Source organism: Salvelinus fontinalis, chromosome 19 (genome assembly GCF_029448725.1).
Source record: "Salvelinus fontinalis isolate EN_2023a chromosome 19, ASM2944872v1, whole genome shotgun sequence".
Classification (NCBI taxonomy): domain Eukaryota; kingdom Metazoa; phylum Chordata; class Actinopteri; order Salmoniformes; family Salmonidae; genus Salvelinus; species Salvelinus fontinalis.
Window position 1 is genome coordinate 7,152,071 of NC_074683.1, and position 263,650 is coordinate 7,415,720.

General features: G+C 43.2%; 5 protein-coding genes, 1 long non-coding RNA gene and 1 other non-coding gene across 15 annotated transcripts; 1 reads left to right on the forward strand and 6 right to left on the reverse strand.

Moving 5' to 3' along the window:
* Window positions 1-18,379: 18,379 nt before the first annotated feature.
* LOC129816272 (cell division cycle-associated protein 7-like) lies at window positions 18,380-22,472 on the reverse strand. Its single transcript, XM_055870550.1, has 10 exons — window positions 22,279-22,472; window positions 21,350-21,493; window positions 21,127-21,237; window positions 20,782-21,006; window positions 20,614-20,688; window positions 20,309-20,479; window positions 20,009-20,143; window positions 19,740-19,889; window positions 19,491-19,627; window positions 18,380-19,388 (listed from the first exon to the last, which is right to left on the reverse strand). The coding sequence occupies exons 1-10, from the start codon at window positions 22,297-22,299 to the stop codon at window positions 19,358-19,360; spliced, it is 1,200 nt and encodes a 399-aa protein (XP_055726525.1). The 5' UTR covers window positions 22,300-22,472; the 3' UTR covers window positions 18,380-19,357.
* A 68-nt stretch (window positions 22,473-22,540) lies between these two features.
* LOC129816271 (mitogen-activated protein kinase kinase kinase 20-like) lies at window positions 22,541-69,325 on the reverse strand. 2 transcript variants are annotated; one of them, XM_055870548.1, is made up of 20 exons: window positions 68,936-69,325; window positions 59,756-59,961; window positions 59,145-59,232; window positions 55,309-55,410; window positions 54,869-54,934; window positions 54,671-54,699; window positions 54,418-54,555; window positions 51,536-51,622; window positions 51,054-51,128; window positions 44,416-44,522; window positions 33,245-33,380; window positions 28,274-28,318; window positions 28,122-28,152; window positions 27,870-28,009; window positions 27,673-27,735; window positions 27,494-27,586; window positions 25,268-25,384; window positions 24,918-24,992; window positions 24,064-24,217; window positions 22,541-23,925 (listed from the first exon to the last, which is right to left on the reverse strand). In XM_055870548.1, the coding sequence occupies exons 2-20, from the start codon at window positions 59,912-59,914 to the stop codon at window positions 23,204-23,206; spliced, it is 2,427 nt and encodes an 808-aa protein (XP_055726523.1). In that variant the 5' UTR covers window positions 59,915-59,961; window positions 68,936-69,325; the 3' UTR covers window positions 22,541-23,203. The 2 variants fall into 2 exon arrangements, with proteins under 2 accessions (XP_055726523.1, XP_055726524.1); XM_055870549.1 differs by lacking the exons at window positions 22,541-23,925; window positions 24,064-24,217; window positions 24,918-24,992; ... (4 more) ...; window positions 28,122-28,152; window positions 28,274-28,318 and adding an exon at window positions 30,308-32,137.
* Window positions 69,326-69,430: 105 nt separating this feature from the next.
* On the reverse strand, window positions 69,431-128,393 carry rapgef4a (Rap guanine nucleotide exchange factor 4a). 5 transcript variants are annotated; one of them, XM_055870543.1, is made up of 31 exons: window positions 128,254-128,393; window positions 124,983-125,125; window positions 124,800-124,888; window positions 122,127-122,273; window positions 89,471-89,546; window positions 88,893-88,957; window positions 85,743-85,793; window positions 85,544-85,650; window positions 83,450-83,571; window positions 82,717-82,900; window positions 82,418-82,502; window positions 81,945-82,005; window positions 81,625-81,701; window positions 81,287-81,433; window positions 79,509-79,630; window positions 78,429-78,514; window positions 77,911-77,989; window positions 77,496-77,646; window positions 77,145-77,233; window positions 77,020-77,050; window positions 76,838-76,916; window positions 76,461-76,607; window positions 74,765-74,862; window positions 74,323-74,448; window positions 73,919-74,097; window positions 71,854-71,944; window positions 71,625-71,675; window positions 71,314-71,401; window positions 70,719-70,783; window positions 70,453-70,507; window positions 69,431-70,355 (listed from the first exon to the last, which is right to left on the reverse strand). In XM_055870543.1, exons 1-31 carry the CDS (start codon window positions 128,334-128,336, stop codon window positions 70,228-70,230), a joined length of 3,102 nt encoding a protein of 1,033 aa, XP_055726518.1. In that variant the 5' UTR covers window positions 128,337-128,393; the 3' UTR covers window positions 69,431-70,227. The 5 variants fall into 5 exon arrangements, with proteins under 5 accessions (XP_055726518.1, XP_055726519.1, XP_055726521.1 ...); XM_055870544.1 differs by lacking the exon at window positions 85,743-85,793; XM_055870546.1 differs by lacking the exons at window positions 122,127-122,273; window positions 124,800-124,888; window positions 124,983-125,125; window positions 128,254-128,393 and adding exons at window positions 107,474-107,555; window positions 107,762-108,002.
* On the reverse strand, window positions 103,571-103,625 carry LOC129817067 (U7 small nuclear RNA). Its single transcript, XR_008753654.1, has one exon. It is a non-coding gene; the product is annotated as a U7 small nuclear RNA (small nuclear RNA).
* A 10,905-nt stretch (window positions 128,394-139,298) lies between the features above and the next one.
* ppp1r9ala (protein phosphatase 1 regulatory subunit 9A-like A) lies at window positions 139,299-178,632 on the forward strand. Of its 2 annotated transcripts, XM_055870552.1 has the most exons (20): window positions 139,299-139,491; window positions 140,030-142,000; window positions 165,285-165,417; window positions 165,595-165,715; window positions 166,126-166,230; window positions 166,538-166,670; window positions 167,322-167,480; window positions 167,590-167,643; window positions 167,858-168,087; window positions 169,557-169,653; window positions 171,908-172,052; window positions 172,756-172,901; window positions 173,096-173,426; window positions 173,605-173,656; window positions 173,741-173,812; window positions 173,968-174,169; window positions 175,179-175,223; window positions 175,725-175,841; window positions 176,560-176,748; window positions 177,181-178,632. In XM_055870552.1, the coding sequence occupies exons 2-20, from the start codon at window positions 140,186-140,188 to the stop codon at window positions 177,337-177,339; spliced, it is 4,305 nt and encodes a 1,434-aa protein (XP_055726527.1). In that variant the 5' UTR covers window positions 139,299-139,491; window positions 140,030-140,185; the 3' UTR covers window positions 177,340-178,632. The 2 variants fall into 2 exon arrangements, with proteins under 2 accessions (XP_055726527.1, XP_055726528.1); XM_055870553.1 differs by lacking the exon at window positions 175,179-175,223.
* On the reverse strand, window positions 178,626-185,446 carry LOC129816274 (uncharacterized). Its single transcript, XR_008753535.1, has 3 exons — window positions 183,011-185,446; window positions 182,523-182,646; window positions 178,626-181,834 (listed from the first exon to the last, which is right to left on the reverse strand). It is a non-coding gene; the product is annotated as an uncharacterized LOC129816274 (long non-coding RNA).
* A 5,509-nt stretch (window positions 185,447-190,955) lies between these two features.
* Window positions 190,956-223,340, reverse strand: LOC129816275 (integrin alpha-6-like). 3 transcript variants are annotated; one of them, XM_055870556.1, is made up of 26 exons: window positions 223,046-223,340; window positions 207,082-207,209; window positions 206,866-206,945; window positions 206,450-206,711; window positions 205,543-205,674; window positions 205,370-205,486; window positions 204,831-205,044; window positions 202,826-203,019; window positions 202,646-202,740; window positions 202,412-202,539; window positions 202,216-202,305; window positions 202,034-202,095; window positions 201,740-201,909; window positions 201,504-201,647; window positions 201,252-201,367; window positions 200,974-201,133; window positions 200,799-200,885; window positions 200,628-200,707; window positions 195,622-195,699; window positions 194,311-194,413; window positions 194,043-194,219; window positions 193,807-193,914; window positions 193,615-193,731; window positions 193,410-193,508; window positions 193,149-193,274; window positions 190,956-192,322 (listed from the first exon to the last, which is right to left on the reverse strand). In XM_055870556.1, exons 1-26 carry the CDS (start codon window positions 223,225-223,227, stop codon window positions 192,158-192,160), a joined length of 3,414 nt encoding a protein of 1,137 aa, XP_055726531.1. In that variant the 5' UTR covers window positions 223,228-223,340; the 3' UTR covers window positions 190,956-192,157. The 3 variants fall into 3 exon arrangements, with proteins under 3 accessions (XP_055726531.1, XP_055726529.1, XP_055726530.1); XM_055870555.1 differs by lacking the exon at window positions 205,370-205,486 and adding an exon at window positions 192,847-192,981 and having other exon boundaries at window positions 192,234-192,322; XM_055870554.1 differs by lacking the exon at window positions 205,370-205,486.
* Between the last annotated feature and the right edge of the window lie 40,310 nt (window positions 223,341-263,650).

Below are 263,650 nucleotides of genomic sequence, written 5' to 3' on the forward strand. Positions count from 1 at the left end.
CAGAAATGATGCTCTCTGAATTAAATCCACGTCTGAAAATGTGTGTATCTTGTGTGTAACTTTACAAATATTCATGAAATATGAAACCGTTCCTTCTTTATAAATTATTCCATTAAGTGTAATGTTAAATGGTTTACAAATAATCAGTAATTACTTAATTTCAGTTTTCGTGAAATGTATGAATCTTGATGTGCAACTGGGGAATTATAAAAAATGTATGATTTTAAAAGAATAACAAGACTAAAGATGTATTTCCAGTTTAATTGTTTTTGTGTAATTGTGTTTATTGAGTTTATTGTTAAAGTTAGACATCCAAGGTAAAATGCTGTGCCTCATGACATATTTAGCAGATGGCTATGTTACTTGAAAAGATAACGTGTTTCATACTGCTTTAGATTCTGAGTAGGTGTCCTTACAGCGTTAACCATTTAGTGGTCACCCGCTCCCCTGCGTACAGCATGTCTAGAAAGCTTAAGTGATTATCCCGAATTGGCAATAGTTTGCTGGGGACGAAGGGGACCTCTGTTGAACACTTAGTGGTGAGTCTGTGTGTGGTAGTCGTCTCTCATGGGGACAATATGTCAGCCCACAAGAGGAGGTGTTTATTTTGTCATGTTTCTTCTGTGGATTTCTCAGCACATTCAGGTCAGAACCCAGACATGGCGGACTCACAGATATTCCATGAGAAAATATTGGATACCCTAATTTAATTATGGTAGCATCCATCTGAAATATGTTTTTGTTAATTGTGATGATTTCCCTCGGTATTTCCTTTCAAATCCAGGACAATGTGTACAATTATTGGTTTGTTTTTCATCATCATTCAGAATGCAGTTAAAAAACCATGCCCATTTTTTAATGCTTCACTGTAACTGGACACAGTCAAATGACCAGGTCAACATTTCAAACAAACAGTTCACGTTTATTTAGCCAATTGCCAAGAATGATAGACAGATGGTGGTTATGGAAGCTACAACAATCAATGCATCATGTGCAGATTAGTGTATATTATAAATGCAGGATGAACAGACCCTTTCTAAAGAGGTTTTCGGGTTTTGCTGATGTTACTCAACCCATCGTGGTCATTTATGTTAATTAAGGCAATTAGTTACATAATTTAGGGCTCTATTTTAACAAACCTAACGCAATGGTAGATCTAATTGCTGGCGGTAGTGCTATAGATCAGGAGGTGTGTCAGAAATAGTTTGGCTATTTTCATAGCCAGAATTATGAGCGCAATACTGTAGCTGGCGATGGCGTGAAAAGGCTGGGTGTTAATGAATAAACAAGTTGTAGGTGTAAGGAAGGCTTGGCCACTCACTGGACAATCAAGACTTTCCATGGATTAATACTGCATGCATTTGTCTCAAGTTCTGTAGATTATTGACAGTCTTTGCGTTGTCATCAACTCCAATTCGGCTGGAGGCACATAATATCCTAGTCCATTGTGGATTGATACTACAGTTTATTAAATAGCATAGGCTACAGTAACGAGTGATAGCAATATACCAAAAAACATCTAGTGTTTGCTCAATACACTGCGTGTACAAAACATTAGGAACACTAATATCGAGTTGCACCCCCTTTTGCTCTCAGAACAGCATCAATTCGACGAGGCATGGACTCTACAAGGTGTCAAAAGTGTTCCACAGGGATGCAGACCCACGGTGACTCCAAAGCTTCCCAGAATTGTGTCAAGTTGACTGGATGTTCTTTGGGTGGTAGACCATTCTTGATACACACAGGAAACTGTTGAGCGTGGAAAACCCAACAGCGTTGCAGTTCTTGACACACTCAAACCGGCACGCCTGGCACCTACTACCATACCCTGTTCAAAGCACTTACATCTTTTGTCTAGCCCATTCACCCACTGAATAGCACACATACACAGCCCATGTCTCAATTGTCTCAAGGCTTAAAAATCCTTCTTTAACCTGTCTCCTCCCCTTTATCTACACTGATTAAAGTGAATTTAACAGGTGACATCAATAAGAGATCATAGCTTTCACCTGGAATCACCTGGTCAGTCTGTGTCATGGAAAAAGCAATTGTTCCTAATGTTTTGTACACTCAATATATGTTTGGGGTGTTGACAGTCAACATTATTGTAAGGCCGGCTAGAGATGGCAGGCGATGGAAATAAGGATGAATGGATTTCGGTCCAGACGAATGGAAAAGAAGCAAACTTGTTGTGGGACTTATATTATAGTTTTGATAATAACCCACCGTATCTGGTAGGAATACATTTTTTTGAAAGAGAGGGATGTGCCTGACTTGTGGAACTCGTTCAAAACATCCAAAATGATGAAAAAAGCAATGGGCAAAGTCAAATTAGGGAAGGTCACGAGAAGTGGGTTAGTTCTGACTTCTTGTGTTTCTGAGGATCAGAAAATAATATGTGTTGGATATCAAACAAGTTGATGGGATATGATGTATCATGCTTTGAGCTACAGAGCAGGGCACCTGTCAAATGACTCATTTCTGGAGTATCGGAGGATGTTGACATTGCTTTATTGAAGAAAATTCCAGGAGTGGTCAGTGCATGTAGAATGAATCGTATGTTTAATGGCAGGAAAACTTTGTCTGTTCAAGTGTTTTTTGATGTGGAGTCTCTCCCTACTCAAGTGCAGCTGGGAAATGTGTACTATCCTGTTTGAGCTTCGTAAATAGGCATTTACAATGTTATTTCTGTAAAATGTTTGGACATGTAAGTAGTGTCTGCAGACGAGAGATGCCGGGATGTGGGATGTGTGGGAAAGACCACTATGCAGGAGATTTTAAAGGTCTAGCAGAAGAGAATGGACGAGGAGCAAAATGTTGCAACTGTGGTGGTGAGCATGAAGCGCAATCCTTGGAGTGCCCGAGTCGGGTGAAAGAGACTGAGGTTGCTCAAATTAGGGCAGTTGAGAGAGTCTTGTCAAAAGGGTGGAAAGAGTGAGTATCTTTGGAGGTCCAGTGGAAATGAAGAATGGTGTGCCTACATTGGAGCCTTCACCACAGCCTGATAATCAACAGCAGGACCCCAAAATCATGTGAAGAAAGTGTGAAGAAAGTGGACTTCGTAATTTGTAGCAATGGTATAAAAAAAAGCAGAACTGCACAAGTTGAAAGGAAGTTGAGAAAATCGATATTGTTTGTGCAGTTGAACTTTTTCTGGGATGAAAAGATTTTACATCTGAAGAGCTAGATGGAATGGAGTACTGTCTAGTGTGGTCCCATCCTCTCAGGCCCCAGAGCCTGAGTAGGGTATTTTTATTTACTTATTTTTCTTTAGTATTGAGTTCGGTAGGAGAATTTTGAAATGTGGAGCTGTGATTGACCACACACCCCAGCAGAGTAGGTGGCGGCATGCACCTTAAACACGTGTTTGCGGATCGCCATTATATCATAGAAGAAGAAGAAGAAGAAGAAGACCATTGTTGTAATTGGCTTCAACGAGTATAGGCCTTTGCGCATCGCACTTCTCCTCAAATAAAAAATACTAGTCTCCCGTAAATTGTATTGTATGTGTGCATGTTCTCAATGAGCAGGATATAGCCTAGGCCTACCGTTGTTATGGTGTTTTTAGGACTGAAACATTTGGAATATGTTTGGAGGAACGCATCTTTGGTAACTGGACAGGAGGCGATATTTGGAAATGAAGATGCATACAAGCCAAACGGAGTATGCACTGCAGGTAGGCCTATGTGAATTGTGAATAATGCAAAACCATGAAGGCAAAATCCACACGAGTAGACCATTTAGAAACCTATGGATAGGCTACTTGGCTACTGTATGGTCAGGATAAGAAAGACAACAGACGCATTGCAGTTGAACCAGCATTCGTTATAGTAAGTAGGGTGATTTTTTAAATCAAACGAAATAGAAAACAAGTAATTGTTTCAGGAAAAGAAGTGTTCCTTAATACGAGTGTCACTGGATTCTCATCTCTAATTCCACGATGGGCATATAGATGGGTGGGTTTTTACGCACATCCAAAATAATAACAGCTGGCTGAAATAGTGTACAATAGCCTACATACACGGAGTCTAATATGTTATGTTTCGTATTGTACCAATTTGTTGTGGCTAACGCTAATGTTAGCTAGTTGGCTAACATGATCGAGGGGTTAGGTTAAGGTTAGGAATTAGGCTAAAGGGTAAAGGTTAGGGGAAGGGTTGGCTAACATTCTAAGTCAGGGATGGGAAACTTGCGGCCCATGGAATAAATAAATAAATAAATAATAATAATAATAATAATAATTATAAATTGGTTACGGTAGTCCAAAAAAAATTAACAATAATAATAGATTGGTTAGTCTAGCGGCCAGCTATCTAAACTTGTAGTAAGCATGGTCGAATTATCGACTGGGGTGGGGCCCATTGATCATCAGTTATGATATTAAAAACGGCAAACATTTGCCTCCACCCTTCGGCAATATGTGTAAAACTACATGAAATTAGCTGTAAAACTGCACATTATTCTCTCCGTGCCATGGCAAAATGAGTACAATTGCATGAAATTAGTTATACAATTGCTAAATGTTCTCTCTAGATTTGCAGGAAATTAACTTTAAAATGTTCAATTTGTCGTCACGAGAGGGACGTCTAAAATGTTTTGCTCATAACACATCATACAAATCGTAATTCGTAACATATCATACGAAATGGATGATGGACATCTACAAATTAATACACACCATAACAATCGTAACATATTATATTAATTTGAGTGTCCCGGATTTTCTTTTACTATGTTAGGTCTACCCCTGCTACTATAAAGCCAGCTTCAGTTAGGGGGGGGGGGGGGGGGGGGGGGGGGGTGAGTGAAGGGTTGAGAAGGAGGAGGGGGGCTCTGGTATAATCGCACCTCGCTTCAAAACTTTACCAAACACACCTCATCACAGTGAAGTGTGGGGAGCCGGGAGGGGGGGGCGCAGGTCAGTGGAGCTGTGAATAGGCCTCATCAGCGAGGGTGAGGGATCAGATCCTCATATTAGTTACACTGGAGTCACCCTCAGCGACCCAAGGAAAATAAGCCGCTAAATGCAATTATTTGCAATCAGCAAAATGTGGGATTCATTATAAAGGATTTTGTACCCTGACATAATTTGCTATTGTTCGTGTAAAAAAGCCACACAAAAGAACAGTTTTAAGTGCCATTGTGCAGAGCAGGGCCTCTGTTTAAGACAAATCAAATCAAATCAAATGTCTATGAAATGCTTGTGTTCCTTGCTCCAACAGTGCAGTAATATCTAACAATTCACAACAATACACACACGTCTAAAAGTAAAATAATGGAATTAAGAAACATTGCAGCTTTGAATGTGTGATTAAACTTTCAAATTGTGAGCTGGAATTGATTCTTATTATGCACTGACCCTTGCTGAGAGAGAAAATTGCATGCTTTTTGTGCACCTTTTCTACTGAGCTGATTTGTTAATACAGAGTACCAGTCAAAAGTTTGGACAGACCCACTCATTCAAGAGTTTTTCTTTATTTTTACTACTTTCTACATTGTAGAATAATAGTGACGACATCAAAACTATGAAATAACACACATGGAATCATGTAGTAACCAAAAAAAGTGTTAAACAAATAAAAATATATTTTATATTCTTCAAAAAGCCACCGTTTATCTTGACAGCTTTGCACACTCTTGGCATTCTCTCAACCAGTTTCACCTGGAATGCTTTTCCAACAGTCTTGAAGGAGTTCCCACATATGCTGAGCAGTTGTTGGCTGCTTTTCCTTCACTCTTCGGTCCAACTCATCCCAAACCATCTCAATTAGGTTGAGGTCAGGTGATTGTGGAGGCCAGGTCATCTGATGCAGCACTCCATCACACAGCCTGGAGGTGTGTTTGCTCATTGTCCAGTTGAAAAACAAATGATAGTCCCACTAAGCGCAAATCAGATGGGATGGTGTATCGCTGCAGAATGCTGTGGTAGCCATGCTGGTTAAGTTTGCCTTGAATTCTAAATAAATCACAGACAGTGTCACCAGCAAAGCACCATCACGCCTTCTCCTCCATGCTTCACGGTGGGAACCACACATGCAGAGATCATCCGTTCACCTACTCTGCGTCTCACAAAGACATAGACTCATCAGACCAAAGGACAGATTTCCGGTCTAATGTCCATTGCTCGTGTTTCTTGGCCCAAGCAAGTCTCTTCTTATTATTGGTGTCCTTTAGTAGTGGTTTCTTTGCAGCAATTCGACCACGAAGGCCTGATTCACGTAGTCTCCTCTGAACAGTTGATGTTGAGATGTGTCTGTTACTTGAACTCTGTGAAGCATTTATTTGGGCTGCAATCTCTAAGGCTGGTAACTCTAATGAACTTATCCTCTGCAGCAGAGGTCACTCTGAGGCCAGTTTCATCATAGCGCTTGATGGTTTTTGCGACTGCACTTGAAGAATCTTTCAAAGATCTTGAAATGTTCCGCATTGACTGACCTTCATGTCTTAAAGTAATGATGGACTGTTGTTTCTCTTTGCTTATTTGAGCTTGCCATAATATGGACTTGGTCTTTTACCAAATAGGGCTATCTTCGTATACCTTGTAAAGGTAGAAGAAAAGCCCTGGAATGAGTAGGTGTTTCCAAATTTTTGACAAATACTGTAAGCTTTTGAAATATTGTACTGTACCAGCTCATGAATATTTAAATGTTTTGCATTTTATGGTTACATTGTAATCCTTTGATAGCTGTAGACTATTTGCATATTTCATCTTTGGTGTTGAGGATAACAACAGTGACCTACAAATGATATATGTCTGGCAGGAAGAAGAACTCTGGGTAGGCTTAAAGCTGCAGCTGATACTCTTATTATGATGAGATATACTTTAGACTTCCAAATATAACCCGGATTCTAAGCCAATTAGCCACCTGAGATGTTTGTCTGTGCATCTGTGTTTGTCTTAGTTTCGTTTGTTGACAGGAAATATATGGAGCCCAAACTCTTCAGCATGCTGCTATCTGTTTTGGTCTGGTTGTGCTAGTTAGTAATGCCAAGGAAATATCAGTCTAATTAGCAATTCCCTCACGTTGCTATACGTTGTTTCGCTCTGCATATTTCTGCCTTCCAGATAGTAATGCAATTAGGCACAGCATTTTTTTCTCACTACTGAATTGCTTAAGTAGATGTAATTAGGGAGTACATGCAGTGATGAGGGGAACAGAACTTAAAGAATATAGCCATACATTTCTATAATGTAGAATCCCCACATTAGAAAATAGACATATTTTCATGAATTCTTTCATCCTGGAACAGGTAGTTTAATGCATAATGTTATGGACACCATGCTTATGTTGATTTGTAGAAGAAGTATCTATTTTTTAAATGGTCAACGGAGTTTTTCACCCGCTATGCTAAGGCTTGAGCGATTCTGAGTTAATGTGGGAGAACTCGGTTGTCTGTAGTCTACTTAAACCGGTAATTCCCATGGTTGAGTCAACAACACGACTTGTCACAAAAGGCACCACAGCACATATGGTACACCATTTCTAAGTGGTTGGTTAAGCCGAAGATGAGTCATTTTGAGAGAGCACGGACTGCATTGTTTTCTATTGTTTCATTAACATTGTGTTGTAAGCTAATCTCAGCACCCTGAACCAAATCATCTACTCGATGTTAAGGCTAGAGACTAGTTGGGACCAAAACACACCAGTTATTGTATGAAGTATTTTTGTGTTTTGTATAAGTGGGAATACTCAATGAGAAAAAAACAGGTCTCCTCTCGCATCCCATAGCACAGTGAACTCTGTGGCATGCAGCGAGAGTTTATTAACTTGTGTTGTCATGTGCATGCATCTCTGTGAAACCTGCGAGCAGCAGGATGCGTTAGTTACCATCGCCCCTATAAGATCCGTTACAATGGAAATAAATAATTAATGAGGGGGCAAATTAGTGTGATTAGCAGGCATTTTGGGTCCTTTGGTAAAGCTGAGGACTAATTCGGTGAAGGGCAGGAAGCTCTGTCATCTGTCAGCCCTAAACAGATTAGCATCTATTATGAATGAGGGACGAGCATCCTGGTGAAACCAAGTGTGTCCTAGTAGAGACAAACTTAAGAACTCCTGCAAACCTCACCTCCTACTAACTTCATTTCCCCACTTCCCACCTCCCTCAGCCAGCTCCACACACGTTGGTGTGTCCCGCAGGGTTACTGTGTGCAGGTAGGAGCGTGCTGCTACTGGAATTCCCAGCCCCTCTGTCCATCATTCTGACAGCTGTGGAAATACATTCTCCATGTAGTATTTATAAGCATCCGCTGTGTTCAACAGCACTTTAAGCACAAAAGGAACCGATAATTCAAACTGCCCTTGGGGCAACTATGCAAGTATCCTATTTAAGAGTTTTGCCGACGGATTCTCAAGCATTTAAAATATTAGAGAAGGTGTTGATGTTTTGTAGTTCGTTTTTATTCCACAGGATGTTGACAGATGTAAAGGCCTGGTATTTCTTCTAGAGGTCGTTTTTTTGATCAAGTGTGTTAGTTTTGGTGAGAAGTAGACAGACAACTTTCTGAGCTGTGCGATGTCATATTTATTTTTTTCTGATGAGAGCCCAATACAATGAGGGCCAATTAGAAGCCGGTGTCGTGGCAGTGGCGGGTGGCGTGTGTGAGGTGCTGGGGACAAGCGAGGGCCCCAGTGTCAGGAGGACACGGGTGGGCGGGATATGCCTGTCAGGAGTGCATTGGGAAAGATAACAATAAATGGCTAATAATGACACTTAATGAGCTTGATTAAGTTGATTTGTTATGGAAAAAAACTAAGTAGCAAAGGGTGGATGTAGGCGATGTAATGAGAGATTCATTTTAATAGATAGCAAATTCTGTAGGGCTTTGAAACACAATGGGACTGGAGGGGAAATTAGTGTAAGGTACAAAGGGATGCTAAATTAATTCTTACCAGACATATTTGAGATAATTACAAAAAAATGAAAACCATATCTCATTTAACCGAGCGCACATTGACTGTGTTACGCTTTCAGGTGTTATTTTTCAACATATTGCATTTCATAGTATGTCCATGGGTTGATGATTTTGAACGCACATATTTTTCTTGACAGAACAAGTGAAGGTTCCCATATGAATATATCATTCTGTTATTATGGATGTGCTGATGACTGTCAGGTAATTATCTCACCCACACACAGTTGTGAAGGCTGTAGGATTCCTTTCATTCCATCTGATAATTGACTATGAGTGGGTGGGAAATGTTATATACAGTTCATATAAGCTCACTTTCCCTTACACAATACCGGTGGATATTATTACAGACTCTACCAATTCCTGAATGACTCTGTAAACAAAATGCAATAGCATAAAAAGTTTTTCACCGCTGTTGAATATACCTCTCCCAATTTTCCTTTGAAAGCGACAGAAAGTCAGATGAAGGGAAGTTTAATTAAGTAAGAACCTGTTGAGGAAAATTTCCAATCATGGTTTTCAGAATGAGTGCATTCACCGTATTCTTCTCCAGGCGATATCCTCTCTCTTTATCCAAGTTTGCGCTGGAGTTCTCTAGAGGGACCCCAGTTAATTGAATACATTAAAGGAGAGCGCCAGGGGCTTTATTTATTTTCTACTTTTCTTAGACTTGTCTAAATGAGACCAACTACTGCTGTTTGGTCCCTTCAAGAAGTCTAAAGGGTCTCTACACTGGGAGAGGTAGGTAGCAGTGGCTAGAGCACAGGCTCCGCGGAATCCAGTCTTATTTATTCATGTTAGACCCCCGAGAAAGACTTATCTCAAGCGTTTGGCAATCACTCAAAGATAGTAAGGCCATTGTCAAATGTCCCATAAAGCTGCTGTACGAAGTGGCATGAGGTGTTGAAGCATCCATTAGGCCTTTTAATTTCTCTGCTTGACCCGCTCTACCTTGAAATTGCAAAGTAAGTGTGTGGAACTTCTGTCCCGAATACACGGAGGGGAATTGTTCTCCTCTTCCTCTTTTTATGTTGATCGATATTGTTGATAGTATTCCCCTCTCTAGGATAAGGGTGAGAACCATCCATCTCCCCCCTGGCCTGGTTGGCCTGGCTGACCTCAATGGTTTCAGACAAACCTCAACAGAACACAGACTCGGTCTTCAGTATCATCTGGTGAGCCATTCTATCCCATTTTTGTCAACGTTTAACCCTTTTCAGTTTGGTAACACTTTCCCTGCTTTACTATAATGAATAGATAGAGCTATACTCACACGGTATATGTTGAGATGGGGATGTATGAAACACCCAAACTCGGAGCAAGGCCCTTCCTTCTCCCCAGAGGACACCAGACTAGACACCATGACTTTGGTCATTAGTCATCATGCTCCTCACCAGCATCATCACATTCATCACAGGGGCGCAGAAAACGGACTCGCAACGTGCATGTGCACATTAATAACGCCACACACAATTCATCTTACAGAAGCAAAATTAATTTCCTTCCTATTGCGTAATTCTTCATTTTTGTCACTAGTCTACAACCCCCCCCCCCCCCTTTTTTTGTGTGATTTTGCCCAATATTCTGTGCTCCTACCTCAGAAAATCATTATCCTTGAGGTATGACTTATAAGCAAATCAAACCTTTTTTGCTACCAAGTAAGTAAACTAAGCTTATAGGCATAAACTTAAGTGAAATATTCCTCTTTGCTGTTGAAAGAGGTCTTTGAACATCAGTCGACCTGGCCATAATTCCTCTCTGAATGTGTAATTTGAGGATTGAGTTTCCTTTTAATAAAGAGACTAAAGCGAAGATTTAAAATGAACATGGTGATTAAGAGCAAATGTGCCGGGCATTTATATAGCAGGACTGGAAGATAATTCATGAAGATTCATGCTTTAGACCCAAATTAAAATTTGCACAAAATGTGCTTGATGAAGGCAGCATTTAATCACCTTACTGACAGGAGTAACTGCTTTCATTTAACCTTGACTGAAGATCATGAATTCTACCACGTCTAATTGGATACATCATTTAACAGAATGAACAGAGCAAATTGTCCCCAATTCAAAAGGCTTTGATTGACAGACAGTGGCAGTAAGGCCTGCTACAATTAAAGCTGATCTGTATTCACTGCCCCCGTCAACCAGCTCCATAAGTGATGTGACTCTGTTTGATCATCGCTGTAGAGAAACTTTTTTGAACCTCACCTTGTTTTGAAAAGGGAAGGTTGGGAGGGGAAACCCATTGGGTGCCAGCGATTCCTCCCACCTCTGTCCCAACAGCAGTTACCCTCCTTATTCCTGACAGGGACAGGACAAAAGACAACACCAGAAGTCTCACACCATTATGTTTATTATCACCATCTGCAGCTTAATTGAAACGTTTCGAAATCAGGAAAATGACAATGCCATCTTTCCGAGACATTGGAAGTAATGACTTTGTCTCATAGCCCTCTGCAGACAATTGCCCCAATGATGAGAAAACTGTGTTAAGTGGCAGACAGTGAAATGTGATGCAGACACTTAATTGTTTTTTGCCTTTCTTGACTCTGGAGAGAACAAATGTAATCTGTGAGCCAGACATTTCCTCAGCGACGAAGCCTAACCAGCCAAAGCATGTTTGGTTAAGCAACCAAGCTCAAGGGTTAAATTTCAGATTTTGCAATTACAGGGTTCATTTTTTATGTAATGCATTATTTAAATGATCATAGCTTTGGGATGTTTCTGGGATCATGCTTCCAGGATATTATATTAGGGAGCTTAAACAGTCAATATGTGAATCAGTGACATAGGCTACTGGCTAATGGATGTATAACCATGTCAATTTAATTATTCATTTATTTAGACATTTGTGTTGGAGAAAGCCCCTTGGTATGGTGCCAAACCCTATGTTTTTGCTGCAGCATGTGGTACAAAACAAATGGATGTGTGACGGTGAATCTCCCTTTACGGGGGCTTTTTGTTAAGAGCCCTGATGCTTGGTCTGAAAGTTTAACATGCATCTCTTGTGGTACTGTTTCAGAAACATAACAGACAGATGTTTTTAGAAAACCGCTTTGAAAGCGATGATTATTGAGTTTTCTAAATGTTAAAACACCGCGTCAGAATTGTCTTTTACACAGAGCCAAATGCAGTGGCGTAAAGTACTTAAGTAAAAATACTTTAAAGTACTACTTAAGTAGTTTTTTGGGGTATCTGTACTTTACTTTACTATTTATATTTGTGACAACATTTACTTTTACTCCACTACATTCCTAAAGAAAATAATGTACTTTTTACTCCATACATTTTGCCTGACACCGAAAAGTATTCGTTACATTTTGAATGTTTAGCAGGACCGGACAATGATCTAATTCATGTTCTTACTGTATCAAGAGAACATCCCTGGTCGTCCCTACTGCCTCTGATCTGGCAGACTCACTAAACACAAATACTTTGTTTGTAAATTATGGCTGGGTGTTGAACTGTGCCCCTGGCTATCCGTAAATTAAAAAAACAAGAGAATTGTGTCATCTGGTTTGCTTAATATAAGACATTTTAAATTATTTATATTTGTACTTTTGATACTTAAGTACATTTAAAACCAAATACTTCTAGACTTTTACTCAAGTAGTATTTTACTAGGTGACTTTTACTTGAGTAATTTTCTTTTAAGGCATCTTTACTTTTACTCAAGTATGAAAATGGGGTACTTTTTCCACCACTGGCCAAATGTGGGCGAATGTAATGGCTGAAAACCCTACATACGGAAAAGAGTTTTCGAGAGCTTGGTTACAACATGTTATATGGACACCAAATCTCTCACGCTGGTTCATGGGAACAATCCTTGGATGTTTACTGTGGGAGGATGACACAGAGGTTTGTTAGGCCAGCTGGTTCAGAACAATACTGACATTTAGGAACAAATGAAAGACATGTTAAAGGAAATGCACATTAAGGGAACCAAATCATATCCAGCCGAGTGTTGTTCATTCTGTTTCACAACAATAATATAAACCATCTGTGCTGCTTTTAAATGGTGAGAATGATCTTTAGATTATAGAGTGGTCTCTGGTGCTAATTGTCTAAGAGCTCTTTTATTTCTCTCCCATTAATTCTACTTTAGAGTGACTACCTCAAACGTTTTCACTCTTTCTTTTGTCAACTGATAGCTTCGTGGCAATATTGCTTGAAAGTCAGCTAACAACCATGACAGAAACATTATTTCAGCACGTGCGGTAAAACAGATGTCATATGATGTTCTTGGGGACGGCAGTTCTAAAGCTCATTTGAAAAGCAGAAACTTTGGAAGCTGTATTGCCCCTGCAGAAGTGCTCCAACCATACGCCCGACACAGCCAATACTCTCTATTTGCTCATCTTACCACCCCCACTATTCTCTCCAGTGTCATGTTCGTCAGGGAAAATGCATCCATTTTCCTGTATTATACCATTATTCCAGGTCAAGTATCAGATCCAGGACTAATAAGACTTGTATGTCCAGCTGTTGGACTTGCTGGTCAATCTACAAGGTCACAATGGACCTATCTAAAAGTCACTCTCTAACACCCTCTCTCCTTTCTTCTCCCCTGTAAACCAGTATAGTCAACCGCCATGGGTTAATAGAGAGAGTGGGTATTACAGGGCAGAGAAGCATGCAGGTGCTTTCATGATTGATCTATATTGTTGGGTTTAAGACTATAATATTAAACAAATGGTCCATTGAAAAGGAGAAGATGCCATGAGAATGGTTGAAATCCTTGCCCGGGGAAAAGGAACAGCTAGATGTCAAATAGATGTTGAGTAAACCAAGAGAACTCATGAGAAACTTGACTTTGTTTGTCTTTTCAGCTCGGCGCACCCACAACCTTGAATGAATGACGGTTCATACATGATTCATTCATTTATGGTCTGCTTTACTTCAGGCAAGACAAGATCCAGCAAGCACATAATGTTCTGAGAACCATATGTTTCTTAGAGCTTGGTGAGAGCGTGGTTGTCCTGGTTATTTTGAATACAACCTTCCCACAACTTTCTGGGAATGGTGCAAGATAGTTGCTTGGCTTTGGAACATTCTCAGCACATTTAAGGAGCTTGACAAAAAAAATATGTTTTCTTGGTATTTCATTACTTAAACAGAACGTTTCCTAAAAGTTCAAACATGGCCACATTTATTTTCAATTTTGGATCCTTAGAACGTTCTCCAACTGGTTTGACATTGGGAATGTTCTCAAATAGTTCAGAGAACGTTAAGAAACGAGGTTCTTCTGTGGGAATTTCAGTAGTTCAGCAAAACGTTTCCTACAGGTGTCCTCGTTGTTGTATTTAAAGTCATGTTCTCAAAATGCGTTCTGTCCTCTATCTTGTTAAGTATGTTCAGGTGGGATCTTGTGCTTGTGTCCTGTGCAATGGGGTCTGTTTAGATAGACTAAAATGAACAGCTTTGTATGTGTAAAAAAACATGGCACGTTGGCTGCATCCTGGTGGCGAAGAAGACTAATTCAATGGCTTGAGAACAAAATATTATAGGTTCAAATCTCACTAATGCCGGGTCACAATAAAAAATTGTTTTTGCATGAATAACCCACAATAAGCTAGCATTGTTATTAAAAGTCTTGAGACATTCAGTGAAAGTTTAAAGAAAGTTATTCAAAAACCTCCAAATAACCTATAGGCTAATTTCCGTTCTACATTTACATTTTAGTAATTTGGCAGACGCTTTTATCTAGAGCAACTTACAGTAGGGAGGGCATACATTTTCAAACAGGATTTCTTTGAGACATATCATTTCTACAGTTTAATTTAAATGGTTCCTTTGACTAGCTAGAGTAAATAATGCTTTGTTTTTCAGACATGTTTTCCTAATGCGAAGACATTGATGAAATGCAGTGCAGCAACGCAGAAATACAAAATGCCTCTGAGGTTCTGTATTTTGCATGTGTTTGTGATTTGTTTAGACTGTGAGTTGGATTTAATCTGTATCGTGGAAGATCCGCGTTAAAGCATGATTGAAATTTAAAGGAAATGTTCCCGTGTTTGTGGAGACTGCATTCAGAGTAAACACTATATGTCAACTCAATTGGAAATTACCTTTACATTTAAAAGGATGTAGTACTTCAGCAATACGGATTGAATCCAGCCTTAGAGTGGATTTTCACATAACTCGGATAGCCGCTCTAGCTTAGCCCTCATGTGGGTGCCCGCATGCTAGCAAGCAGGCTAGGGAGTTCTAGGTATCAACAGCCAATGCAGTACGGTCTGGAAGCTATAGTGAGCTTCGATTGGTCAATTGAGTTGCGATATCGTAGAGTATTTACATAAAGTTGAGCTTCCCCAACTTTGGTCCCGCCCTGTTCACGCTCCCATCGCCAGAAGGTCCCCCACACCCTTCCCTTCTATTGAAAATGAATGGGGCTCCATTGTTTCATCGCCCCTATTGTGTTATGTGAAAATGCACTGTTAGTCAGTGTATCCATTGCATTGTTGTCTGTGCCTAATACTGCTGTCCATTTGCCTGTGCTCTGGATTCATGACTAGCAATGAATTGTGTTGTAGGCTCTAGAGGAGAGAGTTAATGAAGTAAAAATTAATGAAGCACATGAGTACCACAAACTCATGGCTGTAAGCTCCTCTTCATATTATATGATCTCAATAAAATCAATCAAATGTACCAGTTCTCACTTAAGGTAAGATTAGATTTACACATTACGGCCCTGCACTCCCCCGCATCATAATTAGCCCCTCCCTCTGCCAGGTCATAGTGGCAGGCTGGACTCCCATTATCTCCCTATTGCTCCTCAAGAATTTAATGGGAACACTGACAATGTCATCACCCTCTCGGGCCATGGCTATAGCCCATTTGTCTATATGAAGCCCTCACCAGGATGACAGACAGTGAGGGACAAACACCCCAGACAAGTCATTCTCCTCCTCAGCTCTACTCCTCTGTGTATTGAGGGTATAAGCTATAGCAACTAAACGGTTGTCTAAATGAATCCGTATGGAATACACTTTGCTATGTACATGGCCGACAAAACATGGATTGGCGACACCTCTGTGAAAGTGTTGCTTTCATTGACTAAAGACAAATGAATCTGTAATTTGCCTGTACTTGCAGGTAAATCATTACCACAAACTCAATGGTAAGATGCTTGTTTCTCCACCAACTCTGTGGAAGAGTCACTGAAAGTTGAAGCTGTCTGAAGATGTCAGGCTGTCTACAGAGTTGCCTGCATTAGAGCTCCCCCTTTAGGAAGTGAAGGAAACAATGTATTGGGTAACTTCCATCAGATGAGGTGAATAGATAGAATCAAACAGTCAAAACCTGGTGATGGTGTGAGAGGCCATGCTATGTCTGTCTAAACTGCAACAAAAAGCAGGTATGTATGATTAAGAATGTGGAGCAATGACATCCAAGGATCATTTGCGTTACATGTGAGATCACAGATAGAGCTGCTAGGGTTGCTTTGGTGAGGGTCAAAGGTGAGTGGAGTATATAGTAATATAGCCTAGCTGTGAGATGAACAACCTTGTCACTCATCAGAAATTCCCTTTTAGATGTATCACATATAACAGACATATCCAAATGACACTCTTCGTGATATTGAACATTTGCTTTAAATGCTCCATGGGTAAACAACAAGTTAGCTTTAAGGAAGCAGAAATAACACAATTGTTTAGCTGCCTGATGTGTTTTTCCCCCTCTGTGAAGAATTGTCTATTTATAATGTCATCTTATCACGCTCCCTTTGAAGGCGGCAGCGAATGCACTTATGCCTTCCTTTGTTAGGGTGTGTTTGCAATTTCCCCCGAGATGGAGCAGGCAGCTTTTTTCTTTGATCATTTCCCTGACACCTGGACCAAAAGGCTATTTCTATCAGCGCACATTCTGGAGCCGGAGGTAAGAAACACGTCATAAGCCTCCAGACACCCGGAGTCATTCGCTGCTGTGCCTCAACAGCAGCAAACTCTCGCTCCACTTTACAGGACACGGTGGTCAGGAATATTATTGTCTAGAAACTTCTGCCTGCAAAAGAAATCACAGAAAGAGTACTGAGGATATCTTAATGGCCCCCTTAATGTACTCTTCTGGCTTTATTTTTGTGCTTGTGTGACCCAGGCCTTACTGTTGCTCCTAACATAGAACGACATGCCAATCTAGTTATTAGGCACAGAGCTGAAAAAGGGTGTTTATTGCGGAGGCCTGACAGATGTATTGTACATTGTAATTAATCTGTTGATTTTGACCTACAGATCCCATTGCGATAATGCCTCGTGTGTTCCATTTCGTCAGCTGTTCTTCCTCTGACTACACAACAATCACTAGAAACCTACAGGACACTAGGAAATTAACAGCAATTCCGCAACCCTGCAGCCATAATGAAAATATCTATCAATCAAACGGAAGAAAAAAAACAGCATGCGAAATCATTGTATGTAATCTGAAAAGCTGCGTGATGATTCTCTATGAAGTTACTTCCAGCACCACTGCTCACAGTTCAACCACCACATATCACTATCGCTATTAATGTAACAAGGTTGTCATCATTACCGCTCTGATTCCTCCAGCCCAAGCAGAACAAGGCATAGTGGGCTGAGGGCCCATCTGTGTGCTGTCTCCAGGTCCAGTGATGTAGTGCTGGGGGCTGGACAGACAGGCCCAGGGAAGGGCTGTGGCTCTGTGTTGCTCAGTGTTGCATGGCACTCAGTGCACTTCAACCCCCATTTCCCTCCTTACAGGTACCCAACAGCCCGCCACCGTGCGCTACTCATTTACTGCTACACTGGTTTTCATAATTAGCGCCGCAAGGCCTCATTAAATCCGCTCTAATGAATAAATATTGTATTTCATAGCCTGATTACCAGATCAGCTCGATGCTTGAGCGTCGTAAACAATTATTTCCCTAAATATTCATCACCCCCAAAGTGGATGATCATTGGTATTTAATACCAGTATTTTCAAGTGCATCTTTATTATGCTAATAGATTTTGAAAAATTTGTTTCTGAGGGAGAAAAATATTTCTACACATATTTTACACATTTGGCGTGATGGAAATGTTTTGTGGACCTAAGAACATCGTCACTGTATACTGAATGGCTTTGTGGAGAATAGTGAAGAATTAAAGCACTCTGTTCCTTTCTTTGCTCATCTTCAGATAAAAAACAGCTACTTTTCTTATATGCCATCCAGACAAAATTGGGGGCTTGATCAGCTTGTTTGAAAAGGTCTCCAAACGTTTTCTACAGCCTCACTGCACGCCAAAGCCATTTTCTACTGCATAGGACTAGCAATATGACAGAACGCAATGGACTACCTACTACAAACTGTTGTGACCAAAGATCTTTCTTTAAACCCAGCTGGGCAAGCTGGCAACTTTTCCAACAAGAGAACAAAGCAGTGCACTCTGAATTAGAGTAGCAACTCTTGTAATAAGAGAGAAAGTCTCCTACCAAACTAGCAAAAACGCTCAAGTGTGGACTGTAATTTCAAAAGGTGTCAGTGTTAATGAGAGCATGTTCACAGGAAATGGTGCAGGTCAAATGAAGTACATTCTCAAAGGCTTAATAGCAACGAACCACCCAAGATTTACCTCACAACATTTCCCGTGTAGTACCACACACTGAACAGAAAGTACCGGCAATAACTTCATTGCCACTCGAGTGACACCTGAGAACATTACCATTTGCACTGTAAAACATTGTTGGGAAATGAAAGGAGAGAAAAAGACCAGAGCAACAAAGTGCTATAATAGGACAAATGATTTACAGGTATGAGATTCCCATTACGGACTGCTAATTGTTTCCACACCATTAGTGACAGTTATCTAATGAAGGATTTAACCAGGCGCTGTAGTACATCAGTTTGTCTCTGCTCAGGAGGAAATAGCCCCCACTAGCTGGGCCCTTTCCACCCTCACCACCTCAGGGGTACAATGGTAGGCTACCGAGCAGAGTCAAGTAACCACGTGACATTGGGAAGAGAGAACATACTCGAACAGCTAAGTTAGCCTGAAATCCAGACCGCTTTAGCGCTAACATTCCACTCCTTGTACTCCGTGTCATATGCCAAACATTGTGGAATGTTAGCACAAACAGACAGACACTCCCAGGCTAGCTGAGACTTATTAAAAACAGAAAATGAACCTTATTGAAGTTTAAAGCTAATTTTCTTATACAAAAAAAATGGACGACTCAAGTACAATTAACAGAGGACAACCAATTTCTACATATAGTTTTTCTTCAAACTTGCAGGTGAAAAGTGTGAATGTCACAGGCAAACATCACAGTATAAACATATCACTCACGTAATTGACAGTAAAACTGTACACATTTAAAACAATGTAAACATTTTCAGAATCAGGAGCAATAGAAAAATCTACTGTTTTGCATTATGGAATATAAAAGCCACATCACATGACAACATCGTCAGTCAGGTTCAGAATCCGGTTACATTCTCCACGGTTTACAGGCTCTCTTCCATTTCCTTCTTCAGACTGCAGAGAGACAGACATTTTTAATTCCCAACACAGTAGCAGTCAAAGTACTAATACGACTGCAAGACAAAGGTTTTAGTTCATAAGTAGAAAGAGACTTACCTCTTGAGATAAGAATGGACGTTGTCGTAGCCGTGGTATTTAGCCAGGTAGACCAGGACTCCAGTGGCACAGCGACCCTCTCTGGCTCTACAGAAGCTGCAGTTGCAGATCCCTCTGCACGACGGACACTTCCACTCCTGCAAGAGATCAGGGCGATGTCAACCAAGGCTGCATTCTCTTGACAAAAACACTCAAATAATCAGATGGACTGTCTGTTGATGGCTGGGATAAGAAGAGTGCAGCACTTACAGGATCCAGCAGGGCATCGCGGACCTCCTCCCCATAGCGGTTACGGAGACACGGGCCACAGAATTGACCCCTCACCCCCACACACTCTGGGTTACGGCAGTTGGTCTTGGTGTCGACCGTTTTCTGGCGGCACTGATGGCAAGTGGACCCCTACAGCGAGAACATTAGAGGGGTGAATTTGGTGAACGTGGCTGTGTGAACGTGACTTAACAGAAATCAAACTTTGAAGACGGGCGTTTGAGAACCACTGTAGGAGAACGGGAACTTACAGTGGATCTGTCGTAGACCTTCTCCCGGACGGTGTCTGCGATCAGATCCAGCTCCGTCTGGGAGATGTCCTCCACAGGCCGCACCACATGAGGAAAGGCCAGCACCCCGTTGGAGCTGCGCCGACGGGTCTCCTTCTGTAAACACACAGATATATCAACCAAACGGACAATTCCCGGAGTTCGGTATTCACCATTTCCGAAAGGACAGATCAGGAAACGGTGGGGGGAAGAAGGGAAGAAAAAAAAAAAACGCTTTACTTGGCGTTACCAAACGAACGCTGAGGTGTGTGCGTCACTCACCTCCTCGTAGTAGCAGCTCCTGCGCACCAGGCTGAACTTGTCCTCCTCTTCCTCCTCTGATGGGGGGCCGTCCACCATGGAGCAGGAGCGAGTGTGGGGCCTAGAGGTACGCTCAGGGTTCCTCCTGCGGGGTCCAGGGGCTCCCAGAGACCGGCGTGGGGTGCGACAGGGCTACAGAGGAAACAAAAACGCATTAACTACAGTCCAAAAAATGCAAAAGGTGGCAGCATATTTCATCACTACTAAAATCTTTCTTGAATACATGTTTTATAGGACAGCCATATCCTCCATCTAGTCTCACTCACCGCATTCATCATGGGCAGGGATGTTCTTCTAGGGAAGCCAGGTATTTTGTTGAGTTCTGCCATCAGCTTTGCAAGCTAAACAAAATAAACGGAAATAACATAATTAGCACTCAAATGTCCCTCGGCAAGCTACAGCCACAACGCCTTCTCTGAATGATTCTGTCGTACCATGGCTTTGTTCTCCCTGATGTTAAGCGCTCTCTTGTCCATGAAGTTCTCTCCCTCCTCAGTGGTCTGTTTGGGAGCGACTTTGGCCTGTGTAGGGGGCTCTGCTGCAATCGTCTTCTTCTGGCTGGCCCTCCTGTTGGGGAATTTCATGGCCACTTTCAGAGTCTGGGACCGGCGGCCCCTCTTCCGCGGCATCACTGACTCCTCAGAGTCAGAGTCCACTCTCTGAAGTACACAGCACATTTGTCTGAGCACACATTCTGAAATGTTTTTTTTTTTTTTTGTGTATAGTAGCCACCATTGCGTAGTAACATTAAGCTCGTAATATCAATACAAAAAACACACCATTTCACTGCTGAAGGCATTCTCAAACCCACTGAGAGACTCTTCCTCCGAGCTGGCCTCAAACACCTTGGCTCTCTCCGCCACCTTCTTAGCTTCCCTGAAGCTACTCTTCTGTGGAAAGTGAGAGCATAACCTTCAGTTTCATCAACAAATAACTCATTCGATGAGTGAATATGGTCAAACACTGATTGTAAACGGGGTGAAATGTGGCAATTTGCCTTACCGTGTTAGCAAAGCCACCGTCAGAGCCAAAGCTGTCACAACTGTCATCTGATGAAGAAGAGGATGTCTCCATGGGCACCAGGGGTACATTACGGAAACTCCGCAAACCCATCCTGGTGGAGGGAGGCTGGGGGGCCTGCTGACGCTGGAGAGACAAGATGAATGAGTCAGGAAAAATTGAATGGATCGACTAGAAGCTCAGACCATAGATACGTGAACAATGTGAGTACTAGTAGTTTTAGAAACTGCCTGCACACTGCCGCCCTTCTGGACAAGGAGAGAAGCAGCATTACCTATGGTGATAGAGATGTGACTGCAAGATTCAACAATGGAAGCTAGCATTGTTAAGCCATATCAAGGCTACATTGACACAAATGTATATTTTACAAGGTCATTGAAGCTAGTTAGTTAACGTTATGTGGCTATACAAAGGAGTGTGATAAGCCAAGTAAGATTTACTTTGGTGGCCAAAACCGACATTTTAAATGGCAAAACTTTTGCCAGGATAAAATCTAAATCTGTGTAGCCAAAACTATGTGGTGTAACTACTGTTAGATAGTAGAAATTGAAATTGTTATAAACATCCAAACTGGCTAGATTCAAATGACAACTACACGGTAACTAGGTAACGTTAAACCTTAGGATACTGGATTTGAAGCAAAGCAATGATTGCATTGCAACTCCAATAAGACCTAGGCAGTCTGTAGCAACTTTTGCATAAAGTAGCTAAGGCAACAGGTTTACTAAAATGTGAGAAAGAAAATAAGAGCCTAACGTTACGTTTACCACAGCAGAATGTTTGCCATCTAAAGTTTGCTACTTAGCATTACATTCCCTGCATCTATAAAATCATATAAGTAAATTACCCTGTTATTGTTTGATATATTAAGATAAATATATTTATATTATACTCTAAGAAACATTCATTACCTTTGAGCCAGATGGACGCATTTTGTTTTCTTTTTAAGTTTTCTGCAAAGAATTTCACGCAAAACTCGAGTACAAGTTGCTGCAGTCCTTTTACGAATAGAGAAACCCCACCAATTCGTACTAGCAGATGCTGGCTGAGAAATTTCCCGCGCCAGGAAAGTGTCCTGAAAGCTGTATAAACTTTTGTTTCAAAAGACGGTCTAAAAGAAAAATAGAACCCACAAATATACATCACATAAAATTTGAAAAGATCTTTAGAAAATACCGCTGGTGGACACTTTTATTTTTGTGCACATTTCTTAAAACATTTTGTCATATACGGATCCACCAACATCTAACCTTTCAAGTACTAAGCCGTGGCGCGAAATCACAAGGTCTACATTTGCCTAAAGGGGCGGGTTTATAGAAAAACTCCCGCGTCCTTTCCATCAGGTGTTGTCGTCGCGTCCTTGTTTAATGAAATAATACTTTGAACTTTCATGTATGTTTATGTTTTTTTTACCCAACATATAGTTATAGACTATTAAAAAAATCTATTCCATTTATGTATCCATAGGTAGATTAACTTTGTAATATTGTAGTAAAATAATTATCTAGCTATACAGTATATCTCATATATAAAAAGATTAGGACAATGTAGGCTATACAATTTACAATAGGTTTATGTACAATAGTTCACAATATACAACTACAAATGATATGTAGGCTTAAATGCTAAATCCCAAAAATATTTCAGTGCATACAGTACAGTTCAGAAATCAGCCCTAAAGACTGAATTGTATGCATTCCCTTAAACACAATTCTCCCTAGCTCAAATAACACCTAGAAAGATCCCCCCCAGAGAGAAAATGTATATATAGAAGTAGTGCGAAGGTTAATGTTCAAAGGAAACCTGATGTCCAGTCTGTTAAGAAATGTTAACACTTCAAACAGCAAATGATTCTCTGCTTCGTCCACTACGGCCACCTCTACACCCTCTCCTCTGTCTTCCTCTGGCCTGTTTATTGTCCTGTCGAGGTAACCTTTTCTGGCGCTCCACTTTGATCCATCCCCCCTCACTGACTTTAGCCCCCTCTTGCTCTGTACTAGGGTTTTCCACCACCGCCAATATGCCCGGTATCACCCTGGCCCGGTTCTGACCAGCTACACTGTAATTATTGGTCTGAGGCCTCCCCATTTGCTGTGAGGTTCTGCTTGACTTATTCTGTGTGAAGTTGCCCCTTGTATGGGACCATGTGTCTCTGTTGTGGCCCCTTGTTGCACTCAATGAGTTGTCAATGTAGCTTCTGTGCCTGTGGTAACCTTGCACTTCCCCGGCACTGAGCAGGCGTTCGCGCTCCAAGGCACTCTCTGAGGTGGTGCTAGAGGGGCTGCTGCCCTTTGACCCCAGGTAGAGGGGGGAGAGCATGGCGGACAGGCCGGCGGTGGGGGACGAGCTGCGGGAGCACCAGGGAGAGAGGGGGCTGTTGGGAGACCTCCGCACTGCTGCAGCGTAGGAAGAGGCCTGATCTCCATATGCAGACAGGAACTGAGACAGGGTGCGGGTTTCTGAGCCTCCGGTGGGGTTCTGGGCACCACGCTGCTGTGCTGCTGACTGGCTCTTCAGCTGCCTCTGTCTCAGGTTGTACAACCATCTGGGATCCACATCTGGAAGCAGAAAGAACATCCACTGGTAGGGTTGGCTACATAGATGTGTGCATACATTTTGTGCATTCTGTATTTAAGACAGCTCTAAATTGATCATTTGTCAATAAAATCTGCATCCAAAACACCATAAAAAGTGACCTTTTGAGTTCGATCTGCTTCTGGGGTTTCCTTCAATGTTTAACTGAGCTGTTTCTATCAGCAACTCCACAGTCTTGATCTTATCTTGTCCACCGGTGGGGTTCCACCTCACTGCATGGCTATGTCTCGTACACCTGGGTGATCTCACATCGTTCTAGTATAGGGACACAACAATCACTGTAGGGAATTTTAAACATTGAACACATCTAGCTACAGTGTATTACATTTTTAAAGGCACACCACACAGTACATATGAAGCCATGACAAAATGTGTAGAATTGCAGAAATGTTGTTTTAAAACTGGAAAATGTTCTCTCAGCCTCATGGCAAATGCGTAGAATAGTATGAGATTAGCTATAAAGCTGCACATTTGTCTCTCTGCCCCATGGCAAAATGTGTAGAATTGCAGGAAATTAGCTTTAAAACGTCAAACTGTTCTCTCAACCTCATTGCAAAATGTGTAAAATAGCATGAGAGAAGCTTTAAAACTGCAAAAGTTTTATGTATTTGTATTATTTATTAAAATGTTTATTGAATATTGAAACATACAATCTACCTGCAGTGAAGCCACTCAACATTTACATTACATTCAGTCATGTAACAGACTCCCACCCAGAGTGACACACAGGAGCAACCAGGGTCAACGCCCTGGCCAAGGGCACGTCGACAGGTCTCACAACGGGTACCCGAACCAGGAACCTATCGGCCACCGGCCCAAACTCCCAACCACCAGGCCACCAACCCTCCAAGATCCCCCCACAGTTCCCAGAGAGTTCCCTCTTCCCCTTTTGTGGACCCCCTGGAGGTAGGTTCCCTGGGGCCCTGTTCCTATAGCAGTGTTTTGACTGACTCACCTCATAATTTACAATGCAGTCAACAACCTCGTTCTTCCATAGTCCAACTACCCATTTGTCCATCACAAATGGAGGCTGCAAGGAAATAGTTTGATGTTGGTTATTAATCGTCATACACGTTAACTACTTCAATACGGCATCTTCAACACGGCAATGACATCCATTTAAGGAATGATTAAACTTATCTGAAGATACAGAAAGGGATTTTTTGTGTCATAACATTTAGCAAAAAGGTACACTCTTTCAATGATCCTAAAAAACCTTTAACAAATAAATGTAATGGACAAGGGACTGTTTTAAGTCCTGATGCCCTTTCAGGGCATTGCCTGGAGTAATGCTTATGATCACACCTTGGTCATCTTCAGGACATCCACATCCTGTCTGTTGGCATTAAAGGTCACATCCTTGATGTACGTTATTGCAACTTCATCTCCGTCAAGTTCAATGTACATTTTCCATTTGCAGTCCTAAAAATGACAGATTGTAGGTCTTAAAAAACATGAAATAACTGCTGTCAGTTGAGAACCTAACTGCATTTTTTCCTAAACCAACAGCACAGCCTAGAGGTAGTTCCTTGGAATTGAACATTTCCGGAACGTAACATGAATTTCTATGAATAAATCATGATCAAACGTAACAGAAGCACACGTTATGTTGTACATTTAGATTTGAATCCTGCTTTCACTTAGTATCCACTGTGAGTTGCCTTCAATTGAGACAAATGTATAATTTTGTTTGGCGATTGATTGCTTTCCCCGCACTCTTTTTGACGTGTTCTCAGAATCACAGAAAGGATAGCATGTCTCTTGAATGATCATAGCATGAAGGATGACATAAGTGGTAAATGAGAATGTGAACAACATATCAATCTTTGCAGAGACATTTGTTTTACTTCAGGGGTAAATATAAGTTGCTATGGTGGATAGCTTTCCTGTAGGGGATATGGTTTGCAGTATCTTAACATCTGGTGCTATTGTTGGTGAAATACACATTTGAGTAATGCTAATGTTATTCCAGTTAGGTGAAAATAAACTTGGTATTTCGATCAATGTTGCACAAGGCACATAGGGATCAAATCCTCACTAGGCAATACAAATCTGAACAAACCCCATACTCCTGCTGAATATTGCATGCTGACAAAGCAGTAATGATTTTGCCATCCCCAAAAGCCAGCCATGAAGCCACAGGTCACTGCTTAACCACACACGGTTCACGGTGTGAGCCAATCTATTGTGTGGAGGATCACAGAAGAAGACATCAAAGAAGTGCCACTAACACACTCATCTGAGGAGTCTCAGCCCACTCCTACACTGTCCCCAGGGGCTGGACCGGGGCTCAAAGGGGGAGCTAGCGTGAGGAAGGCTCAGGCTCCAAGACACACCAGGCAGCGGCCCCGTGTCGGCCCTGGCCAGTCGCACCAGGGCCCCCAGGTCCACTTGTTGGTCTAATCACTCCAGCAGAAACAATGTCTGGTAATGATGCCCAAGACCGGAGTACGTCTGGTCTAATGGCAACTCATACATAATTCAGCACCTTTCTCTTGGCTGCGCGGTGATATCCTCATTAGTGGGGGACCCTCCGTGGTTGTCAGATGGTGGCCACACAATCGCAGGCCCTCATTTTGTCTTTGAGAAGTGCAGCTGCTTCCATGACACCGCCAGCAAAGAGAGGCGGGAAAAACGCAGTGCGGGTTTGTTTTATTTAGTGCAAAAAACCTTCCAGTTTGTAAAAACAAGGCTGACATGGAACCTGACACCAGGCAGGGGGAAAATAATTAGCTCTCATTTTCTCAGCCTCCTGTTTCCTTCTCCCTGCTGTGTTTTCTACACACTAAACCACCACATGTCAGAAGAAATGGGAGGCAATTAGCAGGCTCGTTTCAGCCCCGCCGAACGCACTGAAAGGGGACTATTTATGATGGGACAATGAACAGCTGAAAGATTAAATAACATTTGCCTTTCTAAAAAGAAAACGACTTCTGACTAAATTGGCTATTTTTGATTAAATTCAAACAGCAAGTGGAGAAGCAGCCTTTCTCCACTGTTGGAGACCCTAACAAAGGACGGTGAGCAAGTGGGGGTGGATGGGATGTATGGCTTTAGATTAAATATTTATTCATCTGTTTCTCTTGCAAGGATATGTCTTGAAGGCAAAGCATGCTCAGTGGTCAGTGTTTGCTTGAGTTTGATGGGGACCATAATATGCATCTTTACCTAGAGAAATAGCATCTTGAAGGAGCATTTCCATCTTGACATACCAGTTTTAAATCTTATCTGACAACACTAGTTGTAGCGGTATTGTTAGAGAGGGGTAAAGATAAAGGTATTAACCCAGGTATTAACCCTGCCAAAATTTAAAAGAGTAAGATAGATTTTTTTTGAAATACTGCTAGTTAGCTATTCCTATATGCATTTGAACCAGACCAGAGCTGAGACTAAAGTTGACAAAAGTTTAGTCAAATACATTTGAAAATATTTTACAAAATGATTGTATTTGGATGAAAATACATACGGATTCCCTCCAAGACATCTTGGTTATTTGTCATAGAATGTTTTCAGTGTCCATTGAAAACCTACCGAGTGACCTGTTCCTGCTTTCCAGTGGTACCCAAACACCAGCTCCAGATTAACGATCTTCCTCCTCTCCTCCTCCTCCTCTGCCCACTCATCCTGTGGAACAGAGATTTTCAGGCTAACATATTGCAACAGTAAACAATGCCAACCATTATATAACAAAGAGAAAGGACATGCAGTACCTTCATTAGTGGAGGGAAGTGGAAGAGCACCATGTAATCATTGGTCAGCTTCTCAATTTCACTCTGTTGGAGAAAGCAAGTTATACATAGACTTAAACATGTGTATGAGCATATAGCTCAATTTAAATAAGTATACCATTTGGACACATTGTTAAATGACTGGCTAGTTCACGTTAGTTTGAAAGGTAGTATGGTACCTTGAGGTGCATGATGTGACCTTTGGACTTGACCCCCAGGTCTCGCATGTCCGTTTCCGTGAGCAGCAGTAGCCTCTTGCCTGTAATGTGGTTTTCCTTAAACAGGTCACCATACAGCTGCATGCCACTTGCACCCTCCCCTGAGAACATGGAAAACAAATGCAAACGAAAGCACATCACATACACGCCAAACTGAAGGGTTCATTCATTTGACCATACCTACAGTTTGATAAATCTATAAGGTGAACATACCTGCCCCAAATATCTGCTGCATCCAAAAGTACTGTGGGGATGGAATTGGAAAAGCATTAATATTGAAATGGAGCTGCTCATATGGAGCCATGATGGTTATTAATGGCTAATTAGACAAAGGAAGTGGTCGATTGATATTTGTTGATACTGACCACATGTTCCTCTGTCCAGGAATGAATGTGAAGGTTGGAAAGGAGCTGCGTGGAAAAAAGACAAAACTGAAATAGTACCAGGGAATACTGCTCTAGTGGTCATATAATACAAATGTGTACAGCTCAAAGAAAGACATGTACTGCCTATTCTTGATGTTTGGAGTCTAACACAAATCTTGCATTTAGCATTCATGTGTGCAAGTACAAAATCAGTGCATTTACATACAGTATACATGACAAAATACAAAATACAAAATACCTCATTCCAAAACAAGTTTACCATGCATTATAACAATGATTTCTGTAGCTATTGTGGTTTGCAATCAAGATGATTGCGTCCTAATGGTCGAACTCAAACCAAAATGTGTCCAATGTCCATCTGACTCGTCTTCATGATGCATTTCAATGATAAATCATTTACTGTTCATTAAGTGTAATCGAGCAGAAAGTAGCCAGCTAAAATAAAGATGTCATCATTATGATCATGAGGCTGCTGTGTGGGGATAAAAACAATGCAGCGGGGGATAGATGACAAAATGAATGACTAATCTGAGCATTCAATATTTGCTTCCCATGGCATCTGATAACAGCCCAGAGACTGAGCTGAATGGCAATCTCAACAGATCACATTCAAAGAGGGCCATTTCAGAATCAGCGCGATACATTTCTTTGCAGCCTCCTAAACTCCCTCACCCCCAGCTGCATTTTCCGTCTACTCCAGTGGTATGGTTCGGAAGTAAACACATTCAAAAACCCTCCCTTGCCCTACTGCCAAAGTTCCATTACAGATATTGCCTAATTAAAGTGACATAATATCACATTTCGTGCAGCCATATTGTATTTCACAAATGACTTGCATCGTTTATTAAAATCCAAAGCATATTGTTGACAAAGGGAAACAGATCTTAATTGATGAGAGGAGGGGAAAGCAGGGAAGTCAGCAGAAATTGCTCAGCCATTGGAATTCCTTTGACAGGGAAGAGGAGTTCAGTAGTTCACACCACTCTGCCCCCATGTGGAATGGGAGTATACTGTAGCAAGTTGATTGTCCTATAGAGGTGGAAAGCATTGGAAACCTATTGGCTAGTACGCTAGTGGCTACACCACAAATTCAAATACAATACGATTTTCAATCCACTTGTCACTTGTTCACTTAACTGCAATAGTAAAGGGCTTACATGTGTTACATATATATATATATATATATATATATATATATATATATATATATATATATATATATACTGTATGTTACAGGAGAAGGTCAATTTGGGAAATATATACGTTCCCCGTAACAAATTTGAAACAGTATGTATTATAATTCAGAAATGTTTACAAGTTGTTCACTGTTTTCACAAAAACAGACTGACACACATTTTCTGTTTTGACTGACAACATTTACTTTACATGAACTATATGCATTTTTCTTCAGTCATAGGCTACCTGGTGCAATTAGACCGTTAATTTTTTCTATTACAGTATATGTTCACTTTGTAAGCAGGCATTGTCAGCAAGTGTAACATATACAATACAAATGGGTGTGCTGCACCAAGTATGAGTATTGCCCTGTACTTCTTGTTAATTAGCTAATGATAGAAATTCTTCCATTGATTATATGTGTGTTTGAATCGTTGAGGACTACAGTGAACATGGGTCTAATGCAAATCAATTAATGTAATACGAGAATGATTTCAGGTCTTACATGAAAAAAAAAAAAAAAAAAAAAACTTTTCATCTGAAGTTATATTTCTAATACCAGTCACATTTTCTTAATCTTCTCCTGGCATAAATCTTTTCACTCTTATTTCTTTGGCCACTTTTGGAATTTTCTGGTTGACAAACCTTTGATTTGTGACATTATTGTAACATTATTGAATTAGTGTTTGGCCACTCTTGTGTCAGCGAAATGTCACTTCATCAAAGCTTCGCCTCCTCAATGCAACTTGCTCACATGGCTCTTTCCGAATTCAAGGTAAACAAAACTGGGAAAACCAAGAGGAAATTTGAGAAAACAGGAAGAGTGAAGAACCAAAGCAGGAAGTTCAATGTTTAATGAGAAAATGTTTATTGAGAAACAAGGAACAGTAGAGAAGTTTTGCAGCAAAATGCGTTCACATCAAAAAGTGATCGGTCTGATAGAGTTATGGCACGCCATTAAAGAGACACTATTGGACTAATCCAAGTGATTTGACTAATCCAAGGAATTTGACTAATCCAAGGAATTTGACTAATCCAAGGTGATGTAGTTTGCATAGATCATATTGCAACTCTGGGCATTAGATGTCTAGAAAAAACCTTACAAAGTGGTTGACTTTCACACAAGGTAGTGTATCGGTTGGTTATAGTCTGTTAATGGATGTGTTTCAGACTAGGTTTAATAACTACACAACAGTATATAAAAAACATACATCAACTACGTAGAAAGAAGTCCAAGCTGCAGGGCCTAGGCGCAAGCTCTTGGGAGTCAAACAGAAAGATCCTTCATGTTGGCTATGTTTAGAAGAGAAGAGCTCCTAGCAGAATTGACAGGGCATTTAGTGATGACACTCGTTAGGTGAGCTTTAATAGGCTCACTTTGGGGGTTGTTAAACACACGTTGGCCTGTGGTCAAAACTGTTGGTGCAGATGAAAACATATTTAGCTGGTAGATCATCTTCAGCTTAGAGAAGCCTTCTAAACAGTATTTCACATCCTCTCTCCAATGAAATACTGTTTTTTACTTAATATATCATTTGATTTAATGAAATGATTCCAGCACACGGTAGTGCTTTTACCACTGAATGAAGTGAATGAAGGTCGTATACAGTAGTCCTGTCAAGGTGTGGAAGTCTAAGGTCTATGGCACACCTCATAAACATGTTGATTATATGTATCTGTAACATGCTTCTTTCAACAAAGCACATGAACCAAGACTTTACTGGGGCCCTCATAGATAGACACAAACACCTACAGTGCACTTTACACCACTAAGCCATAGTATGGGGGACTGAAATCCAAAGATTCCTGACAGTGTATGCAGAAAAAGGCACAGGAAACTTTCTCTCTCTCCCCTGCTGACACCAGTCTGGGTCAGCTGAGGGAAACATGTTCTTTCTCATCCTGGTGAGATACTTAATCACAGAAACTACGCTCCACCACATACAGAACAAATTGGCCACTCTTAATGTCAGCAAAATGTCACTTCATCATAAAAGCTTTGCCTCCTCCTTGCAACTTGCTCACATGGCTCTTTCTTCACAGCATGGCACTATACATCCAGTACATTAGGCATAAATGACATCCGTAAGGGCCACGTAGGCGAAAGGTTTCTAATACATTATGTTCATACAGCGTTTGAAAAAGAATGTATGCAAAAGAAAATGGTTCGTTACAAAAACTATTAGTAATGAATTATCTAATGTAGCTTGTGTCCATAACACCAGTGATGTGAGAAGGAATATGCATGGGAGCTTGCCGCATGACCACAGTTTTGACACAGGTTAAAAGGATTGATTGACAGATGCTACTGAGTGGCCCATACATAGCTGGACCAATCAGTTCGCTCTAGTCACTGTCGTCTGACCAGTTGAAGTTTGACGTCCCCAAGGCCATGTTGATTTTGCGGCCCTCTCTGACACTGCTGGACTTGGAAGAGTTCTGCTTGGCCTGCATGTTGACCTGCATGCCAGAGTGCAGGACGGGGCCCCCCATGTCCAAGGCAAACATGTCCCCAAAGCCCTTCATCATGGCCTGCAGACTCATCCCCTCCACCTCCCCGTTACTGGAGGATGTGATCTGACACGTCATCTCCGAACTGTTCGACTCCTCCGTCTTAGACTCATAGAACGACTCAGCGCTAATCTGAGCCGCCACAGGTAGGAACAGCTGAGAGGGAAAGATGGGGGAGGATAGGAAGGGCAGAAGAGGGAGTAAAAGAAGACGGGAAAGAAAAGGAGGGAAGGAAATTAGAGCACATACACCAAGAGGAATGATGAAATGTGAAATCCTTTTTTACCCAATATAAAAGGTGATTGTCAAAAACTAGAAGAGTAGAGTTCAGCGATACAGTCAATTGGGTTATCAGAGAAGGTTGGACTGAAATGATTGGTCTACAGGACAGATTAAGGTAGAAGAAAGGGAGAAAACAAAGAATAAAGAGGTATTGACCTTCCTGACAATTGGAGAGCTAGCATGGTTATCTCTCAGGATGACGGTACTGATTCTTACACACTACAGTGCATGTATCAATTTCAAGTCATGTCAAATTGATACCCAGGCAAAGAACTGTTAAGACAATACCAATGCATGGCTGTAGCATGCAATTACACAGCACAACGGACGTTTGGAAACCAAATGCAACCAAAAACTAGAAAGGTAATTTTCAGGTTAGATGTGTTAAATCAAATTCAATCAAATCAGGCAAAAGCAATTACAGAAACCTGTGGCCAAGGCCTAGCGGGGCGTCGCTTTGGAAGCAGCAGAAGGAAAGGGTAGTACAGGCACATACACACAAGCAGCAAAGACTCCTATTTCATCCCATATCAGCGTGACAACATTGGCATTACCAGCGTTGCAATTACACTGACCTCTAATTATGACTGATCGCCAATAGGAGCTCAGTAACAGTCACACACAGAGTAGCACGATGAGCTAATACCTCTACTCAACTCAAACGCCCATCAGTGAGACTCAGTGAACCAGAGCCTTAGATTTCCCCTCCATTCCATTGCATTTAATTCCGTTCCCCTTCATTCCAGACAGACCCAGGGTCTGAAGCAACGTGAATTCTTTGCTTCTCCTTGTGACAATGTGGACAGGACGTGGACTGTGACACATGGTGAAGATGGTGCTAAGTGACCAACACGGTGAAGGTGGTGCTAAGCTGGGGTGCTGTTCATGTTCAGTGGCTAGACACAGTGTGTGGTGGTTGTGGTTGTACCGAGGGTGTTGGTGGAGTGGTGTGCAGTGGGTATAGGCTACTGAGGAACTTACCGGGGTGTTGGACTGCTCAATGAGCTTGCGCTCCCACATCTTCAGGCGACGTTCTCTCTCCTTCAGTTCCTGCTCTTTGCTGCTCAGATCCCGCTCCAACTTCTTCAGTCTCTCCAGTGTGGCCTCAATCTCACAGCTACAGTACAGACAGCATAGAGATGTGTTTAGAATCAAGCATTATCCACCTCATCACATCCAACTCAGCAACTTACAATAGCGGTGTCAAACCATTGACTTGAGACACTTGTGCTAAACTCAAATTACAACTCATATCTCTCATTGACATCAATGCATTATACACAAAAGTTTGGAGTTATGAATGTATTTCTCAAGTTTGGATTCTGCCTTTTTAGAGATAGCCCACGGCCTCAGACGGTAGAGGAACACTTATAGTCCAGTGTCTTTGCTAATTGGGTTCAGCCACTGAGAGTGGTCAGGTCTGCTTTGCCCAGCAGGTGGGGCTGTGTGGCGCACCAACGGGTAGCCATGCTGTCAGGAGCCAAGACCATCTGCTCCCACAGTAACTATTTATAAACAGGCAATGCCAGGCATGTGAAGCAGACAGGAACTGTCGCCCCTCCCTGCACCCTCCCACTCCTCCTGTCCCTCCTCCCGTCTCTACCTCAAAGACTTTCCACTCATGCTCGAAACTTTCCTCGTGATTGATTCTCTTGCTTGTCACTTTCCTGACCAACACTCTTGGTATTTCTCATCCTCCAACCCTGCTCTTCCCTGATGGAAAAACCCCATGAATTTCACACGTGATCACATGTATTTCACATGTAATAGAATGAGATCATAAGTGATCTTTTGTGAATTTAATGTAATAACGTGACAACATGTAAAACCAACATGGGATAACAAACTACGCATGTAAAAACATAATCTCGTGAAATGAAATGTGACACCATGAAACTACAACTTTTATTACATGTGAAAGTCCAAATTCCAAATGTTAAGGTTTTCTGTTTACACCTGAATCACTATGATAACCATAATCGTTTTTCTTGAGTGTATTATACAAAGCTAAGATTTACTTTGAAGTCCAAAGTGTAGAAATGGAGGTGAAATCAGTCATTGACACAGATATGGTAGCGTAGCAGGAAGATTGGAATGCTGTGAACCAAGAGGTTGTGGGGGCATGTTGAATAATGAATTACTGTATAAATATACAGACATCATCTACAGTGCATTCGGAAAGTATTCAGACCTCTTGACTTACAGTCTTATTCGAAAATGGACACACAAAAAAAGGTTTTTAGAAAAACAGAAATAACTTAATTATATAACTATTCAGACCTTTTGCTATGAGACTCGAAATTGAGCTCAGTTGCATCCTGTTTCCATTGATCATCCTTGAGATGTTTCTACAACTTGATTGGAGTCCACCTGTGGTAAATTCAATTGATTGGACATGATATGGAAAGGCACACACCTGTCTATATAAAGTCTCACAGTTGACAGTGCATGTAAGACCAAAATGAGCCATGAGGTCAAAGGAAATGTCCGTAGATCTCAGAGACAGGATTGTGTTGAGGCACAGATCTGGGGAAGGGCACCAAAACATTTCTGCAGCATTGAAGGGCCTTGGTCACTCTGACAGAGCTCCAGAGTTCCTCTGTGGAGATGGGAGAATCATCCAGAAGGACAACAATCTCTAGAGCACACCACCAATCAGGCCTTTATGGTAGAGTGGCCAGACAGAAGCCACTCCTCAGTAAAAGGCACATGGCAGCCTGCTTAGATTTTGCCAAAAAAGCACCTAAAGGCCTCAGACCATGAAAAACAAGATTCTCTGGTCTGATGAAATCAAGATTGAACTATTTGGCCTGAATGCCAAGCGTCACGTCTGGAGGAAATCTGGCATCATCTCTACGGTGAAGCATGGTGGTGTGGGGATGTTTAACAGCGGCAGGGACTGGGAGACTAGTCAGGATCGAGGGAAAGATGAACGGAGCAAAGTACAGAGAGATTCTTGATGAAAACCTGCTCCAGAGCACTCAGGACCACAGACTGGGGGCAAAGGTTCACCTTCCCACAGGACAACGACCCTAAGCACACAGTCAAGACAACGCAGGAGTGGCTTCTGTCCTTAAGTGAATGTCCTTGAGTGGCCCAGCCAGAGCCCGGACTTGAACCCAATCGAACATCTCTGGAGAGACCTGAAAATAGCTGTGCAGCGACGCTCCCCATCCAACCTGACAGAGCTTGAGAGGATCTGCAGAGAAGAATGGGAGAAACTCCCCAAATACAGGTGTGCCAAGCTTGTAGCGTCATACCCAAGTAGAGTCGAGGCTGTAATCGCTGTCAAAGGTACTTCAACAAAGTACTGAGAAAAGGGTCTGAATATTTATATAAAGGTGATATTTCCATTTTTTTTATTTCTAAAAACCTGTTTTGCTTTGTCATTATGGGTTATGTGTGTAGATTCATGAGAAAAAACAATTGAATCAATTTTAGAGAAACAAAATGTGGAAAATGTCAAGGGGTCTGAATACTTTTCGAATGCACTGTATGTCAATGTCAAATTTGTAAGTTGAAAACACTGTGGGTATTCCGGGGACATCCTAACAACTCACTTTTGTTTGCAGGGCATCATGTGAAAATGTGAATCCACATGTGAAGTGTCCCAAAACCACATGGTTTCACATGATTTCATATGTGAAAGGTTATGTGATCACGTGAAAATCCACATGTGAAACTTAATGTGAGATATCCTCACATGTGAAGTGTTCCAGAACCACATGGGTTCATGTGACTTCAACTGTGAAAGGTTATGTGATCACTTATGAAAATCCACATGTGAAACTCCATGTGAAATACACTACATGACCAAAAGTATGTGGACACCTGCTCGTCAAACATCTCATTCCAAAATCATGGGCATTAATATGGAGTTGGTCCCCCCTTTGCTGCTCCAAATGCTCTCCACTCTTCAGGGAAGGCTTTCCACTAGATGTTGGAACATTGCTGCGGGGACTTGCTTCCATTCATCCACAAGAGTATTAGTGAGGTCGGACACTGATGTTGGCGATTAGGCCTTGCTCGCAGTCGGCGTTCCAATTCATCCCAAGGGTTTCCGATGGAGTTGAGGTCAGGGCTCTGTGCAGGCCTGTCAAGTTCTTCCACACTGATCTCGACAAACCATTTCTGTATCAACCTTGCTTTGTGCATGGGGGCATTGTCATGCTGAAACAGGAAAGGGCCTCCCCCAAACTGTTGCCACAAAGTCGGAAGCACAGAATCATCTAGAATGTCATTGTATGCTGTAACGTTAAGATTTCCCTTCACTGGAACTAAGAGACCTAGTCTGAACTATGAAAAACAGCCCCAGACCATTATTCCTCCTCCACCAAACTTTACAGTTGGCACTATGCATTTGGGCAGGTAGCGTTCTCCTGGCATCCGTCAAACACAGATTTGTCCGTCGGACATCCAGATGGTGAAGCGTGATTCATCACTCCAGAGAACGTGTTTCCACTGCTCCAGAGTCCAATGGCGGCGAGGTTCACACCATTCCAGCCAACGCTTGGCATTGCGCATGGTCATCTTAGGCTTGGGTGCGGATGCTCGGACATGGAAACCCATTTCATGAAGCTCCCGACTACATTTTACATTTTAGTCATTTAGCAGACGCTCTTATCCAGAGCGACTTACAGAGTGCATACATTTTATTACATTTTACATACTGAGACAAGGATATCCCTACCGGCCAAACCCTCCCTAACCCGGACGACGCTATGCCAATTGTGCGTCGCCCCACGGACCTCCCGGTTACGGCCGGCTGCGACAGAGCCTGGGCGCGAAACCAGAGACTCTGGTGTCGCAGCTAGCACTGCGATGCAGTGCCCTAGACCACTGCGCCACCCGGGAGGCCGACTAAACAGTTCTTGTGCTGAAGTTGATTCCAGGGGCAGTTCGGAACTCGGTCGTGAGTGTTGCAACCGAGGACAGAAAATGTTTACGTGCTACACGGTTCAGCACTCGGTGGTCCCATTCTGTGAGCTTGTGGCCTACCACTTCGCGGCTGAGCCATTGGCTGCTCCTAGGCATTTCCACTTCACAATAACAGCACTTTCAGTTGACCAAAGCAGCAGGGGAGAAATTTGACAAACTGACTTGTTGGAAAGGTGGCATCCAATGAAGGTGCCACGTTGAAAGTCACTGAGCTCTTCAGTAATGACATTTTACTGCCAATATTTGTCTATGGAGATTGCATGGCTGTGTGCTCAATTTTATACACCTGTCAGCAATGGGTGTGGCTGAAATAGCCAAATCCACTAATTTGAAGGGATGCCCACACATTTTTGTATATATAGTGTATCATCACATGTGAAGTGCTCCAAAAATTGTGCAAAACGTGAAATCATGTGTGGGGTTAAATCAAGGGTTATACTATTTTTTAAATACCTCTCACATTTCCTACCCCAGCAATCTAAGTTGCCCTTTCTTTCCCTCCCCAACTAATTCCCCCTGTCTGCTCTTCCTCTCTGAGCCAGACAGCTGCCAGAGAAACAGAGAAAATAGTATTTTCATGCTGCCCTGGACTATGTCCAAACTGTCTTAGTAGACTGCAACAAGACTGCCCTCTGAGCCATCATTACAGAACTGTGAGCAGCTTTCGACTGTCACATTTACACAAATGAGTGCATTGATAGCCTAATGAGACAGAAAGACACTGTTCACTGGACTAACAGTCTGTTAAGAGAGAGGAAACATACTGTGCCACTATGCCAGATCTAATATAGCCGACAACAGGGGCTATGTAAACAGGGTTGGAAAATAACACCCGCCACCCGCCAAATGCAGGTAGATTTTGTAATTGGCGGGTAAGAATGTCTGTTTCACCAGCCACGTTGGCAGTTGGTCACACACAAAGGCTGTCACAGAGAGCATTTGGGAACAGTTATTTTTTTTATCCAAACGCCACCTGTAGAAGTTGGATGAATTGACAAGAAAGGCTACTAAAGTGTGACTTTGTCCTCGTGTTTCTTGGCCAGTTATATCGTTTTGTATACACTCTAGGTTGTTTTTCAATGTTAGTTTGAGTTTGTTGCACCTGTCTGCTGCTATGAAGACATCACAGTCTGGGATTTTTGTCATCACAGACAAGCGAGTGCCCAAGTTACCACGGTAACAGTCCGTCCCTTAAAGGGGCAGCTGAACATTTTTGTCTCACCTAATGATTGTGCTTGATTGAGCATGGATCACTCCTAAAAACTTTTATTCATGAACTTTACAGACTATTCAGGCCGTTACATCAATATGAAAAAGAGGAGGATGTCATTGGCTTAAGTTGATTGGACAAAATCATTTTTGGTATCTTTTAGTTGTCACTGTATTAGACTAAGCATATGTGATTTGATGTTACATTTTTGAAGTTGAAATTCTGCTGGAATACTGGAGGCAGCTCCTGTTTTCGTTGCGACTTGTCGTAACTCTCTGTGGTTCTAAATCAGTAGTTGTTTAGTCGTCCGAAAATGTCAGAAACATTAACTTGCTTGACCATGCTGTAGGTCATGTATCTGTTTGTTACATGCAATACGCTTTGTGGACTTCACCGGACAGATGCTGCTCTCCGGTTTCTGATGAAACAAATGCTGCCTCCACTATTCCAGTTGAATTTATTCTCTAACACTGTCTTCTTATTGTCTCGGCCTCAGGTCTATATATCACGGAGAAGCATTTTTAAAACAATATTGGCTCTGTACTTGAAATAATACAATGACTATGAGGTGTCTGTCAGCTTTAATTTGAGGGTATTTTCATCCATATCAGGTGAACCGTTTAGATATTACACCACTTTTTGCAGTGGTGGAAAAAGTTGCCAATTGTCATACTTGAGTAAAAGTAAAGATACCTTAATAGAAAATGACAAAAAAAGTGACAGTCACCCAATAAAATACTACTTGAGTAAAAGTCTAAAAGTACATGGTTTGAAATATACTTAAGTATCAAAAAGTAAATGTAATTGCTCAAATATACTTAAGTAAGAAAAGTAAAAAAAGAAAAGTTTTTTTACATTTATGGATAGCCAGGGGCATTCTCCAACACTCAGCCATCACTTACAAATGAAGCATGTGTTTAGTGAGTCTGCCAGATCAGGGGCAGTAAGGATGACCAGGGATGTTTTCTTGATAAGTGTGTGAATTGGACCATTTTCCTGCCCTGCAGTATTCAAAATGTAACGAGTACTTTGGGTGTCAGGGAAAATGTATGGAGTAAAACGTACATTATTTTATTTAGGAATGTAGTGAAGTAAAAGTAGTCAAAAACATAAACAGTAAAATACGGATACCCCAAGAAACTACTTACATAAGACTTTCAGGTATTTTTACTTACGTACTTTACTGACTTTTTGTACATAGTTCCCCTATTTTAGGGGACCAAAAGTATAGGTACAAATTCAGTTATAGTGGCAAGAAAAAGTATGTGAACCATTTGTAATTACCTGGATTTCTGCATAAATTAGTCATCAAATTTGATCTGATCTTCATCTTAGTCACAACAATAGACAAACACAGTGTGCTTAAACTAATAACACAGAAATTATTATATTTTTCTTGTCTATTTTGAATACATCATTTAAACATTCACAGTGAGTCCAATCAATGTGACGAGATTGGAGATGTTGGTTAGAGCTGCCCTGCCCTATAAAAAACACTCACAAAATTTGAGTTTGCTATTCACAAGAAGCATTGCCTGGTGTGAACCATGCCTTTAACAAAAGAGATCTCAGAAGAGATCTCAGAAGATCTAAGATTAAGAATTGTTGAGTTGAATAAAGCTGGAAAGGGTAACAAAAGTATCTCTAAAAGCTGAGATGTTCATCAGTCCACGGTAAGACAAATTGTCTATAAATGGAGAAAGTTCAGCACTGTTGCTACTCTCCCTAGGAGTGGCTGTCCTGCAATGACTGCAACAGCACAGTGCAGAATGCTCAATGAGGTTAAGAAGAATCCTAGAGTGTCAGTCAGCTAAAGACTTACAGAAATCTCTGGAACATGCTAACATCTCTGTTGATGAGTCTACAACACGTAGAACACTAAACAAGAATGGTGTTCATGGGAGGACACCACGGAAGAAGCCACTGCTGTCCAAAAAAAACATTGCTGCACGTCTGAAGTTTGCAAAAAAGCACCTGGATGTTCCACAGCGCTTCTGGCAAAATATTTTGTGGACAGATTAAACTAAAGTTGAGTTGTTTGGAAGGAACATACACTGTGTGGAGAAAAAAAGGCACAGCACACCAACATCAAAACCTCATCCCAACTGTAAAGTATGGTGGAGGTAGCATCATGGTTTGGGGCTGCTTTGCTGCCTCGGGGCCTGGACAGTTTGCTATCATCGACGGAAAAATGAATTCCCAAGTTTATCAAGACATTTCGAAGGAGAATGTAAGGCTATCTGTCCGCCAATTGAAGCTCAACAGAAGTTGGATGATGCAACAGGACAACGACCCAAAACACAGAAGTAAATCAACAACAGAATGGCTTCAACAGAATAAAATACACCTTCTGGAGTGGACCAGTCAGTCCTGACCTCAAACCGATTTAAAATGCTGTGGCATGAGCTCAAGAGAGTGGTTCACACCAGACATCCTAAGAATATTGCTGAACTGAAACAGTTTTGTGAAGAGGAATGGTCCAAAATTCCTCCTGACCGTTGTGCAGGTCTGATCCGCAACTACAGAAAATGTTTGGTTGAAGTTATTGCTGCCAAAGGAGGGTCAACCAGTTATTAAATCCAAGGGTTCACATACTTTTTCCACCCTACACTGTGACTGTTTATATGGTGTGTTCAATAAAGACATAAAAAAGTATAATTGTTTGAGTGTTATTAGTTTAAGCAGACTGTGTTTGTCTGTTGCTGTGACTTTCAGTTGAAGTTGGAAGTTTACATACACTTAGGTTGGAGTCACTAAAACTCGTTTTTCAACCACTCCACACATTTCTTGTTAACAAACTATAGTTTTGGCAAGTTGGTTAGGACATCTACTTTGTGCATGGCACAAGTCATTTTTCCAACAATTGTTTACAGACAGATTATTTAACTTATCATTCACTGTATCACAATTCCAGTGGGTCCGAAGTTTACATACACTAAGTTGACTGTGCCTTTAAACAGCTTGGAAAATTCCAGAAAATGATGTCATGGCTTTAGAAGCTTCTGATAGGCTAATTGACATAATTTTTGTCAATTGGAGGTGTACCTGAGGATGTATTTCAAGGCCTATCTTCAAACAGTGCCTCTTTGTTTGACATCATGGGAAAATCAAAAGAAATCAGCCAAGACCTCAGAAAAAATATTGTAGACCTCCACAAGTCTGGTTCGTCCTTGGGAGCAATTTCCAAACGCCTGAAGGTACCACGTTCATCTGTACAAACAATAGTTTGCAAGTAGAAACACAAAGATTGTACTTTTTGGAGAAATGTCCTCTGGTCTGATGAAACAAAAGTAGAACTGTTCAGCCATAATGACCATCGTTATGTTTGGAGGAAAAAGGGGAGGCTTGCAACCCGAAGAACACCATCCCAACCGTGAAACACGGGGCTGGCAGCATCATGTTGTGGGGGTGCTTTGCTGCAGGAGGGACTGGTGCACTTCACAAAATAGATAGCATCATGAGGTATGAAAATTATGTGGATATATTGAAGCAACATCTCAAGACATCAGTCCGGAAGTTAAAGCTTGGTCGCAAATGGGTCTTCCAAATGGACAATGACCCCAAGCATACTGCCAAAGTTGTGGCAAAATGGCTTAAGGACAACAAAGTCAAGCTATTGGAGTGGCCATCACAAAGCCTGACCTCAATCCTATAGAAAACTTGTGGGCAGAACTGAAAAGGCATGTGCGAGCAAGGAGGCCTACAAACCTGACTCAGTTACACCAGCTCTGTCAGGAGGAATGGGCAAAAATTCACCCAACTTATTGTGGGAAGCTTGTAGAAGGCTACCTGAAACGTTTGACCCAAGTTAAACAATTTAACGGCAATGCTACCAAATACTAATTGAGTGTATGTAAACTTCTGACCCACTGGGTATGTGATGAAATAAATAAAAGCTGAAATAATTAACTTGCTACTATTATTCTGACATTTCACATTCTTAAAATAAAGTGGTGATCCTAACTGACCTAAGACAGGGAATCTTTACTAAGATTAAATGTCAAGAATTGTGAAAAACTGAGTTTAAATGTATTTGGCAAAGGTGTATTTAAACTTCCGACTTCAATTGTAGATGAAGATCAGATCAAGGTTTATGACCAATTTATGCAGAAATCCAGGTAATTCCAAAGGGTTCACATACTTTTTTTGCCACTGTATATGTGTATTAAAGTAGTCAAAAGTTTAGTATTTGGTCCCATATGCCTAGCATGCAATGATTACATCAAGCTTGTGACTCTACAAATTTGTTGGATGCATTTCTGTTTGTTTTGGTTGTGTTTTAGATAATTTTTTTGCCCAATAGAAATTAATGGTAAATAATGTATCGTGTCATTTTGGAGTCACTTTTAGTCTAAATAAGCATAGAATATGTTTCTAAACACTTCTACATCAATGTGGATGCTACCATGATTATGGATAGTCCTGAATGAATCGTGAATAATGATAAGTGAGAAAGTTACAGACGCACAGATATCATACACACCCCCCCCCCCTCCCCCCAAATGATAAGCTCCCCTGTAATGGTGAGAGGTTAGTATGTCTTGGGGGTATGATATTTGTGTGTCTGTAACTTTCTCACTCATCATTATTTACGATTTATTCAGGACTATCCGTAATCATGGTAGCATCCACATTAATGTCAAACTTTCTCACATAGCCATTGAGCCTTCAGTGGGACAGTGGCATATTACCTCGTAGTAGAAGCATGGATAAATACACAGCTGCTGGCCCTGGCAGACTATTACACAATAGCCAGGAGATCTGTCTGTCTGTAACCCAAACTGTGGTGGTCCAACCCAACCAGCACATAGCATCTGTCTGCACAGGGACTCCCTCCTGACCAGGGTGATGAGAAACCATAGCGCAATGCACCTGCAACACCCGTTTGCCTCTAAAGCACTACTCCACTCTTCTCCTGTTTCTTCACAATGATGATAGACAGCCTTGGAAGCTAGCTACCACCGTGCTTGATGTGCAACACATCCCTCTTTCTATCACACATGTTCTTATCGACTCTTGGTCTTGAGCGGCTCACCTGCAGGTGCATGCTTGGACATGACTTTATGAAGCGTTGTCAGTGTAGAAAAGCCCAAAGAGATAGTAAGCAGTAGCAGCTGACACCCAGGCTGTGCTGAACATGACTAATCCTCCAGCTGCTCGTGCAGGCCAATTAAACACTTGGTCTTGAAAAAGACATTGATTATTTTATAGACCTTATGGGTATAGAGAGGAAGAATATACAGATGGGGGATTCTTTAGATATTTGATGCCTTTATGTTATCGGTGCAATTATAAATATCTATATGCACACTGCAAAGTCCCTTCAGGCGTTTAGCGGCCCACAAAAGCAGCACTTGCGCATACACTGAGTGTAAAAAACAGTAGCAACACCTGCTCTTTCCATTACATAGACTGACCAGGTGAATTCAGGTGAAAGTGTTGATCCCTTATTGATGTCGCTTATTAAATCCACTTCAATCAGTGTAGATGAAGGGAAGGGGCAGGTTAAAGAAGGATTTTCAAACCTTGAGACATGGATCGTGTATGTGTGCCATTCAGAGGGTGAATGGGCAAGTCAAAAGATTTAAGTGTTTTTGAACGGGGTATGGTAGTAGGTGCCAGGTGTACCAGTTTGAGTGTGTCAAGAACTGCAACGCTGCTGGGTTTTTCACGCTCAACAGTTTCCCGTGTGTATCAGGAACGGTCTACCACTCAAAGGACATCCAGACAACATGACACAACTGTGGGAAGCATTGAAGTCAGCATGGGTCAGCATCCCTTTGGAACGCTTTCGACAACTTGTAGAGTCCATGCCCAGACGAATTGAGGCTGTTCTGAGGGCAAAAGTGAGTGTAACTCATTATTAGGAAGGTATTCCTAATGTTTTGTTCACTCAGTGTAGATAGGCGTATTTGAAACACGTCTGGCATCTCCTTAGGCTCTAGCAGTGTGTTGGTCTAGAAGAGATAGGAGGACGCAGTCTGATACAGTATGATCTCAGTACCTCCATTCAGCCTTGTTGTGTAGGAAGGAGTTGCACTGCTCGGGAAGCTTGCTGTCATTGGACATGGACTCCAGGGTTGTAAGGATATGTTTGAACATTGGTCTTTCCTGCATGGAAACAAAAGCAAAAACATAGTGTGATATTCATAAGCAGACATGTAGGATATCTATTCATGACAATTCGACTGGTCTCTTGACCGTATGTGACATAAAATGAATCGTTAGTATTATCCATTGTAGTACGGACTTGTGTGCCGAGTCTGTTGTGCACAGTGGATATGTGTGGGTGTGTAGCTATGCGTGAGCATAGAATTACCTACACTACCGTTCAAAAGTTTGGGGTCACTTAGAAATGTCATTGTTTTTGAAAGAAAAGCAAATTTTTTGTCCATTAAAATATAATCAAATAGATCAGAAATATAGTGTAGACATTGTTAATGTTGTAAAGGACTATTGTAGCTGGAAACGGACCATTTAAAAAAAATGGAATATCTACATAGGCATACAGAGGCCCATTATCAGCAATCATCACTCCTGTGTGCCAATGGCACGTTGTGTTAGCTAATCCAAGTTTATCATTTTTAAAGACTAATTGATCATTAGAAAACCCTTTTGCAATTATGCTAGCACAGCTGAAAACTGTTGTTCTGATTAAAGAAGCAATAAAACTGGCCTTCTTTAGACTAGTTGAGTATCTGGAGCATTAGCATTTGTGGGTTCGATTACAGGCTCAAAATGGCCAGAAACAAAGAACTTTATTCTGAAACTCGTCAGTCTATTCTTAATCGGAGAAATTAAGGCTATTCCATGCGAGAAATGCAGCTGCTCCTGCAGCTCTGAAAGACAGACACGCAACCACAGAAGCTGCTGAGCGCAATAATGTTGCCATCAGAATGAGTATGTAATCACACGCTGTAACTGCCCTAGTCGAGATGTGAAATGTTACCTTTTGTAACATTTGAATCATCTTCAGCCGTTATGACAGCAAGCAAGCAACACCAAGGTGGCTTAGCAGTTCAGACGTATTTTTCCGTGTTGTCGTGTCGTGTCCTGTATATATATATATTTACACCTTTTCTTCACATATCTTTTATTTATTTTATTATCCAAGAACTCAACTACAAAAGCTTTCCTGCAAAAGCTTTCCTGCAACCCGCTTCACCAATTACAATAAGTACTATTTACCTCAATCTGAAAATCCATCGTGGAAGATAGCCAGGGGCTAATTCAGAAGCTAGCCTGAAAGCTAATCCAGAAGCCACTCCGATAGCTAGCCAGAAGCTAATCTGTAGCTGCCCCGAAATTAGCCGGTTTGCTGGCTAGCGTTGGTGTTTCAGCTGCCCACGTTTTGCGGTCATCAGCTATTCCTCTAGCTCGATAATCTACCGGCACTTTTGTGCAACGCGACTCGGACCGGAGCATTCCGGGACTTTTTTTCTCTCAGTTTCCCCGGATTCCAACCGCAGCCTCTGGACACTTGCACCTTGATTTCGCAGCTAGCTAGCTGCATACCGTGTGACTATTGGCTTACGTCGACCCCGGAGCTAACTCAAATCATGCTGGAGCTAGCCAGCTGAGGAGTTCCATCACCATCCGGACCCGCTTCTTTGTTGCTGCTGCAGATACGGAACCCCACCGGGCCTTCACGACTGACTGCCGACGTTATCTGCCCGAGGGATTTATCCAACCGGCACCTCCGTCCCGGCGTTACCTGAACGCTCATCTGAGGCCCGCTAATCGTTAGCTGTCTTATCGGCTGCTATCTGAACAAAACCCCACTACACGGAACCTACCGACGGAAACGCACGAGGTATCTACAAACAGACCTCCATCCTATGCTGCTACCGATAGCCATATACCCGGCCAGCTGTCTGGATCGCCACGACCCCAACCAACCTCTACTCACTGGACCCTTATTTATCACTCGATTAAGCTTGCCTCTCCTTAATGTAAATATGCCTTGTCCATTGCTGTTCTGGTTAGTGTTTATTGGCTTATTTCACTGTAGAGATTCTAGCCCTGCTCTCTATACCATATCCAACCCTGCAGTTCCACCACCCACATATGCGATGACATCACCTGGTTTCAATGATGTTTCTAGAGACAAGATCTCTCTCATCATCACTCAATACCTAGGTTTACCTCCACTGTATTCACATCCTACCATACCTTTGTCTGTACATTATTCCTTTAAACTATTTTATCGCCCCCAGAAACTTCCTTTTACTCTCTGCTCTGGTAGCTCTAGGCGACCAATTCTCATAGCTTTTAGCCGTACCATTATCCTACTTCTCCTCTGTTCCTCTGGTGATGTAGAGGTGAATCCAGGCCCTGCAGTACCTGGCTCCACTCCTATTCCCCAGGCGCTCTCTTTTGATGACTTCTGTAACCGTAATAGCCTTGGCTTCATGCATGTTAACATTAGGAGCCTCCTCCCTAAGTTTGTTTTGTTCACTGCTTTAGCACACTCTACCAACCCGGATGTTTTAGCCGTGTCTGAATCCTGGCTTAGAAAGACCACCAAAAATTCAGACATTTTTATCCCCAATTACAATATTTTCAGACAAGATAGAACGGCCAAAGGGGGCGGTGTTGCAATCTACTGCAAAGACTGCCTGCAGAGTTCTGTTATACTATCCAGATCTGTTCCCAAACAATTTGAACTTCTACTTTTAAAAATCCACCTCTCTAAAAACAAGTCTCTCACCGTTGCCGCCTGCTATAGACCACCCTCTGCCCCCAGCTGTGCTCTGGACACTATATGTGAACTGATTGCCCCCCATCTATCTTCAGAGCTCGTGCTGCTAGGCGACCTAAATTTGAACATGCTCAACACCCCAGCCACCCTACAATCTAAGCTTGATGCCCTCAATCTCACACAAATTATTAATGAACCTACCAGGTACCACCCCAATTCCGTAAACACGGGTACCCTCATAGATATCATCCTAACAAACTTGCCCTCCAAATACACCTCTGCTGTTTTTAACCAAGATCTCAGCGATCACTGCCTCATTGCCTGCATCCGTAATGGGTCAGCGGTCAAACGACCTCCACTCATCACTGTCAAACGCTCCCTGAAACACTTCAGCGAGCAGGCCTTCCTAATTGACCTGGCCGGGGTATCCTGGAAGGATATTGATCTCATCCCGTCAGTAGAGGATGCCTGGTCATTTTTTAAAAATGCCTTCCTCACCATCTTGAATAAGCATGCCCCATTCAAGAAATTTAGAACCAGGAACAGATATAGCCCTTGGTTCTCTCCTGACCTGACTGCCCTTAACCAACAGAAAAACATCCTATGGCGTTCTGCATTAGCATCGAACAGCCCCCGTGATATGCAACTTTTCAGGGAAGCCAGAAACCAATATACACAGGCAGTTAGAACAGCCAAGGCTAGCTTTTTCAAGCAGAAATTTGCTTCCTGCAACACAAATTCAAAAAAGTTCTGGGACACCGTAAAGTCCATGGAGAATAAGAACACCTCCTCCCAGCTTCCAACCGCCCTGAAGATAGGAAACACTGTCACCACCGACAAATCCACTATAATTGAGAATTTCAATAAGTATTTTTCTACGGCTGGCCATGCTTTCCACCTGGCTACCCCTACCCGGGACAACAGCACTGCCCTCCCCTCTGCTACTCGCCCAAGCCTTCCCCATTTCTCTTTCTCCCAAATACAGTCAGCTGATGTTCTTAATGAGCTGCAAAATCTGGACCCTTACAAATCAGCCGGGCTAGATAATCTGGACCCTTTCTTTCTAAAACTATCTGCTGAAATTGTTGCCACCCCTATTACTAGCCTCTTCAACCTCTCTTTCGTGTCGTCTGAGATCCCCAAAGATTGGAAAGCAGCTGCGGTTATCCCCCTCTTCAAAGGGGGGGACACCCTTGACCCTAACTGCTACAGACCTATATCTATCCTACCCTGCCTTTCTAAGGTCTTCGAAAGCCAAGTCAACAAACAGATTACCGACCATTTCGAATCACACCACACCTTCTCCGCTATGCAATCTGGTTTCAGAGCTGGTCATGGGTGCACCTCAGCCACGCTCAAGGTCATAAACGATATCGTAACCGCCATCGATAGGAAACAATACTGTGCAGCCGTATTCATTGACCTGGCCAAGGCTTTTGACTCTGTCAATCACCACATCCTCATTGGCAGACTCGACAGCCTTGGTTTCTCTAATGATTGCCTCGCCTGGTTCACCAACTACTTCTCTGATAGAGTTCAGTGTGTCAAATCGGAGGGTCTGTTGTCCGGGCCTCTGGCAGTCTCTATGGGGGTGCCACAGGGTTCAATTCTTGGACCGACTCTCTTCTCTGTTTACATCAATGATGTCGCTCTTGCTGCTGGTGATTCTCTGATCCACCTCTACGCAGACGACACTATTCTGTATACTTCTGGCCCTTCTTTTGACACTGTGTTAACAACCCTCCAGGCGAGCTTCAATGCCATACAACTCTCCTTCCGTGGCCTCCAACTGCTCTTAAATACAAGTAAAACCAAATGCATGCTCTTCAACCGATCGCTGCCTGCTCCTGCCCGCCTGTCCAACATCACTACTTTGGACGGCTCTGACTTAGAATATGTGGACAACTACAAATACCTAGGTGTCTGGTTAGACTGTAAACTCTCCTTCCAGACCCACATCAAACATCTCCAATCCAAAGTCAAATCTAGAATTGGCTTCCTATTCCGCAACAAAGCATCCTTTACTCATGCTGCCAAACATACCCTTGTAAAACTGACCATCCTACCAATCCTCGACTTCGGTGATGTCATTTACAAAATAGCCTCCAAAACCCTACTCAATAAATTGGATGCAGTCTATCACAGTGCCATCCGTTTTGTCACCAAAGCCCCATATACTACCCACCACTGCGACCTGTACACTCTCGTTGGCTGGCCCTCGCTTCATACTCGTCGCCAAACCCATTGGTTCCAGGTCATCTACAAGACCCTGCTAGGTAAAGTCCCCCCTTATCTCAGCTCGCTGGTCACCATAGCAGCACCTACCCGTAGCACGCGCTCCAGCAGGTATATCTCTCTAGTCACCCCCAAAACCAATTCTTCCTTTGGACGCCTCTCCTTCCAGTTCTCTGCTGCCAATGACTGGAACGAACTACAAAAATCTCTGAAACTGGAAACACCTATCTCCTTCACTAGCTTTAAGCACCAGCTGTCAGAGCAGCTCATAGATTACTGCACCTGTACATAACCCATCTACAATTTAGCCCAAACAACTACCTCTTTACCTACTGTATTTATTTATTAATTTATTTTGCTCCTTTGCACCCCATTATTTCTGTCTCTACTTTGCACTTTCTTCCAATGCAAACCAACCATTCCAGTGTTTTTTTTAGTTTTTATTTTACTTGCTGTGTTGTACTCACTTCGCCTCCATGGCCTTTTTATATTTTTATTTATTTATACATATATCTGTTTGCCTTCACCTCCCTTATCTCACCTCACTTGCTCACATTGTATATAGACTTATTTTTTTATCTTTTTCACTGTATTATTGACTATATGTTTGTTTTTACTCCATGTGTAACTATGTGTTGTTGTATGTGTCGAACTGCTTTGCTTTATCTTGGCCAGGTCGCAATTGTAAATGAGAACGTGTTCTCAATTTGCCTACCTGGTTAAATAAAGGTTAAATAAAATAAAAATAAAAATTGCTAAGAAACTGAAGATCTCGTACAACGCTGTGTACTACTACCTTCTAGGCAGAGTTGCAAAGAAAAAGCCATATCTCAGACTGGCCAATAAAAATAAAATATTAAGATGGGCAAAAGAACACAGACACTGGACAGAGGAACTCTGCCTAAAAGGCCAGCATCTCGGAGTCGCCTCTTCGTTGTTGACGTTGAGACTGGTGTTTTGCGGGTACTATTTTATGAAGCTGCCAGTTGAAGACTTGTGAGGCGTCTGTTCCTTAAACTAGACACTCTAATGTCCTCTTGCTCAGTTGTGCACTGGGGCCTCCCACTTCTTTCTATTCTGGTTAGAGCCAGTTTGCGCTGTTCTGTGAAGGGAGTAGTACACAGCGCTGTACGAGATCTTCAGTTTCTTAGCAATTTCTCGCATGGAATAGCCTTAATTTCTCTGATTAAGAATAGACTGACGAGTTTCAGAATAAAGTTCTTTGTTTCTGGCCATTTTGAGCCTGTAATCAAACCCACAAATGCTGATGCTCCAGATACTCAACTAGTTTAAAGAAGGCCAGTTTTATTGCTTCTTTAATCAGAACAACAGTTTTCAGCTGTGCTAACATAATTGCAAAAGGGTTTTCTAATGATCAATTAGCCTTTTAAAATGATAAACTTGGATTAGCTAACACAACGTGCCATTGGAACACAGGAGTGATGGTTGCTGATAATGGGCCTCTGTATGCCTATGTAGATATTCCATAAAAAATCTGCCGTTTCCAGATACAATAGTCATTTACAAATTAACAATGTCTACACTGTATTTCTGATCAATTTGGTGTTATTTTAATGGACAAAAAATTTGCTATTCTTTAAAAAACAAGGACATTTCTAAGTGACCCCAAACCTTTGAACGGTAGTGTGTGTCATTTAAAAGGATCTGTGTGTGTGAGGATGTTGGTGTGTGTGAGGATGTCGTACCTTTGGCTCAGTCACCCAACACTTCCTCATCAGCTCAGCGAAACTAGTTGGGCAGCTACTGGGAATGGTTAATCTCTGGAACAGACAGACAGGATCACAGTCACACACACACTCACTGTTCCCGTTTCCCTGAAATGATTGCAGTAATTTCAGCTTTCAGTTCTGAGGTCGGGATATTGGTAGAGCATTCATGTCAGGAGGCCGGTCAAATACACTGATGACTCATGTGACTGGAGACTGTGAATGCAGACATTGTACGAGTGGGATCAATTGGCTTCGGCCCATATGACGATCTCCCTACTAGCTATGCTGGTGTGTGATGACTGAAATGATTCCTGTACAGATGCACTGGCTCATTACGAAAGACTGTCAGGTATGTGTCTCTTCACAAAATCTATTAGCATACATAAAAGAAGCTGCAGCTGTTCCTAGAAGACTGCATAACGAGTAAAAGGGACAAAACAAGCGTAGCTGTACAGTACCTCACTCTTCTCCACCACCAGCCAGGCCACTTGTAAGCCCTCCAGGCCTTTAAAGGGAATCTCCCGGGTGAGCATCTCCCACAGAACCTGACACAGGGAGAGACGTCGTGGTCAGTCAATGAGCATAATGCATCTAGCCCACAGACTGCATGGTCTGCTCAGGGTCTTCCACTGAACTGAGACACAATACAGACTAAGACTTTACATTTTCGATACCATATTAGGAGAACGGAAACCTTGCATGATATAAAATGGAGGGCTTGTTTGAAAATGCTAATTATACCCATCACTCATTTTATTATACCATCACATCATTTATAAGACGAGTAAATATCATTGTTCACTATGTAAGTAAATCCTTGTGTAAGTGAAAGCCAGGTGATTGTGATAGAGCAGTGTGTTGACCCAGACGCTTTCCTGGCCTGAACCCAGGTCCTGCTCTGTTTGTACACTGACTGTTTATGACACTCAGGAGTCAAGCCCTTGGCTGGCTGGGTGACACAGAACGCGCCTCATATGCTCTGTCACTCCACACTTCACACCTTCTCCGTCACCACGCAGGAATGTGGCCAAGCAGTCATACACACAGGCTGGCAGATACGGTGCCTTCACAAAGCATTCTGACTTTTTCCACATTTTGCTGTGTTACAGCCTGAATTTAGAATGTATTAAATTGAGATTTTGTGTCATTGATCTACACACAACACCCCATAATATCAGATGGAATTTTGTTTGGAATTTTAGAAATGTATAAAAAATTTAAAGCTGAAATATCTTGAGCCACTAAGTATTCAACCCCTTTGTTGTGGCAAGCCTAAATAAGTTCAGGGGTAAAAATGTGCTTAACAAATCTTATAAGTTCATGGACTCATTCCATGTTTAATAAAAGTGTTTAACATGATTTTTGAATGACTACGTCATCTCTGTACCCCACACATACAACTATCTGTAAGGTCACTTAATCGAGTAGTGAATTTCAAGCACAGATTCCACCACTAAGACCAGGGAGGTTTTCCAGGGCCTCACAAAGAAGGGCACCGATATCAGACGCTGAATATCCCTTTGAGCATGGTGAAATTATTCATTAGGCTTTGGATGGTGTATCAGTACACCCAGTCACTACAAAGTTACAGGCGTCCTTCCTAACTCAGTTGCCGGAGAGGAAGGACACTGTTCAGGGATTGCACCATGAGGCCAATGGTGATATTAAGACAGTTACAGCATCCAATGGTTGTGATATGAGAAAACTGAGGATGGATCAACAACATTGTAGTTACTCCACAATACTGACCTAAATGACAGAGTGAAAAGAAGGAAGCCTGTACAGAATAAAAATATTTCAAAACATGCATCCTGTTTGCAACAATCCACTTAAAATGTGGCAAAGAAATTAACTTTTTGTCTTGAACACTAAGTGTTATGTTTGGGGTAAATCCAATCCAACAATAGTCATTTACAACATTAACAATGTCTACACTATATCACTGAGTACCACTCCCCATATTTTCAAGCATAGTGGTAACCGCGTCATGTTATGGGTATGCTTGTCATCGGCAAGGACTACTGCGTTTTTTTGTGATAAAAAGAAACGGAATACAGCTAAAAGAACAGGCAAAATCCTAGAGGAAAATCTGGTTCAGTCTGCTTTCTACCAGACACTGGGACACGAATTCACCTTTCAGCAAAATCTAAACTGGAGTTGCTTACCAAGATGACATTGATTGGTCTTGAGCGGCCTAGTTACAGTTTTGACTGAAAACGTCTTGAAAATCTATGGCAAGACTTCAAAATGGCTGTCTAGCAATGATCCACAATCAACTTGACAGAACCTGAAGAATTTTTAAAAGAATAATGGGCAAATATTGTGCCATCCAGGTGTGCAAATCTCTTAGATACTTACCCCAAAAGACTCACAGCTGTAATCACCGCCAAATGTGCTTCTACAAAGTATTGACTCAGAGATGTAAATAAGATATTTCTGTATTTCACATGCCAACATTTCTAAAAACATGCCTTCACTTTGTCATTATGGGGTATTTGTGTAGATGGGTGAGAAAACAATGATAAGTTAGGGGATATGAATACTTTCTGTACACACACACGCGCACAGCCATGCGTAGTAACACACACACAAACACCCACACACACACACACTAACATATGCCAAGGCTTCACACTCTCGCTCTACTCAGGGGTGACAGATTACATTTTCTGATGATGATAAGAATGAGGCAGAAAACATATGGAATCGCTGTTAGTACATCTACAAAGGTCAATAATGCCACTCACGTCTACTTTTCAAGTGGATGTAATGCAGGCATGAAAATGTCATCTCTGAAAAGTCTGTTCTTTCAAGTGCTAGGTATTGTTTGATTGACAGTTTACACTCTCGACCATGAAGTTGCAACAGTGACATTACAGCTATTTCTTTCCCAAGCTGGTTCAGTCCCTAAATCTCCTCTGATGGTTTCTGTAGTTAAATTACAGTATACTATTGTAAATAAAATTCCACCTATAAGTCGATACATATGGACATCACATGCAGATTGTCTTGCAGAATCAGTTTGAGAATAAAAATAGCCCAGTCTAAGTAACTATGGACTCCCGAGTGGTGTAGCCATCTAAGGCACTGCATCTCGGTGCGACACTACAGTCCCTGGTTCGAATCCAGGGTGTATCACATCTGGCCATGATTGGGAGTCCCATTGAGCGGCGCACAATTGGCCCAGCATCATCCGGGTTTGGCTGGGGTAGGCTGTCATCGTAAATAAGAATTTGTTCTTAACTGACTTGCCTAGTTAAATAAAGGTTACACAAGTATTGTACTGACTATCCAACAGCTGATCTGTGGTCAGTGTGTGTCCTATGTGTTGGTCACTTACCACACCGTAGGAGTAGGTGTCACAGGTCTCAGACACGGGCAGGCTCTGGATGACTTCCGGGGCCATCCAGGGGAACGTGCCTACCAGGGACATGTGTGTGGTGTGGGAGTGGAACCGGGATGCCCCAAAATCACAGATCTAAACAGGGGGGGAAACAGGTGGTCCTGGGATTTAGCAAGGGTTGGGGATCAAACCGTTTTGGGTGAAGCCAGTATGCAAACGTCAGATCCCTTGCATGTGCAAACAAATGTACCTTAAGAACTTTGTCTGCCGTCACAACCACTGCAATAGAAAACATATTTTTCAGGTCAGGAGAATGTGTATTTTTAGTTCTTCTAATTCAGCTTATGTAATATTTGCCTCTGGCTATAGACATAATCAGTTTGACCAGATATCTTTTGTACAGACTGAAACAGACACAGAGATCATGCAGATGGATCTGAAACCTTACCATTCCTGGACTTCAGATCCCTGTGGATAACCTTGACCGGGGCCTCTGAGTGTAAATAGTGCATGCCTAATGGAGAAATAAAGCACATTTCATCTGACTGAGATCAATGTGCAACCAGCAGAGGTAAACAAGGCTGTGTTCGTCTGTGCTCTCCTCCATGCCTCCCTTTCAATTCTCATTTCTTATGCAAACTAAGGACATAGATTAATCACATTTAGGCCTACATGTTTTGACTTCACTTGTTCTCAATGAGACTGAATTCTATAACAAATATGCCTAGAATAACAATGAGTTGGAATAGACCATAAGCGGACAAATCTGAAATATATTCTATTGCTAAGTTGGTAATGAGCTAAAACAAATGTGGAATCTCAGTGGGTGGTTTAGTTAAGTAGCATTGCCTGGTTTAAAGTAGATCCTACAATGAATCGTGACTGTACCTTTGGCAATCTCCATGGCCCAAGTCATGACCTGTCCCAGGTCCATCTCCTCACTCTCCGCACTGGACAGATAGTCATACAGGGACCCTCCACCGGCATATTCTGTGGGAAACACATACAGTACTAAGACTCCCAAATCTACACTTACATTGCACTGCACCCTTAGAGAAAAGGGTTCCAAAAGGGTTCTTCGGCTGTCCCCATAGGAGAACCCTGTTTGGTTCCAGGTAGAACCATTTTGGTTTACATGTAGAACCCTCTGTAGAAAGAGTGGAACCCAAAAGAGTTCTACCTGAAACCAAAAGGGTTCTACCTCCAACCAAAAAGGGTTCTTCAAAGGGTTATCCTATGGGGACAGCCAAAGAATCCTTCAAGGTTCTAGATAGCACCTTTTTTTCTAAGAGTGTGCAATATCAAATATATCTGTATAATTTAAACCGTATCTCGTTCAGAAATCATGAGTTAATAAAATATGTAAGACTATATGTCCTCTATTTGTGAATAGACCGTTTGGTTTATACAGTAGTTATTAAGAGAGAGCAGTTGAAGTCCCGTTTACAGTCCTGTCCTCTGTTCTGTCATTGACCTGTCAGAAGAGATGAGCTCATTAATCACAATGCATTGAGGAAACACTACTAACCCAGCTTAGCACCCTGAGTGTCCCTGTTACTCTGTTCCTTCACCACATACTCTTTAACATTTAACTGTGGTGGGCTAAGTCAGGGTCACACAGAGTGTTTCTTGGTAGTCTTAAACAAATCTATTTTAAAACAAAAGTATACACCTCATACACATGGTTATGGGCTTAAAAACAAGAAGACACCTGTACCATGTCAGATATAGACTTAAAACGTATTACATTTTGAGATTGCATCCCGATATTACACTTTACATACATCACAGAAGACTAAAATATAACAAAACCATTCAGCTTTAAAAAAAATAAATAATAATGTTGATTAATTATGAAACTCTGAAAAATATAACTAAAATTCCGGTCACACTTTGGACATTCGACTGCTGGAAAGGGGAACTACTCTATCAACCTCACTCAAACTCACTGTTCAAACACCTGCGGCCTACGCTCTTGTGCACAGTTCTCCTGTCATTGTGATTCCAGCTGTAACTCTCCATATCCAAATGAAGTCAAGGTGTATGGCCACACAAAGTCCCCATATATCGTAAATTATTACAGACAGGTACATGGCACTGTTAATACCATCCCTGTAAAACAATGTTGATATAATGTTCAAGAAGGATCATGGGAAATCATATTACTCAAATGAAATAGTTTCCCCAGACCAGTAGTGAAGGGAAACACACTAACAATAGAAGCATTATGTGGACTTGAATGCTTTGCTACTCAATGCAACACCTCCTTCAAAAAAAGCCTGCCAATAAACATTGTTAAATCACTGAGACACTTCAGTACCGGGGAGACAGAGAGACAGACACACAGCGTTCCATTCGCTCCACAAACTATAAAGTGGCCTGACAAAGACAGATGGCTAAAACTGATGTTATCTGATATCAGCTAGACTAGAGGGAGTCGGATGGTCGCCGACCAAAACGTCTACGTCACCTCATAAAATAGTGCAAACAAGAATCAACCTTGAGGGAAGGAACCAGGCCTATACTTGTCATTAATAATATTAATTGACCTGACCATATTATGCCCTATTATTAATCCAGGAAGGATGTAGGTTATTGAACTAGTCATTTACAGTGTGCGTTTTAGAAGCGAGCACCAGGACTTCCTACAGATATTTTTTTTTAAATGGTTGTGTCCGATGAAGGCTGTAACTACAAAAAACAGTTCTGTGAAAATGGTTAATTGTTATGGTATTGCATGATTAGGTCCGCCTACTGGAAAACAAATACTGAGCTATCTCAATATAATATCTCTTAGATAGGCTCACTTTTTAATGATTTGGCTCTGTACTTTGTACTTTTTTACAAGACTGGCAAATTCCATAGATAAAGCATCTTCCTGAACTGCTTTCATCATACAACGTTTTACTATCAGTCACAGTTTAGCCTCTCAAAGTGAGTATGAAGCATGAGTTAACTGAAAGGAATGATATAACCTGCTATGACATTAAAAAGTGAGCTTTTCTCTAGTAAATGTAGGTAGTTATTGACAAACTCTTTGCCACGTGGGTCAGCAGAGACAAATGTCTTCACCTGAAAGATATTTAAGCAATAAGGCCCAAGGGGTGTGGTATATGGCCAATATACCAAGGCTAAGGGCTGTTGTTAGGCACGACGCAAAGCGGCCATATACCACAAACCCTCGAGGTGCCTTATTGGTATTACAAACTGGTGACCAACATAATTAGAGCAGGAAAAACAAATGTTTTGTCATACCCGTGGTATACAGTCTGATATACCATGGCCTTCAGCCAATCAGAATTCAGGGTTCAAACCACCCAGTTTATAATGTTTGTTAGATAGCTGAGACAACCGTCCCTGATATATGAGCAGCCAGGGGACATTTATAACAGAGCTGATGAATGTGGAAATGGCATGGTCAGAATGGTCATTAACATTGTTTCCTTTATCTCTTGCTAATTAGATTCTGCTTTGATAAATATAGACAGCAGCTCCTTGACAACCAGCCAACCCCTTCTCTCGCACTCACATAACACTGGCCGGAGGAGGGAAATGTCAAGTCTGAGAACTCTGTGAAAGATTTCAACATTACTGCCTTGTAACCGACTATAACAGTACCGGGCTAATATATGACTGTATTTTAAGACATAAACAGAGGGAAGCAAGCAGAAACATCAAAGGAGCATCTTTTTCCATCTAGCAACGTCTCCTGATTACAAAGATATGAGGGTATTTTCCAATTCCTCAATCCATGAAGTAGCACACAACATTTATGCAATGGGATTTAGGTTTTTCCCAACTAGGACAGGAAGTTTCCATACAACCGCCTTCCATGATCTATGAAAGTAGAGCAGGAGCCGGCAGAGTAAGCGTGGGAGTGTGGGTGGGTAGAATGGGAAGGAATACATGTCATAGTTAAATGTCATTTGTCTAAATCATCCTAAAAGCTGTGGTCGAACACTTCCAAAATGACCTGATTGCTTAGGTCACTGTTAAGCTAGACCGTGAGAGGAGATCACAAGCAAAAGGACAAAGACTTAAGCTTGCCCAAACAAGGAGTTATAGGGAACAAAGATAGAATCAAGTCTGAAGCATACCAGAATGCACCATAAAATGAGAGTGTAGAGCATACTTAAAACCCCCTAAGGAAGAGATTAGGGAGGAAATAGAGTAAGTAAACTCCTAGTAGTAAAAGAAGGTAGAAAACTAAAGTCAATAGTAAATAAATATCTAGAGTGAGCAGTGAGCAGTGAGCAGTGAGCAGTGAACAGTAAGCAGTGAGCAGTGAGCACTGTCCTATTCCTATCAACAGCAGTGTTATTCACCACTCACTGGCTGAGAGAAGTTCATAGCTAACATCCTAATCATGGGAGCGTTCAGTCTGCCAATGACTGCCATGTGATAAGAACTTCAGAATCTGAGCAGGGAGAGGACTGTCACATGGCATGAACTTCAGAAACATTCAACAGGAACAAAAAGCCAGCAACATGTTATCTTACTGAACCCTAAAGTCATCTACCAATACTGTTAATATAGACCACAGCACCATTCAGTTCTAAGCAAACAAAATAGCTGTGAAACAAGCATGAACAGATGGGGATTCCTGGTTTTCCATTAACACGACGGATGTAAACGTGGTCTGAAGCTGCTGTGGAGATAATAGCTGTGGTTACTATTGGATGACAAACTAACAAACTAACACGATAAGGGTTGCATGGACTTACCAGTGACGATTCCATAGTTGGGTGCTTCAAGGATCGCCCCATAGAACTGAATGATGTTGCGATGGCTGAGTACACTGAGGATTTCAGCCTGAACAGAAAACACGGGAAACAAAAGATGCAGACGGAATAACAGCGTGGCAAATGTTGTTGCAAAACGGGACTGTGTTGCATTTCCATCCAAAATGAATTGGCTTGACTATGCATTATGTTAAGCTGCTGAAGATCAATGGATATCAGTGAACTATTTCTTGAAGTAAAGACTTGAAGTTATGCACACCCCGCCATAGGCCTGGAGATCAAATAGAATATGCATGAATAGGTATATCAGATGTGTTTTTTGTCTTAAGACAATGAGGCCATCACTTACACGAAATCTCCAGACTAAGAAACACTTGCTTTAATTGGTCTTAATATGATCTCTCATTTGGCAATAATCTTTCTTTAAAGCATACAGTATGTGCCAATTCTGTGCACAAAGCGAGGAGGAGCATAATGACTATGACTGATGGGTCCCAAAAGTCACCACAACCCACTAAATGGGAGCAATTAAAATGATTGCTACACCGACAATTAAAAAGTATATGAAAAGCCTCTGCAATTACGACTCCTACCTCATTTTCGATCTTGAGTAGCTTTTTCACCGCCACTTCTTTGTCCTGAGAGATCCACCTGGCTCGGTACACGCTCCCGAAGCTGCCGCCGCCGCAGTTCTCGTAGAAGTGGATGTCATCAAACTTGATTTTCACGAAGGAGGCACTAAGAGACGACATCTCATAATGACACTCAGACCCAACTCGACGTCTGTCTGTCTGCCTGTCTGGAGGACCACAGGGAAGGAGACAGTGGAGGAGGAAGAAGATGAAGCACAGTTCACTAAAACGCTTTTTCTTCGAGAACCAATGCTCAAATCTGTCTCAGGTTTGTTCCCCAAAAAAGACCCCTGATTCCTCAAGTAAAAGTCTTGCACCGGTGGTACACTAAAAGAACAGCTGTACACTAGAGCACACCATTAGAGAGTGTGTGACTGGATGTGCTGCTAACAGTACCCCAGGGAGGCCTCTGTACCATTGGCTATGCCTGCCCGGAGTGGCACCGTGATATCTCTAATCTCAGTGATTTACGGGACATTCAACGTGCCTGCGTGCCCCAGACCGACGTCACACCGTCACCACTACCAGTAAGCACTGAATGAGTGGCCCAGGATCCTCTGTCAGCTTGAATAAGGACTATGGCATCCCTGGCATGCATTCTCCCTCTGCTGTGATCACTTTGCACAAAATACACGCGGCCAAAGCCACAGACTATTCCAGAACAGTCTAGAGTGGTCTGTACATGTAAGGCTAGTGAGTTAGACACAGCAGAGCTCATAAAGGGATCGCACCCTCTAGTTTCCCATGAATCACTGCAAACTTGGAACGACACACTATCACTACACACTTGTTTGAAAAAACAAACTCAAAGAAGGTGCTACACCTCTAATTCTATTTTCAAAGAACAGTGACTATGTTTTCCTAATGTATATCAATTGCAATGTTTAGGGAGAGGGAACACCTGACCAAAGCATCAAACTTGTGCCCACAGACAATGAGCACCTTTTGTTTTCACATAACCTAAATGCATCCTGTAAAGAAATAATCCCTACATTACAGGAAATTGTAGCTCGGCTATTGTTCATAAGTTACCCATTTACTGCTCAGCAATTATGGCTTTTAAGAGGCTCTTACTTGGACCTGAATCAGGATTGCTATCCAACCCAGCAGAAAATGCCTCCATTGTCACAGAGGGGAGTCAGTGCTCTCTGTTAATGTATGGCTATTCATGCTATACTTAGCCTCACACCAATCTTCCCAGTACATGAGCAGCTCTGACATTGTCTGTTGCCACTCAAGACGCCAGGGTTGCTGGATGTTATTGGAGCACACACTCTACTTTAGGGCTCGTTTCTGCCTGCCCTCACTGGAAAGTAAACACTCCACTGCAGACATTGAAATAATGGACCAATACCCATGTGGAAATATACTCTGCAGATAGTAAAAATGTATTTGAAATAATCAAATGTATTGAATTACCTCATCTGCTTTACCCATCTATATCGTCCCTGTGATGGATGTCATTACTGTAAATATTGATATAGGTTTAACTCAGCTACATCAACAAACACTGTAAGTGTCCCATCAGGAATTCCTAACTTCAGCTCCAGAGAAGCTGCAGTGTTTAAACTCTACCATTTTGATTACGTACAAAATCAAAATGACTCCAGGGATGTAGAGTCAATAATTCAGCCAGGGAAAAACAGCACTAAGGATGAAACAAAACTTGATCAGCTGATGTTCAGGACAGTGATACTACACTGAATAGGCTACCGTGTATCAACTACATTGTATTGTGGACAAAATGTTGAATGGTCAAGATTGTCCTCTTTACTCTCCTCAAACCTAAGATAATGCATTTGATTCAATGATTCAAGAAAAATGTAATATGCAATTTGTGGCATAAACCGCTATAATTACTAATATTACTAGCTCATACTAGTATAGATACTGGTGCATCCAAGAGGACAGAACTTGTTACAACTACTTTGCTCTGTTTGGAGAGATCACCATATCAAGGAAAACAATGGGTGAGCTAGTGTATGGGAAGGGACCATTGCTCATTGGTGTTTATGCTGCCTCACGCACCACACCCAAAATATGTATAAGCTACCCACTGAGCAAAAACTGGTTGAAACGTTGTTTCAAGAAGAAAATGTCATGTGATGATGTTGAAACAACGTGGAACATTTATTGGATTTGCAAAAAGTCATCAACGTCAGGGAATTGTAACTTTTTTCAATGACATGGCAACATGTTTTATTGATTTCATGTTGAATTCACGTTAGTTGACGACTCAACCAAATGTAAATCAAAACTAGTTGTTGAAATGAAGTCTGTGCCCAGTGCGTAGTGCAAGGCTGGGATTCATTCCAACCTGCCATAGCAATGTTTACGCAGTGTCTTTACAATACTCATCCTGTCCCCACACACTTCTAATTCTGAAAGCTAAAGCATACCTGTGAGGGGAGTCGCTCTGGTAGTAGCTGTAGGTTTTTATACAGTACCCAAGACCAGTTTGAGTAAATTTGACCATGGGTGTCATGGCTGTCGACAAAAGAGGACCAAGGTGCAGCGTGGTAAGCGTACATTTTCTTTTAATAGTAGATGTCGCCAACAAAACAATAAACAATAGCAAAACAAACTGTGAAGCTTAAGGCAATGTGCCATCAAACAAAGTTAACTTCCCACAAAGACAGGTGGGAAAAAAGGCTACCTAAGTTTAGTTCCCAATCAGATACAACGACAGACAGCTGTCCCTGATTGAGAACCATACCCGGACAAAACATAGAAATAGAAAATCATAGAAACACAAAACATAGAATGCCCACCCCAACTCACGCCCTGACCAAACCAAAATAGAGACAGGGTCAGTCATGGTCTGGGGCGGTGTGTCACAGTATCACCGGACTGAGCTTGTTGTCATTGCAGGCAAACTCAACGCTGTGCGTTACAGGGAAGACATTCTCCTCCCTCATGTGGTACCCTTCCTGCAGGCTCATCCTAACATGACCCTCCAGCATGACAATGCCACCAGCCATACTGCTCGTTCTGTGCATGATTTCCTGCAAGATAGGAATGTCAGTGTTCTGCCATGGCCAGCGAAGAGCCCGGATCTCAATCCCATTGAGCACATCTGGGACCTGTTGGATCGGAGGGTGAGGGCTAGGGCCATTCCCCCAAGAAATGTCTGGGAACTTGCAAGTGCCTTGGTGGAAGAGTGGGGTAACATCTCACAGCAAGAACTGGAAAATCTGGTGCAGTCCATGAGGAGGAGATGCACTGTAGTACTTAATGCAGCTGGTGGCCACACCAGATACTGACTGTTACTTTTGATTTTGACCCCCCCTTTGTTCATGGACACATTATTCCATTTCTGTTAGTCACATGTCTGTGGAACTTGTTCAGTTTATGTCTCAGTTGTTGAATCTTGTTATGTTCATACAAATATTTACACATGTTAAGTTTGCTGAAAATAAACGCAGTTGACAGTGAGAGGACGTTTCTTTTTTTGCTAAGTTTATAAGGGTTACCTGGAGAAAATCGGACCTCTCTGAAAGGAAAATGGATGACCCTCCCTTCAGCATATTTGAACTAAATACTCCCTAAAAGCTTGGGGAAAAAAGTGACTCTCCCTATGCCCAAAATAAAAATGAAAAGATAAAGTGAATAGCAGATAACATGCCTACCGTTTACCAGAGACTTAGATATGCAGTTTTGGAAATTGTTCTTCGTCCTGCAAGCAGTACACCATTTTGATAGGGCACAGGGCTGCGAGATAGAAGGTTGTTGGATCGCAGACCACCATGGACAAGAGTAGGGGCGGAAAGATCACCTTTATAGTAAAAACATTGCTGAATCTATCATCGTATTTACGTGTCCATGAAAAAAGTGTCTTTTATAAACATTTCCTACAATTCTATAGAATTTTACATGGAGACCTTAGTATAATCTTTTTTATTACCACATACATTACAGCCTGAGAATGGACAGAGAAATAGGCTGTGTTCATCTTATCATATTTATCTAATGTCAAATCAGTGTGTTTTCTTTGCAAGGAAACTGTCCCTGTTTGCAAATAATTAAATCTGAGGCAACATTATGAATATGAGTATGGTACCCAGGTATTTCACAACTTCTTTCTAGCATAAAGCATCGTGGACCAAAGCGCTGTTATGGTTCACTTTCTATATTCAGATCCACTTTATTTTCTTCAAAATCTAACCCTTTCCTGCAGTCGAATGACCAAAGCACCCTCTAGTGGCTGAATGGGTGGAATGTTATTAATATGTTTAATAATTTCATGATACAAATAATAAAAAAATCAACGCTGAAAATCCGGTGTTTCTATATCAAACGGTTTTGTTATATTTCAGTCCGGGGCCCGCAGCGCCGGTCTCCAGTCCGGAGCCCGCAACGAGGGTGCCCAGTCCGGAGTCTCCAGCGACGTTCTCCAGTCCGGAGTCTCCAGCAACGTTCTCCAGCCCGGAGTCTCCAGCGACGTTCTCCAGTCCGGAGCCTCCAGCGATGGTCTCCAGTCCGGAGTCTCCAGCGACGGTCTCCAGTCCGGAGTCTCCAGCGACGTTCTCCAGTCCGGAGCCTCCAGCGATGGTCTCCAGTCCGGAGCCTCCAGCGACGGTCCCCAGTCCAGGGCCCGCAACAAGGGTGCCCAGTCCGGAGCCTCCAGCGACGGTCCCCAGTCCGGGGCCCGCATCAAGGGTGCCCAGTCCGGGGCCCGCAACGAGGGTGCCCAGTCCGGGGCCCGCAACGAGGGTGCCCAGTCCGGGGCCAGCTACAAGGGTCCCCAGTCCGGGGCCCACAACGAGGGTGCCCAGTCCGGGGCCCGCAACGAGGGTGCCCAGTCCAGAGTCTCCAGCGACGGTCTCCAGTCTGGAGCCTCCAGCGACAGTCTCCAGTCCGGAGCCTCCAGCGACGGTCTCCAGTCCAGGGCCAGCAATGAGGGTGCCCAGTCCGGGGTCCGCAACGAGGGTGCAGAGTCCGGGGCCCGCAACGAGGGTGCCCAGTCCGGAGTCTCCAGCGACGGTCTCCAGTCCGGAGCTTCCAGCGACGGTCTCCAGTCCGGAGCCTCCAGTGACGGTGCCCAGTCCGGGTCCCGCAACGAGGGTGCCCAGTCCGGGGCCCGCAACGAGGGTGCCCAGTCCGGGGCCCGCAACGAGGGTGCCCAGTCCGGGGCCAGCTGCGAGGGTCCCCAGTCCGGGGCCCGCAACGAGGGTGCCCAGTCTGGGGCCCGCAACGAGCTTGCCCAGCCTGGAGTCTCCAGCAACGGTCTCCAGTCCGGAGTCTCCAGCAACGGTCTCCAGTCCGGAATCTCCAGCGACGATGCCCAGTCCGGGGCCCGCAACGAGGGTGCTCAGTCCAGGGCCCGCAACGAGGGTGCCCAATCCGGGGCCCGCAGCGAGGGTGGCCAGTCCGAGGCCAACTACGAGGGTCCCCAGTCCGGGGCCTGCAACGGGAGTCCCCAGTTCAGGGTCAGCGACGAGGGTCCCCGCACCAGAGGTGCCACCAAAGTGGGGTGAGCCAGAGGTGGAGCGGGGTCTGCGTCCCGCACCTGAGCCGCCACCGCGGATGGATGCCCACCCAGACCCTCCCCTATAGGTTCAGGTTTTGCTTTTGGGGGGGTACTGTCACGCCCTGACCTTAGAGAGCCTTTTTATGTCTCTATTTGGTTTGGTCAGGTTGTGATTTGGGGTGGGCATTCTATGTTTTGTTTTGTATGTTTCTTTATTTCTATGTTTTGGCCGGGTATGGTTCTCAATCAGGGACAGCTGTCTATCGTTGTCTCTGATTGGGAACCATACTTAGGTAGCCCTTTTCCATCCTTTCAGTGTGGGAAGTTAACTTTGTTAGAGGCTTCTTAGCCCTGTTAAGCTTCACGGTCGTTTTGTATTGTTTATTGTTTTGTTGGCGACATTCAAATAAAAATGAATATGTACGCTCACAACGCTGCACCTTGGTCTTCTTCCAGCATCGGCCGTGACACTGATGTAGAGAAACAGACACCTCACGTGTCCTCAACTGGCAGCTTCATTAAATAGTACCCGCAAAACACCAGTCTCATCTCGGAGTCGCCTCTTTGCTGTTGATGTTGAGACTGGTCTTTTGCGGGTACCATTTAATGAAGCTGCCAGTTGAGGACTTGTGAGGCGTCTGTTTCTCAAACTAGTCAAACTTGTCCTCTTGCTCAGTTGTGCACCGGGGCCTCCCACTCCTCTTTCTATTCTGGTTATAGACAGTTTGCGCTGTTCTGTGAAGGGAGTAGTACACAGCGTTGTACGGGATCTTCAATTTCTTGGCAATTTCTCATCTTCATTTCTCAGAACAAGAATAGACAGACAAGTTTCAGAAGAAAGTTCTTTGTTTCTGGCCATTTTGAGCCTGTAATCGAACCCACAAATGCGGATGCTCCAGATACTCAACTAGTCTAAAGAAGGCCAGTTTTATTGCTTCTTTAATCAGAACAACCATTTTCAGCTGTGCTAACATAATTGCAAAAGGGTTTTCTAATGATCAATTAGCCTTTTAAAATGATAAACTCGGATTAGCTAACACAATGTGCCATTGGAACACAGGAGTGATGGTTGCTGATAATGGGCCTGTGTATGCCTATTTAGATATTCCATTAAAAATCTGTTTCCAGCTACAAAAGTAATTTACAACATTAACAATGTCTACACTGTATTTCTGATCAATTTGATGTTACTTTAATTATAAGGGCACAAGGCGAGACCCAAATGCAGACACAGAAGACTGGTTGAGCTCCGATATTTATTATGTCAAAATGGGTAGGCAAAAGGCAGGTCGTGTTCAGGCGAGAGTTCATAAACCAGGTCAGACTCCAAACGGTACAAGACGATAGGCAGGCTCAAGGTCAGGGGCAGGCAGTGGTCAGGCAGGCGGGCTCAGAGTCAGGACAGGCAAGGGTCAAAACCAGGAGGGCGAGAAATGAGAGACAGGGAAAGCAGGAGCTGAGAAACAAAACCGCTGGTTGACTTAACAAACAAGACAAATTGCCATAGAGAGACAGGAAACACAGGGATAACTACACCGGGGAAAATAAGCGACACCTGCAGGGGGTGGAGACAATCACAAGGACAGGTGAAACAGATCAGGGTGTGACAGTACCCCCCCCCAAAAAACAAGGACATTTCTAAGTGACCCCAACCTTTTGAACGGTAGTGTATATAATGTGTAATATTGGGATGCAAACTCAAAAATGTAATACATTTCAACTTTATATCTGACATGGTACTGATGTGTTTTTTTAAGCCCATAAACATGTGTGTAAGGTGTATACTTTTGTTTCAAAGTATATTTGTTTAAGACTACCAAGAGTGTGACTCTGATTTAGCCTACTGCAGTAAATTAAGCTAACAAGGGATAGGCCTATTGTAATGAGTATGATCAGAGACAGACTGCTGGTTTCAAGCGCAGGGTGCAGCAGGTGTTTATTTAGTAAATGACCATAGGAGGAGGCAGGGTCCAGGGGCAGGCAGAAGGTCATACACAGGGAATCCAAAAAGGTAACAGTACAGGCAGGGAAAAAGGATAATAACGTAGTCCGGGAGATCAGGCAAGAGGAAGATAACAGGAAATCTGATAGGCAAAAGTACAGGCAAGGAAGTGAGGATGGCCAAAAACTACGATACACGGGAGGACTAAAATGGAAATAAACAGAGCTCCGAATAGAATGTGTACAAAAACAAACAATACCTCACAATGATGGGGTGCAATGAACTGAACTAAATAGTGTGTGTAAATGACATACAGGTGTGTGAACTGGTGATCAGAATTCAGGTGATTGGGATCTGGAGAGTGAGCTGCGTTCAGGGGATCTATGTGTTTGAGAGTGTGAGCTGGAAAGTGGGCTGGAGAGTGAGCTGCGTTTAGGGGATCTATGTGTTTGAGAGTGTGAGCTGGAAAGTGGGCTGGAAAGTGAGCTGCGTTCAGGGGATCTATGTGTTTGAGAGTGTGAGTTGGATGCAGACGTTACACCTATGCTTTTTGCCATTTTCTTTAATATAAGGAAGGCCTATGGCATACCTTCTCATTCCTCTCAATTCGAGTCCCTTCACTGACACGAAGATAGGCTATTTAAAGAGTGCATTGTGGGTGGAGGAATTGGTCGAACAATCGATGGATAGCAGCCTATAGCCATATTCTGTCTGTCAAGCAGGTAGGCTAATCTCTTATCTTAAATCGGAAGAAATATGCTGCAACATAAACCCCTCTTGTTGTTGGTAAAGTAAAATTAAAACGAATATGGTTTAAATAAATGATGCCTACTCGAATTTGCCTAATTTCAGCACCATGAGCTGTCCATTTCAGATTGATTGTGCAGCGGCTGCCACTTCAAGTTTCAGCACCAAGTTAATTGAATCTGGCTTATTGTGAGGTCAATAACTCTAATAAATACATAATGGGAAAGTGTTCTGCGGCGCATAAGACTCCAGAAGCAAGTACATTTTCTTAGAAATATGACTTGGCTCTGAGCTCCTCCAAGCATTTCGTATAGCCTATAGGCTATGGATCATTTGATTGAGACCACACTAAATAGCCTATAGGCGCTTGATATTGTGTACCCAGCGGAGAATCAGAGATGAGGGGTGGTATCAGACACACATCGATATAGCCTAATAAGCAACTAATTCTAGAACACTGATAAATATAGAAATGTAATCAATTACAAATTAAATGACCCTACCATGGACTAGAGTTAAAAAATACTAAAAGGTTCCCCTGACTGAAATTGAAAAAGCATGACCCTCCCCCATTTTCTGTCAGGTCCCCATTATGTACATTTAGAACCATCCCTAATGTGTGACTAGTCAAATCTGGGTTTGATTGAATTGAGCCCTTAATTGTGTCAAATATAATTTAGCAAGATAAAGACACTTCAGCAGCTAAGGATTAACATAAGGTTTTTGAGGCAAGACAGCTAATTTCCTCGATGACACCCAAGTTGCGCATAACTAAGCACTTTTACGCACGAGACCAAGCGTTTGCCAAAAACAGACAACTGTAAAATAAAGATACAAATCATAGGATTTAGGTTATTGGTCTGGTATATGATGTTTACATCACGCATTAATGATTATCACAGCTTTCAAAAAATTATGTAATTGAAAACATCTCATGGCGCGTAGGCTAGGCTACACTGAAACATAATACGATATTACCTACCTTTGACTTTTCCAACAAATAAAACCGGCAATCACAGTCTCACAGATCCAATGGGTGGCGTAACTTCTGTAGGTAAACATATAACCAAAGACAGTACTGTAAAGACCCCACTTTCGGAACCCGAGCGTGACGTCTATGATTTCCCCATACTGTGAATTATAGAGTTTCCCAACTTCCTTGACCCGGGCTACCAAACGCTGTAACACAGAGAGAAGATATCAACATATTTCGAGTACTTTCACACAAATTCTGGTGACAACAGCTCCACTCCATGGACAAAATCTGTACACCCCAAACGATATTAGCACTACACAGTTGTAGCAGCTTTGTTATAACAACCAAAACCTGCAGTCTTAGGGAGTTTAATTAGTTTTCCTATCATCAAAAGACTACTATGACAGCATGAAACGGCATTTGAAATATTTTTCAGGCTACTCTAAATATATCATCAGCTCATAATTAGTTGTTATAAAAAATAATCAATTGACAATCAAATGGACAGCATCTGTCAGCAGATACATCTAATTCGTTTTTAATATTTACAGAATAAACATGGAAAAAAATCTTGCAGACAATAGTTACCTCACAGATTTTTATAGAGGAATGTGCTCACATATATCCAGCCCAACATCTCAAATCATTTCATGCTGAGGTCATAATAAACAGAGGAATACATTGTACAACGTGTAATAAAAAGCCACAAACTAAAATATGTATAAATATAATCTGATTTACAAAAAAGATATGAAACCACAACTGAATATTAGGATTTACAATGTATGAGGTCAGGGAGTGAAATAAGAGCCAATGTTTCCATTCTGAAAAGTTTCCTAACTAACATCAACCCGACATAGATTTGTGCAACAATCTAATGGATGATTATTTCCAAAAGATCCTTCGCTTTATACATTGTGTCCTTTTCATGGGGCAGGTGACTTCAAAGTATCAAATTGACCTTCAGGGACATAAGAATGAGATGAATTTGAAAATGCTGTGAAATTTAAACCAGGCTGTTGCCCATTGTTTACAAAAAATTGAACAATACACCTAAGGAAACAAAGAAGCTGAAATTATACTGACATTTGAAATACAGTTGAAGGTGGAGCTGATGAACTCTGTAGCATCTAAAATGATACTTGACTATACATGTAATAATGTTAAGTTCCATGTAGCAGAGTGGGTATGTGTGTGTACTGGTATAACATACTGTATAAAGCAAGCTTCTTTTTGGCAGTAGAGCAGCAGCATGTGACATGTGTCTGTCCAGTGTCCGTCCAGTGTCCAGGGAGGATTCAGGTTCTGCGAGGCTCCAGTCTATGGGAGAGATGAGACAGTGTTCTCTGGTTGTCAATAACAGTCAGCTGGCGCACGTAGCTCCGCACGTCCGGGTGGTTCTTACTGGTCTGAGACGGCTCTGCACCTGAGAAAGGACGAGGAAACCCCACGTTTATTAAAACCACGTCTTGTTGGAAGCCAGTCAAGTGAAGACTACACAGAAGAACCGTATGTTGACTTACTGAATGGTAGACTTCTGCAGTATCTCACAATCCTCACTGTATTAGCGATCATTCGCTGGAAGAATAAAAACAGCACAACTACATGTTATCATTGTGAATTTACACAAATAGAGAGTCACACACTATATGTAAGCAACCAGTAATTTATCGGGTAAAACACCAACGTTTTGGCATCACTGTGCCTTCTTCAGGGTACCATTAAGACTGTAGACTTCCAATATAAAATAATATCATGTACAAATCTATATCATCTTGGAGGGCCTTACCATTTTCTCAAAATTGACCAAACTGTCAATGAACGTCTTGTTTCCATCATGAGTGAATGTCATGTCTGAAAAGATAATTGCAATATGATTACACACATAGAGAGAGCATATTTAGCCTGGCAGGTAGGAGCATTGGGCCAGTAACCGAAAGGTTGCTGGATCGAATCCCAGAGCGGACAAGGTAAAAATCTGTTGTTCTGCCCCTGAGCAAGGCAGTTAACCCACTGTTCCCTGGGTGCCGTGGATGTCGATTAAGGCAGCCCTCCGCAACTCTCTGATTCAGAGGGGTTGGGTTAAATGTAGAATACACATTTCAGTTGAATGTATTCAGTTGTACAACTGACTAGATATCCGCCTTTCCCAATTCCCAGGAGTGGAATTGACCAGAGCAAACAATATAGAAGCTACTTTAGTTACACTGTGTCGCAGGTCGACACTCCAAAACAAGAGGTCAAAAGTCGACGATAATAACTTCTTCACACAAGAGGCAGTGAGGATAAGCCTCTCAATAGTCAATCAATGGGTGAGATAATGGGTAAACAACATGGAGGGTCATGAAGGCAGTGGAGAGAGAGCTGTGTTGTGTTGCACTGACCTTTGATCAGCAGCGGCATGAAGGGAATGATGGGTGGGTCCAGCTTGGCCACAGTGAGCCGGTACGCCCGATGGTTCCTGGACGGGTCCTGTGGAAACACTCACACTGTTCTGAGATCTGCCATAACCATGTTAAGAGGGCCCAGTCACAGCCAAGGGTGGTGCTGCTCAATCCATACATTGCTTGATGACAAATGACCATGCAAGTTTCAATTCAATATTTGAATAAAGAGAAGCTATAGAAAGCAAGGCTAGAGACTATGTGAGTGGATGAATAGTTGATACGGGGCTAAACTGGTTCATGCTACTCACCATTAAGCTTTCAAATTCGCTGTAAAATTTCTTGAATTTGCTGGGTAGTTTCTGTCAACACAAATAACAGGGAAGGTTAACAGACAGTTGAAATCCCCATATTCTTGGGCAGGTGCTAAACACAGGCGAGTGTTGTTGGACAGACAGATAGACAGTGAGGGACAGACGGACGGACAGACCGACCGACACAGTGACAGACAGACAGACACACAGACAGACAGACACCCACCTCCCAGGTCTGACTCAGTCTGCTCACGGCTGGGTTGCTCATGCCCATAATGATAGCAAAGAAGGAGTTGAGGTTCTTATACTCCTTACAGCTGTCACAGAGAGAAAATAGTCCAATGATTAATCAGGATCAGGTCACATGTTACATGTGACTAATGTAAGTCATCATAGGGGTCTGGAGAGGAAACGCATGATACACGTACATTCAGCCATTTACACATTTGTTCATCTTGACATATAGACCTTCCTTTTAGGGATGGATTGGGAGGGTTGCCGGACTGTACCCTACAGCTAAGTGTGTGTGTGTGTGTGAGTGTGTTATTTCAGCTCCACTGTACACGTTTGGTTGCTTTCCCATCAGCGTCGGGTCAATGTGAAATTCTACCTGCTACACAAAGCGTGTTGTTTTGAGAGTGGAGAGGGGCAGAGGGAAGAGCATCTTTACTCTATGATCCCCAACTGTACTGTACCATATTCATCCATTATGAGGAAGTAGAATAGCTTTGGTCCATTTTTCGCAAGTACTCCTTAAATTGTCGCTAGTGGCTGTACTAAATTACCCTCTAATTGCACTAGTTGCTTTTGTTTACATTGTGAACATAGTCAGTGAGTACATTTACATGCACACTAATAAGTCGATATTAAACTGATTATGGCAATATGGCGAGTACGGCATTAGTCATGTAAACACCTTACTCTGCTTATCTTAATCGGCGTACGGTGATAATCAAAGTAAGCATACGCCGATTAAAACAACTGGTTTTCTGAGAAATCTTTAGAATTATTTAGGACATACAGTATGAAGGCCTTAATCCGAGTTACAGCGGTGTATTAGATCTGCGACTGTCAGCGGTGTATTAGATCTGCGACTGTCAGCGGTGTATTAGATCTGCGACTGTCAGCGGTGTATTAGATCTGCGACTGTCAGCGGTGTATTAGATCTGCGACTGTCAGCGGTGTATTAGATCTGCGACTGTCAGCGGTGTATTAGATCTGCGACTGTCAGCGGTGTATTAGATCTGCGACTGTCAGCGGTGTATTAGATCTGCGACTGTCAGCGGTGTATTAGATCTGCGACTGTCAGCGGTGTATTAGATCTGCGACTGTCAGCGGTGTATTAGATCTGCGACTGTCAGCGGTGTATTAGATCTGCGACTGTCAGCGGTGTATTAGATCTGCGACTGTCAGCGGTGTATTAGATCTGCGACTGTCAGCGGTGTATTAGATCTGCGACTGTCAGCGGTGTATTAGATCTGCGACTGTCAGCGGTGTATTAGATCTGCGACTGTCAGCGGTGTATTAGATCTGCGACTGTCAGCGGTGTATTAGATCTGCGACTGTCGTCACACTAGCAGCGCATGTTTCCTTCTTCTGCGAGAGTGAAGTGAGTCCGGGAAAAACAAAAAGTATGCATCTTTAAAAAAAATCCCGTAGAACTTTTATGTGTTCGAAATCCCCAAAATAACACGGTGGCTGTGGTAGAACGCGTAATAGAACATTTATTTTGATTTGCAATTTTCTGCATTTATCAAAGTCCCATCAGGTAGCCTGATTTCAGATGTGTCCATGTAAACAGGATTATTAGGGACATCGTTCTTCTTGCAAAGCATGTAAACATTTAAATCAAACTATTATAATTAACTGACTATTCACAATAACATATTATTGTGTGCATGTAACTGTACTCAGTGTAGCTAGCTAGAAAGCTAGCTAAGAGTTTATGCTAGCTAGTAGCTTCTTAGTAAAATGACCAGTGATGTATAGTCAAGGCCATATGCAAACAAAATCAACTTTAAGACATAATGAACGTGCACATGAGCCATCAAGAATTGAAACTCAACCATTCTTGAGCTTGGACGCTGCCATTGGACGTGACGCAACGCAAGCACAACAAGGGCAATAGAGCAGCTTTCATTTATTTTCAAAGGAATAATTTCCTCAATGGCTGACGCCCTCGATGGCTGTAGAGTAGCACGGCCACGTGTGTGTATGTGTGTGTGCAAACGTGCGCGTGTGCATGAGAGAGAGGGCGACAGGACGACTGGGACAAGGCAAGGGCCACTTACTGGGCAGCGATCTTGAGGAACTTCTTGAGCATCTGAACGCGCTTGCTGAGCTGAGCACACAGACAGATCTCTGTGATCACCCACAGCTGGATCTCATTGAACCTCCTGAGGAACAGGTCCATGTTGGCCGTGGTCTTCTTGAAGTTCTGCCTTCCAAACGTATGGTAGATCAGCTCATGCTGTAGAACAGGGCAAGAGAGAAGGTCAATTACTGTGTCCTGGATCGTTTCTATAATAATGTATCAATATATTGGTCGAAGAGTTCATCGCTAGGAGCCCCAAATGGCTCCCTATTCCCCATAGGGCTCTGGTTGAAAATAGTGCACTATATAGGGAATAGGGTGCCATTTAGGACGCAGCCGTAGAATCAAGTAATTCCTCATTCCCTCAGTGGTCTGACACACCTCATGTACACAGTGGAAGAGTTCCCAGTCGTAGACAGTCATCTGGTAGGCCAGGTCTTTCGAGCTCATTAACTCAAAGCTGCCCATGGAGCCAGTGGAGGGCCCTTCCTGCTCTGGCAAGGGTGTCTGAAATATAGAGCACACTTAATATACAGTATCATTTACATTTGTCTGTATATCATCCTTCATCATACAATTAACACTCATGTGAAATACAGGACCGTTTTGATGGGTGCAATGGCAGTTTTACAACTATAACAAGTCGAAATGCAACAGTAGCCTTGGGCCAGTGAACATATGTCTGTTGATTTAAAACAAAATATTACATGAGCGAAATACATGAGAAGTAACAGCTGCAAGAGATGTCCAGCTTGTAGGGGAACCTCTGGGAATCAGTCGGGTCAGTCTGAATGCGTTTTTGTTCTGAGGGGCATTTACACACCAATGAATCCAGTTGATCCCTGGGGCAGACAAACAGACGGCCGTTGACGCTGAGTGTGGAGAAGACTGAAATATCGTTGGGCTTCAGCACCACTTTATCTGAAGGAAAACAACAAACAAGAGATGGCTAAGACATGAGACCAAGAGCTCCTGTAAATGTGTACATATTTTTAAAAAATTAAGTGACTGAATTATTATTATTTTTTATCAGCTGTTTTGTTTTTGATAACATTGAGTCTTTGTCCCATATATCTGGTAGTTTTAAACCACACATTTGCAGATTGACAGGCAGGTCATCTCTTTTTGGCTTTGCTACTGTAGCTAGCAAGTTAGCTGGCTAATGTTTTTGTTGATTTTTGTTGTTGAATGATTCATCTGGACACAGCTACCAGCTTTTTTGTTTCACCTGGCTGCTGGTTCCTGATCTTTTGAAAACATCATTTGAGGAGTCGTCGAAGCTTGAGAAGAATGGGAGATGCAGTAGAGGAATGTAGTGCTGAGGGTTCGTAGGGAGGACGACTGGCTACTACTCTGAACTGTGTGTGGTGAGCTTCCTGGTGCCCAGAGCTACTGAGGCTACGCAGAGTGAAGGAGGAAAGGTCCAGTGGCTTCACAACTCAAGCTTGTTCCCAGAGTAGCCCTCAACAAGATCGTCACCAGACTCTTCATCAACCATCACTTTGACCAACTTCCTCTGATCACGCCATGAACTGTCCCGCTCTATCTATGGCCTCTATTGGTCGACCTAGCTAGATTTGTCTAGGCTACTCATGATGATGTATTGCTTGTTTGTTTTTTACTTTTGAAGTGCTTTGAGATTGCTTTCTGTTATGAAAAGTGCCATAGAAGTTTAATAAATTAGTATTATTATTATTATCAAATCAAAACATAAGCATATTATTATGCTGTGTTCAAAAGTCACATAACAAGGGTAAGGTGCTAAAGATGCCCCTCAGTTTTTGACTTATCCCTAATCCCAGGAGTAGATACGGTTACACTGCTACAGAGTTTAACTGGCTACGGTTGCCATGGAGCTTTGCTGTTTCCTCTGATTTAACCCCCAGTCGACCTTGAACTTCATCATCAAAGAAAGTGGTCAAGAAGACTCTGAAGAGGCTGCATTATGTTTGCATTAGAACTGGCAATCATGCATTGAATATGACAGAATGGGGCATCCATACTCCTCTGAATCCTCAGCAGAGAATTGTGCCCAGATTCTTAGCAGCGAAACAAATGCCAGTAAATAACTAGATTAATGGGCAATGTGATTAGGGTCTCAGAGACCAAGGAGCAGCTGGGCATCTGGCTTGATTTACTACTTGGTACGGGGAAAGAGCAGATCAAACATGGGCCAGAGAGAGAGGTGGATAAGTACGCTCTGGCAGAGACACTGGAACATCCATACAGCAAGTACCAGCCAATGGCAGCAACAAGCGGGTGTAGAATCTTATGAGTTGAAGAAAGAACAGCAATATTGCCCAAAGCTTTTCTCTATGCAGCTCTCCTGCAGGCCACGGTACCATCTTGAGCATATACCGGGTAATTGAAACAGAGTAATCCAGCATCAAAAGCCAATCATTTCCCAGTAAATCAGCCCCTGATTAATGAGCAGCACAGCATCTGCAAATATCTATGCGTGGAAAAACTGTGCGGCGTCCACCGTCGTTTGATTAGCATGTGGCTGTGGCCCTTCTCACCTCCGGCCGAACTGAGGTTGACCAGGAGGAGGTCCTCTGCTGACCCCAGCTTGTCGGCCACTGCGCTGATGACCTCTCTGACTGAGGCAGCCACGGTGACCCGGATGGTGGTGTAGGTGTGGTCGCTGCAGTACACTTTGAACAGGACTGCATGGGGACAGAGCACAGAGCACAATGCAGGGTCATTAACATGAAGGAATGGGGGATGGGAAGACAAACTAGAGTCCAGGCCATTGTAGATCTTGAAAACACTGTGTGTCACTGCTGGCTGCAAGGCCAAAAGGCTCATACTACTACACTGTGCTTTTCTATAGATTTATAGCTCTCTTCCACCTCATATCCTGCATGATTTCACACACACACTACGCCACACTTACTCTCATCATTACTCTTGATGGCCTGTCGTTTCTGCAGCTTCTCATCCCCCATGCTGAACTGCCGTAACAGGACTTTGTGCTGAAACAGTACAGACAGAAATGTACGTATAGCACGGGTTGACAATGAAAACAAAAGCACAGAATACAACTAGAGTGCTCGGGGTCACAGCTGGGTCACATACCTTTTGTGGAGAGGATCTGGCATCGTCAGAGCTGAAAAGGGTAAAGAAAGTGAGATTACACCATGCTTAAGCCCGGGACACTAAAGACAAGTGCACGCAGTAACAATGCATTTACACACACTTACCTGTTTTTAACTAGCTTCTCTAACTCTGGGAGTTGATCTTTCAGAGCAGGAATCTTACTGGCATCATCAGATACAGACACAAAGAACTCCTGCAACACATGACACACTCACAATGAGGAGAGGTTCAAAATGAGCCCAAACTCATTTGGATTATCAGATGACAATCACTAATACTCTACAATTCACAGCAAGTAGTATCTTTAATTTTTTAAACAAGCTGAATTCAGTATATGAGAAAAGAGTGAAGAAGACAAGCCCCAAATGGCACCCTATTCCCTTTGGGCTAGGTCTCTGGTCAAAAGTAGTTCACGACATAGGGAATAGAGTGCCATTTGAGATGCATACACTGACCTCTAGGAAGGCTAGTGAGGCGTCCTCCTCCTGAAGGTGATCTCCATGTACTGAGGCCCACTGCAGCACCAGCCTGATCACCCTCCTCTTGTTGTTCAAGGTGTAGTCCAGACGCTCCTGCTCTGAGCCCTGGGACGCCTCAGCGTGGTAGGTGCAGTGACGTTAAGGACAGAAACACATAGGAGCTACAGCTTGACTCCCATTTAGTCCAGGGTTGATTCAGGATCAGTTTAGCCATTTAAGTCACATTTAATATGACTATTTGGACATGGGGGACCTGATCCTAGATCCTGATTTGGATCCTACTCTTGGATGCCTAATACATACAAAATACATAAGGGATATTGATACACATTAGTAGAAATCCACAAAAACATATACGCTCACTTGCTATTTCCAGTGACTGAAAGGATATTGGGCCATGAGCACCGGGCACAGCTGGCTGTTAGGGATGAATACGCAGTGCATGAGCACAAAGTCGTCCAGAGCTGGGTCTGTGCAGAGAGAGAGAGAGAGAGCCAGAGCGAGAGAGAATGAGGCACCTGTGATGTCAGATGAAACGATGCCAGGCCAGCATGCTGACAGTATTATAGGCCTGATCACACATGGCTCTGTCACCGTGGACGGCTGGGGCATGAAAGCAGCCAGGAGAGTCCACACAACCAAGCGTAATTAGATAAGCACTGTGATGCGCTGCTAATTATAGACATGAACAAACAGGTCAGCAGCAGCAGCACAGAGGATGAATGCTCTCTCTCTGAGGGTACAGAGAAGACAATCTAAACACGACAGCCACAACGAACACAACACATCCATCTACATTAGTCAATATCACATAGGGTTGAAATAATGGTAATTTGGTCCCTACACTGAAATACAACGGTACACAGTGGCCAGAGATGTTATTGGAGGGGCAAAGTGCACTACCCGTACCTGATTCGTTGAGGTGAGAGTCCAGTCGCATCATTTCCAGGAAATGCTCCAGAATCTTCTCTGGTGCCCCTGACATCACGGTGTATCTGGAATGGCAGTGTCAATCAATCACCTAATAAATTAAACAAGGCAGGTTCCTGCTAGTTCTTACTACTGTTCCTATTCCATCCACACTTCACTGAACTGTGTGATCTGAATACCTCCCTGTGATTACTACATTAGATAATAATCCAAACTACAGTCAAAAGAGGTCCAGACCCTTGTTTAAGGGGCTGGCTGTGTGAGAGATGGTGTGGAAGCCTCTCCATAGGTAAACAGAAGGAGAGACCACCACTTGACCTTAAGAATCAACACAGTACACAGCCAGGCTTGTTGTGATTGGTTAGTTAAGGGGAGACAGAAAACAAGGTGTGTGTTCCCCAAATGGCACCCTATTCCTCCATAGGGCCCTTGTAAAAAACAAAATAGTGCACTATATAGGGAATAGGGTGGAATTTGGGACAGAATGTGTGCCAGGCACTCCATGGGGGAAGGAGAGGTGCTTGACACCCTCACACTCTTCATATGTGACTGGCACTGTAGTTGATTAGAGGCCAACCCTGGCAGAGTGATTGTAACCCGCGCGGCCTGCCTTCTCCCCGGGAGCACATCTCTCAGTCATTACCATTAATGTGTCTCTCTCCATTACTGCAGCCGCGGTCACTGGCAGCAACCTCCATTAAGTCTAGCTACTAGATAACACACGTCTGCAGCCTCGCAGTCACAGCCTTGGCTTACCCTAGAACTGATGCCCAGTCTCTAGCTCCACACCCTTTAGCAGAGAGTAACTCACAAACTCACCCACTTCTTCCACTCACAAATCCTTTTCAAGAGAGTATCTCACACACTAACCACACTCCCCTAACTGTGCCTGCAAGAAAGTTTCTCCTCCTCTTTTCTGAAGAGAGTGAGGTTAGTGTATCTTACACACCTACAGTTCCCTTTAACTTCCTATATGAATCTACCTCTATTTAACAGGGCTGCTAGAGTAAGTGGTTTAGGTGAAAAGGTGATTCAGATAGAGTTAGCTCAGTAGGCTACTTGTAGTGGGAGGGGGTGGTGGTGGTGCCGTGGGTGGAGGTCTGGATGCTGCTGGAGCTCTTCTCCAGGACCAGAACATCCTGATCATGTTCCTTCAGACGCACCGTGTTGGCCTCCACGTCCTGGACACACACACACACAGGCACAAATTCTTCATTACATCATCAGAAATATGACCCGTTTCAAGAAGCTTGCTGCTCCTAGACGATTCCACTTCACAATAACAGCACTTACCGGGGCAGCTCTAGCAGGGCAGAAATTTGACAAATTGACTTGTTGGAAAGGTGGCATCCTATGACGGTGCTATGTTGAAAGTCACTGAGTTCTTCAGTAAGGCCATTCTACTGCCAATGTTTGTCTATGGGGATTGCATGGCTGTGTGCTTGATTTTTAACACCTGTCAGCAACAGGTGTGGCTGAAATAGCTTAATCCACTAATTTGAAGGGGCGTCCATATACTTTTGTAGATGTATGTATGTATGTATGTACGTACGTACGTATGTATGTATATACACACATTGGACAGTTTATTAGGTACACCACCCTGTTTATTAGGGACACCACCCAGACAGTCATCGAGGCATTCAGTTATTGTTCGATTAAACGTTATAATGGGCAAAACGAGTGACCTAAGCGACTTTGATCGTGGTGTGATCGTCAGTGCCATGCGCGCCGGTTCCAGTATCTCAGAAACGGCCAGCCTCCGCACTACAGGGTTTCCCGAGAATGGTGTGACAAACCAAATAAATCCAGGCGGCGGCGAAAACAGCTCATTGTTGAGTGGTCGAAGGAGAATGTCAAGCTAACAGGCGGGCCACAAACAGGCAAATAACTGTGGACTACAACAGTGGTGTGCAGAAGGGCATCTCGCAACGCTATTCTGGAGGCAAAGAAGGGGTCCGACCTGGTACTAGATGGGTGTACCTAATAAACTGGTGTGTATATACAGTGTTTATATATACTGTATATTATAATAATATATCGGTAATATAGTACAAGCAAATCCTGCAGAATAGGCCTACAGTACACGCATCATGCAGCCAAAATAATATGGGGTGGTAGTTGATATATTTATCTGACTTAAATATGAGCCCTGGCCTGAGGCCAGACTACATCATCTCATCAGGACTATGGTACTGTACGCCTGGTGGATTAGTATGCTAGTACTGACAGAGAGACGGAGGTCAGCGGTTTGACTGAGGTATCATCCCAAATGGCACCCTATTTCCTATGTAGTGCGCTACTTTTGACCAGGGCCCATAGGGCTCTGTTCAAAAGTTTGGCACTATATAGGGAATAGGGTGCCATTTGGGACGCAGCCCCGTGTCTGGCCTAGCAGCCCATCAGGCCAGAGCCAACAGGAGATTTACAGAGGATTGAGTGAGCCTAATACAGAGAGCCTGCCTCTGTGGATCACACAGATGACCATCATCCATCCATCCGCTTTTCAATAGACACAATCAAGACCCTGATGTCCTATCAAAGTCTGATGCAGGCTGTACGTGGACCAGGCTAACAATAGGCAGTGGAGGGAGAACGTAGAGAGACAAGAGGCTAAGAGCTGATAGTTTGGCCTTAGGGTTTATACTGTACCTTTTCTACAGACATCTGTCGACATTGAACCACAAAGTTGAAAGTAGAATATCCTTGAATGTAGGCATCATTCTGCAGTGCTGAACCTCAACCAATAGAGGGAGACTATACCATTGAAAAAGGATAGTGGGACTTCACTGAGCAGAGGTGGAGGAGGGCCATGTTAACTTCCCCAGATAACTCACTCTGAGAATCCGGTTGAAGTCCTCCTTGTCCACACGTAGGAAGTGGCAGTTATCCTCTCGTAGAACAATGGAGGCGGCACGGGGGGCATCGTTGACCAGAGCAAGCTTCCCAAAGTCGTCTCCCTCATGCAGCGTGCAAACAACCCCCTTTGTGAAACAAGCCAAACAAGGAATGTATGTGTGAAGCAGGGAAAAAGAGGTGAGTGAGAGCATGTACAGCATATTTTATATCTCTTACACACTCATATATTCTATAATAAGCTATGGGGATGAGCTGTACTGGTCAAATGGGGATCAATTGTATGAGATGAAAAATTCAAATCATATAAAAAATGTACCTTTCCATAAATGACAACGTTTACGGAGCCCTTTAGAATGATGTACCATGATGTGCCTTCCTCCCCTTGATTGAACACTGAACAAGTGAAAGATTACAACAACAAAAATGAAATGTAAAGAGGTTATAAAGAGGTTTTCCACCAAAACATTTAAAAGAATTCCACTGAAATAGACAAAAACAAAGGATTTAGTATATAATCTGGGATTTTCTTTCTGCCTCCATGTAGATAATGCATTTATAAAATGATGTCTTGCGTGCCACGTTGATTAAGTTAAATCGATTGAGCTCCGGTCATGGAGACAGTGTTATACTACTTACACACTGTTCCTGCTTTGGCATGGGACTCAAAGATCAGGACACCGGCTAGTTCTTTCTTTACCTGTAGAAGCAGAGGAAAAACAGATAGGTTAGAGGTGACGTCATATAGGCCACGGGTAGGCAACTAGATTCAGCCGTGGTCCGATTTATGCCGATGGTCGGGGGGCCGGAGCATTATTATAATAATTTGTACACTGCAAATTGACCACAAGTAAACAAAAAAATGTATTGTATTTTAAAATAACAATAATTTCACACCTCATTACATTGAGACACGATCACATATTTCTTACTTTTTATTTGTAGGAATCCTTGGGAACAGATTTACTGAATACATTTAATTTTTGCTGAATTCCTGGTGATTTTCTTTACTGGGGACCAAAATAAAATAAAAACAAAAACATCCAAAACCTGTTGCTGACACCTGATATAGGCCTACAATGGGTTATTATTGTAACCAAATCTGTACTCACAGTGGTGGATAGGTGCGATAAAGCCTTTATATGAAGCAGCTCCTCATAAATGATCTCCAAATCATCCGCTGCCCTCTGTTCTGGACTGGGAAAGGGGAAATATGCACCAATTAAAAAATTATTTGACCTTGACTACAATTTAATTGATTCGCTTTGAACAGGATTTTAGCATCAGCTTTGCTATCATCAGCTTTGCACTTAGCTTACATATCTTATATATCTTTCCTAACCCTGCCAAACCTGCAGATACTGTATATCTATCATACCAGCAGGTGGCGATCTCTGTGATTGGTCCTTACTGTTTCCTCAGGATCATGCGCATGTGGGCATCAGGGCCGACCTGGGAGAGGAGGAGGAGGGTATCCTGCAGCTCCTCATCGCTCTCCCTGGTCTCCTCCTCGGTGGGCAGGGGAGCGTCTTCCTGTTCATCCTCCAGGAAACGGTAGAAAAGATACTTGTCCTGGAAGGTCAGCTCCTGGTCCACTGCAGCACAATATCAACACAGATCACACAGATTTAGAGGTGTAGAAATGGAGCCTCTTTTACATGCACGCACACACAGGCACACACACAGGTCGTTCCACCAATTCGGTGCCTTTTGAGAAGTATAACTTGGTGGGAGGAAAAAACGTTTGTTTTCATCTAATTTTAACATTCTGTCAACTTCATAAAAAAACATGTTGTTTTCTCAAGAGGTGAAATTTAAAAAATACTATAGTAAATGCCTATTAAGTGCCAAATAAAGTTTAAACAGGTTTGACGATGTCTTCTTAAATCAGCCATAAATCCCCTTGAGACAGAAGGAATGGAAGCTTGTCGTGTGTAACAGAGAGTGGCAATTGAATGCAAGCTTCACAAAACATTTTTAATTGTTGACCTTAAAATGGGGGAAAGACATAAATGAATCACTAATCACATGATATCAATGATCATCTTCAGAGAATTTGTCTTTGTCAAAGCAACAGAATAACTAGGGCTTAACAATGATGGTGGGTATCCTTAGCTACTGTCTACTGTACTGTTGTGGCTCACCGTGGTTGAGAACACCTTCCTCTAATAGCACCTGCCACATGCCCACTGCTTGAATACGAGAGTAAACAGAGGAGCTCTGCTGCATCTGCCAGTCCACCAGCTCTGTTCCCACACAGCATTGCCTGCAGGAGATACACATATCACATCAGGAAATAAATACATGAATCCTACTACACTGTCTGCAATGCTCGTCGGATGTGGCAGGGCTTGCAAACTATTACGGACTACAAAGGGAAGCACAGCCGCGAGCTGCTCAGTGACACCAGATGAGCTAAATTACTTCTATGTGAGATTTGAGGCAAGAAAAACTGAAGCATGCATGAGAGCACCAGCTGTTCCGGACGACTGTGTGATTATGCTCCCCGTAGCCGATGTGAGTGTGACCTTTAAACAGGTCAACATTCATAAGAACGTAGTGCCAGACAGATTACCAGGATGTGTACTCCGAGCATGCGCTGTCCAACTGGCAAGTGTCTTCACTAACATTTTCAACCTGTTCCTTTTTCAAGCAGACCACCATAGTCCCTAGAATGACTCCAACACCATCATTAAGTTTGCCGACGACACAACAAGGCCTGATCACCGACAACGATGAGACAGCCTATAGGTAGGAGGTCAGAGACCTGGCAGTGTAGTGCCAGGATAACAACCTCTCCCTCAACGTAATCAAAACCACGAAGATGATCGTGGACTACAGGAAAAGGAGGGCCGAGCATGCCCCCATTCTTATTGATGGGGCTGTATTGGAGCCAGTTGAGAGCTTCAAGTTCCTTGGTGTCCACATCACCATCGAACTATCATGGTCCAAACACACCAAGACAGTCGTGAAGAGGGCACGACAATGCCTATTCCACCTCGGGAGACTGAAAAGATTTGGAATGGATCTTCAGACCATCAAAAAGTTCTACAGCTGCACCATCGAGAGCACCCTGACTGGTTGCATCACCGCCTGGTATGGCAACTGCTTGGCCTCCGACCGCAAGGCACTACAGAGGGTAGTACAAACGAGCCAGTACATCACTGGGGCCAAGCTTCCTGCCATCCAAGACCTCTATACCAGGCGGTGTCAGCAGAAGGCGCTAGAAATTGACAAGACTCCAACCACCCTAGTCATAGACTGTTGTCTCTGCTACCGCACGGCAAGCAGTACCAGAGCGCCAAGTCTAGGTCCAAAAGGCTTCTTAACAGCTTCTACCCCCAAGCCATAAGACTCCTGAATAGCTAATCAAATGGCTACCCGGACTATTTGCATTGACCCCCCCACCCCCATTTTACGCTACTCTCTGTTTATTATCTATGCATAGTCCCTTTACCTACATGTACATATTACCTCAATTGCCTCGACTAACCTGTGCCCCCACAGATTGACTCTGTACTAGTACCCCTCTATATAGCCTCATTACTGTTATTTTATTGTTGCTATTTAATTATTTGTTATTTTTCTATTTTCTCCTTTTTTTTCCTTTTTTTTTACTTCAGTTTATTTTAGTAAATACTTTAACACTTATTTTTCTTAAAACTTGTCACGCCCTGATTGTAGATTGCTTTGTATGTTTCTATTTTTAGTTTGGTCAGGGTGTGATGTGGGTGGGAATTCTATGTTGTAGGTCTAGGTTTTCTATTTCTATGTGTTTGGCCTGGTATGGTTCTCAATCAGAGGCAGCTGTCTATCGTTGTCTCTGATTGAGAGCCATACTTAGGTAGCCTGTTTTCCTGCTTTTTTTGTGGGTGGTTATTTTCTGGTTAGTGTTTGTTGCACCTGTCAGAACTGTTCGTTGGTCGTTTTGTTGTTTTTGTTCGTGTATTCATCTTGATTAAAAGTATTATGGATACGTACCACGCTGCACTTTGGTCCTCCTCTCCTTCTCCCGACGACTTTCGTTACAAAACTGCATTGTTGGTTAAGGGCTTGTAAGTAAGCATTTCCCTGTAAGGTCTACTACACCTGTTGTATTCGGCGCATGTGACAAATAACATTTGATTTGATACAGCAAAAAACAGACATTAAAAATACATGCACACACAGATGTACAAATTCTTTGACATGAGAGTAGCAGGTGTACACGGTACTGTACACAAGATAATACAACCCACCTGTATGTCTTCAGGTGGTACTTCCTGTCTCGGATCATGTGGGGAGCTCTGGAGAGGATGGCATCACGGAGAACCTTCCCTGCTCGCAGGATCTTCTCAGATGGGACCTGTTGGGAGAGAATAGAAGGATGGAGTAGAGGAAGAGCTTTACAATAGAAACAGAGGAGTTGGCCTTTACTGATGTGATGGTCTTTACTACCTGAGAAATGGATTTAGGACGGAGTTTGGCTGGGCTTTCAATTAATGACTTCTGAAAAATAAAATGACATGACAATGACTGAAAAAAACACACAAGGAAACATCATGGATTGGAAAACAAAACACAAAATAAAGTACAGGCATGACATGGAAATGAGCAATGTTATGACATGATACAGACTGTAGTGAATGGTCACAGTTCCCTCCCTATGTTTTTCAATGATGACAGATATTAGGTGTTTTGTAGAGGTATTCTTTACCACTAACAACCTCCACTATCAACAGGACCTTTCAGGATTGGACACTTTTTTCCCAATTTTTCACCTAAAATGACATACCCAAATCTAACTGCCTGTAACTCCGGCCCTGAAGCAAGGATATGCATATTATTGGTACCATTTGAAAGGAAACAATTAGAAGTTTATGGAAATGTGAAAGGAATGTAGTAAAAGATAATACAAAGGAAAAAACTACCGTTCTTTTGTATTTGTTTTGTACCATCATCTTTGAAATGCAAGAGAAAGGCCATCATGTACACTGCTCAAAAAAATAAAGGGAACACTTAAACAACACAATGTAACTCCAAGTCAATCACACTTCTGTGAAATCAAACTGTCCACTTAGGAAGCAACACTGATTGACAATAAATTTCACATGCTGTTGTGCAAATGGAATAGACAAAAAGTGGAAATTATAGGCAATTAGCAAGACACCACCCAAAACAGGAGTGATTCTGCAGGTGGTGACCACAGACAACTTCTCAGTTCCTATGCTTCCTGGCTGATGTTTTGGTCACTTTTGAATGCTGGCGGTGCTCTCACTCTAGTGGTAGCATGAGACGGAGTCTACAACCCACACAAGTGGCTCAGGTAGTGCAGTTCATCCAGGATGGCACATCAATGCGAACTGTGGCAAAAAGGTTTGCTGTGTCTGTCAGCGTAGTGTCCAGAGCATGCAGGCGCTACCAGGAGACAGGCCAGTACATCAGGAGACGTGGAGGAAGCCGTAGTAGGGCAACAACCCAGCAGCAGGACCGCTACCTCCGCATTTGTGCAAGGAGGTGCACTGCCGGCGCCCTGCAAAATTACCTCCAGCAGGCCACAAACCTGCAGAATCACTCCTGTTTTGGGGGGTGTCTTGCTAATTGCCTATAATTTCCACCTTTTGTCTATTCCATTTGCACAACAGCATGTGAAATTTATTGTCAATCAGTGTTGCTTCCTAAGTGGACAGTTTGATTTCAGAAAAGTGTGATTGACTTGGAGTTACATTGTGTTGTTTAAGTGTTCCCTTTATTTTTTTGAGCAGTGTATTATTCCAGCCCAGCTGCAATTTAGATTATGGCCACTAGATGGCAGCAGTGTATGTGCAAAGTTTTAGACTGATCCAATGAACCATAACATTTATGTTCAAAAGTTTGTATCAAGACTGCCCAAATGCGCCTAATTCGTTTATTAATAACTTTCATGTTCAAAACTGTGCACTCTCCTCAAACAATAGCATGGTATTCTTTCACTGTAACAGCTACTGTAAATTGGACAGTGCAGTTAGATTAACAAGAATTTAAGCTGTCTGCCAATATCAGATATGTCTATGTCCTGGGAAATGTTCGTGTTACTTACAACCTCATGCTAATCGCATTAGCCTACGTTAGCTCAACGTCCCGCAGGGGACCCACCGATCCTGAAGAAGTTTAAATGGGCAGTTATTTACGAGATTCACAAGCAGGTGTTGGTGCTTACATCCCAAACCCTTGAACCCACAGCACAGAAACCACCTTGAACTATATGGATGTGGTATTCATGAGGTAAAAACATCAAGAGCAGAGAACAATCAAACAGAGACTAGGCACTAAACCAGCATACCATGCACCACAGAGCGGACATAATGACTGCTGTTCAACCTCTACATAACCTCTTTTCGAACATCATTACTCTCACAGCCATGACCAACAGTTACATAGACGCTTAACCACCATACAAATTCATCATCAACTCTTTCACCCTACGATGAGGGTGAAATGGACTAACGCCACATCCCCCTTTAACATCTTGATTAAAATGTTGCTAAGCGCTGCTCTTTTCTCACTGCAGCGTCTTATGACGGTCATAAAATGACACAAGCGAGGACGGACACAAGGATGTAGTTCAAAGGGGGCCATATACTGTAGGTGACGTTTCAAGATCTTTCTACATGCATCACTGATCATTTGGACTCATGAAGAATACATTAGCTACAGCATGTACCGTACACTTCAGTGAGGACTCTGGATTCCTTTAATTCATGTATTACTGTGGGAATGTATGCATTCTGTGCCTAAAGGGTTTGGGCTCACTGGTCTACGATTCATATAGATGGATGCACTCAGCTTTAACTGAAGGTTTGAATTACATAACAAAAACAACGTCACCACATTTGTTTTTTTTCTGTGACTGGAATATGTAGAGTCTGAGAGTTAGGCCAATATTTGCCAACAATTTGCAGACAATACAACCGCAGGGGAGTTTGCAAAAAAAAAAAAAAAGAAGACACTCAATTATACTGTCCTTGTAGTTATTTATAGTGCACATGTTTTGGCTGGTCTGAAAAGAACAAAGTCCAAGCCGCAATAAATAGTGAAATCCCCTCCAGAGTAGCACCATGTTACATGTATGGAGGTAAGGAAGTCCCAATGGGGTTAAGGTGGAACGGGAACTATTAAGGACATGATGCACACCAACGGAAGCGAGGTCTTAGCAGCAGCCTTGTTTATATTTAGTCAAAGTTTAAACAAACTCCACATTCCAGACTTATTTCGAGCTTCTGGCAACTGCAGAGGATGTTGTTAGATCAGGATCCACGTAAGCAGCAAGCACATATGAGTAAATAACCATCACTTTACCACCCACTGTCACTCTGCCATTCACAACAGTGTTCAATCTGGATGATACTCACTTCACATAAAGTGGTCACTAATCTCTCGTACACAGATGAGTAGCTGGTTGTTTACGCTAGATTTTGTCTCTGGGCTGCCAAGATTACATGGTTACTGCCATATCATACAGTGCTTTTTGGATGATGATGATAGTGGACAATGTTTGATGGTGAAACTAAATCATTATGATATATAATGATGAAGTCTCAGTTTTGTGTTCAGGAGACACTGCCGTACCTTATTCAGATGTTTAGAGATGGATCCAAAAGAGTTTATGCTTATGTTCTCTTTGTCAGACATTCCTGAATAAGAAAATAGAAAAATGACACTTGTTGTCATTCCTAAAAAATGAAACCTGAGTTTAAAGCCAAAGCAACACAAAATAAATCCCATACCGTACATCAGCACTTGTTTATCTGCAACAATTGGTGCATGTTCACAAATATACTTCATGTTCACAAATATACTTAGACAGATGTCAATACATAATCTCGATGCTATGTTGAATGTAGATACCGTATGTGTCGACTAGAATCTCCTTGAGGAGTGAGTTACATAATATCATCGGACAGTTCCCAAGGGAGATTTGTACAGTAAGAAGTGTGTGTGTGAGTGTGTGTTTTAGCCTTCAGGAAAAACATCATTAGTCATTTCACTTCAAAACCTTATCTGAGGGGAAGATACCTGGTTATTCTTAGACTTGACTTTAAGACTGCTGATATTGCTTATTTCATATTAAAGGCGAGAGGTAGGCCAGTACAGAGCATTTTACGGTATGTCAACATTATTGATGTCACTGTAGTTCTTGTACTCACTGTCAGTGCTACGTCCACCACTTTCCATAACTCCATAGGGTGGGGCAAGCAGTCCAGCCATGCACTGACGATATTTCTACAGAGACACAGAAGACAGAAGAACGGTCATTTAATTACACATGGTGGAACCAGCCACAAAAGCCAAATCCTAAACACCACAAGGTTTATTTTAGTGTGTCGATGCAATCCAATTCAAGATGCAGTTCATTGTCAACTACTGTCACCTGTTTATGTCAATAGAATTATTTGGATTGTAGTGTTATGTGTCTGTGTTTGACCCCCTCCCCCTCTTGGTGTGCATTCATGGCTGCCAAAGGAAGCCAGTCTTCCCCAGAAAAAAATGTACAAAAAAAATAAATAATAAAAATTAAAAGCGAAACAGCGTCCCTCTGTCTCTGTATGTGTAGCCCATCTATCTGATGCTGTATGGTCAAAAAGAGTATGACATTGTTGCAAGGGAAGCCATCGAGCATTTGGCCTGAGTGAAATCTGTGAATGGTCCTGGCGCACACAAAAAAAGTGTCAAGGGATACCAGGCTGGATTTGGCTTCATACCAAATCACATCACACCAAAGGCAAAACATAATTGTCAGACAAAACTTGAATTGTTGCATCTCGTTGTGTTGTTGTTCTCTGGTGGCTAGCTAGCTAAAATGATCCCTTTCCTAAATTAGCCATGGATGGAGATAGGTATTTGGACTTGTGATTGTACTTAATTCTCTGTACTGGCCAATGATTATAAACTGAGATTCTGATCCAACTATAAATTCATATGTAGCTAGATGTCGTAGGCTAATGTTTACCAGCTGGCTAATCGTTGCAGACAAAAGGTATTTAGGCTAGCGAGCAAGCATTTTAGCCAGGTAACCTAGGAAAACAAAAAGGCCTAACAAAAACTCAAAGTGTGTACTGTATGACAGAGTCAAAGACCGTTTCGTAAACATGAAAAATAGATGGATGACATTGGCGTTTCTCTACATGTAGGGTGAATAAACATGTTTTTTCTACTTGCACGCACGCACATACACAAACACACAGAGAAATCAGAACCATGGACAGCCACATCATATTTAGCTGACATTGATTGGACTAAATTGTTTTTGGTATATTTTAGTTGTCACTGTATTAGACTAAGCATAGGTGATTAGATGATGTTGACATTTTGAAGTTGAAATTGTGCTGGAGTAGTGGAGGCAGCTCCTATTCTTTCGACTTGCGGTAACTCTCTGTGGTTCTAAATCAATAGTTGTTTAGTAGTCCGAAAATGTCGGAAACATTAACTTGCTTGACAGTGCTGTAGGTCATGTAACTGTTTGTTACATTCAATACGCTTAGTGGACTTCACCTGACAGAGGTTGCTGGGATGAAACAAAGGTGTGGTTGAATTTATTCTGCCACTGTGTCTTCTTATTGTCTCTGCCTCAGGCCTATATATCACGGTGGCAAGGCATAATGAACTAACAGGTTACAGAGAAAACAACGGCTTCCCTGGTGATTTTACCCACGCACCGCTCCTACTCCCCCTGTACTCTCTTTATCAACGTGGCCATTGAGGACTATGTAAATACACAGCTGAGACCTCCAGCTGGCAGTTATGAGCATTCAGAAGCTTTACAACTGCTGCAGTCTCATTTAAATGAGCCTTCATCACACAAAAAGCTCCACAGTGTCCCACTGCATTTCAAAGGACAGAACAAAATAAACGTTTCATGTAGCTTCATTTGAAGTAAAAGCCTATTGCTGTAGGCCACAATAGCCGACGTGTATACAGGACAACAGGCTACAAAACCACAGTAAGGAATCAATGGTGAGAAATGGGCAAATGTTCAACTATCTATGCTTGCTTTCCATGCCATATTTGACTAATGATGGCATCACTGGGGGATGAGTAGATTGTGGCAGAGTTACTTACGAGTTGATCAAATCGCCTCAATCTGTAGTCTTTACAGATAAGGCATTACGACAGATTACACCGAGATTTAACAAGACACACACAAACGCATACACAGACACTCACAAATGCACACACACAAGAGGGAAGTGTCCAAACTTCTGAAAATAATTCTGGATCTCTTTATACTGCATTGAAATTCTAGTGTGTAGTCCCTCCAGCCAGAGCACAGGCACACACAGCTAGGATCCAGCGGTTTCTGGTGTACTGTAGATTAGGCCTATCTATGTATGCTCCACAGACTCCTACTACTTGGCTTTAGCCTCAACCCATATCAGTCTGTTAGCATTACTGCATTCATTCTACATGTAGAGAGATCCTCAGTGGTCCCAAACTTTTTATAGTCCCATACCGCTTCAAACATTCAACCTTCAAGCTGCTGTAATCTTCTAGCACCAGGGTCAGCACACTCTCAAATGTTGTTTTTTGACATCATTGTAAGCCTGCCACACACACACTATACAATATATTTATTAAACATAAGAATGAGTGTGAGTTTTTGTCACAAACCGAGGTGTGGGAAGTGACAAAGAGCTTTTATGGCACAGGCCACAAATAATAACATAATAATAATCAATAATGTTGCTCTTTATTTAACCATCTTACATATAAAACCTTATTTGTTCATCGAAAATTGTGAATAACTCACCACAGGTTTATTAGAAGGGTGTGCTTGAAAGGATGCACATAACTCTGCAATGTTGGGTTGTATTGGAGAGTCTCCGTCTTAAATATTTTCCACACTCTGTATTTAGTTTTCATGCTAGTGAGGGCCGAGAATCCACTCTCACATAGGTACGTGGTTGCAAAGGGCATCAGTGTCTTAACAGCACAATTTGTCAAGGCAGGATACTCTGAGCACTGCCCAATCCAGAAATCTGTTAGTGGCTTCTGATTAAATTCGATTTTCACAGAACCGCTTGTTGCAATTTCGATGAGGCTCTCTTGTTCAAATATAGGTAAGTGGATTGGAGGCAGGGCATGATAGGGATAACAAATCCAGTTGTTTGTGTCGTCTGTTTCGGGAAAGTACCTGCGTAATTGCACACCCAACTCACTCAGGTGCTTCGCTATATCACATTTGACATTGTCCGTAAGCTTGAGTTCATTTGCACACAAAAAAATCACGCAATGATGGAAAGACCTGTGTGTTGTCCTTGTTAATGCAGATAGAGAAGAGCTCCAACTTCTTAATCATAGCCTCAATTTTGTCCCACACATTGAATATAGTTGCTGAGATTCCCTGTAATCCTAGATTCAGATCATTCAGGTGAGAAAAAACATCACCCAGATAGGCCAGTCGTGTGAGAAACTAGTCATCATGCAAGCGGTCAGACAAGTGAAAATGATGGTCAGTAAAGAAAACTTTAAGCTGGTCTCTCGCTTTTGCGCCATCAGTACAGATACCAACACATCTTGACTAACAAAGTCCATTTGATATCACAAAGGTGTCCAGTACTTTAAAAATATCTTCTCCTGTTGTTCTGGTTTGCAGTGGTTTAAATAAGAGGGTGTCTTCCTTAATTGACCCCCCATAAACGTAACAGACATATACCAGGAGATGTGCCGGGCCCGCCATGTCTGTTTACTCATCCAGCTGTAACACATAACATTCACTGGCTTGTATGCAAAGCAGTAATTGTTTCAAAACATCTCCTGCCATGTCACTGATGTGATGTGAAACAGTGTTGGTTGATGAAGGCATTGTCTGTATAGTTTTTTTGTCCTTTTCCCCCAGCATTGTCCCAGCCATATCCGCGGCAGCAGGAAGAATTAAGTCCTCCACATTAGTATGGTTCTTGCCTGTCCTAGCCACTCGGTAGCTCACCATATAAGACGCTTCTTGCCCATTCTTCTTAATGGTATCTGTTGCTTTCATACATGTCTTACTACTCAAAAGTTGTTTTAATTCTCGCTCAAAAAACTCCTGTGGCTTATTTTCCAAATTGGCATGTTTTGTTTCTAAATGTCTGTGAAAGAGTGAAGGTTTCATAGAATTGTGAGATAATAATTTTGCACATATAACACACTGTGGCTGAGGAAAGGCACTACTCCCAATATAAGTGAACCACAAATCAATATAGTTCTCATCATATTTGCACCTCTTCGATGGTACAACGTCCCTGTCTGTTGTTCGGTGCTTTCCCATATAAGGGGGCAGAAGCTCTTCGGCTGCATCAGATTCACAACTGTCAGTGTCCATGCTAGCTGGGCTAACAACAAATGTAGAATTACTGATGCTAGCATTGGATGTGTTCGTGGAAGGAGAACAACTTGTGTTGTCGACAGGTGCAGGTGTCGTACTGCTGGTAGTAGCAGTATTACCAGTAGAGCTGGTATGTCTCTATGGGCCTTACTTTTTTTAACCATTTATCCATTTTCGAGCAAACGGAATGAGCAGCTACGTTTGGCTACATACGGACCGTTCGTGGAATTCCCACAAGAGATAATGTGATTGGATGCTAATTATTTGACTAGGCTACCTGTATTTGACATTGTGTTGTTATTTCACTGAAAACTAGATGGTTTGGTTTAATTATATTTTTGGCAGTGAAACGAGGCTACTCAGGCGAGAAAAAAAACTCACCCAAATGTATAGCACCGTTGAAAAATAAAAATGGACTGTTTAAAAATGTGAATCACATTTTTGTTTGGGGTATACCCCACGCATACCCCAGTTTGTGAATACCTGCTCTGAGGAATCAGAGTATGACCAGCTTCAACATAGCTTCAACGTGTAAATCAGCTAGAAAGATGTGTCGGCATCGAGTAATTGTCTCTGGCCCCCTCCCAGTTAGGGGGAGTGATGAGCTCTACAGCAGAGTCTCACAACTCAATCGCTGGTTGAAAACTGTTTTCTGCCCCTCCCAAATTATAGAATTTGTAGATAATTGGCCCTCTTTCTGGGACTCACCCACAAACAGGACCAAGCCTGGCCTGCTGAGGAGTGACGGACTCCATCCTAGCTGGAGGGGTGCTCTCATCTTATCTACCAACATAGACAGGGCTCTAACTCCTCTAGCTCCACAATGAAATAGGGTGCAGGCCAGGCAGCAGGCTGTTAGCCAGCCTGCCAGCTTAGTGGAGTCTGCCACTAGCACAGTCAGTGTAGTCAGCTCAGCTATCCCCATTGAGACCGTGTCTGTGCCTCGACCTAGGTTGGGCAAAACTAAACATGGCGGTGTTTGCCTTAGCAATCTCACTAGGATAAAGACCTCCTCCATTCCTGACATTATTGAAAGAGATTGTGATACCTCACATCTCAAAATAGGGCTACATAATGTTAGATCCCTCACTTCAAAGGCAGTTATAGTCAATGAACTAATCACTGATCATAATCTTGATGTGATTGGCCTGACTGAAACATGGCTTAAGCCTGATGAATTTACTGTGTTAAATGAGGCCTCACCTCCTGGTTACACTAGTGACCATATCCCCCGTGCATCCCGCAAAGACGGAGGTGTTGATAATATTTACGATACCAAATTTCAATTTACAAAAATAAAAAAAATTGTCATAAAAAACTAGCTCCCTGGTATACAGAAAATACCCGAGCTCTGAAGCAAGCTTCCAGAAAATTGGAACGGAAATGGAAACTATCGGCCTATATCGAATCTTCCATTCCTCTCAAAGATTTTTGAAAAAGCTGTTTGCGCAGAAACTCACTGCCTTCCTGGAGACAAACAATGTATACGAAATGTTTCAGTCTGGTTTTAGACCCCATCATAGCACTGACACTGCACTTGTGAAGGTGGTAAATGACCTTTTAATGGCGTCAGACCGAGGCTCTGCATCTGTCCTCGTGCTGCTAGACCTTAGTGCTGCCTTTGATACCATCGATCACCACATTCTTTTGGAGAGATTGGAAACCCAAATTGGTTTACACGGACAACTTCTGGCCTGGTTTAGATCTTATCTGTCGGAAAGATATCAGTTTGTCTATGTGAATGGTTTGTCCTCTGACAAATCAACTGTACATTTCGGTGTTCCTCAAGGTTCCGTTTTAGGACCACTATTGTTTTCACTATATATTTTACCTTTTGGGGATGTCATTCGAAAACATAATGTTAACTTTCACTGCTATGCGGATGACACACAGCTGTACATTTCAATGAAACATGGTGAAGCCCCAAAATTGCCCTCGCTAGAAGCCTGTGTTTCAGACATAAGGACATGGCTGAAAACGTTCTACTTTTAAACTCGGACAAAACAGAGATGCTTGTTCTAGGTCCCAAGAAACAAAGAGATCTTCTGTTGAATCTGACAATTAATCTTGATGATTGTAAAGTCGTCTCAAATAAAACTGTGAAGGACCTCGGCATTACTCTGGACCCTGATCTCTCTTTTGACGAACATATCAAGACTGTTTCAAGGACAGCTTTTTTCCATCTACGTAACATTGCAAAAATCAGAAACTTTCTGTCCAAAAATTATGCAGAAAAATTAATCCATGCTTTTGTTTCTTCTAGGTCAGACTACTGCAATGCTCTACTTTCCGGCTACCCGGATAAAGCACTAAATAAACTTCAGTTAGTGCTAAAAACAGCTGCAAGAATCCTGACTAGAACCAAAAAATGTGATCATATTACTCCAGTGCTAGCCTCCCTACACTGGCTTCCTGTTAAGGCAAGGGCTGATTTCAAGGTTTTACTGCTAACCTACAAAGCATTACATGGGCTTGCTCCTACCTATCTTTCCAATTTGGTCCTGCCGTACATACCTACACGTACGCTACGGTCACAAGACGCAGGCCTCCTAATTGTCCCTAGAATTTCTAAGCAAACAGCTGGAGGCAGGGTTTTCTCCTATAGATCTCCATTTTTATGGAATGGTCTGCCTACCCATGTGAGAGACGCAGACTCGGTCTCAACTTTTAAGTCTTTACTGAAGACTCATCTCTTCAGTGTGTCATATGATTGAGTGTAGTCTGGCCCAGGAGTGTGAAGGTGAACGGAAAGGCTCTGGAGCAACAAACCGCCCTTGCTGTCTCTGCCTGGCCGGTTCCCCTCTCTCCACTGGGATTCTCTGCCTCTAACCCTATTACAGGGGCTGAGTCACTGGCTTACTGGTGCTCTTTCATGCCGTCCCTAGGAGGGGTGCGTCACTTTAGTGGGTTGAATCACTGACGTGATCTTCCTGTCTGGGTTGGCGCCCCCCCCTTGGGTTGTGCCGTGGCAGAGATCTTTGTGGGCTATACTCGGCCTTGTCTCAGGATGGTTGAAGATATCCTTCTAGTGGTGTGGGGGCTGTGCTTTGGCAAAGTGGGTGGGGTTATATCCTTCCTGTTTGGCCCTGTCCGGGGGTATCATCAGATGGAGCCACAGTTTCTCCTGACCCCTCCTGTCTCAGCCTCCAGTATTTATCACTTTGAGATATCTGCTGATGTAAGAAGGGCTATATAAATATATTTGATTTGATGACTATAAGGCTATAAGTGACTTATTTTTTATTTTTTTATTAATTTTTATTTCACCTTTATTTGACCAGGTAGGCAAGTTGAGAACAAGTTCTCATTTACAATTGACCTGGCCAAGATAAAGCAAAGCAGTTCGACACATACAACAACACAGAGTTACACATGGAGTAAAACAAACATAGTCAATAATACAGTCGAAAAATAAGTCTATATACAATGTGAGCAAATGAGGTGAGATAAGGGAGGTAAAGGCAAAAAAGGTAAAGGTAAATACAATACAGCAAGTAAAACACTGGAATGGTAGATTTGCAGTGGAAGAATGTGCAAAGTAGAAATAGAAATAATGGGGTGCAAAGGAGCTAAATAAATAAATAAATAATTAAATACAGTAGGGGAAGAGGTAGTTGTTTGGGCTAAATTATAGATGGGCTATGTACAGGTGCAGTAATCTGTGAGCTGCTCTGACAGCTGGTGCTTAAAGCTAGTGAGGGAGATACTGTAAGTGTTTCCAGTTTCAGAGATTTTGGTAGTTCGTTCCAGTCATTGGCAGCAGAGAACTGGAAGGAGAGGCGGCCAAAGGGGGAATTGGCTTTGGGCGTGACCAGAGAGATATACCTGCTGGAGCGCGTGCAACAGGTGGGTGCTGCTATGGTGACCAGCGAGCTGAGATAAGGAGGGACTTTACCAAGCAGGGTCTTGTAGATGACCTGGAGGCAGTGGGTTTGGCAACGAGTATGAAGCGAGGGCCAGCCAACGAGAGTGTACAGGTCACAGTGGTGGGTAGTATATGGGGCTTTGGTGACAAAACAGATGGCACTGTGTTAGACTCCATCCAATTTATTGAACAGGCTAGTAATAGGGGTTGCAACAATTTCGGCAGATAATTTTAGAAAGAGAGGGTCCAGATTGTCTAGCCCGGCTGATTTGTAGGGGGTCCAGATTTTGCAGATCTTTCAGAACATCAGCTATCTGGATTTGGGTGAAGTAGAAATGGTGGGGGCTTTGGCGGGTTGCTGTGGAGGATGCCGGGCAGTTGACCGGGGTAGGGGTAGCCAGGTGGAAAGCATGGCCAGCCGTAGAGAAATGCTTATAGAAATTCTCAATTATAGTGGATTTATCGGTGGTGACAGTGTTTCCTAGCCTCAGAGCAGTGGGCAGCTGGGAGGAGGTGCTCTTATTCTCCATGGACTTGACAGTGTCCCAGAACTCTTTTGAGTTAGTACTACAGGATGCAAATATCTGTTTGAAAAAACTAGCCTTAGCTTTCCTAACTGCCTGTGTATATTTGTTTCTAACTTCCCTGAAAAGTTGCATATCACGGGGTCTATTCGATGCTAATGCAGAACGCCACAGGATGTTTCTGTGCTGGTCAAGGGCAGACAGGTCTGGAGTGAACCAAGGACTATGTCTATTCCTAGTTCTACATTTTTTGAATGGGGCATGCTTATTTAAGATGGTGAGGAAGGCACTTTTAAAGAATAGCCAGGCATCATCTACTGACGGGATGAGGTCAATGTCATTCCAGGATACCCCGGCCAGGTCGATTAGAAAGGCCTGCTCGCAAAAGTGTTTTAGGGAGCGTTTGACAGTGATGAGGGGTGGTCGTTTGGTCGCAGACCCATTACGGATGCAGGCAATGAGGCAGTGATCGCTGAGATCTTGATTGAAAACAGCAGAGGTGTATTTGGAGGGCGAGTTAGTTAGGATGACATCTATGAGGGTGCCCGTGTTTACGGATTTGGAGTTGTACCTGGTAGGTTCATTGATCATTTGAGGTTGAGGGCATCAAGCTTAGATTGTAGGATGGCCGGGGTGTTATGCATGTCCCAGTTTAGGTCACCTAGTAGCACGAGCTCAGAAGATAGATGGGGGGCAATCAATTCACATATGGTATCGAGGGCACAGCTGGGGGCAGAGGGAGGTCTATAGCAAGCGGCAACAGTGAGAGACTTGTTTCTGGAAAGGTGAATTTTTAGTAGTAGAAGCTTGAATTGTTTGGGTACAGACTTGGATAGTAATACAGAACTCTCCAGGCTATCTTTGCTTTAGATTGCAACACCGCTCCCTTTGGCAGTTCTATCTTGGCGGAAAATTTTATAGTTAGCGATGGAGATTTCAGGGTTTTTGGTGGTTTTCCTAAGCCAGGATTCAGACACGGCTAAGACATCCGGGTTAGCAGAGTGTGCTAAATCAGTGAGTAAAACAAACTTAGGGAGTAGGCTTCTAATGTTAACATGCATGAAACCAAGGCTTTTACAGTTACAGAAGTCAACAAATGAGAGCTCCTCGGGAGTGGGAGTGGGGCTAGGCACTGCAGGACCTGGATTAACCTCTACATCACCAGAGGAACAGAGGAGAAGTAGGATAAGGGTACGGCTAAAGGCTATCAGAACTGGCAGTCTAGCACGTTCGGAACAGAGTTAAAGGAACAGGTTTCTGGGCTCGATAGCATAGATTCAAGGCATAGTGTCCAGACAAAGGTAAGGTAGTATGTGAGTACATTGGAGGTAAACCTAGGCATTGAGTAATGATGAGAGAGATATAGTCTCTAGAGATGTTTAAACCAGGTGATGTCATCGCATATGTAGGAGGTGGAACAACATGGTTGGTTAAGGCATATTGAGCAGGGCAAGAGGCTCTACAATGAAATAAGACAGTAATCACTAACGAGGACAGTAATGCATATTGATATTAGAGAGAGGCATGCGTAGCCAAGTGAACATATGGGTCCAGTGAGTGGTTGGGCTGACTGGGGAGACGGCAATTCAGACAGTTAGCAGGCCGATGCTAACAAGCTAACAGTTAGTAGGCCGGGGCTAAACAAGCTAGAAGTTAGCAGTCCGGGGCTGGCAAGCTAGCAGTTAGCAAACCGGGACAGGCAAGCTAGCAGTTAGCAGACCGGGGCTAGCAAGTTAACCTTTGGGAGACGTCACGATGGGGGTAAGTCTGTTTTTGCCTCTTCGTGCGGTGACGTCGATAGACCAGTCGTGGAATTAGTAGGGTTCCAGGTAGCTCTAGGTAGCTAGCAGGCCTAGCAGGTTAGTAGAATTGGCCTTCAGCGGGCGTCACGCCTGAGGGGCCTGTTGGAGTCCTCGGGCAGATTATGTCGGTATTCCAGTCGTAGAGGATCGGCGGGGTTCCGTGCCCCGTACCAGCAGTAGAAGGGGTCCGAAAATTGTAGCCCAGGAGTGGGCTTCGGTGGTAGCACAGGAGCCCTGGATGGGCTAGCCTCAGGCTAATTGGTGCTTGCTCCGGGATGGAAACGCTAGCCAGGAGTGGTCACCCAGGATTGTGGTTAGCTAGTTGCGAAGATCCAGATGAAAATGTTCAGAGTTTGCGGTAGGAATCCGGGGATATGGAGAGAAATAGGTCCGTTATGCTCTGGTTTGAGTCACGTTGTTTGAACTGGCGAGAAATTGAGGTTTAGGAAAATATTTAAAAAAGATATGCAAAGAAAAAGTTGTAAAAAGATATATCCAAGAGACACGACAGGACAAAGACGTCTGACTGCTACGCCATCTTGGATTCAGTGCATTGAAAAGCAACTTGACACTGTGTCAATCAGTCAGCGCAAATTTGGATTATAATAACAAGAAAATTGCATTGACAGAAAAGGGAGGGTACTGAATCAATGCATAAAGTAAGGGCTGTAATGTTAGCTCGCTACATTGCTATGCAAGCCAGATTGACTAGTGTAATGAGTAGCGTTACATGAGCAATGCCCATTGCTTCTATTATACATTAGCAGTATGGCAGTTTCCTAAAGTTTGATGTTGACTAACTTTACTTACTAGCTAGCTGTGCTTTGTGGGATATATTGTATTTGTATTGATATTTGGGGTGGCAGGTAACCTAGTGGTTGGAGCGTTGGGCCAGTAACGAAAGGTTGCCAGATCGAATCCCTGACCTGACAAGGTCAAAATCTGCCATTCTGCCCCTGAACAAGGCAGTTAACCCACTGTTCCTAGGCCGTCATTGTAAAGAAAACATTTGTTCTTAACTGACTTGACTAGTTAAATAAAGTTTTTTTTTTAAATAAGAAAAAAAGATTAAGTTGTGCTGGTGCATTGCGATCTGTCCGTTCATGTTACAGCCTTGTTAGCTTGTAGCTAGCTAACGTTACTGGTTAACTTAGCAGCCAAGGATGTTTGCTATCTTATTTGTCTGTGCTCTGATTACACGCAACTGTCAAGGCCAACAGTTTACACAGATGACTTCAGCCATGTGAAAACCTTCCAAAGCTAAATATTACCAGCTTCCTTTGCTTGTAACTTGCCTCTCATTCGACTGGTGTTAACTAGTTAACTAGCACTGTTGCTGCGCAACCCAACTGCTTTGGTCCGGTTGAAAAGATGTTAGCATTGTCAGAAATGGGATTTGGCTGAAAAGATGTTAGCATTGTCAGAAATGCTACAAAAAGGTAGCACATCTCTGGTTCTTAATGGACAGAAATGAGCACGAGTGACAAATTAAAAATGTAATCAAACCTGTTGTCCCTACAAACTTATTGATCCCGAAAGGTGGCAAATGGTCACTTTATAGACGCTATAGTCTCGTTCTTAACTGACGCCTAAATATTGAGCTAGGTCGGGCAAGAAATTGCTTTTTTTTTTTTACTAATGCTAATGACCCTGTTAAAAATTCGGTATGTGGTTTTCAGTAACGCCCGTGTCGAGAGAAGGGGAGTGTGTTATGTACCTCCAATCAAGTTGATTTGCAAATTTTCATCATCATTGGTGTCATATTGGCTTAGATATGATGGTAGAGAGATTTGAATTTCACATTGAGCTTCAACCAATGCATATACTATTGTGGGGCATTAGCATTCCTGGAATGGATTACTGTCAAATCAATACCCTATAACAACATGTGGTAAAGGGCTTCCAACAACAGGTCAATGGACACTAGCATAATACAATGGGCTAAGCGCCTAAATGAACTGTGGGACAACGTAGAAGCTGGTTAAGGAGCATTTACCAACATATTAATGCTGCCTGCCATCCTTTATATTTTTGGTCACTACAGACCTAATGAAAGCCAAACCAACAGAGTAATTTGTTACCAGATGTCAGTTTGCTCCCAGAGGTCCAATTCTAAATTCAATTCTACCCAGAGCTAATCACTTTAAGACCCCCTCAGAGGCAAACAGCTTTTCCCCCCAATTAAGAAGCCTTTTGAAAATGTCTCAATGACTTTCCGATTTTAAAAGCATTTCCCTTAATGTAATCCAAAACTCTATGCTCTTGAGAGTTACCAAGACATGAGCAAAAATTGTTTCATAAACCATGAGACTTACATTGTATATCAGCATGTATTCCATCTTAGAACTGACCTAATCATCACATTTGTCTGAAAAAGCATATAACAGCATGCTTTTTCGATAAATTATTCAATGTAAATGAATTAGTATTAGTGCCATAGAACAAAAGGCTCCAGGATCAGTTACTGTAAACATGCCCATCTTTTTTTGTTGAAAATTAAAGGGCTAGGGCTTGAGAGGAGCACTTAAACTGAGCAACAAATAAGCATTCAGTGCACATGAGATGCCTCCAACACTTAAATTACCCTACTGGACCAATAAGTCTCTCCCCTGAGGTACTGGCTGATGGAGAAAGGGCGGGGTGTTGGAGGGTGGGTGGGGGTGTTATTTTAGATGGGGATTAGCGCCCACATTAAAAAAATACTATTGTCACGATCGTGTGGAGGAGAGACGGACCAAAACGCAGCATGTGGAAAATAAGCCATCTTCTTTTATTTATGAGGAAGGCAAAACAAAACACTTACAAACTATCAAAACAACAAACGACCGTGAAGCTATAAACATAGTACACATGCTACAAACGTTCACCATAGACAATTCCCCACAACAAACTAAAGCCTATGGCTACCCTAAATATGGCTCCCAATCAGAGACAACAGAAACCAGCTGTCTCTAATTGGGAACCCATTCAGGCAACCATAGACTTTCCTAGACAACTACACACAACATAGACACAGCTAGACAACTATACTAAACATAAACCCAACTACTCTAAATAAACCCCCTAAACCTTACAATCACCCTGGACACTACAAAACCCACATAAATACCCATGTCACACCCTGACCTAACTAAAATAATAAAGAAAACAAAGAATACTAAGGCCAGGGCGTGACAACTATAGTGTATACTATGGTAGGGATACTAAGTTCTCAAAAACACTACAGTGAATACTGAATAATTTACTGTAATATACTTTAGTATACTGTAGTATTTACAGTTTACTATAGTATAAATACTGTAGTAAAAAAAAGAGTATATACTATAGTAATTACTGCAGTGTTTTTGCAGACTGTATTATACTGTAGTATTTACTATAGTGTTTTTGCGGACTGTAGTGAGGTATACTTATAAGGCACGAGGGCTTGTGGTATATGGTCAATATACCATGACTAAGGGCTGTTCTTATGCGCGACAGATGCAGCCCTTAGCCATGGTATATTGGCCATATACCACAAACCAGAGAAGTACCTTATTGCTATTATAAACTGGTTACCAACTTTATTAGAGCAGTAAAAATAAATAGTTTGTCATACCCTTGGTACACGGTCTGATATACCACGGCTTTCAGCCAACCAGCATTCTGGGATCGAACCACCCAATTTACAATGTAGTATTGCTGTAGTGTTTTTGGGGACATTACTGTAGTATTTATTAATGTATTTTTGTTTTATTGTATTTGACATAGAAGTGGGGGGCTTTCTCCGTGAGAAAACCTACTGGAGAAATACTAAAAGAGCAAATTTTCCATAACTTGTAGGTATTGTAGGTAGGACTGGGTTCTGAACAGAGAGTTCAGAGCTTCTGCTATTTTCTATAACCATAGGGAACACAATATATGGTCTATATGTAGGTTTCTCACTTACGGGTGGCACAAATTGGCATATGGAGGAGGGCAATGGGCAGGGTGTATATACAAATTAAATACTGTAGTATTTACTATAGTTTAAAAAAAGTGTTTTTGCGGACTGTAATGTATTTACAAAATACTACACATGAATGAGGGATACTACAGTGTGTAGTATAGTATATTACAGTTTACTACAGAATTCTATAGTAAAACCTGTATTATTCTATAGTAAACTGTAGTATTTGTTATGTGGGAGGCGTGTCAGAAAACACTACATTTACACAAAGCGACACTCTCCCCCTGTGACCTACTGCACTTGCTTCTATAGGAAGCGTATAGCTATACAGATGAGGAACAATCAAATACATGATCAATGATTTATTTTGCCAGCTTAGCCTTAAAATATGCTCTCCTGACAAAAGGAATATAGATACAACATCAAATATAATGTACGGTATATTTGATTGTTCTTCATCTGTGAAAACAGTGGGTAGAAAATGTATTCATCAGCTCACTAATGTCATCTGCATGCTTCCCATCCGAAACAGTTCGTTACAGTTTGAGCATATACTGTAAAATGACAACATTTTGATCGTTTTGGTGTTTGGCAAGGGTTTTTTCAGCTGTTCGTGCACACACATTGTTAACGAGGCAGGCCGAATTTCGGTAGCCGAAGTCTACACCCCTACATCGGTCATTGGTCAACAGTAGTGATTCTTCAATAAAGTGTTTGTTGTCATTCAGCGACTAATTTTCATGCACATCTTTTCACATGAGAATTACTGCATCCAACATCTTACTTAGATGTACACTTTTGCGGCTAAGATCTTCTCGGCAAAAAACGTCAAAAGTAATGATAACTTTCTTGAGTTATCTTAGATTGGTTCTGACTATTGTGAGGAAGTGGCTACCGTGGACAAACAAAACTATTGTCGCTTTTTTGTCTTCTCGTTTTTCAAGCGAATGTCTTTTAAGGGAGTCTGTCGAACACGCTCTATCTGTTGTCCTAGCCGAGTTATGCTAGGCGCCAGCCGAACCGAAGCATGCGGAAGCCTTTAGACACTTTCTCAGCTCATCTTACAGTAATACAGTAGGAGTTGTGGACCAACTGAAAAACACTGTTCACAACAATGCATTTGACTCTTACCCATTTCCCTATTTTCTTGTCACTCTAACCCCTTCATTTTATTAGTTAGCCCAAATCCCATTAGCAGAGATTCAGCTCTGTAATTACAGAGAGCACTTCACAACTGCAATATCCATTAGAATCATCTCTCAAATTAGCCTCCATTATTTCAACTCACATGTACAGTATCAATTCATTTTTCACATACCAACTACTGCAGAATGATCAGGGTTGGAAAAACACTATGATCACCTCTGTCTGTTGCGGGTAATGGTTTCACATAATGGTTGGTCCATTTAAACAAGACTCTTCCAGTTCAAAACAACTGAACTGCTGGTAAAGTTGTGCACCTTTCAACATTACATTATGCCGGTCATAACCGCAAGCCTCATTCACACCAGATAGATAAACCACATTATTCATATGAAAGTGTGTGCCACTACACAACAAGCCAACCATCAAAGATTTGATGCAACAGGACATGACAGGCCAACAGAGCTTCATTGACGGCCTGGCTGACACACCTACCACGGCATCAAAGGAAGTGTCCTAATCACCGTGTCAGATTACCTAGCCAGCCCTACTGTATCACTTCACCGAAAGAGGCTTTCTGCTGTACATTAGGAGCAGTACAGTACTGTATTTAGGCTAGATCAGATAAAGGAGATAGGGGTCAAAGGTTTGCATGAATCTCATGCCAAACCTATCCATCCCACCTCCCACAGTGTCGGACACGAGGTGCAAGGTTCCGCAGATGATCGTTCAGAAGATAAGAATTTCAAGATGCGAAATGGTTCTCACGTTAAATGTTACTTTAGTCAGATGTAAATAGGACTGTCATATTGGGGTAGTGTAGTTTACGAAAGCTCAATCAGGAAGGCCGCTCTGAACGCTCGTTTAACTTCATCAAGTAAGCACAACATCAATCACTTCGTTTACTATTATATGGGCATAGTGGGAATGAATACCAACGTATCCTCAGCATAGCATCTTGCTTCTTCTCTTCTTTCCTATTCGCCATGTGTGGAAAGTCATTCATCTATTTGCCTTATGGACCTCTAAGCACGGCACAATAATGCACATTCCTCATGCTTGCTGTTCAATCTAGTGTATGGGCTCACTCTTGCAATTATCACCTTCCTCTCAACCAATGGGCTTGGGATGTATTTATATGTCAACATACCCTTGTTCTCTCTCTTGCTGTTTGTTAGCAGCAGTTGTTGACAACCATCCACCTCCCCACCACCACCAGCTATAATAACCTTAAACCCAGTCATTGGAACTCCTTTCCCTCAGCGTGGGGTTTTGATGCCAGCTGCACAGCAAAGGGCTACCTGTCATCAGCATCTGGCTCTGAGGAGCATTCATTGGAGACGAGGTCATACACCAAACTATTTAATAAAATTCCATATTGCATTCCGTCTCCGTTGTTCGTTCAGATAATCCTGTAGTCGAACTATAGAAGGGTCAGTCACTGATGTCTAATCCAGAATCCGGTTGAACCTGCAGCAAAGCAGTCAACAGGATTGGCGGTCACCATTCAAAGTAAATGCAGTCTTTGGGGGCAATCCCTGTCCAGAAATCCTTAAAGACCGTTTTACAGCAAGGCAACAGCCAAAACCATGGTTTAATAGTCAAAATGCTCTTTGCCTGATTTAACTCAGAAAAACTAATCTTAGTCTTCCTCCAAATAATGAAACAGTTTGTGATCCCATCATAGCAGTAAGCTTAGGAGGTTATGATTAGAAACATTGTTCGAGTGGATTTACTTTGAGTTAATGAAAGGAATTAAAGGCATACACAGGAAATAACACAGCTGTTCTCTGAATAGGAGGACATGAACGAACCAGATCAGGTAGTTACCTGGGATTTGAGTCCGGGAGAAGGGAACGCGAATTACTGTGGAGGAGTGAATCCAACCCACAAACCCAGATTACAGAAAAAAAATGACTACCGTATCATGCAAAAACTATTCTATGCAATTAAATAGTGACATGTCAAGTATAAACACAGACTCAAAAAGCCCCATATCTATGTGATAATACACTCATAAGAGGAGTGCAACTATAACTCTGTGACTCATCATAACCATCACTTAACCCTCCATACAAACAAAGGCTTTATCAATGGAGTCTGCAATGACAGATGTGTCCATTCTCATGCGCTTTCCCTCTGGGGGGAGAAGTGGGGGGTCTGGGCAACTACTATCTGATCTGCCACATCCACTCTGACACACTGATGCGCACTCACAAACACACACACACACATGATCCACTCCACCTCTCCAACCCTTATGGATTGTCTATGTTCATTTTTCTATAAATACATGCTTTAAAATACTAAAATGCTTCAAAAATAACTATCTATTTGTTCGAATTATACAGAATCATTTCTAAATGAACGCTATGGATCCAATAGTGGATCTTAAAATCAAAGTCTAGAAACACAAAAATATAGCATGTCACATTACTAAATTCACAGGTCATGAGTACATTTGGCACTCTGCGCATCATTATGCATGGATGCACACTTGTATGTTGAATAATTCACCTCAGATTACATAACATGCATAATACAAACTGCTGCCTGCTCTCAAGACGTTTTATGAACTAGTACATACCTTCTACTGACTGGCAGACTTCAGGCTGCTTGGAAAACAATTCGGGGAAGCCCCTCCCAAGAGTTTCAGTTCAGTTCTTCAGCTTTAGGTTCTCACCAAACAGAGACATTTCAAGTATCCAAAACATTATAGTTATGCACATTATCCTTGTGATACGTTTCTGTACAAATGATAAGACATAATTAAAATGTTGTCAAATTATGTATTAATGTGTTAATGTATAGAAGATCATCCCATTTTTAAGCTCCACATTAGCATTACACAGATGCTTGTTAAAGCAAGACTCACCTAAAAGTGTTCACACTGTCCCATGTGCAGACAACTGTTACTGTCTAGTTATCTTAATAAGATGCGACTCCCTTCTTCCACAGTCCCAGTAGTAGACTCCACCTTTCAAAGTCCCTGTGTCAGTAACTGGTCTAAACCCCCCCACATCCCCTGGCTGTTAGTGTGGTCCAGTCCTGGTGCTCCAGCCTCCATCCCTCTCTCAGAGCAGAGTGAGTTGAGCCCAGCCTGCCTTTGCCCAGCAGAGTGCCTCCCTCCCTGCCTCCCTGCCCGCCAGCTTACTTCCCCCACGCAGCAGTTGCTAGGCGATTACTCTACTCCTCCAATCATCATGCGCTCATGAGTGGACGCTCACTCCATCGCAGTGCCACACAGCTACAGTACACTACGCACACGCAGCGCAGACACTGTTGTACTGTAACTTGCTCACGTGGTCCCAAAAGGCAGGGACAAATGGGAGCTTTACTCGATTATTTAAACGATTAAGTCGTATTTACACAGAGAATACAGATGTGTACCATAAGTGCCATCTAGTCTTGAAAAGTGAATACATAAGACTGGAACAATGATTTGGGAGAACACTCATCATAGTACCTTTTATGCAGTTATCCTTCAATTTGACACCTAATCAAAACTTGAGGATTTCATTATTTCATATTCACGTTGGAATTGTTGTTTTATATGCTGTGGTTCATCCACTTTGTATGCAACAACTGTACATCTCTCTTGTTGAGAGTGACTTCTAAATTCAAACGTACCAATGGTTAATGAAGGCATATTACAATTACAGCACCCAACTTGCCATTTCGCACGCAGGGCATTCATGAAATTAATTAATTATTCCAAATTGCATGTTCAAACCTACAGTTGAAACTAAACTGATCTGACAGTATGGTATTGTCCAGGCATACTGGGCCTACAGCAGGATATTAAGTGACATTACATCCAGAGCAAAGCAGAAAGCCAACCGCAGTAATAGCTTTTTGGACTCAGGAATCGCTCTTGTTCTCCCATTATCCAGGGGTGGCAGGGTGGCATACAAGGAGCATTATTTGAGGCCCTGAATCCTTTCTCCTTTATTTCGTGAGTTCTGACCCCGAAATGTTCCGTACATTCAGTACCCCTGGTTCTATTACTTAGCCTCTCTGCATTACATCAAGGACAGTGGGCAGATGGAATCTTATCTTTGACCTTCCTGCTGATTACAGCCACACAGGTCTGCAGCTTTTATCTATGTTCTGACCTTGTAACCAACAGCCACACGGCATCCAATAAGTGTTTTTGACAATATTGTTAGGTAGTAACATATTTACAATCTGTCACGTCTGCTCCTGCTCCTCATTTTTTACATTTTACATTTTAGTCATTTAGCAGACGCTCTTATCCAGAGCGACTTACAGTAGAGTGCATACATTTTATTACATTTTTACATACTGAGACAAGGATATCCCTACCGGCCAAACCCTCCCTAACCCGGACGACGCTATGCCAATTGTGCGTCGCCCCACGGACCTCCCGGATGCGGCCGGCTGCGACAGAGCCTGGGCGCGAACCCTGCCCAGCCTGGGCGCGAACCCAGAGACTCTGGTGGCGCAGCTAGCACTGCGATGCAGTGCCCTAGACCACTGCGCCACCCGGGAGGCTCCTCCCCTCCAGCGTACGACGTCGCCAGTATACGACCACCGGTCCTGGGATTCATCATTACGCACACCTGGCACTCATGATTACGTGCACCTGTGAATCATTATGATTCACACCTGGACTCCATTACCTTTATAAATTACTCCCCTTTATATGTCACTCCTACATGTTCACTCACCAGGTTGGTATTGTTCTTGTTTATCGGCGTACTGCCTTATGTTAGTGTCGTGTTCTGGGTTTTGTTATTTTATTAAAATGTTTCACCTGCTTCTGACTCACCGCCACATCATTACAGAATACCAACTCAAAATATGGAAGTAGGAAGACAACCAGACATCTCCCAGACAATCAATGAACAAGGTGACCTTCTTCGTCAACACCATAATCAGCTGGCTCAACTGGGGAAGGCCATGGAAGATGTTCTCCGCAGTCTACAACGTCTCAACAGCAGAGGATATTCTAGAGCCAGTCTACCCAACGAGTCAGCACACCAGCCCATTCAGCAACCCACTCAGGTCAGCGATGCCCGTCTATCCCTCCTGGAGAAATATGACGGGACACCATCCAAATGCCGTGGCTTCCTCCTTCAGTGCTCCCTCTATTTCACACATCAGATGGGAGCCCCCACCACCGAGAGGACTAAGGTTGCCACGGTTATTTCTCTGCTGACTGGGCAGGCATTGGAATGGGCCGTCTGGGAGAGAGGAGAGGAGGAGCTTGAGTCTTATGAGGGGTTCATGGCTCTGTTTTAAATGTATTTTCAATATTCCCGCAGAGGGCAGAGAGGGAGGTAAGCGTCTGCTTCAGCTCCAGAAGGGGAATCAGACGGCTGCTGAGTATGTACCACCCTGCATACCACTGCTGGCTTGCTTCTGAATCTAAGCAGGGTTGGTCCTGGTCAGTCCCTGGATGGGAGACCAGATGCTGCTGGAAGTGGTGTTGGAGGGCCAGTAGGAGGCACTCTTTCCTCTGGTCTAAAAAATATCCCAATGCCCCAGGGCAGTGATTGGGGACACTGCCCTGTGTAGGGTGCCGTCTTTCGGATGGGACGTTAAACGGGTGTCCTGACTCTCTGAGGTCATTAAAGATCCCATGGCACTTATCGTAAGAGTAGGGGTGTTAACCCCGGTGTCCTGGCTAAATTCCCAATCTGGCCCTCAAACCATCATGGTCACCTAATAATCCCCAGTTTACAATTGGCTCATTCATCCCCATCCTCTCCCCTGTAACTACTCCCCAGGTCGTTGCTGCAAATGAGAAAGTGTTCTCAGTCAACTTACCTGGTAAAATAACGGTAAAATAAATAAATAAATAAATAAATAAATGTGCTTACCTTCCGGACAGTAGCAGCTTCCAGTGGCAGGAATGAGCCGGCGCTGAGCACGCTATTTAGAAGAGGTCTGCGCGAGGAGGTCCAGATGGAACTGGCCTGCCGAGATGACAACCTCACTCATTGCTATGGCCATCCGTCTGGATAACCTCCTCTGGGCGCGTCGGCAACTCCATCGCTTCTCTCCCTCCTTCGGCGAGTGTTCGGGATCAGAGCCTGAACCCATGGAGGTAGGGGTCACACGCCTTCCCGTGGCGGAATGACGCAGACAGACACAGCTGAGGCTCTGTTTGTACTGTGGCCAGGGAGGGCACAAGCACTAGTGGTGTCTGTTACTTCAGAATCTGGGATACACTAGAGCAGAGGGACAGTCGCGTGATGTTACATCCCCTGGAAAAGGAGTTAGTATTCCAGCTACTGCTCTTCCTGTTTGACTTTTTTTAGTACCCATCACTCTGGCTGACTGTCCCTCATGCCCTGTGACTACAGCTTTAGTGGATTCCGCGCCGCATGGAGCTTTATGGATCAGACCCTTGCCGCCTCTCTCAAAATTACTATCTACCTGTTCTCCTCTCCATTTACGGTTCAAGGTCTCAACTGTTGGCCTCTAGGATCCGGAACCATCACACACATCACCCAACCGCTCACCTTCACTGTGGAGCCCAATCACCAGGAAAACATTGCCTTCATCAGCAGTGCACCAGTTCACAAGATCACCCTTGGCCTACCTTGGCTTCAGCGCCATAACCCTACCATCTCATCGTCTGAGAATCACCGACTGGTCACCTGAATGCAGGAAGACCTGCTTTCCTGTCCCCTGTGGTTCCACGTCGGTTGAGAGTCCTGTGGTTGCCCTCCAGCCCAACATCCCGGAGGAATATCAGGATCTAAGGGAGGTATTCTCCAAGACCCGTGCTCCCTCCTCATCGCCCCCGGAATGCCTACAATCTCATTTGCTTCCGGGAGGGGGATGAGTGGAAGGCGGTGTTCAGCACGACGTCTGGTCACTATGAGTATTTGGTTATGCCCTTTGGCTTAGCCAATGCTCTGTCAGTGTTCCAGGCATTTGTCAAAAAGGTGTTCAGGGACATGCTCGGACGTCAGGTCATTGTGTAAATTGATGACATCCTGATCTTCTCGACCAACCTGGAAGATCACATCACTCATGTTCGAGCAGTCCTGGAACGCCTTTTGGCTAACCACCAGTTCGTCAAGGCGGAGAAGTGCCAATTCCACCACAGGGCTGTCTCCTTCTTTGACTACCAAATCAGCCCGCAGGGAGTGAGGATGGAGGACAAGAAGGTAGATTCGGTAAGGTCATGGCCAGTCCCAACCACCATCAAGGGATTACAAAGTTTTTGGGGATTTGCCAACTTTTACCCCGCCACTTCATCAGGAACTTCAGCGCCGTCACCACCCCTCTCACCTCCCTCCTCAAGGGTGGGCCTCGTAGCAGCCGACGAGGCCTTTCGTCTCCTCAAGGGGCGTTTCACCTCCGCCCCCTTGCTAAAACACCCAGATCCAACGCTACCTTTTGTGGTTGAGGTAGACACATCGGAGGTGGATGTGGGGGCAGTTTTGTCACAAAGACAGGGGGACACGGTAAAATTGTATCCTTGTGCTTTCTTGTCCAATAAAATATCCACCGCAGAGAGAAATTGCGACGTCGGCAATCGAGAGCTCTTGGAGGTGAAGTTGGCATTAGAGGAGTGGAGACACTGGCTGGATGGCGCCAAGGAACTATTCGTCATCCTCACCGACCATCGGAACCTTGAGTACATATGGACAGCGAGGAGACTGAATCCTCTTTTTCACCAGGTTTAACTATCACCCAGGTTCTAAGAACATCAAGGCCAATGCCCTGTCCCATATCTACAATTCGGGAGAGGCTCCTGCCCAGAGGGCACCCATAATCCCATCCTCCCGAGTCATGGGTCCAGTGGTTTGGGACGTAGATGTGGACATCCTCCAGGCTCTAAAGAGGGAGCCCGCAGCCCAGAATTGTCCTCACACGCACATCTACGTTCCCACATAAGGGATCGGCTGCTGACCTGGACACACACAGCTTTTGTTGCAGGCCATCCAGGTATAGATTTTACAAGACATGTCAATAAATCCCTCTTCCTGGTCTTCCCACTGCTCTCCAGGTCGCTGAGGCATTCTTCCAACAGGTCTTCTGGTATTATGGCCTTCTAGAGGACATCGTCTCGGACTGTGGCCCCCAATTCATATCCCCAGTATAGAGGGCCTTCTTGGAGAAGCTCGGGGTCACGGTTAGCCTCACATCCGGGTATTGGCCTCAGTCTAACGGGCAGGTGGAGAGGATGAATCAGGAGCTGGGGAGGTTCCTGAGGAGTCACTGTCAGGACCGGCAAGGTGAGTGGGCACGTTTTCTTCCTTGGGCAGAGTACGCCCAGAACTCTCTATGTCACTCCTCCACTGGGTTGACCCCTTCCAGTGTGATTTGGGTTTCCAGCCGGCCCTGGCCCCGTGGACCCCGGGCCAGACCGTGGCTCCTGCGATAGATGAGTAAATCCCGGCGCGCGGCGGAGGTGTGGAACAATGCGCACGTGAGACTCCAGTGTGCCGTCCACTGTCAGAAGGAGCAGGCAGACCGTCACCGCAGTGAGACCCCTGTGTTCCATCCTGGGGATCGCGTCTGGCTCTCTACCAGGAACCTCCCACTCCGCCTGTCCTGCAAGAACCTGAGCCCCCAGTTTGTGGGGCCGTTCAAGATTCTCCGGAGGCTCAATGAGGTGACATACAGATTACGATTACCCAGTCACTACCGTATCGCACCCTCTTCATGTCTCCCTTCTCAGGCCGGTGGTTCCTGGTCCCCTAGCTGATGCTGTCCCCCACGACACACCACCACCCCCCGGACATTGAGGGGGGGCCCGTCGTACGCTGTCAGATCCCTACTGGACTCCCGACGTCGTGGGGGTCGGCTCCAGTATCTAGTGGACTGGGAGGGGTATGGCCCGGAGGAGCGGTGTTGGGTTCCGGTGGAGGACATTCCAGACCCCAACATCATCCGTGATTTCCACCTTCGCCGCACGGACTTACCCGCTCCTCCTCCTCGGGGTCGTCCCCCTGGTTGACGTCATCCTGCGACTGGAGCCGCACGTCAGAGAGGGGGGTACTGTCACGTCTGCTCCTCCGCTCCGGCGTACGACGTCGCCAGAATACTAACCACCGGTCCTGGGATTCATCATTACGCGAACCTGTGAATCATTATGATCATTATGATTATGATTCACACCTGGACTCCATTACCTTCACAAGTTCCTCCCCTTTATATGTCACTCTCCCATGTTCACTCACCAGTTGATATTGTTCTTGTTTATCGACGTACTGCCTTGTTAGTGTCGTGTTCTTGGTTTTGTTTTATTAAAAAGTTTCACCTGCTTCCAACTCACCGCCCCATCATTACACTGAGGGGTGACCACTGCAAGATTAGAGTAATAGTTGGCTGAAAGTATGGGCCAGCCATACACGGAGAGAGGTATCTGTGGGAATGACCACTCTCTGTAGGGTTTGGAGTGAGACCGAGAGAGAGCATGGTCAGAGGCAAGGAGGTGAACAGGTGCTGAGACGTGTTAGCGGAGGAGCTTTGGTAAATGTGGACACCTCATACCCAGCTTCTGAGCCACCCAGTCTGTCACGGCTGCTTTGGGGAAACAAGAAAATAATCATGATTGGACAAATCATATAATTGTAAATCATATCACTTGTTTTTGGTTTGCCATGCTCTGGAATTCACCCTTTGACCCCCAAAGCCGTGGTTTAGTACACTTTCAATTGGCTTTGGACACAAATGCTCTGGGAGGTTAAAATAATGTGTTGTGGAATGACAGGAAACACAAAGCTCTGTTTTGAAGTTGTTGATTAGATAAGTTTGGGCTATATTCAGAGACTGAAGTTGCTTACATGATAAATTGTGAAGTTAACAATACAATAAATAATGGACCATTGTGAAAAATGTATATTCTGTTTTCCTCATGGAATAGCAGTGCATGTATACTCATAAAGCCCCAGCAACATCACTAGGTGCAAAAAAATGAAATGCAAACAAAAAAAGCTGAGAAAGGGAGCTGGTTGGTTTCAGTTGGTTGATAGATCTTTAACGTGGCAACTCTCCTCTCTACATCATCCACTGGAGTGTGTGTGAGACTGCATGTGTGTGTTTGTGAAAGAGTGCAATGAACGTGCATGTCTAAATGTGAATTTAGTGATGATGTAATCCGTTTATCTCTTATCACTGCATCCGATTGAACAAATCAGCCAACAAAAGCAGAGTTAGGATCTAAAGACTTTTAAATCCATCCTCAGAAAGACAGCTCAAGGAAATCTTTAGGGATTCGACACTTTATGATGTACAGTGGCAAGAAAAAGTATGTGAACCCTTTGGAAATACCGGGATTTCTGCATAAATTGGTCATAACATTTTATCTTCTCTTCATCTAGGTCACAACAATAGACAAACAGTCTGCTTAAACTAATAACACAAACAATTATACGTTTATGTCTTTATTGAACACAGAGTGTAAACATTCACAGTGCAAGGTTGGGAAAGTATGTGAACCCTTGGATTTAATTACTCTTTTGGTAGCAATAACCTCAACCAAACGTTTTCTGTAGTTGCGGATCAGACCTGCACAACGGTCAGGAGGAATTTTGGACCATTCCTCTTCACAAAACTGTTTCAGTTCAACAATATTCTTAGGATGTCTGGTGTGAACCACTCTCTTGAGCTCATGCCACAGCATTTTAAATCGGTTTGAGGTCAGGACTGACTGGTCCACTCCAGAAGGTGTATTTTCTTCTGTTGAAGCCATTGTTGTTGATTTACTTCTGTGTTTTGGGTCGTTGTCCTGTTGCATCATCCAACTTCTGTTGAGCTTCAATTGGCGGACAGATAGCTTAACATTCCCTTGTAAAAAGTCTTGATAAACTTGAGAATTCATTTTCCAGTCGATGATAGCAAGCTGTCCAGGCCCTGAGGCAGCAAAGCAGCTCCAAACCAAGATGCTACCTCCACCATACTTTACAGTTGGAATGAGGTTTTGATGTTGGTGTGCTGTGCCTTTTTTTCTCCACAAATAGTGTTGTGTGTTCCATCTAAACAACTCAACTTTAGTTTAATCTGTCCACAGAATATTTTGCCAGAAGCGCTGTGGAACAACCAGGTGCACTTTTGCAAACTTCAGACGTGCAGCAATGTTTTCTTTGGACAGAAGTGGCTTCTTCCGTGGTGTCCTCCCATGGACACCATTCTTTTTTGTGTTTTACGTATCGTAGACTCGACAGCGACGTTAGCATGTTCCAGAGATTTCTGTAAGTCTTTAGCTGACACTCTAGGATTCTTCTTAACCTCATTGAGCATTCTGCACTGTACTCTTGCAGTCATCTTTGCAGGACGGCCACTCCTAGGGAGAGTAGCAACAGTGCTGAACTTTCTCCATTTATAGACAATTTGTCTTACCGTGCGTGGACTGATGAACATCAAGGCTTTTAGAGATACTTTTATAACTCTTTCCAGCTTTATGCAAGTCAACAATTCTTAGGTTTTCTGAGCTCTCTTTTGTTTGAGGCATGGTTCACATCAGGCAATGCTTCTTGTGAATAGCAAACAAAAATGTATTGAGTGTTTTTTATAGGGCAGCTCTAACCAACATCTCCAATCTTGCCTCATTGATTGGACTCCAGGTTAGCTGACTCCTGACTCCAATTAGCTTTTGGAGAAGTCATTAGCCTAGGGGTTCACATACTTTTTCCAACCACACTGTGAATGTTTAAATAATGTATTCAGTATAGACAAGAAAAATACAATAATTTGTGTGTTATTAGTTTAAGCACACTGTGTGTGTCTATTGTTGTGACTAAGATGAAGATCAGATCAAATTTGATGACTAATTTATGCAGAAATCCAGTTAATTCCAAAGGGTTCACATACCTTTTCTCGCCACTGTATCTAAAGACATGGCGCTGTAAACTAAAATTGCTGCACAACTAAAAATGTATTCTCTTCCAGGTTCAAAATCATTGTACTATAGTTTTTAATTATGTAATAACTCTGTGAGAACAGGTAAGGAAATAAACAGGTGTTGTTGTTACAATCATCTCTGTGCTCTTTCCTTGTGTATATCCACTGTTCTCTGGGAAGGACTGTGGTTGTGCTGGGATCTGCTGGCATTTGGATGTAGTAAGGGTGCACACACACACCGGCCCTCAGCCCTCTGGTCCCTTACCTGTGCCCTGAGGGCACGCTGTGTCTCTGCCACTTCCTGTTAATCATGTCTCTCTGTGGACACCACTGACCACTAGGCTACTTCATGGACTGATGTTACAGTGGTCGCCCACCACCCACCCACTGCCATGCCTCCAACAGAACCTCGTCCCGCCTCAAAACCTGCAGGGCTCGCCTGTAATGCACACACGCCAACATGGACATGCCTTTGAACACTGTCTCTCCACTAACCTACAGCACAGATGTACAGTGTGTAATATAACAGAAAATTGGGCGACAAATAAAAACCTGGGTATGAAAATCATTCCTATGTGCATCAAGAACATGGAACAGACAGCGATAGACTGGATATAAGCTACCGATACAGATTGTGCTGTTGTGCAAGAAAAGAAGAAGAGTGGGGAAAAGTAAAGCACAAATCACAATTGTGTTGTTCCAATCTCGGAGGCCGGCGGAAGCAGGAAAAGTGTATGGGAAATTGATGATCAGGTCATTGGAGCCACAGACAGTTTTCCTGTGTGTGAAGAGCCCAGCCCATGTCTTCTCTGTTAAACAAACAAGCACACGCCTGCCTCTCCCAATAACATAAGCAGACTCTGACATGTGCAGAGCGGGAGCCATGCCTGATACACTCTTAGGGAAAAAAATGCAATCTAGAACCTGTCTCCATAGGAGAACCCTTTGAAAAAACATTTTTGGTTCCAGGTAGAACCCTTTTTAGTTCCATGTAGAACCTTTTACACAGAGGATTCTACATCGAACTCAAAAGAGTTCTACCTGGAACCAAAATGGGTTCTCCTATTGGGACAGCCGAAGAACGGCTTTTTTGGAACCCATTTTTCTAAGAGTGTAGACGTGACAGTTGATATTGTTGTTGAAGGCGGGGTCAGGGGAATAGAGAACAATGAACATGGCATGTTCCAGAGATATTTCTGTGACTCCGCCACAGCCAATGTCAAGCTGAGTGCGAAAGTATATCACACCATAATCACAAACAGTTTGTGTGTAACGAACATCGTCGGGAGAAGGAGAAGACCAAGGTGCAGCGTGGTAAGTATTCATAATACTTTTAATAAATACGAATACTTGAACAAAAAACAACAAAACGACAAACGAACAGTTCTGCAAGGTGCAATACACAAAACAGAAAACAACTACCCACCAACACAGGTGGGAACAGGCTACAACAATTGACAGCTGCCTCTGATTGGGAACCATACCAGGCCAAACACATAGAAATACAACACACAGAACAAAACATAGAATGCCCACCCCAACTCACGCCCTGACCAACCAAAATAGAGACATAAAAAGGATCTCTAAGGTCAGGGCGTGACATTGTGTCCCATTCACTTCAGCAAGCCACAAAACTGGGAGCAAGCGTGGAGCAAAGACCATCAGTGAATATACACGTACTGTCTGGACATTTGTTTTTTTCATTATGCTTTGAAGTGAGAAGGCTGAGACTGGATGAAGAATATGTTCTGAACACTTAACATGGCATCCATGAATAAAGAATAATACCCAGTTTATACAGGCAGTGCTGTTCTCAGTCTGCCACCACTCTGTAGGAGTGTTGAGCTGTTCTCAGTCTGCCACCACTCTGTAGGAGTGTTGAGCTGTTCTCAGCCTGCCACCACTCTGAAGGAGTGTTGAGCTGTTCTCAGCCTGCCACCACTCTGAAGGAGTGTTGAGCTGTTCTCAGCCTGCCACCACTCTGAAGGAGTGTTGAGCTGTTCTCAGCCTGCCACCACTCTGTAGGAGTGTTGAGCTGTTCTCAGCCTGCCACCACTCTGTAGGAGTGTTGAGCTGTTCTCAGCCTGCCACCACTCTGAAGGAGTGTTGAGCAGTTCTCAGTCTGCCACCACTCTGAAGGAGTGTTGAGCTATTCTCAGCCTGCCACCACCCTGTAGGAGTGTTGAGCTGTTCTCAGTCTGCCACCACTCTGTAGGAGTGTTGAGCTGTTCTCAGTCTGCCACCACTCTGTAGGAGTGTTGAGCTGTTCTCAGTCTGCCACCACTCTGTAGGAGTGTTGAGCTGTTCTCAGTCTGCCACCACTCTGTAGGAGTGTTGAGCTGTTCTCAGTCTGCCACCACTCTGTAGGAGTGTTGAGCTGTTCTCAGCCTGCCACCATTCTGTAGGAGTGTTGAGCTGTTCTCAGTCTGCCACCACTCTGTAGGAGTGTTGAGCTGTTCTCAGTCTGCCACCACTCTGAAGGAGTGTTGAGCTGTTCTCAGTCTGCCACCACTCTGTAGGAGTGTTGAGCTGTTCTCAGTCTGCCACCACTCTGTAGGAGTGTTGAGCTGTTCTCGGTCTGCCACCACTCTGTAGCAGTGTTGAGCCAAAGGCTTTCTGCTCACTTCTCAGATCTGTGTGTGTGTGTGTGTGTGTGTGTGTGTGTGTGTGTGTGTGTGTGTGTGTGTGTGTGTGTGTGTGTGTGTGTGTGTGTGTGTGTGTGTGTGTGCGCGCTCACGTGTATCATGGTCTCCCTCGACCTAAAAATCTTCTTCCTCAGGGGATGTACCTGGGGCTCGGACGACTCCGGTCAGCATCACCTCAACGTGACCTCTCTCTCACAGATCGGTCTGTACTCAATCAACTCCCAAAGGAGCTCCTACGGCAACTACTACTCTTTGATTCTTCAGACAAATAGTGATATACAACTCATACATGGTTGAATACTACTGTAGTCATGGCCTGAGGGAGATCATTTGCCTTTAATTAGCTTTGCGTTTGACTCAATCAGAAAAAAACACAAGGTGAAGTCGCGTTGTCTATGCCGCAGGGAGTTAGGCTGCATTTACAATCAATTACAGCACAATACAAGTGATGTATCGCAGGGAATAAACATTTGAGAGAATGAAGAATTTCGAAAGACCTGTGCTGCTAGTAACAGGATATCAGGAGCACTTTCTGCATTGCGGCATGTCTGACAGAAATAAATGGGCACCCCTGGACCGTCTCAAACCAAGGCTCCACAGGTGAGCACAAGCATGGCTAAATATTCCTATCGCACGTTGTGTCTAGCACCTTGATGCTGAGCAAAGAGGAGATTCTCAAAAGAATTGAAAGGGATCAACGAAATCCGGTGATCATGAGCAAAACACTGAGTGACGGCATGCCCAGTATACAACCCAAAGTCACAATCGAGACACGCTAACGACATCATTCATTTAAAGCTTGTCGACGGGCAAGTTCACAGGGTTCACTTTTGATAGCAATTCAGTTACTCACAGCTTGTGTGACATAGCTAACTCACCACGTCGAGCAACAACGCCACGATGGAGTGATGTTTCGCAGAACCAAATGGCTGTCATGGGCCTTGCCTAGAGCGGCTGGGGCAAAAGAGATTGCTTTCACTGAGCACTATTGACAGCAATTAAGCGACGGGCTGTGAATTGCTAGTCTCTCCAATGACTTGGCTGTGTTAGTAATGAAATAGGAACAAGTCAATGAAGCACTAAACATTTACTTGATAGCGAGGGAGATGCAGACACTTCTCTAGACACTAATGTATGTTATTGTTGAATCGTTAGTTGAACCGTTTGAAAATAAGTCGCTGGACATAACTACACGGTCATCCAGAGTTCCGAGCTGAAACCCATCAACAAATCCAACTGAAAGCCACAATATAGAAGGCCATTATATCACTCAGTACTCCTCTTATCTCCGCTCTAAAAAGCTAACCACGACCGTGGGCAGAAAGTATTATCTTAAGACAGGACAAGCACATGTTCCATCAATGAAGCATGAGCAAATGTACAGTGATGGTGTTCCTGTCTGGCAGCTAAAAGCCTTTTCTTCCCCGAGAGCGGCTCACCTCAGACCGACCTCTCAGAAGAGCTTATCCTGTGAATAGAGACGTGTAGTATTTCCACGTGGTTGTCCACATCATAGCATACATTCAAACTGTGCTCAGACTCCAGTTCCATTGTGAAGGACCAGTGAATGACGTAGAGTCTATAGCTTTAAAACTAACAACCCCCCTGCCTGCCCTCTGCTCTCAGAGGAAACCAGTTCTCTCACTCAGGAAGCCAGTGTAGTGGCTCCAACAGGACAGACAGGGGCCTTTGGACAGTGTGGCACCTCCTATCCTGACCAACTCGCTCACTCGTGCCTTCCTGTACGGCTGAGGGGGTGGAGGGATAGGGGAGAGAGGAGCTCGTCAGGGCAGCAGGAAGGGACAATTTGGCAAGGGATATGATTTTCTAACCTGCTAATGACAAGCTCTACTCCTTTAGTCTTAAACCAACATGGGTGACACTGACAGACATACAAACACCAATACTGCTCTTCCAAAACAAATCCCCATGGAATACTTGTGACCTGAGCACAAGGATCCATCTGTCATAGATATGGGGAGAAAAATCTACCCAGCGTTAAACTATTATTCCTACACTAATTATTCAAGGGAAGAATGGCTCTAGATGACCGCTTAAATGATGATGATAACGCCAGCGGTCTAACCACAATTGTAGAACGTTTCATGGAGATCAGTGAGCCCACACACAACAGGAAGTGCACCGATTCTCTATAGCACTGCACTTCCCCCTAGTGGTCAAAATGTCTAAATGCTACTGCCTCACATTGGAACTTCAAACAGATGTTTCAAGAAGATAAATACCATCCCAATTAATATATAAAAAAAGGCTATTTCTTGTGGCATATATAACCTGCTTTGCGCTTTCATGTCCTCCTCACATGATGTAAACACATTGTATTAACACAACTTAAATCCACTGCCTCAGTGACACACCTCAAAGAATGTAAACAGCATTAAATCAACAGGCCTGCACGCTTATTTTGCAGATATCAAAGAAAATCCGAGAACTCCCACAAAGCCTCATTATTTCCAGTGTGGGTATCATCAGTCCACTGATACAGATAGTTACCAGATAGTTACAGGCCACAGGAGGTTGGTGGCACCTTAATTGGGGATGACAGGCTCGTGGTAATGGCTGTAGTGGAATAAGTGGAATGGTACCATGTGTTTGAGGCCATTCCATTCGCTCCGTTCCGGCCATTATTATGAGCTGTCCTCCCCTCAGCAGCCTCCTTTGCTACAGCCACTATCTGAGGTGAGTCATACTGGATGGTGTATTGAAAGCTGAATCCACAAAGGTAAGGCGTAATGCTGAGGTGCTTACCTCCCACAGAGACTTGAACTCCCTCTGGTCGATGCGGAGGAGTTCACTGAATTCCCGGGTGACAATGGTGGCGTGCCGTGGGGTGTTATCCAGGATCGACTCCCCAAATGCTGTTCCAATACCCAGAGTGCAGATTGTGACAGCATCCTACAAGAGACACTGAAAATGATCTCTGCTTGGATGGTTCCTCGTCGTTTTCAAAAGAGGAAGAGAGGTAGGGAGACTATGCTAATCAAATGTTTTGAATCACCTTAAACATGGGCCTTGCCTTAAACATGGGCCTTGCCTTAAACATGGGCCTTGCCTTAAAAATTGGACTCAAAATGCTGGCTTTGGCAGTGATCAGATCACTCCCATAGGTGGGACGAAATCTAGCAGATCTGAACACTTGCATTAGACAGAGGGCTTCTAAAATCACTCCAATCAACAGAGGGCCGCCAGGCAGACTAGAGCACATGGGGCGCTGGTAATTATAGGAAAAGACTCCTGGTGTCCCCAAGGTTACCAATCTCAGAAGACACAAATCACTGTGAAGTAGAGTGCCCTTTCTAGTTGGCTCTTCAGATGATCTCCAGGGTTAATGTGCATCTTGATCTCCTCATGCACATGTTACAGTGCAGTTCATCCTTTATGACGTGAGAGGAGACCAACTAACTAATAGAATCAAAGGTGTTGAAAAGATTTTCTCCCATGTCAGGCAATTAGGGTTGCAAAATTTAGGGAACTTTCATTAAATTCCCTGGTTTCCCAGAAATCCTGTTTGGAGGATTCTGTATTTCCTGTTTTTTAACTTCTGATTCCGGGAATTCGGGAAAACCTGAGAATTTATTGAAAGTTCAAGGAATTTTGCAACACTACAGGCAAACCATAAGGAATATTAATTATTTGTTTATTGTAGGAAAGTGGACACACCTCTGATATATCTAATTTGGTATTTAATGATTTATGAATAAATATTAACTGTAGCTATAGTACAATTTATTTTGGAACCAAGAAATGGATTGAATACAATACAGGGTAGTGATTTATATTACACAGAAAAGTAATTCACAGTAAGGGAGGTCATTTCAATCTGCCGTTTCATTTTGCAATCTTGTTCATTTGCTATTTTTCATGCAATCTACTGTTTATAGCATCTACTCAATAAAGTATATCGCTTTTCATTAAAGGCAGTGTTGCCCCTATATTAACTTAGAAGCAGCATGCTAGCTGTTCCTGTAGAATTCCAGTCAATGGCTTGCGAAACTACCTTCATCTTCCTTCAAACTGCACTGACTCTGGGTAAGTCCAAATCTCCCACTGTCCCTTTAAGATCAGAGTGAAGATCACAACTTATATTTGTAGCAAACAGAGCGACCAGTGGCACGAATGAGAGACACGAGTGCACAGCCACCTATAGTTCTGTGGCGCACATCAGTTATATTTACGATGGTGTCAACATAATTACAGTTCATGCATTTTGGAGTAGAATATCTTTTTAAAAAGTGACCAGAAGTGACCTCAGTAGTTCTACAAAAAACATCTCCCGGTGGTCACCCCCTCGGCAAAGAGCAATAGAGCCCCATATTGGAAGTGTTATAATACCCATAAAACATACAGGTCAAACAAGGAAATAAGGGCTGTGTTTCGTGTAGGCTTACCCTGGCGTAAAGTTTTGATAAACATGTAAATGTTTCTCAGAAAAGTTTACTTTTATCAATATATTCGGCTCTATTTACTCTCCGATTTGAAAATGCTAATTAGCATCAATGTAGACATCATACAAAACTACAAATCCCTGCAAGCTCCTGCACGTCATCGCTAGCTAAACCCTTTGCTAAACGGTATTGTGTCAATTTAAAACTTGCACAAGACAGTTCACAAATAAATGTAGCCAATTTATTTGCAACTACATTTAGCTAACATTAGATAGTTAATCCAAAATTCGTGCCTTTGCCTTGATTCGGCAGTCTCATCCAGAACATCATGACATTTGTAGTTCTTTATGATAGCTACATTAGCAGCCAATTAGCATTTCATTTTGTGAGGGAAATGGGAAAAATGTATGGTGGGAAAACGATTGGAACAATTTCCCTGTTTGACACCTAGGGTGTTATGACTCATACCGTGCTACTCTATCAACACCTCCTCCTAACAGTCTGATGAGGATATCCTCAAAGCTCTAAAGCAGTAATATGTAACTTTTTGGGTGACCCGACCAAATGCACATAAAAATGTGAGCTCTAGATCTGTCATTCTCATTGAAAGAAAGTCTAAGATGCGGTAGATCTGTTCTATGTGCACTATTTCTATGGGTCCCGTTCATAAGTTTAGTTTTTGCGTCTTTTATTTTTGGTTTTGTACACCAGCTTCAAACAGCTGAAAATATAAGATTTGGGGTTATGTAAAATCTATTGTATTTCACAGCGGTTTAGATACAATGATTATCTACGCTACACATGCTTGTTTTGTCAAATAAATAGAAATGAGCTGAACTATTCAAATTTTTTCAAGGAAATGGCAAAGCGATTTCTGCGTAGTGCATCTTTAATATTATTCCCTAACCACCTGTGGTTTCAAGTCTAGAATATAAACAACAAGAACCTAGTTCCAGTCTCCACCATACCCCAATCCAGAAGGTGGCGGTAATGCACCATCTGGTTTGCACTCCCCCATAACCCCCTCCCAATATACCTGATGATTTGCTGTCTCTGACACTTTGACATCAAGTGAGCCAGAGATGACAGCATACCAGCTGGTACCAATATCTCCTTGACGGTATACTGTAAAGGAAAATACATGAGGTGAGAACATATTCTCATATTCTAGAGTCTTGTTTTGACATACAGGTCTTTTGAACATGAAGCCAAAACTTACATGTGATACCCTTCTCTAGACATTCGTAGAATCCACACAGGCATATCTGCTGTAGAAGACTAGGGTGGAACCGCTCAAAGGCCTTCACACATTTCAGCCTGGCCAGGATGATGTCCACATCTTCCCCAGAGCGTTCAGCAGGTCTAGATGGAGAGGACATATCCTATTGGTCAGTCATTCAGCACAACTTTAGAGAATTAGGAAAATAATTGTGTGTGATAATTCTCCCTGGAGAGCACCCGTCAGACATTCAGCTCCATTCATATCCCCTCGATTAGAGCCAAAAACTGATTGAAAATGTTTGCATAATGGCTGTTTATGTTACGTTTTCAAACTTACTTCTATCGCTTAACATGTCAAACAGTTTTATACAAAAGTTGTTAACGTTGTTTTTTCGAATTTAAACTTTAAAGTTACATAAAATCGACGACTTGTAGCTTACTCACCACAGCGGATTGTTTGTGTACTGATTTGTAGAGCACATGCCGACCCAGACCGCAGAGTTATCCAGAAAGAATGTCAGTGGCATTCAAACCTTTTCAGCGGGGACCCCATTTTTTCTGAAATAATTTCTGGGGATCCTATTTTTTTCCCCCAGAATTTCTGAGGACCCTATTTTTCCCCCCCAGAATTTCTTGCGATCCCACTCCAAATTTAACAACCTTAAAATCGGTAAATTTCGATTTTTACATCAACAAATAACCTCATTGCATTTTCAAGAAACCAATAAATACATATAATCAATAAAATTGTATCTTACAAATGATCTTTCTCAAAAACGTTTGTATATTGTCCCATACAATAATCTGTAGTCTTAATATTTTGTTCCTTAAAATAATTTGTTTACAGTTTGGCGACCACACTGCAGTTCCCCCACGACCCCACTAGGGGTTGCGACCCCGACTCTGAATACCACTTTCCAGTGTTAGGGGTTGGGCATTTAACCTGTTCAGGATGCTTATTTCAGGAGAGCTTGGGCTGGAGTGACATGTTGTCTCAGGGCTCTCAGCCTCAGTGGTGTAAGAAATTATTGACTGTCAAAATTATAGGCGCTCTGCCTTAGAAGCCAGTAAATTATGTGTTCTTTTTAAATTCTCTGTCTATTTGTCAGTGTTTGTCAACGTCTTATAAATATTCATGGTTCCAGCTCACCTTCTGCCCCTGTAAATAAATACCACCATTTTTCACCTGATTCTTCGCACCCCCCTCACAAGACCGTGTTGGAACCACTATCTTGCTTTCACATTACTCTGTGGAATTACTTGCCACGGGTAATGTATATATATAAAATACAACATATTTCACTGACCTATAGCCTGGGGGTAAAGTGCGCAAAAAAATATCATTTTTCTGGCACACTTTCAACTCCCTAGCGGTGAGATAGCTTCCCAATATTGATAAAGTGTAACAACATGACTGGATGCAGAAGATACTTCCTAAATGTGAGGGATACAGCTGCATATTCAGCTATTCCTATTTCCTGTCGTTCCCTTCCTACACACCGGCAATATTTTAAGCCCCAAATTGCATCATGTGAGTTAAACATTTTCCTCATGACATTTTATAGCTGCTTGTCTGTACCTTACTAGCCGACTATGGGATCATACATATTTGAGAAACTACCAACTGTCTTGGTAGTTGGTATAGGCCCGTTGATACCTGTTGTGTTTAATGCAAGACAGAGTATAACAATGCACATATGAAATTCTATATTTAGCCATTCACATTGTATTTGCACTTACATTTGGTGGGGAAAGTGACACAACCAACCAAAGTCAAATCAAAAGTCTGTACTGTAAATGTCAAATGTCTACATCATATGGTGAGTCATGTTTGCCGGCAGGTGATAATGAGCCACACCAAAAGCAACTCATTTAAGCTGCACTGCCTAAAGTGCCTAGTACTCGCTAGAGTGACAAAGGGACATGTATTGTGTAAACACATCTGGCAAACCGTGATGGCCGTGTGGCTAATGCACTTTGAACCTGCTCTCAGAATGGTTGTATCTCTCTCTCTCTCTCTCTCTCTCTCTCTCTCTCTCTCTCTCTCTCTCTCTCTCTCTCTCTCTCTCTCTCTCATATGGAGGTGATGGTGCAGAATGGCGAGACTGTAGAGAAGGAGGTTTTCTGGAGCGTTGGGGCCTCTTTCCTTGCCCTCTCCTGCAGCCTTATCCACAGCTCAGTATTTAGAGCAGAGGGCCCGGAGAACCCCCAAGAATAAACCATGTCAGCCCTGCGCATCATCTCCTCCCTGTGTTACAAGTCATTTTCCAGACAGGTAACGTTGCGTCATGCTACTCTGGGCAGAGCTAGAATGGCACGTTTAAAGCTCTAGACTGGAGCAATCAACAGTGAAACAACCACAACCTCCCACCTGTATCACCTAATAGATGTCTTTGGTGATTCAACACATGCCCTTTCTATTTGAAATGCTGTTCGGAAGCACATATAATCCAAGGAGTATTCACTTACGTTTACAATTCTCACTGGACAATAAGAATCAAATAAGTCAATGTACAGTATTTCTGACCTAAGGTTATATTCTGCATGAAGAGTAGTGCAGTAGAAGTAGGAATAGAGCAACATTGATTTCTAGAAGGATCATCCCTTGGTTTCCAACTCGTGACCATCATGGGGAGTTATGTATCTGTCAGTCATAAATAGATGATGAACATTCAACACTCAATGACTGATATTTCCATCTAATAATTTACACAGTGGTACACCCTAGTCACTCAATAGACCGCATGGGGTGCACCCACAGTGGGGGACCATAGCAGTATGTGTTTGTAAATACATCACTGGTTCTTGTCCATCTCCTCGTGACATTTGACGTAAACGATCTCCTAATTAAAGAGTGTAACCTACTATTACTTTCAGAATCGTCAGTTAGTAGTATTATATGTTCATTAGGAATGAAGGCACATCCACGCTCTGAATCAGTTCATATCGTGTTTCGAAATGGGCTGTATCTAGAATATAAGCATACGTAGGCTAGAGCAGTGTTTCGTATGGCATATTTATGAAGACATGTTATAAAGGCATAAACCTAGCGATATTCACTGTATCAAATTCGCCCGTTAGACAACATATGGTAGCCTAAAAAGAGTGCATTGCGGAGGATAACCTGAGGCAAGTAAACAGGCTACACTGGTCCCATTGGAAGGAAATGCCTAAAACGTAGTAGTCATCCTCATATTCAGACTAATACACAGCGTAGTGTGAAAAGTATGAAGTTGGTTTCAAAATACATTTAAAAAAAATTGAATTACCTTTTATCAAGGCAAATAATCCAATCTGCAGACGCAGAGGAATGGCCAGAGGTGTGCGCTGCTACCATTTTCGGAGAGATCATAGACCCGGTGAAAGGAAGACTTGCATCAGCAGCTCTTTTTATTGGTCTATTCCCTTATCCCTCCTGCTCTTCAAATGCATCGTTGAATTTGACGCCTTTTTGTGATCCTTTTCACGCAATACGTTACTTGAGTGGAACGTTAAAAATAATACTTTTTGTAAATAAAAAAATTGATGGTTGGGAGACGGGGGATTATATTCTGAAAACAAAATATTTATAAGATCATTTTTAGCCTACGAGTCACAACTGTACAGTTGGCAAGTTTCCAAAAACAATACAGACATGGGAGCTTTTGCCAGACTTCAGCTCTCCAGACCAGTTTACACTTTTTGGAAAAGAATACCTACTACAATACAAAAACAATAGACTGTGGGACAACATGTGAAGCAAGTAAGGTTCAAGGTCATTAATGAGGAAATCTGTGATTGGTATACCCAATGTTGGACTTTTAAATTAATGATATACATCCATTGATTCTTGAAGCATAAAACTTATAAATGAGTTTAAATACCCTATACATACCCCATTAGAACCCAAAATATGAGCTTGTTTTATTTCATTGTTTGTAAGCAATGTAATTGTAAACAAACATTGTATAGCATCAAAACATGGTTCTATAAGGGCACAAGGCGAGACCCATATGCAGACACAGAAGGCAGATGGTTGAGCTCCGATATCTATTATAACACAAGGGGTAGGCAAAAAGGCAGGTCGGATACAGGCGAGAGTTCATAAACCAGGTCAGAGTCCTAACAGTACAAGCCGTTAAACAGTCTCGAGGTCAGGACAGGCAGGGGTTCAGTAACCAGGTTCGAGTCCAAACAGTACAAGGCGTTAGGCAGGCTCGAGGTCAGGGCAGGAAGAATTGTCAGGCAGGCGGGGTCGGTGTCAGGACAGGCAAGGGTCAAAACCAGGAATACTAGGAAAAACAGAGACTGGGAAAAAATAGAAGCTAGGAGATAAACTCTGGTTGACTTGGACAACAAGACGAACTGGCACAGAGAGACAGAAAACATAGGTATTTACACCGGGGATGATGAGCGACACCTGGGGGGTGGAGACAAGCACAAGGACAGGTGAAACAGATCAGGGCGTGACAGGTTCAAACTACAATTTGGATGATGGATGGTGAGTCCTTCAATCCGAAGCTCTGTATACACATTTGAGAGTGTTTACATGTCTACATCCCCATCCCTCAGCTGTTTACCAAAACAGTGGTGGGTGGCTGCTTTTTTGTTGTTTGCATTGCAGATTGCCCCTTTTAAAGACAGGCATTGCAATAGCTCAGTGTTTACAACCTTGCCTGGGACCTAAAACAGTGGCAGCCTGACAGCCAAGGTTTGTTGGAAATCGGTTACAGTGGTGCCGTGACTCGTATCTCCAGAGAGCTGATATTAGTCAGAGGTGGTGGTCAAAGGAGGTGGTCAAAGGAGCTTGAATGTAGGGGTGAATGTAACAGAGGTAATGTGTTGGGTTGTCACCTTAGTGATAATGAATAAAACAAGCCAGCTATTTCCTCCGGAAAGGAAGCTACAGTGGCTTGGAATAATTATGTTCAGACTTTGTGGATACAAAGCCATTATGACTATGGTGGTTCGATTGCAGTAGATTATACAAACACAGTAAATGCACGGCCACCAGAGAGATGCTACTGAGTTGATGGGATGACAAAGCAAAGCAGGCAAACAATGAAAAACACAATAGCTGTGAAGGCCAGTCACCACGGTGACAGCACTGCACCAAAATGAGTGGGAGGATATAGAGGGAAACAGTTAAATGCTTTTATTTCCACTGTAAGGAGGAACCTGCAGGCAGCCCATGGCAGGTCATGAATAGTCAATATTGGAATGACACACTGGTACGCTGTGGATAACAGGACAATAAAAGTACAAATTTCACATTCATGTAGGCTAATGTCCGCTTTACATTTGGCAACCTGAGAGAGATTCCTGTGTTTTGTGTTTTTGCAAAAATATGTAATTAACATCACACTGGTTCACTCAAATCACTCTGGCTTCCAACCATCTCTCTGATTGATTTGGAGAACTTCTTGCACTCTGTGCTCAGACATTCAGATGAAAAGGAACCATAGGTGCCCTAAGGTAGCTGGCTGCAGGCTCTGCCACTCTCATTCCACTGCAACACACACTGACCACCACAACACCAAAAAAGGAACCCAAGCCCAATGGGCTCTTTGGATTGGCAGGAGGGGATGGTTCCACATCCTGCAGATGTATCCCATATACAATATCCGATGTCCAGACGGTGTGTGTGCTATACCCAGGGAATCAAGTGGCAGCAGCTGCTGAAGACAGATGTGCCAAACAGCATGATTTAAATGGCCAGGGGAATTCAGTGCTAAAGGGTATTAGTATGCCATGCAGGCAGGCAGACGTATAGTGTGATATTTGGAAGATCGTACAGGAAGGGTCCGATGAAGTCAAGTAACAGGAAGCTAGAACAGACAGGGAATAACATTTGCTTTTGTCTGCTCTACAGTATACTTTGGCTGCTATAATGACTGTAGAATGCATTTTTATTCACATAACAGCATTTTCTCTCCTGAAAACAGTATGCTAATCTTATTTATGCACCGTTGGAGCTGTGCCTGTGACTATGGAGAAGAGAAAAATATAATTCATATCACATCACATTTATTACAATGTTAAGTTGTTTCTTGTCCTTCCCTTAACCGTTGCCTTGGAAATGTGAAAGTAATGGCTATGTTGTTATCTTGCCTCATTAGATGTGGCAGTTTTCTTTTTTAAATCCTCTATGTGTTTGTTAGCTAGACTGTAATTTGTGTTTGAAAGTTCCATCTGATTACAGTTTTTAGTCCAAAATGTCCTCACTGAACTGGGAATAAAAACTATGTGTGGTATTATATTAATTAACGAGGGCACTTACACAGTATAGATTATTTTATTAAAGTTATTATTTTGACATGACAATATCACTGTCATCATCATCATTGCCATCATCACACTACTGATATGATTTAGGAGCATTTCTGATCTATCTCACCCATGGACGAGGTCAGAGACAAAAACCTCTCCCTCAATGTGAGCAAGACAAAGGACACGCCCCCATTCACATTGACGGCGCTGTAGTGCAGCGGGTAAAGAGTTTCAAGTTCCTTGGTGTCCACATCACCAACAAAATATCATGGTCCAAACACACCAAGACAGTCGTGAAGAGGGCACGACACCTTTTCCCCCTCAGGATATTGAAAAGATTTGGCATGGGTCCCCAGATCCTCAAAAAGGTATAAAGCTGCACCATTGAGAGCATCCTGACCATCACCGCCTGGCATGGCAACTGCTCGGCATTCAACCGTAAGGCGCTACAGAGGGTAGTGCGTACAGCCCAGTACATCACTGCCATCCAGGACCTATATACTAGGCGGTGTCAGAGGAAGGATCAAAAAATTGTCAAAGACTCCAGTCACCCAAGTCATAGACTGTTCTCTCTGCTACCGCACGGCAAGCAGTACTTGAGCGCCAAGTCTAGGTACAAAAGGCTCCTTAAAAGCTTCTAACCCCAAGCCATAAGTCTGCTGAATAATTAATCAAATGGCCACCCGGACTATTTGTATTGACACCCGCCCCCCCACACACACCTTACCCCTACATGTACAAATTACCTAGACTAACTTGTACCCCTGCACATTAACTCGGTACCGGTACCCCCTGTATAGCCTTGTTATTGTTCTTTTATTGTGTTACTTTATTTATTTGATTTGATTTTTTACTTATGTTTATTTAGTAAATATTTTCTTGTCTCTATTTTTTTTTTACTGAATTGTTGGTTAATAAAGAGTGTCACGCCCTGGCCGTAGAGAGGTTTTTATTCTCTAATTTGGTTAGGCCAGGGTGTGACTAGGGTGGGCATTCTAGTTTCTTTATTTCTATGTTTTCTATTTCTTTGTGTTTGGCCGGGTGTGGTTCTCAATCAGAGGCAGCTGTCTATCGTTGTCTCTGATTGAGAACCATACTTAGGTATCCCTTTTTTCCACCTGTCTTTGTGGGAAGTTGACTTTTGTTTAGGGCACGTAGCCTGTAGCTTCACGGTTAGTTTTTGTAGTTTTTGTTGTTTTGTTCGGCGTCATTTTTATCAATAAAGAGAAAATGTACGCTAACCACGGTGCACCTTGGTCCTCTTTTCGTGACAAAGAGCTTGTAAGTAAGCATTTCACGGTAAGGTCTACTGCTGTTGTCTTTAGCACATGTGACAAATAACATTTGATTTGTTCCCAGCAATTTCATTTTCTCTCAGAAGATGGCAGCATTGACTGTTTCTTCTCGACGGTAAACCTATCATGGTTCATTCTGTCCAGTAACATCATGATATCCTTTATTTTCTAACTTTTGAATATTGTATACTTATCCATCTGGGCACAGACCACAACTCACATACCCACATACAACTGTCAAGTCTGATCTACTGTTGTAGATTTGTTCTATCTGTTGTGTGATGGCGACAAACCACAGTTTGTGTTTCAGAACGGTGATTGCCATCAACTGAAGGGAAAGTTTACTGCCATCATCAAAGTTACTCCTCATCTGAGGTGGAATTTGTGAGTTGGTCAGGGGGATGGGGTCATGTGAGCAGTTTCTGTGCAGGCTTGGGCATGCAGTGCATGGCAGCTGCACCATGCAACCGCATGACATACACCCTGCCAATTAACGCTACGCCACACTGCCTATAAGCTAGAATTAGTGATCACTGTCTCCAAGTTTTTATTTTCAATTAAACAGTCAACCACATTGTTATATAATATGCTTAAGATATAGACTACATCATGTAAAAGGGCTTTATGAAGTTTATAATCTTCCAAGGCTCATCAACAACCCGTGGATAACACAGTGAAAATGTTAACCACAGGGAACTGTTGAGAGTATTTTGTTTAGAATGGAGTATGATTTGCTTAATGTAATTGAACATGAAAGGATCATACAACATATGCTATATATTACCAGTCAAGAAGCCAAGAGTGGAAATCTGAACGTAGTCTGAAGTTTTACTGATGCAATTTTAGTAATGTAACTTCTGGCAGAGTCCGAAACATTGAGGAAAATAATCAGTAAACACTTCAGAGATTTGATCTGTGAAGAACTCGTAGATTTGTATGACATGACTAAGATGTTTCCAACAGAAGAAAAAAAAAATCTGTGCTGCTGGAATGGAAAGTAGTTCACTCCAGAGGGCCTTTGTCCACATGTGGAGGATTGAGGCATAAGGGTTTTTTTTGCCAAAAGACTGTACATTAATTATCTGATTTGTGTATCTGAATTAATTTAATTACTTTAGGATCTAGTCACTTGCCATTTTACTGTAACCTCTCACTTGCTGAATACCAACACGGCCCACTTCATGGTACCTTGGTGAAACTATTCTCTTGAATTCAAAAATGTGCTGAGAACCTTCCTATGTAGAAACCACTGTATCTCTGAGAAGAAGTCAATGGACTAATGCAGCTAATAGTACACCTGAGATTTACAACAGAGAGTGAAAGGTGTTCTGAGAGGAAACACAACTAACCTTTGTTTCCGGATTCATGGCTCTATTTCATGAGTTCTCTGGCCGTAAAGGGGAGGCTGCCAGCAAAACCGACAGAAGGATCTACATACAGTTGAAGTCAGAAGTTTACATACACCGTAGCCAAATACATTTCAACTCAGTTTTTCACAATTCCTGACATTTAATCCTGGTAAAAAATCCTTGTCTTAGGTCAGTTAGGATCACCACTTTATTTTAAGAATGTGAAATGTCAGAATAATAGTAGAGAGAATTATTCATTTCAGCTTTTATTTCTTTCATCACATACCCAGTGGGTCAGAAGTTTACATACACTCAATTACTGTTTGGCAGCTTTGCCTTTAAATTGTTTAACTTGGGTCAAACGTTTCAGGTAGCCTTCCACAAGCTTCCCACAATAAGTTGGGTGAATTTTGGCCCATTCCTCCTGACAGAGCTGGTGTAACTGAGTCAGCTTTGTAGGCCTCCTTGCTCACACACGCTTTTTCAGTTGTTCACAAATTTTCAATGGGATTGAGTACAGGGCTTTGTGATGGCCACTCCAATACCTTGACTTTGTTGTCCTTAAGCCATTTTGCCACAACTTTGGAAGTATGCTTGGGGTCATTGTCCATTTGGAAGACCCATTTGCGACCGACCTTTAACTTCCTGATTGATGTCTTGAGATGTTGCTTCAATATATCCACATCATTTCCCCTCCTCATGGTGCCATCTATTTTGTGAAGTGCACCAGTCCCTCTTGCAGAAAAGCACCCCCACAACATGATGCTGCCACCCCCGTGCTTCACGGTTGGGATGGTGTTCTTCGGCTTGCAAGCCTCCCCCTTTTTCCTCCAAACATAACGATGGTCATTATGGCCAAACAGTTCTATTTTTGTTTCATGAGACCAGAGGACATTTCTCCAAAAAGTACAATCTTTGTCCCCATGTGCAGTTACAAACCATAGTCTGGCTTTTTTATGGCGGTTTTGGAGCAGTGGCTTCTTCCTTGCTGAGAGGCCTTTCAGGTTATGTCGATATAGGACTCGTTTTACTGTGGATATAGATATTTTTGTACCTGTTTCCTCCAGCATCTTCACAAGGTGCTTTGCTGTTGTTCTGGGATTAATTTGCACTTTTCCCACCAAAGTACGTTCATCTCTAGGAGACAGAACGCATCTCCTTCCTAAGCGGTATGACAGCTGCATGGTTACATGGTGTTCATACTTGCGTACTATTGTTTGTACAGATGAACGTGGTACCTTCAGGCGTTTGGAAATTGCTCCCAAAGATGAACCAGACTTGTCGAGGTCTACAATTTTTTTTCTGAGGTCTTGGCATATTTCTTTTGATTTTCCTATGATGTCAAGCAAAGAGGCACTGAGTTTGAAGGTAGGCCTTGAAATACATCCACAGGTACACCTCCAATTGACTCAAATTATGTCAAATAGACTATCATAAGCTTTTAAAGCCATGACATAATTTTCTGGAATTTTCCAAGCTGTTTAAAGGCACAGTCAACTTAGTGTATGTAAACTTCTGACCCACTGGAATTGTGATAGAGTGAAATAAACAATTGTTGGAAAAATTACTTGTGTCATGCACAAAGTAGATGTCCTAACCGACTTGCCAAAACTATAGTTTGTTAACAAGAAATTTGTGGTGTGGTTGAAAAACGAGTTTTAATGACTCCAACCTAAGTGTATGTTAACTTCCGACTTCAACTGTATATAGGCCTAATGAAAAATGGCTATTATTAAAACATGTGATTTCTGGCCCTTCAGAGGGCTGAACATCTTCATGATATCATGTGAGCTGTCTACCTTTGTAGTATGATTTTAGAGTGCTTTGTTGCCTGTACAATGTCCTGTTTTCCCTTGATTTGAAGATACTGGTACGTTCAAACATCGTTTGAGATGTTGTCATGGGGACCATGGGCTTGACAATGGCCTGCTGCGATTTTACCCCTGGGAGGGAAGCTTTCAGGGCCCAATGGCCCACCGTTGCTAGGAGATAATCCAGCGAGCTCGTAATAGTAAACACACACATGCAGACCTCATGTGCACACGCAGCATCATTTCCAATGCTGACAAGCATTCAGGAAGCTGTTTGTTGCAGCTGGTATGTAGTAGATAAGTGTCCATGTTACCCACTACTGAAAAAGGCAATAGTATAGTTATTTTCACACAGAAAAAAATAACATTTTACCTTTCTTTCAAGGTTCCACACACCGTGGATCTAGACATGAGTTATGACTGAAAGCTAAATGCTAAACGTCAAGGGAAATCAAGTCAGCGCCATCATCAATCTGCTTCATAATTTAGATAATCGAGACCTTTCAACCTTCACCTTGTTGAACCCACAACCAATTCCTATGGGTGACCAAATTTGAAATCTATCTATAGAAAATAAATTACAATTAAACCAGAAGCACATGTGCGTTTCTGTGAGAAGCTTTATAAAAACCTACATCAGATAACTGTCTAAAATGGAATGTGAGAACAGATAACTCTCCAGGAAATGCCTGGCGAACAGAATTTCTCCAGTCAGACAGCACAGATCCCTTCCCTAAATGTAGCTACTGCTATGCTAACATGTCGTAAAACAGTGTTTTGCAGCTTTGATAAGCTTTACTAAAGTTGTCAGGAAATACATTGGGTAGGCCTCCTTTTCACTGCAGTGAGTGAGTAATTGGGTAAAAGATTATGTTTGTGGCGAAACATGTTTGGTGTCTTTCTTGGTGTCAACAAAGGTTAATTTTTCATGTTTCACACAGTTAAATATGTATGGGTTCACTCCCGGGGCGATTGAAAAAATAACAAAGCTCAAAACTTTGGCCTGCTAAATAGATCACCATCTGTTTATGCATTAGCTGCCAAGTGTATTTCATATTTCATTCAAAACAAATCACTTGTACCCAGATGAGTTTTTCTGTATTAATTTTGTTATACACAATAGTTTTGGAATGAGCACCCAATGAAGCATCAACATATTCTAACTGCATTTTGTTATCTATGTTTAGCTTGGGTAGACCAGTAACTATGGCCTACTCGCAGTGGTTACCAAACTGTGGGATGACATTATTAGTGCAAAGCAACAAAAAAATGGAATACATTTTCAGGATGGAAAAAATGCTTTCAGTGTAAACTTAAACGACTAAAACCCAAATAGAAAGTATTTAGAAAAGATAATTGGACCTATATATTTCAAAAAAAGTTGCCTAAATCTTTGAAAACTTACAATAAACAAAACATTCTAGACAATTAATCCCCCATTGACTTTGTTATAATGTTTGAGCATAAGAACACAGGATTAGCCATGTAGAATTGTAGAAAATTTGCTTAAAAATTGCAACATTTTCTCTCAGCTCCATGGCAGGATGTGTGGAATTGCAGGAGATTAGCTTTGAAACGGCAATGTCTTATTCTTTGGTCTGTGTATGTTTTTTCACCTTTCAACCCTCACGGTGAGTCACGACTTAAAAAGGCTTGTCAATTGGTTGGTCACGAAGGAAAAAAGTTTGAGAATCCCTGGCCTACTGCACCAAGACGGGCATTGGGCAGGAGTTGATGCTCTACAAAATAACTACTACAAATCTTGGCTCAGTACAGCAGAGGCCTGTTTGCTTTCACTCAAACATTTCAAAGATGATTCAGATGTCATTAAAACTTCCACTTATCAATGTTTTTAAGATATCTAGTTAGTCTTGTACATTCAAAGCCCTTTTTTCTTCAACTGTTCTTTCCCCCTTTCTATTTGATTGGTTGGTATTTTTGAAAACTAGGTCCTCAGGCCACTTGGGAAATGTCACTAAACTCTCTTTCCGTGAGTCTGTGGCTGATCTCAAGAACATCAGCAAATTCTGATAAGGCTATCTTCGTATTTTCACATTAAAATTTACATAAATGTCAAATATTTGTCTGTATTTATAGTGAATAAATGAAAGTACATTTTGGTGCTACTTCGTACACGACTACTGTCCCCAAGGAGGGAACCAGTTTTTAAGTGCTGCATGGTAAGTAGTTGCTCCATTTTCCATATGAATGAAGTACTGTATTTACTCTTCTGCCTATATAATAATCCAGTCATTGCATTACAATGTGTTGTACTGTTAATGTGAAAAACATAATATGACTGCCATTGTATGGATTGTGTGGAAACATTTGGCAGGTATAGCCTAATTTACCAACTTAATTTTCCACAGTAAATATCTCAATGAATAGTTAACTCTGTGTGTGAAGTAATCTTCTCCATTTACTAAGTGTTATGGTGTGTTCTCCACAGAGAAGATGATCTCTCCTTACCGTACCTGTGCAAACATCACCAGTGTTTATGTTCTCGTTCTCCTGTCAAACTGCACACATCCTTTTCACTGTACTTTTCCATCCTCATTAAGCAAGCACCGAAGCACTAGACAGTGCATCTAAAATTAAAACCAGTCATGTTTTCTTTGAGACAGGCTGCACAGCCGTAAATGCTGCGGAGAGAGAGTGAGACAGAGAGAGCTCTGTGATGGTGACCTATTTGCTTTGTATGAGGGAGACTAGTTTAGCTTCGCTGCAAGGCAGCACAGTTCCTCAGTGAGGAAATCGTGTCTTTTATTAAGCTTTTTTGAGAGTCTTCACAGATCAGCTATTCTGGAACAATGTTATTAAACTATGAACAGAGTCAAATTATGACACGTACACAGTCAGGATTAGGTTGTGTGATATCTTGGTTGAGTGTCACGTATCTGTCAGTTAGAGAGTCATGCAGGTGACCATTTAGGGAGGTGACGTCTGACCAAGGGGCCAGTCATAATGCCAAGCCTATTTCACGCAAGATCTCACTCAGATTATTCACCAAAATCGCAGCCACTGAAATATCAAATATACATATTGCTCTTGAGAGACATTTACCCTCCAAACATAACTATCACTCCCCAAACAATACTACCACCATCAGATAGGGCAGTTGAAGACACATAGCCACCTATAATAATAATATTAATAATAATAATTTTGGGGGAGGCTTATTTTTGCCTTTTTACACACAAGTGTGTGATTGAAATGTGTTTATTGCGTATCCCAACTCCCCCTAAAACACCTGCTGGGAGTGGGGTCACTAAGTGCCTTGCTCAAGGACACAGCGACTGATTTTCTTTCACCTTGTCAGCTCCAGGATTCGAACCAGCGACCTTTCTGTTACTGGCCCAATGCTCTAACCTTATATCGGACAGTTGTTGGTTTGAGGATTTTTTTTTATCGTTTTTCCAGACCCAAGTTCTTCTTTCATATGCACCAGTGAGGTAGGTGAGTTTCTCCATGAAATATACAGTACTTCTCTTTCCACGACATTCCCCAAATCTCTCATGTGTCTGCGCAACCTGCATGCACTCAAGAAGAGGGTGGGGGTTTCTAGTCCTGGAATGTGTCCGTGTGCGCGCCCCCGATCTTGTCTGATCGTGTGGCGCGCTCGAGGGCGAGGGTTTGCGCGGCAGCGCGACAGGTCTGTGTCTGGAGTACGAGGAGGGAGGGAAACTATGGAAAGGGGAACGATGGCGGTGAAGAAATGACAAGTTTGGGAGTATAAATTTCACAAGAGTTGTCTACTGAGGAGTCTTCCGCGCATAGGACGATGAAACAAGTGACCATAGGAGGTAAAGTTAGTTAATCTGTGTGCGGAAAGCTCAGATGTTTTGCTCACGATTTACTTTGAATTGTTACAATGAAACTGATCACCACTAGAGACACTTTGTATTGAACGTGTTTCTCACAGGCGCAGTTGAAACTCTAACTGACTTTATTATACATTTGACCGGGTAAGAATTGGATACTTGAAAGCCCGTTCAGAATAAAATCGACTGTAGCCTGTTGTAATTTATAGCATATCTTTACGCAATAGCCTACAGTAAGTTAGTAAACTCATTATGTTGCAGCATGGTGTGTTTTAAATGTTTTAAAATAAAAATGGTTTTAAATTCAGTTTGGCTAAATGTATTGATATCCTTTTGTTAAAGAAGTTGGTCTACAACGATGTACATACAGTACTAGTGGGAGGGGGGGATCCTTTACTATGAAGTTGCCTGAAGTATGCGAGGTCTACATGAAGTTAATATGACACTGGTCCTGGCTGGATAGGTTCGAATAATTCTAACAGCTTGGTTTTGAACGTGTATTTTGCTATTTTCTTTGTAGATGGCCACCACATTACGCATGATTTGAGGTAAGGGCGCCGGAGAATCTCAGCGGGGCCCTTGGCACCGGTCGAGAGAGAACAACAATAGTGGAACAAGAAATAAGGAAATACTTAGTTATATCTCTTCCCAAGACACTCCCTGTAAATCTTTGAAAATGATAAAAGCCGAGAGCAAAGGTGAAAGGACTCTGAGGAGTGCGTCGCCGCATAGAAATGCATACAAGTCGGACTTCCATGCTATCAAGTGCTCATTTGATGGGACGAAATCGGAAGGTGCTGCAAAGACGTATGCAAATGGATCTAGCGACACCCGGGAGGACACGAGGGGGAGGCCTTTTGGCAATCGGGTGAACAAGATAAAGAATATTTTCCTGCAAATGGATGGTCAGCAGCAAGAGAGTCAAGAGGTGAAATCTGAAGTGTTGCTGGTCTCCCCACCAAAGGTACCATTTGCAGTCATCACACACAAAACAAGCTTGAGCAGTGCCACTAGCCCAGAATCTCAAAGTCTAGACAAAAACCCCAAGGGAGAAGATGTCGAAATTGACAAAGCAGCTTTGGCAGAGAAGTTTTGCTCGACCAGAAAACTCTTTGAGAGGAGCATCAAAGAACAACCCGCAGCGGAGAAGTCTACCAACAGAGTTGTAAGCCGGGTGTCCCTGGGCAGTGTGTCTGATGGGGGGAAAAGTACCAGGAGATTGTCGGGGTCCACTGAGACAAGCAACATCAAAACAGAGCCAGGTCCTACACCATTGGTGAAAAGCCGGCCGGATGAGAGGAGTGATACTGAAGAGACAAAACACGTGTCCAGGTTGTCACTGAATGCTGGACCCATGTCCAAGCGGCTAGACAACTTCATTGTGGACAGTGACGACGCGGCAAAAGCCACAGAGATGTCATCTAAAGTATGCGGTCCCACTGATCGCTCACTGCCTACGTCTCTGACAAGGGAAGGTTTGTATAAATCCACCACCCCAACTAGTGATGCCACTAACAAACCCACCTCCATCGTTACCGGTGTCATTCTCAAACCAACCTCCCCAGTCACTAACGCCACCCGAAAACATATTTCCCCAACAGCCAATGCCACCCAAAAACCCATCTCCCCAGAGCCCGTATCCCCGGGCGGCCAAAGCTCTTACAAGCGCTCCGCCTCAACCAGTGACGGTTTCAGTAGACCATCTGTGAGTAGCGATGGAGTAAAACCCTCCAGCCCATCCCCCAGGGATCAAAAACACACTACCACGATTGCCAGTAGCGTTTACAGTAGCAACAGGGCCAAAACCTCAGACCGTGCCAAGAGTGATGGGCATGTGGCACAGAGTCTCACCATGGAAAATCCACCTGCCCAGGCCTCATCTCTGCCTGGTATGGTCCGGGCTGAGCTCGTAGTGGTCCAAAATGAGTCATCTGAGAGCGAGGAGAATGAAGATGAGAATGTCGAAGACAGTGTTTTTGAGGAGATGAACGTGCACCCCCCTAAAGAGCTCAAAGTTGAGCTAAAAGAATCACCAGCAAAGGTGATCAGTCAGAATGATGACCCCCATCGGCAGATCTTAGAGAAAGATGAGGGCAAGACCGCGATTACACTGGAGAAGGAAGGAGAAAGTCAAGTTGAGGAGTTGCAGCAGTATGAACTGAAAGAGGAGAGGAGGGAAGACACAAGTCCTGTAAATCAAACTGGGGGTTGCAATGAGGAAGAGGTGGATGAGGAGGTTGCTGAGGAGGAGAGTGAACAGGTGGAACAAAGAATCAGGGCCAAGGTTTCCCCAGTGGTGTACGGCATAGAGAACGCAGCATTTGTGGACGATAGGGATATTGACCAGATCCTCAAGGAGGAGGACGAGGAGGAGGAACAAGAGCAGGAAGAGCAGCCCTATGAAGAGGACTTTGAGGATGCCCCTGGACTCTCAGATGAGGAGGAACCAGAACCACGGAGGAAGATCAAGTTCTCAACATCACCAATACGGGTAAGAATGTATTTTTTAATAAAAAAGTGAAATGTCACATTGTTAATCTAAACTAAAGTTCATGATAATTGCTTTGATTATTCAACTCATTCAAGAATGCAAACCTTACAATAGGGTTTCATAGCTGGCTAACGTTTGTCTGACCTTTTAAAGGTCTGAGAGGGGTCGGTTGTATATGTGGTAATACACTGGACAATGTCACCGCTGGTGCCCTTTGGATCTAACTTATTAACCATTAACTTCGCTCAGTGTTGAAATATTTGTTGAGGGCATTCTTTGGTGCGTTGACTGACAGATCATACACAAAATGAGTATCTTTGTTCCACATGCTGATGTTGTCATGGCTGCTGTAGTAGTATTGTATCATCAGACCAACCGTGTAATGGATGAAAACCCAAACTATGGCGTGTTTAAGCTTCTGTAAATACTGAGGCATTGCCTAAAGCTGATGTGTCGGAGAGTCACATATTTCTCCTATTAAAACTGCAGAGGATCTAGGCTAGTGGTAGCGGAGACATATTTGCGGATGTTAGTCCGGAATGCTCCGAGGGGTATTTTTGGAAACATTGTTGACATTACATAAGGGCTATGAATGAGGACAGCCGGGAGGGAACTGGAGTGACGTGTGGTGGAACCTGACTTTTACTGTACAGTATTAACAACCTTATCATGGCTCCTCCAGTGACTTGTAGGATGTTGGTTATAGGCCTACTCCCTGAGAAGGATTCTTTCCATTCACTGTTAATCAGCCATGCATACTTGTGAACATGTAAGGACTTTTTTTTGCCAACGTGTAGATGTTCATTCACTCGTATGATCTGATTTACAGATCGGTGCCAAGTCATTTCATGACAGTGGTATGTATGTGGAATTCTTGGTTTTACTATTTAATCTCTGCCTTTTACAAGCAGAACATAAATCCCTTTTGGGAACAAACTACACAATCCAGAACTCCCACCCATCTATTGTGTTAATGATCCTCCAAGTCTATATGCTCAGTTGGCTGCCGGTGAGTGATTTAAAGATGGTAAGCTAGAGGGTATTTTTATCTGGGCCTGTGCTTGGCATTACCAAACAAATGATGTCATTTATTTGATCCCCCCCCCCCAGTGGCAATCATGTAAACAGCATTAACATTGAGTGGGCTGGGTTGGGTGATATCTCCTATTATCACCACATCTAATCAACGTTTTGGTAGAACAGGGGAAAACAAATCACTTCAGGGCATTCCATAGCCTATGATCTGGTCAATGTTTATCCAGAGCCTCAAATGTGTTATCTGAGGGTGTGTATGCCCCCAAATGGTCTGGTAGGGGTTCCTAGGGAGGAGGTCCTGGAAAAGGGGGCCAGTAGCTGACCTGGAGGACGACACGAACAACAGTGCGCTGCATCTGTCCCAGGGATGACGTAGCAGAGATTAGCCTAGCTTTACACTTTACAACAATGTGTTGCATTGTCTTCCTCCTGCTCAGTAACACTTCACATATTGACAGAGCTCAATAACCAGTCCCTCCAGGATTTTGCAATTCTGTGAGAGCTCGCAATTTTAACCAATCACTGCATGAAATGGTTCAATCAAGCAAAACGTCGTCAAACTTTTCCCCTTGTCAGTGCATTTTCATCATAAATTTGACAAAAATATTGGTATAGTTATATACAGTGATCCCTCGCCACTTCGCGGTTCACTTATCGCGGATTCGCTATTTCGCGGATTTTCATAATGCATTTTTTTTTTTTTTGGTGCATTGTGCTCTGCATCCTGATTCGCTAAAAACTCACTCCCGCTTCTTGTATCAAAACATGCTACGAATTGTGCTATCATTTTGTCGTCTCGTGCAGTTATGTGTACGTACATAAAACAGCTTGGCAAATTTACATTAAGTTGGCCAAATTATCTTGTAATTTCGAACATCTCCTAAACCCATAATGTTGACGAAACGCTCTGAAGAGCAGTGAAACGGCCTACACGTGAGTCACTGTATTTGTATACATGTAATAGTTGCTAATTGTAAAAAAAAAAAAAAGTTTTCTATTTCGCGGATTTCACTTATCGCGGGTCATTTTCGGAACGTAACCCCCGCGATAAACGAGGGATTACCTGTATCACAGTATTATTTTGGATGATATATCGATACTTTGACTCCAAATATCAATCAAAATTAGTTTTAAAAAAAACAATATAAATACATACATACATACAGTACCAGTCAACAGTTTGGACACACCTACTCATTCAAGGGTTTTTCTTTGAAAAAGTAAAAATAAAGTAAGCCTGGAGGTGTGTTGGGTCATTGTCCTGTTGAAAAACAAATGATAGTCCTACTAAGCGCAAACCAGATGGGATGGCGTATCGCTGCAGAATGCTGTGGTAGCCATGCTGGTTAAGTGTGCCTTGAATTCTAAATAAATCACTGACAGTGTCACCAGCAAAGCACCATCACACCTCCTCCATGCTTCATGGTGGGAACAACACATGCAGAGAACATCAGTTCACCTACTCTACGTCTCACAAAGACACGGTGGTTGAAACCAAAAATCTCACATTTGGACTCATCAGTCCAAAGGACAAATTTCCACCGGTTTAATGTCCATTGCTCGTGTTTCTAGGCCCAAGCAAGCCTCTTCTTATTATTGGTGTCCTTTAGTAGTGGTTTCTTTGCAGCAATTCAACCATGAAGGTCTGATTCACGCAGTCTCCTCTGAACAGTTGATGTTGATGTGTTTGTTACTTGAACACTGTGAAGCTTTTATTTGGGCTGCAATCTGAGGTGCAGTTAACTCAAATGGACTTATCCTCTACAGCAGAGGTAACTCTGGGTCTTCCTTTCCTGTGGCGATCTTCATGAGAGCCAGTTTCATCATAGCACTTGATGGTTTTTGCATCTGCACTTGAAGAAACGTTCAAAGTTCTTAATGTTCTGCATTGACTGACCTTTATGTCTTAAAGTAATGATGGACTGTCGTTTCTCTTTGCTTACTAGAGCTGTTCTTCTGTATACCAACCACACCTTGTCACAACACAACTGATTGGCTCAAACGCATTAAGAAGAAATTCCACAAATTAACTTTAACAAGGCACACCTGTTAATTGAAATGCATTCCAATTGACTTCCTCATGAAGCTGGTTGAGCGGAGGCCAAGAGTCTGCAAAGCTGTCATCAAGGCAAAGGGTGGTTACTTTGAAGAATCTCAAATATAAAATATATTTTGATTTGTTTGACACTTTACATCAGGGGTGTCAGAGTCAAATGGACGGAGGGCCAAATAAAAAATTTAGCTACAAGCCGAGGGCCGGACTGTTCGAATGTTCATTGAAAAAATTTTAAATGACGCATATAGTCTAGTGAACCTAATTGAACCTACTGAAAACCTAACAAATATATTCCAATATGATCAGATAAATAAAGCAATATTTTCTTATGGCTCTGTCAGTAATCTTTAATTTTCAACAGACACAAAAGACAAATTTCCTTTATATAAAAATCCCCATAACATGAACATTAAATGAAAGAAACCGGTATTCAAGGCACCATCAGTAGCCTATATTTTCTATTTTAGCAAAAGTGGGCTAAATTTACTTCAAAGAAAAAAACAATAATAGCAATTTTCTATCATCCACTCAACTGAAATATTTTTAAAATATAATTGGATTGAAATACAATAAAATAAAGTGCAAAAATCTATTAATCAAAAATAACACTTTGTTTAAGGAGAAGTAACATGCAGTGAAAACAAATATTAAACTTTAACTTTTAAACTTGAACTGAGTAAAAACTCTAAATATGTGATTGCACAGTAATGTTCACTTGTTTGAGGTTGAGGGTGATACTTGGTGGTGTCCCATCTTTTCCACAAGTTCATCAATGTTCGGGGTAAGGCTCTGAGCTGAGGAAATCCTCAGAATTGAGTGGAGGTGTTCAGCAGTAAGTCGACTTCTGTGTGATGTTTTGTTCAGGTTCATCAAAGAAAACAGTTGTTCACACAGGTATGTGCTGCCAAACATAGACAACGTTTGAGCAGCCTGGATGCGCAGCTGGGGCATTGTGTCGGGGAGGAAACGGGCGAACTCCGCAGCACCCACTGCCGCATATTTTGCCCTCAGTGCATCATTGCATTGGAGGTCAATCAACTCCATTTGGAGGTTTGGTGGTGAGCTTTCCACGTCAACAGCAAATGGGTTACCGAGCAGTTCCAACCTGCTTTTTTGTGCTTCAAAGTCAGCAAATCGGCGTCGAAAGTCAGCGGCAAGCATACCTATTTTATCAGCCAACTGTGCGCTCGGGAACGCACTGGTAGAGAGCTTCTCTTTCATGGTCTGGCAGCTGGGAAAGTGGCTCAAATTTTCTTTCCGCATCTGCGTCTCCCACAGAGTCAGTTTGGTTTTAAATGCCTTCACTGTACTGTACATATCAGAGATGACATGATCCCGACCCTGCAGCTGCAAGTTCATTGCATTCAGATGACTCGTAATGTCACACAGAAAAGCCATTTTACACAGAAACATTTCGTCTCGGAGTTGTGTTGTGTCTTTCCCTTTGCTGTCCAAGAACAGACAAATCTCCTCACGAAGCTCGAAACATCTTTGAAGCACCTTTCCCTGGCTTAGCCATCGCACCTCTGTGTGATAAGGCAAATCACCATGCTCCGTTTCTAACTCCGTCAGAAATGCCTTGAACTGGCGGTGATTCAAACCTTTGGCTCTGATAAAGTTAACTGTGCGCGTGATGATGCTCATTACATGCTCCATTTTCAAGGCTTTACCGCACAACGCTTCCTGGTGTATGATACAATGATAAGCTGTCAGCTCACCTGTCGCGTTTTCCTCTTGCATCTTTTCCCGTATCTTCGCCACCAGTCCGCTCCTGTGTCCACACATCGCAGGTGCTCCGTCGGTTGTCAAACCCACGAGTTTTTCCCAAGGCAGCTCCATCTCATTTACACATCTTGACACCTCTTCATACAAATCATGCCCCGTAGTTGTGCCATGCATAGGACGTAAAGCCAAAAACTCCTCTGTCACGCTTAGGCTGGAGTCCACTCCGCGGATGAAAATTGACAACTGGGCAATGTCAGAAATGTCGGTGCTCTCATCCACAGCCAAGGAATATGCAATGCAATCTTTTCCCTTTTTCACAAGCTGCTCTTTTAGATTGATGGACAACTGGTCTACTCTCTCGGCAATGGTGTTTCTGCTCAGACTCACATTTAAAAAGAGTTGCCTTTTTTCTGGGCAAACTTCGTCACAAACTTTAATCATGCAGTTTTTGATGAAATCCCCCTCCGTAAATGGCCGGGCTGATTTAGCGATCTCTTCTGCCAAAATAAAACTGGCCTTGACAGCAGCCTGGCCTTGTGATTTGGCTTTTTTGAACAGAGCCTGTCGAGATTTGAGGCCTCGTTTTAATTCCTCTGCCTTTTGTAGCCTTTGTTCCATGTCCATATTCTTGTTTTTGTCCGCGTGTTTCGTTTCATAATGTCGTCTCAGATTATACTCGTTCAGTACCGCCACACTTTCTCCACACAGAAGACACACAGGTTTTCCAGCTACCTCCGTGAACATATACTCCGACTCCCACCTTGTTTGAAACCCCCGGTTCTCAGTGTCCACCTTCCGTTTTGCCATTTTTGATGGGTATCTGAAAGTTAATTTTACTGTGATGCTGACGACTGCTGTGCCAATAAATATTGAAATGAAGCAGCCTACTGCTCGGTGCGTCACCGTTGCATTGTGGGAAATGTAGTATTGGTGCGTGTAAAAGATCTGCGGGCTGCCGGCTTGCTGCGGTCTGCGGGCCGGTTCTAATAATAAATCAAGATCATCCCAGGGGCCGTAAAAAACCTTCTCGCGGGCCGGATGTGGCCCGCGGGCCTTGACTCTGACATATGTGCTTTACATGATTCCATATGTGTTATTTCATAGTTTTGAGGTCTTCACTATTATTCTACAATGTAGACAATTGTAAAAATAAAGAAAAACCCTTCAATGAGTAGGTGCCCAAACTTTTGACTGGTACTGTGTGTGTGTGTGTATGTATGTATGTATGTATGTATGTATGTATGTATGTATGTGTGTGTGTGTGTGTGTGTGTGTGTGTGTGTATATATAAAATGCTCCAGTATTTTTCATCCTAGAGCTTGTTCTCCATCTTCTTTTTAAATAGTGAGTCAGCATTTTTAATTCCATGACTGATCAAAACTATTTTTCTCATGACTCTCTTGTCTCTCTGCAGCAGACAAACACTGAGTGTATAAAACAAAACATATTGCGTTGCACCTCCTTTTGCTCTCAGAACAGCCTCAATTTGTTGGGCATGGACTCTACAAGGAGTCAAAAGCGTTCCATAGGGATGCTGGCCCATGTTGACTCCAATGCTTCTCACAGTTGTCAATTTGGCTGGATGTCATTTGGATGGTGGACCATTCTTGACACACACAGGAAACTGTTGAGCGTGAAAAATCCAGCAGTGTTGCAGTTCTTGACACACTCAAACCCGTGCGCCTGGCACCTACTACCATACACCATTCAAAGGCGCTTAAATCTTTTGTCTTACCCATTTTTTAATTTTTTTATTTTTATTTAACCTTTATTTAACTCGGCAAGTCAGTTAAGAACAAATTCTTATTTACAATGACGGCATAGGAACAGTGGGTTAACTGCCTTGTTCAGGGGCAGAATGACAGATTTTTACCTTGTCAGCTCATGGATCTGATCTAGCAACCTTTGGGTTACTGGCCCAACGCTCTAACCACGAGACTACCTGCCGCCCCATTCTCCCTCTTAATGGCACACATACACAATCCATAGTTCAGTTGTCTCAAGGCTTAAAAATCCTTCTTTAACCTGTTTCCTCCCATTCATCTCCACTGATTTTGAAGTGGATTTAACAATTGATATCAATAAGGGATCATAGCTTTCACCTGGATTCACCTGGTCAGTATGTCATGGAAAGAGCAGGTGTTCATAAGGTTTTGTATAGTGAGCAATATGGTCCCTGAAATGGCAATAAAATCACAGTATCGAATCGCAATACATATAGAGCAGTGAGAATCGCAACAGTGTGCGTGAAGACATTCACAAACTTGTTCGGCAATTCAAACCATTGCAAACTCCACAATCAAACACAGTTTCAGTAAATAATGAATTAATGCATTAAACTCCTGTGATAAATGTATGATCACCAGGGTTTTTGTCCCGATAACACTAAGATTAGAGGGCGTCTCCATGTTAGGACTGAGCCCTCCGTGTGATGAGGGAGTATCTCTTACCAAAACAAGGATGAGATGTCTCCTGCTATGTGTTGACTCAGAAAGGGAATGCACTATATGGAGAAAAAAATCTTCAACAATTCAATTGCAAGCAGGAATGGTTTCTCTTACAATACTTATCAATTTGTTTCCAAAGTGTAGCCTTACAAGGTTAGAAAGTCAAGTTATGTGTGCTGTATTTGTTCCCTCTCAAATAGAGTACCACAGTATGAGTCATAATACCCATAAACCCTGGCGGTCAAACAAGGAAATGGTTCCAATCGTTTTTCCACCATTCATTTTTCCCAAAGGGGATTTTAGAAACACTTAAAATAAGGGCCGTGTTTCGTGTGAGCATACCCTGTCGGGATGTTTTGATGACCCTGTAAATCTCTCTAGGACAAGGTGACACTAATAGGGATGGGCAACCCAACTGTAGGCTTGCACATTCAGCAAATCACCAGGAGAGGGACTTCCCTTTGAATCCATTTACCAATTACTGTGTTGGTTGTGCTCATAAAATGAATCATAACTGCAGAATTAGCAGAGAGGCCACTCTGGAAATGTTATGTACTTGTAGAGTATATTGTTCCAAACAATCTGTCTTAAAATTAACCAAATCTAAAAGAATAGTTGAGATGAATAATGTATAAAGTCAGTGAAAATGTGTCTTTCAGAATCTAAACATACTCCATATGTTTGAGCACACTATAAGGAGTATAATGAAACCAAGATGTTGTCTGCATCATGTACGGTTAATTTTTTTAATATATATATTTTTATTTCACCTTTATTTAACCAGGTAGGCCAGTTGAGAACAAGTTCTCATTTACAACTGCGACCTGGCCAAGATACCCTACATTACTCATCTCATATGTATATGTATATGCTGTACTCTATATCATCTACTGCATCTTGCCATCTTTATGTAATACATGTATCACTAGCCACTTTAAACAATGCCACTTTATGTTTACATACCCTACATTATTCATCTCATATGTATAGACTGTACACTATACCATCTACTGCATCTTGCCTATGCCGTTCTGTACCATCACTCATTCATATATCTTTATGTACATATTCTTTATCCCTTTACACTTGTGTGTATAAGGTAGTAGTTGTGGAATTGTTAGGTTAGATTACTTGTTGGTTATTACTGCATTGTCGGAACTAGAAGCACAAGCATTTCGCTACACTCGCATTAACATCTGCTAACCATGTGTATGTGACAAATAAAATTTGATTTGATAAAGCAAAGCAGTGCGACACAAACAACACATAGTTAAAAATGGGATAAACAAATGCACAGTCAATAACACAATAGAAAAATCTATATACAGTGTGTGCAAATGTAGTAAGATTAGGGAGGTAAGGCAAAAAGGCCATAGTGGCGAAATAATTACAATTTACTATTAACACTGGAGTGATAGATGTGCAGAAGATGAATGTGCAAGTAGAGATACTGGGGTGCAAAGGAGCAACAAAAAAATAAAATAACAATATGGGGATGAGGTAGATGGGTGAGCTATTTACAGATGGGCTGTGTACAGGTGCAGCTGCTCTGACAGTTGATGCTTAAAGTTAGTGAGGGAGATATAAGACTCCAGCTTCAGTGATTTTTGCAATTAGTTCCAGTCATTGGCAGCAGAGAACCGGAAGGAAAGGCGGCCAAAGGAGGAGTTGGCTTTGGGGATGACCAGTGAAATATACCTGCTGGAGCATAGGGTCTTACAGGAGCCATGTATAGGAATAAAAATGGCCTAAAATGGCCACTTTCCTCATGACATGAAAAAAAATGATTGTTTGTGATACAGATGTAAAAGGCATGTTAGGAATTTAATTGTGAGGTAAAATATTTAAGTGAGAATTGCCTGAACAATCGGAGATACCTGTGGACTTGCCCATTTGACAGTTTGATCTTCACCTTTAGCCTAACTGAAGCATCTTTCCTTTGCACCTCCAGCACAAGTCTGTCCTCGCCTCTAGCGGCACATTACCAATGATGTCCTAGTTCTCTTTACTAGTAGTGCTTGACTGGGGGCTTCCATTGACAATGACTCTCTCCCCCACCAGTCGTGCCCATCCTTTTTCCTCCAACAGAGTACAGGTCTGATCTGGCCCTGTCATGGCGGGCCACTCTGGAGCCCTGGCCTGCTATCAGAGGAGAGATGAAGTGCTTTGTGCTCCAGCCTGCAGCAGGATTAGGTCTCTGTGTGTAACCTGAGCCTGTACAGAGAGGTTGTCATCTGAAGAAGAAAGGTCATCTTTGTCAAGCTGCTGCTGCAGGAGACATCCATTCTGAACATGTCCCCTAACCAAATTCAAAAGGCACTTTCCAGTTGCACATGTGGATAGACTGTTTGTTTTCCTCTGATATTTAATAGATTGTAATTCATTCAGATGAATTGTTTGAGAGATGCATGTATTCTCATCATATTCCATTAACTCTATAGTTTATCTGTTTGTTCTGTTTGATACCGTCTTAAAAAAATAGAGGTTGTCTGGTGTTTTTACTTGGGGAATCCCAACTTTAGGTGACACTCCTGACCCGTGCCCATCAGAAGCTGAGTATTCCAAGCAGAAGTGCCATATTGATTTAAAGGTTAGGCTTATTTATCTTACTAGGTGACACTAAGGACCTTTAAAACATTATTATTTTTTTTACATCTCAGTCTGCTATACTACACACTGGTTCGTTGACACGTGCACACTCATTCATATTCCTACAGTATACGCCAGGAAACAGGGCGGACTGCTGCTCCTTGATTTACTGCGGTCTAAATCTCTCTATTGCTGAAGGTTCCTCAAGTCAGTCCGTGCGTTAATACGGTGGTGGGGAAATATCTTGGTAGTATTTGTCTAGCGGACCACTTTAATGGGGCGTTTGGATAGGATATACTGCATTCCCATTGCAGCTGTGTCAGTAGTAATGTACTGCAGCAGCAGTCCCATGACCGACAGTACAGGCCTCATGGTAAATATTCATAAAACACAGGGCTTATGCCTTAACATAGTCTTTCCCACACATTTGCTTTCGCTCTGAGATGCCTCTTGCACAGTCTATCGTTTTATGTATACTGAACAAAAATATAAACGCAACATGCAAAAATGTCAAAGATTTTACTGAGTTACAGTTCATATAAGGAAATCAGTCAATTGAAATAAATGCATTAGGTCCTAATCTATGGATTTCACATGACTGGGGATACAGATATGGCATCTGTTGGTCACAGATACTTTAAAAAAAAAAGTAGGGGCGTGGATCAGAAAACCAGTCAGTATATGGTGGGACCACCATTTGACTCATGCAGTACAACATAACTCCTTCGCATAGAGTTGATCAGGCTGTTGATTGTGGCCTGTGGAATGTTTTCCCACTCCTCTTGAAAGGCTGTGTGAAGTTGCTGGATAATGGCAGGTACTGCAACACGTTATCGTACACGTCGATCCAGAGCATCCCAAACATGCTCAATGGGTGACATGTCTGAGTATGCAGGCCTTAGAAGAACTGGGACATTTGTGTACAGATCCTTGCGACACGGGGCTGTGCATTATCATGCTGAAACATGAGGTGATGGCGGTGGATGAATGGCACGACAATGGGCCTCAGGATCTCGTCACGGTATCTCTTTGCATTCAATTTGTCATCAATTAAAATGCAATTGTGTTCGTTGTCCGTAGCTTATGCCTGCCCACATCATAACCCCACCGCCACCATGTGGCACTCTGTTCACAACGTTGACATCAGCAAACCGCTCGCCCACACGACGCCATACACGTGGTCTGCGGTTGTGAGGCTGGTTGGACTTATTGTCAAATTCTCTAAAATGACGTTGGAGGCGGCTTATGGTACATACATGAACATTAAATTCTCTAGCAAGAGCTCGGGTGGACATTCCTGCAGTCAGTAAGCCAATTGCACACTCTCAACTTGAGACATCTGTGGCATTGTGTAGTGACAAAGCTGCACATTTTACAGTGGCCTTTTTATTGTCCCCAGCACAAGGTGCACCTGTGTAATGATCATGCTGTTTAATCAGCTTCTTGATATGCCATATCTGACAGGTGGATGGATTATCTTGGCAAGGGAGAAATGCTCACTGACAGGGATGTAAACAAATTTGTGCACAAAATTTGAGAGAAAAAAGCATTTTGTGCTCATGGAAAATGTCTAGGATCTTTTATTTTAGCTATTTTTGCCCAGTGTAATATAACTTTGCTTTTAGTGGCACTTCAAAGAGCTTTTGAAACATTTGGTTGCACCCGTCAGTAGAGGTAAGGAAAGGGTTAACCCCTCCGCACATTCGGAATAGTTTTTCTAGGTGTGTCCTAATCTGAGGAAAATCATGGAGTGGTGTGACACAGAGCTATGTTCAAAATGAACCACAGGACTTACACACAGCACACCCTGCTATCTGTGTCTGCTGGAATTCAGGTTCACCTTGACACCAATGCTATGACCACAGGTTGGAGAATTACAGTGGAGCGGTAACACTCCCAAGTGCCAGGTGTGTTATTATCCTGTTGTAGATACAGTGTAGTACAGAGGTATTATGTACACTGTAGTTCATTCACTGTCCAAAGGGGCTGGGGTAACTACTGTTCTGCACTGCACATCGTGGTTTCAGCCCGGGTGGAGTAGACGTTGGGCGATAAGTTAATCATCAGAGAAAAGTAAATGGCAGCAGGAACCAGGATGTGCACCTGCTGCTCTCACACTCTGCCCCACCCCCACCACGCTGTCACAGGAAGTACCATGCACTGACTCGGTCAAGTAAACACAGACATTGTCCCTTCCCTCACACACAGGGTGTGGTGGATAATATATTTGATAGGGCATTGTAAATAAGAGTATGTTAGTCGTTTGCTGGCTAACTTTTGCGTGTACTGCGAACTGCACTCAACATTGATTGGTTGCAGAGCATTTTATGTCTGGAGTACTTTTTCTTTACTGGCTTACCTATAGTCTCCACTTTCTACACTGTTCTTTCAGGAGTGTACTGTTCGCTGTATGTATAGGGAAGGCATCAGCCATCTCTGTCATGCTGTAGCAGCGTCATTCGTGCTGACTATGTAAGGGACAAACGTCTGCCAGTGGTGACGGTATGTTCCCCTCTGTCCCCCTGCTTCTCTCCGTTTGCTTCAACCCACAAGCATTGAAATTGAATTCCTCGTACCAGCGGCTGTGTGATTACTCTTGTATGTTGTAAAATCTGAAACGGATCCTTTGTTCACAGCAGTGGGCTGTGCCACTCCTCTCCTTCCCACTTTGTTTCCTGCATGTGAATCCTGGAAAGTGAGTGAGGGTAGATATAGTCCGGGCCCACCACTGTGGCCAGGGGAACTCCAAGAGGGGCTACTCCATACAGCATGATAGAGGCCTCTAGTGGCCAAAAGGGCATATTAGCATGGGCAGCACCATTGAGAGTTTCCAAAGTTTTTATGTAGTCAACTGGGTGGGACTTCCAACTTTATTGCCTGATACCTCCTGGTGACCCTGTTGGAGTCATGTCCAACCAGGTCATCAGCAGGGACAAGCCGATCTTGAAGAAGAAAGCCTAAATGGCGCTGCCAATGCTGTCACAGATGCTATAATGGCACAGATACAAAGTTGAGTCCTCTCTCGCTATGGGCTACTCCCTTCCGTCCCATCCACAAAGTCTTATGCTTTCCATTTCCTATCTCTGTTTGGTGGCAACAGGAATGTGTCTGACACACTCCCTCTTATCCAGCCAGCAGAGAAAGGGGGATACTCAGTCAGTTGTACAACTGAATGCATTCAACTGACATTTGTCTTCCGCATTTAAGCCAAACCAGCATAGCCTGAGAAGAGAGTGAGGCCTGGCCAGGATCTGGGCTCTCTCCAGCCACCTGGGCTACTGGGCTGGAGACTGGAGGGATGGGCCTGAATATCAATACAGCTGCCTCAATGCTGCCTTTTAAGCTCTTTGGCACAGGGAGAGACTGGCTGGTCTGGGGCTGATTGTGATTGCCTCATACTGTGTTTCATTATGTGATTACAAATGAGTACATCAATAACTTGTGTTTTCAGCGCCACAGAAGATGAAGTGGTATCAGATACTTTTTATCCGCACGGCAGGACACAAGGTTAATCTGAATCTGCGGGCCATGTGTAAACAAACCTGCTCAACTTGTCTCTACTCCAAGCTCCTTTGATTTTGTGACCGACCGGCTCCATTCAGTCTTATGTTAAATTGTGTGTTTTGTTTTACATTGGATAAAAGTAGAGACAACTGTACAGCAATAAATAAATTCATTAATATTTAGATAAAGTGCACAAGTGCTCATTCATAAATTCACTCGATCATGGGACAAACAAATACAATCACAAGAAAATGGTATATCATACACTACAGTTGAGGAACAGTGGGAAAGTAATGCTGCTTTGAAAGTTGATGAACTTGTAACCCCACTTTTGAGAAAATGCCCTTTGAATATTTTGGTACCTACTGGAGAGCTTTTCTTCGTCTTCACCCATTCAGCATCGTTCACACCATGTTAAGCTTTAGCCCCAACCATCGCTTTAAGGATTCACATGTGAGGCTACTGTATGTACTAAACAACCAAAGATTTCAAGAGGCTGGTTTATACTACTTGCGTGTTCGTCAATTTAATCTGGAGTGCCAGAGTGTGCTCTGGGCGTTCATAAACTTAGAGCGTTGTCAGATTTGCCGTTGGTAAATTCAGAGCGTTCAGCTCTCAGAGCGCTCAGAGCGCACGCTGGACGCTCTGGCCGAGGAGTAGGGTTGATCTGAGCGTACTGACCTAACAGCAGTCAAGCACCCAAGCTAACTGGCTAACGTGGCTAGCTTGCTAGCTACTTCCAGACACAAATGAGAGAACAGCTCACTCTGACCATTTTACTGCACTAGCAGAGCTGGTTAGGCTGTTTTCATGTTATCCAGAGCGTTGGTGACTGCAACTGTGCTGCTGGCAACAATTGAATGACGCTTTTTTGCAAACATTTACTGACACCGGCCGTATTCAATGGGTATCGAGTGTTGGTAAATTTGGCAGTTATTCTGCTCTCTGGCACATTCAGACGAAAGTGCTCTGAAATCAGAGTAGATAGCCAGAGCAAATTTATCAGCTACGCCTGTCGACAGTTGTCGCAGTGACATCATAAACATTCTGTTGAAATAGTTACTTGCATAATGTATTTTGTTTAGACATGTAGCTAGCTAGCTAAACAATGAACCATAATCCGATCTCATAACATTACTACCCTGTATGAATCTGAAGGTAGCTAACCAACCAGGTTCAATGTTAGCTAGCTAAGGTTAGGCTATAACTAACAATGCAAATGGCTCTGAGATACGAATAATATTACTACACAGATCATACATGTAACGTTAGCTAACTAGCTAACAGTACACTTTAACTTTAAATGAAAACAACTTTCTGACCAAATTTGAAACGTAAGATGTCATAAAATGTTGCTAGCTTGACTCTCTTACCCATATATATGGATGGACACCTCTCCTTCTCCCTCATGGTTGCCCCTTAGCTTGAAGATGTAATCCTTAGACAAGTGTGTGTTCTCTTTTCGACCCTGTCGGCATATTTGCAATCAATCTCCTTAGCTATCATACTCTAATTCCACTGATTTCAAAACTCGGTCCTCCAGAAAGTGGAGAACAGCCCCTATGCAGTTCTACGACGTGATATATTTCAAAAAAGCTGCGTTAAAAATGATTACCTACACATACTGACCAGCTCATGTTATAGACAGACGCGTGCCAGATGGCAGACCAATCCAAACTCATCTCTCTGCATTATCTCAACCAATCATGGCTAGCGGGTAGGTTGCTGCCTTTTTCCGTTGCTAAATCAACTAGGCTAGTAATTTTAACAATTTTATTCTTATTTACAGATGGTGTACAAATTTGTTATTAAGGCACATGAAAGTTCACATGTTCCAGAAGGCATTTCTGCCTAAAATGCGTTTTGATTTTTTTTTTTTTATGGTGCTCCTGTGAAGTAGTGACGTGCGACATACACCTAGTTTCCTGAAACAAGTCACATATCTGATTCCAAAATGGAATTACGCGGCATTCTATCTTTCTCAGACTCCACATCACGAAACACAGGGTTAGGGTATGGCCTCTTTGTCCCAATTAAACAGCCAGTCAGTATCTTTCTTTTCCAGAGTGATTCATTCATTGTTTATTTCTTCAAAGGTAGAGTTAAAAAGTAGGCCTACTTGACATAGTTTTTGTAATCCAACCAATGTATATGTTTATCTGGTCCTATGTTTCTGGAGAGCATGCTAGCAGGAAATAGTGGACCTATTCTGTGCTCGGTTTATTCAGGACTGAATAACTTGGTGGCATGCTTTCTTTCCTAATTACTGTATGATCCGCACCAGACCCCTTTCCCGTTCCCACAGCATGTTTTCATTTGTAGAGCTGCTTACGTAATGTGCTCCTCCCGATCCAGTGCTCTGTGCTCGCTTTGGTGCCCTGGTGCGGTGCTGCCTTCTCTGGTTAGTTTCCCTCTCAGCTGCTGACTCATTTCCCACAGTGGTATTTTTGGGGGGGAAGGGATAACGGGAGAGGGGAAAGTTTTGTGTGTGTGTGTGTGTGTCTACAGCAACCCTCTGTGGTGGTTGAAGGTGGATGACGTGCAATAATCAAGCCAGGCGTGCTGAGAGACGGGCTTTCACAAGACGTGGAGAAAGAGAAAATATGAAGCAGATGGCACTATGGTTTACCAAGCCACTTCACAGCTTCTGCCACCCCATTAAAGATTTAGAGGCACGACAAAAAAACTAATGCTACATTAATTGCCAAGCTTTCAGCCAAGTAGTCAAAGGAAATGCAGTGAGCTTGACCAATTGATTTTGAATCTGCTTGTCCTGGTCGGTGTAGGCTAAGTGATGTTCACTGAAAGTTGGGCCTCCAGAGTTGGAACCAATGGTGACCCTTACCTGCCCAACCACCAGGCCTGCACACAGAGATAAAGGTAACTGGGAGTTTCACATGGTAACTGGAGATCGGTGATAACAACAGCAAGCTGTGTTTTTTCGGGGCTAATAAAGAGATTGATTTCTGAGTCTTTTTCTTGTGTCTACCACACAAGACAGTGCTTGAGTGATTAGGTTTCAGCCGCAGAGAAAGGAACGTTGTTCCGAATAGCTGGAAGTATTCCATGGCAACAGGAAAGTCGGACAAAAAAAAGTGCCAGGGAAGAAGCCAAGCGAAACCACTGCAGTGCTGCAGTCCAACTGAAGCATGGGATTCATCAGTGTGTTCCCTCCGTTCCACAGTTACATTTTATCCACCTAATTACTGTGAACCCCCAAAACCAAGCCTTTTTCATCCTTAAAGACATGTCCTGTCTGCTCTCGTTTTATTGATTTATTTGGATTTGAACTGGCTATTAAATCCCAAACTGACCTGCCTGGTTGTTCATGTAAATACTGACTTTTGTAGAGCACACTGTTCTCAATCTTTTTAAAATGTGTGTGTGTGTGTGTGTGTGTGTCAGATAAACCAAGGACTGATGTGCTTTGACTGAACTGGTTTCATTTGAAATACCATAGAACATTTGTACGCCCTGTATTATTTGGCAAATCCACTGTAATCTGAATACTTCATGAGATGGCCTTGAGGAGGAGAGGATGCAGACGATAGTGTTCAGCTTAAACTAAATTACACCCACAGACACGGTCAAAAGCTAGATCTACCTCTAATAAAATGACGAGGAGAATAGAGCTGGGCTTATAGGAGGGGATGAGGCTTCATAAATAGCATTCTTCCCCTCACCACAAAATTGCAGTAGTGTGTACAAACCCTTTTGGTTTCCAATCTGTTTACATGGGAATGTTCATGTGAGAAACCCATAGTAGTCTACACAGAGACAGTGGGTGTAGGAGACGACCGACCGCCTGGCCTGCCTGGTTCCTCAAGTCCAGACACGCTCCTGGGATCCAGACCTCGGGCTGTGGAAATGTTTACCGGATTACATCGTGCAGCCTTCTCACTACGACTCCAGCCAAGCTTCCAAACGAAACCCAGTTCTAATCCTATAGCCTTGCTCAGTTACACTCTGCCAGCCTCGGCAGACGGCAACCTCCTGTTTCTCTCTGAGGATGGCTTGCTTTAATCCCCTGGACCATACGTCCGCACCACTTGCGACATCTGGGGAGCCCTCGGAGATCACAACGGCCATGAACCGCCATGGCGAGGGAGGATAAGTCTCTCCCAATTAGACGTCTAACTTCCCAAACCATGGACTGTCAGTTGATGCCAGGCTTTACATCTATCCTCTGGAGAATAACTAAGCCAGTTTTTGTTTGTCTCTGGTATTCTCTACTCGATTTAAAGTGCTCTGACTGGAACAGTGGGCCCCTCTTTTCTGAGCCCTTCATTGAGTTGTAATAACATAGTGAGGGCATTGGGTAGGGTGCAGACACTGTGGATGCGTGAGGTAACAACTACTCTGTCCATGTATGGAGAGCACTGTTTCAGTGAGGTCACACTTGAAGCTGACCCCATGCCTTAGAAATGAGGGAGAACAGAATCCACACTAGACTGAGTTCATTCCTTTGGCTTTGACAGTTGTAGACTTGTCAGCATTCCTTTTCTTTTAAACCCAAACAAATCTGCAGTTTCCCGGAGTTCTTGACACAGGATGTCCGAAAAAAAATCGACGCTGAAGAGCTCCATCCCTGTGATCAGTAAAGCTTACTGTGTTACTGGTGATGTCCCAGGGCAGACCTGTGCTCATCTGTAAAAAGCAGCTTTGAATTCCCATCTGGCTGCACCGCTTGCTCTGGCTCTGTCTCTCTGGCTGAATATCACATTGTGACTGAGGAAGAGATGACATGCCATAAAGTCCTTGGAGCCCACAGCCCAGGCTGCTTTAGATAGGTCGGATACATACACTACATGACCAAAAGTATGTGGACACCTGCTCATCGAACATCTCATTACAAAATCATGGGCATTAATATGGAGTTGGTCCTCCCTTTTTGCTGCTATAACAGCCGCCATTCTTCTGGGAAGGCTTTTCACTAGATGTTGGAACATTGCTGTTGGGACTTGCTTCCATTCAGCCACGAGCATTAGTGAGGTCACGCACTGATTTTGGGCGATTTGGCCTGGCTCGCAGTCGGCATTCCAATTCATCCCAAAAGTGTTTGATGGGATTGAGGTCAGGGCTCTGTGCAGGCCAGTCAAGTTCTTCCACACCGATCTCACAAACCATTTCTGTATGGACCTCGCTTCGTGCACGGGGGCATTGTCATGCTGAAACAGGAAAGGACCTTCCCCAAACTGTTGCCACAATGTTGGAAGTACAGAATCGTCTGAAAGATAATTGTATGCTGTACCATTAAATATCCCTTCACTGGAACTAAGGGGCCTAGCTCGAACCATGAAAAGCAGCCCCAGATCCTCCTCCACCAAACTTTACAGTTGACACTATGCATTCAGGCAGGTAGGGGTTTCCTGACATCCGCCAAACCCAGATTCCCAAAATACTTACATTTTAATATAGAATACTATATACTGTAATTCTGGAGTATACTGTAGAATACTATACTACACACTCTAGTATCCATCGATCATGTGTAGTACTTACTATAGAATGTTGTAATATACTATAGAATACTATAGCATATACTACAGTATTATCAGGGGGAAAAAACACTAGCAAATACTACAGGAAGGTCTGCAAAACATGACACTTTTTTAACTATAGTAAATACTAGAGTATTTAATTTGCATATACCCTGCCCATTTCCCTCCCCATATCCCATTTGTGCTATCCATAAGTAAGAAACCTACATGCCAAGTATAGACCATATTTTGTTCAGTACAGGTTATAGAGCAAAATTTCTGAACTATCTGTTCAGACCCCAGTCCTACCTACCTACCGACCAACCTACAGTTTATGGAAACTTAGCTTTTTAGTGTTTCCCCAGGAGGTTTCACTTCTATGTCAAAGATAATGCAACAAAAACACTATTGTAAAATACTACAGTAATTTCTGCATGAACACTGCAGTATACTACAATCTGCAAAAACACTACACTAATTACTATAGTGTGTATATATACTACATTTTTCTTTTACTACACTATTTATACTATAGTTAACTGTAAATACTACAGTAAAGTCTGCAAAAACTCTACAGTAAATACTTTAGTATTTATACCATAGTATGCTATGTTTGATTTAATCATAGAAATGGCCAACCTGCAATGAAACCTGGCAGAGAGCAGAAGATTGGGGACTGAACACAGGCTTTCTGTCCGCTGTTCATGTTATCTCTTCATTTTAGCACTGAGGATTAACACCTGTTGCCACAGAGCATTGCTCTTTGCCACATCTATTCCTCTTTCCCTCCCAGCTGTGGCCTACTTTCTCGCGGGGCGTTCTTTGCCTGCCATACTGTGTGTGCAACTAGGGTCCTAACAAGAAATCAGCCACATCGTCAGTGAACTGAGACTGAACCAGCCTGCTATGTTATGTCTGCTCAAATCATAGGTTCTTTAAACCTTAATGAAATCCCTGGAACAGTGCGTCTTTGTGCATACGGGCATTTGTATGCCTCAGCGCGTCTGTTTGCTGTAAACTGGTGAGACACTGAGCTACCTCACTGTCTGAAAAATAACAGAGACAGAGGCTTCTTTCACTGGCAATACAAAGGGTGAACAACTGTTGATGGTACTGGGAGCACTTTTTAGTTTTTATTGATAACTAATGAAGAAGGGTTAGAGTTTGAGACCTCAAGGCCTAGTCTGCTTCATATTTATTGAAACTCATAACCACAGTAGAGACTAATAAATAGAATAGTTTAAAGCAGAACGGGCCTATTTTAGAGAATAACACTAGTTTTATGAGTACAGACAGACAGAAAATGTGTCTGGTCCTTATTACAGAGAAACTTTCATGAAGTAAACAAAAGATAATTGAAAACAATGTTTTTGGCTTAGTTAGAATGAAATGACAATTCTGGTCTTCACTTTAAGTTTGTTGCAGAAGTCATATATTTTGGTCTTTTAGTAGTAAATCTAGCCTATTTTGCCCCTAGCGGTTCAATTCTACCATTGAAATTGTGATGTAGAGGCACCTACGTCATCTCAAGGGAGGGGTTCGATATGAAATACTCTCTTCTAGATGTGCTGGGTGGTACCACCTCAAGGGAGGGGTTCGGTATGAAATACACTCTCTTCTAGATGTGCTGGGTGGTACCACCTCAAGGGAGGGGTTCGATATGAAATACACTCTCTTCTAGATGTGCTGGGTGGTACCACCTCAAGGGAGGGGTTCGATATGAAATACACTCTCTTCTAGATGTGCTGGGTGGTACCACCTCAAGGGAGGGGTTCAATATGAAATACACTCTCTTCTAGATGTGCTGGGTGGTACCACCTCAAGGGAGGGGTTCGATATGAAATACACTCTCTTCTAGATGTGCTGGGTGGTACCACCTCAAGGGAGGGGTTCGATATGAAATACACTCTCTTCTAGATGTGCTGAGTGGTACCACCTCAAGGGAGGGGTTCAATATGAAATACACTCCCTTCTAGATATGCTGGGTGGTACCACCTCAAGGGAGGGGTTCGATATGAAATACACTCTCTTCTAGATGTGCTGGGTGGTACCACCTCAAGGGAGGGGTTCGATATGAAATACACTCTCTTCTAGATGTGCTGGGTGGTACCACCTCAAGGGAGGGGTTCAATATGAAATACACTCTTCTAGATGTGCTGGGTGGTACCACCTCAAGGGAGGGGTTCGATATGAAATACACTCTCTTCTAGATGTGCTGGGTGGTACCACCTCAAGGCTTACTATGAAAGCTGGTGACAGCACGACTTATTTGGTAATGGTCTTGGTAAGTGAAGTGTGCCAATATCTTTAGCATGACGCTTCCTTGACTAGACAACTGATGTTACACAAAATTCAAAAGGCAGTAAGGCACATTGCCGCATATGACCAAATTGAAATGTTTTTGCTTACCGTTTCTTACAGTGCATTCGGGAAAGTATTCAGACCTTTTCCCCTTTTCCACATTTTGTTACGTTACATACAGCCTTGTTCTAAAATTGACTAAATGTAACTTTTTTCCCTCGTCAATCTACACACAATAGCCCATAATGACAAGGCGAAAATGTATTAAAAATAAAATACAGACATACCTTATTTACATAAGTATTCAGACCCTTTGCTATGAGAATCGTCACTGAGCTCCGATGCATCCTGTTTCCATTGATCATCCTTGAGATGTTTTTATAACTTGATTGGAGTCCACCTGTGGTAAATTCAGTTGATTGGACATGATTTGGAAAGGCACACACCTGTCTATATAACATCCCACAGTTGACAGTGCATGTCAGAGCAAAAACAAAACAATGAGGTTGGAGGAATTGGCCTCCATCATTCTTAAATGGAAGACGTTTGGAACCACCAAGACTCTTCCTAGAGCTGGCCGCCCGGCCAAACTGAGCAATCGGGGGAGAAGGGCCTTGATCAGGGAGGTGACCAAGAACCCGATGGTCACTCTGACAGAGCTCCAGAGTTCCTCTGTGGAGATGGGAGAACCTTCCAGAAGGACAACCATCTCTGCAGCACTCCACCAACCAGGACTTTATGGTAGAGTGGCCAGATGGAAGCCACTCCACAGTAAATGACAGCCCGCTTGGAGTTTGCCAAAAGGCACCTAAAGACTCTCAGACCATGAGAAACAATATTCTCTGGTCTGATGAAACCAAGATGAAACTATTTTGCCTGAATGCCAAGCGTCACATCTGGAGGAAACCCGGCACCATCCCTACAGTGCGTTATGGTGGTGGCAGCATCATGTGGTGGGGATGTTTTTAAGGGGCAGGAACTGGGAGACTAGTCAGGATCGAGGCAAAGACGAACGGAGCAAAGTACAGAGATCCTTGATGAAAACCTTCTCCAGAGTGCTCAGGACCTCCGACTGGGGCGAAGGTTCACCTTCCAGCAGGACAACGACCCTAAGCACACAGCCAAGACAACGCAGGAGTGGGACAAGTCTCTGAATGTCCTTGAGTGGCCTAGCCAGAGCTCGGGCTTGAACCCGATCGGACATCTTCAGAGAGACCTGAAAATAGCTGTGCTGCGACGCTCCCCATCCAACCTGACAAAGCTTGAGAGAGAAGAGATGAATGGGAGAAACTCCCCTAATACAGGTGTGCCAAGCTTGTAGTGTCATACCCAAGAAGACTCAAGGCTGTAATTGCTGCCAAAGGTGCTTCAACAAAGTACTGAGTAAAGGGTCTGAATACTTATGTAAATGTGATATTTCAATTAATATATATATATATATTTTTGCAAAATAGTTCAATGGTTGTAAATTCTAATCCCACATGGGGCAGATGTTTTTTTAAATAACTGTTTTTATCCTTTATATACAATATTCATCCCGTGCCCACACACTTCTAATTCTGAAAAGTGAAAGCATACCTGTGAGAGGGGTCGCCCGATAGTAGTTCAAGGTTTTTATACAGTACCCAAGACCATTCTGTGCGTGTATTTGACCATTGGGAAAAAGAGCTACTGCGTAAATACTGCAATGAGGGTTGGATCGAATTGAGCCACTAATCTTAATATTCAAGGTGATGATTGCACTTTTCTTCCCAACACAATACCGCAATAAATATGAGTCCACATTTCAGATTTATTTGGCATCCAATGGAGGATTCAAACTTACACCGCAAGTGGCAATAGATGTCAGGAACTTGGCGCCTTACCGCTGTGAGCTATCTAGCTGTCCAGAGGCGTATTTGTTCGTGATGCACATAATTGTATTATCAGAGTGAGAAAGTGTTGGCATCAGGTACAACTGTTTACCCACCGCCAAAATTAATATTTAAGAGCAATTCTCACCTGAATGCATTTTTTTTAAGGGGTTGGGCAAAGGCTGAAATTTGGGTTGAGAGTTACCCTTTTAAGTCCATTGCTTGTTGTTGGAGTGTGGGGACACTGTGGTGAGCCTAGTTGTAAGCCCTTTTGTGCTTGTTTCCACACCACAGGTGTTCAGCACCTACTCTAACGAGGAATACGACCGGCGCAACGATGAGGTGGACCCCGTGGCGGCGTCGGCTGAGTACGAGCTGGAGAAGAGGGTGGAGAAGATGGACGTATTCCCCGTGGAAATTGAAAAGGGTCAGTGTTCTCGTCTGTATTTCATCTTTCCTTTATTAATCCAAGTGTCTCTAAGTACCATTTTAGATGTTCTTTTTACAAGGCCGCCCTGGCAAAGAGCAGCATCATAATCACAATTGTCCAGAGAATGCAGTCTCTTCCATCCATTCTAACTCCCCATCCTTGTTTCTCCCACAGGAGATAACGGCCTGGGCATCAGTATCATAGGGATGGGAGTGGGAGCTGACCAGGGCCTGGAGAAACTGGGAATCTTTGTGAAGACCATAACAGAGCGGGGAGCGGCTGAACGGGATGGCAGGTGATGCCCCACCCCCTGGGGGGAAACAGAAGCATTCGCATTTGAACCATGTTTTAACCTTGGCAGTTAAAATGTGTTGTACAGTAGACACCTGGAACTGTCTCTGGGTGCATTATAGAGCCATCACGGTGATCCACAACACTGTGGGGATGTGAAAGGGTACAAAAGCTTCATTTCCCCAAGGTCTTCAGACACCATTTCTAAGCAACCGGCTGTATTTATAACTCTGCAAGGCAGCGAAAGAATATAGCTCCTTCCGCTTCCCAGGGAATCTGGCCTTATGTTGCGCTGCCAGCTGGAAGAATTTGTTCGCTGAAAAAAAGGAGAAGAGTTACTACAACATGGTTACAGTGCACCCCTTGTCGATTACACGCCGTCGCCTTACGATTACATGTTGTCCTTTCCACTAGGATCCAGGTGAATGACCAGATAGTGGAGGTGGATGGGATAAGTCTGGTGGGAGTGACTCAGCTGTTTGCTGCTACAGTCCTGAAGAACACTAAAGGAACGGTCAGGTGAGCTCAGTCCAGCTTCAGTAGTCCTTTTGAAATAAGTCGTTATGATCCTAGGTGTGACTAGCCTCGCCCACTGTGTTCCCGAGATTAAACGTGTGGCCGTCCGGTAGCCTACCAGTGAATGACCTCATAGCTATCGTTTTAAGTTGTTCGGGTATGACTGGAGAAAAATAAATGTCCTTGAGAAATGTTGAAAGAGTAAATGGGTTTTTATGATTGTATACTGAGTGTGCCTCAAGCCTACCAGCCAGGTGTCTGCTGGTACTAACCCTCTTCACGCTGACCCACCACGCTCTCACACAAACAGCTTTCTGATTGGCCGGGAGAAGCCGGGGACACAGAGCGAGGTGGCGCGTCTGATCAGCGAGACTCTGGAGCAAGAGAAGAGCCAGCAGGAGCAGCAGCACCGGGACGACCCCTACGAACAGTCCACCGAGGAGGTGAGTCACTAACCCTGGGGTTAGTCCAGTCGCACTCCAGCCCGGGAAGGTAGCAGTGAATAAGCATGGTGTGTTATCACTAGGAGGGGCGGGGGTCTGGCTGCTGGAGCCTGGTGGAATTGTGCAATATTTGCTTTTCAAAAGCACAAGCAACCACAAGCCTTTATTTATAGAGGAACTGAGCACAGAAAGGTAGTGCTCCTGGAAAAGCATGACAAAGCTTAAGCCTATTGGATCTCTTAAAAGGTGTGATATACATGTCCCGTTGTGGAACATATTTCATACGCATGCATCTACTTCAATACTGGGCTACTCGTGTACAAGGAGCTGTGTGGTTGGTGGTGGGTGACAAAATGGGCAGATACTTAAATATTTCTGTGTAGGTATGCAAGTCAATGAGTTGTGTGGGGATTTATGCAGTGTTTTCCCCTGTGTTGCCTCATGTTTGGGGTTGGTTGTGATGGAACATGTTGACGCAGAGATGAGTTTCCTTCTGACACAGGGCTCCCGCTGGGCTCTCTGCAGGCTGTCACGGTAACACCGGGATATGATGTAGTGATTACCCATACCTCCCCGCAGGGCACCACGTGGGCGTAGCTAGGTGACTGGCCGTGTGATGTCATCGTGTGGTTGTGGTTGGTTATGTTTCAGGAGGAGCACTACGAGGAGGAAGACGAAGAGGAGGAAAATATGCTAAGGTCTAGTTTCTCTGGCGGAAGGACGGTGGAGGTGTTTGACCTGCCGGAGACAGAGGCCATGTTCATGCCCTTCAACATGGACTCCACGCAGATGGGCTTGAAATTCCAGGAGGTATTTCACCTGATAGTATTATCACAGGTTTATATTATGGTGGATGTGTCATTTTTTGTGTGAAATGTGCTTGTTTTTGTTACTTAAATGGTTTCTTTCTTTACCCTAGCTCCAAGTGAAACACAGCTTAGGAACAACGGCAATAAACCAACTGAAGGAAAAGGTATGTACATCTGAAGAGCAAGCTACTGTTTCATAAACATGAGTACATATGGATCAATGCATGGAGCGCAATCTGTCGCCCGGCCGGTGAACAACCCGTAATTGTCGTCTGTCTCATCTGACTGACCGTAATGATTTGAATATGTTGATTGTACTAGTAGATGAGAAGCCCTTAGATTTAGGTACTGAAAATACATTTCACTCTTCCTCTACAGTTAAGGACGTCCGAGGAGGACAAAGCATCCAGGGAGACGAGAGTGGCTGAGTTGGAGCAGAAGATTGAGAGCAGCAATGAGAAAATGTTGAATCTAGAAGGGTACTGGCTAGAGGCCCAGGCTCTGTGTAAAACTGTCAATGAGCACCTGTCTGAGACCCAGAGCCAGTACGAGGCCCTGGACAAGAAATACAACAAGGCCAAGAAACTTCTCAAAGATTACCAGCAGAAGTGAGTTGAGTTCACTTAGGGTCAAGTTATTTAGAAGTGCATTATTGCATTATTTCGAAATCTCGGCTTGTGTTGACCTGTGTGTGCTTCCTTCACTCTGAACAAGCTGAAGGCATTCTTCCACTTCCTCTATGCTGAGTCATGTTGTATAGAAAGTACAGTACAGTGCATTTGGAAAGTATTCAGATCCCTTGACGTTTTCCACATTTTATTACGTTACAGCCTCATTCTAAAATTGATTAAATCATTTTTCGCCCCTCATCAATCTACACACCATACCCCGTAATGACAAAGCAAAAACAGTTTTGTATATATTTTTGCAACAAACAAAAAAAGATATCACATGTACATAAGTATTCAGACCCTTTACGCATTACTTGGTTGAAGCACCTTTGGCAGAGATTACAGCCTCGAGTCTTCTTGGGTATGACGCTACAAGCTTGGCACACCTGTATTTGGGGAGTTTCTCTCATTCTTCACTGCAAATCCTCTCAAGGTCTGTCAGGTTGGATGGGGAGCGTTGCTGCACAGCTATTTTCAGGTCTCTCCAGAGATGTTCGATCGGGTTCAAGTCCAGGCTCTGGCAGGGCCACTCAAGGACATTCAGAGACTTGTCCCCAAGCCACTCCTGCATTGTCTTGGCTGTGTGCTTATGGTTGTTGTCCTGTTGGAAGTTGAACCTTCGCCACAGTTTGAGGTCCTGAGTGCTCTGGAGCAGGTTTTCATCAAGGGTCTCTCTGTACTTTTCTCCATTCATCTTTCCCTTGATCCTGACTAGTCTCCCAGTCCCTGCTGCCACCACCATGCTTCACCATAGGATAGGTTTCACCCAGGTTTCCTCCAGACGTGACATTTTGCATTCAGGCCAAAGAGTTCAATCTTGGTTTCATCAGACCAGAGAATATTGTTTCTCATGGTCTGAAAATCCTTTAGGTGCCTTTTGGCAAACTCCAAGAGGGCTGTCAGGTTGTCCTTCTGGAAGGTTCTCCCATCTCCACAGAGGAATTCTGGAGCTCTGTCAGAGTGACCATCGGGTTCTTGGTCACCTCCCTGACCAAGGCCCTTCTCCCCCGATTGCTCAGTTTGGGCGGGTGGCCAGCCCTAGGAAGAGTCTTGGTGGTTCCAAACTTCTTCCATTTAAGAATGATGGAGGCCATTGTGTTCTTGGGGACCTTGACCTGGCCTCAATTTCAAGTCTCATAGCAAAGGGTCTGAATACTTATTTAAATAAGGTATTTGTTTTTATTTTTATTACATTTGCAAACATTTCTAAAAACCTGTTTTCACTTTGTCATTATGGGGTATTGTGTGTAGATTGATGAGGAAAATATTCATTTGATCAATTTTAGAATAAGGCTGTAAATTAGCAAAATGTAGAAAAAGGGAAGGGGTGTGAATACTTTCCGAATGCACTATGTCCACACGTCAGTGGAAGGATTTTGAAGTCTAATGGTCTGATTCCTTTCCAGGGAGATTGACTTTGTGAAGAAGGAGGAGGAGCTGAAGAAAGTTCTATATGAGAAGGATCGATGGTACAAGGAGCAGCTTGAAAGCCTGCAGGACAGGGTGAGAGGAACATAAGATTTATTTATTTATTTTTATTTCACCTTTATTTAACCAGGTAGGCTAGTTGAGAACAAGTTCTTATTTACAAATTATGAGAAAGAGACTGGAATATTAGAACAGACGTAGTGGAGAAGGAGAGAGGGTTCAGACCTAGTGGAGAAGGAGAGAGGGTTCAGACCTAGTGGAGAAGGAGAGAGGGTTCAGACCTCGTGGAGAAGGAGAGAGGGTTCAGACCTCGTGGAGAAGGAGAGAGGGTTCAGACCTCGTGGAGAAGGAGAGAGGGTTCAGACCTAGTGGAGAAGGAGAGAGGGTTCAGAACTCGTGGAGAAGGAGAGAGGGTTCAGACCTAGTGGAGAAGGAGAGAGGGTTCAGACCTAGTGGAGAAGGAGAGAGGGTTCAGAACTCGTGGAGAAGGAGAGAGGGTTCAGAACTCGTGGAGAAGGAGAGAGGGTTCAGAACTCGTGGAGAAGGAGAGAGGGTTCAGAACTCGTGGAGAAGGAGAGAGGGTTCAGACCTAGTGGAGAAGGAGAGAGGGTTCAGACCTAGTGGAGAAGGAGAGAGGGTTCAGACCTAGTGGAGAAGGAGAGAGGGTTCAGACCTCGTGGAGAAGGAGAGAGGGTTCAGACCTCGTGGAGAAGGAGAGAGGGTTCAGACCTCGTGGAGAAGGAGAGAGGGTTCAGACCTAGTGGAGAAGGAGAGAGGGTTCAGAACTCGTGGAGAAGGAGAGAGGGTTCAGACCTAGTGGAGAAGGAGAGAGGGTTCAGACCTAGTGGAGAAGGAGAGAGGGTTCAGAACTCGTGGAGAAGGAGAGAGGGTTCAGAACTCGTGGAGAAGGAGAGAGGGTTCAGAACTCGTGGAGAAGGAGAGAGGGTTCAGAACTCGTGGAGAAGGAGAGAGGGTTCAGACCTAGTGGAGAAGGAGAGAGGGTTCAGACCTAGTGGAGAAGGAGAGAGGGTTCAGACCTAGTGGAGAAGGAGAGAGGGTTCAGACCTCGTGGAGAAGGAGAGAGGGTTCAGACCTCGTGGAGAAGGAGAGAGGGTTCAGACCTCGTGGAGAAGGAGAGAGGGTTCAGACCTAGTGGAGAAGGAGAGAGGGTTCAGACCTCGTGGAGAAGGAGAGAGGGTTCAGACCTCGTGGAGAAGGAGAGAGGGTTCAGACCTCGTGGAGAAGGAGAGAGGGTTCAGACCTCGTGGAGAAGGAGAGAGGGTTCAGACCTCGTGGAGAAGGAGAGAGGGTTCAGACCTCGAGGAGAAGGAGAGAGGGTTCAGACCTAGTGGAGAAGGAGAGAGGGTTCAGACCTCGTGGAGAAGGAGAGAGGGTTCAGACCTCGTGGAGAAGGAGAGAGGGTTCAGACCTAGTGGAGAAGGAGAGAGGGTTCAGACCTAGTGGAGAAGGAGAGAGGGTTCAGACCTAGTGGAGAAGGCGAGAGGGTTCAGACCTCGTGGAGAAGGAGAGAGGGTTCAGACCTCGTGGAGAAGGAGAGAGGGTTCAGACCTCGTGGAGAAGGAGAGAGGGTTCAGACCTCGTGGAGAAGGAGAGAGGGTTCAGACCTCGTGGAGAAGGAGAGAGGGTTCAGACCTAGTGGAGAAGGAGAGAGGGTTCAGACCTAGTGGAGAAGGAGAGAGGGTTCAGACCTAGTGGAGAAGGAGAGAGGTTTCAGACCTAGTGGAGAAGGAGAGAGGTTTCAGACCTAGTGGAGAAGGAGAGAGGTTTCAGACCTCGTGGAGAAGGAGAGAGGTTTCAGACCTCGTGGAGAAGGAGAGAGGGTTCAGACCTCGTGGAGAAGGAGAGAGGGTTCAGACCTCGTGGAGAAGGAGAGAGGGTTCAGACCTAGTGGAGAAGGAGAGAGAGTTCAGACCTCGTGGAGAGAGGGTTCAGACCTCGTGGAGAGAGGGTTCAGACCTCGTGGAGAGAGGGTTCAGACCTCGTGGAGAAGGAGAGAGGGTTCAGACCTCGTGGAGAAGGAGAGAGGGTTCAGACCTCGTGGAGAAGGAGAGAGGGTTCAGACCTCGTGGAGAAGGAGAGAGGGTTCAGACCTCATGGAGAAGGAGAGAGGGTTCAGACCTCGTGGAGAAGGAGAGAGGGTTCAGACCTCGTGGAGAAGGAGAGAGGGTTCAGACCTCGTGGAGAAGGAGAGAGGGTTCAGACCTCGTGGAGAAGGAGAGAGGGTTCAGACCTCGTGGAGAAGGAGAGAGGGTTCAGACCTCGTGGAGAAGGAGAGAGGGTTGACGGTCCGTTCTGTGGTTCTCCTCAGATAGCGGTCCTGGAGGGCAGCGGTCCGTCTGCTGACCGCGTGGAGACCCAGTCAGGTCAGGACTTTGCAGAGGAAAGGAGATGGAGCAGCCAAGGGAGTGAAAGCCCCGTCACCAACACACAGTCTGTGGACTCTCTACTGTTAGGTAAGTAGGAGGCTAGGAGCCACCCTCCATTTACCACTAAAGGAGCGCGAGAGTGCGGATACGTCTCAAATGTCACCTTTTTTACTATACACTGAGTGCAAAAAACATTAGGAACATGACAGGATGACCAGGTGAAATTCAGCTGAAAGCTGTGATCCCTTATTGATGTCACCAACTTGACACAACTGTGAGAGGCATTGGAGTAAACATGAGCCGGCATCCCTGTGGAATGCTTTCAACACCTTGTAGAGTCCATGCACCAACGAATTGAGGCAGTTCTGAGGGCAAAAGGGGGTACAACTCAATATTAGAGGTGTTCCTAATGCTCACTAAATAGGGAATAGGGTGCAATTTGTGAAGCAGCCACAGTCTCTGAACCTCAGTGTCTGAGAATAGTGTACCTTGTGTAGTAGTGATGGAGAAAAAAAGTGACCCAGTCACTTATCGCAGTATTATTTTGGGATATTGAGCCAACATGTTTTCACCACTTTTATTTCCCCGACTGATCAAAACTCGTTTTCTCATGCTCTCGTCTCTCTGCACTAGACTCATAGTCAGCAATATGGTTGGAACATCGAATCGCAATTAGAATCGCAGTATTGAATCGTATCAGCAGTAACGTGATATTGTATCATGAGGTCCCTGACAATTCCCAGGCTTACTGTCTATTGTACCGAGCTGTGTTTTTGTCCCTCCTCCACAGATACAGACTGGAGCGAGCTGGTCCCTGAGACTGACCGCTTGGACACCAGTGCACACAAGGCCAAGGGCTTGCTGGCCCCAAGGAGGAATCGTCCGTCTCGCAACAAACTGAAGGAGAACATTGGCACGTCCACTTGCCAGTCGCAGGTCAGCTCAGAATGTTCTCTCATTCATTTTGGAAATAATATCAGGGTGAATAGTACTAGCTAATTCAAAGATACATCCTTCCTCATCTCCTTCTATTGACTGCATGTTCAATACCAATGTTCACATGTCAGTCCCATCACTGAGACACTGTTTGTCTCTTTAGTCATCACTGCTGACTGTGGTTTTCCCTCCAGGAGAACAAGGAAGAGGGGGAGGATGCAGAGGAGGACTATGCCAGGAGGAGGAGGTCCATCCAGGAGAGCCTGTCCCTGCCAGTGCCCATCTGTTACCCTGGGAACGGCCAGAAGGACGAGATCACCGAGGCTGGGGAGAGATCCAGGAGCAAGCTGGAGCTCTCCAGCAGCTCCTCCCTGCCCCCGTCCCAGAGAAACAGCGCCGAGAGTGGGAGCAGTCCTTCTCTGTCGCCGCCTAAAGATACCTCTTCGCTCTCGCCACACTCCCCCTCAGGGCTCCTGCGCAATGTCAAGAAAAGGGAGTCCAAGGGGAAGGGCAAGGAGCTTAAAGGTACTGTCCCATATCCAGAGATCAGTCTGCTAACCACAGCATTCTCCTCATACATTTACAAAACAAGATGTTGCTCCTATCACCACTGACTGTCACCATATGGATGTGTCCCTTACTGGCTCTCTGCTTGCAGCAGTTGATGTAATTATGTTATTTTGAAAATATGACTCTGTTACAGATGAGACAAATGAGAGTTCTTCAGCAGGAAAACCCAAAAAGACGATTTTTGGGTAAGTGCCTGAGAGAACGATTTTGTTTTCAATTTGACAGTCCTGTCAGTCCTGTGTTATCTAAAGCTTTTTGAAAACCAACAGTGGCCTTCGGAAGTCTGGTGGCAAAGGGAAGAAACATGACAAGGAGGCGATGCGAGCATCTCTGGACAGCAGGTATGGCATGTCTCTATGCTTGCTGTGTCACCACATCCTGGCTATGTCATCACCGTACACTCACAGCTCTGCTATCAGAGGACCTTAGTGCTATTGAAGAGACAATATGTCATTTGGAGACTTAGCTTATTTTTCTTCATTTTCCTAATGCCCAGGGGTTCTGCCGAGCTCCTGGAGGAATCTGGAGGGAACCTGTCCCCCTCTGAGTCCATGACCTCTATACCCACCTGTATGCCCTTCTCCTGGTTTGGGGATAGAGACAGAGACAGGGACAAGGAGCCCTCGTCCTCCAGCAGCAGCCTACCATACGCAGCCACTGAGACCAGCAGCGAGCAGAGCCAGGACCGCAAAAACAAGGTGAGCACGCGCACACAGCTGACCCCATCAAAAGACGGAAAGAAAAAGCACTCATAATCTAGACACAGATGTTTAGTCATTTCAGAATCACCAGTAACAAACAGAAGCAGAAGACGTTTGCATTAAGGAGAGATTGTATTAAGCCATTTTAATTGGAATGCCAAATCCAGCCGGTACTCAAAATTACATTTCATTAGCTACTACTAAAGCCATGTATTTAAAGAGTTGAGCCAGTATGATGCATTTGCATGACACCTCAACATTCTATGGCAGCCATGTTAGCTACCCATTAACATTACATGGGGGATGAATAAACAACGCTATGCAACTGAGTATTCAAAATTCTAAAAGTTGGCCTAACTCTCTAAATAGATGGCTCTGGCTACTACAAAGTGAAATGAAATGCCTTCCCTGTGTCACTGAACTGACCCCTCTCCGTCATTTCTGGACCAATTCATGTTATGTTTGCCAGTAATAAGACAGTGATTCATTGGTCAGTAGTCCACAGTTCAAGGTTTCTGCTCTGCATGGAAATAAATAGAGAATCCAGTCAAGAGATGTGCAGCTATCAGCCGGCCGGTGTCGTGTTTCCCAGCGAGGGATGATGACATTGCAGTTCAAAAGTAGTACCCTATATAGGGTGCTTTTTGAGACGCAGCCTCGTTATTAATCAGAGAGAGGAGGATTCACTGGCCTTTCAATGGCTTAGCAACCACAGAATTATCCCCATTTTTAAATGCATCTACTCAAACAGGCCTGACTAATTCACAACCAGGCTGCCTGGGGTGTAGATGGAGGCCAACAGCATCAAGGCTATGGGGAGATAGTGGACAGTGTGTGGGCAGTGTTGGCCACAAACAGTGTCTCCCCTGGTTCTGATGGCTGGGATTCTACTTCTCGGAGTCTGTGACCCATGGTCCTGTGCCAGCTAGAGCAGTGTGATCCACAGTGTAAAGTAGGGAGAACGACTTGACAAGCTCGCTCACTAACAGTCCTTCTTTCAAAACAGACAAATCTCTCCTGGTCCTCTTTATTCAGTCGCTCGTTAGATTTGGTACAGTATGATTTCCTTTTTCTCCCCCCACCATCTTAGAGGAGCTGGTAGACTAGAACTAACCCTTCATCTAGTGTTGTGATTGTTCATTTCGCATCTAGATCATACTAATTATACCCCCAAATTGATTTGTGTCTTCGTAGTGGAAATGGGTTTGTGGTAGTGTGTCGAGCACTCTAAATCTAACATTTCACATTCATATCGCACACGATTTGATGATTAGTATTAAGTGTCGTAGTAGAAGTAGTTTGTTTGTTTGTTTGTTTGTTTGGTGACTTTCACGTTATCCTATCCTAGGGATCAATCGATCTTTCACAAGCACACCACTTTTTCTTCAGAAAATGTACTGTTCTAGTTCTCAACCCTAAGTTCCATGTTTTACGGTACTACTGTGGATCACCTTCCTCCCTAGAGCATTACTCCCCAGAGTAAAGAACTGTTGTTTACCCACCCATGTGTTTGTCTAGTTAATGCGTTCCTCCTTGTTTCCACTTGTTCCAGAGTTTGTCAGTCATAGATGATTCAAACCCTGGCAGCCCCAGTTCAGACATCACAGGCTTAGTTGCAGAGCCCAATCTGTCTGGGCGCTCGCATACTTTAGTCTTCTCGTCCAGTGAGGTGAGTGCTCTCTCTCTTTGTTCCACGTCCACAAAAGCCCGTGTGGGATGGTGCTGCTCAGATGTCTCTGAGACGGGACAGTCTCAAAGCATGCTCTTTGCCCCCTTGTGGCTGTGATGATGGAATTGTGAATGGCCGCCGGAGAATGAAGTTGCATGTGTGTGATGAAGTTGTCTGTGTGGTGTTAAAAGACGTTTCTGTCTTTAGCTTTGGGGTCCTTGATGTGCAGTCAACTAGCTGAACTAGCAGAAGAGAGTCCTTCGTTAGACCGTAGAATGATCTGTGCTGCTCCTGTGTCTGCTTGGTGGAAAGGAACATTCCTTTGTAGATGGTGTTGGATTGTGTGTATGGCTGTGTTTTGTGGCTGTATGGCTTATCTCGTTGGTGGTTCAGTTGATAAGTGATTTTTATTTATACTCAGATAAACGTTAAGACCAAAGCCCTGCCTACTATACTCAAACAAGCCAGGTATGCCAGGTAGAACAAAACAAACATGCTGCATGTCGTGGCCTCTTCCACTTAACAGCGTTGTGACAAACTCTGAATTGTCCAGTGCACACAGCTTTTTTTTATGGGATTTGTCACTTTGCACCGTGCCATGATATTTTGATATTGTGCTTACATATTGTCATGTAACTGACATTGATTCGCTATGTAATACGTTACTGTTGTTTTGTTAGTTTTCTTGGGATGGCATGTTTTTCTTGGTGTTCCGTAGACCCTGGATGATGAGCCAGTGCCCACGGGGAAGGAGTACCAATGGCAGAACCGCCCTGTCTCAGAGTGGACCAATCAGCAAATCTGTCACTGGTTGATGGGCATGAACATGGACCAATACACTCCTGAGTTCACTGCCAAGGGTGTGGATGGCCATCAGCTCATGCACCTGGACAGTGACAAGTTGAAGGTGAGAGGGCATCACAAGCAACAAGGCCAAAGAAAATGTAAAGGTAGACTGAGCGATATGACATAGATGTAAAAAGCATAGCGGGTCAATTTCTGCAACAACTAAGAGCGTTGAGAGCGCAAGGCTTCACTTCTCCAGTGTTTTGGTGCCCTGGCTACCACGCTGTGAACAGTGCGGGAAACCCTTGCACATGCGCAGATACTGTGCAAGAGCGAGGTCTTGCATCTCGCTCATCTCAATATCAGTCAGGTTTCTAATGCCTTGACTGCCACCTAATGGCCAAACATAAACTGGGTGAATTTCACAATAATTTACACTAACACGGTGCATAAGGAGAATGACACATAATAAACCAGAGGAAATTGTCAGATGTTTATGTGCATTTCAGAAAGTAGTGTTCTAGAATGTGACCCGTGATGTTTGTCCCGTCAGGCCCTGGGTGTGTCCAGCCAAAGTGACCGGGCCACCATCAAGAAGAAGCTGAAGGACATGAGGAAGGCCCAGGAGAAGCTGGAGAAACAGAGGGAGAAAAGGGAGAAGGAGGCACGACGCAGCGGGAGGCTGCCTCCCAACACTGACTCTGTCTGCTGAGCTTCCCTAGAAGCGGGTGAGTGGGTGAGTGGGTGACCCACTCTCTGTCGTAACATAATCCAATGTCCCTCGGGTGAGGCAGGACATTCAACGACCCCTGTATCTGTTCTGTTTCACCTATAGGCCTAAGTAAGTGCCATCCACTTCACAGTAGTTACTAAGAGAGCACAAGCACAGTCACACACAGTACTGAGACTATAACGGCCAGTAATGATAATGCTAGCTTAACAGTGTTGACTTAATGTGCCAATTGGAAGAATCATCTGAAAATAGCCCTATTTGTCATTGGGTTATTCACAAGAACACACAAGCTGGCTCTGCTTTTTAATCAAATCAAACACACTGACAGTCCTGTTTCCAGCAGTATCTGTATCACGTCATCATTGTGATAGATTGGGGAAACGGGGATTTCTGAAAGTGATACTGTAATATTGACAAGTGTTGGAGACATGACCAATAACAAAACCCAACATGTTTTTTTACCACTATAAAGCTATAGAAGTACTTTTATCCATTTTAAAAGTTTCCAGATATGTAGTTGCAGCATTTGTGCACATTTACCCATACAACAAGTGGAATGAATTCAGTACGGCTTTGTGGTTTTTATATTGTATTTTTGCTAGCATAACTTTCCTGTAACCATGTACAGATCTTTTCTTGACGGAACTTTGTACAGTTATTGAGATAAAAGCACTATATTGTCTTTTAAGCTTCAAAGCGTGAGAGGGTGTATACATTGTTTTATTAACTGCATAACTTTTAAAAAATTATTAAGGTTCATAATTTTATATACACTTTTTCTACTAAGTAGAATAGCCACTAGGATGAGAGAATTTTTGCTAAATGAAAGGAATCAAGTAATGGCAACGAACAATGCTGCTGATCCCCTCCCCAACTGTGCCTGTTTCGAGAATGGAGGATGTACTACTCTGTGGTCCTATTGTGCCGAAGAGGTTTACGTGTTGCTGAGATGGTACCAAGACATGCAATATTATTGTACACTGCATGCACTGCTTGCTGACAGGGTGTGGGGTCCATGGAAGTGTGTGCGCCTGTGACAATAAATCCATTGAATGGTTGGCTGTGTCTGTTGGGTGCATGTTGAACTTGTCCATACCCAAGCATTTTTTTCAATGTACATTATAAATTCAAGAATGATTCGTTTATATTTTGGATGTAAAAACACTAGTTTGATTCCCTCCACTTGTTCTAATACAAAGAGCTAGATCTTATTATTCTATTCATGGTACATATTGTAAAAGCAGCATAAAATAAACAAATTCTCACACCAGATTCTGTTGTGGTTGTATTCTGTGCTTTACTGGGAGGTCTAATGGTTTATGCATTCAAGAGATGGTAGACTGCTAAGTTCAACAAATGGACACTTTAATAGTCAACACAATACATACAAAAGTATGTGGACACCCCTTCAAAAAATGTGTTGATTTGGCTATATCAGCCACACCCGTTGCTGACAAGTGTATAAATCCAGCACACAGCCATTCAATCTCCATAGTAAAACATTGGCAGTAGAATGGCCTTACTGAAGAGCTCAGTGTCTTACAACGTGGCACCGTCATAGGATGCCACCTTTCCAACAAGTCAGTTTGTCAAATTCCTGCCCTGGTCAACTGTAAGTGCTGTTATTGTGAAGTGGATACGTCTAGGAGCAACAACGGCTCAGCCGCGACGTGGTAGATCATACAAGCAGAACGGGACTGCCGATTGCTGAAGCGCGTAGCCTGTAAAAATTGTCCATCCTCGGTCGAATCTTGGTTTGGCAGATGCCAGGAGAACGCTTTGCCTGCCCCAATGCAGTGCCAAGTGTAAAGTTTGGTGGAGGAATAATGGTCTGGGGCTGTTTTTCATAGTTCGGGCTAGGCCCCTTAGTTCCAGTGAAAGGAAATCTTAACTCTACAGCATACAATGACATTCTGTGCTTCCAACAGTTTGGAGAAAGCCCTTTCCTGTTTCAGCTTGACAATGCCTGCGTGCACAAAGCGAGGTCCATACAGAAATGGTTTGTCGGTCGGTGTGGAAGAACTTGACTGTCCTGCACAGAGCACCGACCTCAACCCCATCGAACACCTTTGGGATGAATTGGAATGCCGACTGCGAGCCAGGCCTAATCCCCCAACATCAGTGCCGACCTCACTAATGCTTTTGTGACCGAATTTAAGCAAGTGCCTGCAACATTGTACCAACATCTAGTGGAAAGCCTTCCCAGAAGAGTGGAGGCTATTATAGCACCAAAGGGGTGACCCACTCCATATTAAATGCACATGATTTTGGAATGAGATGTTTGACGAGCAGATGTCCAAATACTTTTGGTTATGTAGTGTAAATACAACCATGCAAAAGTCATATTAACTGGCAATTCTGTACTGACGATATGTATTAGTTAAATAGGTAAACAATGATACCAACCAAGAAGTTCCTTACCTTCTTCCACTTCCCTACTCCATTTTTGTGGTAATGCTGCAACCAGTTGGTTGTAATTTTGGATAGAGCAGATTTCCATATATTTTTGTTAATTGCATGTGTGACTTAACTCCACCAGTCCTATTTATGATATAATTTACAAAGATCTTTATCTCTAATTTTATCATCAATTAGTATATTTGAGTTTAACCATAATATTTGTTCTGCCTTTTCTGGTGGATTAAACTGAAATTGCAACCAGCTTTATATGGCTTGTTTTAAAAAATAGTGATATTTTGGAGACAATTTCATTTTCCAATAATCTAAAGTGAGCGGTTGTAATCTGAATAAAGGGAAAAAGGACATTCTTGAACATGGGATGAGCCATTGTTACAAATCTGCTTTAAGTATAGCTTTTCTATGACTGAAGATTTTAGTGAGAGGTCCTATGCTTTAATATTTAATAATTTCTGACCTCCGAATTCATATTCATTATATAAACAGGCCCATTACATTTTTTCTGACTTGCCATTCCAAGTAAAACATATATTTATTTTTCTTGCCGTTAGGTGTAGGCAGGGCCATAAGTAAATAGGTCAACTGGGATATGACTAAAGTTGAAATCAGGGCGATTTTTCCACAAATAGATAGGTATTGACCTTTTCATGGTAGCAAGATCTTACCTATTTTTGCAAACTTTCTATTAAAATGTATGAATACCGAGCATGTCCACTTCACCGTCAGACCATTTTATTGGTAAACTACACGGTAATGTAAAAGTTTTATTTTTTTGCGATCCAATACGTAATACGGTGCACTTCAGTTGTAATCCAGAGGTTCAAAAATGAAGTAGATCCTTTATGAGGCTGTGCAGGGATCCAAATAGAGGATTTAAAAGAAAGCAGGAATCATCAGCATACAATGAAACCTTTGTTTTTCAGCCATGGATTTCTAGACCCTTGATATTATTGTTGGATCTGATTTTAATAGCTAACATTTCAATGGCCATAATAAATAGATATGCCGATAGTGGACAACTTTGTTTTACTCCTCTTAACAGTTTAATACTTTCAGAGATGTAGACATTATTTACTATTTTACACCTGGGGTTACTACACATAACTTTAACTCATTGTATAAGAGATTTTCCAATATTAAAATAGTCAAGGTATTTATATATAAATTCCAGTCGTACTTCATCAAAAAGGTATTTTCAAAGTCAGTTCATAGGCCCACCCACTGGGGAAACAGGCCCAGCCAATCATAATGAGTTTTCCCCCACAAGAGGGCTTTATTACAGACAGAAATACTCCTCAGCACCCCTCACAAATGATCCCGCAGGTGAAGAAGCCAGATGTGGAGGTCCTGGGCTGGCGTGGTTACACGTGATCTGCTGTTGTGAGGCGGGTTGGACGTACTGCCAAATTCTCTAAAATGATGGAGGCGGCTTATGGCAAACCCCCCAAAAATCTATTTAATTTATAGGTTGTAATGCAACAAAATAGGAAATATGCCAAGGGGGTGAATACTTTTGCAAGGCACTGTATGCAAATATGAAAAAAAATAGGAGTTAATGTGTTTTTAGCTCATTTACATATCAGGTTAGAAAATGACATTTGATTAAAAAATATATTTTTTAAATAAATTATAAAATAGTTTGTAAGCTTTTAAATTATATCAAACACAACCTTATATTTTCCAGTGATGAAGACATGCGTGTCTCATGTGATGGTGAGGCATGCAAAATGGGTCAACTTATCTCCTGAATGTTTTGTCATTCATGTCCAAAAAGTCCCTATCTGACCACTTCTTTTTTAATCAAAAGAAATACTGTCAAAAAAGTTATTGAATTCAAATGGATTTACTCTGCTATAACAAGTGACATATTCACTGTGCTGGTTAAGCAGCATCCTAATGGATATTCTGCTCATGTAGAAGCGTTCCAGGAAATACTGAACGTTCTGGCTGACGATGGGGTCTGTGCCATAGGTCTCCTTGTACTCCACAACCCCCTGGGCCAGTCGGGATGACGTCATTGTGACGGTTTCGGATCTTTATAACAGCATCAGTGAAACTGTGAAGACCGAGACCAAAGGAATTATGATCCACAGGAGGAATGGGCCTACAATTACAGTGATGTGTTCATCCACAGGAGGAATGGGCCAACAATTACAGTGATGTGTTCATCCACAGGAGGAATGGGCCTATAACATACCACTTTACTTATTTCATATGTATATACTGTATTCTAGTCAATGCCACTTCGACATTGCTCGTACTAATATTTACATATTTCTTAATCCCATTCTTTTACTTTTAGATTTGTGTATTGTTGTGAATTGTTAGATACTACTGCACTGTTGGAACTAGGAAGACAAGCATTTCGCTACAGCAGCAATAACATCTGCTAAATATGTGTATGTGACCAATAACATTTGATTTGATTTGAATAACGAAACATGATCATCGTCTTACTCATATGTGACTTTCTCATCATCAGCATCTTTCTTCTTGAACTCCATAATGTCTTGAAGACTTTACATATACCCCCCCCCATTGGTAATGTTATTTATAGGCCTGTTGGAACATGCATAACAGAAGATGGGGGTTTAGCTTGGTGGAATCAGCCTGAATGCTGCGTTCACCATTCTGTTTTACTGAAGTGAAATAGAACGGTAAACACAGCGATCAGGCTTGTTCCCCCAGGCTAGAAGGGAGTGAGCTAGGCCTAAAATAAGAGTAATCACCAACTCTATACCAACCGTACTGATGGAGTCTTTAGCAGATGATCTGGTAACAACCTGATCTCCTTCATTTTGTACCTCACAGGTAGCTCCCGTCGCAGGAATGTAAACAATGTTCTCACACATGCATTTTCACCAGACCCTGAATGTGAAATGGAACAAACATGACTGATAGGTTAGTTTGATGAAAGATATGAAACAGGTGAAGGAGCTATATAAAACAGTACCAGTCAAAAGTTTGGACACAACTACTCATTCGTTTTTCTTTATTTTTTACTTTTTTCTACATTGTAGAATAATAGTGAAGACATCAAAACTATGAAATAACACAAATGGAATCATGTAGTAACCAAAAAAAAGTGATTTTATATTCTTCAAAGTAGCCACCATTTGCCTTGACAGCTTTGCACATTCTTGGCATTATCGCTACCAGCTTTTTAATAATTTTTTAAATTTAACTTGGCAAGTCGGTTAAGAACAAAATCTTATTTACAATGATGGCTTACCCCGGCCAAACCCTAACCTGGATGACGCTGGGCCAATTGTGCGCCGCCCTATGGGACTCCCAATCACGGCCAGTTGTGATACAGCCTGGAATCAAACCAGGGTCTGTAGTGATGCCTCTAGCACTGAGATGCAGTGCCACCTTCGGTAGCTGGAATGATTTTTCCAACAGTCTTGAAGGAGTTCCCACATACGCTGTGTCGAGGTCGGTGTGGAAGAACTTGACTGGCCTGCACAGATCACCGACCTCAACCCCCATTGAACACCTTTGGGATGAATTGGAACGCCGACTGCGAGCCAGGCCTAATCGCCCAACATTAGTGCCAGACATCACTAATGCTCTTGTGGCTGAATGGAAGCAAGTCCCAGCAGAAATGTTCCAACATCTAGTGGAAAGCCTTCCCAGAAGAGTGGAGGCTGTTATTGCAGCCAAGGGGGATACCTACTCCATATTAATGCCCAAGGTTTTGGAATGAGATGTTCGACGTGCAGGTGTACATACTTTCGGCCATGTAATATATATATATACACAGTGCATTCGAAAAGTATTCAGACCCCTTTACTTTTTCCACATTTTGTTACGTTCCAGCCTTGTTCTAAAATTGATTAAATACATTTTTGAAAATCCTCATCAATCTACACACAATATCCCATAATGACAAAGCGAAAACAGGTTTTTAGAAATGTTTGCAAATGTATTTAAAAAAAACAACACTTTATTTACATAAGTATCCAGACCCTTTGCTATGAAACTCGATATTGAGCTCAGGTGCATCCTGTTTCCATTGATCATCTTTGAGATGGTTCCACAAATTGATTGCAGTCCACCTGTGGTAAATTCAATTGATTGGACATGATTTGGAAATACGGAGCAAAAACCAAACCATTAGGTCGAAGGAATTGTCCGTCTGACAGAGCTCCAGAGTTCCTCTGTGGAGATGGGAGAACCTTCCAGAAGGACAACCATCTCTGCAGCAGTCCATCAATCAGGTAGAGAGTTTATGGTAGAGCAGCCAGACCGAAGCCACTTCTCAGCAAAAGGCACATGACAGCCCTTTTGGAGTTTGCCAAAAGACACCTAAAGACTCTCAGACCATGAGAAACAAGATTTTCTGGTCTGATGAATACAAGATTGAACTCTTTGGCCTGAATGCAAAGCATCACTTCTGAAGGAAACCTGGCACCATCCCTATGGTGAAGCATGGGTGGCAGCATCATGCTGTGGGGATGTTTTTCATCGGCAGGGACTGGGACACTAGTCAACATCGAGGGAAAGATGAACGGAGCAAAATACAGAGAGATCCTTGATGAGTGCTCAGGACCTCAGACAGGGGTGAAGGTTTACCTTCCAACAGGACAACAACCCTAAGCACACAGCCAAGACAACACAGGAGTGGCTTCGGGACAAGGCTCTGAATGTCCTTGAGTGGCCCAGCCAGAGCCCGGACTTGAACCTGATCAAACATCTCTGGAGACCTGAAAATAGCTTTGTAGCGACGCTTCCCAGCCAAACTGACAGAGCTTGAGAGGATTTGCGACGGGATTGAGCCAGCCAGAGCTGGCGCCCGGGGGGAACCACCTGCACCATGGCCCGTTAAGGCAGCCAAGAGAGCAGAGGGACCCATATGTGGCGTTCACCAGTTGATGTCCAGTGCAGTGGCTACCCAAGTGAGTAGGCTCCTCATAGCCTCTCCAGCTGCTGTGCCAAGCTTGTAGTGTCATACCCAAGAAAACTCGAGGCTGTAATCGATGCCAAAGGTGCTTTTGAATACTCATGTAAATGTCATCAGTTTTTTTTATTGCAATATGGGATATGTGTAGATTGAGGGACATTTTTTAAAATTCATTTTAGAGTAAGGCTGTTACGTAAGAAAATATGGAAAAGGCAAAGGGGTCTGATTCCTTTCCGAATGCACTGTGTGTGTGATATATATATTTATATAGTGTACAAAACATTATAAACACCTGCTCTTTGCATGACAGACTACCCAGGTGAAAACTATGATCCTTTTTAATGTCACCCGTTAAATCCACTTCAATCAATGTAAATGAAGGCGAGGAGACAGGTTAAATTAGGGGGGTGCAACTCAATATCAGGAAGGTATGGCTAATGTTTTGTACACTGTGTATAGCCTGCCCTGCCACAATGACGTTAGCAATCAGTTGACTAAAAGCGTTGAGATTCAAGTCCGTTTACCGAAGTCCAAGAATTGTTTCATTGAGAGTGGTGAAGGGGAGAATCTGGAGTAGTAATCAATATGCTTTCTCATGAAGGAGGCGTTGCCCATCAAGGCCCTTACGATCCTCCTTTTGACCGATTTAGCTCACATTCACAGTTGATAAACGGACGTGGATCGAAATGATTCAGTTCACGGCGTTCAACAGCTGCTTGCCCAATATTGTTGACAGTGCGGAATGTAGTTAGCCTTCATCACCTACTGTTTACCTAGCTTTCATGAATTTCGTCTCCAACCATAACGGTCCACAAAGTAAATTACGTTAGTTTACAATATATTTACACAAGCTAGCCAGCTGGCTTAGTGCAACTTGCAGGCGTATTTAGCTAGCGTGCTGGAGCACATCTTCATTCAAGTCGACTGGAACTGGTTCGTAGCAGTTCCTAGAAACAAAGTTACTTTGCGTCAAACATATTTGTACATTTGACTTATCATACTGTCTAAATGAAACCATATAGCTTTAAGTTTTCTTGTGCTAACTTGCACGATGCATGCTAGCAGTCAAAACAAACACGAGCTTTCTTATTGGTCCAGGGTCCTTGACTTCACACGTACGTCACTTTAGTAGGCATGTAGAAGTGCCTGTTTTATTTGAGCCTTAGATATTTAGAGACATGCTATGTCCACACTACTCACAAAAGGATGTGGAAACTGAGCTGCACTTACTATCCTCCTGCCAAATGTACGACCATATTAGAGACACATATTTCCCTCAGATTACACAGACCCAAAACAAATCCAATTTTGATAAACTTCCTTTTCTATTGGGTGAAATACCACAGTGTGCAATCATAGCAGCAATATTTGTGACCTGTTGACACAATAAAATGGCAACCAATGAAAGGGGAGAGGAAAGGGGGTTATGTTTCACTATATGGATCACTCCAATATATTGGTATCACTCTGCGGCGGAGAGATACACCCGAGGTGAGGATTTACAGATTTACTCAAGGTGTACACCTGTGTCACGGCTGGGGTCCGCCCCTATATATAGACCCCATGGCCGCGACACACGTTCTCTTTTATTTTCTCGGCGGACGTCCGTATGATTTGAGGTACAAACTTTCCGAAGTTCGCTTAGTAAGTGTAATATCTTGCGTGGAAGTATACTTACCGGACGTACTATCTTGTCCCAGACCTGCTGTTTTTAACTCTCTAGAGAAAGCAAGAGCGGTAGACATACTCTGAAGGATTGACTATGAAAAGCCAACCGACATTTTCTCCTGAGGTGCTGACCTGTGCTTCTACACCTGCATTGCTTGCTGTTTTGGGCTGGGTTTCTGTACAGCACTTTGTGACATCAGCTGATGTAAGAAGGGCTTTATAAATTAATTTGACTGATTGATTGATTGGCTGTTTGCAGCCTGGAGCAGCTGGCCACATGGCCAGCCCCTCTTGAGTGCTCCACTCGCTGCGTGCAGTTGATCTGTATCTTCCGCCCGTGTTTCGTTAACATTACACTAAGACTCCGTGTGCATTAATATATTGGTGGCTATTGCTGCCACAAACTGTAATTTACCTTGCACAACTTGCCGACTGGCTTGTTCTATGTGTGTTGTGAATTGCTTTAACATGCTTCTGCTCTCTGCTAACTATCCTGCAGGGTTTTTTCTTGTTCTTTCCCCTGCAGAGTGTGAGTATCGTGGTGGGCTTTCCACTACGTTGAGACATTAACTTTGGAGTTCCTTAAAGGGCGTTACTCCATATGGTTCTGTTTTTACTGCTTGGATATTAAACCTGTAGGTAATATTGCAGGTGGCGTAAAACAAATAAATCAAAATCCATTACCTGGTTGCTGTTTTTTGTCTGCCTGTTTTTCCCACACGGGTCTTCCCCGTATTTTGCAGAGGTACTGGGTAATTTACCCCTCACCGGTTCCTATTCCTCCAAGCGGGTCACGATATAAGCTCTCCCAGGGTGTCGAAACCCTGTTCCATGGCCTTGTTGGCTTGGTTGAGCCTATGGCTTCCCTTTGTGACAAGTGTGATGATGTCAACCGTCACCACCATAGGGACGTACCTGGGAGACCCAGGTGCTCGGTTACATGGACCTGAGGGATGCATACTTCCATGTTCCTGTTCACCCAGCTCATTGGCAGTACCTCCGATTCACTTTTGAAGGGACAGCTTACGAATTCATGTTTCTTCCCTTCGGCCTCTCCTTGGCACCCCGCACTTTCACAAAGTGGATGCTGTCCTGGCACCTCTCACGTCCTGAGGATTGTTGATCCTCAATTACCTGGACGATTGGCTGATTTGTTTCCCGACCAGGACCCAGGTTCTGTCAGACAGAGACATGCTCCTGATCCACATCGACAGGCTGGGCATTACTGTAAAGGACAAGAAGAGTCATCTGACGCACACCCAGAGGGTGGCCTTCATTGGCATGGAACTGGACTCAGTCCTCATGAGAGCACGCCTGCCCACCAGAAGGGTTCAGGGGATCTTATCTTGCCTCGACCACTTTCGGCAAGGGTGGGTGGTATCCGCCTGACCTGCCAACACCTGTTGGGCTTGCTGACGGCGGCCTCGTTGCTGATTCCTCTGGGCCTGCTCCATCTCCGGCCTCTTCAATGGTGGTTCAACTCCCACCGGCTGCACCTGAAGTGCCACTGTCCCCGCCAGCTGTGGGTGACCACACAGGGCCTCAGGGCATTGAGGTGGCGCTGTCGCTCCTTTCTCTCAGGTGGGGTGGAGATGCTGAGGATGTGCCGCCGGGAGCTGGTCAGCACAGACGCCTCCCATCGGCTGGGGGGGGTGTGACCAAGGGCTGGTCGGCCAGCGGCTGTTTGCTACCCCCTTGGAGCGGCAGGCACATCAATTCACTACAGCTCTGAGCTGTACTGCTGTTCCTGCGGTCTTTCCTTCCACATCTGAAAGGAAGACATGTCCTGGTGAGAACAGACAACACCACAGTGGTGGTTTACATCAACCATCAGGGTGGACTGAGGTCCCACTGCCTCAATCTTATAGCACGGGAGCTCCTTCTCTGGGCTCAGGGAAGTCTAGCGTCTCTAGGCGCAGCACACGTACCTGACATCCTGAGTGTGGCAGTGAATATGCTCTTGAGGGAGGGCCCGCCACCTTGGGACTGGAGCCTACATCCCCAGGTGGTGCAGCACCTGTGGGACAAGTTCGGGAGGGCGCAGGTGGACCTGTTGCCTCCCTGGACAATGCACACTGCCCCCTGTGGTACTCCATGTCGGAGCCACCAGGGCCTCTGGGCTTGGATGCTCTGGCTCATGATTGGCCAGGGCTGGAGCTTTATGCATTTCCCTCTTTTTCCCCTGATCCAGGCTGTGCTGGACAGGACCAGGATGGCAGAGCATCGTCTGCTTCTGGTGGCCCCATACTGGCCCAGACGACCCTGGTTCAGCCTTCCCCTGTCCCTGTTGTGTGGGACACCTTGGCAACTTCCCCTGAGACCTGACTTGCAGTCTCAGGCCGGGGAACTCTGTGGCATCCGAGGCCATACGGCCTCAGTCTGTGGGCTTGGCCACTGAACGGCACCAATGGTCCATGTTAGGACTACAGGAGGGTGTAATGAACACCATGCAGAATGCAAGGGTGTCGGCTACAACCGCGGCATATCAGTTGCCCTGGTGGTTGTTCTGCTCTTGGTGCACTGGTATTGAGGTTGTGCCCGAGTTATGCGGCGTGCAGTATGTCATCCAATACCTGCAGTCTTGCTTGGATGAGGGCTTGGCAGCCTCTACACTGAGAGCGTATTTGGCGGCAATATCTGCCTGCCATGTGGGGTGGATGGACAGGCCAGTGGGGCGCCATCCCTTGGTCTCCAAGTTTATGAAGGGGGTTTGTCACCTGCGTCCAGCTAGGACCCGCTCAATGGCGAGCTAGGATCTGAATGTGGTCTTGGCAGCTTTGGCAAAGACGCTTTTCGAACCGTTGGAGTCTGCCTCCCCAAAACACCTCTCTATGAAGGAGGTTTTCTTGGTCGCGATTACTTCCATGTAGAGGGTGGGTGAGCTCCATGCTCTTTCAGTAAGTTCTGAGTGCTACCGGATAGACCCCGGGGGGAGGAGTATGTCTCTCTGCCCCAACCCTTCATTCCTCCCGAAGGTTCTGTCAGACAGGCATGTGAACATCCCTTTTAATCCTGTCTGCTTACAACCCCTCCAGCAGTGGCGGGGGAGTCTGGGCCTCCCTCTGGCATGCTGTGCCCTGTGAGGGCACTGGATGCCTATGTGGAGCGGACACGGTCAGTGAGAAAAACAGACCAGCTCTTTGTCTGCTATGGTGAGAGCCCAGGACTCTATCTTCATTGTAAAGGGGTTAAACACTGTTTCCCATGCTTGTTCAATGAACCATAAACAATTAATGAACATGCACCTGTGAAACGGTCGTTAAGACACTAACAGCTTACAGACGGTAGGCAATTAAGGTCACAGTTATGAAAACTTAGGACACTAAAGAGGCCTTTCTACTGACTCTGAAAAACACAAAAAGAAAAATGCCCAGAGTCCCTGCTCATCTACGTGAACATGCCTTAGGCATGCTGCAAGGATGCATGAGGACTGCAGATGTGGCCAGGGCAATAAATTGCAATGTCTGTACTGTGAGACGGCTAAGACAGCGCTACAGGGAGACAGGACAGACAGCTGATCGTCCTCGCAGTGGCAGACCACGTGTAACAACACCTGCACAGGATCGGTACATCCGAACATCACACCTGCGGGACAGGTACAGGATTGCAACAACTGCCCGAGTTACACCAGGAACGCACAATCCCTCCATCAGTGCTCAGACTAACTGCAAAAGGCTGAGAGAGGCTGGACTGAGGGCTTGTAGGCCTGTTGTAAGGCAGGTCCTCACCAGACATCACCGGCAATAACGTCGCCTATGGGCACAAACCCACCGTCGCTGGACCAGACAGGACTGGCAAAAAGTGCTCTTCACTGACGTCACGGTTTTGTCTCACTAGGGGTGATGGTCGGAGTTGTGTTTTATCGTCGAAGGAATCAGCGTTACACCGAGGCCTGTACTCTGGAGCGGGATCGATTTGGAGGTGGAGGGTCCATCATGGTCTGGGGGGGGTGTGTCACAACATCATCGGACTGAGCTTGTTGTCGTTGCAGGCAATCTCAATGCTGTGCGTTACAGGGAAGAAAACCTCCTCCCTCATGTGGTACCCTTCCTGCAGACTCATCCTGACATGACCCTCCAGCATGACAATGCCATTAGCCATACTGCTCGTTCTGTGAGTGATTTCCTGCAAGACAGGAATGTCAGTGTTCTGCCATGGCCAGAGAAGAGTAAGGATCTCAATCCCATTGAGCACGTCTGGGACCTGTTGGATCGGAGGGTGAGGGCTAGGGCCATTCCCCCCCAGAAATGTCCGGGAACTTGCAGGTGCCTTGGTGGAAGAGTGGGGCAACATCTGACAGCAAGAACTGGCAAATATGGTGCAGTCCATGAGGAGATGCACTACAGTACTTAATGCAGCTGGTGGCCACACCAGATACTGACTGTTACTTTTGATTTTGAACCCACCCTTTGTTCAGGGACACATTATTCAATTTCTGTTAGTCACATGTCTGTGGATCTTATGTTCATACAAATATTTACACATGTTAAGTTTCCTGAAAATAAACTCAGTTGACAGTGAGAGGACGTTTATATCTGGCCTAATCTAATATATTTTGGCCATAGATATGTAAAGCAGAAAGAGGAAAAGGAGTGAAATACTGGTACAACTTCCATACATTTCTCTATTTATTGCAATTTGCACAGTATTCAAAACATCTGAATTGAGGAATGAATGAATAGCCAGTGATTTCCCCCCACTTTTTTTTAGGTAGGGCTACTAAATTTTTCTCATTGATCACCATTCCATAGCAATATCCCTTTGAATAGCTTCCATATAATGAAGTCTGATACAGAGGCAATCACATAAAACATACATTTAGATTTAAATGTTAACAATAATAGTTTAGTTGCACCTCTTATCACAGTGAACCTATGTGAGAACAACCAATTTGGAGTGTCCAAACTCCATCACCTGGACCTGGCCATAACTACAAGCAAACAATGATGCAGGTTATTCATCCACAAGATCCAAATGTTTCTGAAATCTGCATTTTCGTGCATATATTGTGTCATCTTCAAGACCCACACGTCCTTCAAATACAATTAGCTAAACAATAATCAGCATTTTATTGCTTGTTGGCTCCAGTTGTCCCAGCTGCATTGCTATTAACTGAAGTATATCCCAGTACAGGGGGATAAACAAAGGTATGGTGTGAATCATAGTTTTAACTCAAACTCTTAACTGACATAACTGATTATTCCTAATAGCGTGTATTGAAACAATATTATTTGCTTAATACCTGTAGCTACTTTTTAGTCTGTGTAGCACTAGAAAATCATCAGTAACATTTGCCCTTACTGAAAAGTAACCTTTAGATTTAAAAAAAGTATTTGGCCAATGCATTTTGTTTTTAAGATAATGACTAAAATAAATATACAGTGTGCTAAAGTATTTAAATATATACAAACATACAAAATGTTCCAGTCTATACAGTACAATAAATTGGACAAAACTGACCCCCACCCCCAAAAAAAATTATCTTCAGCTAAACATTGGATTGAAACTGTTTATGCTCAAAAGAAATAAACAGTATCAGTGGCAGATAATTTATTTAAAAAGTCCCAATTCAGAAAAAATGAATTGTAAGATGTGATGCTTCTCATTTCCTCAGGATAGGACACAGTTTTGATCTGAGAATCCTTCGGGAGAATAGAAAAAGTATATTTTGGAGTTTGCTTCACAAATGCAGTCAATGGAGTTTAGACTGTGCAAAATAAATAACTAAGATCAATGGGTTCGTGACACTGGGATGTTTAGAAAAACGGGAGATTCTGGTCTCTGACAGCATCCCAACAGTCAAGTGTCTTATGAGGAGTTCACATGCTCATTCCAGCTTGTCATCCACTGCTTTTTCTCAAAGGAATCAAGCTTGGCTTTCCGGTCTTTGAACTGATGAGCCTCTTTCCTTATCCGTACAGCATGGTATCTTGGAACACTGTCATCATGTTCGGAACGTTTGAAAAATCCACACTGGCAAGAGAAAAGCAAAGATAATTATTAATTCTGCATTTTATAGACTTGTATCAACCTGAACATGCAAATACAACACACATAATGCTCAAGCAAATCAGAGAGGCAATCCAATGAGAGTTTTGTGTGAAAGCATGCTTCGCATGGTAAGAGTAGTATTCAAAATAGCATTTCCAAACAGCCAGGCTGACAAAGCAGAAACCTATTAAAATTAAGAAACTTCAAAGCACACAAGAAATAGTGGTTGATTGGTGTGAAATGTAGGTAAATGTAATAACTGCTCATGGGGGGGGGGGGGAGAGACGAAGACATTGAACGCTGACCTAATTCAAACACACATACATGAACAAATGTCTGAACACCCTATCAAAGCTTGTTGAACATACTCCAATTGGAATAATGATCAATTATACAAACTACATTGGTCTATGTATGTGTCTAAGCATGTGTAAGCATTTCCTTTAAAGCAAAAGTGAGTTAGTGTTTAAGCCCACACGCCATGCTGACTGCAATGCCCATTTTACCCCAGGTCTGAGCGCAGAGATCGGGCACTATGCCTCAGTAGTGAGTTTCTCTTTATCAGAGGCCTGAACATGGATCTGAGCCTTGTGATACGCTGCATCGTACTGGTCTTGTGGGGCTCTCTTGAAGAAGCCACACTAAAGGAGAGCGAGGGTGATGAATCATTCGGAAACAATATGAGAACATAGATATACTATAATACTGCCTGAATGAATAATGATTCAATGTTGCATGTGTCTAATAGCTCAGAGTACAATACAGTGAATATGTTGGTAAACGTGTTGCGGTTGAAGACCATGCCTACCTTCCAGAGTAGAAACACTAGCAATGCCAACATCAGAATACCAGCCAGGACAGCCACAAGGATGATCCACCATGGAACGCCACCATACTGGGTTACTGCCTTCTCTGGAAACACCGTGACTCTCACCTGCATGGGTACAAGAAGAAACAGTCGGTTTATTTCGATTTGTTACACATACATTCTAAAATTGTATTGATCAGTGAAGGTGTCATTGTGTGAGTGGATGATAACGGATGTCAAGAGTTCTTCTGTGCCACACACCTGAGTCTCAGCATTCCTGAGAACCATATTCTTTGCAGGAGCATCAAGGCTGATGGAAGCTTTCACAATTATATCAAGATAGTTCAAAGAGGCATAATTCTGTTTCAAAACAAAGGCTTTCAATGTTAGAGAATGACTGAATTAATCGTATCTGCTATTTAGGGCTATTTTGAAAAGCAAATAGCACAGGCATGTTGTTTCTCACCTCAAGGAAGGTAGCGTTCCACAGACGGCATCGCAGCGCAATCACTGCACTACTGTCCAAGCCCTGTAGAGGGCACTTGATCACCACACATCTAGCGTCATAGCCATTGCCACACATCTGAGGAACATAACCTTTTGTCAGACGGACTGTCATTATTGATCTATTTTTAAATGCAAGTGAAAGTGTGTTTACCAAAATCTTGTGCTTTTTTTGGTCCAATAAAGTAATTTTGCCTCCAGATTTTTTGCCTCCAGATTTTTTGCCTCCATCTTCCCGCTTTGTCCTAGATGTGCTGGACTCCTAAAAAATAAATAAAGTCATCACAAGTTAGTGATTCAAACTTGAATGTCTTAACGCTTAATCTCTGGCCGATTTTGCTTTTCCACAAATGCATCAAGTACAGTGAAACTTCAGTAGGAAAGTGTTACCTGAATGTGTTTGAGAGAGTTGATCTCAGTCTCTGGGGAGCAGGGGATCTCTTCCAGGCCAGTACTGCTGATCTTGACCAGATATAACAGCCATTTCCCATCCACATTCTCTTTGGGCCACTGGATGTTCAACGAGGCTGTGCCAAAGGACTTCAACGGCTTACCCAAATTGATTATCTGGAGGTATAATATTAAAAAATGTTACATCACGGTCAAACTCAGACAAAGTGATATTGAGAAACTGAGATAAGCAGACAATGATAATTACCTTAAATTCATAATCAATCAAACTGCCGATCTCCTCTTCTGTCTTGATGGCACTCTCTCCTTTCACATCACCCCCAAAATACACCTGGGAGGGTCTCGCAACTCTGATTGATAAACAAACCACATATTAGTGGACTACATTTGTATTCATTATGGATCTCCATTAGCACTCTTTCTGGGGTCCGGCGGAATTCAGGCAGTTATACAATTTTAAAAACATTACAATACATTCATTACAAAATTCACAACACACTAAGTGTGTGCCCTCAGGCCCATAATCCACTACCACATATCTACAACACAAAATATATTTGTTTGTTTGTGTGTGTATAGTGTGCATGTTATCATGTGTGTATGCATGTGTCTGTGTGTGTTACTTCACAGTCCCCGCTGTTCCATAAAGTGTATTTTTACCTGCTTTTTAAATCTGATTCTACTGCTTGCCTCAGTTATCTGATGTGTAATAGAGTTCTATGTAGTCATGGCTCTATGTAGTGCTGTGTGCCTCCATAGTCTGTTCTGAACTGTGAAGAGACCTCTGGTGGCATGTCTTATGGGGTGTCCCTTATGGGGTGTTATGCATGTGTGTCCGAGCTGTGTGCTAGTATTTTAAAAACCGACAGCTCGGTACCTTCAGCTTGTCAACATGTCTTACGAAAGCAAGTAATGATGATGTCAATCTCTCTTCCACTTTGAGCCATGCGAGATTGACATGGATGTCATTAATGTTCGCTCTCCGTGTACTTTTTTTTTCTCCCCTTTTCTCCCCAATTTTCGTGGTATCCAATCGCTAGTAATTACTATCTTGTCTCATCGCTACAACTCCCGTACGGGCTCGGGAGAGACGAAGGTCGAAAGCCATGCGTCCTCCGAAGCACAACCCAACCAAGCCGCACTGCTTCTTTAACACAGCGCCTCCAACCCGGAAGCCAGCCGCACCAATGTGTCGGAGGAAACACCGTGCACCTGGCCCCCTTGGTTAGCGCGCACTGCGCCCGGCCCGCCACAAGAGTCGCTGGAGCGCGATAAGACAAGGATATCCCTACCGGCCAAACCCTCCCTAACCCGGACGACGCTAGCCCTATTGTGCGTCGCCCCACGGACCTCCCGGTCGCGGCCGGCTGCGACAGAGCCTGGGCGCGAACCCAGAGACTCTGGTGGCGCAGCTAGCACTGCGATGCAGTGCCCTAGACCACTGCGCCACCCGGGAGGCCCCCTCTCTGTGTACTTTTGAATAAATCAGATCAAAAAAGTATTTGAAATCGAGTTGATGCAGTAGTCAACAAGTGGATGTGTTAGAAACACTACTTACCCTGCAACAGAAAGTAACAGCTCAATCACTACTTTAGCCTTTGCTTTCACTCTTCCCATGTTGTCCTGTGTACTGGTCCTGAAAGTAGAGAAGTGACACATAAGTGTTTGTTATCCTCTTAAAATGTAACGGCAAAATATAGATTTCCGCCTGAAATAGACATACCCAAAAGTAAGTGCTGTTTGTGTGTAATTACATGCTTCCGACATGCAGAAACTTTGTATATTTGGAAAGAAGACATCTGGGAGATGAGGAAATGATTAGAAGATCGATAGCTTACACAAGAACAAGCACACACACAAAATGTGTTTTTATTGTTCTTTTGATGGTCATCTTTCATTGACCATCTAGCTATAAGTGAATTATTGATGACTAGAGCTGGAAACACATCAGATGGCTTCCACAACATGTAAACAATATCAGAAAAAAATAGGCTTGATAGACCTGACAACTAAAAATGGGCAGATGTTTTTAGTAAGTGGTGTCAGGTGTGGTCACGGGACATTTCCAAGTGTCCCTAAACCTCTCCAAAGTGGCATATGTCTGTAAATGAGATAATTCCAGTGCTATTACATATTTGCAATCCCTAAATGCTATTTGTTCAGTATAAAAACTATTTCTACCATATCAACCTCACTTCAAACATTGTGGTGGTGTTATGGGTTAGCCAGGGTACAATTCAGTGTCCTTTCAACCTCTCCAAAATGTCTGAATGTGGTAATTGCACTGTTTTTGCCAAATAGATGTGCCTTAATGTTTGAGAGACGTTGGTGTTGTAGAAATGTTGTTCTTATAGTCAACAATAACTTTGAGGTGGTGTCGGGGGACATAAGTGTTTTTTCAACCTCTCCAAAGTGCCTGAACGTTTAGCCTAGGCATATCCAATGTATTGGTCCCAGATTCAAATGAACTGTTTACAAAAACAATATTAAAGCAACATGTATATATAAAATGTATTCTGAAACACAAACTTGGTTACACATGTGTCCTTCACTAGAAAACGTGCAAAAATAGAAAGAATAGAAACTATTTACAAATGGCATTCGTGTTCGTTTTTACATCCCAGATGATTAGATTTCACCATAGCTTGTGCATGTCAATAGTCTTTGAAGCAGTCCCTCTCTGCCAGGAAACAAAAAGTGATCTGGAATTTCACCCCCCCCCCCCCCCCCCCCCCCCCCCTAATTGGGACCCTAATTCAGCCATTTCCAACACCAGCTGCTCTCAGAAGGCCAACTGGGAGAGAGGGGTTTGACCTTTTGCTTTGGCCATCTGCTTGTGGAGAATGAAAGCATTTACTGTAGCAATGTCCACAAAGTGGTAAACAAAAGTCTTATACCACTTCCTGGTCTTGTGGAGGACCTGGTAGTAGCCTATCAGAGCATCAGATACGTCGACACCCCCCGTGCTGTCATTGTAGTCCTTCACAGAAACGGGGACATTCTTCCTCACCCATGCCACATTAACATTTATCACCCTCCTTGAGACATGGTTGTTATTAAATGACTTATGCTGTGTGGTGAGCATGGTTACTTCCATAGTGTCTATCCATTTCACAAAAAGCAGCTTATTAGTCCTGATCCAACATATAGTACCACTCTTCGCTGTCTTTGTCATGCCGTTTACCTTGGTCTTAGGGAAACCCGATTCAGTTCGGATGAATGGTGCCACAAGCCCTTTTCTTTTTCAAGAGGTCTATGAAAAGCATGGGACTAGTATAAAAATGGTCCACAAAGAGCTTGTACTCACTGCCAAGTAAGGGGAAGTCCATCAGCTGCATAACAGAGTCATAACTGAGGCCCTTCCCACTGGGTGTGATAACCTTGCCTTCAAAGATGGTTCACGTGTAGGCAGAGGCTGAATCGGCACAAAGAGCTTGTAGCCCCATTTGGTTGGCTTATTTTTCATATATTGCTTCAAGCCAATTCGAGCCTTTGAGGCAACCATGTGCTCAACTATAGAGAGATTTTGAGCAGGCTGGAAATAAGTTTTGCATGTCTCCACCATGTCATGATAAAGGGGCTTGACTCTTACAAGACGATCATACCCTGCAGTCCCTTTCTTCTGGTCATTCTCCTGATCTTTTTGTGGGTCCCTCATGTGAAGAGCACAGTTGATGACCCAGAATCGGTTTTCACCTACGATGGAGGTGGGGAACTCGAACCGATAGAGTGGGGACTTGCTCCAGTTGTCAACTAGTCTTGATACCTTTACCAGTCCCATGTAAATCACCAAGGACATGTAGTTGAGCATGTCAGCCATTGTGACAGGTTTCCAAGACATCTTCCCTCCCCACTGCTGCTTCTTGTCGGTATTTCTAATTAGTGTTCCCAGTACAGAGGTGTTAAAGTAAAGCTGAAACAGCTGTAAGGGTATGTTTCATCACTAACCAACTGTGGGCCTTCAGGTCGTTTGGGTTTAAACCTAAATTGTTCTGGCCCCTCATCATCTTGAAGGACTGTATAGCACCTGTCCTCAGTTTCATCTCCCTCTGTTGTGCTGCTTCCACCGCCTCTCCCTCTGCCTCTCCCTCTTCTCCGTTGAGGCCTAGATCTCCTCCCTGCCTCCGCACCTCCAGATGAACTTGCAGAGAGGGGAGTGGTGCCAGGGCCTGCAGTGGGGGTGGTTGAAGAGGAGTGGGGCCTTTGTCGAGTGGTGGATTTAGAACCCTCAGACGGGGTAATTGACATAGCAGTGGGGGGTGAAGACCTTCACCGGCTGGGCGCTTACTGGGAAGGGTGGCTCCCAAACATCATCATCCAAATCCTCTGCATCTTCCACTCTGTGGGGAATAAAATAAATTGATATTTTGTTGTAAGACACACAGAATTACTGTTGACTAAATTTACCAAACAACATTAATGTAAAGTAAAAACACCAAGCCTAAATTTGATCTAGACAGTGACTCACAAAGCGGGTGTAAAGCACACACAATGCAAACAGTAACACTTTGGAGACAAAGGTAGAGGTGAGAACCACAGAGAAAGTGAAAGGAAAAGGGGGATGTCTTCAGCATTTATAACCCCTCTGAATAAACAATGGCCATAAGAGTTTAGTGGCCTCTCCAGATTTACAAGGAGGAAACTTAGAACAGCAAACAAATATGAAACATAGACAATCACTACTTTGGAATTATATAACATTGAAATTACTTGTTACTTAGGCCTATGTAAACTAAATCCAAAGCACAAAAAGCAGACAACTTATAAAAACTGAAATACATCTAGTAAATTAGCTATGTAAAGCCATGGAAATAATTTACTTACAGATCTAAAAGTGGATCGAATCCTTCTAGAAAGCAATCTTCGTCGGCTGAGTCGAAATCCTCGTTGTTCAAATCGCTCCCCTGATCCGAGTCAAACTCCAGAATTTTATTTAAAACTTCTATGTCGATATACTTATTCATAGCGCCTTCTTTTTAGGTTCCTGTTAGATATATTTATTTTAGTTACTTCACTTCGACATCCTTTTTATTTTCTTGAGAAGCCATTTTTTATGAAAAAGCGATTAAATATGTTTACAATGTAATGTGTGTTAGTAAAACGTTTACTGTTGACAGGAGAACAAGAGGAGACAATAGGACGAGGTGGATAATTTTATAATAAGGCTGTTTAATCACATGTAAAGATATCTTAGTAAAATCTTGCAGCAAGGCTCTTTCTGTCTGATTCTTATTGAATCGTCCGGAAAAGAGATAGTTTCAAGAATTGTACAGTACTATATAGACAACAAGCAAAGTAGGTAGATCTGCGAGTCTGGCCTTCCGATTGGTCGATCTGGGTCTTGGGTAGTCCTGAACAGGCCTGGTGTCCACGTTCCATTGGTTCCTGAGATAGTTCTTTGTCTTGAGCTCCAACCATGGGTTGGGTGTGTTCTGTGGTTATTATGGGGGAGGGGAATTATGTGTGTCTGTAGTTGGTGTCTTAATAAGTCCAGCATATGTCCAAGAGAAATGAGGAGTATGTGTATTTTTGTATAAAATATGGCTTATGTTGAAATGTAGTTATTACTAGTTTCCAGTCTCTATTACAATTTCTTACATGTGGCATGCTTGGTACGTCTCGTCCTCTGAGCCAGGTAGCAATTGTTCGCATCACGCAAAAAAGGTTCTAGACCTTGCTTTGTCCCACCCAAGTAAACTGCATATCCATTGAAAGCGTATCTCATTGGCTACAAGACTGTCACGTTGTCATAGTAGCCAATCTCCCGTGTAATGGATGCCTACAGCGCGTAAGCAGGGAACATATTTTTGATACGCAAATATAGTCACTCGGTAGACATTCGATGTTGCCATTAAGTCATACATCATCAGATAACATTGGCTGGATTTGTTTCTACCAACCTACAGATTAATTTGATACCCCCCCATGTAGTTATAGCTCAAAAACAGACCAAATCGAAGCTTACCTTGTAAGATGTTTGGTGAAAACGTTGTGTAAAACACACATTTTGACTCTCGGGGCTGGTGATCAATAACAGTAGGTCAGTCAGACAAATAAGATATCCTAATGATCTGTGAAGCCCCGGATTTCGGTGTGTATCAACGCATTCCTTGTTTATTTTGTTAATGCTTCACAACGCTAACTGGCAGGTAGCCTAGTGGTTGGAGTGTTGGACTTGTAACCGAAAGGTTGCAAGATCGAATCCCCGAGCTGACAAGGTAAAGAAAACAAAAACTGTCGGTCTGCCCCTGAACAAGGCAGTTAAACCACTAGGCCCTCATTGAAAATAAGAATATGTTCTTAACTGACTTGACTAGTTAAATAAATGTCAAAAATAGCGTAGCAGTCATCAGCCCTTATAAATGTGTATGCCCATATATGGTATTAAGTCACACCAAAGATTTAAAGGTACAAGATACTGGCCAAGATACTCAGCTTTCCACAGACACCATACTTTTGCAGATAGGGGCTACCGTTCTCATACCAGACTGAATTGAAGAAAAAAGGATTTATACAAGGCCACCAAGTCAATCACCTTTGTGAAAAAATAATAGTGCTACTTACGTTTGAAGCTGAAGGTCAATATTAATTTCTGCAGTATTGAGAGAGATACCAGCAGTGCTCAAGATTATGTAGAAGGTAACCTGGAAACACATTGCATCCAAATATTTCATAACATTCACCATGCGTGAGCCACACAATGACAGAATAATAGAAATACCGTGCATAGCCTACCTCTGAATCTCTCTTGAATGGATTCCCCAGTTCACACTCTGTTTGGGAGCCATTCTGATTGGCTAAACAGAGAACCGGTTTATCCCTCTGGAGAACAAGAACTCATTACAATGTTATTACTTGAAGGATAGCAAAAATTTGGCATGCTGAAATAAACCAGAGTCACTTCACTTACTGTCATTTTCTGAGAGCGGAAACCAGAGTATGAGAGAGCGTTGGGGAAAATCCCCACCAGCTTAGCCTCATGGGCATCATCCCCATTTCTGTTTTTCACTGTCACCTCCAGAGCTATGTCCTTCTGATCACTGAGGGATATCACTGGTAGCCCATTCTCCCTGGATAAAAACAAAACATTGCCTTATACCTCTTCCTCTTATTCATGGTTTTCTTTTCCAAATCTTATCATGAAAGTCCCAGAATGTATATGCACTAAGAATGTTTGTTCATACTCACATAGGTAATGGGGGAAATATATCTTGGTTGAGCTCTTTGGAGCAGAATCTGTACTCCAGTTGTAAGCTACTCTGGCAAATATTATCATTTCCGCATCCCTCCTTTAAGAAGTTCACCTGTAATGAAGCAAGATCAAGCTTATTTTCAATGCATCTGACAGTAAATCCATTCTAAACTTTACTGAATTCCAATCACTCTGAGACATTCAATGACATCATGAATCATGTGTAACAGTTGGGAAATGATGGTTACCTCAGTGACGACCTTACTTGGCTGGGAGTTGTCAAGAATAGGCACAAGCTGGGGGAGAGAGTTCTGCCTCTTCTGACGCTTGGTACCCTGGATTCCCAATGACACCTCAATGGGAATACCATGCAGCTTGTCCCTAATGTTATCCTACAGACAGAGAAAACAATGATGTGCACCATCTCCCTTCTAGCTATCATTCTAGAATCCCAAGAGGCTTAGAAGAATACCAAATACTATACCTGCAGTTTGATTTTTGTCTTAGTGCAAGCTCTTTTGTTTTGTCCCCGTAGGTCCAGAGTTCCGGTCGATTGGAAGTCCTGGTCGGTGCGAGAGTTGTTGAGGAAGAGGATCCTAGAGGGAAGCCCTTGCTTCCTGCGATCTGCTTCAGCCTCAAATGCATAGCGGATAGCTGTAAGGAAACATTCCAGAGCAACAGTATGTATTACGTAAGGACAAAGGGATTCAGGACTTTCAGGGCTATGACAAATTATGCCAATTGGGCTGAGGTGAAAGAAGAGAGAGGCTTCACTTACTTAGTTTTGGGCTGTAAGATACAGGGTTTGCTTTATAGGTGAAACATGCCTCCACGGTCAAGCTATAGACAACAAACGGATTATAATTAAATTGTGTTAATAGGAAACAAATCTACAGAAGCGCAAAGATGTCAGACACATTTTCAAACATGAGTAGTCATCAAATCCCATCAACACCTTACCAGATGCTGTTGCCACAGGTTTTCTTTGTGAAGTCAATTTCCTTTGGAGTAATTTTGACATCCTTCTTAATGCTAATAATTGGCCTTGCCCTAAAAAAAAGGAGTTGTTACGTGAGTTGTTACTGTATGTGTTATCGTGAAATGTATTTGTGAGGTCGTAACTGGATTGTTGTAGATAGCCTAACAAGATCATTACCTGTAAACGAGAACTGTATCTGAGAGAGACCCAATAGCTATATCAGGATAGGAATTCTTATCTAAATCCATATTCCCAGCCAGAGAATATCCAAATAATCTGATGTTGTTGGGCATTCCCTCAAGGATCTAAAATGACAAATAAATCAATAAGTGAAAATGGGATGCAGCAGTGATGTCGTTGCACTACGTCAACAAGCATATCCTTTGACCAATAAAACACTGCATAACCAACCTGTGCAGGCTTGGTGTTGATTCCATTAGCAGAACCATGGTAAATGTACACTTTTCCTGCCCCGGCATCAGCGTAGGGTGCTCCAACAGCAATGTCTGTAAAAGAGAAGCCATTTAGCTATGGAATGTTATGACACAAACACAGAAAGGTCAGAAATAAGTACAGATGCCAGGTTCCCACCTTGAAAGGAGTCCTGATTGATGTCACCGATGTTCTCCACTGCCAGCCCAAACATTGAGTCTTTGGTTCCATTGAGGCGGATTGGGGTGATCTTGTCCCACTTTCCTGCCTGGTTGATGTAGACATAAACAGCTCCTCCAAAGTCTCCCTCTTTCATGAAGAACTGAGGGGCTCCCACAACAATATCCTGCCACCTGGGATGCAAAAAGTAAAGACCAAATGTGAAACATAAGTTACAATATCCATGTAGGTTTGATGACATAATGCAGGGTTCCCCAATAGGCGGGTGATTTTATACTTAACAAAAATATAAACGCAACAATTTCAAAGATTTTACTTAGTTACAGTTCATATAAGGAAATCAGTCAAATGTGGATTTCACATGACTGGGCAGGGGTGCAGCCAGGCCCACCCACTGGGGAGCCAGGCCCAGCCAATCAGAATGAGTTTTCCCCACAAAAGGGCTTTATTACATACAGAAAAACTCCTCAGTTTCACCAGCTGTCCGGGTCGCTGGTCTCAGATGATCCCACAGGTGAAGAAGCCGGATGTGGATGTCCTGGGCTGGCATGGTTACACGTGTGCTGCGGTAGTGAGGCTGATTGGACGTACTGCTAAATCCTCAAAAACAACGTTGGAGGCGGCTTATGGTAGATAAATGAACATTAAATTCTCTGGCAACAGCTCTGGTGGAGAACCCTGCAGTTAGCCAGCCAATTGCATGCTCCCTCAAAACTTGAGACATCTGTTGCGTTGTGTTGTGTGATAAAACTGTACATTTTAGAGTGGCTTTTTATTGTCCCCAACACAGGGTGCACCTGAGCAATGATCATGCTGTTTTATCAGCTTCTTGATATGCCTCACCTGTCAGGTGGATGGATTATCTTGTCAAAGGAGAAATGCTCACTAACAGGGATGTACACAAATTTGAGTACAAAATTTGAGAGATATTTTTTGTTGTTGCGCGTATAGTAACTTTTCTGGGATATTTTATTTCAGCTCATAAAACATGGCACCAACACTTTACATGTTGCGTTTACATTTTTGTTCAGTATATTTGGCCCCACAAGTTTTCTGAGTAAAGAAAAATACGTTTTTGGGGGGATATAATTTTCCTAAAATCACCAGGAAATCATTCAAAGTGATTTTAATTCAGGAAATCTGCTCCCAAGTATTCACACTGTGATCGTATCCCAATTAGAGCCCTGCACAGGCATGAATTTTAAACCCAAGCCCTACCCATGCCCACAATGTTCATGCCCTACCCTACCCAGGCCGATTGTTTCTGCCAAATTTAAGGCTCGGCCCCGCCCGGAACCAGAAATAACTTCCTCCATTAGTAAATCCATTAGCTGCTCCTCTCTGTGTGTCACTCACTCCCTGCACGCTGCGCACTCTGCATGCACTCTGCTCATGGCGGCTCCGGGTCTGTAAGTACCCATAGCAACGGCTCCGCTTGGGCTGCTCTGCTCAATGATGAGACATGAAAGCAGTTAGCTGTTAGCTACTTTTCATCACTGTAAACTCCGACAAAACTCAAGGAACATTATAATTTTCGGTGAAATCTCTCCCATCTTATATTTGACGAGGTTGAAGGACTTCTACGACGCAGCAGGGCACGAGCAAATGGCTCAGCTTCAAAATGTTAGTGATCAATTTAGTGATACCCAAGCCCTGCCCATATCCTAGTTATCTATGAAAAAACAGGCCCTACATGGCACTAACCCAATGTATAATGTCGGGGCCGTCAGACTCAGCTTGGGTAGCAGAGCTCTAATCCCAATGTAGTCAAGGTTTGAAATGATTCTGTTTATGCCAAATACTGTATCTGTTTGGGATTCTTGAAATGAATTTGCAGTGTACAAATTATTTATAACTAAGTTCCAGCCCCCCAACCATCCGCTCAAGGAAAAATGGGCCCACGGCTGAATGTAATTGGGGACCCCTGACATAATGTATGGATAAGCCAAAACTGGAAAAGCAGAAGTCAACTTGTGTCACATACCCATCTCCATTCAGGTCGACCACAGCTACATCATATCCAAAAGAAGATGCCAGTCCAGGCCCTTCTAGAATGTACTCTGGGGAGAGTCTTGCGGACGCTTCATTCTCTTTTCTCAACAGGACCACAGCCCCACAGTGATTGGCTCGCGGTGCCCCAGACACAATTGTCAGGCCACGCCCCTTGGTGATGCTATGCCCAGAATCAATGGAAAACCCTGCAACATGAAATAAGAGAAATCTAGGTATATATATTATACTATGCATAATTCAGAGCATTCATCTTTCATGAATAAATGAGTGAATTTGGGATGTAAAGAAAAACACAAGATGTGAAATATAGTAGTCATGTCATCTTGAAGCAACCAAGAAAACATATGTTGATATACATCTAAGTATCCCAGTAAAAACTGCAGTACATTCAAACATTACGTTGAAATAATTACATGGTAAAAATTCAGATTATAAACCATTCACAAGTTAGTGACCATGTAGATGGAATGGTTAAGAGCGTATGTTTTAACCACCTCAGAAGTCACAAACCTAAGAAACTATTGGTCGTCACATCCAGACTTTTCTCAGGGCTGACCTGTAGAGAAGGCGACTTATACAGAAACTGATCAGCGTTGGCAGCAGACAAACTGGTCATGAACAGGATGCCTAAGCACAGAAAACACATAGTTCCCGCAGTCAAGGTTCAGACCTACTGTACCCACCTAAGTAGCTGTTAGCAGGCACAGGGACCAGGTCAGGATCCAAGCGGTTCTCATCTCCAACTTCATAAGGCCCATCATCATAAAATCCCCTTTCCAACAAAGTGTTGTTCTTTTGCTCTACACGTACTATGCCTAGAGTGGTTGAGAGTGAGGGGTGAAAATGTCAACGGAATGGTGCTGGCTTAAATATGCTCAACAAAACAATATGAAATCTTCAACAATAATGACACAAACAAAATGTAACTGGGTGAATTTCTTTTTTACAGGTGAAAATAAAATTGTTTTGAAGGGAAATCCATGGTTGGACTTCTGAACTAATGAAATGTACCCATTCATTCTCGAAGAATGACTTATAAATGGCTCCTGAGCTTAGCTCAACTGTCGTACCCCATCAGAACCCAAAATATAAGCTTGTTTAATGTTTGTAAACAAAGTAAATGTAAACACACACTGTATAGCCTAAAAACATGGTTAAAACTTGAATTGTGAAATCATAGATGGTCAGTCCTTGCATCCATAGCTCTGTCTTTGAATTTGAGGGTGGTTACATTTATCCAGCCCCATCCCCCGCTTTTTACAGAAACAGTGGTCGGAAGAATTCTTGGTCATTGTTTCAACTGCTGATCTACACTTTAAAGCAGAGTAAGGAAATCTCTGATGAAGTATGTTGCAAAGCCTTTCCTTACCTCTAGAGGGCATGTGAATCACAATATACTGCACAGCTCATTCTGCAGAGATCTAAATCTATATATTGTACATCCACTGATTTTGATCGATTGAAGTAAATAGGTTTTGATAACTTACATTTACTTTTCACATTGTACATTTTTTGTCATTTAGCAGATGTTCTCATCCAGAGCGACTTACAATGGCAACTTAATTGCATACCTTATGAACAGACACCCACCTTTCCAGTTGTAGGCGCCAGGCGCTCCAAACACCACGTAATGGTAGTCCTTGGTGAAAGTGGCAGCCAGACCCTGCTGACAGGAGCCAAACCTCTCATGGCCTCTGGCTCTCCCCTCACAGAACCTCCAGTTCCCTCCATCTTCATCAGAGGATGCATCAATAGTGAGGTCCTGACTCAGGATGTAGCAGCGACCTGTGATGTCACGGGACTCCTGAGCAGTGTCCACAAACAGACGTCTCTGATAGCGGTGAGCACAGGTCTGCAATGACGAGACAGCGCAATCAGCATGCAAGGCAGATCCTTAGCTGATGATACTGTAGATCTGACACAACGTTCTGCACGACAGATATACAAAGCACTATGAACCTGGCTAGTAACACAGCAATGCACAGTATTCTCTGACACAGACTTACCACAATCTTCCCTCCGGGGCCCTGGCTGTTAACTGTCACCCCCATCCACTGGTTCTCCTTGTTCTCAACTCTCACATCCTCTGTGGGAATTTATGTTGATTCTCGCTTTAGAATGAATTTTACTTACAGTATATTGTGGTTAATAAAGCATAATGTTCAACCATATGTTGTGTAAGAAAGAGAAACAGAGAGAACCAGATTTGAGTAACACCTCACCTTCATTGTCAAAATCGATGCGGTCACAGTCATCGGATTCGGTGGTGATGTCACAACTGTACAGGCCACCGGTTATGTTGGCTCTCTGGTTAGCCAGTGCTTTGGCTCTTGGTGCTCCAATCAACAGTCTGCAACAAAAAATGATTTTTTTTCTCCAATTACTGTCTCTTTAAGATATTCATGGTCTATAGATGAATGTACTGTGACAGTAGCAGATGTCAGAGATGTTTGGTAATCCTATACTGCAGCTGTCATATTCAATAATTCATATTGACCAAAGCGGTCAGTTTAGTAACCCAGAACTGGCCTGGATAACAGACACCATGTCAAACTGGCAAATATAGCACATGCCAACTACTTCATATTCAAACTGCCAGCAATCATAGTACTGTCTCATAGACTTGAAGAAATTGTGAACATGCCATTTGAGATGTGCCACAATTAAAATATGTTTTTTTGTATTTCATCTGGCTGTCAGTTAATGTCCTCAGAATAATAATTTTTGTGAACTTCTCATGTTCTGTCTCTGTAGTACAGTAGTCTACTGTGCTGTACAACTAGCACTAGGCAGAGAAACAGTATGTTCTCATTTGGAGTATATTCAATCATATGATTGTCCTGTACAACATTAGTTCACTGACCACAACATATCCAAATCAGTGCCTAAGAGAATCTTAACAACCGCAGGGTACAATATCCTGCATGAATACGTTTTAGGGTTGAATAACTTGTAGAGCCATTTATTTATGCCCTATATTTATGCACAATACTTTATTATAGCTGTGACTGACTGATTTTGCAATTAAATGTAATAGCTTAGGAGGGTTTTTAGGAATTGGCTGTACTTGGCACTTCACTAAATAAAAAAAGCATCCCTGTTAGGCTAACACTATAAAAAGAGGAACAAACAGAACAACCACAGTGAGAGACAAACACTTCAGCAGGACCTCTCTGGGTCATATTTTCCAGCCTGAACAGTGAGTGAGAGCCACAGCCACATACTAGGGAACACTGAAAACATGATCAGATGCATCAATGAGAATGGCTAACAATACCGAAGCCTCCCACCATTAGCTCTGACAAATTGAAAACCCTAGTCATTGACGACTCCATTACCCGCAGTATTAGACTTAAAAATAATCATCCAGCGATCATACACTGTTTACCAGGGGGCAGGGCTACCGACGTTAAGGCTACGCTGAAGATGGTGCTGGCTAAGGCTAAAATTGGCGAGTGTAGAGAGTATAGGAATTTTGTTATCCACGTAGGCACCAACGATGTTCGGATGAAACAGTCAGAGGTCACCAAGCACAACATAGCTTCAGCGTGTAAATCAGCTAGAAAGATGTGTCGGCATTGAGTAATTGTCTCTGGCCGCCTCCCAGTTAGGGGGAGTGATGAGCTCTACAGCAGTGTCTCACAACTCAATTGCTGGTTGAAAACTGTTTTCTGCCCCTCCCAAAAGATAGAATTTGTAGATAAGTGGCCCGCTTTCTGAGACGCACCCACAAACAGGACCAAGCCTGGCCTGCTGAGGAGTGACGGACTCCATCCTAGCTGGAGGGGTGCTCTCATCTTATCTGTGAACATAGACAGGGCTCTAACTCCCCTAGCTCCACAATGAGATAGGGTGCAGACCAGGCAGCATGCTGTTAGCCAGCCTGCCAGCTTAGTGGAGTCTGCCACTAGCATAGTCATTGTAGTCAGCTCAGCTATCCCCATTGAGACGGGGGCTGTGCCTCGATCTAGGTTGGGAAAAACTAAACATGGCGGTGTTCGCCTTAGCAATCTCACTAGGATAAGGACCTCCTCCATTCCTGCCATTATTGAAAGAGATTTTGATATCTCACATCTCAAAATAGGGCTACTTAATGTTAGATCCCTCACTTCCAAGGCAGTGAACTAATCACTGATCATAATCGTGATGCGATTGGCCTGACTGAAACATGGCTTAAGCCTGATAAATTCACTGTGTTAAATGAGGCCTCTCCTCCTGGTTACACTGGTGACCATTGCACATCCCGCAAAGGTGGAGGTGTTGCTAACATTTACGATACCAAATTTCAATTTACAAAAACTAAAATTACTGTGTTTTTGTATTTTGAGCTTCTAGTCATGAAATCTATGCAGCCTACTCAATCACTTTTTATAGCTACTGTTTACAGGCCTCCTGGGCCGTATACAGCATTCCTCACCGAGTTCCCTGAATTCCTATCTGACCTTGTAGTCATGGCAGATAATATTCTAATTTTTTTATTTAATATTCACATGGAGAAGTCCACAGACCCACTCCAAAAGGCTTTCGGATCCATCATCGACTCAGTGGGTTTTGTCCAACATGTCTCCGGACCTACTCACTGCCACGGTCATACTCTGGACCTAGTTCTGTCCCGCAAAATAAATATTGTGGATCTTAATGTTTTTCCTCATAATCCTGGACTATCAGACCACCATTTTATTACGTTTGCAATCACAAAAAATTATCTGCTCAGACCCCAACCAAGGATCATCAAAAGCCATGCTATAAATTCTCAGACAACCCAAAGATTCCTAGATGCCCTTCAAGACTCCCTCCACCTACCCAAGGACGTCAGAGTACAACAATCGGTTAACCACCTAACTGAGGAACTTAATTGGTGCGGCAGGGTAGCCTAGTGGTTAGAGAGTTGGGCTAGTAACTGAAAAGTTGCAAGTTCAAATCCCTGAGCTTACAAGGTATAAATCTGTCGTTCTGCCCCTGAAGAAGGCTTATTCTTGAAAATAAGAATTTGTTCTTAACTGACTTGCCTAGTTAAATAAATATATATTTTTTTACATTGCGTAACACCATAGATGCAGTCGCACCCCTAAAAACAAAAAACATTTGTCATAAGAAACTACCTCCCTGGTATACAGAAAATACCTGAGCTCTGAAGCAAACTTCCAGAAAATTGGAACGGAAATTGTGCTACACCAAACTGGAAGTCTTCCGACTAGCTTGGAAAGACAGTACCGGGCAGTATCGAAGAGCCCTCACTGCTGCTCGATCATTCTATTTTTCCAACTTAGTCTCCTCAATTAAGAACAATCCCAAATTTGTTTTTAATACTGTCGCAAAGCTAACTAAAAAGCAGCATTCCCCAAGAGAGGATGGCTTTCACTTCAGCAGTGAAAAATGAATTAACCTCTTTGACAAAAAGATCATGATCATTAAGAAAGAAAATTACAGACTCTTCTTTAAATCTGCGTATTTCTCCAAAGCTCAGTTGTCCTGAGTCTGCACAACACTGCCAGGACCTAGGATCAAAGGAGACACTCAAGTTTTTTAATACTATATCTCTTGACACATTGATGAAAATAGTCATGGCATTTAAACCTTCAAGCTGCATACTGAACCCTATTCCAACTAAACTACTCAAAGAGCTGCTTCCTGTGCTTGGCCCTCCTATGTTGAACATAATAAACAGCTCCCTATCCACCAGATGTGTACCAAGCTCACTAAAAGTGGCAGTAATAAAGTCTCTCTTGAAAAAGCCAAACCTTGACCCAGAAAATATAAAAAAAACAAAAAAAATCGGCCTATATCACATCTTCCATTCCTCTCAAAGAAAAATTAAAAAGCTGTTGCGCAGAAACTCACTGCCTTCCAGAAGACAAACAATGTATACGAAATGCTTCAGTCTGGTTTTAGACCCCATCATAGCACTGAGACTGCACTCGTGAAGGTGGTAAATGACCTTTTAATGGCGTCAGACCAAGGCTCTGCATCTGTCCTCATGCTCCTAGACCTTAGTGCTGCTTTTGATACCATTGATCACCACATTCTTTTGGAAAGATTGGAAACCCAAATTGGTCTACACGGACAAGTTCTGAACTGGTTTCCATCTTATCCGTCAGTCTGTCTCTGTGGATGGTTTGGCCAGTGACAAATCAACTGTAAATTTCGGTGTTCCTCAAGGTTCCGTTTTAGGACCACTATTGTTTTCACTATATATTTTACCTCTTGGTGATGTCATTTGGAAACATAATTTTAAGTTTCACTGCTATGCGGACGATACATAGGCGTACATTTCGATGAAACATGGTGAAGCCCCAAAATTGCCGTCCCTGGAAGCCTGTATTTCAGACATAAGGAAGTGGATGGCAGCAAATGTTTCACTTTTAAACTCGGACAAAACAGAGATGCTAGTTCTAGGTCTTCTGAGATCTTCTGTTGGATCTGACAATTAATCTTCATCTCAAATAAAACTGAAGGACCTCGGCGTTACTCTGGACCCTGATCTCTTTTTTGATGACCAATACATGACTGTTTCAAGGACAGCTTTTTTCCATCTACGAAACATTGCAAAAATCTGAAACTTTCTGTCCAAAAATGATGCATAAAAATGTATCCATGCTTTTGTCACTTCTAAATTAGACTACTGAAATGCTCTACTTCCGGCTACCTGGATGAAGCACTAAATAAACTTCAAGGTTTTACTGCTAACCTACAAAGCATTGCATGGGCTTCCTCCTACCTATCTTTACAATTTGGTACTGCCGTACATACCTACATGTACACTACGGTCACAAGACGCAGGCCTCCTTATTGTCCCTAGAATTTCTAAGCAAACAGCTGGAGGCAGGGCTTTCTCCCATAGAGCTCAATTTTTATGGAATGGTCTGCCTAGCCATGTGAGAGAAGTCTTTATTGAAGACTCATCTATTCAGTAGGTCCTATGATTGAGTGTAGTCTGGCCCAGGGGTGTGAAGGTGAATGGAAAGGCACTGGAGTGACGGACCGCCCTTGCTGTCTCTGCCTGGCCGGTTCCTCTCTCTCTCCACTGGGATTTTCTGCCTCTAACCCTATTACAGGGGCTGAGTCACTGGCTTACTGGTGCTCTTACATGCCGTCCCTAGGAGGGGTGCTTCACTTGAGTGTGTTGAGTTACTGATGTCATCTTCCTGTCTGGGTTGGTACCCCCCTCGGGTTCGTGCCGTGGGGGAGATCTCGTGGGCTATACTCGGCCTTATCTCAAATCAAATCATAGTTTATTTGTCACATGCGCCGACTACAACAGGTGTAGACCTTACAGTGATATGCTTACTTACAGGCTCTAACCAATAGTGCAAAAAGGTATTATGTGAACAATAAGTAAGTAAAGAAATATAAACAACAGTAAAAAGACAGTGAAAAACTGGGTAGTAAGTTGGTGGTTGAAGATATCCCTCTAGTGGTGTGGGTGCTGTGCTTTGGCAAAGTTGGTGGGGTATATATCCTGCCTGGTTGGCCCTGTCCGGAGGTATTGTCAGATGGGGCCATAGTGTCTCCCAAACCCTCCTGTCTCAGCCTCCAGTAATTATGCTGCAATAGTTTATGTGTCGGGGGGCTAGGGTCAGTCTGTTATATCTAGAGTATTTCTCCTGTCTTATCCGGTGTCCTGTGTGAATTTAAGTGTACGCTGTGTATGCTGTCTCTCTCTCTCAGAGGACCTGATCCCTAGGACCATGCCTCAGGACTACCTGGCCTGATGGCTCCATGCTGTCCCCAGTCCACCTGGTCGTACTGCTGCTCCAGTTTCAAATGTTCTGCCTGGGGCAATGGAACCCTGACCTGTTCACCGGACGTGCTACCTTGTCTTGGGCCTGCTGTTTTCGACTCTCTCGCTCTCTCTACCGTACCTGCTGTCTCTAACTCTGAATGATCAGCTATGAAAAGCCAACTGACATTTACTCCTGATTATTATTTGACCATGCTTGTCATTTATGAACATTTTGAACATCTTGGCCATGTTCTGTTATAATCTCCACCCGGCACAGCCAGAAGAGGACTGGCCACCCCTCATAGCCTGGTTCCTCTCTAGGTTTCTTCCTAGGTTTTGGCCTTTCTAGGGAGTTTTTCCTAGCCACCGTGCTTCTACACCTGCATTGCTTGCTGTTTGGGGTTTTAGGCTGGGTTTCTGTACAGCACTTCAAGATATTAGCTGATGTACGAAGGGTTATATAAAATAAACTTGATTGATAATAGAGTGGTAACTGTCCATACACTACAAGTGCTATGTTTAACCGCTTAGGGAGTTTCCACAAAGGAGGGCAGGGAATCCTCTCCACCTTCTTCCTCCACTCTGCATGATTCCACAAGCTATTCCGTGAACCACCTATTGATTCTTTGGATAGGGTCATGGACCTTCATTTACCAAACAAGGACTCCCAAGAGGAAGCTTGTTGGGAAAGGGGAAGATCGAAGCTCAAATTATGTCCCCTCTATCAACAGCCAGTGAAATGCAAATAACAGCTCAGTCAAAACAAAGATGTTAATTACAACTTCACAGAGCGACTGAGCTGTCAGTTCGAAGCGCAGTTCAAGATAGTTGAGGGCTTTCAAAATCACTATTTATTCCAATGTTACTCTTGCACATCACACTCTCACTTAAAGCCTGGGGAAACCAACCCCATAGAGCTGCATTAGAGTGGGAAACAACACACAGGGATTTGTATCTGCAAGTAAAGGTTCTCAGCAGTGCTCCCCATTGATACAGTTGAAGTCGGACGTTTACATACACTTAGGTTGGAGTCATTAAAACTCATTTTTCAACCACTTCACAAATGTCTTTTTAACAAACTAGAGTTTTGGCAAGTTGGTTAGGACATCTACTTTGTGCATGACAAGTAATTTTCCAACAATTGTTTATTTCACTCATAATTCACTGTATCACAATTCCAGTGGGTCAGAAGTTTACATACAGTAAGTTGACTGTGCCTTTAAACAGCTTAGAAAATTCCAGAAAATTATGTCATGGCTTTAGAAGCTTCTAATAGGCTAATTGACATAATTTGAGTCAATTGGAGGTGTATCCATGGATGTATTTCAAGGCCTACCTTCAAACTCAGTGCCTCTTTACTTGACATCATGGGAAAATCAAAAGAAATCAGCCAAGACCTGAGAAGAAAAAAAATTGTAGACCTCCACAAGTCTGGATCATCCTTGGAAGCAATTTCCAAATGCCTGAAGGTACCACGTTCACCTGTACAAAAATAGTACGCAAGTATAATCACCATGGGACCACGCAGCTGTGATACCGCTCAGGAAGGAGACACGTTCTGTCTCCTAGAGTTGAATGTACTTCGGTGCAAAAAGTGCAAATCAATCCCAGAACAACAGCAACGGACCTTGTGAAAATGCTGGAGGAAACAAGTACAAAATTATCTATATCCACAGTAAAACGAGAACTATATCGACATAACCTGAAAGGCCGCTCAGCAAGGAAGAAGTCACTGCTCCAAAACCGCCATAAAAAAGCCAGACTACAGTTTGAAACTGCACATGGGGACAAAGATCGTATTTTTTGGAGAAATGTCCTCTGGTTTGATGAAACAAAATTAGAATTTTTGGCCATAATGATCATCGTTATGTTTGGAGGAAAAAGGGGGAGGCTTGCAAGCCGAAAAACACCATCCCAACCGTGAAGCACGGGGGTGGCAGCATCATGTTGTGGGAGTGCTTTGCTGCAGGAGGGACTGGTGCACTTCAAAATAGATGGCATCACGTGGAGGGAAAATTATATGGATATATTGAAGCAACATCTCAAGGCATCAGTCAGGAAGTTAAAGCTTGGTCGAAAATGTGTCTTCCAAATGGACAATGACCCCAAGCATACTTCCAAAGTGGTGGCAAAATGGCTTAAGGACAACAAAGTCAAGGTATTGGAGTGGCCATCACAAAGCCCTGACCTCAATTCCATAGAAAATTTGTGGGCAGAACTGAAAAAGTGTGTGCGAGCAAGGAGGCCTACAAACCTGACTCAGTTACACCAGCTCTGTCAGGAGGAATGGGCCAAAATTCACCCCTTTTATTGTGGGACGCTTGTGGAAGGCTACCTGAAACATTTGACCCAAGCTAAACAATTTAAAGGCAATGATACCAAATACTAATTGAGTGTATGTAAACTTCTGATCCGCTGGCAATGTGATGAACGAAATAAAAGCTGAAATAAATAAATCTCTCTACTATTATTCTGACATTTCACATTCTTAAAATAAAGTGGTGATCCTAACTGACCTAAGACAGGGATTTTTTACCAGGATTAAATGTCAGGAATTGTGAAAAACTGAGTTTAAATGCATTTGGCTAAGGTGTATGTAAACTTCTGACTTCAACTGTAGTTGTAAAATTTGGCAAGTCACTGAAGGGTAACATCGGCATTCACACGCAGCACTCCAGCCTTTGCGTACAAAGTCTAGATGACACATGAAAACAAGCTGCTTGTTGTTGGTTGTTTTTCAATTAATTAAAAACCAAACTTCCCTGGCTTCGAATGCAATTCCATCTGTTATTTCTGCAGAAGTACAAATACATTATGATCTGTAAGATGGTTCTATGATGTTTATAAAACATGATTTTATAAACCAAAGTTTTTAATGTGCGTAAAACCCTCCATAGTCTAAGTTGCCTTGTCTGTATTATACACCGACAGGGAGCAATTATGGTGCCTGTAACTGTATCTAGACATAGCCTAAATAAAACAAGTTGTTGTTAAGTCATTTTTTTTAGGCATTATCAATAGCCTAGTGAATTTAATCTTGCTTATGTCCATATCCAGACTGCAATTTACAGTAGGGCTAGCCCCTATATCAGTGTGAATGCTATACTGTAGCCTATGTTTAACTATGTATTTCCACACTGAACCAATGCAATTACTGCAAGACTGTGGACTGCAAACATGTTCAACATATTTAGCAAATATGGGGCAGGCTATTTAACGAAGGAGGCTATAAGGGACTAACTTTCAAATTGGAGTTGATGACAAAGCAATACATAAAATACCGTAAATACACAACATGAAGCAACCACATATTTAGCCATGGAGCACGTTCTGTTTGGCTAGTGAGGGGCCAAGCCTTCACACACCCACGAGTTGTTTATTCTCCAAAACCCAGCCCTTTCACGGCATCGCCAGCTACTACGCCCATAATTCCAATTGTGAAAATAGTTCAAATATTTCTGACACACCCCTGAACCTATAACGCTACCACCAGCGCTACGATTTACAATTGCGCTAGGCCTGTTAAAATAGAGCCCAACGTGTACATTATTAGTGGTGGCCAAACTGTGGTTGTATCCCGTGACCTTGCTGACCTTTTTCCCCAAATGTTGTGTGATGCTGACCCTACAGCTGTGCACTCAAAGTCCCCAGAACCACTGCAGCTGTTCTAACTGTGTCTGTTTACCTACACCAACACTTGGCACTGGTCTAGAATTGGCTTGTTACACCAGCCAGGCCATAACAACATTTGGCAAAAGTGTGTGGTTTTTCAAACCACCAGGGCCTGAGCTCCTCTATCACTGCTAATAAATCAGTGTCTCAGTCTCTACCCAGGAGATTATAACCTGCCTTTGAGCTTTACTGGGACACAGCCAACTGCCAGGCTTCTGAGAAATTCCAAGCTTCTGTTTTTCCATCAAAGATCATGAAATGTAAACCTCCTGGGCTAGTTCCAGGCCCTGGATCTCCTGCCCTGTAGGGCCCCGAGTTGGCTGTCACTCTAGGTCTACAGTCCCTGCTCCTAGCCAGTTCGCAGCCCCCAACCTCAGCCGGTGCACAGCCACCTGTCCTAGCGCTAAGCTCCCAGTTCCCTGCTTATCTAGGCTTGCAGTCCTCTGTCTTAGTAGTAGGCCCTGAGTTTCCTGCTCAGCTAGGCCCTCAGCCTAGTGACCTGGGGGAACCACTGTTCACTGACCCATGGGCCTGCTGTCTCCAGTTCTGGGAGGCAGCCCCACCTCCTGCACTGGAAGACCCTTGGCCCTCACACCTGAGAAATCACCTGACCTCATCTCTGGGGCCCAGCCTGCCCCCTGCCTTCAGATCTCTGATGAGCCTCGCCCAAAGGTCTCCACCTGCTCCACCATGGGAGCCATCATCTTCCGCAGTAGGGAGAAGTCACTAACTCAGTGCCCAGGAATGGGCCCCAGCGGCCTTCAACCAGCTGAGCTAGAGGATCTTCCACCACCCCGTGGCATCCCATGGAATGACCAGACACTGTTCCTGCGACGTTGTGCAACCTCCTCGTGGGGTGGCCCCTACGCCCTTACGTGCCCTAAAGCCAGCACCCTCATGGCCCCCATGGTCCTCTAAAGTGCCACTTGCTATCAGCTGCCACTCTAGTTTGGCCAGATGCACAGTAGGACTGGACCCCACTTTGTCTGGTTCCTTAGCTGCTCTGACTCTCTGCCCTGGCTGTCCTGCTGGATAGGACAAAGCACTTAAAGACTATGCCCCACATTGAGGCATTTCCGAAGTTGTTTGGATTTCCGTAAGAAATCCAGGGGCGGCTGTAAAAAAAGCCATTCCTTTCAGCCAATCAGCAGGTTTGAATGGTCATTTAGACTCTGGCTCCACCCACTGTAGCTCTGTGTTTTTTTAGTCTTCGACAGAAGATGCCAGTCTGGCTGGCGACCGAGTTTTCAGTGTTCATTTTAGAAGTGTTGTGTGTGCATTGACAATGTAAGTTGGGGCTTTATATTGTTGGGGATTGTTTATGATGATTACTGCATGCTACTGAAACCTGAATAATGTTGGTTATCTTGTTACATCTATAACGTAGTTGTTCTGTCGCCAGTTGGTATCATTGTTTATCTGTTTAACTAATACATATCGTCAGTACAGAATTGCCAGTTAATATGACTTTTACATGGCTGTATTTACTCTATATGACCAAAAGTATGTGGACACCTGCTCGTCGAACATCTCATTCCAAAACCATGGGCATTAATATGGAGTTGGTCCCCCCTTTACTGCTGTGATAGGGTAGCCTTTCCACTAGATGTTGGAACATTGCTGCGGGGACTTGCTTCCATTCAGCCACAAGAGCATTAGTAAGGTCACGCACTGATGTTGGGCGATTAGGCCTGGCTCGCAGTCAGGGTTCCAATTCATCCCAAAGGTGTTCGATGGGGTTGAAGTCAGGGCTCTGTGCAGATCAGTCAAGTTCTTCCACACCGATCTTGACAAACCATTTCTGTATGAACCTCGCTTTGTGCACGTGGGCATTGCCATGCTGAAACAGGAAAGGGCCTTTCCCAAACTGTTGCCACAAAGTTGGAAGCACAGAAGCGTCTCGAATGTCATTGCATGCTGTAGCATTAAGATTTCCCTTCACTGGAGCTAAGGGGCCTAGCCCGAACCATGAAAAACAGCTCCAGACCATTATTCCTCCTCCACCAAACTTTACATTTGACACTATGCATTCAGGCAGGTAGCGTTCTCCTGGCATACGCCAAACTCAGATTCATCCGCCGGACTACCAGATGGTGAAGCGTGATTTATCACTCCAGAGAACGTGTTTCCACTGCTCCAGAGTCCAATGGCGGCGAGCTTTACACCACTCCAGCCCACGCTTTGCATTGATGATCTTAGGCTTGTGTGTGGCTGCTCGGCCATGGAAATCCATTTCATTAAGCTCCTGATGAACAGTAGTTATTGTGCTGATGTTGCTTCCAGAGGCAGTTTGGAACGCGGTAGTGAGTGTTGCAGTCGAGGACAGACTATTTTTACACGCTACGTGCTTCAGCACTCTGCAGTCCCATTCTGTGAGCTTGTGTGGCCTACCACTTCATGGCTGAGCCGTTGTTGCTTCTAGACATTTCCACTTCACAATAACAGCACTTACAGTTGACCATGGCAGCTCTAGCAGGGCAGAAATTTTACTTACTGACTTGTTGGAAAGGTGGCATCATATGACGGTGCCACATTGTAAGGCCATTCTACTGCCAATGTTTGTCTATGAAGATTGCATGGATGTGTGCTCGATTTTATACAGCTGACAGCAATGAGTGTGGCTGAAATAGCCGAATGCACTAATTTGAATGGGTGTCCACATACTTTTGTATATATAGTGTATTATCATGAGTATGTTGTGCATGTTACTATTACTGGAAGATAATGTGTTATATGCCAGATAATGTTAGTAAATTGGTAGAAGACTCTAAACGGCCTGGTGCACTCTGCATGCACACTTGATTTATGGCCTATCAGGTAAGATCTCTAGCTGGCCAGAGAGAGGGCCATCAATTCTGACTGGCAGCAGTAATTAGCCTCTCTCTCTGCCAAGATGTTGACATCTCATCTTTAGTTGTGTGAATTGGTGTCTGCAATGATAATGATAGGCTATGTAGTCTACAGTCAGTAACGGTGTGTGGGTAAAATCACTTGGGAAGCCAAGTCCCCCAAAAAAAGCTATTTTTCAAACTGTTGTGATAATTGCGTTGTTTGCTCTATAACCTGTTAGTTCATAAGCCTTGCGGACGTGATATACTGTATAGGCCTAAGGCAGAGAAAATAATTAGAATAAATTCAACCACACCTTTGTTTCATCACAAAACCGGAGAGCAAACTTTGTCCGGTGAAGTCAAAATCAAATCAAATTGTATTTGTCACATGCGTCGAAAATGCAGTTAAGAAAATAGAGTTAAGAAAATATGTACTAAATTAACTCAAGTAAAAAAAATAAGTACAAAAATAAGTAACAATAATGAGGCTATATACAGAGGGTACGGGTACCGAGTCAATGTGCGCGGGTACAGGTTAGTCAAGGTAATTTGTACATGTAGGTAGGGGTAAAGTGACTATGAATAGATAATAAACAGCGAGTAGCAGCAGTGTAAAAACAAAGGGGGGGTGTCAATGCAAATAGTCCGGGTGGTCATTTGATCAATTGTTCAGCAGTCTTATGGCTTGGGGGTAGAAGCTGTTAAGGAGCCTTTTGGACCTGAACTTGGTGCTCCGGTACCGTTTCCGTGCAGTAGCAGAGAGAACAGTCTATGACTTAGGTGACTGGAGTCTTTGACATTTTTTGGGGACTTCCTCTGACACTGCCTAGTATATAGGTCCTGGATGGCAGGAAGCTTTGCCCCAGTGATGTACAGGGCTGTACGCACTACCCTCTGTAGCGCGTTACGATCGGAATGCCGATGCTCTCGATGGATCTGGGGACCCATGCCAAATCTTTTCAGTCTCCTGAGGGGGGAAAGGCGTTGTCGTGGTCTCTTAATGATTTTCTTGGTGTGTTTGGACCATGATAGTTTGTTTGTTGGTGAAAGCATATTGCATGTAACAAGCATGACCTACAGCATGGTCAAGCAAGTTAATGTTTCCAACATTTTAGAACCACGGAGAGTTACCGCAAGTCGCAAAGAAAACAGGAGCTGCCTACACTATTCCAACACCATTTCAACATCATCAAATCACCTATGCTTAGTCTGATACAGTGACAACTAAAATATTCCAAAAACAATTTAGTCCAATCAACTTAAGCTAAATATGATGTGGCTGTCCATGGTTCTGATGTGTGTGTATTTGTGTAAGTAGAAAAAACATGTTGACTCACTCTACTTGTAGAGAAAAGCCAACGCCATCCTCCTCTCTTTCATGTTGACGAAACAGTCTTTGACTCTGTCATACAGTGCACGCTTTTAGTTTTTGTTGTCCTAGGCTACCTGGCTAAAATGCTTGCTCGCTAGCCTAACTTCCTATCATGGGCAATGTTAGCTAGTTAACATTAGCCTTCTACATCTAGCTACATATTGAACTTCCATCATCTCAGTCCAGGGGCACTATGTATAAATTTACGGTTGGATCGCCGTTATAATCATTGACCAGTAAGGAGTATTAAGTAAAACCACAAGTCCAAATCCCTATCTCCATCCATAGCTAATTTAGGAAAGGGCCAATCTTAGCTAGCTAGCTAGCCACCAGAGGACAACAACACAAGGTCCAGATGTATACAGAACGGTGCATTTATGATGTGTGTGTGTGTGTGTGTGCGCAACACTGTGGTGGTGACCAAGAGCCAATAAAACTCTGAATATGGACACATCTGCCTGGTTTTTGCCAGACCGCCTGTAGTGGGCAGGTCTAAGTCAATCAGCACATAGCGGGTAAGGGCTCAGAAGTCAACTGCTCAGATGTGCTCCAGCTAGCCATTTTTTTCAATAGTAAATACCTCTTACCTACAGGGTGTTGGATGAACTTAGACTTGATGGATTGTTAATGATCTAATATATGCAATGATTGGGCTGCCATGTTTTTAAATGGTGCACAATGCACTGTACTTACACAGATGTTTGACAGTTAAAATCCCAGTGGGTTCTGTCTGGACCACTGCCCTTAGCACTCCTGTTCTAAACCAATAACTAACCTTGACTCATGTCACACGTAGCCACTCTCACTGTTGGGAAAACAACAGGTCACAGATCATTGCTCTTTTCACGGGAATAAATCTCAACTATCAAAGAATGGATCACAGCTTCATAGTGAAAACCATGGTCACACCACTGAAGATACCAGAGTTGTTATTTAGTAGAATGACAACCGTTTGTTTTGTAGATCAGGGTTTATAACCATGTTATGAACTCATTCAATAAGTGCACAAGGCTGGAGTCATTGGTGAAAGGAAATATTGACATTAAGAACCCCAGACAAAGTACACTGAACAAAAATATAAACACAACATGTGAAGTGTTGGCCCCAGAAAGATCCCAGAAATGTTCCATACGCACTAAAAGCTTATTTCTCTCAAATGTTGTGCACACATTTGTTTACATCCCTGTTAGTGAGTATTTCTCCTATTGCCAAGATAATCCATCCACCTGACAGGTGTTGCATATCAAGAAGCTGATTAAACAGCATGATCATTACACAGGTGCACCTTGTGCTGGGGAAAGAAAAGGCCAAATGTACAGTTTTGTCACACAATACAATGCCACAGATGTCTCAAGTTTGAGGGAGTGTGCAATTGGCTGGCTGACTGCAGGAATGTCCACCAGAGTTGTTGACAGAAAATTGAATGTTAATATATCTACCATAAGCCACCTCCACCTTTGTTTTAAAGAATTTGGCAGTACATCCAACCGGTCTCACAACCGCAGACCACATGTATGGCGTTGTGTGGGTGAACGGTTTGCTGATGTCAACGTTGTGAACAGAGTTACCCATGGTGGCGGTGGGGTTATGGTATGGGCAGGCGTAAACTACGGACAATGAACACAATTGCATTTTATCGAGGGCAATTTGAATGCACAAAAATACTGCGATGAGATCCTGAGGCCCACTTTTTTCAAGGTATCTGTAAACCAACAGATGCATATCTGTTCTCCCAGTCATGTGAAATCCACAGATTAGGGCCTAATGAATTTATTTCAATTGACTGATTTCCTTAGATGAACTGTAAAATCTTTGAAATTGTTGCATGTTGCGTTTATATTTTTGTTCAGTATAATACTGTTTGACCACTTGACACTGCAAAAAGGCTTCTGAAATGACAACAGTAATATTATACTTTTTAAATAACAGCTAGGCATGCATTACAGTGTCCAATACTGTGAAAAGGGGTTTGATAGATATCCCTTGAGTAGTCACTTGTTACTGGGGATTTAGAGTCACTTTCTTTTGAACAAATTCAATTGACATGCAAGATTTCTCGAGTGACAAAGCTTGTTACCTCTGGTTTTCCATTGTTAACTTGTTGCAAGGTCTCTGTCAAAGGGCATTCTTAAACACACAATGCCTGGCCCCACGCTCTACTGAATATAAATGCTCACTGTGCTCTTACTACAGCGCATTCAACATGTAGGTCTACAAAACATTGGGAGTAAAAATCTTCAAAATTCCTTAACGTAATTTCTACAAGTATTTAAAATCTGACAACGAATCTGTCATTATTCCCATGTAGGAAAAGCAATGGATAATTTAGCTACATAAAGTTGCTTTTAATTAGGAAAAGTTCTCAACAAAACGTATTAGTTTTAAATGTACATATTCACCTCCGTCGACAAGAAAACGGTCCCATAAGAATTTGGCCAATGAACCTGCTACCATGCTTCGAGTGATGGATGATCCAACTATGCGTAAAGTGGAGACGTAAAAGAAGTAGCTAACCAACCCAAAATAAGTGCAATAAATGCAACAGAATTTATACGGCAACAACAACACAAACAAAACAAAAATCTTACATTGTTTTATCTGAAGGATTAAGTTGCCGGTGCATGGCTAGAGAGAATCCAAATAAACTGCCCGGTTCTCCGTCTTTCCTCAGGACATTCAAGGTATCCAGGTTGAAGCCTGATATATGGGTCCATTCTAGCAAACAAATAAGTGCCACATGAATTGGAAAATATATTCTCGGGTGCACCATTGCGTTAGCACCTAAGGGTACCACTATAGTTCAATGCTGTGCTGGTTGTTCCACTACCCCTCGCTCAGGATTCGCTGCTGAATTCCATGACCTGCTGAATGCTTCTGTTGTTATCCCGGGTTTACGGATTAGTAATCGTGCACTACAGCGCGCCTCCTCTGCTCCCTCCGCCCTTTACGTCACCACACAAATCCCTAACTGTTTTCTAATTTTGGGGTTTGATTTGACCTCCAGTCTCTGCCCATTTCAGTTGTCTTCATTCATTCCAGTTCACATTAGAGTTAACATTTGATAAAATATACATGGTGTCATTAAATTAAATCAAAGTACACTGTAGCCAATATTGATCAGAAATGGCTATTTGGTAACCAGACTGGACTGAGAGGTACATTAAGTCTACTCATCAACATGTACAGTATATTTATCAATAATCACACTCTTATGGCCAGAAATGATCATCAAAAGAGGCCCATGTGTCTTAGGGCATCTAGCTAATAATGTACGAGTGGCCAGGGCTTTTAGTCTTTGCAGACAGTAAATGTAATGGTTGGACGCGGATGGACAGTAGGTCAAATGTGAAGCTAATCAATTGGACAAATTAACCTCCCAAATCCAGGTGGACAAAGAGGTAGGTAGGATTGGCACTGACTCAACACTCTGCCTCAAGGCTTTTGTGTTCGTTAAGCTGCAGGGAATGGAGCCTCTCAAATTCAAGCTCCATAAGAAAACATGAAGAGTCAGGGAACGTCTTGTGTCACACTAGTTTGCCAAGTTGATTAAAATGTTTAAAGCTTCTTAAAACAAAGAATATTTTTGAAAGACAATGGTCAATTTGATAGGCTCCTTAATCATTCATCTAAAAAAGAATGGCTTCTGAAATATGTATGACCATTCTGACTAATAACACCTGGTGGACACACTGTTCATGAATTAGTCATGATTCCTAAATGTGGTCTCTGCGTTTACATCACAATTGTGGGAAGGTCTTCAGGAAATGGCATCCTCCTCTCCAAGCTCCTTGGAACATCCCTTTACAGGAAGAACCCAGCCCATGTGCCAGCCATGCCCTGCTATCGTCTCAAGACATATTGGGAGCTTAAAACGAATGGATGAGCCACTCAGAGCCACTGTAAGACAGCGCTGAGAACACATTTAACTCTTAACTGTCTTTCAAGGCAGCCACATTTCAAGTTTTAATGTCACATGCACAAGTACAGTGAAATACATCTCTTGCAATCTCTAAACCAACAATGCAATGATCAATATGAGTGTAGTACTAAAAATAACATAAGGTAGAACAAAAACATACAAGAAAAAAAGCTACACTGAACAAAAATATAAACGCAACATGTAAAGTGTTGGTCCCATGTTTCATAAACTGTAATATAAGACTCCAAAAATGTTCCATACGCACAAAAGCTTATTTCTCTCAAATCTTTTGCACACATTTGTTTAAATACCTGTTAGTGAGCATTTCTCCTTTACCAGCGTAATCCATCCACCTGACAAGTGTGGCATTACACAGGTGTACCTTGTGCTGGGGACAATAAAAAGGCCACTCTAAAATGTGCAGTTTTGTCACACAAGACAAAGCCACAGATGTCTCAAGTTTTGAGCGAGTGTGCAATTGGCATGCTGTCTGTAGGAATGTCCACCAGAGCTGTTTCCAAAGATTTTAATGTTCATTTCTTTACCACAAGCCACCTCCAACATTGTTTTAGAGAATTTGGCAGTACGTCCAACCAGCCTCACAACCGCAGACCCCGTGTAACCACGCCAGCCCAGGACCTCCACATCCGGTTTTCTCACCTGTGGGGTCGTCTGAGACCAGCCACCCGGACAGCTGAGGAAACTGTGGGTTTGCACAACCGACAAATTTCTGCACAAACTGTAGGAAACCGTCTCAGGGAAGCTCATCTGTGTGCTCCTCGTCCTCACAAGGGTCTTGACCTGACAGCAGTCCGACGTCATAGCCGACTTCAGAAGGAAAATGCTTACCTTCGATGGCCACTGGCACACTGGCACACTGGCACACTGGAGAAGTGCGCTCTTCACAGATTAATCCCGGTTTCAACTGTACCAGGCAGATGGCAGATTGCATTGTGTGGGTGAGCGGTTTGCTGATACCAACGCTGTGAACAGAGTGCCCATGGTGGTGGTGGGGTTACGCCAATATCGAGTAACTTCGCACAGCCATTGAAGAGGAGTGGGACACACTTTCCACAGGCCACAATCAACAGCCTAATCAACTCTATGCGAAGGAGATGTGTCGGGCTGCATGAGGCAAAGGGTGGTCACACCAGATACCGACTGATTTTCTGATTCACACCCCTACCTTTTTTTTAAGGTATCTGTGACCAACAGGTGCATATCTGTATTCCCAGTCATGTGAAATCTATAGATTAGAGCCTAATTTATTTATTTCAATTGACTGATTTCCTTATATGAACTGTAACTCAGTAAAATCTTTTAAATTGTTGCATGTTGCAGTTATATTTTTGTTCAGTATATCTACAGGCTCAGTTCCAATACCATATTTATAATGTGCAGAATACTGGAGTGATAGAGGTAGATATGTATCGGGGTAAGGTGACTAGGCGTCGGGATGTATGATAAACGGAGTAGCAGCAGCGTAAATTAAGATTGCATGTGTGTGTGTGTGTGTGTGTGTGTGTGTGTGTGTGTGTGTGTGTGTGTGTGTGTGTGTGTGTGTGTGTGTGTGTGTGTGTGTGTGTGTGTGTGTGTGTGTGTGTGTGTGTGTGTGTGTGTGTGTGTGTGTGTGTGTAGAGTCAGTATAAATGTGTGTGCATGTACTGTGTGTGTTGGAGTGTCCATGTGCGTGTGTGTGTAGAGTCCTGTGAGAATGCATAAAGACAGCAAAAATAAAAATAAATACAAGGGTAAATTCAGACAGTCCGTGTAGCCATTTTGTTAGCTATTTAGTAGCTTTGTGGCTTGGGGATAAAAACTGTTCAGGAGCCTGTTGGTGTCAGACTTGATGCACCGGTACCTCTTGCCGTGCGGAAGCAGAGAGAACAGTCTAAGGCTTGGGTGGCTGGAGTCTTTAACGATTTTCCGGACCTTCATTTCATATAGAGGTCCTGGGTGGCAGGGAGCTTGGCCCCAGTGATGTACTAGGCTATCCGCACCACCCTCTGTAGTGCCATGTGATCGAGGGTGGTGCATACCAAGCAATAATGCAGCCAGTCAAGATCCTCTCAATGGTGCAGCTGTATAACTTTTTGAGGATTTGAGGGCCCATGCTAAACTTTTTCAACCTCCTGAACGTCTGTGTGTGGACCATTTTAAGGCAGTGATCTGGACCCAGAGGAACTTGAAGCTCTCGACCTGCTCCACTGCAGCCCCGTTGATATGGATGAGGGCATGCTCGCTCCCCTATTTCCTGTAGTCCACGATCAGCTCCTTTGTCTTACTGAGGTTAAGGGAGATGTTGTTGTCCCAGCACCACACTGCCAGGTCACTGGTCTCCTCCCTGCAGGGTGTCTCATCGTCGCTAATGATCAGGCCTACGATTGTTGTGTCGTCAGCAAACTTGATGATGGTGTTGGAGTTGTGTGTGGCCATGTGGTCATGGTTGAACAGACAGTACAGGAGGGGACTAAGCATACATCCCTGTAGGGCCCTCGTGTTGAGGGTCAGCATGGGGTCGGCCCGTCAGGAAGTCCAGTATTGAGTTGCAGAGGGAGGTGTTCAGTCCCAATATCCTAAGCTTGGTGACGAGCTTGGAGGGGACAATGGTGTTGGGGAAGTATGCACATTGGAGTGAGTCTGGGATGTCTGGGATGATGGAGTTGATGCGTGCCATAACCAGCCTTTCAAAGCACTTTATGATTACAGATGTGAGCACTATAGGGCAGTGTTCATTGTGGCATAAAGCCTCAAAGTGGGAACAGGAATGATGGTAGTCATCTTAAAATGTGGGGATTTACAGACTGGGACAAGGAGGTTGAAAATCGATGTGAATATGCTTGCCAGCTGATCTGCCCTATGCGACGGGTATAGGAGCTTGTGTAATATGATTCCACCTTATTCCTATATTGGCCTTTTGCTCGTTTAATGACTCTGCGGCGGTCGTAGCGGGACTTCATGTACTTGTTCCTGTCCTCAGCTATAGCCTCAGAGTTGTCAGCGATAGCACTGTGTGTGGTAGCCCTGTCCTTTCGTTTAGCACCAACCTCTGTGTTAATCCAGGGCTTTTGATTGGGAAAGCAGCAAACCTTCACTGTGGGGAGATGCATTTGATGCTGATGCATTTCCTTATGAAGTCGGTGATAGAGCTCGTTGATGTTATTGGCGGAGTCTCGGAACATATTCCAATCAGCGCTAGCAAAGCAGTCCTGTAGCATAATCTCTGATACTGATGACCATTTCTCAATGGAGTGAGTCACAGGTACTTCCTGTTTGAGCTTATTCTTGTGAACAGGAAGCAGGGCCTTGTATGCTTGCTTGTGTGTAGAGTAACAGTGGTCTAGGACTCTATCGCCCCTAGCGGCTAAAGAGACGTGTTGATGGAAGTTATTCTTCACGTGTCTTAATGACGGAGACTTAAAATCACCACCAACGAGGAAGGCATCCTCTGGATGTCAGTTTCCCTGCTTGTTTATAGTCTTCATACAGTTTGTTAAGTGCCAGCTTGTTATAGTTATTGTCCTGAAGTGGAATGTATACAACCTTCACGATAACAGCTGAAAACTCCCTTGGGAGGTAGACCATCAGGTATTCCAATGGCTTGAGACTACCACTGCACTCGAGTTAGAACATCATTTGTTGTTAATGATGAGGCACACCCCTCCCCCTCTCGATTTCCCTGACTCTAATGTCCCGTCCCCTCTCTGAATGGAGAATCCAACGAGTTGGAGAACCATGTTTCAGAAACGCAGAGAATATTACAGTTACGAGAGTCCTGTTGGTAGCAAATCAGTGACTGGCCAATAGAATGGAGGAAAGAGGTGGCTGGTTTTCCCTTTGCTTTAATCTCGCCAGAATTCCCCCTCTCTTGCCTCTGTAATGCCGCCATTTCCTCTTGGTTACCCTGAAATTACAGAAAGAGCCCAGGGCAGATGAGTCGAAGTCAAAGTTGAAGCCGGAATTGGGGTAAGTAACTGCAGATCTCATGTTCAAAAGTTATCGGTTGGGCCTCCCGGGTGGCGCAGTGGTCTAAGGCACTGCATTGCAGTGCTAGCTGTGCCACCAGAGGCTCTGGGATCGAGCCCAGGCTCTGTCGCAGCCGGCCACGACCGGGAGGCCCATGGGGCAGCGCACAATTGGCTTAGCGTCGTCCGGGTTAGAGAGGGTTTGGCCGGCAGGGATATCCTTGTCTCATCGTGCACTAGCGACTCCTGTGGTGGGCCGGGCGCAGTGCACGCTGACCAGGTCGCTAGGTGTACAGTGTTTCCTCCGACGCATTGGTGCGGCTGGCTTCCGGGTTGGATACGTTCTGTGTTAAGAAGCAGAGCGGCTTGGTTGGGTTGTGTTTAGGAGGATGCATGGCTCTCGACCTTCGACTCTCCCGAGTCCGTACGGGAGTTGCAGCGATGAGACAAGACAGTAAATACTAACAATTGGGGGAAAAAAAGAAAAAAAAGTTATCATCGGTTATAAGAAACGGTAGGGGATACATTTTGTGAAAATGCCAAAAAAATCACAAGGGAGCCATCCAGTACGGCGCCATCTTGTCTAATGAACTCGAGTGCAACACTGGGAATAACACTCTTTTTAGGAGACTGTTGACTGGACAAAGGGATGACAAAGGCATGAATACAGAGTTGACATGTCCTGAGACAAAATATTATTGATGAGTGTATTTTAGCCTTGAGGAACACTTTTTAAAATGTTTTTCTTGATAACCCGAACATGTGCACATAAATCTACTGTATATTCACATACCCTGAGTGTACAAAACATTAGGCATATTGAGTTACACCCTCTTTGGCGCTCAGAAGAGCCTCAATTCGCCGGGGCATGGACGTGCTGGCCCATGTTGACCCCAAATGTTTCCCCAGTTGTGTCAAGTTGGCTGGATGTCCTTTGGACGGTGGACCATTCTTGATACACACAGGAAACTCTTGAGTTTGAAAAAAAAAACGGTTCTTGACACACTCAAACCGGTGCGCCTGGCACCTACCACTTAAATATTTTGCCTTGACCATTCACCTTCTGAATGGCACACATACACAATCCATGTCTCAATTGTCTCCTCGCCTTCATCTACACTGATTGAAGTGGATTTAATATCCATAAGGAATCATAGCTTTCACTTGGATTCACCTTGTCAGTCTATGTTATGGAAAGAGCAGGTGTTCCCAATGTTTTGTACTCTCAGTGTATATCACACACAATTGGTTTTAACATGTTTCAATGGAATGTATGCTGCCTATCATTCACAAAAGATGTTGTTTGATCATGCCTTTAAGATGGTTTACAGCTTGAACTGACCTGGGTTTTATTCTCACTGCAGATCATAAAACAATGTGGACATTGTAGAGACCTCAAAGCCAAGTCTGCCCCCATTTCAACTTTTCAAAGATTATAGGTGGAGAGCGAGAAGGAGAGAGGGAGAGAGAGAGAGAGAGAATGAGAGAGAGAGAAGAAAGAGACAGAAAAGAAAGAACGAGAGAGAGAGGACCTTCTAAGTGCATTCCTAATTTCTACAAAGGATTGGAAAGGGGCCTATGCCAGGTCATCATAATGGCAGCATTACTGGTTACAGCAAATATGTGTCAGAACACAAGGGTTACAATTATGGAGCTCACAAGACCAAAGCAAGGGACCATAGGGAAGTATATTTACTAACATAGTCCAGTTATCTCATGAGGTAGAAAGAATAGTACAGTTAATGTATGTTTGTAGTGTTATGCTCAGCATGTACTCAATAAAAAGATTCAAATAGTCAATGTATGCTTTACAATTGCAATAAAGCAAGATATTGAGTTCTAATCCAAAGGAACTTTAGTATTTATCTTTTTAAACTACATCTTGTCAAACACAAAGCCAATTACATGACCATTTTGAGTCAGGAACAAGAATTCCAGATTGCGTGTTGAATAGCTTCTGAGTCAAAATGTCACCGTTCACTCTTCTCTTAAAGACACTGGAATGTGAGTGGCTAATAGTGACAGTGTTCTGAAACAGGCTTCTAATGTTACTGATAGGTGTGCAGCATTCTGTTAGCTTCTAGGTTAAGGCTAATATATTAGATTTAGAGTGAATAAAGAACTTATTGATTTAAGCTTAGTTACAGGAGTTCAGGTTCAGACCAAAGTCTATTGTAAGATGTACTTAAAAAGGATTTATCTTTATCAATGTTGGCAAATTACCAAATGAGGTGGCTAATTAATTAATGGCTTTGTGACATAAATCAAGGCGACTGATGGCGCTGTGTGCTGTAAATTATCATAAAGAATTATACAATCTGTTACTCTGTTTTACTGTCCAGCTTTTTGATTTGCTAAATCAACGTGTAGATAAAGGGTCATGAAGTCACCAGGGCCTTTTACCTACAGTGCATTTGGAAAGTATTTAGAACCATTGACTTTTTCCTCATTTTGTCACGCTACAGCCTTATTAAAAAATTCATTTAAAAAAGATCCTCTTCAATCTACACACAACACCACATAATGACAAAGCAAAAACACGTTTTTAGAAATCTTTGAAAATGTATTTGTAAAAATACAAATTATCACATTTACATAAGTATTCAGACCTGTCACACCCTGATCTGTTTCACCTGTCCACCCCCCTCCAGGTGTCGCCCATATTCCCCATTATCCCCTGTGTATTTATACCTGTGTTCTCCGTTTGTCTGTTGCTAGTTCGTCTTGTTTGTCAAGTCAAGCAGCGTTTTTTGTATCAGCTCCTGCTTTTCCCCAGCCTCTCTTTTCTCGTCCTCCTGGTTTTGACCCTTGCCTGTCCTAACCCTGAGCCTGCCCGTCTGACCACTCTGCTTCCCCCTGACCCTGAGCCTTCCTGCCGTCCTGTACCTTTGCCCCTGTTGCTGTAATAAACATTGTTACTTCGACACGGTCTGCATCTGGGTCTTACCTTTATCCTGATAAGACCCTTTAAGCAGTACTTTGTTGAAGCACCTTTGGCAGCGATTACAGCCTCAAGTCTTCTTGGGTATGACACTACAAGCTTGGCACCCCTGTATTTAGGGAGTTTCTCCCATTCTTCTCTGCAGACCCTCTCAATCTCTGTCAGGTTGGACGGGGAGCGTCGCTGTACAGCTATTTTCAGGTCTCTCCAAAGATGTTCGATCGGGTTCAAGTCCAGGCTCTGCCTGGGACACTCAAGGACATTCAGAGACTTGTCCTGAAGCCGCTCCTGTGTTGTCGTGGCTGTGTGCTTAGGGTTGTTGTCCTGTTGGAAAGTGAACCTTTGCTCCAGTCTGAGGTCCTGAGCGCTCTGGAGCAGGTTTTCATCAAGGATCTCTCTGTACTTTACTCCATTTATCTTTCACTCGATCCTGACTAGTCTCCCAGTCCCTGCCGCGGAAAAACAACCCCACAGCATAATGCTGCCACCACCATGCTTCACTGTAGGGATGGTATTGGCCAGGTGATGAGCAGTGCTTGGTTTCCTCCAGAAGTGACGCTTGGCATTCAGGCAAAAGGGTTCCTTCTTGGTTCCATCAGATCAGAGAATCTTGTTTCTCATGGTCTGAAAGTCATTTAGGTGCCTTTTGGCAAATTCCAAGATGGCTGTCATTTGCCTTTTACTGAAGAGTGGCTTCTGTCTGGCCACTCTACCATAAAGGCCTGATTGGTGGAGTACTGCAGAGATGGTAATCCTTCTGGAAGGTTCTCCCATCTCCACAGAGGAGCGCTGGAACTCTGTCAGAGTGACTTGTCAACTGTGGGACATTATATAGACAGGTGTGTGCCTTTCCAAATCATGTCCAATCACTTAAATGTAACACCGGTGGACTCCAATCAAGTTGTAGAAACATCTCAAGGATTATCAATGGAAACAGGATTCAACTAAGCTCAATTTCGAGTCTCATAGCAAAGGGTCTGAATACTTATGTAAATGAGGTTCTGTTTTTTATTTGTAATAAATTTGCTAACAAATCTTAAAACCTGTTTTCGCTTTGTCATTATGGAGTATTGTGTGTAGATTGATGAGGAAATTTGTTTATTTAATCCATTTTAGAATGAAGCTGTAACTTGTGAAAAAGGGGATGGGGTCTGAATCATTTCCGAATGCATTGTATGAGGTGTAGCCTTTAATTACCAAACTAGTATAGAAATAAAAAATGAACCCGATAAACAGCAGGGCCAGTCAGGGCTTTCAGGTCCACTATAGCCCTGGGTGGCTGTGTAATGTGAGCTGTCAGAAGAGGTCAGTCTGCTATGTCAGATTTTCTCATGTCAATGGTAGGGGGTAACCTGAGAGACGGTGCATATTGAGGAGGGACACAGGTGGGTGTTCACAGATGAGAGAGCCTTTCTCTACATATTTGCTTTTACATTTGAGTCATTTGTATACAGATGTGGGATCTTAATTTGAGCCGGTTTGCTACAGCAGGAAAAGAGGTCCTGCAGCAACAGTTATTATGTGGATTATGATTAGTGGAAATTGTTGTAGGGGTTGATACATTTTTTGTTAGGGAAATCAAGTCTGAAATTTCCAAGTGGATATTTCTAAATATTAGAAGCCTTTTTAAAACTCAAATACGCTACAAGTTTGCATTTCCTGCTTTGCAAGAAAATTCTCAGCAACAAAAGAGTGATCAAACTAAGATCCTACATCTGTAGCAGGAGGGAGCTTTTGCCTTTATATGTGGTTTGTCTTCTTACAACATTTGCAACTTTGTATGCTCAAAATACAACGATGAGTCCTGTACACAAAGACTGACCCCAAGTAAACGGCTGTAGCATTTTTTGTGTGGTACATCTCAGTGGCATATATTTTTTAAGCATGCATGTCATGCCCCAACTGTCGCTATCTTTCAGAAGCAATGTTTTTGTTTTTACCAGATGCTAAAGAGAGGAAGGATGTCTGAGGCTGATATGGGCCCCCGCGTAGTCAAGCTGTGGTGCAAAATGTCAGACATGATTTGAAAATGAGTGTGTGCTATTTGGGTGCACCTAATTCAACATTTATTTTCCATAATGTTCAAACCATTATATACATTTTATATATTCTATAATCCCTCTAAACATTGGTGATTTATATAGAAAAAAATAGATAACTTGTAGTACTTTTGCGATCAGACTTGATTGCTTTGTTCAGGCACCTTTGTAACACTGCCGTTTGGATTTTGCGGACCTGTCACCCAAGCTGCTTTTGAGATTGAAGGACTAACTTCTGAAGTTACACTGTGGTGAAATCAAAGCTGACTGGCTAAAGAAATCAAACCCACAAGTTATCGGACACAGCCCAAAGAGCACAGCAGGCATGGCACTCATAAAGGCATTTAGACAACTGCCGTTACACCCCATCTAACAATCCTGGACTGGTCACTGCTATGCAATGCAGTGACAGATGCACTATTAGACCACTAAGGAGTACAGAACTCCTCAGTCATTATCATGCCATCTGTCCACCTCAGTTATTACATACTTAGCCTATTGTCATACTCTATCTTCAGGTCTGCACATGAGGAAGTAGGTTCAAAGGGATTTCAAAGCATTCTCATTCATGAGATTCGTTTTAAGTTGGATGCCTTTTGTAATCCACCTTGGTGTAGCTCTAATAAATCGCACTCCCATACTTCACTATGCAAGGAGAGGATCACTGGTTACATGATCACGTCATAATGATTTCAAACATCTGTGTTTGGGGAGATATTCTGGCTACATGCATATCAGGTTGTTCTTTGGCCTTATCAAAACATCACTCAGACAGATTTGTCATGCTTATGTTTGCATATTCATCATAATTCAGTCTGACATCTGAAACAGGGGTGATAGAGTGTTATCTGAGACAAATTCACCGTGAAACGCCACCGAGCATAGTCTCTGGTGTAATCATTGTGTCACTATTGCGACACCACCCGCACAATCCTCTCTCTCGGCATCCCTTAAAATCAAGCGTTTTTTTTTTTTTTTTTTATTATAAAAAAAAAGGTAAATACAAATATTCAACTTTATAGGAAACTGAACGTCAACATTTCATCAAGGTTATACATTTCAGGAAAGGCTGTTGGAAAAGCAAACATTAGTCACAGCTATTAATATGGAGTGCACAGACCTCTTACTGCTTTACAGTGAACGTGTGTGAATGCATGGTGAGTGAGTGTGGCTGAAGCTGAAGGCCCCAATGAAAAGTCTATAGCCAGATAGTTTTGTCTGCACCAGTGGCTGTGTGAAGCGTGGTGTTAAATCACACTGTGTGAAAGGGAGAGCTCCTCGTCTGCTCCTGTTGTGACAGTGACAAGGCCCTTTGTGGAGGAACCCCTAGCAGTAAATCTGCACTGGTCCTCCTCACAAAGCACTGCCTCCATTTACGACTCCTCTGAGGGATGTGTGCCTCTGAATAAACAATGAGGGGACTGGGACCGCACGGAACTCACTGCATTCTTTCTCAGGCAGGTCCAGCAGATGAGGCAGGGAGTTCTGGGGGACTCCCCTTTGTTGTCTCTCTGCAAACTGCAGGATTGTGTTCCTTTGATACAAAGCCATGCATTTCTCTATGTGCCTCACAGGTTGTTCTTGCATAGCATCACAAAGCTCATTGGCAGGTAATTACTGAATAAGGTAAATGTATAATATCATCAAAAATTGCTCATTCTGAATTATAATACATATATAATAGATTAATAACACAATTATATTATGTGCACACCAATGTGGTATTCAACATTTAAACGTACAAAATGAGTGCAATGTGTAAACAAAAAACACTATTTCAAAGTGTCAAAAAACAAGAAAAATCCCATCAATACTGACATTATCAGCTGAATAATATGCACTCAAGCACATCAGATGTGAACCTAAATAGCAGTATAGTGTTCCAAAGGGAAGACTTCTTTCCAGTTGTAATTGTCTACTGCAGCTTGCCCATGGAAGCCATTGTTGTTCAAAAATACCCTCGCATCTGACAAAAGCCAGCATGACTAATTCAAAGGAAACGTGTGCTCAATCATGAGAGCCCAGGGATGGATGGTCCCAACATAAACAGTGTCTTCCTGCACCCGGCAGAGGAACAGTCTCAGAGCTACAGTCTGCCCCAGTCTGACAGGGAATGGTCTTGCAAAGCTAAAAACCATTAAGGAAAACGTATCCGTGTTCACAGGATACACAATCATGTGTGATACATTACGAAAATTCCATACACTCATGGCATGCATGTATTTTTATTGACCAATGGTTATATGAATCATATGACATTTTCAAACAACAGTTGGTGCTTGACTAGTCAGCAAATAAATATGCTATTTTTCAGTAAATGAGTTTTGTGTGCTAAAACAAAGGGGAACATAAGCCACCAGCTGTTTTCGGGGTTGTGTATGGATACCCACCACACAAACAACCAGGTATAAACATTGGGTACACTGAACTAAGGGATTACCAAGGGCGAGTTGCCATAGTGATGAATGCTGCAACACTCTCAGCAGGACATAGGTTCCGTGAATCACACCGCAGCAAAAGCTATTTTACTGAACTGGAAAGCTGCCTGCATTTCATTGAGTGTTTTCACTCACAGTTTACTCAAACATAAATGTATGACATTGTCTTGTAGATTTGAACCTAGTTATTGTCTCCTACAGTATGCGTAAGGCTATGGTAGATGTATCCACCCCAGTAGATTTATGGGGCTCCTCTGCACCACGGCTCCCTCAGCATTGTGAGAGAGTGGTCAGGGCAGCGGGAGGACCCAGCTTACACAGTGGGGTTGCCCATAGTTGATTAGCCTCACAATGTACCACAATGGAAGTCATATCCTCTACTTTCTCCTTTTATCTTGTGAGGTGCAGGAGCAGTCCTTGGTAGCTGAAGTGTTGAAAACTCAACCATGTGTAGTGTGTATCTTTTCCCATGTTGAAAGTTTAAACAGTAACAGATTTCTCATTACTGAAATGGGCCTGACCACCAGGCACCATTTGCATCTCCCGCCTTTGTCTGTATAGTCCAATTTCAGAATCATTCAAGGGATAAATAAACAACATGAAAACATACTAATAAAAGTAACCTTACCCTTCCCCTCTCCCACTGCCAATCTATGCCTGATGAGAGGAATGGCTGCTTTTATAAAGGAAGTTGGAAGTGCAAACAGAGAGTATTGGTCACCCTGGACACCTGGAATTCCAAACAGAGAATGGGGTGGAAGACCAAATTTGTAGCAAGGGTCATGTTTCCCAGGGCCTGATTCACAGGGGTCATTAACAACCCTCATGGAAAAACTGCATGATTACCCATGTGACATTTCCCCACATTTGGCACATGTGAAATTGTAAGGACTCTCGTCGTTGGTAGAAGGAGAGGAGGACCAAAGCGCAGCGTGGTATGTATCCATATTTATTAGAATACTTCTTTTACACGAACAAAAACAATAAACAAAACGAAACCAACGACGCTACAGACCTGAACATGTGAATCTGGTGAAAACAAAGAACGCAATGAACAGGAACAATCACCCACAAACAAACAGTGAGAACAGCCTACCTTAATATGGTTCCCAATCAGAGACAACGTAAAACACCTGCCTCTGTTTGAGAACCATGTCAGGCCAATTAGACAACCCTAAACCAATGAAACACATAACATAGAATATACCCACCCAGTTCACGTCCTGACCAACTAAACAAAGACTAAACAAAGGAAATAAGGTCAGGAACGTGACAGAAATCATGTACAACCATGTGTTTTTGGAACCCTTCACGTGACATTTCACATGTGTTTTTGGAACACTTGTGAAATAGTATGTTTATACTTTAATTATTATTCATTATGTCCTTACCTGGGATTTGAACTCACAACCTCTTGTTTCACTGCATTTCAATCATCCTGCTATGATCTGTGTCAATGACTGGTTTCCCCTGTATTCCTACACTTTGGACTTCAAAGTAGATCTCAGCTAGGTTAAAAATACACGGAAGAAAAACTATTTTATTTATCATAGTGATTCAGGAGTAACATTAAATCAGAATAATATTTTTTATTTTTATTTATTTAACCTTTATTTAACCAGGTAGGCAAATTGAGAACACGTTCTCATTTACAATTGCGACCTGGCCAAGATAAAGCAAAGCAGTTCGACACATACAACAACACATAGTTACACATGGAGTAAAAACAAACATATAGTCAATAATACAGTGAAAAAAATAAGTCTATATACAATGTGAGCAAGTGAGGTGAGATAAGGGAGGTGAAGGCAAACAGATATATGTATAAATAAATAAAAATATAAAAAGGCCATGGAGGCGAAGTGAGTACAACACAGCAAGTAAAATAAAATAAAATAATAAAAAAAACACTGGAATGGTTGGTTTGCATTGGAAGAAAGTGCAAAGTAGAGACAGAAATAATGGGGTGCAAAGGAGCAAAATAAATTAATAAATAAATACAGTAGGTAAAGAGGTAGTTGTTTGGGCTAAATTGTAGATGGGTTATGTACAGGTGCAGTAATCTATGAGCTGCTCTGACATACTCCACCAACATTAGACAACTATACAGAAAACTCTCAAATTGCTGAAATCAATGATGAGAGAATAGTCAGAATAACTGATAACTAAAATAACAGTGCAGATGACACTATTTTGCTAAGTGCAGAGATGTATTATTAAGTTTTGAACGTGTATGTGAATGCGGCAGAAAGGTCAGTGTACTTCAAGTCCAGGTTGTGAGTTCAAATCCCTGGTAGGGTTGTACTTTGGCGATAACACATGAAATTGCACTTGAATCGCATGTGAAATAAAAATAATAATCACGTGAAGTGCTCCAAAAACACGTTTTCACATGTGAAATGTCACGTGATCTGTCACGTGATGTTTTCCAAAAACACATTTTCCACATGTAAAATCATGTGGTTCAACATGTGATAACATGAAACTGAATTTTTAGCCATTGCTGTAAATTTAGTGGGAATTTTTTGTAATTTTACTGTACATTTCTACAGTAATAGGATACTGTATTAGTGTTCTGCTATATATTTACTGTCATCACAATGCACTTGGGAAGGCTACTTTTTGGCCCGTCCTACAAATTAACTTGGCATGCCTCACTTGCAATTGCATTTAAACTTATAGGATACTTTAGAGGCGCTTATTCTTTTATAGTAAGCTACCAGCTATTGAGGTGCGGTGAAAATAGTGGAAACAACTTTTAATTTATTTCTACAACTGAACTGCATTTTGTCAGTAAATATACAACAATAAACTATATTCAGAAAGTATACAGAAATTCCAATTACTTTCAATGCTACAAAATTATGAAGTAGAATTTAGTTAACTTTCTGAATTGACTGGAATTAAACTCAAATTTGGTAAGCACACTTCTGACACAACCACACCTGGGATTTAAACTCACAACCTCTTGGATGCCAGCAACATGAATTTCCTGCTTTGCCACCGAGTCTGTGGCCATGACAACGAATGACCACAGATTTACTGGCAGGAATACATTTCTGCACTTAGCTAAAAGTTGCCCAGAATCAAGTCAATAATTGTGCGATGACACCAACAAAAAAGTTCAGGGACACTTGACGTTAAGGCCTATTTTCATTCAGATCAGGCGTAATCCTGTCTAACGCTGCATTTAAAAATATATATATCGCGTAGTAAAACTGCATAAATGTTGCTCTTCACTTTCTGGAGGACCGAGTTTTGAAATCAGTAGAAGATTACATCTTCAAACTAAGGGCAACCATGGCATCAGTGACAGAGAGGAAGAGGCGTCCATCCATGTATACGGGTAAGAGTCTACTGTAGCTAGCTACATTTTCAGATATTACACGTTTCTAATTTTGTCAGAAAGTCATTTTCATTTAAAGTTCAAGTGTACTGTTAGCTAGCTAGCTAACATTAGCTGGCTGGCTTGCTAGCTAGCATTACGTGTATGATCTCTGTAGTAATATCTCAGAGCATTTTGCTTTACTAGTTGTAGCCTAAAGTTAGTTAGCTAACATTGAACCTGGTTGGTTAGCTACCTGCAGATTCATACAGAGTAGTAACATCATATATTGGGATTATGGTTCATTGTTTAGCTAGCTAGCTACATGTCTTAACAAAAGACTCCACTATGCAAGTAACCATTTCAATAGAATGTTAATGAGGTCACTGTGACAACTGTTGATAGATTTAGCTGGTAAATTTGCTCTGGCTCTCTACTCTGATTTCAGAGCACTCTCGCCTGAGTGTGCCATAGCACAGAATAACTGAGGAATTTACGAACACCAACACCAGCTGAATATGGCCGGTGTCAGTAAACGTTGGCAAAAAAAGGGAAATAGTTGAGAGCAGTACAGTTATAGTTACCAACACTCTGGATAACATAAAACAGCCTAACCAGCTCTGAATGGGCAAGTAAAATTGTCAGAGTGAGCTATTCTGTCATTTGTGTCTGGAAGTAGCTAGCAAGTTAGCCAACGTTAGCCAGTTAGCTTGGGTGTTGACTGCTGTTGTTAGAACAGAACACTCAGATCAACCCTTCAAGAGATGGGTGGGGCTAAAGCTTAAGAGGATGTGAACAATGCTGAATGGGTGCAGACAAATAAGAACTCTCCAGTAGGTGTACCAAAACATTCAAAGGCCATTTTCTCAAAAGTGAGGTTACAAGTTTATCAACTTTCAAAGCAGAATGACTTTCCCATTGTTCCTCAAATGTAGTGTATGATATTCCATTTTCTAGCTCTGAGTCTCTACTTTTATCCAATGTAAACAATTTCAAATGTTACTATATAAGAGCAAATGGAGCCAGTCGGTCACATTTAACATAGCTGACCCATCACTCTCTCTGACCTGATAGTCTGGTAGGAAAGTGAGTATTACAACACAGTGATCAGCTATAATTTAAATATTGCATGCCCTTTCATAGTCAACACACTTACCTCAGCTTTAAATAAGGCAGAATACAAGATTAACTGGGATGACAATCCCTTTCATGGGAGACCTTAAAAAGTTAGCTGAAAGCCACGCCTCCAATAAGCTATACCTGCAATCTTCTGATAGGCTGCCGGTGCTACAGTACGCTGCCAATCAGCAAGTGATGCACATGTTGTCAATAGAAGAGTCAGTGAAGCCACAGTAGTTAACTGGCAAGGATTGCTAGTGGCATAAAGTGTCCTGTAGGTTGCTGGCAAGTACTGTGAATTTTACACTAACTGGTCATTTCCAGGTAAGAAATGTCAAATACACAGCAACAATTTGCTTTTAACTTACTGAAAAAGAGCACAATAACCTCTCACAGTGCTGCTCATTACTGACATATTCTATTACAATGTTTGCAAGACAGACAGTGTCAAAGGAGATGCTTAACTTGCATCTGCATAGCCACCAAACACTTAAACTGCTAAAACACTTTCACTGACGGTTGGCACAAATGCACATATATTTGACCATGCCCCCAAATATGCTAATGTCCCTCACCAGTACATTTCCCTACCCTATAGTACTAGTCTAAAGTTTAGACACACCTACTCATTGGAGGATTTTTCTTTATTTTTCTTTTTGATTATTTTATTTTAAGACAATTAAAACTGTGAAATACCATAAGGAATCATGTAGTAAGCAAAAAAGTGTTTCAAGTTCTCATTTACAACTGCGACCTGGCCAAGATAAAGCAAAGCAGTGCGACAAAAAACAACAACACAGAGTTACACATGGAAAAATCAAAAGTACAGTCAATAACAATAGAAAAATATATATACAGTGTGTGCAAATGGAGTAAGGAGGTAAGGCAATAAATAGGCCATAGTAGCAAAGTAATTACAATTTAGCAAATTAACACTGGAGTGATAGATGTGCAGGTGATGATGTGTAAGTAGAAATACTGGTGTGCAAAAGAGCAAAAAAAGTAAATACAAACAATATGGGGATGAGGTAGGTAGTTGGATGGGCTATTTACAGATGGGCTGTGTACAGTTGCAGCGATCTGTGAGCTGCTCAGATAGCTGATGCTTAAAGTTAGTGAGGGAGATATAAGTCTCCAACTTCAGTGATTTTTGCAATTCGTTCCAGTCATTGGCAGCAGAGAACTGGAAGGAAAGGCGATGACCAGTGAAATATACCTGCTGGAGCGCGTGCTACGTGTGGGTGTTGCTATGGTGACCAGTGAGCTGAGATAAGGCAGGGCTTTGACTAGCAAAGACTTAAAGATGACCTGGAGCCAGTGGAGCGTGTGCAATAACTCAATTTGCCTTTGCACTCCTTCTAAACAATGCGATTTTTAAAACTTTGGCAAAGGGTCTAAAGTCTAAAAAGCTTAGTCCACTCTGTTCATAACAGATTCTAGTTTTGGGAACAGAAACCTTTCGATGAGAAAATGTGCAGAATGTCAGTCAAAATCCATCTCCTCCCATCTTCTCCCACTGCCGGCCACTGGGCAGTCATTTTTCGTTTTTTCCACTGGCAGCCAAAGGTTTTGAGAAAGAAACCAGAGCGTCCTCTGCCAGGAATAGTTCATTAACGGCCATTCTGGTAGATGGAGCCTAAAGTCAATCTTTATTATTCCAGCATGGGCATTTGGCTTTGGGTCAAATAAAGCATTACAGTGAAGACCCAAAGAAAGAGCACATCAATCTGAGAAACTGCCAGTAGCTATGACTCCAGTCAAGTACATACGCACACATCATATTCTCAGGCCTCACATTGGCACTACCATAATAGGGCGTGGTGGAGGACAGCTGAGAGAGATTTGTGGCTAAGTGTTAGCATGATTGACTGTGTTCCCCTGTAGCTCCATTAGCCACCAAGACGGCTAATTCCCTACTGGTATCTGAGGTGTGATCACAACAACAACGCTCACAGCTTGGAGTGCTCAAATCAATCCAGGGCCAATTGGGATGCCATGGAATCATGCCAAGACATTTATTTTCTCCAGAAACGAGGTGTCCTGCTAAAGTTTCTCAGGTGTGGCCTGCTTCAAACAGCTTTTACACCTCCAGCTGAGGCACAGTCACATGGGACTTTCTGGGATACGTTGGACACTCAAGCAGAATGTATAGATCGACTTAATGGTCAGAATTGTTATCTGTCACATTGCACATTGACGTCCTGCTGTCTGAACTTTGATTGCTCACAGCAAGTATTAATGCCAGTTGATGTTTAATTAACCTTTACTGAAACCTGTTTGTAACCATTTTGCATCAGATAGAACTACAAATGGCAACTTGTGGTAGGCTCTTGTATGAGGCTCTAAAGTGGCAGAGAACGTGGGTGAAGAGAGGGCAGGAATGTGTTGTTGTGCCAGTGAGGGCAGTGACACGGAGTCAGAGGGAGGATGTGGGTGGGAATGCAGGGGGATGAGAGGAAGATTGTTCCAAACTTTCTCTTTTTTTAACATAGGCTCTAGTGGGAAAGCAGGTGTGAAACCTTTGTTTTGCCTTGTTTCTACCGATTGTGTGCTGTGTGTATTAGTAAAATGGACACAGAAAGAGAGAGAGCGAGAGACACACACAACCACACACACACAGGAATATGAGCATGTTATCACCATAACCAAGATGATAAAGCACCGCAACCTTGTCTGGCCTTGTTGAAGTCAAAATAAAACAACAAAATTGAATGCTCCACACTTAACAAAGACAATCCTTTATAAATGTCCATTCATACCAAGCACATCAAATCAATGTGGCAATAAAGTACAATTTGCTTTAAAAACGTATTTAGAATATGTTCAGGCACCTTTTCTAACTCTCCCTATTGACTGTACACAATAATACATAATATATGAGCATTTCAAGCATTCAATAATTGATAATGCAGCAAAAAAGAGAAGTGCCTCTATCAGACCTGCTTTCAGGCTTTTATCCTATAACAGATCTAACAGGACATCAGCACAGTATGTGAACTGGCCAAAGAAAATCCTTCCTCAGCCATTAAAACAATAAATCACTGGACAAAGCCTGTTAATTGAAAGCTCCCTGCAGTTATCTGTTCTAGTTACCAGCAGCAGATTTTCACACGTTCCTCTCAACTGTTTCTTATTATGTTCAGTTTATGACGCAGTTTTGGGAGGAGAACTTTAAGCCTCAGATGACACATCTAATCCACAGCAGGAACTTCCATATATCAGCATTCCGTATTGGAAAGTAGCCTTAGAGCAGGAACTCCATATGTGGACAAAGACTTTCATATTGGAATGTGGCCCTGAGCAGGAACTCTATACATGGTCACCGACATTTATATTGGAACATAGGAGCAGGAAAGCCATATATGGGCCCAGACACCCATATTGGCACGTGGCCTATTAGCAAGGTATTCCATATATAGAGCAGTGACCATGCCAATATACTCACCTGCATCCAATCTTCATTAGCCACCAGCCCGCCTCACTCACCTGAATCCCCTTGCTTAATCAACCACCCTCATAATATTTAAACGGCATCCATCTTCACTCTTTTGTACAGCTGCCTAGTGATCTAACCCATGGCTGCTGTTTGTCCTTTGCCATGGTTCTGCCCTTGAGTTCCCCTGACTTGGAGGTCCTTCCTCTCTCCCTTTCCTCTAGGACAGGTATTCCCAAACTGGGGTACGCATACCCCCAGGGGTATGTGCAATGCTGTCGGGGGTACGCCAAATGAAAAATTGATACACATTTACATTTGATTTTTTTCAGAACCTTTTCAAACAGCCCATTTATATTATCCAACAGGGCTATGCATTTGGGTGAGGTTTTTTCTCGCCTGAGTATCCTTGTTTCACTGCCAAAAATAAAATTAAACCATCTAGTGTTCAGCGAAATAACCACACAATGTCAAATACAGGTAGCCTAGTCAAGTAATTAACATCCAATCACATTAACCGTTACTCTCTCGCGGGAATTCCACTAACAGTCCGTATGTAGCCAAACGTAGCTGCTGCTCATGTTGGTATCTGTACTGATGGTGCAAAAGCCATAACAGGGAGACATAGTGGAGTGGTAACGCGTGTGCAAGAGGTTGCTCCCTTTGCCACTTGGGTATGCTGCAGCATCCATCGAGAGGCTCTTGCTGCCAAGGGAATGCCTGACAGCTTGAAAGATGTGTTGGACACTACAGTGAAAATTGTTAACTTTGTTAAAAGCAAGGCCCTTGAACTCTCATGTATTTTCTGCAATGATTTTTTTAAATATATATTATTTCACCTTTATTTAACCAGGTAGGCAGGTTGAGAACAAGTTCTCATTTACAACTGCAACCTGGCCAAGTTTAAGCAAAGCAGTGCGACAAAAACAACAACACAGAGTTACACATGGGATAAACAAATGTACAGCAAATAACACAATAGAAAAATCTGTATACAGTGTGTGCAAATAAAGTAAGGAGATAAGGCAATAAATAGGCCAATAGTGGCAAAGTAATTACAATTTAGCAATTTACACTGAAGTGATATATGTGCAGATGAGGATGTGGGAGTAGAAATACTGGTGTGCAAAAGAGCAGAAAAACAAAAAAAATATGGGGAGGAGGTAGGTAGTTGGTTGGATGTGCTATTTACAGCTGCAGCGATCGGTAAGCTGCTTTGACAGCTGACGCTTAAAGTTTGTGAGGGAGATATGTCTCCAACTTCAGTGATTTTTGCAATTCGTTCCAGTCATAGGCAGCAGAGAACTGGAAGGAAAGGCGGCCAAAGCAGGTGTTGGCTTTGGGGATAACCAGTGAAATATACCTGCTGGAACGTGTGCTACAGGTGGGTGTTGCTATGGTGACCAGTGAGCTGAGATAAGGCGGGGCTTTGCCTAGCAAAGACAGATAGATGACCTGGAGCCAGTGGGTTTGGCGACAAATATGTAGCGAAGACCAGCCAACGAGAGCATACAGGTCGCAGTGGTGGGTAGTATATGGGGCTTTGGTGACAAAACGGATGGTACTGTGATAGACTGCATCCAATTTGCTGAGTAGAGTGTTGGAGGCTATTTTGTAAATGACATCGCCCGAAGTCAAGGATCAGTAGGATAGTCAGTTTTACGTGGGTATGTTTAGCAGCATGAGTGAAGGATGCTTTGTTTGCGAAATAGGAAGCCGATTCTAGATTTAACTTTGGATTGGAGATGCTTAATGTGAGTCTGGAAGGAGAGTTTACAGTCTAACCAGACACCTAGGTATATGTAGTTGTCCACATATTCTAAGTCAGAACCGTCCAGAGTAGTGATGCTTGTCGGGCGGGCGGGTGCGGGCAGCGATCGGTTGAAGAGCATGCATTTAGTTTTACTAGCATTTAGCAGTTGGAGGCCACGGAAGGAGTGTTGTATGGTATTGAAGCTCGTTTGGAGGTTTGTTAACACAGTGTCCAAAGAAGGGCCAGATGTATACAGAATGGTGTCGTCTGCGTAGAGGTGGATCAAAAAAATCCCCCGCAGTAAGAGCGACATCATTGAAATATACAGAGAAAAGAGTCGGCCCGAGAATTGAACCCTGTGGCACCCCCATAGAGACTGCCAGAGGTCCAGACATCAGGCCCTCCGATTTGACACACTGAACTCTATCTGATAAGTAGTTAGTGAACCAGGTGAGGCAGTAATTAGAGAAACCAAGGCTGTTGAGTCTGCCCATAAGAATACGATGATTGACTGAGTCAAAAGCCTTGGCCAGGTTGATGAAGACGGCTGCACAGTACTGTCTTTTATCGATGGCGGTTATGATATCGTTTAGGACCTTGAGGGTGGCTGAGGTGCACCCGTGACCAGCTCAGAAACCATATTGCATAGCGGAGAAGGTACGGTGGGATTCGATATGGTCGGTGATCTGTTTGTTCACTTGACTTTCGAAGACTTTAGAAAGGCAGGGCAGGATGAATATAGGGCAGCGACTATGTAGCGCTTTTACAACATACAGAAGTGCGCTGGTTATCAAGGGGCAAAGAATTGACACATTTTTGGGGGGATTGAGAGACGACCTTAAAGTTTTCTTTACTGACCATCATTTTCACTTGTCTGACCGCCTGCATGATGACGAATTAATCACACGACTGGCCTATCTGGGTGATGTTTTTTCCCGCCTGAATGATCTGAATCTAGGATTACAGGGACTCTCCAACTATATTCAATGTGCGGGACAAAATTGAGGCTATGGTTAAGAAGTTGGAGCTCTTCTGTCTGCATTAACAAGCACAACACACAGGTCTTCCAACATTGTATGATTTTTTTTGTGTACAAATGAACTCAAGCTTACGGACAATGTGATATAGCGAAGCACCTAAATTGAGTGCGCAATTCCGCAGGTACTTTCCCGAAACGGATGACACAAACAACTGGATTCGTTATCACTTTCATGCCCTGTCTCCAGTCCACTTACAGATATCTGAACAAGGGAGCTTCATCGAAATTGCAACAAGCGGTTCTGTGAAAATTGAATTTAATCAGAAGCCACTGACAGATTTCTGGATTGGGCTGTGCTCAAGGTATCCTGCCTTGGCAAATCGCGCTGTTAAGACACTGATGCCCTTTGTAACCACGTACCTATGTGAGAGTGGATTCTCGGCTCTCACTAGCATGAAAACTAAATACAGGCACAGTCTGTGTGTGTGGAAAATTATTTAAGACAGACTCTCTCCAATACAACCCAACATTGTAGAGTTGTCTGCATCCTTTCAAGCACACCCTTCTCATTAACCTGTGGTGAGTTACTCACAATTTTCGATTAACAAATAATGTTTTATATGTAAGATGTTTAAATAAAGAACAAAATTATTGTGTGTGTCCTGGTCCTATAAGAGCTCTTTGTCACTTCCCACGGGCTGGGTTGTGACAACAACTCACACTCATTCTTATGTTTAATAAATGTATTATCTAGTGAGTGTGTGTGTGTGGCAGGCTTACAATGATTGCAAACATTTGAGATTGCGCTGGCCCTGGTGCTAGAGGGGGTATGCAGCTGAAGGTTGAATGTTTGAAGAGGTACATGACTATAAAAGTTTGGGACCACTGCTCTAGGAGAAACGAAAGACAAAGCAAAACACTGCTACCTGCGGCTCCTCTGGCCTTCTCAGCCACTTTCTCCCTTTTCTCACTGCTCCTCTCGCCCACTCACCTGCCCCTCCTCCCTCCCTCCGAGCCACTTTCCCTCTGTCTCCAAAGTGCACCTCCTGCCTCCTTAGCACCCCTCCTGCCTTCTGACAGTTCCCAGCTCCTCCAGATGAGCCATTCCGGCATCTGCCTGGATCATTTTGGGGGCAACCAATTCGTGCGAGTCTTACCACTAATACAACCAACATGGTAATCCAAGATGCACCAAACTGGGATGAACAGTTATGAAAGCAACCCACAAGCAATATAATGCTAAAGATGGCGACTACAGAGCTTTCTCCAGAGGATAACTTGGCAAAAGATTTCCCCAAAGAGAATAACTAACATTTCTCCCTGTCCACTTCTACATTTCCATGTGCTGGGCAGTCCAGCACAACCCCAGTCAATAACTGGGGATTGACCCTACCAGGAAGTGGGATTGAGCAAAACCTCGGTGTAGGACCGGACGGGGCCTTACATTACCTTTCCACCCTCGTCTTCTCTTTTCGCCTCCTCTGTGCCAAATGCACCTGCCACTCGATATTCGCCACTCTAGTGAATGTCTACAAGCAAACACTTCAACTAGGTCGAGTGAATGACTCAGCTCATTCACCGAAGTGCAACGTGACCATTCCAACTTGGCGCTCTACTGGAGCTTTGGCATCTTGCCTGGATCAAACCCTGGACCTCTTGATCTTCCTACCTGCACTCCACAACTCCAGATTCCCTTTTCACAGCCTGCTGCATAGGCCCAGATGGAACCAAGCTTCCTGCTTCCACCGTACGGCCATCACATGGCCATTCCCACATGGTTCTTTCCCATGCCGATTCAGAACAGATCCTCCCACTCCACCAGGCAGCCATCACACGGCCTTCATCACACGTTTGCTCACCCCAGGAAGAGGCTGATTGGACAGAGCCTCCTCCCACGGCCTTCTGCAAATAGACCCCACCTACGATGAGACAGAACTGAGGCTCCTGCATGCACCTTCTCTCTAGCAGCCGGCCAGAGCTCCTGCTTCCACCTCACACCTACCTACCTAGCTGCGTCCATGCTGAGCCCAGACTGGGCATCCTGCCCTCACTCACCTTCTCTTCTGCAGCTGGGACTCAGCTCCCATCTCCACCCCACAGCCACGGCCCTCCCTACGCCGAGCCCCGACCCTTCACCCTCCTTTCCTGTTGACCAGGCCTTCTGAAGCTTGTCCCCATGTCCCTATGTGTGACTTTCCTATCATCACATCCCACGTCACGTACGCCCACCAGCACCAACGCTACTACTACACCACCATCAGTAGTATGTGGACACCCCTTCAAATGAGCTGAATCCACTATTTCAGCCACACCCATTGCATGGCTGTGTGCTCATTTTATACACCTGTCAGCAATCTCCACAGACAAATAATGGCAGTAAAATGGCCTTACTGAAGAGCTCAGTGACTTTCAACGTGGCACCGTCATAGGATGCCACCTTTCCAACAAGTCAGTTCATCAAATTTCTGCCCTGGTCAACTGTAAGTGCTGTTATTGTGAAGTGGAAACGTCTAGGAGCAACAAGGGCTCAGCCGCGAAGTGGTAGGTCACACAAGCTCACAGAAAGTGACAGAGTGCTGAAGCGCGTAAAAATCGTCTGTCCTCGGTTACAACACTCACTACCGAGTTCCAAACTGCCTCTGGAAGCAAAGTCGGCATAATAACTGTTTGTGGGGAGCTTCATGAAATGTTTCCATGGCCGAGCAGCCGCACACAAGCCTAAGATCACCATAAGCAATGCCAAGCGTCAGCTGGTATGGTGTAAAGCTCGCCGCCATTGGACTCTGGAGTGATGACTCACGCATCATTATCTGGCATTCCGACTGACGAGTCTAGGTTTGGCGGATGCCAGGAGAACGCTTTACCTGCGCCAATGCATAGTGCCAACTGTAAAGTTTGGTGGAGGTTTACTGGTCTGGGGCTGCTTTTCCTGGTTCGAACTAGGCCCCTGAAACAGGACCTTTCCTGTTTCAGCATGACAATGCCCCCGTGCAGAAAGCGAGGTCCATACAGAAATGGTTTGTCAAGATCGGTGTGGAAGAACTTGACTGGCCTGTACAGAGCCCTGACATCAACCCCATCAAACACCTTGAGATTAATTGGAATGCTGACTGCGAGCCAGGCCTAATTGCCCAACATCAGTGCACAACCTCACTATTGCTCTTACGGCTGAATGGAAGCAAGTCCAACATCTAGTGGAAAGCCTTCCCTGAAGAGTGGAGGCTGTTATAGCAGCTAAGTGGGGACCAACTCCATATTAAAGCCCATGATTTCGGATGAGCAGGTGTCTACATACTTTTGGCCTCCAATCCATGGACCTTGGGCCACGATCGGGGGCTTTCCTGCTATTGCCAGCAGGAAGGCCAGCATAACCTCGGCATATGGCTGGAGGTTGGCTCTGCCAGCAGGCTCAGCACAACCACAGTTCATGGCCGGGGGCTGACCCTGCCCGGGAGGCCGATCCACGATCAGGGGCTGGCCTCCCCAATTGGTTCAACATAATTTAATTGAAATGAAGTGGAAACAACGTTGCCTCAACCAGTGTGTGCCCAGTGGGAAGAGTATGAAGAAAAAAGGTTCCTGACAAGTGAGTCACTGTGACAAAGATTCTGAATCATCACAGAGGTTCAAAACAGACTGGTTACTGAGCTTCTACTTTGGTCAAGGAGGGTTACAAGCACAGGGGTGAGACACGGTTGCTCTAAAAGGCCCAGGCACCTGCTTCTCGTTTTCTGTCTTCATCCTCATTTCAGTGAACACTGAGCAGACAAACAGCACCATGTTTAAACACAGCACTGAAGGGAAGAACTCAAACATCAAAACCAATAAGTTCAATACAAACAGGACCTTAAACTACAGAACTATTGATGTGCAATAAACTCTGATTATGAGAATCAGGATGGTAAATGTTGAGTACTAAAGAATCTGTAGTGAGTGCTGCCCAAAACCTCTATGCTATCCTTTATGGAGAAGAGTAGTAGTGTTCCCATGTGTTTGATGCCATTCCATGTACTCCATTCCGGCCATTATTATGAGCCGTCCTCCCCTCAGCAACCTCTACTGCAACACACACTCACATACAATCACTGTATATCGCTTACTTACTTTATCATGTTCTCCTTATTTCTATTTCTGGTGTGTTTTTGTTCTACTTTATTTTATAGCACTACTGATATTGATTACTGCATTGTTAAGAAAGAGCTTGCAAGAAAGGTATTTCACTGTACTTGTGCACATGACAATTTAACTTTCATATTTAAACAAAATAATCTCTTGAACGGTAAGACTACACTGTGAAGTTCCACCATTCCACAATCTGAAAGTGATGAATCATGCATTCCCAGTGGGTATCTGTTGCCTTAAATTGCTTCTGACAGTACTTACGTTTTCCGTGCCAAGTATTTGCACCCTGTGCCTTGTTAGCTGGCCTCCCGAGGAAAAACAGATGTTGAGACAATGGACAAATCTATTCCAGGGGCACTCTCGTGGCACACAGCCAAGACTCACCTCTCACCTCTTCACACAGGGCCAAGCAGAGGAGAGTAGTAGTAGGGGTGATGACTGCTCATCTTTCACTTTCACTCCAGATTACTGTATGATGACTGTCCTGGCTGAAAACAACTTGTCTGTCTCTTGCCGTTTGTTGAGTCTCAAACCGCAACGTATCAATAACCAAATGATTTGGTATGAAACACATTTGAAACTAAAAAGCAACTTAAATGTAGGAAACGTAGTGAAACCACTGATTAACCATGCTTTATAGGTATACATTGTTTTTTTCTAGACGTATGCTTATTTCAAAGAATAAACTCAAACTTAGTATATCCTTATTAAAACATTAAGTTGTAACGAGACAGATCAGCTTCAATGCTACTACTTTAACTGCATGGGAGCAGCTCATTCTGGCCATGGACTATTAGGTTGTTGCTGGCTGAGTGCAATGAGACTGTGGAGATCCTTAATGGGCTGTGACAGGCAGTCCCCATCGGTCCAGCCTGGGAATGGAGCGTTGTGTCCCTGGAAACAATGGGCAGATATGTCCCCCTCATTATGTGAGGAGGAGAGATCCCAGCAGCCTGGCTCTGCCAGAATGACTAAGAAAACTCAAACTGACCATGTCCACCACAACAGATGGCCAGGTCAGAGGTAACCTGGAAACAGAGGGTCATGTCTATGGTTTATTCAATCTCAGCAGCTATTTTACTGTTAGCTTATTTGTAGAAATGTTTACTTTTATTTACGATGTAACCATATACCTTTTGACATTTTCAATGCAAAGTTCACTCTGGCCTGGACAAATTGGACATCATCTGAGTAGATGAATTTGAAGAGAAAGGGTAAAGTAGACAAATTGATTGATCGGGTCATTCAGTGGATGTGAGATTCCTCTTTTCGTTTTGTAATTCAAAAGGTCCCTGCACACTGATAAAAGTTGTTGGAATTAACCATTCCAAAAAAAGAACAAAAGAGAAAGCGAGACCTAAATTAGAATTAATTCAGATTGTTGTCCATTGTGTGGGGGCCTGTTGGTACTGGTGTAGTGACCTGTGTACTAACCCCTGCCCATCCCTGCACCCATCCTACCCCGAGTCCTGTGCAAGATCTGACAAAAAGCATGTGTACTGACGACTGTTCAGTGCTTAATTTGAGCCCGATCTGGCACCCCTTTCCAGGGTTGCCAGGTGTAATTTGTAGCCCAATGAACTCTCAAAACTCACCCAATAAGCCTGAAAACTAGCCAATTTGTTTTTTCCTACAGCAAGAGGAGTTGCCACATTTATACGAACCATTCTTCCATAACGTTATCGAGCAAATTAAGGAATATCGACATAACTTGTAACTACATTAGAAGCAACATGTAGTTTTCATTGAAATAATAATTATTGCGAACTATGACATAATAAACTAACTTGAATATTTGTTTTATTGAACCTTTAACTAGGCAAGTCAGTTAAGAACAAATTCTTATTTACAATGACTGCCTACCCCAGCAACACTGTGCCAATTGTGCACAGCCCTACGGGACTCCCAATCACAGCTGGATGTGAACCAAGGACTGTAGTGACACCTCTTGCACTGTGATGCAGTGCCTTAGACCCCTGCGCCACTCGGGAGCCCTATGGGACTCCCAATCACGGCCGGTTATGATACAGCCCAGGATCGAACCAGGGTCTGTAGTGACGCCTCTACCCCTGCACCACTCGCAAGCCACCAGTATGTTACAAGAGAAAATATAATTTTCCATCATTGAACTCGCCAGATCCTTTTCCATCAATGGATGTCGATTTGACTCGTTTGACTACTATGATAAAACAATAAGGCATGAGGGGGTTAAATAGCTAAACAGCTAAGTTAAATATCCTATCCTACAACTGGTAAAAAGTTGTCAGGACGTGTGCGTGTGCTGCTTAGTCTCCTGTCACTCACCTGACTCAGCTAATGGGAGACAAAGCTGCATGCTGCAGTGCTCTCTCAGCACACACACCACTCACTCACTCAGCAACAGCCTGCCTGATAGTCAGCAGCAGCAGGTCACAGTGAAATATATGTTTGATTTTTTAAGAGAAATGCCATGGCGGCTGCGATGCAACTTAGAAGTAGCCCAAAAATCTGCAACCTGTGAACAATACATTTTCACCCAGGACATCATTTTCAAAGTACCCCAATTTGCAGAAAAAACGTGAACATGGCAACCTTGTTTCCCCGGCACCTCTCCGTTTTGGACTGCTTCGTTCTGGAACCTATTTGACATCCAGTACATCTCGTGGCATGAAATATAATTGTCACTTTTTGCTGTACAAAAATTATACTAAAAGCGATTAAAGTTCATTTGAGTTGAGAGAGAGAGATATAAACTTGTGGTACGTTTACACATCATTGGGTGAGTCAGTGAAAATAGAAAGCATTTTTAGGACTACCTTCTTTTTTTCTCTCATTCTTCTATAATATAATGGCGGTCTGCAAACAAACGTTAAAGGTGCATGCCGCCACCTACTGTGCTGGAGTGTGTGGTCAATCTCAGTTTACAAAATGTCTAAATCCTACCTAACTCACTCACTACTTCTGAGAAAATATAAAAAAAGCCCTACTAACTTCTAATAGACCTTCCCCCATCCCCCAAATCCCTTCCAAACCCCCATCCCCGTCCAACTTCAATGACCCTACACTTCAATCTTTCCCTCTCGTCAACATACTTACAATATAACAACACAAGCTCCACCGTTTCATCGACCATACACTCCAGACACATCCATTCACATGCTTGCCAACCAGATGCAATGACGAGTTCAATGTCCTAAGTCATTGTCTTCTCATATTGTAGCCTACAATATTTCTCCACATGCCCAGGCCTAGGCCACGTGTCCAACTCATTCTGCAGAAGGCCGAGTGACTGCTGGTTTTCGCTCCTTCCTTGTACATGACTGACGATTTAAGGTTTAAGGTTTAAGATTCATATCTAATTCAAGGTGGCTTAGCAGTTCAGACGTCTTTTTCCGTATTGTCGTGTCGTGTCCTGTATATATATATATTTACACCTTTTCTTCACATATCTTTAATTTATTTTATTATCCAAGAACTCAACTACAAAAGCTTTCCTGCAAAAGCTTTCCTGCAACCCGCTTCACCAATTACAATAAGTATTATTTACCTCAATCTGAAAATCCATCGTGGAAGATAGCCAGGGGCTAATTCAGAAGCTAGCCTGAAAGCTAACCAGAAGCTACTCCGATAGCTAGCCAGAAGCTAATCTGTAGCTGCCCCGAAATTAGCCGGTTTGCTGGCTAGCGTTGGTGTTTCAGCTGCCCACGTTTTGCGGTCATCAGCTATTCCTTTAGCTCGATAATCTACCGGCACTTTTGTGTAACGCGACTCGGACCGGAGCATTCCGGGACTTTTTTTCTCTCAGTTTCCCCGGATTCCAACCGCAGGCTCTGGACACTTGCACCTTGATTTCGCAGCTAGCTAGCTGCATACCGTGTGACTATTGGCTTACGTCGACCCCGGAGCAAACTCAAATCATGCTGGAGCTAGCCAGCTGAGGAGTTCCATCACCATCCGGACCCGTTTCTTTTGTTGCTGCTGCAGATACGGAACCCCACCGGGCCTTCACGACTGACTGCCGACGTTATCTGCCCGAGGGATTTATCCAACCGGCACCTCCGTCCCGACGTTACCTGAACGCTCATCTGAGGCCCGCTAATCGTTAGCTGTCTTATCGGCTGCTATCTGAACAAAACCCCACTACACGGAACCTACCGACGGAAACGCACGAGGTATCTACAAACAGACCTCCATCCTATGCTGCTACCGATAGCCATATACCCGGCCAGCTGTCTGGATCGCCACGACCCCAACCAACCTCTACTCACTGGACCCTTATTGATCACTCGATTAAGCATGCCTCTCCTTAATGTAAATATGCCTTGTCCATTGCTGTTCTGGTTAGTGTTTATTGGCTTATTTCACTGTAGAGATTCTAGCCCTGCTCTCTATACCATATCCAACCTCTCAGTTCCACCACCCACATATGCGATGACATCACCTGGTTTCAATTATGTTTCTAGAGACAAGATCTCTCTCATCATCACTCAATACCTAGGTTTACCTCCACTGTATTCACATCCTACCATACCTTTGTCTGTACATTATTCCTTTAAACTATTTTATCGCCCCCAGAAACTTCCTTTTACTCTCTGCTCTAGTAGCTCTAGGCGACCAATTCTCATAGCTTTTAGCCGTACCCTTATCCTACTTCTCCTCTGTTCCTCTGGTGATGTAGAGGTGAATCCAGGACCTGCAGTACCTGGCTCCACTCCTATTCCCCAGGCGCTCTCTTTTGATGACTTCTGTAACCGTAATAGCCTTGGCTTCATGCATGTTAACATTAGAAGCCTCCTCCCTAAGTTTGTTTTGTTCACTGCTTTAGCACACTCTACCAACCCGGATGTTTTAGCCGTGTCTGAATCCTGGCTTAGAAAGACCACCAAAAATTCAGACATTTTTATCCCCAATTACAATATTTTCAGACAAGATAGAACGGCCAAAGGGGGCGGTGTTGCAATCTACTGCAAAGACTGCCTGCAGAGTTCTGTTATACTATCCAGGTCTGTTCCCAAACAATTTGAACTTCTACTTTTAAAAATCCACCTCTCTAAAAACAAGTCTCTCACCGTTGCCGCCTGCTATAGACCACCCTCTGCCCCCAGCTGTGCTCTGGACACTATATGGGAACTGATTGCCCCCCATCTATCTTCAGAGCTCGTGCTGCTAGGCGACCTAAATTTGAACATGTTCAACACCCCAGCCACCCTACAATCTAAGCTTGATGCCCTCAATCTCACACAAATCATCAATGAACCTACCAGGTACCACCCCAATTCCGTAAACACGGGTACCCTCATAGATATCATCCTAACAAACTTGCCCTCCAAATACACCTCTGCTGTTTTCAACCAAGATCTCAGCGATCACTGCCTCATTGCCTGCATCCGTAATGGGTCAGCGGTCAAACGACCTCCACTCATCACTGTCAAACGCTCCCTGAAACACTTCAGCGAGCAGGCCTTCCTAATCGACCTGGCCGGGGTATCCTGGAAGGATATTGATCTCATCCCGTCAGTAGAGGATGCCTGGTCATTTTTTTAAAATGCCTTCCTCACCATCTTGAATAAGCATGCCCCATTCAAGAAATTTAGAACCAGGAACAGATATAGCCCTTGGTTCTCTCCTGACCTGACTGCCCTTAACCAACAGAAAAACATCCTATGGCGTTCTGCATTAGCATCGAACAGCCCCCGTGATATGCAACTTTTCAGGGAAGCCAGAAACCAATATACACAGGCAGTTAGAACAGCCAAGGCTAGCTTTTTCAAGCAGAAATTTGCTTCCTGCAACACAAATTCAAAAAAGTTCTGGGACACCGTAAAGTCCATGGAGAATAAGAACACCTCCTCCCAGCTTCCAACCGCTCTGAAGATAGGAAACACTGTCACCACCGACAAATCCACTATAATTGAGAATTTCAATAAGCATTTTTCTACGGCTGGCCATGCTTTCCACCTGGCTACCCCTACCCCGGACAACAGCACTGCCCTCCCCTCTGCTACTCGCCCAAGCCTTCCCCATTTCTCTTTCTCCCAAATACAGTCAGCTGATGTTCTTAATGAGCTGCAAAATCTGGACCCTTACATATCAGCCGGGCTAGATAATCTGGACCCTTTCTTTCTAAAACTATCTGCTGAAATTGTTGCCACCCCTATTACTAGCCTCTTCAACCTCTCTTTCGTGTCGTCTGAGATCCCCAAAGATTGGAAAGCAGCTGCGGTTATCCCCCTCTTCAAAGGGGGGGGACACCCTTGACCCTAACTGCTACAGACCTATATCTATCCTACCCTGCCTTTCTAAGGTCTTCGAAAGCCAAGTCAACAAACAGATTACCGACCATTTCGAATCACACCACACCTTCTCCGCTATGCAATCTGGTTTCAGAGCTGGTCATGGGTGCACCTCAGCCACGCTCAAGGTCATAAACGATATCGTAACCGCCATCGATAGGAAACAATACTGTGCAGCCGTATTCATTGACCTGGCCAAGGCTTTTGACTCTGTCAATCACCGCATCCTCATTGGCAGATTCGACAGCCTTGGTTTCTCTAATGATTGCCTCGCCTGGTTCACCAACTACTTCTCTGATAGAGTTCAGTGTGTCAAATCGGAGGGTCTGTTGTCCGGGCCTCTGGCAGTCTCTATGGGGGTGCCACAGGGTTCAATTCTTGGACCGACTCTCTTCTCTGTTTACATCAATGATGTCGCTCTTGCTACTGGTGATTCTCTGATCCACCTCTACGCAGACGACACTATTCTGTATACTTCTGGCCCTTCTTTTGACACTGTGTTAACAACCCTCCAGGCGAGCTTCAATGCCATACAACTCTCCTTCCGTGGCCTCCAACTGCTCTTAAATACAAGTAAAACCAAATGCATGCTCTTCAACCGATCGCTGCCTGCTCCTGCCCGCCTGTCCAACATCACTACTTTGGACGGCTCTGACTTAGAATATGTGGACAACTACAAATACCTAGGTGTCTGGTTAGACTGTAAACTCTCCTTCCAGACCCACATCAAACATCTCCAATCCAAAGTCAAATCTAGAATTGGCTTCCTATTCCGCAACAAAGCATCCTTTACTCATGCTGCCAAACATACCCTTGTAAAACTGACCATCCTACCAATCCTCGACTTCGGTGATGTCATTTACAAAATAGCCTCCAAAACCCTACTCAATAAATTGGATGCAGTCTATCACAGTGCCATCCGTTTTGTCACCAAAGCCCCATATACTACCCACCACTGCGACCTGTACACTCTCGTTGGCTGGCCCTCGCTTCATACTCGTCGCCAAACCCACTGGTTCCAGGTCATCTACAAGACCCTGCTAGGTAAAGTCCCCCCTTATCTCAGCTCGCTGGTCACCATAGCAGCACCTACCCGTAGCACGCGCTCCAGCAGGTATATCTCTCTAGTCACCCCCAAAACCAATTCTTCCTTTGGACGCCTCTCCTTCCAGTTCTCTGCTGCCAATGACTGGAACGAACTACAAAAATCTCTGAAACTGGAAACACCTATCTCCCTCACTAGCTTTAAGCACCAGCTGTCAGAGCAGCTCATAGATTACTGCACCTGTACATAACCCATCTACAATTTAGCCCAAACAACTACCTCTTTACCTACTGTATTTATTTATTAATTTATTTTGCTCCTTTGCACCCCATTATTTCTGTCTCTATTTTGCACTTTCTTCCAATGCAAACCAACCATTCCAGTGTTTTTTTTAGTTTTTATTTTACTTGCTGTGTTGTACTCACTTCGCCTCCATGGCCTTTTTATATTTTTATTTATTTATACATATATCTGTTTGCCTTCACCTCCCTTATCTCACCTCACTTGCTCACATTGTATATAGACTTATTTTTTTTTCACTGTATTATTGACTATATGTTTGTTTTTACTCCATGTGTAACTATTTGTTGTTGTATGTGTCGAACTGCTTTGCTTTATCTTGGCCAGGTCGCAATTGTAAATGAGAACGTGTTCTCAATTTGCCTACCTGGTTAAATAAAGGTTAAATAAAATAAATAAATAAAAATGTCACTAATTAGTAAGGAACTCCCCTCATCTGGTTGTCTAGGTCTTAATTGAAAGGAAAAACTTAAAGCCAGCAGACACTCGGCCCTCCATGGAATTTGCTTGACACCTCTGGCCTAGGCTATGGATTCAAGACAAGGTCGTTTTATTTGATCTCAGATTATCTGTTTAACAGTGCCAAAGTAGTTTTGTTTTTTCCCCTAGCACTACACAGCTGATTCAAATAATCAAAGCTTGATGATAAGTGCAAAAACCAAAATGCCCACCCCTTGGACCGATTTCAGAAAACCCTGCACTATGCAAATGTGCATTCCTTAACCACTGAGACGTGGTTAAAGAAGAGTGTTTGGAATACTGATGTTAACCTTTCTGGTTATAACCTTTTTCGGCAAGACAGATCTTCCAAAGGTGGGGGAGTGACAATCGTTACCAAGGATCACCTTCAATGCTCGTTTGTCTCCACCAAGTCTGTCCCCAAACAATTTGATTTGCTGGTTTTAAATATTACACTTTCAAATAGCCCTTTGTTGACTGTTTCTGGGTGCTATCGTACTCCATCAGCACCAGCATGTACTCTACCTGCCCTAAACTCTCTCCTGGCCCCTTACACTAAGTCTGAATTTGTCCTGCTAGGTGACCTAAAGTGGGACATGCTTAAACCACCTGATCAAGTCCTAAAGCAACGGGACTCCCTAAATCTTTCACAGATTATTACCAATTCCACAAGGTATGACTCCAAACACCAAGAAAAGGCTACTCTTCTTGATGTTATTCTCACAAATAATAATGATAGGAATCAGTCTGGGGTTTTCTGTAATGACCTTAGTGTTCACTGTTTTACAGCCTGTGTTCATAATGGCTACTCAGTGAAACGAACTGTCCTGATTTGTCATAGACGGTTGATAAAAAACTTGAATGAGCAAGCCTTCCTTTATGACCTGGCCTCTGTAAATTGGTATATAATCAGCTTGATCCCCTCTGTTGAAGACGTTGGACCTTCTTTTTGATATTTTCAGTGGTATTGTTAACAAACACGCCCCATACAGAAAATGAGAATTAAAAACAGATTCAGCCCCTGGTTCCACCATGATCTTGCAGAGTTACTCCACCTCAATAATTGCATTTGGCGAAAGGCTCGGCACACGCATGCTCAGGCTGACTGGCTCTCGTTCAGGCAAATGAGAAAGAAGTGCACTCAGGCTATCCGGAAGGCCGAAGTTAGTTACTTTAAGGAGCAGTTCTCTCTCTGTGGGTCTAACACCAAGAAGTTCTGGAATACGGTTAAAGACCTGGAGAAAAACCCTCCTCACAGCTGCCCATGTCCCTTAATGTTGATGATGTGATTGTTACTGACAAGAACCACATAGCTGAGCTCTTTAATCACCACTTCATTAAGTCAGGATTCCTATTTGACTCAGCCATGCCTCCTTGCCCGTCCAACATTTCCTCATCTCCCACCCCTTTTAATGTGACTATCCACAATGCTTTTCACTCTGTCCCGCTACAAAGTTTCTCCCTGCAGGCAGTCACTGAGTCTGAGGTGCTAGAAGAGTTCCTGAAACTTGACCCCAAAAAAACATCTGGGTTAGATAGACCCTTTCTTCATTAAGGTTGCTGCCCCTATCATCACCAAGCCTATCTCCAACCTTTTTAACCTGTCTCTCCTTTCTGGGGAAGTTCCCATTGCTTGGAAGGAAGCCACGATTTGTCCTTTATTTAAAGGGGGAGATCAAGCTTATCCTAACTGTTATAGGCCTATTTCTATTTTGCCCTGTTTATTAAAAGTGTTGGAAAGACCTGTCAATAATCAACTGACTGGCTTTCTTGATGTCCATAGTATTCTCTCTGGTATGTAATCTGGTTTCCGCTCAGGTTATGTATGTGTCACTGCAACCTTAAAGGTCCTCAGTGATGTCACCATTGCCCTTGATTCTAAGCAATGTCGTGCTGCTATTTTTATTGACTTGGCCAAAGCCTTTGATACGGTAGACTATTCCATTCTTGTGGCCCAGCTAAGGAATACTGGTGTCTCTGAGGGGTCTTTGGCCTGGTTTGCTAACTACCTCTCTCAAAGAGTGCAGTGTATAAAGTCAGAAAATCTGCTGTCTCAACCACTGCCTGTCACCAAGGGAGTACCCCAAGGCTCAATCCTAGGCTCTTCTCAATTTACATCAACAACATAGCTCAGACAGTAGGAAGCTCTCTCATCCATTTATATGCAGATGATACAGTCTTATACTCAGCTGGCGCCTCTCTGGATTTTGAAATAAATGCTCTACAACAAAGCTTTCTTAGTGTCCAACAAGCTTTCTCTACCATTAACCTTGTTCTGAACAACTCCAAAACAAAGGTAATGTGGTTTGGTAAGAAGAAGGCCCCTCTTCCCACAGGTGTGATTACTACTTCTGAGGGTTTAGAGCTTAAGTTAGTCACCTCATACAAGCACTTGGGAGTATGCCTAGACAGTACACTGTCCTTCTCTCAGCACATATCAAAGCTGCAGGCTAAAGTTAAATCGAGACTTGGTTTCCTCTATCGTAACGCTCCTCTTTCACCCCAGCTGCCAAACTAACCCTGATTCAGATGACCATCCTTCCCATATAGATTACAGAGACAAAATGTATAGATCAGCAGGTAAGGGTGCTCTCGAGCGGCAAGATGGTCTTTACCATTCGGCCATCAGATTTGCCACCAATGCTCCTTATAGGAGGCATCACTGCACTCTATACTCCTCTGTAAATTGGTCATCTCTGTATACCCGTCACAAGACCCAATGGTTGATGCTTATTTATAAAACCCTCTTAGGCCTCACTCCCCCATATCTGAGATATCTACTGCAGCCCTCATCCTCCACATACAATACCCGTTCTTCCAGTCACATTATGTTGCAGGTCCCCAAAGTGGTAGGCCATCATTGTAAATAAGACTTTGTTCTTAACTGACTTGCCGAGTTAAATAAATAATAAAAATGTGACGATATTCAAATCAAATCAAACTGTATTTCTCACATGCGCCGAATACAACAAGTGTAGACCTTACCGTGAAATGCTTACTTACAAGCCTTTAACCAACAGTGCAGTTCAAGAAGGGTTAAGAAAATATTTACCAAATTAACTAAAGTAAAAAATACAAAATAATAAAAAGTAACACAATAACGAGGCTATATACAGGTAAAGAGTCAATGTAATAGTCTGGTGGCCATTTGATCAACTGTTCAGCAGTCTTATGGCTTGGGGGTAGAAGCTGTTAAGGAGCGTTTTGGTCCTAGACTTGGTGCTCTGGGACCGCTTACCATGCGGTTGCAGAGAAAACAGTCTATGACTCGGGTGATTGGAGTCTCTGACAATTTTATGGTCTTTTCTCTGACACCGCCTATTATATAGGTCCTGGATTGCAGGAAGCTTGGCCCCATTGATGTACTGGGCCGTACGCACTACCCTCTGTAGCGCCTTACGGTCAGATGCCGAGCAGTTGCCATACCAGGCGGTGATACAACCGGCCAGGACTATCTCGATGGTGCAGCTATAGAACTTTTTGAGGATCTGGGGACCCATGCTAAATATTTTCAGTCTCCTGAGGGGGAAAAGGTTTTGTCGTGTTCTCTTCACGACTGTCTTGGTGTGTTTGGACGATGATAGTTCGTTGGAGATGTGGACACCAGGGAACTTGATTCTCTCAACCCGCTCCACTACAGCCCCGTTGATGTTAATGGAGGCCTGTTCGGCCCGCCTTTTCCTATAGTCCACGATCAGCTCCTTAGTCTTGCTCACATTGAGGGAGAGGTTGTTGTCCTGGCACCACACTGCCAGTTCTCTGACCTCCTTATAGGCTGTCTCATTGTTGTTGGTGATCAGGCCTACCACTGTTGTGTCGTCAGCAAACTTAATGATGGTGTTGGAGTCGTGTTTGGCCCCACAGTCGTGGGTGAACCGGGAGTACAGGAGGGAACTAAGTACACATCACTGAGGGGCCCAAGTGTTGTGGATCAGCGTGGCAGACGTGTTGTTGCCTACACTTACCCTTACCCTTACCTGGAGGCGGCCCGTCAGGAAGACCAGGATCCAGTTGCAGGGGAGGTGTTTAGTCCCAGGGTCCTTAGCTTAGTGATGAGCTTCGTGGGCACTATGGTGTTGAACGCTGAGTTGTAGTCAAAGAACAGCATTCTCACATAGGTGGTCCTTTTGTCCAGGTGGGAAAGGGCAGTGTGGAGTGAGATTGAGATTGCGTCATCTGTAGATCTTTTGGGGCGGTATGCAAATTGGAGTGGGTCTAGGGTATCCAGGAGGATGCTGTTGATGTGAGCCATGACCAGCCTTTCAAAGCACTTCATGGCTACCGACGTGAGTGCTACGGCGTGGTAATCATTTAGGCAGTTTACCTTCGCTTCCTTGGGCACATGGATGATGGTGGTCCGCTTGAAACATGTAGGTATTACAGACTCAGAGGTTGAAAATGCCAGTGAAGTCCCTTGCCAGTTGGTCCGTGCATGCTTTGAGTACACGTCCTCGTAATCCATCTGGCTCTGCGGCTTTGTGAATGTTGACCTGTTTAAAGTTCTTGCTCACATTGGCATAAAAATAATTTAGCTCGTTTGGTAGGCTTGCGTCACTGGGCAGCTCGCATCTGGGTTTCCCTTTGTAGTCTGTAATAGTTTTCATGCAATGCTTTATTATAAACATTTTTCTTCTTTTTTTCTTATGCTTTCCGGTACCTCGGAGATCCCCAGGTCACCCCCTTCTCGTGCTCACTTTTTGTTTTCCCTCCCGATTTACAAATTAAGAACTGCAACTGTTGCTGTATGCTCCAGGGTTTCATTTCTTCACAAGCATATCTCCATGTTACTGTGGTAAGGGCAACAAGAGAAGGAGTCTCAATACAGTTTCTACTGAACCTCATATAATCTACATAGCCATAACCTTACTTTTATGATCATATCCACATAGTCTCATATCAACTTGAAATGCTGTGATACATGGGGTGTTCTTTATATCAAGGGCATTTGGAATGTGTATGACTGCCTGTCTACAATAAAACAGAAGACATTATTTCAAGAATCTGTTGGCTAAATGAGATGATACTGACCCCTAGAGGGCATATTTGGGCCACTCTGAACAACCAAAATAATGCATAAAAATGAT

Coding starts and splice junctions, on each gene's coding strand:
- LOC129816275 (XM_055870556.1), bottom strand. CDS start 223,227: ATGGTGCACCCGAGAATATATTTTCCAATTCATGTGGCACTTATTTGT. Junction 206,946..207,081: donor CATCGATTTTGACAATGAAG/GTGAGGTGTTAC, acceptor AAATTCCCACAG/AGGATGTGAGAGTTGAGAAC. Junction 201,134..201,251: donor ATATTTCCCCCATTACCTAT/GTGAGTATGAAC, acceptor GTTTTTATCCAG/GGAGAATGGGCTACCAGTGA.
- ppp1r9ala (XM_055870552.1), top strand. CDS start 140,186: ATGATAAAAGCCGAGAGCAAAGGTGAAAGGACTCTGAGGAGTGCGTCG. Junction 172,902..173,095: donor CGTCCACTTGCCAGTCGCAG/GTCAGCTCAGAA, acceptor TTTTCCCTCCAG/GAGAACAAGGAAGAGGGGGA. Junction 173,657..173,740: donor CCCAAAAAGACGATTTTTGG/GTAAGTGCCTGA, acceptor GAAAACCAACAG/TGGCCTTCGGAAGTCTGGTG.
- LOC129816271 (XM_055870548.1), bottom strand. CDS start 59,914: ATGTCGTCTCTTAGTGCCTCCTTCGTGAAAATCAAGTTTGATGACATC. Junction 55,411..59,144: donor CAACTATGGAATCGTCACTG/GTAAGTCCATGC, acceptor TGTTTCCCACAG/AATATGCCGGTGGAGGGTCC. Junction 28,153..28,273: donor CCTGGACAGAGGAACATGTG/GTCAGTATCAAC, acceptor CCATCCCCACAG/TACTTTTGGATGCAGCAGAT.
- LOC129816272 (XM_055870550.1), bottom strand. CDS start 22,299: ATGCGTCCATCTGGCTCAAAG. Junction 21,494..22,278: donor TGCGTCCATCTGGCTCAAAG/GTAATGAATGTT, acceptor TTGTCTCTCCAG/CGTCAGCAGGCCCCCCAGCC. Junction 19,890..20,008: donor AGGTCTACGACAGATCCACT/GTAAGTTCCCGT, acceptor TTCTCGCTGTAG/GGGTCCACTTGCCATCAGTG.
- rapgef4a (XM_055870543.1), bottom strand. CDS start 128,336: ATGATCTCTCCGAAAATGGTAGCAGCGCACACCTCTGGCCATTCCTCT. Junction 88,958..89,470: donor TGGTGGACGTAGCACTGACA/GTGAGTACAAGA, acceptor TTTCTTATTCAG/GAATGTCTGACAAAGAGAAC. Junction 74,449..74,764: donor GGGATCAACTGGATTCATTG/GTGTGTAAATGC, acceptor TCTATATTTCAG/ACACCCTTGCCAGAGCAGGA.